The sequence below is a fragment of the Hemiscyllium ocellatum genome, chromosome 28, assembly GCF_020745735.1.
Source record: "Hemiscyllium ocellatum isolate sHemOce1 chromosome 28, sHemOce1.pat.X.cur, whole genome shotgun sequence".
NCBI lineage: Eukaryota > Metazoa > Chordata > Chondrichthyes > Orectolobiformes > Hemiscylliidae > Hemiscyllium > Hemiscyllium ocellatum.
In genome coordinates, this window is record NC_083428.1 from 27,899,287 (window position 1) to 28,187,644 (window position 288,358).

General features: G+C 40.5%; 2 protein-coding genes across 4 annotated transcripts; both read left to right on the forward strand.

Moving 5' to 3' along the window:
- The first annotated feature begins 43,274 nt into the window (after positions 1-43,274).
- Positions 43,275-150,792, forward strand: ranbp3b (RAN binding protein 3b). Of its 3 annotated transcripts, none has more exons than XM_060846084.1 (18): positions 43,275-43,325; positions 49,882-49,940; positions 61,265-61,309; positions 72,878-72,914; positions 73,261-73,350; positions 78,511-78,582; positions 78,891-78,956; positions 95,847-95,939; positions 102,294-102,427; positions 121,571-121,720; positions 128,811-128,920; positions 132,273-132,357; positions 132,854-132,989; positions 133,443-133,567; positions 142,470-142,590; positions 145,863-146,005; positions 147,379-147,562; positions 149,523-150,792. In XM_060846084.1, the coding sequence occupies exons 1-18, from the start codon at positions 43,304-43,306 to the stop codon at positions 149,564-149,566; spliced, it is 1,716 nt and encodes a 571-aa protein (XP_060702067.1). In that variant the 5' UTR covers positions 43,275-43,303; the 3' UTR covers positions 149,567-150,792. The 3 variants fall into 3 exon arrangements, with proteins under 3 accessions (XP_060702067.1, XP_060702068.1, XP_060702069.1); XM_060846086.1 differs by having other exon boundaries at positions 43,289-43,325; positions 49,920-49,940; XM_060846085.1 differs by lacking the exon at positions 61,265-61,309.
- A 19,032-nt stretch (positions 150,793-169,824) lies between these two features.
- Positions 169,825-198,005, forward strand: LOC132828863 (E3 ubiquitin-protein ligase TRIM62-like). The gene is made up of 6 exons (XM_060846033.1): positions 169,825-170,399; positions 180,343-180,438; positions 182,837-183,070; positions 186,661-186,683; positions 189,445-189,590; positions 190,691-198,005. The coding sequence occupies exons 1-6, from the start codon at positions 169,836-169,838 to the stop codon at positions 191,266-191,268; spliced, it is 1,641 nt and encodes a 546-aa protein (XP_060702016.1). The 5' UTR covers positions 169,825-169,835; the 3' UTR covers positions 191,269-198,005.
- The last annotated feature ends 90,353 nt before the right edge of the window (positions 198,006-288,358 follow it).

Here is a 288,358-nt window from a genome sequence, read left to right on the forward strand (position 1 = left end):
AAGAGTTCATGAAGTTACACTTACAGCGATGAAAGATTCTTCTGTCAGTCATGTCATCTCTTCATTCTCACAAAAGTCTCTCCACAGAAATATGACACCCTGCTGCACAACACAGTCTTTGATTGTGCAATGCAGAGAACCAACTAACAGCTCATTTAAATGAGGTACTGGAATGATATAAAGCTCTTTTGAAAACTCTTTTCAGTTGGGCAATTCAAAGCAATGCTGTGAAGTAACCGTTAGATCTGATCAGATTGCCCAAGGTCAGGTCTTTGGCAGGAAGCTGAAAGTTTTGAAAAAACGATCCATGTGTTTTTACCTGGTGCTGCCACGTCTTACGGAGAGTTTCTGAGTTGTGCAGAGGTGTGTTAACAGCCGCCTGACAGGTTTCCAACCAGCGAAAAATTACAGGGATTACAATTTAATCAGGTGTCAAAGCAGTTCCTTTTAAAGCACTGCAGTTTTGAATACTCATAGATCTCTCAATTTAATCTGTTTGCTAACATATAATGGTGGCAAACTGAGTTACAAGTATGTGTTCATTTTGGAAAATGTGGATACATCAGACTTGCATCACCATCAATGTAGGGGAATGTTGGAAAGTTTGGATTATGTACTGTTGCTTATCAACATGGTTATCTGAGCCTTACAGACATGCATTCTATTTCCAAACCTTCTTGGTGGATCTGTAATGCATCACTTGATATTTCTCTGTATTTGTTAAAGAAGGATAAGAACCAAATCCAAGAAGGAAAGAAATATGCTAGTTTTTGAGAACTTTCACTGAATTGAAGGTTATAAGTCACTTGCCCCAGCACCATAAAGGTTCAGAACTGCGGCATGTTTCACTTCAGAGTTAATTGAAACCAAACAGAATTTAAGTGATCATTGGTATGTGTAACTTAATTATTTACGCCTTCTGCCTTAAAAGTTGAGTTATGCTCTGCTGTGTGTGGAAAGAAAGAGCAAAGAAAATGTTTTGTCATTAAGATCAGTGTCTTTATCTTCATTCCTTCCAGTAGCATATTTTACAACAAAATGATTGTTTATATGACAAAGAGGAATTTACAATGTCATGTAAATGACTAGTCCCTGCAGATTCATGTCTGTAGGCTCAATTAAATAGTTTTAAGTATAAGATAACTGATATTCCTCTTCTGTCACAGTCTGGGAGTTTAAAATACACTATGTGGGTGTTGGTGTCATATAAGGGTTTTGGGTCTGAAAATATTAGCATGCTGAGCATGCATTAAGCACCATCCAATATGACGATGTCATCTGGATTTGGGCAGTGAAATAGCTTTGGAGCTTAAGGTATATCTGACATCAAGGTGTCTTTCATTGACTCATTAAAAATGTCTTTCACACCAATGTAACTTGAACCTAATTGTCATCAGGGCCAAAGTGAGGAACGCAGATGCTGGAGATCAGAATCAAAATTAGAGTGGTGCTGGAAAAGCACAGCATGTCAGGCAGCATCCGAGGAGCAGGAAAAACGATGTTTTGGGCAAAAGCTGTTCATCAGGAATGAATTCTGATGAAAGGCTTTTCCCAAAACGCTGATTTTCCTGCTCCTCAGATGCTGCCTGACTGCTGTGCATTTCCAGCACCACTCTAATCTTGACCCTAATTGTCATCATACAAACTACATCTTATTTAAGTCAAGAACCTCTTCTCAGATACCAGATAGTTTTCTTCTACCCCACTAGAACGTGGAACCTTACAACCCTCCCAGGAAAGAGGTTGGCAATGGGTGGCATGGTGGCACAGTGGTTAGCACTGCTGCCTCACAACGTCAGAGACCCGGGTTCAATTCCCGCTTCAGGTGACTCTGTATGGAATTTGCACATTCTCCTCATGTCTGTGTGGGTTTCCTCCAGGTGCTCCGGTTTCTTCCCACAATCCAAAAAATGTGCAAGTTACGTGAATTGGCCATGCTAAATTGCCTGTAGCATTAGGTGAAGGGTCTGGGTGGGTTGCGCTTCGGCAGGTCGTGGTGGACTTGTTGGGCCAAAGGGTCTGTTTTCACACAGTAAGTAATCTAATCTAATCAAGTCCATCAGGGGAATCTTACTCCACGATGATCTGTGGTGAGGGCTCATCTTAGACGGGCAATACTGACTCCAGTGCTTGATCTCCCAACAGGTGTTAGTACCATGAAATGTCGGATGCAGAGGATGCTGTGTTGGAGGAAGTAGGAGCTAGTCAGTACCTCAAAGGCATCAATAACATTCAAATGCCAAATAGGCAGCCCTACAGAATCTTTTATTTTAAATTTATGGCACATTAATTTTTTTTTTGTTTGTGATTTGACAATATTATTATGTGGCTCAGATACATTTTGTATCCTGCCCAAATTTTTAATCCACTGAAATCAATTAAAAGCAAAGTCGGGAGTGTAAAGCACTGCAAATTTGCTATCTCCTATTTTGCACTACTGCCGAAGCACAATCTATATTCTAATACATTTAAATTTCCAAAAGGCATTTGTCAAATTCCTACATGAAAGGCTATTAATTAAACTCAAAGCTGTGGGAAAGTAAAACAAATTGCTGAAATAGATAAGCAATTGGGTAAATGATATAAGACAATGAATACTCAAAAGCAGTATTATGTTGGAGAATATTATATTGAATGCTATAGGATGTTGTGAAAGTTAAAAGGGTGCAGAAAAGATTTACAAGGATGTTGCCAGGGCTGGAAGGTTTGAGCTATAGGGAGAGGCAGAATAGGTTGGGGCTATTTTCCCTGGAGCGTCGGAGGCTAGAGGTGACCTTATGGACATTTATAAAATCATGAAGGACATGGATAGGGTAAATAGATAAGGTTTTTCCCCGGGATGGGTGAGTCCAAAACTAGAGGGCATAAGTTTAAAGTGAGAGTGGAAAGATTTAAAAGGGACCTAAGGGGCAACATTTTCGTGCCACGGTGGTGTGTGTATGGAATGAGCTACCAGAGGAAGTAGTGGCGGCTGGTACAATTACAATATTTAAAAGGCATCTGGATGGATAAATAGGAAGGATTTAGAGTGTTATGGGCAAATGGGACTTGATTAGTTAAGGATATCTGGTCAGCATGGACAAGTTGGACTGAAGGGTCTATTTCTGTGATGTACATCTCTATGATTCAATATCGGGATGACTTTTGTTTATTGTTTGTATAGTTGGCCTAGATCTTAAAGACCCAATATAGCATTCACAAATTCACTGATGCTATACAACGGAGAGCAACAGTGGTAAAAACTCAGAAATTATAGACTGATTTGATAATATTATTATGTGGCTCAGATAAACATACTAGTGAGAAGTATAAGGTACAGCAGCATGAATGAAAAAGTAAACAAAATAGCCACTCCATGAATGATATTGAAATAGCTGAAGATGAAGGAAAAAGTAATCTTGGTAATGTTAATACAGCGATTGGTAAACATGCCTAATCAATCTGCAATCAACAAGCAGGTAGAAAGGTAAATATAAAACAAAAACATGGGTTGGACAAATTCAGTACCATATCTCATTTTAACAGCAGGGAGCTTTTCAAGCATTGGACGGACAACAGAAAAGAGTTACCAGGTTCATTCCTAGAATCACATGTTGTATTTTGTGAAAAGAGTTTGGGAAAAGATTTTTAAAACTTGGAAGGAAAAACGTGAGACATGATCATAAGAGGTGCATGAGAAACTAAGTAGAAAAGACAGAACAATATTACTACTTTAAAATACATGGCAAAAATAAATAAAGAGGTTCAGGTTCATTTTCATAAAAGATGGATTTTATGACTTATAACAACATATCCCTTATTGTAGACAGCAATTAATGCATGGGATGAAATGGTCCAAGAGGTGGACTAGGCACTTTTAAGAAACAATTGTGTGGGATGGGGGTGGAGGGGCAGGGTGGCTGCACTGGCAGTTCAAAAGGGTGATTCTGAAAGGCTGAACAAATATAGGTTGAATATTTTTCCTCTTTTTTAACCAACTTGCGATCTTGTGAAACTTGTGACGATTCTCACGTCAACTAGTTTTATTTTCAACACAGCGTATCATTAGTAATTAAAAATGCCCCCATGAAGCTAAAACAAGACAGAACTGTTTCATTTTTATCACACTAGTTGTGTTTCCAATCTACTGGTGCCTCCCAAGTATTACAGCTCTCAAATGCAGCACTGTTAGAATGTTATAAAATTCGTTCCTGGATTCCATTGACGTTCAAGGTGGCAGACTAGGAATTCAAAAGGAATGAAAAATAACTGAAAATAGCTATTAATACTTTTCTCCAGGGGTTCTAATGGTTTCCTCATACTTATAGCTGCAGACTGCAATTATAGCATCCATCAATGTTTTAAGCAGTGCTTCCAGAAGTCAGGATCAGAGTTTAAAAATGAGGGGTTACATATTTAAGACAGAGATCAGGAAACAATTTTTTCTCTCAGAGGGCAGTAAATCTTAGGAATCCCCTTCTTCAATGAGCAATTGATGAAAATCTTTAAATATTGAATTGAATTGAATTTATTGTCACATGTACCCGGGCACAGTGAAAAGCTTTGTCTTGCGAGCAATAAAGGCAGATCACTGAGTTAAGTTGCACAGATAGTAAATAATAGGTAAACAGCGGCAAAAACAAAAACACAGGTGCAGGCGAATGTTAAGAGTTTGTGAGTCCATTCGGTATTCTAACAACAGTAGGGTAGAAACTGTTACAAAACTGGCTGGTCCATGTGTGTTCAGGCTTCTGTACCATCTCCCCAATGGTAGAAGTGGTAGAAAAATATTGCCAGGGTGGGATGGATCTTTAAGAATGCAGGTGGCCTTTCCTTGGCAGTGGGCTCGGTAGATGGATTTTATAGATGGGAGGTTGGCCTTTGTGATTGTCTGGGCCGAGTTCACCATGCTCTGTAACTGTCTCTGATCTTGGATGGTACATTTGCCATACCAGGTGGTGATACATCCAGACAGAATGCTCTTGATGGTGCATCTATAAAGATTGGCAAGGGTATTCACTGTCATGCCAAATTTCCTCAGCTGCCTGAGGAAGAAGAGATGTTGTTAGGCCTTTGTAACCAGTGCGTCCACATGAAGAGTCCAAGAAAGCTTGTTGTGGACGACCACTCCCAGGAGCTTGACACTCTCCACTCATTCCACCTCTGTGCTGTCAACGTATAGGGGGGGCATGAGTAATATCTCGCCGAAAGTGAATAATGAGTTCCTTGGTTTTGCTAACATTGAGAGCTAGGTTGTTCTCAGTGCACCATTTTTCCAGGCTTCCACCTCCCGTCTGTAGTCTGTTTCGTTGCCATCTGAGATTCGACTGACTATGATGGTGTCATCAGTGAACTTGTAAATGGCATTAGTCTGGTATTTGGCGACGCAGTCATCGGTATACAGTGAATACAATAGGGGGCTGAGTACGTACCCGTGGTGGGGGAGGGGCCTCCAGTGTTGTGTGTTAGTGAGGATGAAATATTGACCCCAATCTTCACTGATTGTGGCCTGTGGGTCAAGAAGCCGAGGATCCAGTTCAGAAAGTAGGGCTTAGTCTGAGATCAGTAAGCTTAGTAATCAGTATCGGAGGGATCATAGTGTTGAAGGCTGAACTGCAGTCAATGAGTAGGATTCTTACGTAGCTGTTCTTGGTGTCAAGATGTTCTAGGGAGGAGTGAAGGGCAAGTGATATGGCATCTGATGTGGATCTGTTGGTCCGATAGGCAAATTGGAGTGGGTCAAGAGTAGTGGGGAGGTTTGAGTTGATTAATGCCATGACCAACCTTTCAAAGCACTTCATGACCACCGAAGTTAGGGCACTGGGCGGTAGTCATTGAGACATGCTGCATGAGCTTTCTTAGGCACAGGGATGATGTTGGCCCTCTTGAAACAGGCAGGGACAGTGGCCTGCTGCAGGGAGAGGTTGAAGATGTCAGAGAAGACCTCTGCCAATTGATCTGCATAAGCTCTGAGTGCACAGACTGGTAACTCCGTCTGGTCCCATCGCTTTCCATGGATTCATACAAAGGAAAACTGATCTGACCTCTGATGCAGTGACTGTTGAGATAGGTTCGTCAGGACTTATCACAATAGGTGTTACCTCTCCACCGAAATCCTGCTCAAAGTGAGCATAGAAGCTGTTGAGATGATCTGGGAGAGATATGTTATCGTTTGCTATCTTGCACTGTCTCTTTAGAACTGTGATGTCACTCAGTCCTTGCCATAGTCACCAGGTGTCTGTTGGTGTCTCTAGTTTGGATTAGTCTTGGTCCTTGGCTGTCTTAATGGCTCTGCAAAAGTCGTACTTGGATTCCTTTTATTTGAGTGGGTCTCCTGATCTGAAGGCCTCAAGCCTGGCTTTTAGCAGGTTCTGTATGTCCTGATTCATCCAGGGTTTCCTTTTGGGGAACACCCAGATTGACTTCCTCAGTATACAGTCCTCCATTTTTAAGGCAGTGGTAGATAATTTCTTGATTACCAGGGGGGTGAAAACTTACTGCGGATATTAGATTAGATTCCCTACAGTATGGAAACAGGCTATTTGGCCCAACCAGTCCACACCAACCCTCTGGAAGAGTAACCCACCCAGACCCATTCTCTTACCCTATATTTACCCCTGACCAATGCACCTATCACTATGGGCAATTTAGCATGACCAATTCAACTAATCTGCATATCTTTGGACTGTGGGAGGAAACCGGAGCATCCGGAGGAAACCCACGTAGACGTGGGGAGAATGTGCAAACTCCACACAGACAGTCGCCCAAGATGGGAATTGAAGCCAGGTCGCTGGCACTGTGAGGCAGCAGTGCTCACCACTGAGCCACTGTGCCACTCAGGAATGTAATGTTGAAGTTAAAATCAGATCAGACATTACCTTATTGAATGGCAGATCAGATTTGAAGGGCTGAATGGCCTACTGCTGATTCTTGTTCATATGTTTGCATGCTTAGGCAGTGACCTTGACAAGAAGGATTAAAAGCCTGTTGGAAAGCTAATATTAAATGGAGGATTTTCATTTGCATGCTGATGTCATACTTCCAAAGTTTTTCTCATCAGTTCCTTCAACAAATTCTCAGCTCTGAAGGGTGAGTTTTGTGAATTCATAGAATATGGAGTCCATTAGTATGCATTGACCACAATCTTTCCCAGTTCACTTTCTGTGGCTGTGTGCAGCTTTTGCCAGTAAACAGAAAACATGTAAGAGGATGTTTTCAGATACCTAAGAATACAAAACATATTCTGATGCTACAATCTTTTCCAGAGCAAACTCTGCAAATTAATTAGCCTCGTGTTTCTACTCGTAGTAATATTTACAAGTTGAACTGAGTTGCGAAATATATTTCTATACCTCACTGTAATTAAGCCTTGTATCTACTGTTCTATGAAAGCATACTGCAAAAAAGATCTTCAGGAAGAGACATTTGCATTTGTGTCATGCTTTCACAACATATCTTCTGACTTGCTCTGAAGAATGGTTGCTCATTATTAATGTTCACCCTGATTTCTCTCCACTGATGCTGCCAGACCTGCTAAAATTTGTCAGCTATTTCTGATTTTTTATGACAAGACATCTTCCTATACCCACTGAAGTACTTTTGAAGAGTAGTCACTATTGTGTTGTAGGATGTCCAGCATCCAATTTGCATGCAGCAAGCCTCCATAAACATCAATGAGGTCATGAGTAGATATCCCATTAGTTGAAGGATCAATATTGGTCAGGACACCAGAGATAAATCCCCTTCCTTCTTTGAAACAACATAATGGGATCAATGCGTCCACCTGAAAGTAAGTTGGAGTCGCAGATTTTAAAGGTTATATTTATTGACATCGCGTTCGTATGCACGCATCAATGCATTCATATTATGCTTTGCCTATGTTCCTGAATCACATTCAAAAGATATTGTTTTGAACCTGGTGCGGCAAGGGGGTGTGGCTGTGAGTGGAATAGGGTGCAGCTGCCACACACCCCTACCACCAGGCCACCTTCCCATATCCCTGCCCTGGACTACTTCTCAGCCACCCTCATCCCACAGGCCTCCTACACTCTCTCTTGGAGTAGGTGAACCTTTGGGTTCTACTGTTCAGAGGGACATTGTTCCCTAAACTTTCTCTCTTGAACTTACCCACACATATTTATGGCCATTGACTGAAAACTGTTTTAGCACCGGGGCATGAGATTCTACATCCCTGGGTGTTAAAGATGGTGGCCATGGAAAGAGTGGATGCATTGGTTGTCATCTTCCAAAATTCCTTAGACTCTGGAAAGTAGTTTGGAGGGTTGCAAATGTAAACCCAATCAGATGAATTAGATTAGATTAGATTCTGTACACAATGGAAACAGGCCCTTTGACCCAACAAGTCCACACCGACCCTCTGAAGAGTAATCCACCCAGACCATTCCCCTACCCTATATTTACCCCTGACTAATGCACCTAACACTATGGGCAATTTACCTGGCTTGCAAATCTTTGGATTGTGGGAGGAAACCAGAGCACCCAGAGGAAACCCATGCAGACACAGGGAGAATATGCAAACTCCACATAGACAGTTGCCCGAGGTGGGAATCGAACCTGGGTCCCTGGCACTGTGAGGTAGCAGTTCTAACCACTGAGCCACCGTGCCACCCCATGCTAAATTGCCCATAGTGTTCAGGGATGTGTAGGTTAGATGCATTGGTCAGGGATAAATGCACAGTAATAGGATAGGGGAATGGGTCTGAGTGGGTTACTGTTCGGAGGGTCAGTGTGGACTTGCTGGGTCAAATGGCCTGTTACCACACTGTATTCTATTCTATTCGACAAAAGGAGAGGGAGAGAAAACTGGAAGTTACAGACTGATTATCCTAACATCAATATAGGGAAAATGCTGGAGTGATTACAGGACATTTAGAAAATACAAAATAAAAAAACTGAAAGAACTGCAAATGCTGAAAATCAGAAACAAAAACAGAAATTGGACCCAAAATGTTAACTCTGCTTTCTATCCACAGATTCTGCCAGACCTGCAGTTTCTGTTTTTGACTTAGAAAATACAAATGTGATTACACAAAGTCAACATGGATTAAAGAAGGGGAAATCATGTTTTGAAACTAACTGGGTACATAACTAGTAGAACCAGTGTATGTGCTGTATTTGCATTTTCAGAAGGCTTTTGATTAGACCCCACATAAGAGGCTACTGTGCAAAACCAAAGCACCTGAGACCAATGGTAATATGGACTGAAAATTGGCTAGCAGATCAGAAACAGAAAATAGGAATAAATGGGTCATTTTTGGAATAGAAGGTGGTGACAAGTGGAGTAACACAGAGATCAGTGCTTGAGCCTCAGCCTTTCTCAATACATGTCAATTGGTTTGATGAGAGAATCAAATGTAATATGTGCAAGATTGCTGATGATGCAAAACTAGATTGGATTGTGAGTGGAGTTGAGGAGCTTCAGGGTGATTCATACAAGTTGAGTGAGTGAGCAAATGCATGGCAGAAGCAGTATGATGTTGATAAGTGTGAAGTTGTCCACTTTACTGTGAAAAACAGATTAGCACAGCATTACTTATATCCTAATAGATTAAGAAATAGTGATGTACGAAAGGACCAGGGGTCCTAGTTCATTGAAAATGAGCATGTAGGTGCAGCAAGATGCTTGGAAGACAAATGGTACGTTTGTCTTATTATCAAGAGGATTTAAGTACAGCAGTAAGATAATCCTATTGCAACTGTACAGGGTCTTGGTGAGACTACAGCCGCAACATTGTATACATTTTCTCGCCCTTACCTGTTTTAGACTTGCGATGAGCAAGTGGGACAAAGTTTCACCAGTTGATTCCGGGAATGGCAGGATGTTCTATGGGGAGTGATTGGATTGATTGAGCCAATATTCACTGGAGACTAGAAGAATGAGAGAGGCCTCATTGAAATGGATACTATTCTGGCAGGACTGGACAGTTTGGATGCAAATGTGATGTTTTCCCTGGCCAGGGTTCCAAGACTAGAGGTCATGGACTCAGGCTAAATGGAAGGCCATTTCAGTCTGAGTTGTGGAGAAAGTTGTTCACTCAGAGGGTAACGAACCGGTAGATTTCTCTTTTGAAGCCAAGTCAGTGAATATATTTAAAAGAGAAATAAAAAAATTTCCATAAGCTATAGGAGTCAAGGAGTATACAGAAAGCATGGGAATATGGCACTGAGATAGAGGCTCTGCCATATTGTATGGGCTTGATGGACAAAATGACCTACTTCTGATTGTTTTTCTGATATTTTCTACATTTCTGTCTCCTTGCAACCCCCATTCCAACAAGTAGATGAGGGAGTATCAATGTAACAATAAGTACATGCTTTGAAGCAATATGATTGAAAACACATGCCTTTTACTCTTGGGCCTTGTCTTGGCAGAGGCACAAAGGTAGTAGTGCCCAAGTGTTGTGCCTTTTATGACCAGCTCACTGACATTGAATGTTCAGATTAGGTCTGAACCGGATGTGCAGGCTATTGCTTGGACCCAAAGATGATGTAATTTTTACCATTCTCTTGCACTCTACGATGGGAAGTAATGGGCAGCTTGAAGAAAATGAATATGATTCAAAACAAACCGAACTCACTGTCAGCCATTTTTAAGCAGGAGACTGCTCAGAACCATTCACACTCATGTAAAAGATTGGATAGACAGTGAGTTTTGATGGGTGGAAAACTAAAAAGAATCTCATTGAGAGATAGAAGAGAAAGAGAAATGGGATAACTGGAGGATATCAATTTGATTAAGAGTTATTCAAATAAATTAGCAGAACAGAATAATATCTCTTTTATAACATTTGAAGTAAAAAGCAGAGAATGAACCATCACCCGATGTAGCATTTTCCATCAACACTTTTGCAGCTGGTGAATTCTAGAGAATTGGTCATATCACAGATGTTAAACTCAATCTTCCATTAATAGAAACTTGTGAACTTTCTTCAGAGACAGTATCAATTATAAATATAAGCTCTTTCTGGATGTGTAATGAAACATGACAGGTGTGATGTACAGTGAGAATGCCAACATCTGTAATAGAAGGAAAACCTAGAGAGGATGAGTGCAATGCCCAACTTCAGAAGGAGCTTCTCTTATGCAAACTTTCAGCCACAAAAATCCTCTGTACAGATGAGATGATATGTTAGTCAGGAATACCCTTTGACCTGGCAGACACCTGGTCAGGACAGAGTCAGTTGAAGGTGTGAACAATGTTTAAAATTAGCTGCACCTACCACTGGCAGATATGGTCACCCCATCTGCCTTCTCTTTTATTTCTGCCTCATCCCAGGTTAGCACTGGCCTCATCTATAAAATGGACCAAAGTACAGTCCATGCAGGTTTGTGAAAAACATTTGTTGTATGACATGTGCCTGTAAGAAATTCCTCAATACAAACTACAATGGGATGTTTCAAAAGGTATTCAATAAAATATCATGTATTAGACATGTAAGCAAAACTGAAATCCATGGGATAAAGGATGTATTAAATAGCAGCTTGGAAGCACAACTGGCTAAGGAATAGAAAACATTGTAGTGAATGTCTGATTTTGGACTGGAGAAGCGTATTCAGGGGAGGTCCTTGATAACATTGAAATTTTGATTTTATTCATGACTTAGATTCAGAAGAATGGGACACAATTTTGAAAGTTGCTGATGACAAGAAACATGAAAGTGTAGCAAACAATGAGGTAGATAAACACTTCAAGATGACACAGACAGGCAGAATGGGCAGACACATGACAGATGAAATTCAAAGCAGAAAAGGGTGAAGTGAAATTTTCTAAGTAGAATAAGGAGACGCTGTACATATGTAACAGCTTTGGGACTGTGGAACAATTTTATGATGACATCACAGAGCCGCACATCACTGAATATAAACAGCAGAGTGGGCACAGCCACACTAAGCTACATGACACTAGTCACAATTGTACACCGAGAATCAGAGAGTCTTGAGAGCACACTGGTTTGATTAAATGTAGAAAACAGATTAGTCTTTGCTTAATGTAACTGTAAGATCAGAGCCTCGTATATCTATGATCAGTATGTTAGTAGTATTTAGTATCGGTTTATAATATCGGTTTATAATCATGGGTGGCATAGTGGCACAGTGGTTAGCACTGCTGCCTCACAGCGCCAGAGACCCGGGTTCAATTCCTGCCTCAGGCGACTGTCTGTGTGGAGTTTGCACATTCTTCCCGTGTCTGCATGGGTTTCCTCTGAGTGCTCTGGTTTCCTCCCACACTCCAAAAAATGTGCAGGTTAGGTGAATTGACCATGCTAAATTACCCGTAGTGTTAGGGGCCGGGGTAAATGTAGGGGGCTGGTGGGCTGCGCTTCGGCGGGTCGGTGCGGGCTTGTTGGGCCGAAGGGCCTGTTTCCACACTGTAAGTAATCTAATCTAATAAATAATGTTACTTTGAAATCAAAGCTTGAAGACAATTCATGACTTTGCCTGCCCCTTGACCAATCTGTCTTGAACTCAGATCCATTGTGTGGCACCAAAACACATGATAAATGCTGGTGATAATGATCTTAGTAACCACTGCCCAGAAAATTGTGGGCACCAGTGAAGATCAAGAAATATATTGGGGACCATCTCAAGAAGGGAATTTTTATTTTAAATTCTGGCAAAAATATCACTGGTACAGCTTTAAGAGCAGCTAGCAGCCAGAAAACCATAGAGTTGAACTGGGCTAGTGTATTCAAAAAGGAGCCTCGCTATTCCCACAGTTGTCACAAAAATAAAAAAAAATTAAAAGTATGTAGAATTCCCAAATTTATCTGTCTTTTTGACTCAGATTGACAGAAAGTGTGGGCTAGGTCTCTGTACTCAACAAGAATGCATATATATATCACAAATAAACAGACTCTCCTGACAGTTAAACATTCTTCAACCATCGACAAATTACTCGACTTGGAAAAATTCTAACCCACTTATAAAACTCCCCCTCTTGACACACATACAAATAGACAGACAGACAGATACAAAAAGAACACTGGAGGAAAAGATTGGGAAGGCAGTTCAGTGGTCCCTGTCCATTGGGCTTGCTGAGATGATCCTTTTGCTGATCAGAATACTGTTTCTCGATCTTGCATCTTCAAATACTTTCACTTGTTTATGGTAGGAATGGGGTGACTGGTTTGCACTTGTAAAGGAATCTGATTATTATAAGTCACAGCTTATGTCAACTTACTGGGGGGATAAGCAATCTATCTTCAAGTTTGAGATTTTTTTTATTGCAGAGCAGAAACAGCTCCTTCTCTTCTGGAGGACCAATGGTTTCTGCTGAAACATTCACTTCCCTAAGCTGTTCTGCTGCTACTTGAGAGCCAATCATATCGTTGTTGGCAAACAGAAGGCCTTTGACACTAGACCACAGACCAATCAGCTTCTTGATGCTGTTACCTCTGCTCATACACAGTCCCTTAGCTCTAGTTTATCTTCAACTAGACTTCCACTACTGTTCCAAAAAGCAACTGTGTAAACAATACTTACAATGAGTGTCAGGTTACTTGCTTTCACAAAGTGCAGCAATCTTTCAATAATCCTTGTTGGTTTTTAAAATAGTTGTTATTCCATTTCAGTCCACAATCAAAAATACAGAAAAACACACAGCCTTAACGATATCTTTGAACAGAAAAATCTTTTAGAGAAATCAGAATACTAAGTCACCAAAAGCCTTTAAGATTAGGGAACTCAAAACTATTAAAGAAGCAGCAAGAGCAGTAAAGGCACACTAGCGGTAAAAGGGGATAAAACTGCTTTGAGTATCCATGAAAATAGGCAGACTACCAGGCACTCAGAGCAGATTTAATACTTTGAGAAAAGTCAGATAAGAATCACGTTATTGCAAATCAGGCGCACATTACAGGAATCATGGGAAGTAAAGCAAAACTACAACAAAACCAAATGAATTAGCACTGCGGCCTCACAGTGTCAGGGACCTGGGTTCAATTCCCGCCTCAGGCGACTGACTGTGTGGAGTTTGCACGTTCCCACCATGTCTGCGTGGGTTTCCTCCGGGTGGTCCGGTTTCCTCCCACAGTCCAAAGATGTGCGGGTCAGGTGAATTGGCCATGCTAAATTGCCCGTACTGTTAGGTAAGGGGTAAATGTAGGGGTATGGGTGGGTTGCGCTTTGGCGGGTCGGTGTGGACTTGTTGGGCCGAAGGGCCTGTTTCCACACTGTAAGTAATGTAATCTAATCTAGTCTAATCTAAGTAATCTAATCTAATCTAAAGAATTGAGGACTAACAGTACTGAATTTCTTTAAACCAAAAGAGGTTGTAGCTCTAGAAGTGAGCAATGAAAACAGTGGTGGATACAGAATTTGGAAAATATTTAAGAAGTATTATGCAGGAAAACTTCCACTGAACACAGAACATTCTATGAGCATATTGACAACATACAACACAATAAACCATCTTACCTCTCATCTATCTCAGGTGAACACAATTTTGAAGGACAGTCATGCTGGACTCAAAATATAAACTCGCTCTTCACGAAAGCTGCCAGACCGACTGAGTTTCAGATTACCAGGACCCACAGTATTTTGCTTTTATTCATACCACCTGAAGTAACTTGACAGATATCATCAACACGAATGGTTACCAATCAAATTTCAGCTAGTGTCACAAGTATCTCAGATGATACGCCATGGTTAGCGGAGATGAACATCTGATTTAAAGCTATGTGCAGCCATATGTACTATACCGACAGTGAAAGAGATGTTGCATATCATGCTGTGGGTCTCAGGACAAGGGAACTGCCATTCTGAAATGTTTTCACTTGGTGGGTTATAAATGTGTGAATCTGTGGAGGGTTTCGGATATTCAATCACTGATAGATTTTTGGACTCTGAGGACATTGAAAGATATGGGCTGTGGTTGGGAATCTGCCATGGTCGTTTTAAATGATGGGATAGATTTTAGAGGCCCAATGCCATAATCCTGCTTCGATTTCTTACATACTTATGTAACCTAATACTCTTGCTACAAAGATGCATCTGAAACATCTGTGGGATGCATGCCAGTCTAAAGACGTAGGTTTGTGCCTGGAAATGGAAATGTGTGAGAAAAGCAACAATTATTTCTCCAGTATCCATACAAATGACAAAGCAAACACTAACCATCTCTATGGCTTCAATGCATAAGTGGCCAAGTCGCCCTTAACCTGGCTCTCCATTTGGTATGCAGCCACCCATCAAGAAAATCCTGCTTAGGCACTGTGAAACACAGTTGTTCCCAAATACCTAATTATCCAGAATTATTTAATTGTTAGTATTGTGTAATACACTCTGCAACAAGACGAATTTGCACAGGTAAACATCTGAATACATGTGAGTGCCATGGGTCCTATGTGAACTTTCTTACCCAGATGCGTAAATTTTTCAGAGTATGATCAGAAAATAAAATAAACCAAATCAGAAACTTGATGTTAATTTATTCCAGATCTAAATTGAATTGAATCCAGCAAAACAAATCATGTGGTTTTAATTTGAATTCACTCTCAATTCCCTCCATTCATAGAGTGTTACATAATCTAAATGTGCAGTCAATCATTCTAAACACAGATTCTGAGTGGAAATGGCTTCATTGTTTTCTATTCAGAACTTTCCCTGCACAGTTTGGTTTCTTGCCTTTGATTTGGTCATGCGATGAAAAATGTGTTCTTCAAATACGCCAATTCTCAATGAAAACTTTAGTTTTAAATAATCGTGTGTCAACACCAATTAAAGAATCTGCATGTTGGCAGAGGCGTGAAGTGGAAGTGTTGGAGCTATGATCAGGATAAGTGTATGTGTGATTTGCAGAAACACAGTGCCTGCTATTTAAGCAGCTGTAAAAGTGAGTTACCAACTTGAAGCAGCTTGAAACGTGCACTGGAATTTAATCACGCAAGTTGCTTTAAATCAATCTGGTCCCATGGAAATGCATGTAGAATTGATCTGCAAAAAGGGAAATAATTGGGATTTCAGGGTTGGTTAAGATACAAAGCTGTTTCAGAGAAACAAACAATGTTGTCTCATTAATTTCCCCATTTGACACAAAGTCTTTCATATTCTTCGGCACTGTGAAGTAGTGGGTGACTGGATATAAAGCTCAGCAGGGGGCCAGGAACAGGGTGGGTGAGCTTAGGGGAGGGCTCCAAAATAAACTCAAACTGGTGGGTAGAGCTGAGTAACAGAGGGAAGGGAAAGGACATGTGGGGGTGGGGGTGGGGGGTGAGGAGTTATACAGTGGAATAGTGAAGAGTTAGAGATCCAAAATTCTGGGCATGCTTGGAGAGGACGGGAACTTTCATTGAGGAGGGGAGAAAAGGAAACATGGTAGGGAGTAGTGACAGCCAAGAAGCAGAGTATAGAGGAGTGAGTAAACCAAACAGCCGAGAATGGGAGATGGGAATAAGGTAAACAGCTTGGCAAGAAACACCTACCATTATAAGTTTCCCTTTTGTAAACTAGGTAACTTTATTCAAAAGTTGATGTAACTCTCCTTTTAAAAAGCTGTACGGAAAATAATCTGTTTATTGTCTTTCAGGTATTATCCTATTTATCTTAAACTTTCAATACATATCATAACAGCAATCTAAAAAGTTTATTGCATCATTTTTAAATTACTTTATTCACAATGTATTTTTATTTGATGGTCATGCCTGTACATTCATTCACCAGTAAGCTCCACATCTTCTTGCTGCTTTCTCAGTGACAGGAAGTTCAGCAGGAGTTTTACACCAACAGACTTGGGAAACTGAGGTAACCCTTACACCAAGGAGCTAAAGTTGCACAGGGGTGCGCTCCAGTCTGTACATCCTGGACTTCTAGAATATCTGTCTGTTGCTGGCTCCATTCCCTCCATGTACAGGCATCTGTGGATGTTGGTGAAATGGCTGTGGGACTCTCAGTAACAACTTTTTCATGAGTGTACACACCATCAACCAACACTGGATTTCTGTACTGATTTAAAGCAGGAGGGCAGACCAAATGGTACCACGTAATAGCGGCTTTACTGACAGATAGCTCATTCTACTCTCAAGTAAATCAGTCACAGCTTCCATGCCTTGTTCATATGCAATGAAGCCCTACAATGGGACCTGAACCCGTGACATTGTGGTTCAAAGGCAAAAATACTACCAACTGAGCCATAGCTGATAATAAATTTGATAATCTGAAATCACCTTGTTTTCAATGTTTAACTCCTGAGTTTTAGTCCCTGAGATCTTAAGCAAAAGATATGCATCTCCACCTTTTCAGAGAGTACTAAGTGCCTCCTCAACTATTACTTCAAACCACCCCTTTCTGATCTACTGTCAGTCTAACTAGCCAACACTGATAGATGAATATCTTTAAGCTTGTGAGAGTGAGATACAATAATGTAAATGGCAAGAGCAGCTAGATGATGCCTGACGCATAATTTATTCTTGACAAAAATATAACTGCTTTATCCTTAAATTCTTGCAGCTAAAATGCTGCTGCAATCTGTTTTTTTTTTCTCTCTGCTCTTTCTGTAAATCTGGGATTAATTGAACATGGTTCCTACCTACATTCCAATCTGGAGTACAAGTGATTCCAGCTCAAAACTGGCAGCAGTGACATATAAATTGGCTCCTATCATCAAGTGTAATGATCTTGCTCAGAATTGTGCAATACTTCATTGTCCAGTAAACCTGTGCTTCACATTTCAGAGCCTGGCTGGCTCACTGACAATGTACTAGATGCAAGAAATGTCACAATTTTGGAAAGAACCTGGATTCAGTCAGTCTGGTTTGTTTTCACAACTAAGTATTTACCTCTTCCCAAAGATAAAGAGAGGTGATATCATCATACATTATGAATTTTATCATTCTCACCTTTCTCTAAACCCCTGCAGAATACATATTTGGCATTTGTTGGTTCCAGATGATCAATGCAGAAGGGCCTTTTTTAAAAAGGTCTTCACTCAAATTTTGTATACATTTCTCCACTCTCAACGGGATCCTCTTGGAACACTCTGCATTAGTTGGAATCTTGGACTGCACAGAAGAAGATGGTTATGGTTATTCAAAGCCAATCTATTTCAGTCCAACAACATTGCTGCAGGTGTTCCCCAGAGATTGAGAAGGCCTGTGCTTTAGTATTCTAGGCCCAATCATTTTTAACTGCTTCGTCAACTTTCTTCTCTTCACCATAAGGTCAGATGCAGGGATATCTGGTCATGATTGTACCATGAGGTTTTATTTTTGTGGTTTACTAGAGGGCTACTTTGTCATTTTCAGGAGCTAATTTTGATTTTCAAAAAATCCTTTTTCATTTTCACTAACTCCTTGATTAGGCAATAAAGTCTTGTGCCTTCTGTATTTGCATTGATGTACAGAGTAAGTGCATCCTCTCAGAAGTAGAATTGGAAGAATTCAACAATATACTTTTAATATATTGCTCCATTCACCTAAAGCTGTAATTCACAAAGAAAACATAAATTTTCAACACCGCAGTATTGCATTTGGCATAACACATACATTTTAGCAACAAATGCTTTTTAAAAATAAACACACACACCTATACACAAAAAGCTTTCTGTGGACTGAAGTTGCAGATGAACAGTTGTATGCTTGTCTTGAAAAAAATCACTGCATTGTAAATACTTCAGTGTGTGAGACATTTTGGGATGTGACAATATGTAACTGTAAATCTTTACAAATCAAAACTGCTCAGTGTCAAATTATCCAACTGACAGTGTTCATCACAGTAGTAATTTTCATTCAGAAATGATTCTTTTGTTGTAAGGCTTGAATCTTTGCAGTCCCCATCTTTACTTTGCTACTCCTCCCTCCCAAATGCAGATTCACTTCATCCCCAGCCTCTCAGTCTCACTGTCAGGGCTTTGGTATCACCAGCCTCACTTCTTGACCACTCTCTCTTTCCCCACCCTTCAGCCACACTGCCTCCAACCTCAGTGGTCCTGCTTTAAGCCTGTTCCAGATTCCCTACCTTGGGCTGTTTGCTCTAGAGTCATAGAGGTGTACAGTATGGAAACAAACCTTACGATCCAACTCATTCATGCCAACCAGATGTCCTAAATTAATCTAGTTCCATTTGCCAGCAGTTGGCCCATATCCCTCCAAACCTTTCCTATTCATATACTCATCCAGATGACTTTTAAATGCCATAACTGTACCAGTCTCCACCACTTCCTCTGGCAGTTCATTCCATACATGCATCACCCTCTGAGTGAAAGAATTGCCCCTTAGGTCCCTTTTAAATCTTGCCTCTGTCACCCTAAGCCTATGTCCTCTAGTTTTGGACACCCCCCCCCCCCCATTCCAGGGAAAAGACTTTGTCTATTTACCCTATCCATGCCGCTCATGATTTTATAAACCTCTATATGGTCAACCCTCAGCCTCCGACGCTCCAGGTAAAATAGCCCCAGTCTATTCAGCCTCTCCTTATAGCTGAAACCTTCCAACGCTGGCAACATCCTTGTAAATCTTTTCTGAACACTTTCAAATTTCACAACATCCTTCCTATTAGGTGGGAGACCAGAATTTCACACAGTATTCCATTAGTGGCTTAACCAATGTCCTGAACAGCTACCACATGACCTCCCATCTCCTTTCTCAATGCTCTGACCAATAGCTTCCTGGATGGCCCTACTTCCTCCAGTCTTCCTATATGTAGCCCCACTTTGCCCTCAGCAGACTTACCCACTGCTTCCATTCACTTTCTCAATCCTCCTCCAATTACAGGCTTCTTCTCTCATGTGTTTTTTCTGGGTAGGCTCATTCTGAACCTATAAAGGGTAAGTGTGAGACTGAACCAGCCTGCAACTGGATCAGATCCTGACCAATTCTGTTCAGGTCCTGGACAACTTTTCTCTGACCAATTAGACCATGATTTGGCCACTTTCAGGAGCAAAATCACTTTCTTGCTTATGAGTTTTGAGCTTGGATTGCACTACTAAGTCCCATTCATCCTCCTCAGATAACGAAGGACGATAGGTGACATGTAACATTTGCATCACGGTGCCAGGCAATAAGCCAACAAAAGAATATTTAATAATTTACTTTGACCTTCAATCACATTACCACACTGAATCTGTCACCATTAACATTCTGGGGTCTTACCATTCATCAGAAACCCAACTGGACCAGCCCATATAATTGCTTTGGCTTCAAGACCAGGTCTGATGCAGGAATACTGGGGTGAGTGACTCACCTCCTGACTTCTTAAAGCTAGTCCACCATTGACAAGATGTAATCAAGAATATGATGGAATACTCTCCGTATGCCTCGCTGAGTGCAATTCCATCAAGTCAAGAAGCTAGATACCTATCCAGAACAAAACACTTTATCCTCCACCTTAAACATTGACACCCTCCATCACCAGTGCATTGTAGGAGCAGGGTGTACCATCCACAAGATGAAGTGCACCAATTCACTAAGCTCCTTTGACAGCAACTTCCAAACTTGTGACACGTAGAAGGACATGGAAGGAGATACTTGGGACTACCATCAAAAAGTTCTCCACAGAAATAACTCCACAGAGGCCAGTATCCCACCACCAAGTCACTCTTTATTTACATGTGCATAGTACTTGACAATGGTCTGGCTTCCTTAGAGAGGAAGAGAGAACAGAACCGCTGACACCCCTGTGTTTTTTTTTCTTTTTTTTAAACACAAGGTGCACGAATCTTTATCCAATTTCCACCACCAGGAAGAAAGGAAAAACCCAAGTGGCCAGTGACAAGCAGTGCCCTTCACATCAAAGGGCAATGCTGTGTGATCAAAACAGTGAAGGGGAGGGCAGGGATTAAATCAAAATAGAATTGGATTTGCAAATTTCACACAGACAGTCTGCCCAAGGCTGGAATCGAACCTGGGACCCTGGTGCTGTGAGGCAGCAGTGCCAACCACTAAGCCACCGTGCCACCCACACACTCCTGTTTTTTTACCTGTCAGCTGGGACGCCCTGATTGGACCTGGTTAACAGCCCTGATCAGGGAATTCATATTCTATGAGGTGCACCTGGCTGACCTCATTACAATCACTATATTGCCCTCCAAGTTACGCGTCATTATTACTTAGAATATATCATTGTTCATTGACTGTTACTGTGAGAGGATCCTGTAACTCTTTCCATAACAACTATAGGGTGTACTTACATTACATGGACTTCAGTTCAAGAAGGTAGCACACTACCACCACCTAAAGGGCAATTAGGGATGGTCAGTAAATGCAGATGTTTCAAGCAATGGTCACATCACATGTGCAAAAATACATTATAATTTTTTTTCTGCTGAACAGCTGGAAGCCTTGAGTGTCACTTTGCATTAAGAAGTGGGCTGAGAAGCTGCAACATGATATTCCCTTTGAGAATCCTATAATACATGCTGAACTAACAGGATGAGGAAGGTTGCATACAGAGAAGCCAAAAACAAGGATGAGTTCCTTTTGGAAGAATCTTCAGTACAAAATCTATTGCCTCCTATCCTCCTTCCTACATCATACCAGACTCAAAAATGTATTTGATTGCCAGTAATGTGCTTTGTTTGGTCATTGAAAGGTTATGCAAGACTGTCTTTATTTCTGTGGCTCAGTCAAAACGTGTGTGGGATAAACCACAATTCAACAGAGGGTATGGAAGATATGTGCTTCTGTCCTTAACTGAACCTCTGACCCAGCTCCATACCAAACAATAGTCTGACTCTGAGCAAGAGTTAAACTCTTTTAATGTTTTGGCAATTGACTTTCTACAAGAAGGAGACTTTCGCCAGGAACTTTGACAATATTAGTCATTTCCTGTGCATATTGAGTAAATATCAAATCACTGATCTCTTAATAGGGAAATTCCATTTATTCATTTTAAGAAGACACCTTTAAAGATAATTTAATAGCTGGTTTTCTAAGGGGAATAGATAGCAAACACATAGCCACTTATGAATCCGGGGCTTAAATCAACAGAAATTAACTACATTTTAAAAATGTGTCCATTTTACGATCACTATCTGAAACATGACTGGATGCTGTTATATCGCAGCTGCAGCAAATTCCTTACAATACCACTTTCCCATGTGAGATACTGCTTGAATTTTTGAATGAGTGGGGTCTTCCCCTCTTGTCTCTCTCTTTCTCGCATTACAAGGTATGCCTTTTGGATGATATTCCAGATAGTATGAAATGTTATGAGTGGCTGAATACAAGATGAGGAGCAAGCAAAGATATGGACAATTGGCTTGGCACTGGCAATGATGCAGTCCAAACTAAGGGAAAAGTTACTTGCAATTAAAGTGAGAAAGGGATAGGACCATAGACCAAAAAGGACACTGTTTATTCATGTACATTCATTTGCTGGTATTTGAAGGAAAAAAATGGAAGTTTGGCATGAAAATAACATTCATCAGAGTTTGTACTTACTTTTTTTCCTTTTTTCTTTATTAGTTCATGGAACTTCCTCCATTGCAGGACTGCCCTTTCCAAGGTACTCAGTCACTGTCACAGTTTACTTCATTGTCTTCACCTCTCTAACCAGAGAGTGATTAACTTTTCTATGCCCACATCAGATAGTACATCTTTGCTAGCTCATCTCAGTATCTCGGTGTTAGCATCTGTCCTCCAATTACTCAAGTCTTTGCTATTGTTTCATTCAACCAATCCTGTGGCTGTGATGCCTTTAAGCCACCGAAAGCTTCAGGTTCTGGAGCAGCATCAGACTTCCTCTCTCACAAGTTTTCCATCTTTGCCTACGCTACTCCATTGCAAGTCTCCAGTGATAGGTGGAACTTACATTATTTGGCTGTCAAACTGTATGTAAATTAGTTAACACTGCAATTTCCAATTATACCAGTGTTGAATTAATTTGACAGCCAGGAAGCCTTCTTTGCTGGTCTTCTGATTGAACGTGGATATAAAAACAATGGCATTCAAATAATTCAAGAGACGTTTTGAAATTACTTGATTGATTTTGAGTTTACTTTTTTGTTGTTTTTGTAATAGCCACCAGTTGACTGCTGATTTTTATTTGCAAACTTTTATACTTTATGGTGTGACTTCATTTCTGACAGTTAGCTCGATAACAAGAGTGTGGTGCCACATAAAGCCAACAGCCTGTGCTTAATCCCTCTCCTTGCTGCAGTAATTCATGGAGGCCTGCCTGCTCACTTTAGCTCAAGCTTGTGAAGCAGTTATCCTCAAGCTATACATATCCAATTGTCGCTGTCGATTGGATAGAGATACCTATGTCCTTTGGTTATTTCCACAAACTATGGATCCTTACTATTTCATTTCTGTCCCACTTGTTCACAGGTGTGTTCCATGCTTCTCATGTGGTGACTTATTTTTGTTTTATTAAGGGCATTTTTATTCAACCAGGTGTGAATATGACTGCACTTTCAACTGTGAAATATTTAAAAATGACACTAAAACATAGACTACAACTTAGCCAATGTCTGTCTCTATGGTAATAAAGCCTAATATTTCTGGAGATAAGGCTTGCAGGAGGAGAATGGGGACAGTACTTCCATTGCTCCACTGATCCCACTGTGATCCCATATGATCCTTATGCCCTTCAAGATAATTTCTAACTTCCAACTGGATGTTGGAGTCCATAACATTTTCATTTAATTTGGCAAATTTATTTTAAAGTTTTGTACTTAGTTACAGGGTTTTTTTTAAGAAACTGTCAATTAATAATTAGTTAATTTTACCCACATACTCAAAAGAATCAAGGCCTTAAAAATAAAATGTTCAGCCCTGATTGCACTAGTGGTGTCAAGGGGGCTGAGTGTGATGAATTCACATCTGAATGAGCTGTAGCATATATAGAATTTCACATTGGTCCCAGAAGTCTGCAACGATCAGAAATGACCTAACGTGAAAGCCAGATTTCCACAAATGTCGAGGGAGCCTATCCTTCAACTGTAGGGTCTGAGATCCATCTGGCTTTTCCTCTGGCCCATGGAGCAGCATGTGTCTGAGAAGAAGGCAGCTGCACTGCAGCTACAACTGATGTCACTGCTCATCAGAGAAGTTGAATACATTGTTCAAATTCTATGAAGGCTGATGCCAGGTAACTGCAGGTCAAGATGCAAGATAGCAAAGTGATTTCTAAAAAAACTGGAAATACTTGGAAAATGTAGGGGGTGATGGATTCTCAGGGGAACGTACCACAAACAGCCAAGTTTCTGTTATTGAGACTGGGTGTAATGCAACGAGGGGTACATCAGATTAAAAGATTGATTGTGTTTGGGGACGCTCTAGTCCGAGGTACGGACAGACTTTTCTGTGGCCAGCAATGAAAAATCAGAATGGTGTGTTGCTTCCCTGGTGCCAGGATCAAGGATGTCTCAGAGAGGGTGCAGAATGTTCTCAAGGGGGAGAGGGGCCAGCAGGAGATCATTGTACACAGTGGAACTAACGGTATAGGAAGAGAAAAGGTTGAGATTCTGAAGGGAGATTACAGAGAGTTAGGCAGGAATTTAAAAAGGAGGTCCTCGAGAGTAGTAATATCTGGATAACTCCTGGTGCGATGAGCTAGTGAGGGCAGGAATAGGAGGACAGGGCAGACAAACACATGGCTGAGGAGATGGTGTATGGGAGAAGGAATCACATTTTTGGATCATTGGAATCTCTTTTGAGTAGAAGTGACCTGTACAAGAAGGACGGATTGTGCCTAAATTGGAAGGGGTCAAATATACTGGCAGGGAGATTTGCTGGAGCTGTTTGGGAGATTTAAACTAGTATGGTGGGGGAGGGTGGGACCAAGGGAAATAGTGAGGAAAGAGATCAATCTGATCAATCTACAGTTGAGAACAAAGGCAAGTCAAACAGTCAGAGCAGGCAGGGACAAAGCAGAGAACAAGGTAGGACTGATGAATTAAACTGCATTCATTTCAATACAAGAGGCCTAACTGGAAAGGCAGATGAACTCAGGGCATGGTTAGGAACATGGGACTGGGATATCACAACAATTACAGAAACATGGCTCAGGGATGGACTGGACTGGAAGCTTAATGTTCCAGGATATAAATGCTACAGGAAGGATAGAAAGGAAGGCAAGAGAGGAGGGGGAGTGGTGTTTTTGATAAGGGATAGCATTACACTGTACTGAGGGAGGATTTTCCCAGAAATACATCCAGGGAAGTTATTTGGGTGGAACTGAGAATTAAGAAAGAAATGATCACCTTATTGGGATTGTATTGTAGACCCCCTAATACTCAGAGGGAAATTGAGAAACAAATTTGTAAGGAGATCTCAGTTATCTGTGAGAATAATGGGGTGGTTATGGTAGGGGATTTTAACTTTGCAAACATAGACAGGGACTGCCATAGTGTTAAGGGTTTAGATGGAGAGGAATTTGTTAAGTGTTTACAAGAAAGTTTTCTGATTCAGTAGGTGGATGTACCTACTAGAGAAGGTGCAAAACTTGACTTACTCTTGGGAAATAAGGCAGGGCAGGTGACTGAGGTGTCAGTGGAGGAGCACTTTGGGGCCAGCGACCATACTTCTATTAGTATTAACAAAGTAATGGAAAAGGATAGACCAGATCTAAAAGTTGATGTTCTAAATTGGAGAAAGGCCAATTTTGATGGTATTAGGCAAGAACTTTCAAAAACTGATTGGGGGCAGACGTTCGCAGGTAAAGGGATGCCTGGAAAATGGGAAGCCTTTAGAAATGAGATAACGAGAATTCAGAGAAAGTATATTCCTGTTAGGGTGAAAGGAAAGGCTGGTAGGTGTAGGGAATGCTGGATGACAAAAGAAATTGAGGGTTTGGTTAAGAAAAAGAAAGAAGCATATGTCAGTTATAGACAGGTTAGGTCGAGTGAATCCTTAGAAGAGTATAAAGGCAGTAGAAGTATACTTAAGAGGGAAATCAGGAGGGCAAAAATGGGACATGAGATAGCTTTGGCAAAGAGAGTTAAGGAGAATCCAAAGAGTTTTTACAAATACATTAAGGACAAATGGGTAACTAGGGAGAGAAAAGGGGGCCCTCAAAGATCAGCAAGGCGACCTTTGTGTGGAGCTGCAGGGAATGGGGGAGATACTAAACGAGTATTTTGCATCAGTATTTACTGTGGAAAAGGACATGATAGATACAGAACATAAGGAAAGAGATGGTGACATCATGAAAATTGTCCATATTACAGAGGAGGAAGTACTGGATGTCTTATAATGCATAAAAGGTGGATAAATCCCCAAGACCTGGTGTACTCTAGAACTCTGTGGGAACCTAGGGAGGTGAGTTCTGGGCCTCTTACTGAGATATTTGTATCATTGATAGTCAAAGGTGAGATGCCAGAAGACTGGAGATTGGCTAACGTGTTGCCACTGTTTAAGAAAGGTGGTAAAGACAAGCCAGGGAAGTATAGACCAGTGAGCCTGACATCGGTGCTGGGCAAGTTGTTGGGGGGAATTCTGAGGGATAGTATGAACATGTATTTTGGAAAGGCAAGGACTGATTAGGGATAGTCAACATGGCTTTGTGCATGGGAAATCATGTCTCACAAACTTGATTGAGTTTTTTGAAGAAGTAACAAAGAGGATTGATGAGGGCAGAGCGGTACATGTGATCTATATGGACTTCAGTAAGGCATTCAACAAGGTTCCCAATGGGAGACTGGTTAGCAAGGTTAGATCTCATGGAATACAGGGAGAACTAGCCATTTGGATACAGAACTGGCTCAAAGATAGAAGACAGAGGGTGGTGGTGGAGGGTTGTTTTTCAAACTGGAGGTCTGTCACAAGGATCGGTGCTTTGTCCACTACTTTTCAACATTTATATAAATGATTTGGATGTGAGCATAAGAAGTATAATTAATAAGTTTGCAGATGACACCAAAACTGGAGGTGCAGTGGACAGCAAAGAAGGTTACCTCAGATTACAACGGGATCTTGATCAGATGGGCCAATGGGCTGAGAAGTGGCAAATGGAGTTTAATTTAGATAAATGTGAGGTGCTGCATTTTGGGAAAGCAAATCCTAGCAGGACTTATACACTTAATGGTAAGGTCCTCAGGAGAGTTGCTGAACAAAGAGACCTTGAAGTGCAGGTTCATAGTTCCTTGAAAGTGGAGTCGCAGGTAGATAGGATAGTGAAGAAGGCATTTGGTATGCTTTCCTTTATTGGTCAGAGTATTGAGTACAGGAGTTGTGAAATCATATTGTGGATGTATAGGACATTGTTTCGGAATATTGCACACAATTCTGGTCTCCTTCCTATTGGAAAGATGTTGTGAAACTTGAAAGGGTTCAGAAAAGATTTACATGGATGTTGATAGGGTTGAAGGATTTGAGCTATAAGGAGAGTTTGAATAGGCTTGGGCTGTTTTCCCTGAAGCATCAGAGGCTGCGGAGTGACCTTATGGAGGTTTATAAAATCATGAGGGGCATGGATAGGATAAATAGACAAAGTCTTTTCCCTGGGATGGGGGAGTCCAGAACTAGAGGGCATAGGTTTAGGGTGAGAGGGGAAAGATATAAAAGAGACCTAAGGGACAACTTTTTCACGCAGAGGGTGGTGCGTGTACAGAGTGAGCTGCCAGAGGAAGTGGTAGATGCTGGTACAAATGCAACATTTAAAAGGCATCTGGATGGGTATATGAATAGGAAGGGTTTGGAGGGATATGGGCCGGCTGCAGGCAGGTGGGACTAGATTGGGTTGGGATATCTGGCATGGATGAGTTGGACTGAAGCGTCCGTTTCCATGCTGTACATCTCTATGACCTGTCAAACAGTAAAAGCACACTTTCAGAAGAAGCGGGCAGGACAAGTTTCCAATCTGTACATGCCTTCTGCTCTTCAGTATCACTGTTTGGAGGTTTTACCAAAGAAGCACTTTAGTCTGCACACTAAAATATTCAGAGCCTGAGACTCTCAAGTAGCTGCTTATTAAAGTCAGGATGCTGGGTTAAATTTAGCCAGTTTGGTAGCCACATCACAAAACATACTTGACCTTTAAATCATGGATTGGGACTCAAATCCAGGTTCAGAGCCAGGGAGGCAATCTACTATACCACAGATCACCGCATAAGTAGAGATACAGAGTATAATATTCAAGTAGATATGAGCCGATATAAAATACTACTTGAGCCACAGCTCTATTAATGTGTCCAATTCACTTTATGAAGGATGTGAAAGCTTTGTAGAGAGGACAGAAGAGATTTACAAACGTTAGTTTCAGGGATGAAGAATTAGTTACTCGGATACACTGGAGAAACTGTTGTTATTCTCCTAAGAGTGGTCAAGGCTTAAGGAGATTTGATAAACAGTGTAAAAACATGAACAGTTTAAAAAGATTAAATTAAAAAAAACTATTTCCAATGGCTTCCAAGTTACTATTTCCAACTAACCAGACGGCATATTTTAAAGTTGATTTTAAGAAAGTAGTAAAAGGAAAGCAACAGTTTTTTCAAAAATATAATGAGTGGTTAGGATGTGTAATGCATTCTCTGAATGGATGGCAGACACAGATTCAACAGTAGCCTCCAAGAGGCAATTGAATAAACATTTGAAAGGAGAAATATATACAGGGATGTGAAGCAGAAGGCAAGTGGAGTAACTAGATTGCTGTTTGAAAGAACTAACAATGATGGGTTGAATGGTTTCCTTCTGCATTATTCAATGAAGACTTCCAAATTTTCTATTTAGTCTGTAAATGCTCTATTGCATTCAAAATACCTTTACTTATAAAGTTCAAATTTTCATGGTTTGTCTTAGACTTGACTATGTTTCCAGTTATCAAGGATTTGGCACTCTCTACTGGAAAATGTGATGTATTGCTTATCACGTTAGATCTTTAATCAGAATTTTACATGAGCTTACCGATTAAAAATATACCCATACTTAGATGCTGTGATGATAACCTTTGTGATTAAATGTTTTGGGGAAGCCTTTGTTAATCGTTCAAACTGAGTGAATCAAGTTTCTTATTATGACCTACATAGAACAAATAAAACGCTTTACATTTCACTGAAATAATTGCAGATTTATGGAAGTCTGTGTTGTAGCTAAATTGGCAGCCACAACACTGGGATGTGAATCTTGGCCCTTCTAATCTATTCTAATTTGGTCTTTAGACATGGAGTAAAGGGAAGGAGGAATTGAAAAATCAGCTCTGAGCTGTTTCAGCAACTTCCTCATTTTCATTCATAAACAATTTTGGTAAAGGTCAGAGAGAGGACTCACATGCTTAAGATCAAAATGAATATATACATAGAATTAATACTTAATAATGAATAATTAGAGTATAGATATGGATATTTTCACAACAGGGAACGGGGGTCAGTGGTAGTATCATTGGACTAGCAATCCAGAAAGCCAGGCGAATATCTGCGGACTTGGTTCAAAAACCCAACAAGACAGCAAGAAGCCCACATCCTGTGAATAAAAATAAATAAGAACCTTGAGATATCACCAAGTTATTGTGGTTGTGGGTATGTTCGCTGAGCTGGGAAATTGATTTGCAGATGATTTGACCCCAGTCTAGGTAACATCTTCAGTGCTTTGGAGTGTCCTGTGAAGCGCGGTTGTACTGTCTTCTGGAATTTATTTGCTTCCATGTCTGCTGCTTCCAGTTGCCAGTTCTGGTTGTTCGTTGTCGTGGCCGGTATATTGGGTCCAGGTCAATGTGCTTGTTCATAGAAAAGTACAGGCCCTTCGGCCCCTCAATGTTTCGCTGACCTATTCCATTCTCATCCATATGCCTATCCAATGACCATTTAAATACCTTAAAGGTGGCGAATCCACTACTGTTGCAGGCAGTGCAAACCATGGCCCTAACTATCTCTGAGTAAAAAGATTACCTCTGACATCTGTCCTATATCTATCACTCCTCATTTAAAGCTATGTCCCCTCGTGCTAGCCATCACCATCTGAGGAAAAAGGCTCTCACTGTCCAACCTACCTAACCCTCTGATTATATTATATGTCTCAATTAAGTCGCCCCAAAGTGAATCACCTCACACCTTTCCACATTAAATTCCATTTGCCACCCCAGCTCTTCTGCTTATCTATGTCTCTCTGTAACCTACAACCTTCTTCGTCACTCCACAACTCTACTGACTTTAGTGTCATCCGCAAATTTACTAACCCATCCTTTTATGCTCTCATCCAGGTCTTTTATATAAATGACAAACAACAGTGGACCCAAAACAGATCTCTGTGGTACCCCATTAGTAACTGAACTTCAGGATGAATATTTCCCATCCATCACCACCCTCTGTCTTCTTTCAGCTAGCCAATTTCTGATCCAAACCGCTAAATCACTCTCAATCCCAAGCTCCGTATTTTGTACAATAGCCTACCATGGGAACCTTAACAAATGCCTTACTGAAATCCATATACATCACTTCAACTGCTTTGTCCTCATCCACCTGTTTGGTCACCTTCTCAAATAACTCAATAAGAGTTCATGGATGAATGCCATGCTTCTAGGAATTCTCTGGCTGTCCTCTGTTTAGCTTGTCCTATGATCGTTGTGTTGTCCCAGTTGAATTTATGGTCCCTGTCACCTGTGTGTATGGCTATTCAGGACACTGGTTGTGGCTTTGAGTGGCTAGTTGGTATTCGTGGATGAGCTTATAGCAGAATCTGTGTTGCAAAGTTTGGAACAAACAGCCCTATTACAAATGCAACACAAACTCTGGATCAGATATGTAGACAACACTTTTGTTATCATTAAGAGAATAGAATTCAAGAATACACATTGGATCATCAACACCATAATCACAGGGATCATATTTATGAGAGAAGAGGAAACCAACAATCAACTCCCATTCCTGGAAGTGATGGTACAAAGAACACAGAATGGTGAATGCACCACAAAAGTATACAGGAAAGCCACACACACCAACCAGGGTCCTGAATTACAACAGCAACCACCCAAACACACACAAGAGAAGCTGCATTAGGATCCTGTTCAAAAGGACCACAACACACTGCAGCACTCCTGACCTACGAAGGGAAGAGGAACACCTTGACAGAGTCTTCACCAAGAACAGATATTTCCACAGACTCTATCAACAAGCACATTGACCTGGACTCAATATACCAGCCACTACAACGAACAACCAGAACTGGCAATCAGAAGCAGCAGACATGGAACCAAATAAATTCCAGAAGACACAGTACAGTAATGTGTCGTAGGAGACTCCAAAACACTGAAGATGTCATCTAGACAGGGGAAGTAGGGTCTGCAAATCAACTTCCCATCTCAGCAAACATACCCACAACCACGACAACCAGCACTCGAGCTACAAATCTTTACAGAAACCTTGCACATCACCAAGTTAATGAAATACTTTTTGGAGCACCTTGCACATAGCAAAGTCCTACAAACCGCAATATGATAATGAACAGATAAAATATTTTTCATGAGTGGCAATACATACTGTCCAAAACACTTTCTTTCTAAATTAATTTTAGAGATTAACTGCATTTGTGAGAGAGCTGCTGCGGTCCAGTTTAATACCTCATCCAAAGTGCAGCTATGTTGGAGCCCTCCTTCAATAGGACACTGGAGTTATTAGTCTGGATTATGGTCAGATTGCAGGACTTGAACGCACAGTCTTTTAACTCAGAAGCTATGACAAAGCCACAGCTGACACCTGAATTGTGGATCATAAATGCCTCTAATATATACTCACTAATTATCATCTTAGAAGTGTAATGAGCTCTCTGATGTGATTAAACACAGCCACAGATCAAGGCTTAGGTGCAATATTAGTGGTTTTACAATAACCCTCCAGACCAATGTTGAAGCATCTGGATTATTGATGCCATTAGAATGCAATTACGCTATTATACCACAAATCCCACTGTTTTCAAGCTCCTGACAGAAGCTTACAACAATATGTTTAGCCAGATGTCAATTCCATATGACACTCCAAATAACAAGAATATTCTCCCTCATAACCCTTTTGAAAAATATCAGTCTTTGTCAGTCATTGATTCTAACCCAAAGGAACTCTTTCAATCATGACTAATGACCGATTATTTAATAAGATGATAATACAGGATCATTTTGTGATCTTATCTTCTTCAAGATGAATCAAGTCTGTAATGACCCTTCTGGTTTCATCGTGTGTTTTGTCCTTAAATATCTTCGAAGCTCATAACTGTTCCAGGGTGACTACAAGCACAACTTAAACCCCTCTTTTTAACCAAAAAACTACAGTTACCTTAACATGATTCTGCTTATCAGGTGTGCAGCTAGCAAGCTCTGGCTTGTTTAACTTCTTGGATGTGCAGAAAGGCAATCATTGGTAAAATTATCTAACAACTCCACCCCATCAGCAATTTAAGTAGACTACATGTAGAGCACTGTGTACAGGTTTTATCTTTAAGAAGGGATATTATTGCATTAGAAGTAGTTCAGAGAAGATTCACTAGGCTGGGTCCTAAGATGAATGGATTGCCTTGTAAAAAGTGGTTAAGCAGGTTCGGCCTACACACAGGAATTCAAAAGAATGAGAGACGATCTTACAGTTTTAAAATTAGGACTCATCCTGCTCGGACTGAGATGAGGAGAACTTTTTTCTGAGTACTGTGTGACTTTGGAACTCTGGTTCAGAAGGTAATTTATGCAGGGTCATTGAATACATTTGAGGTAGAGCTACATATGGTCTATTGGGGATAGATGGAAATGTAAGATTCGACACATAGATCAGCCTTCATGTTACTGAATGGTACAGCAAGCTTGAAGGGCTAAATGGCCTACTACTTCCTCTATTTTAAACATCATACTGAAGCATGAAAGACTCTGAAGTGCATTGCAGGGTAGATGTTGAGTACAGGCTTCCCTTTGTGAGTGAATCCATAAATAATGGAGAAAATTTAAAAATATAGACTCTCCCATTTGAGATGAACAAGATCTTTTTTACCCAGAGGGATGTTAGCCGTTGGAATTATCTGCCATAGACAAAAGCAAAGGCTATGTTATTGAATATATTCAAGGTTGAATTAGACAGACATTTTAAGGGGAGGCAATTGCCTAGTGGTATTATTATTATTTTTCTGTGGTTGTTGAGTTTTTGAAGCTGTACGTGGAAGCCCTTATTCTTCTTTTTGTTGCAGTTAAAATCTGGGGTTGTCTTCCTGCTGCTGGAATTACATGTGAAATAATTTATTTTACTGAATTTGCCTTTGACAGGGGTGTGTTTATGAGATATTTCTACATTGGATCAGTAAATTAGCAGCAGTTAATATATATATTATTTTGTTAAGCATGTTAATAGTTATAGTTAGCCAATTCTTTATTTTAATTTTGTCTATATTTTAACATAAGATACTCAAGTAATGTTCCGGGGACCTGGGTTGAAATCCTGCCACGGCAGATGGTGCAATTTGAATTTAATAAGTATCTGGAATTAAAAGTCGATAATTACCATGAATCCATTATCAATTGTTCGAAAACCACCTGGTTCACTAATGTCCTATAAGGAAGAAAACTGCCATCCTTACCTGGTCTGGCCTACGTGTGACTCCAGACCCACAGCAATGTGGTTGGTTCTTAACTGCCCTCTGGACAATTAGGGATGGGCAATAAATGCTGGCCTAGCCAGCGATGCCCTCATCTCATGAATGAATTTTTAAAAAATTGACAAAGGAGTCAAGCTTCATGGGGACAAGCAGGAGAATATAGATAAGGTCACAATCAGATATTAATGAATAGTGGAGTGAGCTTGCTGGTTTGAATGGCCTTCACCTGCTCTTGTTTCTTTAAATTCCAGCACATCTACACTATTTACCATGCCACCTTGTGCTCACAGCAAGCTTAGATACTGTGACGATCTTGCGGTTTCGGCGTATTTTGTCCTTTTTTTTATTGAAGAAAGGTGGAGACAGAGGTGACAAGCAATCTGCTCAAAGCCAATAAGGTAAAAAAAACCAAGGCCTCGCAATATGTTTTTTAAAATTGGAACAGAGAAGCAGCCTGAATGGGTGGGGGTCAAGCTCCCACCGAACTAGGATTTTTAATTCTGTTTTTCTGTGGTTGTTGAGGTTTTGAAGTTGAACGTGGAAGCTCTTAATCCTCTCTCTGTTACAGTTAAAAACTGGGGTTCTCTTCCTGCTACTGGAATTACATGTGAAACAATCTATTTTACTGAATTTGCCTTTGCCAGAGGTGGTGTTTATGAGATATTTCTATATTGGATCAGTAAATTAGTAGCAGTTAATATATATACTATTTTGTTAAGCATGTTGATAGAGTTACAGTTAGCCAATTCTTTATTTTAATTTTGTCTGTATTTTAACATTAGTGTAAACATAAAGCATATTTTGCTTAAAGTTGAATAGTTTGACAATTTGAATTGTGTCTGGAATGCAATGCCTTATACACACCTTTAAAATGAGAAAAGGTTAGGGTCGAGGCTACCTTTTTAATATATTTTGAGGTTTTAATCTAGTCCATAACAATATTGTGTTACAGAAATTATTATTTAGCATGGTGAATATATGAAGTTCCAAAACATATCCTTGTGGGACACGACTAATCAATACCTTCTAATTTGAGTTATCTCAACTTACCATCTACTCACCAAACCAGGCCAATAATTTATCTTCAAACTTGAGAAATTTAATTTACCTTAGTCTCTGATGTGGAAGGGACATTTGTAGTTCAGTAGTAGTGTCCATACCTCTGAGCCAGAAGATCTGGGCTCAACTCCCGCCTGCCATAAAAATGTATAACAATATGTCTGAGCAGATTGATATGACGTTGAACATTATCAAATGCATTCTGGAAGTTAATTTAAATTACATGAATAGGTATTCCTTCGTCTATTAATTTCTCAACATGGCAAGGTAAAGGGTGCTGAGCCCAGGGCTTACTGCTATCGGCTTTCTGTTTTTTCACTTTTGCTCTTTTTCTTTTTTGTTTCTTTCTTCTTCGTTTTCTTTTCTTTTCAGCCTGGAAAATGGCAGGTGAAGGAGGACGCCTCCAGTTTCAGCAGCAGTGATGCCAGGATAAGCCAGACACAACTCCATCCCAACTCAGGGTCTCTCAGCAAGGGAGGAACAGGTACTGGCCTAACTTGCCCAGCCCAGACTCACAAGCTAGGCTGAGGCTCCAGGTCTGCAACTAGGCCAAGGCGTCTGAAGGTAGAGAAATGTGGTATTGGCCTGCTGTGGCTGTCTCCCTGTGTGGTGGTCTTGTCCCAGCACAGAGGTCTGCTTCAACTTCGACGTCTTGGTATTCCAATGGCCCACAGCAAGGCTCGTCCAAGAGTGACAGGCTCTGCCCGACATGCCGGTCTACCTCAGTAGAGGTTTCTGGTCTAGTATCCAGTAGCTAACGTGGTGGTCTTGTCCTGGCTGTGTCTTCAGAGGATTCCATCGTTCCTAAATTGGCTTCTTCTGAGTCCAGGGGCTGTTACTTGAACTGTGATGAATTTTGTCTTAACATTTTTTTTATTATTATGTACAACTCTGTCATTAATGTAGGTGCATGGTGCCTGACTTATAAAATTTTTAATGCATTTTTCATCTAAAAGTACACAAAACAAATTTTGATCCTATCTATTCTTTTAATCTACCACTCAAATTACTTGCTCAAAAAATTCAATTAAATTCATTAGACATGACCTATGCTGAACAAATTGAAGTTGGGGTTCTAATTACCTCAAATATATTTAAGTAGCCAGTCACTCTGCTCTCAATTATAGATTCCAATTAATTACCCTCAACAAACGTTTGACCAATAGGTCTATAATTGCCAGGCTTCTTTATCCTATGTTTTTCAATAGAGGGTTGGTCAGCCCAGTTGGCTGGATGGCTAGTTTGCAATGTAAAGGGATGTCAACAGCATTCCCGCACTGGCTGAGGTTACCATGAAGAAGTTCCCTTTTTGATGTCGCCCCTCAACTGAGGCATGGTGACCTTCAGGCTAATCAACTCTAATGGAGAGCAGCCCTATGGTCTGTTAAGACTGTGGTGTCATTTTTCATTTATGAACTACATTTGCTATTAGCTGATCTAAAAGGGCAATTTCTGAATTAAAAGAGCTGAGAAAGATTACGACAATTTCTTCACCTATTTTCTTTAAGATCTTTGGGTGGAAATCATGCGGTTCTGTAGACTCACTATTTGTTTATGCTTGTGCTAGCTTTAATTACTTCTAATCCTGGATTCATTATTAATTATCCTTAAATGTCAATTATACTTTCCTCTTCCTCTACTGTGTAGATTATAACAAAGTAATTATTCAACAAAACAACCTTTTAAAAAAATGTTTCATTTGCAATATGACCTGCAACTATTCTTACATCAAATAGAAACAAAAGAAATTTTGGAAATACTCACTAGGTCATCAGCATCTCTGAAGATTACTTTATTTTAAGATTGATATAGTAAGTATACATTGTTCTTGACGATCTTCTTTCTTATGATGTAGAAAATGTATTAATTTTACTCTCTCAACCTTCTTCTCCTATCTCTTTATGTATCCTTACGACCTTATTTGTCTGTTTTGTTGTTTCTTATTCCTTTCCGTTGTCTTGAATCTACTCTATTCTTTGCAGTTTTGCATGCATCTTCATTACTTTTAGGTTCTCTCTTAACTCTTTTGTCGAATTAGGCTGTTTTATTTGATTGGTAAATTTGCCTGTAGAGCACAGATCACCAGTCACCTTGGCTTGTTTCTCAACATTTGCTGAGAGACTAATGTAGTCCCAAAAGTGGATGAGAACAGTGGTCTGGACAAAGGAAATGAATTACAGAGAAGTACCACAAGCATCAAATTAAACAAATAACCAGTTAGTTACTTTGGCAATATTGGTTGAGAAAGAAATATAGATCCAACACTGGGACAATACTTTAAATGGTGCTGTGTCTTATAATCAAATACAGGCTAAAGGAATGTCTGAGACCCAGTAGAATGATCAGGAATATTAATTAAGAGTTAATTGGGTTTAAATTTGTTGTATAAACATCAGGAGCTAGTTTTCTAAGTTACTCTAACTTAGACTAATGAAGTTAGTCTTCTTAGCTAACCAAAGAAAAGCTCTCACATAAAAGTATGGATATGAAGTCTACGTAATAGTTATTCTTTGGACTATAATACTGTGGACTCTCATGTTCACTTGGACAGGAAGACAGAACTTTAACTTACTATCTCATTTGCAAGATGTTAACATTAACATTCAGCACTCTTTCAGTAATGCCCAGAAGTGTCAACCTAAATTATGTGCAATTGAATTGCAAAGCAAAGGGTGTTGCTATATCTTTAGGACATTCCCAGATATTTTTCTCGTGTTCAATATCAAAGCCTCCTTCCTAAAACTGAAAGTGTAATCTTATATGTGCAATATCTAGTAAAATAAAATTGCCTGGGAGTTGAACAAAAGCTCACTATTCCAGTTAGTGCATGGGGTTTGACATGTATCTTACTATTTTCTCCTAGCTTTTGTATAGTGAAAAAGAGACACTTAATTAGATAGATGAATTAGGCTACAAATATAGAGAACAGACAGCAGAAAATCAATACTTGATTGCAGATGTCACAACTACAGTTGAAAATCATAAATAGTTATGACACAGTATTTGATTTATCTCTTTCGTGCTGATCAGCAAAGAATTACCAAGACTAATCAAATATTCCTGCACAAATTCCAAGGCCCTACAAGTCATAGCTCTTCAAGTCGCCACCCAAATACTTTTCAAATGTGTTGACAGTTTTTGCGTGTCATCTTTTCAGACAGGGCACTCAAGAATCCTACCACCTTTTACTTCATCTCCACTGTAATCCTTTCACAACTTTTAAAAAAATCTCTGATCCCCTGATTTTCACTCTCTGCTTTGGTAAATCAGTCATTATTATTTATCCTATCTGGGCCCTTCATGATTTTATACACCTTAATTAATTCACTAGTCCATCTCATTTGTTCCAAGATCAAAAACCCTAGCCTATCCAATCTAACCTCTCAGCTAAATTTTTCCAGTGCTGGTTAGAATAATAGGGTGGTTATGGTGGGGGATTTTAACTTTCCAAACATCGACTGGGACTGCCATACTGTTAAAGGTTTAGATGGAGAGGAATTTGTTAAGTGTGTACAAGAAAATTTTCTGATTCAGTATGTGGATGCACCTACTAGAGAAGGTGCAAACTTGACCTACTTTTGGGAAATAAGGCAGGGCAGGTGACTGAAGTGTCAGTGGGGGAGCACTTTGGGGCCAGCGACCATAATTCTATTTGTTTTAAAATAGTGATGGAAAAGGATAGACCAGATCTAAAAGTTGAAGTTCTAAATTGGAGAAAGGCCAATTTTGACAATATTAGGCAAGGACTTTCAAAAGCTGATTGGAGGCAGATTTTCGCAGGTAAAGGGACGGCTGGAAAATGGGAAGCCTTCAGAAATGAGGTAACAAGAATCCAGAGAAAGTATATTCCTGTCAGGGTGAAAGGGAAGACTGGTAGCTATAGGGAAAGCTGGGTGACTAAAGAAATTGAGGGTTTGGTTAAGAAAAAGAAAGAAGCATATGGCAGGTAGAGACAGGATAGATCGAGTGAACCCTTAGAGTACAAAGAAAGTAGGAGTATACTTAAGAGGGAAATCAAGAGGGCAAAACGGGACATGAGATAGCTTTGGCAAATAGAATTAAGAAGAATCCAAAGGGGTTTTACAAATATATTAAGGACAAAAGGTTAACTAGGGAGAGACTAAGGCCCCTCAAACATCAGCAAGGTGGCCTTTGTGTGGAGCCACAGAAAATGGGGGAGATACTAAATGAATATTTTGCATCAGTATTTATTGTGGAAAAGGATATGGAAGACATAGACTGTAGGGAAATAGATGGTGATATCTTGCAAAATGTCCGGATTACAGAGGAGGAAGTGCTGGATGTCTTGAAACGGTTAAAGGTGGATAAATCCCCAAGACCTGATCAGGTGTACCTGAGAACTCTGTGGGAAGCTAGAGAAGTGATTGCTGGGCCTCTTGCTGGGATATTTGTATCATCAACAGTCACAGATGAGGTGATGGAAGACTGGAGGTTGGCAAACATGGTGCCACTGTTTAAGAAGGGTGGTAAGGACAAGCCAGGGACCTATACACCAGTGAGCCTGACCTCGGTGGTGGGCAAGTTGTTGGAGGGAAACCTGAGGGACAGGATGTACATGTATTTGGAAAGGCAAGAACTGATTCGGGATAGTCAACGTGTCTTTGTGCGTGGGAAATCATGTCTCACTAACTTGATTAAGTTTTTTGAAGAAGTAACAAAGAAGATTGATGGGGGCAGAGCAGTAAATGTGACCTATATGGACTTCATTCAGTAAGGCATTCGTCAAGGTTCCCATGGGAGACTGATTAGCAAGGTTAGATCTCATGAAATACAAAGAGAACCAGCCATTTGGATACAGAACTGGCTCAAAGGTAGAAGACAGAGGGTGATGGTGGGGGGTTGTTTTTCAGACTGGAGGCCTGTGACCAGTGGAGTGCCACAAGGATCGGTGCTGGGCCCTCTACTTTTTGTCATTTACATAAATGATTTGGATGCGAGCATAAGAGTTAGTAAGTTTGCAGATGACACCAAAATTGGCGGTGTAGTGGACAGTGAAGAGGGTTAGCTCAGATTACAACAGGATCTGAACCAGATGGGCCAATGGGCTGAGAAGTGACAGATGGAGTTTAATTCAGATAAATGCGAAGTGCTGCATTTTGGGAAAGCAAATCTTAGCAGGACTTATACACTTAATGGCAAGGTCCTAGGGAGTGTCGCTGAACAAAGAGACCTTGGAGTGCAGGTTCATAGTTCCTTGAAAGTGGAGTTGCAGGTAGATAGGATAGTGAAGAAGGCGTTTGGTTTGCTTTCCTTTATTGGTCAGAGTATTGAGTACAGGAGTTGGGAGGTCATGTTGCGGCTGTACAGGACATTGGTTAGGCCACTGTTAAAATACTGTATGCAATTCTGGTCTCCTTCTTATCGGAAAGATGTTGTGAAACTTGAAAGGGTTCAGAAAAGATTTACAAGGATGTTGCCAGGGTTGGAGAATCTGAGCTACAGGGAGAGGCTGAACAGGCTGGGGCTGTTTTCCCTGGAGAGTCGGAGGCTGAGGGGAGACCGCATAGATGTTTACAAAATTATGAGGGGCATGGATAGGATAAATAGGCAAATTCTTTTCCCTGGGGTGGGGGAAGTCCAGAAGTAGAGGGCATAGGTTTAGGATGAGAGGGGAAAGATATAAAAGTGACATAAGGGGCAACCTTTTCACTCAGAGGGTGGTATGAGTATGGAATGAGCTGCCAGAGGATGTGGTGGAGGCTGGTACAATTGCAACATTTAATAGGCATTTGGATGGGTATATGAATAGGAAGGGTTTGGAGGGATATGGGCCGGGTGCTGGCAGGTGGGACTAGATTGGGTTGGGATATTTGGTCGGCGTGGACGGGTTGGACCGAAGGGTCTGTTTCCACACTGTACATCTCTATGACTCTACATCCTTGTAAATTTCTTCTGCATCATCTCCAGTGCAATCACGACTCTGAAATGTGATGAGCAGAATCATATTAATATTCAAGATGTGGTCTAACAATTGCTGTCATACAGTTCTAACATACAACTCTCTGGTCTTGTATTCTGTGCCTCTGCCAATAAAGGAAAGCCTGCCATTTGCTCTCCTAACTACTTTTTGAATGCCAGCTATTTGCAACATATGTCAATGCTTTCAATGAGGGAATCAAATGCAATATTTCCAAGTATGCTGATGTAAAAAACGAGCGTAATTTGTGAGTTGTGATGAGGATGTAAAGGTGGTTGAACAAGACAACATAGATAAAATGTGAAGTTGTCCACTTTAGTAGGGGGCAAAGTATAATTTAAATGGTGACAGATTGGGAAATGTTAATGTATTATAAGACACAGGAACAGATATAGACCTTCAGACCATCAGGTCTGTTCCACCATTTAATAAGATCAAGTCTGATGTGATAATCCTCAGGTACTTGTACAACAATCATTGAAAACAAGCATGTAGGTCCAGCAAGACGTTAGAATGTCAAATGGTATGTTGGCCTTCACTGCAAGGGGGTTTGGGTACAGGATTAAGGAAGTCTTATTACAGTTATCCAAGGTCTTTTGAGATCACATCTGGAGTACAGTATGCAGTTTTGGTCTCTTCACCAAACAAAAGTATATAATTGCCCATATAGGGAACGTCACAAAGTTTCACAAGACCGAATCCTGAGATGGCAAGTTTGTTCTAAAATGAGAGATTATAATGACTGGACCTGTATTTACTGAAGTTTAGAAGAATGAGAGGGGGTCTCATCAAAATTTACAGTTCTGATAGGGAAAGACACTCTATCTAGTGGTAAAAACAATGACTGCAGATGCTGGAAACCAGATTCTGGATCAGTGGTGCTGGAAGAGCACAGCAGTTCAGGCAGCATTCATTCGCTGCACTTTGGATGCTGCCTGAACTGCTGTGCTCTTCCAGCACCACTGATCCAGAGACTACCTAGTGGGATGGTGTTTTGCCTGGCTCGTGATTACTGGACAACAGGTCATAGTCTCAAGATACGAGTTGCCCACTTCAGACTGCAATGAGGAGAAATATCTCCACTTAGAGGGTTGTGAACCTGTGAAACTCTCTGTTGAGATGAAGCCACAGAAAATAAGAAATAGATCGATTTTTAAATATAAAGGCATAAAGAACAGAATAGAGTGGGAATGGGGGCATGGTAATGAAATAATGGATCAGCTATGATTATATTGAAAGGTGAGCAGGCTCTATGGATCAAATGGCCTACTCCTGTACCTATTTTCTATTTCTCGAATCTATCCTGTTTTTCAGAGAATTGTGCATCCTAAAATTCCAAAGGAATTCTGTTCCTCCACACGACTCAGTATCATCCTACGTAATGTCCTGTATGTCCCGTTGCCTGCTGTTACTTCTCCTGTTTGAATTCCATTTTCTGCCCAACAAACCTGCCCATCTATATCTTTCTGCAGTCTAAAGTCTTGCTCTTTACTGTCAAAAGACACATTTTTGCTAAGATTCATACAATTTGAAACATCTTTATCATGCATCTTAAGAGTATGCCTACATCATTGATATAAACTAAAAACCCAAGGGCCAAGTATCGAGTCTGCAGCTCTCCAAGTTAACAGGACAGGTTATTTTCCCACTGGAAGTCAACAACTAACCTTTGCTTCATGCCACTAAGCTAATTATGGATCCAATTTGCCACTCTCTTTTGGCTTATACTTTTTTGACTAGGCTGCCTTGCTGTTGTGAAAAGCCTTGCTAGTACCCAAGTAGGTTACATCCAAACTGATTTTTCAAAATTAATCTTCGCCTTTTGAACTGAAATTTCTTTAGACACCACTGATTTTCTTAGTATTTAGTGTAGACAACATTTGCTCAAAGGAGATGCCTTTGATTTTACACAGATTTGCCTCCACATTAAACTGCAGTTTGAAGCACTGCAGAAGGGAAAAAAAATTACAAAAAAACAGGCAGGAAAGTGGAACTAGGCAAATGCTTTTGCTGAGACGTTAAAAATCTAATGGCCCACTGTTGTAACCATTCTATGTTTGTCGTAATGAATACTATCAATTCACAGATCACAACCACATGATTGTAACAGTGAGGCCAGCCATGTTGAACAGACTATTTTTAATCAATAGATGTCTACCTCTCACTGTAAAAAAAAAGACAATGCTGCAAACACTCTGCAGGTTTGGCAGCATCACTGGGACGGAGAATGTTCCAGCTCCAAGGCCTTGATCATCTGTCATAACCAGCATTTCCGTTTTGAGTTCAAATTCCAAGCATCTGGAGTGCATTGCATTTCTATGACGCACTCTAATCCCAATAACCTAATTGACAATAACTCCCTCAGACAGAACATCTTCATCGAGATTTAACTCCGCTCACCAAGATAAGGCGCATGCGCACTACAGTCCCAAACGGGACCTGTACAAGGGCCGACTTATTCCCGTTCTTTCTCTGTCGATCACTCATGAAGCCGCCACTACTCGTCGGGTGAGTGACTGACTATGACACCGCTTCCGGAAAGTAATCACTAGGCCCCTCGCCATCCCAACGAGACAGCAATCAAGTCACGTGGTGGCATGCATGCGGCGCAAGCGCACTACGCGAACCTTTGGTCTTTGACGATTAGTCCCGCCCCCAAGAACCCGACACCAAATGCGCGTGCGCTCTCTGGCAGACTTTCCGGCATTGACAGCTCTCTCCCTCATCCCGCCGGCGCTCAGTACCAAGTGCGCACGCGTGAGATCCTTTTCCGACTTCCCCTTCCCCAAAAAAGTGGCGCCGCCAGGAAAAGGCGCATGCGCATTTCCATTTTCCGTTCGCGGGGTATTGTGGGGACGCGGAGAATCCTAAAATGGCGGATCTAGCAAACGAAGGTAAGCAGGTGAAAATGGGTATGGAATATTGGAACGCGGCTGAAGGAAGGGAATTCAGCCTCTATCGTCCAAGATGTGCACACAGCTGGGATTGGTCTTTGCTCCAGCCTCGGTGCAGTGTCGCTGTCTACTGAATGGGTAGGCCAGGGGGAGGAGCGGCACGCACACACCCACAACAAAACACCGGCTGACCAGGCCAGAGCGCCAGACAAATCAATAACAAAATTAAATAGTGATGTTCGTTTGGATAGCTACAAGAAGAAATAGTAATGAATGAAAAATAAGGACATGTCTGTAAGGGGTAAACAGTGAGAAACAGTAAGTGATTGAGACATAAATCTGCCTGAAAACGAGAAGGGGGGAAGCGTTCGAGAGGGAGAAATCTTTGAAAATGATTAGGGTAGAAAACGGTACATGGAGAAAGCTACCAGGACAATGGGTGGGGTGTAATATCAGGGTTAGGTGAAGAATCAGTGTGAAGAGGAAGAGAAGTTGGTTAGTAAGGAGTGATGGGGGAGGAGGCATAAGGGGAAAATTGAGTGAGGCAAGGTTAGATTCAAAGTTGTGTGATCAAGCTAGAGGGTGGTGTGGATAAGAGTGAAATGAAGGAAAAAAGGGTGAAGGAGATTATGATCAGGAGAGTAGATGGGATTGAGGGACAAATTGGATTGAGGGGGAGTGGGAGGGTGCAGAGAAGTTGAAGAGTAAGGCATTGACCTGTTGAGCCAGGAGTGAAGTCTCCGCTCCACTTTCTTGTCTTCCCTTTGTTTCCTTGGTGACCAAAAATCTATCAAGTTTAGCCTTGAAAAATTTGAAGACTCAGCTTCCACAACCTTTTGCAGAAGAGAATTCCACATGCTATAGATTCTAGAAAAATAATTCTCCTCTCTGTGTTACAAAACAGAACTTGCCTTAAATTGTATGTCAGTTTTAGTGTCCACAAGAGAATATATTCTCCTGTATCTATTATCCAGTGCCCTTTTATGTTTCATTCTCTGAAAATCAATGGATGTAGGTGTAAGCTGTTCAACCCTTTTATCATAAAATAAGCCCTTCATCTTAGTCCAGAGTGATGGCAATGAGTGAAAAGCCTTCATGGCAGAGAAGAACATGAAGGAGTGAGGGACAGATTTAAAAAATGCAGTGATGAATAAGAGTTTTCTAATATAGGAATTGTGGACTATTTAGTCTCATTTTATTCAATTGTAGATTAGCTGTGGCTTTGCTCCATTTGCCAGCCCTTTCTCCGTAACCTTTGATATGCGTATAACAAAAAGCTGTTGATTTCTAATTGGAACTTTTCAGGTGAATCCGAGTTTAGAATTTTCTCAGCACCATCAGTGTGGGGAAAATGTTAGCTAATCCCACTCTTGAATTATTTTCATACTTATTTTCAGATCATGCCATTCATATTCTCCTATCACAGGAAATAGTTCCTTTGGACCTACCCTATCAATTCTGAGTCATTTTCACGACGTTGTTTGGATCAAACTTCTAAACAAAAACAAACCAAGTTTTGGCAAACTGTCTTCATTTACTTATCTTAGCCCTGATAGCATCATAAATAGGATTTGCAGTTCATCAGTGAGAAGATAGTTCTGGTAGAGGTGAGAACCATTCTCAAGAATGGGAAAGGAAGGATTTCAGGTTCATGGATGACCAAAGATACACAAGATTAAAATGCAACATGAAGAGATTTATGACAAAGGTCCACTTCATAATTGAGTAGAGAACCAAATCAAAAAGGTCAGGGAACTGATGAATGTAATGAGTAGATTACCTGCTTAAAGTCATATCTAATACAAAAAAAGGTGGTGGCAGTTATTCAATGCCTTCTGCTCAGCCTGAGGACAGTGCTGCTGTAACCCTTCAGGTGTTCTCTTGCCTCGATTACTGGCAGCTCTTTCATCAATGGCCTTTCTCCTATGCTGAGTAGGAATGTTTGTTGATGATTGTGCAGTGATCGGTATCACTCACAATACCACAAACACTGTAACTTCTGTGTCTTTATGTAGCAAGATCTGGATATCATTCAGACATGGATTGATAGTAGCAAGTAACATTTCTGCTACACAACTGTCAGGCAATGACCATCTTTGAGAAGGGTAAATCTAACTATTCCTTGATAAAACAAAGAACTGCAGACTGTGAAGATTTGAAAAATAAGAACTGGGAGCAGGAGTAGGCCACCTGGCCACTTGAGCCTGCTGTGCTATTCAATGAGATCACGGCTGATCTTTTTGTCGCCTCACTCCACTTACAAAAGCAGAAATTTCTGGAGGAACTCAGCATCTGTGGAAGAAAACAGAGTTAAAGTTCCAAGTCCAGTGCTCCTTTTTTATTATTCAGTCGAATTACAATGTATAATCAGGAGTGTGACGAAATAAGTTGCACTTAGAAACACGGACATAGAAAGTAAGAGTAGGCCATCCTTTCGAATTTGCCTTGTCATTCAATACGATTATGGTATATCAGCCAGCCCAATACCCTTTTCCTGCTTTCTTCCCATGCCTGTTGATTGCTTTAGTCCTAAGAAGTATATCTAACTCCTTGAAAATGCTCAATGTTTTAGCCTTAGCCATTTTAGTGGCAGAGGATATACACAGGCTCACTACACTGGGGGAAGGAATTTCTTCCAACATTCAAGAGACGGGACATTAGAACAAGGCAGACCACTTATTTGACACCCTGTCCATGACATTGAACATTAGTTTCTCCCACATCCAGTTGTAGCAAGAGTGTATCAAATACAGAAAATGCAGAAACTCGCTAAGCCTCTATCAACGCACCATCCACATTCATGACCTCTATCACAAGAGCAATGGGATCATCATTTAGTCATACATTATGCCAAGCTTCTCTGTTGCTGGAACAAAAATCTGGAACCCACTTCCTAGTAGGTACTGATGATGTGTCTACAGCAGTTGAACTGCAGTGAGTCAAGAAAGCAGCTTTTCATCATCATCATATAATCAGTTAGGGATGGGCAACAAAAGCTGGCCTTGCTGGTGGTCCTCACGTTTTACGAAAGGTTGTGTGAGAGAATAAATTTAGTGAGCAACCTAAAAGATAATCAAAGGAGGGTTGCTGCCAATGATGGAACAAAAAAGTGATTCCTTTCTGCAGGTAAAGGATGGAAATCTGGCCACAATAATTTAACTGTGTTTGAATAGGGGATTGGTGCTAGATGAATGATGAATTGCAACTATACACCACCAATCCAAAAAAAAAGTGCCGAGGTAATCCTGGCAGCTGCAATCAATCAGATGTTTGGTGAGATAACCTTTTAGCGACAAAAATCTGGGATACAGTTAACTGCTGCTTGGAGAAAATAGGATTCAAAAATGGAAGCTAATAGAGATTTGTTAAAGGAGAAGTGTTTGATTGACTCGATTGACTTGAATAATGAAGACAGACAGTTTAAAGAATCCTAGAATAGAACCATAAGAGTACAAAAAGTGGTCATGTATACTGTTGCATCTCTGGCTGTTTTGTAGAGCTATTCAGTTCATTCCATTCCCTTCTCGATCTCTGTAGCTCTGCAAATTTTATTTGTTCAGTGATCGACCAAAGTTGTCTTTTGAATACTACTTTGATTCTGCATCCAACAGCTTTTCAGGCAGTGCATTCCAGGATACAATAACTCGGTGTGGGGGTGAAAAGTTTTTTACCATCCTGACTCTAATCTGCATGCTCTGTTAACTGGTCTTCTGCCACTGGAAGAAGTTCCTCTTTTATTTACTCTTTAAAAACTATTCAAGATTTTGAACAACAAATGTTCCCCTAACACTTTAAGCCACTGTTTTCCCCTAACACTTTACTGCACTATTTATATAGCTGAGAGTGGTGCAATTGAAGATCTGGAAGCAGAGCCTTTAGATTGAAACCATTAAATAGGTGCAAGAACAGGAAGCCCTTATAGAAAATGTAGAAAAAGTAGCCGACAAGATGAGACTGTTAATTAAGTCATGTATGTTTTGCTTTATTTAGAGATACAGGCAATGAAATTGTTGAACACCAACAAGCTCAAAGTAAATTGCCAGCTTTCCAATGAAGCGCATTGAATAACAGTTCAAACTCCAATTGAAGATTAGCTGTTCTTATCCAGTTTGAAATTGAAGATTTTGGTAATATTTTCAGAAACGAAAACTACATGATGCAAAATTGGCTGATTTTCTGCCAGCCTATTTTGTGTTCCTGTTGTGTACCAATTTGATCCTCGGTGTACAGAATCAAAAGTTTTACTGGTGGAGCCCCTCTTAGAGTATTGTATCTAATTCTGGGCACTAGTTTTGGAGGACCATCAAAACTGGAGAAGGTGTGAAGTGTATTTACTGTATATACTTGTGTATAGGTCAATCCCATGAATAAGTCACCCCCTTTATTTTGACCAAAAATCTTGTATTTTCCATATACACCATATATAAGTTGACCGTAGTTCTTCACAGTTACAGATCAACATGTATGAGTCAGTGTGCCTGTCCATTGTGTTATGCTTCAACTTTCCAGTCTGCTGGCCATACTGTACCGTTCCATGTCTTCCAGTCCGCCAGCCGTCGTGCCTCGTTCCAGGTTTGCACAATCTCTGTAATGACTGCCATATCCGCAGGGTCGGTTTCAGCAAACTGCAGTTTACTGCAATCCAAACTTATTGCAGGGAACGTTCCAGAACCAGGGATCAGGGACTGCCAGGAATGTAAATTTCCCATTTTATCTATTTGATAGATAAATACGCATCCCCTTGAAAATTATACCTTATGTATAAGTTGACCCCCTAATTTCAGATTTAAAAATACTTTCAAAATTCGACCTATATACAAGTGTATACGGTATTCTAATTAAACCAGGAGGAAGACCAAATTCAGAAAACTGCACAGGCTGGAGAATCTGGAACTGTTCTTGGAGAATGGAGGGTTAAGAAGAAATTTGAGTGCTCATATCACAAGGATGTTTTAATCAGTTTTAAGGAGAAACTGCTTTCAGTGGCAAAGAGAAGATTGTAGGTGACAGGAGAATGTTTTCTTGTGTACAGGGAGTTATAATCTGGTACAGACATGATTAGCTGAATGGTCTTGTGATGTGCTCTGTCTTTCTATGGTGAGTCTGTGCTGTTGTCCAACAAGGCCTATTAATTTTTCCTGCATGCCAAAAATTGAACAGCTACAGACGGGAGTCACGAAAACTCTACAATTCAAGCATCATCACCTCATTTTTGTATTCCAACAGCCTTAAGATAAAGGTCAATATTCCATAAGTGTTTTTAAGTACTGGTGTTTGAGTTGATGACAGTGTATGCAAGAGTTGATGAAGGGCTTTTGCCCAAAACGTCGATTTTCTTGCTCCTCGGATGCTGCCTGACCACCTGTGCTTTTCCAACACCACTCTAATCTAGACTATGCAAGAGTTGTGTTCATAAATGTGTGTATGGGGTCTTGAGGTGATTTTTCTGAGTGCAGTAGTCTATATGAGCAAGATTATGAGTCTGTCTGCAATCAGTAGTGTGAAAAAGCTGAATGAAAATTTAGATAAGAACCCACAAGGGAAGTGTGAGAGTACTAGCAGGTGCATGTATATGAATGTGCATATTTGGGAACTGTGCATGTTGATACAAGTTCTTGAGATGGTTTATATCTGACAGCATCAATTTATGCATAATGGCAGTTGTGAATGTATTAGGAGGTTGGAGAGTTTTTTTTAAAAGAAATGTACCCAGTGAAAGTGGGAGTCAGCATTAAACAAGTTCTTTTGCATGAGATTGACCTTGTATGAATAGGGAGTGTTTGTGTGAACCTAAGAAAATGTGACTGAGGTCGTATGTTAAAGAAAAGTTTGTAAAAGAAAGCCCAGAGGAGGGAAAGCAAAGTGTGAATAGATGAAGCGCATATGCAAGAAAGAACGTGACTGCAAGTGAGCAGTGAGGTAAGCTTTATACATGAGAGATCTGTATGTAAGACAGCATATATAAGATGGAGAATGAAGGAAGTATCCTCAAAGGTATAAATGCCATGAGGGTGCACAAGAGAATGCTCACATATGCATAAGCAGATTGTATGACCGTTCACGAGGCACATATGTATTAGATTAAGCATGTGTTTGAAGTGAGATGTGTATGTGATAGAGCACAAGCTTTTTGTGGGTTTTGTCTGGTGTGCATAATTGAGACCATACATAATCAAGGGTGGTGTAGCGAATGGGGCTGTGTGCTTGGTTATTGTGAGTTGTGAGGAGTACTTTTCTGGATTGAGTGACTGTACATGGGGTGAGTATAAGATTAAGCAAGTGAGGCAAATGCATTACAAAGTAAGAGAGCAAGTGAGTGCATGGGCAATGTGTTTGGAATAGTGTGTGGGGGTGCTAAAACATGGGTGGGTGAGGGGGAGAGTAAAAGGCTATGTGATAATTGAGAAGATGTGGTTTGTGAGAGTGAGAAGGAAGAAAGGAAATGCAGAGAACAGAGTTGTGTGTAGATGAGTGTGAATATTTCTGCAGTTTTCATCTTTTGGAGAAAGCAGTTGTAAGTAAAATGTGCATGCATGTTTTTGTTCTTTGTTTGCAGAGAAACCTGCCATTGCTCCACCTGTTTTTGTATTCCAGAAAAACGAGAAAGGACAGAAGGTAAGTATTCTACATTTGAATTTATTTTACTGTATTAAGTCTTAGAGGGCAGCAGGATTGTCAGTTTGAAAATTTTAACTTCAAAGCATCTTGGTCAGAAACTACACTCAACATATAATAAATAAGGTCTCATTTGAAGGGTGCCACTTCAATCCAAATTTACTTCCTTTTTCTGGAAGTCTGTTACAGGCATTCATTACCCAGTGGGGAAAAGTGTATCTTTCTCATAGTCTTCAACCTGGTCAATGCTTGTGAATTGCGTATTTTATCATTTAGACCGGATCTCAATATCTTCTAACATCATTCTTCACCCATTGCTTTATTTTATTCATTCACACTTGGAGTCATAGAGATATACAGCATAGAAACAGATCCTTGGGTCCAACATGTACATACCATCCAGTTACCTTATATGAATCTGGTCCCATTTGCCAGCACTTTGCCCACATTCCTCCAAATCCTTCCTCTTCATATACCCAGCAGATGGCTTTTAAATGTTGTAATTGTACCATCCTTAACCACTTCCTCTGGCAGTTCATTCAATACACACATCACCCTCTGCGTGAAAAAGTTGCCCATTAGGTTCCTTTTAAATTTGTCCCCTCTCACCTTAAAGCTATGCCCTCTAATTTTGGACTCTCACCCACTCCTCCCTCCACCCCAGGGAAAAGAACTTGTCTATTTACTGTATCCATTTCCCTCAGTTTTAGGTCAGTCCTCAGCCTTCGACGCTCCAGAGAAACTAGCTGCAGCCTCTCCCTAGAGCGCAAACCCTCCAACCCTGGCAACATCCTAGTAAATCTTTTCTGAATCCTGTCAAGTTTCACAACATCCTTCCTATAAGAGGGAGACCGTTATTGCATGCAATACTCCAAAAGTGGCCAAACTAATGTCCTGTACAGCTGCAACATGACTTCTCAAATTCCAATAATCAATGCACTCACCAATGAAGGAAAGCATACCAAACTCTTTCTTCACTATCCTATCGACCTGCGACTCCACTTTGAAGGAACTGTGAACCTGCATTCCAAAGTTTCTTTGCTCAGCAACACTCCCCAGGACCTTACCATTAAGTGTATAAATCCGACCCTGATTTGCCTTTCCAAAATGCAGCATCTCTCATTTATTTAAATTAAGCTCCATCTGCCACTCCTCGGCCCATTCGCCCATCTGATCAAGGTCCCATTGTACTCTCATTTAACCTCCATTGCTAACCATTACACCTCTAATTTTGATGTCATCTGCAAACTTACTAACTATACTTCCTATGTTCACATCCAAATCATTTATAAAACTGACAAAAAGCAGTGGACTCAGCACCGATACCTGTGGCACATTGCTGGTCACTGGCCTCCTGTCTGAAAAGCAACCCTGCACCACCCACTGTTTCCTACCTTTGAGCCAGTTCTGTATCCAAACAGCTAGTTCTCCTCCTATTCCATGTGATCTAACTCTGCTAATCAGTCTACCGTGAGGAACCTTGTCGAACGCCTTAATTAAATCCATGTAGGTCACATCCACTCTTCTGCCTTCATCAATCCTCTTTGTTACTTATTCAAAATATTCAATCAAGTTAGTGAGACACTATTTCTCACGCAGAAAACCATATTGACTATCCTTAATCAGTCCTTGTCTTTTCAAATATCGTAAATCCTGTCCCTCAGGCTTCCCTCCAACAACTTGCCCATCCATCCTCTTAAGATAGGAGAGGAACACTGCTCCTCCTAGAAATTGTGGTTTCCACTCCATAAGATAATTAAGGTAACATGGCTTAAATTTCTGTTTGTCACCTCCTGTAAAGCAGTATTCTTGTACCATCTTAGATTAGCTTACTGTAGCTTCTCCAACTGTGTATTAGCAGGAAGTGGATTTGACTGAATAACCTCAACTTTCAGCTTGGTATGTCTTTTGTAAATATGATATCGTTTTTACACACCAGCTATACTGGTATTGGAGTGCTGATGGTGCAAAACCTGCATGTAGGTTGTGTGTTTCGAGGTATTAATGCATCAAGGAGGCTCAGGTGACTGGACGGTTGACCAAAATTTACAACGTCTCATGGTTCAAATCATTTTTCAAACAAGTTCCCACCTTGAGGTATCCTTGTGGATTATTGTGAATGCTAGATTCTACTGGTTAAATTGTAATTTGAGCTCCAATCAAGTCCAAATGTGTATATGATATGTCATTTGCATGTTATAAAATGTATGGTATCCTATAAATGAGATCGTGATGTGCCAAGAGTTTAAGTATGCAGTCAGATTAAATGTTATCTGAAATCTGGGTTTTTTGTGTTCTTCAATAATTCTGTAGGTGTTAGACCAATTTGAGCAACGAACTAATCGTTTTAATGTGACCCTCTTTGGGAGAGAGTATACATTTTATTTTCAATGTCAGATATCAACATTTGTTTGTGAATCATCAGCCTATTTTGGATGCACTGTGTTAGCTTTAGGGCAAGATTCAGTCTTGCTCAAATTCATTTCAGAAAGATTATTACAGCAAGCAGTCTATCGTACCATCATATCCTATAAACCATAGCCTAACTAAATGTCAGAAATGTTCTTCTTACACACCTAACAATGAAGTGACTTGCCTAATATTTTTGTTCTGTGCCGCTGTTAGATCTGTCAGATTCACTACCTTTTGCTCCTGCATGCCCAAAGGAAAAGAGAGTTCAAAAATGGAAATTAGGAGCGAATGAATGTTCTAGGGAGAGAGAATAATACATCATATGAGCTTAGCTTCCATATATGCCAATTACACCCAGCTCCATCTTTTCATCTGTTCCCGGGAATGTCTCCATACCTGTAGGAATGCCTGTCTGATCTTGGATGAGTCTCAACTTCCATTAAATCAACATCAGTGTCTGCCACAAATATTCCCAATTATACCATATTTCCTGGCCACTATCGTGGGCTGAAATAAACCTTTCATAACCTTGGTTCTCTGATTAACCTTGAATGCTATTTTGCTCAGGAAGACTGTTTGAGTTCACCACCATAATAGTAACTGTTGTGGCCTATTTTCAGGTGTCTTTGTTGAATTCATTACTTCCACTCTTCATAAACACCCTGTCTCCAGAAAGATATTGTATGTATCCTGTTCTATGAGAATGATTCTTCTCCCGTAACTAGTCTTGACACACTACATTAGATTGCTAGTGTCCTTAACCTCCCCCGCTTCCAGGCTTGACATTAATTTTCTGGATGTTTATCTGAAACATTTTTTTACTTTAACCTGCTACATAAATGATGTTGCGTGAAAAGGATACATTGGAAGAATCAGCATGTGGTCATAGGGAAAAAAGTATGTATCCGATTGAGAGATGGGAAAGAAAAATAAGGGAGAGAAAGCAGAAGAGGAAAATTGGAAAATGTGGTGGATTGAGGTGGGTGGGGCAAGATGAAGATCATCATAGAAAGGATAAACAAAAATTCTTCAGGTAACAACATTTGTACAAGCAGAGCGAGAACAAATTTTTACCAGGTTAAGAATAAGTAAATAGGTACAGGCTGGCAGAAAATGTAAAGTTAGAGGAGAAGTGTATGTGCGAATGGAAGAAGTGCAGGGAGGTTAGCATACATTGTGCGATGGGAGAGAAAGATGAATTTATAAGAATGTTTGAGTGGGGAATCTTTTGAATAGTTAAAAAAAATTGTGTATGGGGAGGGACAGAAGAGAATGAGGGAGTGGGACGGCGTGAGGAGAGAAGCATTGTAAATATGCAGTGTATGCAAGTGGCACTGATTGTCATTCTTACATCCTTCCTTCCTGAGAAATTAGGAAATTGTTACATGGAAAATCACTGTTGGATCACATCTAGTTGTGTGGCGCTGCATTAAGGCGTGATTAGCCTGTGTTGCTCTAATTCACTGCTTATTTTACTTTAGTATTAAAATTCAATCTTATTCATCTGTTAAATCTTTATTTAAGTGCTGTCTGTTAAGAGTTACAACATGTGTTCTTTCAATAGTTAATAGTTTGGTAAAGTGTATCACTCTGTTCCCAGTCACTCGTTGCCTGAGCATATTAAGGCTGTGTAGGTTATTCTTCCTTTACACCATGAAATGAATTTTCCTAGAACTCCTAAATGGAAGAGAGCATGTCCCCAAATCCTGGCAATACCATGATCCAGTTGCAAGATGGGAGTCAGTGATTAAATCCTATCTCTGCTTCACATATGAATGTAGCAAAAATAATCAGGACTGGCTTCTGAGAAAAAAACTTGGATTTTTTCCTGGTGTAGAGAAGCAGAGCGAGTGATTATCTTTCAAGAAATTAAATTAATAAGATGAAAGATGATCTCTTAATCCTGTTTAGTTGTCTTGCATTGTTGAAAAGGTGACACAGCAATTAAAATATAAAATGCTAGAACATCTCAGCAGGTCTGGCAGCATCTGTTGAGAGAGAGGGGAAAAAAAACAGCCTTGATGTTTCAAATGACATATGACATATTTTCTCTCCACAGTCACCGCAAGATCTGCTGAACATTTTCAGCACTTGGGTTTTATTTCGGGTTTCTAGCATCCACAGTATTTTGATTTAAGATGACATAGCAAATCTGACTGAGGTCAATAGCTCTACTTTAGCATCACCTAATGTCCAGGGCCTGCAATTACATGCAGTTTCAAAATGTTTTCAGACTATCACAAGATTTGGTGACAGCCACAACAGGCTGTTGGCTCGGAACATTGCATTACAGCTTGCAAATGCCAAAATCGCAACATTTGTGCAATCTTTATCATACTTACTAGTTTCTCAGTCATGATTATGTCACCTTTTTACATAAGGATTATAACTATATTTAACTCTTGCTTACCTAATGACTGAAGGAACAAGAAAGTGTTAAGTTTGTATGACTGTTAAAATGATGAAGAGGCTTTTAAATTGCAGAATGAGATTCCTTAAAATATTTCCCTACAACTCTGTGAAAGTTTGTTGTGCAGACAAATCTTTTAATGACAGTACATTCCTCAATTTGATCCTGTAGTGGAATTGATAGTTCCAGCCCTTTTCCAGCTACTTTCCTTTTTTACTTTGTACATTACCCATTGACTCTTGTTATTACCACCTCCAGCCTTAAATGCCAATTTCATCTGAGCTGTTCTACTTTGTTGTCTTTGCTGCAACTTTCCTTCTCTTGTTTTCCTGACCACCACCTCATTTCCTCCAGTGGAAGAGGCAGACTGTGGCCTGGATTTCTCTCCTTATTGTTAATGCATCAAAAGGCACCCACAACCTGGATCTGTTTCCTGCAGGCTCCACTGACTCCATACTCGTCCTTTTGGATGGGAGACAGAGACAGAAGGAAAACAAATGAAGCAGATGACAACAGGCAACAATAGATAATAGAAAGGGGAAGGGTGAGAGAGAGGAATGGACCAGATAAGGAAAGAGAGGTGTAGAGAAGGGCAAGACAAAAGAAAGTAAAACATTGTCATAAAGCTGACAGACAGGTAAGAGAGGATATATAATACAGTACAATACCAGACAGGAATGAGCTCTTCAGCCCACCAAGCCTGTGTCGATTCTTAATCCTTATTTAGACCTGTTACTTATTGCCTGCATGCAGTATCTAGCTCTCTGCTCATCTCAATTTCATGTGTCTTAACGTGATACAGCTTAAATGTTGCTAACATGCCTGATTCCACTCCCTCAACCCTCCAGATATCCATCACCCTCTGTGTGAAAAATTTTCCCCACACTTTTCCCCTAAACTTCCCTCCCCCTCACATTGAAACTGCATTTTTGTAGTTGATCTTTCAATCCTGGGAAAATATTTCTGACTGTCCTCCTATCTATGCCTCTCATAATTTTGTAGACCTCTGTCAGGTCACCCCTCAGTCTTCATCTTTCCAGTGAAAACTGTCGGAGTTTATCCAACCGCTTCTCACACTTCAAACCCACCAGACCTGACCTGGTAAATCTTCTCTGCACCCTCTCCACAGCATGCACATTTTCTGGTAGTGTGGTGACCAGATCTCCATGCCCAGATCCCTCTGTGAGTCAATGGGGTTCTTTTATTGTGTAATTCGAAACTGAATTTCATCTTCCAAAATGTATGTTCTAGCATTTGTCGAGCTTCAACTCCATCAGCCATTTCTCTGCTTAAATTTGTATTTTGTCTACATTCTGCAGTGTCATTGGACAATCCTTCTGACTATCTGCAACTGTGCCCATTTTGGTGTCATTGGCAAACTTATTATCAGAACACCTACATTTTCCTTCAGATCATTGATATGTATATCACAAACAATGAAGGTCCCAACATTGATCCCTCCGGAACATCAGAAAATCCAGGGTACTATAGATCGGTGAGCCTGACGTTGGTGGTGGGCAAGTTGTTGGAGGGAATCCTGAGGGACAGCATTGACATGTATTTGGAAAGGCAAGGACTGATTAGGGATAGTCAAGATGGCTTTGTGTGTGGGAAATCATGTCTCTCGAACAAGATTGAGTTTTTTGAAGAAGTAACGAAGAGGATTGATGAGGGCAGAGTGGTAGAAGTGATCTATATGCACTTCAGTAAGACATTGCACACGGTTCATCATGGTAGACTGGTTAGCAAGATTAGATCACATGGAATACAGGGAGAACTAGCCATTTGGATACAGAAATGGCTCAAAGGTAGAAGACAGAGGATGGTGGTAGAGGGTTGCTTTTCATGGATCAGTGCTGCTTTTCATCATTTATATAAATGATTTGAATATGAACATAGGAGGTATAGCTAGTAAGTTTGTAGATGACACCAGAACTGGAGATGTAGTGGTCAGCAAAGGTGGTTACTTAGGATCTTGATCAGATGGGCCAGTGGACCAAAGAGTGGCTGGTGGAGTTTAATTTAGATAAATGCGAGGTGCTGCATTTTGGGAAGGTAAATCAGAGCAGGACTTATACACTTAATGGTAAGATCCTGGGGAGTGTTGTTGAACAAAGAGACCTTGGAGTACAGGTTCATCATTCCTTGAAAGTGCAGTCTTAGCTAAATAAGGTAGTGAAGAAGGCGTTCGGTATGCTTCCCTTTATTGGACAGAGCACTGAGTTGGGAGATCATGTTGTGGCTGCAGAGGACAACGATTAGCCCATTTTTGGAATGCTGTGTGCAATTCTGGTCTCCCTCCTATTGGAATGATGTTGTGAAACTTGGAATGGTTCAGAAAAGATTTACAAGAATGTTGCCAGGGTTGGAGGATTTGAGCTACAGGGAGAGGCTGAATAGGTTGGGGCTGTTTTCCCTGGAGCGTCGGAGGCTGAGCAGTGATGTTATCAAGGTTTATAAAATCATTAGGGACAAGAATAGGTTGAATAGGCCAAGGTCTTTTTCCTGGGATAGGGGAGTTCAGAACTAGAGGGCATAGGTTTAGGGCGAGAGGGGAAAGATATAAAAGGGACCAACAGGGCAGCCTTTTCACACAGCTTGTATGGAATGTGCAGTCAGAGGTACTAGTGGAGAATGGTACAATTACACCATTTAAAAGGCATCTGGATGGGTATATGAATAGGAAGGGTTTCGAGGGATATGGGTCAAGTGGGACTACATTATGTTAGGATAACTGGTTGGTATAGACAAGTTGAACCAAAGGATCTGTTTCCGTGCTGTACAACTCTATGATTCTATAACACCACTAGTTAATGAGCTCCATTCTGAAAAACAGCCATGTCAAACTGTAGCAGTGGCATCTGTTGATATTATACTTTCCATTTTAAATAATGTTGCAATGTTACTTAGACATACAATTGCTTTCCATCTACATTTGCAGCATGCACAGAACCTTGTTCAGATATGTGTAACCAAATAATCTATTTTCGAGAAGTTGGTCGAGGAATAAATATTAGCCACTGCACCATAGAAATTCCCATGCCCTTCAGAATTGTGACCAAGGGTTTTTGATGTTCATCTGAAAGGGCAGTGTGGAATCTCATCTGAAAGATGATACCTCCAACAGTCAGTCAGTATTATACTGAAGTATTCAAGATATGTAAATTTCATAAAAACCTTTAATATTTTAACATAGTTTTTATTTTTGATAAAGGTTAATCAATCACACGTTGACATCTGGTGGATCAGCAGAACTAAGTTAATTCCAGGAGCTTCTCTCGTTTTTCTCTTCTCAAATTTAGTTCACTTAACATTCTTTCAAAACGATAGTTTTGTGAACTTAGAAAGCTCCAGCAATAAAGGTTTTGTTCTGTACATGAAGGTTCCCTGCTTTTGTGATCAGTGTTAATGATGGGTATCATTGGAATGACAGGCTTTGACACTTGTTCAACTTGCTTAACAGTGGAATTAGTATGGTCTCTTTCATGCAAAGTTACTGTCAGTCTAACAATCCAGTGTCCTTTACAATGCACCTGAGATTGAGTTGGGTAAACAACCTTGTCTCCTAAACCACGCAAACTGAAGAATTGTAAATGAGCACAGGAGTCTAAGTTAGAGTATTTTGTTCATTGCTCGATCAAGAATAGAAGGCAAAATAAAGAGAAGGAAAATATTGATTGAGAAAGGGAAATGTGTACATGGCAAACAATTTGAGTAATTTGTTGGGGAAATCGAAGAAATGAAGCTCCACTTAATAAAAATTAAATTAACAATGTTGAGAGATTATTTGGCAGTGATTAAAACTTGGCACACTATTAGAAGGGTACTCACACTGGGGGGAAAAAAACACTCTTCACTGTTTGAGTTTAGTCAGTATCTGTAATGTCAATACAGGAACTTGATGTCACTCAATAGATTTGAATGGGGATCCAGATGATGAGGTTTTTGAACAACATTCAGAGGCCTGTATATGTATTTTTAGATTTTCAAGTTTATTTGTAGATGTTGCTGAGTAATTCTGTCCTAAATAATGCTAAACACTTAGCCGCAGAAATATCTGTTCCATTCTTTATTACTGCTACAAACCTGCTTACTAAACAAAAGAAATTACACTTCACAATCAATTAATTACTTTGTTTTGAAGTGCTTTGTGACATCAGGTGTGTGGTATAAAAGGAAATGTAGCAACATGGAAATGAAGTTGGTTGATGGTCCAGAAACATAGTAAATGAGTATTGAAGAAGAGCTGGAAGTAGTATAGTGCAGGAGTCTGCTGGGTCCACTTTTTCATATGTTTATGTGTGTATACTAAAGTTTGGATACAGGAAAAAATTAAAATTAGCTGAGAGGACAGATGTAGAAGGTTCAGCAAACAATAAGACAGCATGATTTCAAGAAGATGTAGGTTAGTGGAAATGAACAGTTAACTGGCATGAAATTTAATGGAAATTTGAATGAGATAATACATTTGTGAGAAACACAATGGTAAGTCTTTAATTGATAGACACTGAAAGTTATGAATAAACTTACCATCTACAGATTCAAATAATTACAGTTCAGATTTGTCCGGATGACACTCGGCATCCCTATAAGGAACTAGCTATAAGGTGAGACCTGCAAAGTTTGGTATGATTTCCACTGGAGCAGAGAAAACCAAAAGATGGTGCACGATGAAGACTTTGATGGAATGAATAGGGAAATACTTTCCTGGTTAAGAATTGATGACGAGCTGTTCAATTCAAAATTATCGTTGAATGAGGAGGGAGAGATTAGGGGAAAGGCCACCTGCAGCTATATTTTGTACCTGTCCTGTTTAATCTTCTGTTCCAGTATCTCAACTGTTGTACCAGTCAGTACACATTGGTGCGTTATAGATTGTGTTTTGAATGTGCCATCTCTTCTATTCTTGCCATTAATTTGAAAACATTATAACTTGCAAGGCAGATATTGACTTCTTTCCACAGATCATCTCTCTCCTTTTTTTTCCTTAGTCTCTGTATCAAGTCACTCGTTATCCTTGTGACTAGTCTTTTGAATCTCAAAGACATTTATCTGCTACTTCAGAGTCAATGCTTTCTCTTAATTTCACACTTCAGTAAATTCCCTTACCCCTATGTATCACAATCGCTTACATCCTTTGTACATTTTGTCTTGATCATTTCTTCCATATCTGCCTCACCACCTATGGCTTATTACCCTTCTCCAATCTCAGCACTATCATTATGCAAAATTCCTCCTTCAAATGACCAAAAATGCATTGTCAAATACCCAGATCCCTTAACTTCAGCACTCCTTTTGCCTTGCCTGTGGCTCCTTTGCCCTCTTCTCTAATGTTCTTGTCTGTAAAACCACAGTTCAGTCCAATTCTTGTTCTCATTACAATCCCCAACTTTATTCCCTTAATATTGTGGGATTAAAATTTGACAATCCTTGGTACATAACTAGCTTCGTGGTCTGTTGGCTGATCTGACCAGATCATATCTTGATCTTATCGTTGTCCTTCAAAGTGACTAGAAATCTGTTTATCCATTGTACAGAAACATAGTTTTCCATATCTTTTTCTGTAAGTATAACCAGTAGTTATACCATCTAAGTGAGATGTCCCCTAATCATTACTTCTGGATTTGCTTTATATTTTCTATTTTTTTCCAAAACTGTTGGTACCCTTTGCAATATAGTGACCCTTCCTAAGTGCTTGTGATTTATGCAAGAGGACATTTTTTATAACTTGACAGGGCAATCACTTTTTTTTCTTGTCTACAGTTTTCAAACTTTGCATAATATGTCTTTTGGTTTTACATTGTTACCTTTTACTGTTCTACCTTGATGTCTTCCAGTATGGATCTGCCATTTTAACTTGAGATCTCAATGAAAGTACACATATGTTTCTCTGTGTACACTATCTCCTCCACTTGCCACGTGTAGATGACTCGTGTTTCCTTTAAGTATTGAAATACACCTCCCCAAATGATAAATCCAGTTTTAGTAGTTAATAGGTGGCCTGTGAAGACCCAACTATCTTGGGCTTGATCTGGAATCTTTACTTTGTGGCTGATTCCAGCTGGAATGAGGTTGGAGACATTATAATTGGTCTCTGCATCCATGAATTAAGAAAGAGAGAATGAGTGATAGTTTGGACCATGATTGCTATCCAGTGACTCCACTTGTATGGATATCAGTTGGAAGCTGGATCAGTCCAAATTTATATGTTCTGTCATGCTACCTTGCAACCTACAAACAGTTTGATAGAATGTCAAGCTTTATTGAGATGGAAAACTAATTAGTGCATGAGTTACCATAAGATGTAAAATATCCTCAAGTGCAGAGAAGGAATTCATTGACCAAAGGTAAAGTTTTTATATTGCCTAGTAACCTACATGCTATCTTATGCTTCAACTTTATATTGTACTGTATTTGTTAAATTATATTTGATGTCATATTTGTTTTTTGATTTTTATTCTTAGAATTTTAAAAGTGTTTATCATAACTACTGTGTTTATAGGAAAAACTTGAACCAATGACCTCAACCACACCGCCGTCAAACAAGGTAACAATATGTTCAGTAAACTTCTCAAAAGTACCAGGATTGAGATGAATGAATGTTGGATTAATTGAATCTAAAAAGCAAATTTAGCTTAAGATATTGTAAGGCAATATGAAAAGCTCAGCATTAGCTCCTCATGAAATGAAATTTAGCAGATTCTTGTGGAACAGATTGGAAACTTAGAAATGTTGGCAACTTTTCATAAGTTGCTGAAATACCTGATTGGACCTTGTCCAAAGAACAGGATTGGCTGTAGAGCGGTACTGGGGATATGAGTCAGTTTAATGTTAGGACCAAAAACTCATCCACATTTTCACTTGATGATGATATATTATGTTCACCCTGTTAAACACTTCCATGCATGTTCAGGCTTTTAAAATTATTGTTCTCGAAGTTGCTACTCATAAGTGCTGATAACAGGATAACAAGGTGTTTGGAACCTTGAAGAATAAAGCAGTAAATAGTCTGTCTCTTTAACAAAGTAGATTAAAGGATTGAGAAATAAGCAGAGACAGGACAGGGAAGGACAGTGGATTAGAGTGGATGAATTCAATGTCAAAATGTGAACTAAATTTGAGAGGTAAAAATATTGATTCAGCGATTAAAGAAAGATAAAGTAAGAAAGAAAAAGCTACTTTTTAAAACTGTCTGACAGTGCCCAAATTCAAATTAATAAAATTCCATACTTTTGCTTACTTTGTGGGTTAGCAATTATTGACAGTTATTAAATTGTTAAGAGGATACAGTTAATTAGTAGTCTTAATTTTCTCTAATTGCGAAGCAGTGCAGTCAGGGAAGGCATTGGCCTTGTGGTATTATCAATACACTGTTAATCCAGACACCCAGGTAATGTTCTGGGTTCCTGGGTTCAATGGCACATTCTAATGGTGACCATGAAACAGTTGCCGATTGTTGGAAATACTCGCCTGGTTCACTAATGTCCTTTCGGAAAACACATCTGGTCTCTAGACTCTCAGCAAGATGGGGTCTTAAATTGTGACCCTTGGTGCAATTAGGGATGGGCAATAAATACTGGCCTGCTGTCCCCGTCCCATGAACTAATTTTGTAAAAATCAGCTAATTGCACGTTGTGATTTGCAACTCAGGGAGTTGTTCTTGTTCTGTACAAGCTCGAGATATTTCAGAGTCGACCTGTTCAGATGATAATGGTATCTCCTTGGAGTAAGTGGGACTTAAACCTGGGGCTGCACAACAAGAGCCTGTTCTTCACAGAATTGATTTGTATTCACGCCTCATCAAGATGCTGCTATTCTTCAGCAAAATGGGACTAACAGTTAATAGCCAGTCAGTTTTGCAACTCTCAAAATTAGAGAATAATTTCAGAAAAAGCCAGTGTTCCTGACACCTGCTTTTCTTTGTTTGTAGGAGGCAATTTCATTTAAATGTGTTTTCAAATTTTGCTGCTATAAGCAACAGACTTATTATATACCCAAGTTCATTTTTTAAAACAAAAATGCTGTTTATTTATCTCTGAAATTGCTCTGTTAGTTTGGAATAATTTGATACCTAGAAGTCCACAAAAGGAAATACTTTTTGTCTGAATTCTGTATACAAATTTCGAGGAATTTCTGTTTAACCCTCTTCATATAAGAGTCGGTAACAAGGTTGTGGTACTAAGTACCGACTTAATGTACATTTGCCATTCTTCACATAAAATCAAGCATATTAATAATGATATGACTGTAGCTGACCTCTTTATGGCCTTCACTCCACTTTCCAGGCTATCCCCTGTATCCTTTGACTCTCTTGTCAGTCAAGAATCGTCTAACTCTGCATTAAAAATATTCGAGATCTCCACTGCTCTGTTAGGAGAAGAGAATTCTATAGATTCAGGACCCTCTAACAGGAAAACAAATGCTCTTCATCTCCATCATAAATGGGAGACTCCCACTTTTTAAACTCTGTCTCCTAGTTCTAATATCTCTCAGAAGAGCAGATATTCTTTCAGCATCCACTCTATTAGATCCATTCCATCTCTGAAATGTTTCAATATGATTGCCCCTCAATCTTCTAACAACAGTAAATATAGGCCCAGTCAATGCAACTTTCTGCTAAGATAGCTCTTCATCCCAATAGTGCATAAAGTGCATCTTCTCTAAACTGCAGCTAATGCCGTTCTGCCCTTTCTTGAATAAGGAAACCAACAATTTTAGCTGTTTAATAATCATAAGCAGCCACCATATTGCTTTGGAAAATAATAGCTTTAATGATGTAATTTTATTGGGCATTATTGAAGTGATGTGGTCCATGCATTACAGAAACAGATATATCTGGGGTGGGGGATGGGTGTGGTTGGGGTAAAAATGCAAAACTCGTAGAAGTTGGCAGGGAATGTTAAAAAGAGATACAGGAATTGAAACTTCATAAACTGAGGCATACAATGCAAAACCAAAATAATTATGAATAGCCTTTTAGTTTCAACTGGAATATCACAACGAATTCATTTTATGAATGATGTGAAGGCTCTGGAGGCAATGCAAAGGAGATTTTTTTAATAGATATTTTTATTAGAAATTTAACATTTTAATAAATTTACAAAAATAAACAAAACTCTCAAGTACAAACATTGATATATAAATAAATCTTAAATATACAATAACCAAAATTTAACAAAAGAAAAATATCGAGAGAAAAGACAAAACTCAATTAACTACTAATCTAACCTACAATTAGCCAGAGTGTATAATTGAGTCACTTACATTTTTCAAATAAGAGAAAGTGGGAGAAAAAAAAAACCCCAACGGTTAACATAGAAGTTGGATAGTGAAATACTTGCTCGGAATGTGTTAACATCATATATAACAAAACCCGTATTCGTGCGGGATTCCTCTCCCAAGGGACCCCGGACCAGCCATGTTTGTAATCTCAATTAAATAAAAGCCCTTGTTAGCATCGCCAAAATATCTGTATCAAAGGGCTGCCATATTTTATAAAATAATTCGGTCTTTCGGTGCACCATATTTATAAGGAAGTCAAGGGGAATACGTTCCATAATTAATCTGTACCAATTTGAAAATCCGGGGGGGGCCATTCAGCCACCCAGTTTACCAAAATATTTTTCCTTGTATGGAAAGAGAGAACAGAAAATAGTCTCTTCCTATTTGACATTCCAGGTGCACCACTTAGCCGACTGATCAACCATAATCATCCGGGTAAATCCGAGACCCCTCGGGAGGGGATACCCTATCTAAAACATCCCGAGCGTAGAGCATATAAAATTCACAAAAATAAAGGTTCTCTAATACACTCACAACAGTATAATAAAAAGAAAACTATTTCCAAATAATTAAAAAAAACATATTTAAATGGAGATTATCCCCCTTGTTCCCAGAGGGTATCACTTCTTTTCCAACGGTCCATCGTATCCTCTCCCAACCAGTGCCCCACCCTTGACCCAAGCGCTCCTTAATAGGATGAGGAGAATTCAGATATAATACAGAGCTAGAGTTAACAGAGAGCACCCTACCCCCAACTCTTCCCCCCCCCCCCCCCCCACCCACACACACACACACACACCTGAGTATATTTGGTAATATTAATACCATGTATAAACATATATAACTATAAAATTACAACTTCAACAAATTATAATTAAATATAATAATATAAAATAGCAAGGGAAAATAACCCCGCTCCTAGAGACAAAAGTAAAATAGAATAAGGTAACCACCTCTCCCCACCAACATTAACTAAACACCCCAGCTTTTATATATATATTATATATATATATATATACACACACACATATACACACACACATACATATTTATATACATGCATACACACATATATATACATACACACATACATACGTATAATAATAAAATAAAACAACCCTAAGGGTGGGAGAAAATTGTTAAATGGAGAGCAAATAAATAATTCCCTCTTTCCCCCCCCCCCCCCCCCCCCCCCCCAAGGTGATAATAAACAGTAAGATAAGAAAAAGGGGGGGTGATATAAATCAGAGTGGGGAAAAGGCAAGTCAACATACATTGTCTCTTACGATTTATCTAAGAGAGTCCAAAAATTCCTCAGCCTTTTCTGGAGATCTGAAATTATACCCAGATCCTTCGTGGTTAAAACATAGCGTCGCTGGGTAGCGTAAGGGGTACTGAATATTTAAGTCCCTTAAACACTTCTTCACCTCATCAAATGCCTTCCTCCTTCGAGCCAGAGCCGGGGAGAAGTCCTGGAATAACATGATCTTGGATCCTTTATAGATCATGGCTTGGGGATCTTTTCCAAGACTTCTAGAGGCATCTAGGAGTATCTGCCTCTCCCTATAGCTCTGCAGTCGGAACAGGACCGGGCGGGGGCACTGGTTCGAGCCGGGCCTGCGTATTGCGACCCGGTAGGCCCATTCTACCCATACCTGGCCTGATCCAGCCTCCAGATTTAAAAGTTGTGGCAGCCACTGTTCGAGGAATGCTGTGAGCTGGCCCTTCTCTTCCCATTCGGGAAGGCCTAGCAAACGAATATTTTTTTCGGCGACCTTGATTATCGAGGTCGTCAATGTAATTCTCTAAGGTCCGGACTCGCTGTTCGAGAGTCCGGACCTGATCCACGGCCGATTGAACTGCGGTCTCGGAGGTCGCGGCCTTTAACTCCGCCCCTCCGACTCGGCGCTCGAGTTCCTGGATGTCTCGGCCGTGCTTCTGCAGCTCGGCTGAGAGTGAGTTCCATCGATTTTGGGATTCTTCGATAAAGGCGTCGATCTTCACATCTAGTTTAGAGATCATTTCTACAAGGCTTGTTACTGTAGGTAAGTCCCCCGGGGCGGCTGTGGACGCCTCAACTGCAGCTGGAGAGGGTGGGGGAGGGGTTCCTGCTTGCTGAGAGCTGTGGGCTCTCTTCCCTTTAGTCATTTTTCCTAAAGATTAGCTTATTTAAATTTAATACTAAACAACTAATTACATTAAATAAAAGCTATTTTAGATGATTTGGTGAGTGTGGTGGGGATGGGTGACCCACTTTGCCCAAGTCTTGGGAGGAGCACTGTACACTCAGACTTGCTGGGTCGCTGCCATCTTGAATCTCCCACAAAGGAGATTTAAGAAAACTGTTCCAGAGATACATTGGAGATGTTATTCTGGAGATTTGATAGAAGTTTTCAAAAAAAATGAAGGACGGAGACAGAGTAGATACAGAGATACAAGGGAATACAGATTTAAAACAAGCAGGAAGATCACATGACGAAGAATCTTTCCTCTACACAGTGAATGGTTACAATCTAGAAAAGGGGTGGAGGCAAATGTAATCTGGCCTGTCAAAGGGAAATTTGAGTATTGCCAGCTAAGTTGCTCTTGCAGCGAGCCTGCTGGATGTGACAAATCAAAGAGGTTTCTCCTGGCTGCAACCGTTCTATAATTCATTGAAACATACAGCACAGAAGAGGTCTTTAGTTCATTGAGTCTGTCAACCTGTCTACACTCATTATGATTTCTAGTGTTTGCCCCATAGCCTTGGATACTTTAACATTTTATGTGTTCATCCACATAATTTTTTTTAGAAGTTGTGAGGTTTCCCGCTCTATTGCCCTTCCAAGTGGTGCATTTCAGATTTCCACCATCCTCTGGATGAAAAGATTTTTCCTTGAATCCCCTCCAGACTTCCTGCTCTTCACCTTAAAACTGCATCCCTTATAATTGACCCTTCAATTATGGGAACAGCTGCTTCCTGTCTATGCTCCTCATAATCTTACACACATCAATCAGGTCCCCCTCAGCCTTCTCTGCTCTGAGGAGAATAACCTGAGCCTATCCAGTCTCTCTTTGTCGCTAAAATGCTCTAACCCATGCAACCCAGAATCTTCTCTGCACCCCCTCCAGTGTGATCACATCCATCCTATAGTGTGGTGGCCATACCTCACATGTTACTCCATCTATGGCCTAATCAAAGTTTTGTACTGCTCCAACATAACCTCCCAGGACTTATAAATTATTGCCACGACTGATAAAAGTAAGGTAAGTTTCCCATATGCACACCAATAAAGTTGAGTCCCTCATGCAGGATTCTATGAAAATACGTGGCATTGCCTTTTGTAAACTTCCTCATTTGTCCTCATCAAAACATTGTTCCACTTTCTGCATTTTAATTTTCATTGGTCACTGCTTCTTACTGTTCAGCTAGTGCCATGTATACCTTTTCTTAACCACTGACATTGATCCTCATTATCGTCACCCTCGATTGTTGTGTTAAATGCTCAGCGTCTTGTTAGTTATCAACATATGCTGGTTTGTGTGCTGCTGTCTGCATCTGTGAACAGAAGTCTTATCTTTTCATTGATTTGTTTCTTTTTTGTGTTTCAGACAATTCTGAATGTTTCACCAATACAGTTTTATTGATCTTTGCCTTTATTTTTATTTGATCTATAATGGTTAATTCATTAAATGTTTGCTTTTTATGTCCGAGTTCCATTAAATTACATTGCCACATCTATTTATCAATAATGTTTGAGCTCATTGTGTGTTGCTGCATTGATAACAAGAGATAGGTATTGACTATACATTTCAGGCTATGAACCAGCATATGTTGATAACTAATGAGGTGCTCAGCATTTAACACAACGATCAAGGGTGATGATAATGCGGATCAATGTCAGTGGATAAGGGGAAAGATATACATGGCATTAGCTGAACAGTAAGAAGTAGTGACCAATGAAAATTAAAATGCAGAAAGTGGAACTACGTTTTGATGAGGACAAATGAGGAAGTTTACAAAAAGAAATGCCACATATTTTCATATTTATATGAAAGTGCAAGTTGAATGCAAGTGGGAATATTATCATGTTAGAAATAGGCAGTACTGTGTTTGACCATATCCTGCTTGGGTGAGGATAAGAAAGTGGCGAAGCACTGTTGGAAGTTAGTTTTCTAAAACTAAGTTTAAAATTTACCAAACTAAGTGTGAGTCACTCATAAGTTGTGTTTGCCACCATATTTCTGAAACTGTAACAAGTGATGTTTATGGGGTTCCTGATATTTGCCTCTGCATTATGAAAAGGATATCTGGCTTGGCATAGATAATTTGAGCTTCACTGTTAGGAAATAGTCATTACAGGGCAATAATCCCCATTTACAGATTGAAACTGATGAAGGGCAAGCTTAAGATTTGTTAGAAATGTCTTCAGGTAGAGTGGTGGAACTCTCACTGGCCTAGTAATCCAGTTCTGGCTATTGCTCTCTTGGCTGGGGTTCAAAACTCACCATGGCAGTTTGTGTAATTTAAATTCAATTCATTCATAAATCTAAAATTATAAGGTTAGTCTGAGTAATAGTCACCATGGCGAACATCATTGATTGTTGTAAAATTTCATCTGATTCATTAATGTTACACAGGGTAGAAAATTGACCATCATTGCCTTGTCTGACCTACATGTGATGGCAGACCCGCAGCAATGTGAATGACTCTTGACTAACTCTAAAATGGCCAAGCATATAACTCAGTCAAAGGTAATTAGCAAATGAGCAACAAATGTTGGCCTTGCTAGTGACACCCACATCGAAGAAAGAAAGAGTGATCACCTGGGTGTAAAAAGTGTGGATTTTTAAAAAAAGAAGCATGCTCTGAGACTGTAGATGTTTCTCGATGGTGAGCTTCATTTGCTGCCTTTCTTCTAATTAATCTTCTGATCTGTTTCCAAGTCAGTAATGCTTATGGTTGGATATTTTAGAATATTGACTCCAAATGTATTGAATCTTGCAGCATAGAAGGAAGTGTTGTGTCTATGCTGATGTTTGGAGGAGCTCTGGGATATAGTTCGACACATGAGCACATCTCCCATAACCCAGTAAATTAGTCCTCCAGAAGTACATGTTCAGGTTCATTTTTGAAAGTTTCTATGGAATGTGTTGTGTGACTGTTTCAAGTAACCACAAAAAAGGTACATTGTAGAAAGAGGCCATTCAGTCCATTGTGACTGTACCAGCTTAGAGAGAAAGTAAATCTAGTCACTGGTTTTATTTCTACCTCCCACCACCTGGTCCATAGCCTTACAGCTTAAAGTACTTTAAGTGTCTTAAGTGAGATAAGGGTTTCTGCTTCCAGTGCCAAACTGGGTAGCAAGTTCCAGGCATCCACTATTGTCCATGTGAAGACATTTTTCCTCCTGTTCTTTCCAATCCTCTATCAATCATTTTAGTCTTTTTCCTCTGGTAATTGACTTCACCAGTGTGGAGGTCCAATCTTTCCTGTCTGTTCTGCCTCGGCCCCTCATACTTCTGTGCACCTTAATTAACCCCTGAATTTAAGGAGGAGGTAGACAGGTTTTTCATTCTTTGGGGTTAAAGAAGTTAGGGAGAATGGGCAGGAAAATGGAGTTAAGACTGAGAAAAGATCAGCTATGATTGTATCAAATGGTGGAGCAGGCTTGACAGACCGAATTGCCTATTCCTCCTCCTGGTTCTTATTTTCTTATGTTAAATCAGCCTTCAACCACCTTTTTTGCTAAGGAAAGCCACACGAGCCTATCCAATCTTACCATAAACTGCAATCTTTACACCTTGGTAACATTCTTGTATATTCTCTTCAGATCAGTTATATCTTTCCTGTAAATGCATTGACCAGAAATGTAATCAGAATTCCAGCTGTGGCCTCGCCAGCATTTTCTACCGTTCCAGCATTACTCCTTTACTTTTGTACTCCATACCTTGTCCAATAAAGGAAAGCAATCCATAAGCTTTATTCACACCCATGTTTTTCTGTCCTGCCATCATCAAGAACACCCCAAGGTGTCATCCTCTTTATGGTATATGCTGTAGCATTGTTTGCCTTCCCAAATGTATTACTTTGCACTTCTCCAGATTAAATTCCGTTTGCTAATTTTCCACCCATTTGACCAAACAATCCATATAATTCTGGAGTTGACAGCAAAATTGCTTCTTTATCAATTACATGGCCAATTTTTGTTTCATCAGCAAATTTCCTAACTATGGCTACCATATTTCAGTCTAAATCATTAATATATATAATATAACCAGCAAGGAATGACCATGGGGACTGCTTTCCATTCGTAAGAACAGTCATTGACCATTACCATTTGTTTACTGTCACTGAACCAATTTTGAATTTAAAAAGACTTGAAAAAAATTGCAGATGCTGGGAACCAGAAATGAAAGAAATTGCTGAAAAAGCACAGCAGGTCTGGCAGCATCTGTGGAGAGAAATCAGTGTTAAAGTTTCGAGTCCAGTGACCCTTCCTCAGAACTTGGCCTTAATTCGTGAAATTGGAAAATGAAACTTAGAGCATCTACTAATTTTTTCCTGGCATTTTTTTAATGGCACAGGATACAATCTATCGAGTCCGAATGATTTATCTTCTTTTAAGGATGTCACTCCCTCAGCACTTGCTCTCACATTATGCTTTTCCTTTGTGAGTACAGAGTTAAAGTACTTTTTTGGAATCCAGCTTACATCTTCTGCATTCATGTGTTTTTATGTGCATCGCTGATCAGATCTGCCATCCATCTCCTTAGTTATTCTCATGCTTTTAATATATTGAAGAAACATTTTTGGGCTTTCTTTGATTTTATCTGCCAACATTTTTTCATATCTCCCCCTTTGCTTTCATAATTTACTTTTTTGAATGCACCGTGGTCCATCTATATAGATGCACATTTTCACCTGGTGTGTCACTCTGCTGAACACTGAAGATTCAATTCAGTGAGGAAGAAAAGCAAACTGCCTCACTACAAATTAGAGACAGGTAACCCAATAAGGAACACACAAATGTTGCCCCTGCTATGTTTGCATCTAATTGCTGATACTATACAGATTCCCTGTTTTTCTTTGCCTTTGTAAAGTTGAACTAAAAGATAATTAAGAATCTCATGATTCTCATGTATAAACTGGAAGAACTTTATACAGCATCTTTAACAGTAAAACCATCTCAAATAAATGATCATTGAGCTAAAGAAGGAGCTGTTGTGTGTGTAGTTGGCTTCACCTAGTGGTACCATTGGCGTTCCTCTTTTTACGTTGACCTTGCATTTTGTGTATTTCACTACAGCTTTCTACAGTGACTGTGATAACATTTTTATGCTTTATCTACCCATGTTGCTTCTGGGTAAATGAGGTCTCTAGACTGGGCAGTAGGACCATTTTTCTGTGGGGACATGGCTAGACTGTGCCTGTAGAATTCCACTTTTGAACACCTCCCATTGATTTGTTGCTAATCTTTCTTCACATATCTGTATCCAGTATACTGTTACTTCTTAGCTTCGTAAAATTTCTTTTCTGTCTGTCTGTCTGTCTCTGTCTCCATGTCTGTCTGTCTCTGTTTCTCCAAGACCCTGCACCCAATTTCAAAAACTTTGCTCCTTTTCTGTAATAATGTGAAATATGTTCATGTTATGGTCACTATTCTCAAAATGGTAATGGGCTGTTACCTTTTCTATTTATAGAAACATAGAATATAGGAATAGGATTAGGCCATTCATTCCTTCGAGCCAACTCCGCCAATTAATATGATCATGGCTGATCATCTAAATCTGTATCCTGTTCCTGTTTTCTCCCCATACCCTTTGATCGTTTTGTTTTAAGAGCTATATCTACATCTTGCTTGCAAGTCTTCAGTGTTTTGGCCTCGACAGTTTCCTGTGGCAGAGAATTCCACAGATTCACCACTCTAGGTGAAGAAGTTTCCTCTTCCTGTCTTTCCTGAATGGCTTCCCCTTTATCCTTTGATTGTGACCCCTGATCTTGCACTCACTGAGACAATCCCTCCTGCATCTACCATGTCTAATCCTATTAGAATTTTATGGGTTTCTTTGAGAGCCCCCTTATTCTCTGAAATTCTAGTGATTGTGGCCCTAACTGATCCAGTCTTTCCCCATGCATTAGTTCTGCCATCCTAGGAATTGGTCTAGTAAATCTTTGCACTCAATAACCAGAACATCTTTCCTCAATAAGGAGACCAAAACCGCGCATGTTACTGCAGATGTGGGCTTAAAAATGCCCTGTACAGTTGCAGCAAGACATCCATGCTCCTGTTTGTGAATCCTCTCACTGGGAAGGTCAACATACCATCTTCCTGCTGCACCTTCTTGCTTACTTTCAGTGACTGGTGTACGAGGACATCCAAGTCTCATTGCATCTTCCCTTTTTCCAATCTGTCTCCATTCAGATAATAATCTGCCATTCTTTTTTTACCAAAGTGGATAACCTCACATTTATCCATGTTATACTGCAACTCCATGTCTTTTGTGGGCTTTGGCTGTCGCTGGCTGCCAGCATTTATTGACCGTCCCTAGTTGCCCTTGAGAAGGTGGTAGTGAGCTGCCTTCTTGAACCGCTGCAGTCCACCTGCCTATTTACTTAACATTTTTTTGCATTTCTCTTAAGAATATGTGGAAACTGCAGTAACTTAAGTCTGGCTGCCAATGAATAATCATTGCTTGACTACTAGATTTTTGGTTTTCACAATTAATCTCACATTTTTGTCTCTTGATTTTCAATTATGTCAATACTATCTCATATTGAATGTGAAGGAGAATGTTTTTCAACAGTCACAATTTGCATGAAGTAATGGGCTTTTTTTATTTCACATTTTAGAGGCCAGTAGATGCCTCAAGTCCTGAAGACGCAGAAGGTGGGTGTGATCAGTCAGTTAATCAATTATGTAATTGTTTAAGAATCATCTTGTTTACAGGTTGTTGAAATCTAGTTGCCAAGATGGAGCTATGTTAAACCTAGACTGTTTTGTAAATTCACTGTTGAGAACTCTCTGCTAGTGGACTAAAAAGGCAAATCCACGCAATTTTAGTTCACTGGAAATTATTGAGGCCACTTATGGGGTTATGAAGCTTACATGTAAATTTCTGGCTGCAAGTCAAAGTATTATAGCTTTTTAAAGTAAGTTGCATTTACAATTAGGTCTGCACTTTAAGTTTTTCAACATAATTATTCCTCTCCATGTCATAAATTTATTTCTTCAGATTCTGACAGAGATGATGGTAACTATCCTCCACCTGTGAAAAGAGAGAGATCATCATCTTTTACACAGGTGTTCCCACCTGCGCAGCCAGGTATGTTTCTTTTCCATGTGAGTGAACAAATGCTGAAACATTGCTTTCTTTTTATCTCTGATTGTTAGTTCATTGGGGTTATGCATTGACTAAACAAACACATTCTTCATTAGTTGGACTACAAGGAATTATTTGCAGGTCCTTGAGTCGACTTTGGTGTTGTTCCACATGTTTTGATTTTGAAGACCTGGTTCTCTATAAGTCTGTGTTTAATTATAGCCAGTTTGCCTTTTAACAAACTTTTCAACCAATACATATGGTTGATAATGCACTTGTCAAATGAGGGAATATTGCATCTTGGTGTGAAAGTTTGCAGTGAAATATTGCAATTTATCAAATTCGTTTGCTGTGTAAATATAGTCTAGTTTTCTTCTTCAACCAGCTTCTTCCTGAGAAGAACTTTGGCTCTAATAATATTTCCTGAATCAATCGTCTACTCTGTTATTACAAATCATTGTTTCTTTGATACGGTTCTGAAGATGCCATCCGTTTCCACACCTTGATGCTGAATCTTTAGTGCAACAAGGTTGTCTTTTTCTATTGGAGTTGGCTTCATCTTCTGTATAAACTCAAGACCAAAAGAACTGCAGATCTTCCAAATCCAAAGCAGAAATTGCTGGAAAAAGTCAGCAAGTCTGACAGCATCTGTGAAGATAAATCATTTAACATTTTGGATCTAGTGATCCTTTCTCATCTTCTGTACATTGTGCCTGAAGTATTTTTAACTATCAGTACTGATATCTTTGCCTCCTTCAGGTATACTTGATATGCAAAGCTTGTTTTAACTTCTCCAGAAAGATAATTATTGCAAAGGAGCTATGATCCATGAATGGAGATTCTTTACTTTTTGCATAAACCTCAGATGTCATTTGTCAGTAGTAATGTTCTCCTGAGTTTGTTGAGCTGCGTATACGTTTAGATTGTCTTATCCTCAAAGCTAATTGTTTTGTTTCAGTAGGTATGAGCATAGCAATTGTCATTAACTTAATATTGTGTGTCATTTGTACCTTGCACGCCAGATTCTTTTACAAGATAGATATAATTTATTCATCATATTTTTAAAAAATGACAAAAAAGGAGGAATTTAAGCAATTGCGGTGGTTCTGTGCCTGGATGTTGAACTGGACCTACTTATTGTAGTTCTATTTTGTTTTCATTTAAGCTACCTAACACTTTCCTTTTTGAAATGACAATGTAATTCATGTCTTAGAAGAAAGACTTGTATTTAGGTAGCTGTTCCCATGAACTCAGGATGTCCCTACTGTTTATAGCCTGTGATGTACTTTTGAAGTATAGTTACTGTTGGAAGATAGGAGGTGTTCAATTTGAACATAGCTGTGTGATAATCATCAATTAATCTTTTTAAAGGTGCAGATTTTAATTTTGCTTGTCCTGGCTGAATTTTTGAGAAAAAAATTTGCCTTTCTCCAGGCAATTGTGTTTTATTTTCTCAAGGACTGTTCCAGGCAGGCTGGCTATTGCAAATTTCTTATAACACTAATTGGTAGTGAAATTGCTAAGCTACCTATGATAGATTGCCACCTATTATTCGCACCATCATGGAAGTTTCTGAGATGAATCATCACATTGCAATTACCTGTTTTGAAGCATTAACTGCCAAAGATATTAGCCAATAGAGTCTGTCTGAAGAATAAATAAGCTAAGTACTTTAAGTGCTCCTTGCCAGAAGAGAGGATTTGACAATGCTGTACTAAAGATAGCCTGAAAAGCTGTATGTGTCCCTCATCTTTGTGACTTAATCTGTGAAAGTGACCATCCCTGAGAGAGAACCAACTGTGGATCAAGATCTTTTAAAATGTGAAAATTTGCTCCATGCAACGAGTCAAAACATCTGGACCTGGAAAAGCACAGCAGGTCAGGCAGCATCCGACGAGCAGGAGAGTTGACGTTTTGGGCATAAAGTTTGACTCTCTTGCTCCTTGGATGCTGCCTGACCTGCTGTGCTTTTCCATCGCAAAAAGTTTTTAATCTGATCTGCAACATCTGCAGTCCTCACTTTCTCCATGCAACTGGATCAAGGAAAAGAACAGAACTAACCATAAGACGATAAGATGTAGGAGCAGAATTTGGACATTAATCCCATAGACTCTGCTCACCATTCGAGTACTCCTGATATGTTTCTCAATCATATTCTCCTGCTTCTTCATGTAACCTTTCATCCCCTCACTAATGAAGAACCTGACTGTTTCTGAGTAGAATACATTCAATGTCTTGATCTCTACAGCCTTCTGCAGTTTCTCTATATCTGGCTGAAGGAATTCTTCCTTAACTTGGTTCAAAAGGATCGTCCTTTTAGTCTGATGCTGTACCCAAGGGTCCTGATCTTCTCCATCCACTCCATGCATGCCTAAACGTGCAGTAGTCCTCCCGTACCTGCGGGGGATACATTCCAGACATATTGCGGAAGGCCAAAACTGTGGACAGGAGCGAACCCATTCATTTAAATGGGAAATGTACTTCTCAGCAGCCTCCTGGTCCCTAGTTCTGGTTCCCTTTTATATGTTGGGCCACTGGTAACTGAAACCATGGAAAATTCCGCGGATATGGAGGTCGTCCTGTATTCTGTAAGTTTCAATGAGTTTCCCTCTCATCTTTCTAAACTCTCCTGAGTACAGAAATAGAACCCTCAACTGTTCCTCATATGATGAGGCCTTCATTTCTGGAATCATTCTTGTTGCACTTCCTCTGGATCCCCTCCAAAGCCAGCATATCCTTCTTAGAGTCTAAAACTGCTCACAGTTTTCCAAATGCAAACTGACTACTTCCAAGTATTGAACTTGCTGACACAATCTGTATGCTCTTTTGTTTAACTTCCATAGACTGTAAAAATCCTCATAACCCTATCCTCTTACACTGCCAAATATACTTGTGTGTGTAGGCCCATACAAATCTGTGAATGTGTCAGAGTGTATGAATAGTGTCACATCACCTCATTTTCTTAGATTGCGAAGTTAATTTCTTAAAAATAATTATATCAATTTTTATTTAGCATAAGGAAAACTGAGTGAATTCTCCACTGTGTTGAAATGTAATAAGAATTCACTTAAAGAATTCACAAAGCACATCCTCTCTCAATTCAAAAGCAAAAACCTGTTATGGTCAGATAGGAGTGGAAGGATCACTCCTCCTCACCACCTGTAGTTTTGGGATGAATGTTGACTAGGAAATCTGGGAGAGCTCCACCCCCATGAGATAATGGCATAGTTTCCTTTACATCCAGCTAAAGCGTCAAACGGGAACCAGTTTGGCATCTTATTGGAAAAAGGCAGCACTTCAGCTGAAGCATCAGCTTGGAACTGAGCATCAGCTCAAGAATCAAGTGTGTAACTTAAAGCTATAACCACCTATCTTATAGATGAGCATGCTACCAGCCAAGCAATGTCTGACATTTATAGAATCAAAGGAGAAATCAAATATACTCTGGTTTCTTGCAGTGCAGCTATTATAGTTAAAATAGAAAATTTATAATATCTGCTCTTCAATCCTGTAGCTTTTACTTTTGTTGGTGTGTAAAATCACAAGGCATAATTACACTCAAAAATATGTAATGAATTACAAGATTCAGTGCTGCATTTAGTTTAATGTTTCTGATATCAGTTAAGTAACATTATTAATGAATCACTGGTTTACTTTAAGAGAATTTCTTCTTGATTGACTATTGATACAGCATATGTGTGGCACAGAAGGAGACCGTTTGGCATGTCTGTGCTGGCTGCAAAAGAGCGCCTTTTCAGTTCTTGGTGCATTATGCTGTCGATTATGCCACTGCAAATGCTCAAATCCAGTTCACTGACACTGCTTTTGACTATCTCCAGCTGTCTGTTTTCTGTCTTTCTGTCTGCCACATAGTTCTCATTTTAAACTTCCTTCCTGTAGGTATTGCTTCCTGGTTAGAAGTTGTGAAGTCACATTGACTATTTTAAAAAATATGTATTGATTAGTATTTATTAATACCTTTTACAATATAAATCTCCACTTGAAACATTTAATAAAATCAAGCAACTTAAAGTAATTACACATTTTCTTGAAATGCTGCTTCTGGGTCACAGACTGTCCCACTATACTTATACTCATGCACCAACCCACTCTTTATAGGACTGGCACATTGAATACTGAAATGGGAGCACTTTGAAGGCAATTGGATGAACTGAGTTAGGACTTCTTTACTTATCAGTGATGTGTGGATAGTGGAACTTGGCAATATCTATATGGTTAAAGTTTCTTTAGAGAATGACCACTACCTAAAATACTGAAGGTTCTGCATTTTTTAGTCAACCTTCATCTTTATTTTCTTCCGAGCTGGACTCCCAGTTACTGCTACAATGATCGTTCACTGTAACTTCAGGTTTTCCAATCGAATCATAAAGCCGTTTTGAGATTTCTGTTTTCCAAATAATGCACAAGTACAGTTAAAGAAAATTTTTGATATGCAGGCTAATTGAAAATCTAATTTGATTTTCAACTTTACCAATAAGAGTAAGAATCTCTTGCATAAACTGTCAGAAATATATACATCTTTTAACAGTGATATCCTTAACAAGCTGCAGTAGATAACCAGTTTAAATTAAAATGCACTACTTTGCCAACAGGTCAGATTTTTGTTGAAATGAGAGATATCATTACTATTCTAAGATTAAGGCATATTTTAAACTTAAATTCTCAATTAGAGTCATAGAGATGTACAGCATGCAAACAGACCTTTGGGTCCAATTTGTCCATGCTGACCAGATATCCCAGCCTAATCTAGTTCCATTTGCTAGCGCTTGGCCCATATCCATCTCAACGTTTCCTATTCATACACCCATCCAGATGCCTTTTAAATGATGAAATTAGTTGTGTTTTGGCCCAATAATGACATTCTAAAATGTCATAGATAACAAATGATACTAAGTTAATCCCAAAAACTTCAGCATGTTCTGTCATTGTTTGGTGATTCAAGTAACAGTGTATTTCAGGATTGGTATATTTCCCAGATCAATAACCATTTTGCTTGTGCTAGTGATACCGTAGTCCTTTTCCTTAACTGTAAAATTTTAATAAGGATTGAAAAGAAAGGCCATTACTGGGTAGTTTGCAAATTGGAATTCTTAAAATTGATGTGATCTGTTCATATTCACTGTTGCTTTCTTTATCTTCCAGTTCCAAAGAATAATGTCTTTATGCCATTGAGTTTCTGCCAGGCAGCGGCCAGCAACTCTGACTCGGAACCAGGTAAATCCCACGTTTCAACAATGGGAAGCATTTCCCTTTGCTTAATCCTCTTCTGTGCTTCACTTGTTCCCCTCCATAAAGCTTTGAGAAGCTGAAAGGTCGAATGCACCTTATGTGGATTTTTATCTATCTGTGGTGCTGTGCATTTTGTAGAATGTTCAACATACTAGTTCTGCAAAGAAATGGTTCGGTAATTCTGAATGTAAATCTTCTACGATGTGTGATGAGTAAATTTGCTTTGCTGCTGTGTTCTTTGATATGCTGCTTTATAACTTCCACAGACTTATTCAGTTTTCATTTCACTTTAGACGAGAAGAATGTTGGCTTTCGGCTGAAACCTCCAACTTTAATCCATGGCCAGGCTCCCAGTGCTGGTGAGTACTGTTAACTGTTGTCAGAAAGAGACTGGTACTTGGCAGTCTAATGCCTTCCAGGTGTTGTGCCTGAAGTGTTGAATTACTGGACCAAGGTATGACAATGCTGTCTCCACGAGATACTATACCAGAAGCAACATGTATATAATAGGTATGCCTGCTTTTGTTACAACAGGAAGTGTATGGAGCACTATCTTGCCCCCCCCCCCCCATATTCACTGTGACCACAGGATCATCTGTCCAGACTAGCACCCCATCCATGCACCAAGCAACCTGAGCAGAGCCTCCCCCAGCGCTAAATAAACTGATCCCACCTCCTCCAACTCCCTAGAGCTCTGGGCCTCAGTCATTAGGCTTGAAGTACCTGGCCGTCCTGGGCCCTGTCATGAGCAATATTTCCTGTGGCAGCAGTAGAAGACTGCCAGCCCCCATTTTGCAAATTGACGTATACTTGAGCTTTTATCATCTCATTCTTCATTTTGTTGGGGGTCGCATATAGGCATGGATTGAGATTGGATGACTAACATTAATCGAAGTGTAGACATAAATTGGTCTTTTTCAGGTTGACAAGATTAACAAGTGTTGTCCCACTGGGTTTGCTACTGTGAGCTCAACTGTTTCCAATTTATATAAATGACTTAGATGAAGGGATGGAAAGCACAACTGCCAAATTTGTAGATGACACAAAGATAGGTAGGAAAATAAGATGTGACAATGACATAAGTATGCTGGAGGTATAGGTTAAGTGAGTGGGCAAATATGTAGCATTTGAAGTATAATGTGAGAAAATGTGAAGTTGTCCGTTTTGACAGGAAGATTAAAAGAGAAGCACATGATCTAACTGGTGAGAGAATCATAGAATCTCTACAGTGGAGGCAGGCCATTTGGCCCATTGAGTCCACACCAATCCTTCAAAGAGTATCACACCCACACTCTATCCCTGTAACCTCACATTTCCCATGGCTAATCCAACTAGCCTGCGCATGGCCAGTCCACCTAACTTGGACATCTTTGGACAGTGGGAGGAAATTCATACAGACACGGAAAGATTGTGCAAACTCCATATAGACGGTCACCTGAGGGTGGAATCAAACCCAGGTGCCTGGCACTTTAAAGCAGCAGTGCTAACCACTGAGTCACTGTGCTGCCTCTCTTTGTGTGCTGCCTCCAAGAAGTGTGCCCTTCATGAATCGCAAAATGTTAGTATGCAGGTACTGCAGCAAGTAATTAGGAAAGCTAATAAAATGTTTTCATTTATTACAAGGGCCTTTCAACAAAACTTGGGGAGGTTATGCTTTAGTTGTACAGAGCACTGGTGAGACTACACCTGGAGTATTGCGCACTGAATTGGTCACCTTACGTAAAGAAGGATGTGAATGCTTTAAAGGCAGTTCAGAGAAGATTTTCTAGATTAATACCTGGATTGGGTAGGCTGTCGTATGAGATAAAGTTGGAAGGCTCAGCTTATATCCACTAGAGTCTGAAAGAGTAAGGCATGACCTAAGTGAAAGGTCTAAGATGCTGAGGGGTCTTGATTGGGTGGATGCGGAAAGGATGTTGCCTCTTCTGAGATATGGTTTAAAGTTCCTGTCCCTAAATTGTATGACTATGTGAATGTTCAGTATTGCATGTGTGAAGTGAGAGTTGTATATTAGGCAAAATGTTTCCAGTGCTGTTTCTTGACAGGAAAGGCTTGCCACTCTGCACTCTGCTCAGAACTGCACGTGATTATGAGGTATATGGAGCTATGTATAGCACTGATTTTAGCTACATCATGCCTAATTTGAAAACTGGTGAGATTTTTGCCTCAAGTCTGCAAAAATTGTTATGGATGTTGTGGCTTTCAAACAAATTTTTAAAATTCTGAATTAAAATAAAAAATACAAAATCTATTCCATCTATCCTACTTTAACGTGTTTTGTGTAGAACTGTCAAAAATATAAATCTTTGTTACTTGTTACTCACCCACTGAAATGCCCCAGCAACAGCAATTTTGGTTCACAATTCATCAAATTAATATTTTCTTTTCTTGAGCACTAAAGGTATATTGCAGAGGAGAAGCACCAGTTCTAAAGTTTACTTATGACTTAGAAAATTGTCTTGGAGTGTGGTGAAAATATGCAACATTGCTTTCTTCTGAAGTAATTTGTACTTCAAATTGCTTAATAATATGCATATGGAATGTTTAAAACAAAACTTTAAAGTAATTGCCAGATTCAGGAACTGCTATATTGGTATATCCAGCTGGAAACCGGTAACATGCATCAAATAGCAAATTATTGATCTTATGCATTGTCTAAATATTTCTGCAGCATGTTTCTGTGCAAATTGTTAGATATTTAAATTATCAGATATTTTGTGATCTTTAATATGCATTCAGTTTGATTTTTATGGAAGCTGAAATGATTTAATCAACATGTTTGTACAGATGTTTACAAGCTTGTCCTATTGCTACAAGAGACTGGTGTGCACAAGTGATTATGCTGTACTCAGCTGTCAACAGGTCTAAATATCAATCTCAGCTTGTTACCTTTGTAATGTGTTCCTCAGAGACCTGCTACCTGTGTGATTGTAGTGAGAATTTGTGTACATGGGTCTTTGCTGCATTTGCTACAAGTTGTATTTGCTGCAAGACAAGTAGTACTTTTAAACAGTTTGAATGTTAGGATGTCTAATACTGGTAAGTGCTGGAAGAAAATTATTCATGAATGACACATTTCAGTTTTGGAGAAAGTTGTACAATTTTCCACTGAGTACATTACCTGAGACTTACATTTAGGCTAATCTGGTTCACAAAAGAATCTTCACAGCATGAATTAACTAATTAGTTTGAGGTTTTTTTGATGTCTCTTTAGTACTTGTGTTTTCCCTAACTTTGCAGCACTGATGTGACATTGAAACAGTATGGAAACACTTAGTTAAAAATAGCATAAATTATGAAGAATATTGTATTTTTCACACCGAGATGGTGCTATCTCATCGGTTGTGCTGTGTGAGCAGTATGCACAGCTAGCATTACTTGAGGGTGAGAAGCTTTACAGTGAGTACTATAACGTAAATTGTTTGTTTAATATTGTGAGAGACCTTCTGAGCAATCTTTAGGCACTCTTATTTTAGGCAGCAAGTTTCTAAAGGCGATATCAACGTCATTGTATTATGTACGCAAGCAGGTCTTAGCAAGATCTAAGTACAGATTTGAATTTTGATTTTACTTAAGTTCCATGACTTTGTTTTCCACCTGATTTGACTTTTGATGTTCTAAGATTGTGTATCATAATATGTAAAGAAAATCTATTTGCAAAGAGTGCAGCATTACTCTAATTAATGCAATAATACTGTTAAATTTGATACAAAGAAACATTATGTAGGATGTCGGGACATTGGATGTTCTAGTACAGAAGAGAAAGGTTTGTAGTATGAACTGTGCTTTTTCTTGTCATGAACCACTAGTCTAATTCTCCTCACCAACTTCTCATAATATTTATTTTTTATTTACAAGTTCAATCTCCAGTAAACTAACTTTACATTGTTTGAGGCAGAATTTACATTCTAACTTCCCACTGTGAAGACATTGTTTTGAACTATCAGAAAGCCATAATACAGGACCATTGGGTTTGCTGTGCCATTCGATCATGGCTAATATGTTTCCTAGCCCTCTTCTTTTGCCTTCATCTTGAAACCCTTCATTCCTTTACTTATCAAGAGCCTTTCTACCTCAGTCTTAAAGGCATTCAAATAACTTGGCTTCAGCAACCTTCTGTGGTAATAAATTCCACAGATTAAACCACCTTTAATTCTTCCTCATCTCCTTTCGAAAGGATTGTACTTTCACTTTGAGACTGTGCTCCCGGGTCCTAGTTCCTCCCTGAAAGTATCTTCTTCAGATCTCTCTCTATTCTGTAAGGTTCAATGGGACTCACCCCCCCCCCCCCCCCACCCCCGCCCCATTGTGTACAGACCCAGAGCCCTCATATGTCAAGCCCTTCATTCTTGAGATCAGGCTTGAAAACTTCTTCTGGATGCCCTGCAGACCAGCAGATCCTCCTTCAGGTACAGAGCCCAGTACTGCTCAGAAATACAGTCTCACCCGAGTCTTATACAGCCCTGCTCTTGGGCTCTGGTCCTCTTGAAATGAATTTGCCTTCATTTGCCTTCCTAACTGTCAGCTGAACCTGCATGTTAACCTTGGGGGTCCTAGTTCTAGACTAATCCTAGACCTAAGTTTCTTTGTGCTTCAGATTTGCCCATTTTAAAAAGTAGCCTTCATTTAGAAAGTAGTGTACTTCTTTACACTTCAAAAGTGCATAACCTCGTGCTTTCCCATTTTGTATTCCATCTCCCACTGTTTTACCAAGTCTTTCTGCAGCATCCCTGCATCCTCCACACGACTTGCCCCACCACTTATCTTTGTGTCATCTACAAACGGAACAACGATGCCCTCAGTTCCTTTGTCCAGATCATTATAACATAACTTTAGTAGTTGTGGTCCCAACACATCCTGTGGAAATCCACTAGTCGCTGGCTGCCATCCTGAAAAAGACCTCTTTATTCCATTCTCTGTCTTCTGCCAGTCAACCAATCCTCTCTTTATTCCAGTGCCTTGCCCTAGCACCATGGCTTCTTACTTACCAGTCTCCTGTGTGGCACCTTTGTCTAATTTGCTCATTGCCGCCTCAAGGAATTCTAACAGATTTGTCTGGCATGACCAACCCTTGACAAAAGCTGACTCGGCCCTATTTTATCATGCACTTCCAAGTACTGTGTAATCTCATCCTTAATAATGACTCTAACATCTTACCAGTGACCAAGGTCAGGCTAACTGCCGTAATTTCCCACTTGTCCCTTCCTCCCTTCTTGAACAGGAGTGTTACATTTTAATTACTTTTGTAGTTTTAACAGATTTGAACCTTGTCACTAATTTTGTATCTATTGGATTTCACCGTACCCTTCATAATTTTGAACTCATAGATGTTATCTACTTTACTAGATTTCTCTCACTGGCCGACTTTTTGATGTTCTGTCTAAATTGATGAGAATATTGTCATGACCTTTTCATGCCTGAGGAATTGTTTTCGGAATTTTGAGATCCAACAGTCTCCCCCATCTCATTGTTATTTTGGAACAAAAATATGGGGAGCAGAAACCAGTTGTCTTCTGCGTTGGTGAACCATTTCAATTGTATTTGTATTTCCAGTGTGTTGGTGACGGCATTGGTCGACAATTTCTAAAGTGTAATCTTTCAGTAGTATATTTCTGACGCTCTCTGAAAACTCTTAATCATGTTGGTCTATGCTGTTGACAGACCAGCTTCTTTGTAGATTGGGGTTTTTGATGTGCCTAGAACTTAGGAGAATTTATAACCTGGAAGTAGGCCATTTGCTCCAACTATTCAATGTTGGTTCTTAATTCTTCATGTAAGAATAGTATTAATCCCACGTGTTAGTTCTGTGCTATATGTTTTCATTGCTCTTTCTTTCAGCCACCTACCCTTCAGTATTGATATGGTTTCTGTTTCAATGACGAATTCTAGTGCTTTATTCTACAACTTCATCAGATGTGTACCCTGAATTCTTTTCTTTTAGTTTATCATCTATGTACAGAAAATTAACAGCTTTCGATAATTTTCTACTTCATAATCAAATCCTTTATTATTTTTTCTAACAGTATCATCTATGGGCTTGCACATCTTTGTTTTTCCACAACCAGGCTGCATCACAGTATCCTCTCTATTGCCTGCTGGTTACATAACTCTGTTGTGTTGTATGTGTAGGGTTGCTCTTAAATGTTCTGTGTATCATTTTCTTACTGCAGAATTCAAAACATGCAATTCTATAATATTTAATTTTGTAAAAATGGAGGTTGCCAACCAGAGAGCATTATAGTGATGTTTTCTTGCAGTTGTGGAATATATTATGATACAAATGGTACATAATTGAAGAAAAAATGTTAATGTAGGATTATTGTTTGGGTGTAGAGAGTTTGAGTATTCCTTTTTTTAAAAAAAGGCACATTTTATCAAAACTTTTCATCTTGTATTTATCAGGACAATTTCCAAAAAATATTATTGTAAGGGGAAAACAACATTTATATTGTATGAGACCAGAGTGCTAAATTGTTGGCAAGTGGAGTTTGATTGGTAGAGACCATGAAAATTGTACCAGATGATGACTGACAGTTAAGCTGCAAAGTCTTGGTTCCATTTTAAACTAGGCAGGCTGACTCTGATTGATCAAAGTATTGCCCAGTCAAATGAACCAGAGAATGGCTGTCACCTATTTTGTTGAGTTGAAACAGCCAGACACTATGTGTGCACACGTTCTTTCTGACTGCAAAGAACAGGGCCCTATGTATTAATGTATGTAACTTCTATTACACCCAAGTGCCCAATGTGTGCTGTATTTATGGACTTGGAACAAAATTAACATAATATAAAATTTAACAGAATTTCAACTGAATGTCACCTTTCATCAGACAGTTTATATAATCAATTAAAATTGTCAACATTTTCCATTTCAACAAGGTATTTCTGATATTAATTTGCCTAAACTTTGATAGCATTTTACTTTAGTATAATTACCAGTGATGGGAAGTGAATATTTGGAAAGGATAGAATGGCATTAAGTGTATTTTAATTTTATATTTTGTATTTTGTTATTGGCATCTGTAGAAACCATTCTTGTTATTGGTTATAAGCATATAATTTATCTATTCCATTTGCAATTATTTTGATTGGGAATAGCTAGATCATAAGACCTCACTACCCACTTCACATTCAATGACTAGACCTATAAACAAATCAATGGAACACCCATGGGATCTCCAATATCAGGCTTCTTGAGCAGAAGCAGTAATGCAGAGACTCGAACGAGTTACCCTCCCTAGTATTCAACCCAAACTTTGGGTCTGCTACGTGGATGACACGTTTGTCATCACAAAATGGAAAAATTAGAGGAAACCTACATCATCAACTATATCCTTACTGGCATGCATTTCACAAAAGAGGAGGAGAACAACAACAGGCTCCCCTTCTTAGATGTCACAGTGGAATGAACTGCTAATTGAGAACTTCAGACCAGCGTCTACAGGAAGGCAACACATACAGACCAGATACTCAACTACAGAAGCAATCATCCCAACACCCACAAACTGAGCTGTATCAGGACACTATTTAAATGGGCCACAATACACTGCAGCACCAGGAACTACGAGCGGCAGAAGAAAAATACTTATACAGTGTATTCAAGAAGAATGTACCCAATAAACACAGTCCACTAATTCCTAAGCAAGAAACCCAAACAAGCAGACACAACACGCCCACAAACCCTAGCCACATTACTATACCTCAAAGACATCTCTGAAATAACTAACAGACTACTCCGACCCTTTGGCATCAAGGTAGCCCACAAACCTATCAACACACTTAAACAGAGGCTGCTGAACCTAAAGGAACCTATACAAACATCCTGCAAAACGAATGTCATTTACAAAATACCATGCAAGGACTGAAAATAACACTACATTGGACAGACAGGTAGAAAACTAGCCACCAGGATACACGACCGCCAATTAGCCCCCAAAAGAAATGACTCACTATCACTGGTATCCTTACGTACAGACAAAGAAGGACACCACTTCGACTGGGACAAGAGATCCATCCTAGGACAGGCTAAACGGAGACATGCATGGAAATTCCTAGAGGTCTGGCATTCAACTGGAACTCCATCAATAAACACATTGATTTGGACCCAGTTTACCAACCTCTGAGAAAAAGAACTGGAAATGATATCACCCACCTTGAGACCAAGACACACAAATAGAAAGTGAGACATAATACCAGTGCTTCACCGGAGGCTCAATGATGATGTTACCTAGCATGGTGATGAATCATCTGAAAACAAACATTCCAGCTCTGCGAGCAAACTTACAGCCTGTCCAGAATCTGTTCAGGCATGTAATTTTCCTTTATAATGGGGTAAAATTTAAAATAATTTGCAGATTCTGTTGAAGTACATGCTTAATCTTTGTTGTAGAATAGTGCTCCCACTGACATGAGTGATGGCAAAATTCTATCGTGTCCCCCACCAGACTCTCGCTGCCACTTGAAATTCTTCAGCATGAAAATGCCTAGGAAACCTAAGGGACCACACTTTGATAAGTAGCTAGTCGATTCTGCAGGAGTAGATTATCATTGTATGTTGAGACCTTGGAGAGTTCCTGGTGCAACTGACTCTGCAGGAATTGCCTGGAAAAATTGGAATTGTCGTGGGGCCATTGCCAAGCGTCTGGAATCCTCTGAAAAAGATTTCCAGAATCAGATATCAGAGGATTCTGATCATTTAAGCTAAGTAGTTACACAAGAAAAGTTATAGGATTTTAAAATCTATTCTAACTTCAGGGTAACTATTAATTGGAGCCCCTGATGCTCCTCACTCCAACCTCAGCAAATGTCTAAAACAATCTCTGCACCTTCCTAACTTTTCCAAGCCACCACTTGGCTCACTCTCTTCTCCACCAGACCACCGTGGCCTATTACACTGTCTCCACATGTCCTCAACCTGGCAACCACTTCAACTGACTCCACCTATCCGAAGCTCTCTGGCACCTTCCTGACATCCACTGGACTCCCTACCGGGTGCCATACCTAACCCCCTAACTCACCTGGCACCTAGATCCCTTACCCACCAGCCAACTAATCTCCTCACTTCCATGTCTGCCTACTTGCCTTGTGTGGTTAACTATTCTCAACAACTGTCCGATAAACTAGAGTAGGATGCAAATACTGTTGAAAAATGTGACACAGGTGAGAAAGGTTCTCATGCTGATGGACTCTGTTGCAGGATACAAGCATTCCTGTATTGTGTTTGCCATTTTGTAACAGGCTTCTGTTCAGGAAATTTGAGTGCATAACTAATCAAAAAACAATTGTGTATTTTCTTGTCTGGTTATGGTCATGTGTAGGATTTTTGATCCTGATTGGAAAATTGGGACTGTGTTACTTTGTGCTCGTGATGCTGGTTTGCAGAATCCAGGAAAAAGGTTTGTGAAATGGACTAAGCTTTGTAGGAAGGCCTGTGTCATATGTGTCAAATAATCAGAACAAAGCAGAATGAGAAGTCTCAATTTCTTGTCACATTAAAAACGTTACTTTCTTCCTGTGACTGCTGTAATATTACAGTAAGGTGATTTTAAGTTTGAGAGAGGAGGGGAGTCATACTAGTAAGCTTTTCCATAAATATTTAACCTTAAGGTGTTTTACAACACATGGGCCCTATCTACAACCACAGTCGAGAAGAATAACTTTTTATTGATATAAAAATGGCTAGCAAAGGTTCTTCTTTAAAATAATTCATTTAAAGGAAAATTCAAGTTGGAGTTAGTTTGAGTGTTAAGTTCTTCTTTCTGAGATTCTTACACACTTAGTGCAACTGCAATCCGCCAACTTATGTGCACAACAACCAAATTTCATTAAGCAAGTGCAGTACAAGCTGTGGAGAAACTCTTAACACACTTTGCCATGCTTGCGAAGCATGTCGAGAAGTCTCTCTGAACAATGGAAACAGCCCTTAATACAAAATCATTACATCGTAGTCAGTGATGCCCACAAGACAACCCAAGCCGCTGCCTCAAGTCACATGCCACTCAAGACGTAGTGCAGTGACCACATCGTTTCCAGAAACAATATAACGTAAATCATCCCGTAAAGGTCAAATCTGTTGCAAATTGTTTTTTTAAACTACAGGGAATAGTCAGATATCCAGCTGTGATGTTCTTATTGATTTTGAACAGGATGATGATGCAAATGTAAATTATCTATGAATAATAGGAGATGACCATGTAAATGGCTCTGAATGGCAAGGGATGGGAATGTAAATTCCTTAAAATGTACTTGTCAGTCAGCGACATTCCACCCTAGCTTCAGGACATCCACTTTCCTGCAGCTCAGCAGAGCAAATTGACTCTTTAATATCACGTTCCCTCCTTTTATCATTCCATGATAACCACCTAGATGGCACTACCGTCTCCTTCATAAGAACATGCAATGATTATAACAACAAAAATAACTAGTTCACGCAGTAGATAGGATCCTCAGGATCTCCCACGTGGGAAAAAATTTCACCAATAAAGCTCTTAAATCCACAGTCCTTAGTGACCACTCCACACCCTCCAAGTTGTGTGGAAACGAGCCAGTTATCCAAAATCTTCTTCAGTAACATCCAACCTGAAAACAAAATCCAGTCTGTTCTTCTTGCCACTCCACGGAGAAAGCTGAATTCTTGGATGAGGGCAGTTAAATCCTTAATAAAATTGACAAAAAGTTCATCCTTGCGAAGATGCTTCAGATGGAGGATACCAGCACATCTGAGCATAAAGTGCGGCAGCTGCAGTAGCAGGGTAGGTGAATACAGCATTCTTTGCTTTTGTTCCTGCTCTGCTGTCAAATATAACAAAGCCAACTGGCTGTTTTGATGTTAGCTTGATCAGTGAACCTTCATATCCCTTAAATGATTGAAAGCGAAGGTAAAGCTTGTGTGGTTTAATATCCATAAGAAGGCACTGACAAAAAGCGCACGGACCTCTTCACTGTTGTTAGCTTCTTCACTTCTCATGCTCATAACTGGGGAGCTGATTGAATCCATTGGATCAGGTTATGAAGGGGCTGGTCTTGGTCTGAAGACATGCTTTATCTGTGAATGGAGAAACTCTAGAGACGATATTCACTACTGCACGTATCTTTACATTTTCTCTTTCATTCCTTCCTTGTCAAGGTGGCTATCAGTATGAAGATAGTCACACATTTAACTTGGCTAAATTGTCTGCCTATTTCAACATTCTCAATCGTGTTGAAGTCTGTTATCTGTTACTCTTTTCACTATTTATGACATTATCATGTTTTATACAATCCATAAACTTCTAAATTGTACTGCCTAACTAATTCTGTCATTTATAAACAGCAATCAATGATCCTAAAATCAAACCCTCGGGGGACCCCATCAGGTTATTCAAAAATGTTTTTCCTTCGACAAATTAATATTTCACTACTGCGAAAGCTGCCAGGAAAAGTATTTCAAAAATCTGCAATAGCAAGAAAACAACAAAATATTTCCTGTGCTTAGCCATTGAAAAGGCAGTTTCCGTTCAAATTTAAATCTCAAATATTCATGGTAAACAAATGCAGAATATATTAAAATATGTTCTCCAAATGAAACTTCTCAAATAAAACAGTCGAAATGACAGTGGTTGCAGATCAGTATCTGTACAGCTTTGGTAGAGATGAAGATTCTTTGCATTTGTGATATGAAAGGGGCCAATGAAGTTTTCTTTGAAACAATAATTGACAGAACTTAATGTTTTCTAAAATTTTAACAAAGTGTCAAAATTAAAATGCACTCTTCTGTTTGTGAACACTCTGCATTAAAAAAAGCAAAGATATTTTCATACAATACTCTCATTTGGCTAAAGCATGGCCACTGACACTGTTGTTTTGTTTTTAAACAGACAGTGTAGAATTTCAAACAAATCAGGGGTTCAAGGCCCTCAATCAATTTGTTTTAAGGTTACATGTTTGCTAATTTTAAAAAGGGCATAATGTTGTACAGTATTAATGTAAAAACAAAATCTGCCCTTTTACATAGCCCACAAAACGCGTCAAATTGAGATCCTGATTCAAATAAGGCAAAACAGTTACTTAAAAGGATTTTCTGAACCAGTACTTTAACAAACCAAAATATTTAAATGTCAAACACTTTCGGTATGGCATAATTTATATTGAAACTTCCTTTCTCGACCCTAGTATTTGTGCAACCTTAATTTCAGTGTTTCGTTTTTTTTTCCACATCGTCTCGATGAAACTACACTTATAAAAAGAGAAAGCCTTCACAATCCAAGCCACTTCTCTTCCCCAGAAGAAAGACTCAAGTCCAAGCCCAGAGACTGAGACTTCCACAACAAAAACCCAGACAAAACTTCCCTGGTAGTTAATCCTGTCGGGATCAGAGTGGACTGACTCCACTTTCTCCCCTTTTCCCGGTGATGCTATGTTGTCCTAAATGTACTTCTAAGGGGAGGTGTGGGGATAAAGGTGATAACTTTAAGAAGCACCAAATTTTGTTTAGATGTTCTTCTTTGAAGTTTTGTTTTGCTCCCGAGCCTCAAACCTCGTGTCTATATTCTCCACACTCATTTCAGGGTCCTGACATTCACATGGGGGATCTCCCCTCTTAACAACCGATCTAAGGCAGGGTATTAGAGACAAACACGGTTATTACATTTTATTTTTTGTACTATGCTCTAGAGCCTCAAACCTCCCTACAAGAGGACTCCAGCCCCCTTTTCCCGGGAGACTGTAGCCCGAATTCTCAATAACTTATGATTCTGAAAGCAAATTCATCGGCGTGCAAGGGCGTTAAGTTACCTTTGAGATTCCTTCACCACCGAGTCTGAGGGGTCGATTGAGTGATAGGTTAAAGAGAGAGATCAAGATAAATCGTACCTCGTGGACCCATCTGTCTCTCGCAACCGGCATTCAAACAATCACTTATTCAGTCCACCTAGAAGCTTTGTGTATGTTGGAATCCCACCGCTGCCACCAAATGTTAGGTTCATTTTTTCTTGAGATTCTTGCACACTTGATGCAACTGCAACAAGCCAACTTCTGTGAGCAGCCATTATTAAGCAAATACAGTGCAAGCTGTGGAGAAACTCTTAATGCTCTTCGCTTTGCTTGCGAAGCACGTCAAGAGATCTGTCTGAATGGCATGGGATGACCATGTAAATTCCTTACAATGTACCTGTAAGAGAGAGGCACCCCATCCTAGCCTCAGGGCATCAAATTTTCTGCAGATCAGCAGAGCACATTAACTCTTTAATATCACATGAGGGGAGGCGTGCTTGTTAAGTAACCATTGTGCAAATTCAGAATCCCAAAAGATCTGCTGTGAATATTAAAAACATGAAATTCTTGCTAAGAGATGAGTAATGAAGTCTATAAAGGCTGCTTCAATGATGTAAGTAATGGAACAAATAATGTATTAGATCTACTTAGTCTAATGTATTTATATGATATACTAAGGAAAACTTAATTGTCTACTTCACTTTAAAATATTCAAACATTATTATTTAGGGTCTAGCTCTAACAGATATCAAGCCAACTGCAATTACTAGCTCTTGGAATCTGTTCTATACCTGTTGCCCTGAGTTTCTTTCTAATTGTCTTACTTGAGGTATTTGAATTTTCTCCTTAAGTGCTCTAGCTTTGTGTTAACTATAAATATATACATAAAAGGCTTACCGGTAGGATGGATTCTGACTGTGAGTGGGCGTATCCTCAGCGCTCGGAGGTCACGTGGTCTCTGATGCGTGCGCAGAGGATGACCACGTGGTGCTCCGAGATGCGGGCGCGGTCACGTGGTCTCCCTGTTTCGCGCTCCGGAAGAGTGCTGGGAGGTCACGTGATGGCCGTTTCGCGCCCCGGAAGTATGCGAGTCTGCCGTTTCGCGCCCGAATGGAGGCCGCGTGGTGTTCCTTTGTCTCAGAAAAGGGAAGGTCACGTGGGATCGGACATCCGGGAATGCGAGGAGGCGGGGAATGGAGTCAGAGCAATGGCCAATTAAAAGACAATTTCACTTGATTGATGGTATGATGTTTTGTCAGGGACAGATATACGTCTTTTTGTCTTTGTGAACTGACTGACTTAGTAGTTTGTCAGGGATAGAAAGGTTTAGACCCAGAGCTCTGTATACTTTATCCACTTACTGATAGAATAAAACTAAAAATGTAAGATTTAATATTATTGCTTTATTTAAAGAACACGCAGGACTTTTAGATTAGATTAGATTACTTACAGTGTGGAAACAGGCCCTTCGGCCAAACAAGTCCACACCGACCTGCCGAAGCGCAACCCACCCTTACCCCTACATTTACCCCTTACCTAACACTACGGGCAATTTAGCATGGCCAATTCACCTGACCTGCACATCTTTGGAATGTGGGGGGAAACCGGAGCACCCGGAGGAAACCCACGCAGACATGGGGAGAACGTGCAAACTCCACACAGTCAGTCGCTTGAACCCGGGTCTCAGGTGCTATGAGGCAGCAGTGCTAACCACTGTGCCACCGTGCCGTCCACGACTTGGGTCACACATAAAAGAAAATAAGTTTGTAGATTGAGCCTAAAGTCCTTCATAACCAAGCTAAATAATGTCTTGCTTTAACATTATACCTTTCATCATTTAAAGACTTGTATCATATCTCTTGTAATATTTTATTTTAAAACAATGGAATGTAAGTTTTTGGCTTAAGTCTTTCTTCGTTTAATTGTCTTCATCAGTCAATTAGATCTTTCCAATTCATTTATGACATGTTTGCAACTGGCTTCATCATGGACCTGTATAATAGAATGTCCAAACACGTAGCCCAGTGGCCTTCATACTCACTGTAGCGGCTGATCTTGATTATTGATGACTGTCTCATACTTAATACCTGCTTCAAGGTATGACTAATAATAATCCAAAATCTTTACATGTTCATCCTCTGCCAATGGAGAACCAATTGCTAGTCATTTTGGAGTCTTTGTAAGCCAGGAATCATTCTCCCTTTATGTTTACTCCTGAGCTTGACAAATTCTGCCAGCTCCAGGTTCAAAATCCATGGGATCGGCAAGTGATATTTCACTGCCTGTGTTTTACCCTCTGATTCTTGTTTAAATGATGGCTGAATGCTAATATGCAAGTGTTGACTATACACCTTCCATAATTGGGCATGAGATGGTATTTTTTGTTTGGCTTCCCCTGACCTGACTTAAATTTAATTGTGTCTAATTTGTCTCAAGATAAATTTGAACAAGGCTCTCTTTTCTGAATTTCTAGTAATGTGAGGAGGCATTTCTTTTTTATCTCTTGTGCTGGGCTTTACCCAATTTCATGTATTTTTCTCCAAATTCAAATTGTGCATGTTTACTGCGAATTCCTCTGATATTTAATAATCCATAAATAAAATATTCTGAGATATATTTGGCAAAATTGGTTCAAGATTATCTGAAGGTCCATCATTGAGTTTATGTATCTTTGTATCATCAGGTTCTACTGTAGTAGAATGCTTTCACAAGTATTGTGAAATGTAGGTTTATCAATCCCTGTGTGAAACAACTCCCATTGGAGATTTGCGATTTTTGAGATTTGTAGCTCAACCTGAACCCATTCGAAAGTTCTGCAAACCTCAAAGACACTATATTGCATTTATGAAGGAAGGCTGAAAATTAGTGAAGGGAAAGTTATGAAGACTGTAAATTTTCAAAATTCTGGTAGATGTAAAGAAAAATTTTAAAAAAGCTATCTTCAGTGTTTAGTAAGTTGTTAATGAGTTGGACTCATTCTCATACAAAGGAAATCTTTCTTCTAATCGGGACAAGGACTTTTAATCACGAATTTCAATTGAACTGGACATCAAAACTTGGTTTAAAATAGAATTAATTAAGTATTTGAACAGGAAAAATATGGAAGGACACAAACTAGAATAGACAGGGTAATTTCTGGTAAAGTACCAGTATTGGCACATACATTGATGAGTGAAGTGAACTCAGTCTGCTGTAATTTCAATCAAAATGTTTTGAGAATGACTAGATCTTATTTCTATGCAGACCAGTTTGTAAAATTAGCTTCATTTTAAAGTGTTAAATACTATATTGCAGGTGTGTGTTTGTGGGCATCAACGCACCAAAGTATTGAATGCAAGTTATGGTTAAAGTGCTTGAGATGTTTCCTACGTAATGTAGATGCTTGTAAATCTGTGTAGGATTTCAGTGACTAGATCAAAACAGAATGTGAAATCTGTGTTTTTGATAAAATGTCATGTTGCTTTATCATATTCACTGCAGTTATTGCACTATTAATATTTTTATTTTATGTAAATTGCCAAGTCCATTCATACTAAATATAAATTTCAATTGAAATGTTTTAAAAGGATGATTTTAATAGGGAGTTAGACGCTGTTGTTAGGGCAGTGTCACTAATGGGACTGAAATGCTACTACTTCACTTGAACACCTTTAGAGAGATGCAAGGCTACGTCCTTTGAACAAGAGAACCATGAGAGATTTGGAAGTTCAGTTTTAAAGTTGGCAGAAAAATATGTTGGTCATATATTCAGAAATTGAAGTACACTCTCAACCTTCAGTATGTTCTATGTCACAGTTATTCCTTCAGCAGAAAATACATGCGATGAAGCCGTATTATAGAGGTAAGTATTTGGAGCGTTGCCCATTCCCAAACATTCCCAGACTACAGACACTGGTCACACGTGGAACTTTGTTCCACATCTCGACACAGTCATATGGTCATTTGCTTTGTGATGATTTATACTAGTGGATTGCGTTGCAGTTATCACAAACCAGTTGTTCCTTTTGTGTCATTTTGACAAAAGAGGAGCAGGAAAGCTTCAATATTGCAGATACTACAGGGCTAAGTCTTCAGTTTCTGAATTCTGGTATGATAGCAATAATTGTCTGCTGTTTCCTGTCAGGCACCTTTTTGGTAGTAAACTGATGCTGATGTTTCTAATCAGCATAAAATATTAAGCTTGCTGTTATTCGCAGCTTTCATTTCCTTGTGGAAATGTAGCTGGCTAGAAGTTGTGCAGATTGGCAAGAAATGGTTTTCCGCTAGTAAAATGCACCACACTGATGTGTTTTTAAAATCTCTGCAAGTTACTCACTACCCCAAGCCACACAATCTTCACCAAAACGCTGCTGAACAGGATGCGTGACTGTCTTGAAACACATATCCTTAACATTACAAAATGATGCTGAACTATACTAGAATTGCAGCTTTATTCAAAGCAGCATGCTTGAATCACAACAAAGCTGAGGTGATGTAAAATCAGTTGTTTGGTCTTGCAGGTCTTCCTAGTCAGAAGTCCAAGGAGCAGCAGCGGAGCGTCCTACGTCCAGCTGTCCTGCAGCCACCCCAGCAGAAGTCCTTTACACAAAACGGTAACTGGTTGGAACTGCAATTCCTGTTTCTACTGTATAATCTCTCCGAGGTCTTGTTGCCAGTCTGCATATGCTGTTAAAGTTGCATTCCCTCCACAATTTTCACTTAATTAAGATGTAATCCTCAAAATATCAATTCAAATTCTGAAGTATTTGCTTCCATAAAAGCAGTTTTTCAAATTGGTGTTTGCATTGAGTCTTTGCCAATTGTAGAGATTGGCTCGCTTTGAAATGTTGCTTGTTCGTGACTCCAGCTAAATTCGCAGTGAACCGTCTTCCAAATTTGCATCCATTTCCTCCTCCCTTTTTTCTTTTCCGACACCCACCTTCCAGCATCTACAACTATCTTGCCCCCTTATATATGACTGATCTTGATGTAAGAATCTGTGAACTTCCTTTTACAATATGGTAAGGATTATCTTGTGAATTTTCCTGTTTAAATTGTTGGGGAATGTACCTTTAATTTTCACTTCCACAAAGACTGTTCATCTGGTTGACTTAACAGTGACACATTTCCAACAGTACTTTGGGGAACCCATACTCTTCTCAAAGACAAGATGCAGACCTAAACTACTGAAGAGTCCACATGAAACATAAAAAAATTCATTTATATTGTGCCTAGGAACAAAGTCTATTTCTATAAGCCAATTGTCATTGAACACAAGAGAAATATTGGATTATATTGAAAACATGAAGTGCAGGGCTTTGAATAATTATCACAGTATGCACAGGGACAACTGTCTGAATTGTGCTGCACTTCATTGAACAGTGAACACACATGCCCTCTGAGGGCTAATGATGCATCGTTTTTGTCCGACTGCAAGCTGAGTATGAAATGCTTGCTTCTCTCACGTTTATGTGCATTGTATCCACCCCTTACCACATCCCCTTTGCTGGCAGTACCTCAACCAGCACTTAAATGACCCTTGCACTTGGGATTCACAGTAGGAGCAAGGACGGCGACTGTTCTTGCTTTGAAAGCTGTAATTGATGGAGCAGACTCTGTACCCCTGCAGAGATTGAAAAAAAGAAAATCAACAATGCAATAAAAAGGAAAGAGGATATATGAAATGGATAGATAATATATTTTATTTCTTTTCTTGAAAAAAGAAGAACGGAAAGAATTATATCAAGAGAAATCTGTAGAATCAAAGAACAGGATCCAAAAGAGAACATAGAAATGAGAAAACTAAAAGAATTAATGAATTTGGGGCAGAAGTGAGGAAATGTAGAGGGATTAGCAGTGCTCGATAAATGGAAAGTGAAGAATGAGGAGAGACATTTGAGTGCACTTCAGGCCATGCTGTGGTCTCTTCAAAATTTCAGGATGCTATCAAGCTTTCCACACTTACTCTTCTTCTACTTTGGCAAAGCATTTCTACTAATCCCACTCATTGATTGTGAAAATGTTAGAGTAGGAGTTGCATATTGTAGAAATCCAGAACAGTTTTAATTTTAAAAATCTTTACTTGTCAGTGTGTTGATGTGAAGTTGTCAAACATTCATGGCATGAATCGTTACTGATTTGTTCTTAACTTATTTTCTGGTTTATGGCAAGGCTTCTATTGCTTTAATGTTTGTCAGTCTTTATGGATAGCTGAAGTTTCATACATTTATTTTACCTTGTTGCCACCTCTGTGCTTCTCCACTGGGTGGACTGACATACATGTCTTTGTATTAGCAATATTGAATCTAAATCTTAATAGATGTATCACTCGTTTTCTTCAAATGTCAGTCCATATATTTGGGGTGTATTGAGGCTTACATGATTGTGCTACTTGGAATAGGATTCTGTATAATGCAAGTTTAGTTGTATAGGAATCTTTATCCTTTGACCAAAACTTATCTTGGCGTTATGTATATAATAAGATGCTTACCTTGTGCTGTATTCATATGCAAGAGAATTTACATTGGCGTCTCGATTGCACAGCTTAATGGATAGTTATGTCATGAATGGAATGTAACCTCTGAACTTTCAGTTAATTGGAGATGCTTAAAAGCTTCAGCCACACTATTTGGAACATTACTCATGCAATCCTTATCATTGGACAAAAAAAAACTAAAGGAGTTGATTGGCCTAATTTTGTATGTTGCATTCTAAAGAATTGTTTGTTTAAAATAAAAATTATCCAGGTTTAGAGAAGCTGCAGCATGTCCAACCATCCAGTTCTATTTCACATTGATTCAAGAGTTGGTCCTGAATCTTCTGTGCAGTGTTCATCCCGCAAAGTTCATTTATTTGTTAATTTCCCTCTGCACATATTCTGAGACTTTAGAAAGTTCTTTGCTTATGTCCAATTAAGCACTTCTGTGTTAGATTCTTAATCACAAATGTTGGTGCGTGCAATATGGAGTGTACTTGAGTGGAATCTATATTCCCAAGTTGATTTAACATGCATTGAGAAAGTCCAACCTTTTTTCAGTATATTTAGCCATTATTGCAGTTCTGGCAAACTTAACCTAAATAAAAACCTGTAAATGTTAAAACTTAGGAGTTATGGGGAAAACCAGGTGAATGACATTGAATCATCATGCTCATTCAGAGAGCCGGTATAGACATGATGGGCTGAATAGCTTCCTGTGCAGTTGCAATTCTCTGAATTAGTATTGCTGGATTTGTCTTCTTTATTATATTTGGTGGATTGAGTGTCAAATTTCTGCATTGTCAGGTACATGCGTTTATAATGCTTTTGCAGTACTATTTTACAGCAGCTCACATTGCTACAGGTTAAGCTAAATATACTGTGTGTTTTAACTTTTGCATTTTATATAATTAAGATGTCTGTGAACTGTTGTAGAAGTGGAGAGGGCAGTATTGCTGTAAAAGAGGAATTCACAGAATTGGTTCTTTAAATGTTGCATAGAGTCAAAGAGTCGTTGAGCTGCATAGCACGGAAACAGAACCTTCAATCCAAATTGTCCATGCCAACCACATATCCCAACCTGATCTAGTCCCACCTGCCAGCGCCCGGCCCATATCCCTCCAAACCCTTCCTATTCATATATCCATGCTTTTTAAATGTTGCAATTGTACTAGCCTCCACCACTTCCTCCTTCATACGTGTACCACCCTCTGTGTGATAGGGTTGCTCCTTAGATCTCTTGTATCTTTCCCCTCTCACCCTAAACCTGTGCCCTCTAGTTCTGGGCTCCTTCACCCCAGGGAAAAGACTTTGTCTATTTATCCTATCCATGCCCCTCATAATTTTGTAAACCTCCATAAGGTCATCCCTCAGCCTCCAACCCTCCAGGGAAAACAGCCTTAGCCTATTCAACGTCTCCCTATAGCTCAAATCCTCCAACCCTGACAACATCCTTATAAATCTTTTCTGAACCCTTTCAAGTTTCACAACCTCTTTTCAATAGGAAGGAGACCAGAATTGCACGCAAGATTCCAATAGTGGCCTAACCAATGTCCTGTACAGCCTCAACATGACCTCCCAACTCCTGTACTCAATACTCTGACCAATAAAGGAAAGCATACCAAATGCCTTCTTCACTATCCTATCTACCTGTGACTCCACTTTCAAGGAGCTATGCACTCCAAGGTCTCTTTGTTCAGCAACACGCCCCAGGACATTACCATTAAATACCATTTAGTCCTGCTAAGATTTGCTTTCCCAAAATGCAGCACCTCGCATTTATCTAAATTAAACTCCATCTGCCACTCCTCGGCCCATTAGCCCATCTGATCAAGATGCCATTGTAATTTGAGGTAACTACCTTCGCTGTCCACTGTATCTCCAATGTTGGTGTCATCTGCAACCTTACTAACTATACCCCTTATACTCGCATCCAAATCATTTATATAAATGACAAAAAGAAGTGGACCCAGCACCGACCATTGTGGCACTCCACTGGTCACAGGCCTCCAGTCTGAAAAACTGCTAAACTTGCAAAATTAACTGATTGAATAACAAAGGTTCAGAGCTTAACTTTGGAGACATACATATCAATTGTTATGGAAGGGGCAGAATCTTAATGAAACTGAATTTAGATTTCCAGGTCATGATTTGCTAATAGATTGTTATGAAAATATAAAGGAGGAAAGAGAGAGAAAGAAAATTTGGTTGTGCAGCATCTTTCATGATCTTGATACTCCATTGAATTAATCAATGAAATACTTTTGCAATGTAGTCCTTAATACCAGAAACTACAGCACAGAATGAGGTCATTCACTCTATTTTGTCTGTGTTAGCTCTTCATTAGAAAATCAAAAAATAATCCCCCGTTCCAGCGTTCCTCTGCTTGCACGTTTTCCTTGAGTTCTACCTTAACTGTTACTTCTGGTAACGTCAAAAACAGAAGAGAGCTGAAGAGGGGAATCTGAAATAAAAACGCAAAATGCTGAAAATGTCCATTAAGCCTAACATTGTGGAAATAGGTGTCAAATTAATGTTTCAGGTCTATGATTTTTCATCAGTTCTGATGGTACCTCAGGATGCTGCCTGATATGCTCAATATTTCCTCCTGACAAAATATTCCATGCTTTTTCAATCCCCTGTGTACGAGTCATAAATTAATATGTAAAAATTTGGGTCAAGAAAGGTTTGTTATTCCAGCTCTTTCAAGACCGTATATGTGTTTCCTCACCACCATCGCTATTATCTGTTGATCTCGTAATTTGATACTTCCTTTAAACTGGTAGAAAAAACATAAGCAGGGTCATTGATATCTAAGCAATGCTCATTACCCCTTTCTTTACACACCAAAAACATTCTTTTAAGGTGTATCTCCCATGCTCCTCAACATCAACTGTCTTCCCTAAATATATTCTCTACTTATTCATTATTTGCATTAGAACTGGAACGTTTTACATTTAATTTCCAAATCTTTCTTGAAATTTGGGCATTTAGTTGCAAATTCAGTGGTTTATTGTGGCTGTACAGGATGATTACTTTAATATTATTTATACTTTAAATTATTTTAATATGTACTGCATTCTTCAGTTCTTTCATCAGTCAACAACAAAAATGTTTCGTCGCATGAATCAGAGCTTAGTCCCAAAAGGCCTAAAATCATCCTGGTCATTCTTCTCGAGCTTTCCATGCTGCTTCGATATGGTGACCGAAACAACCAGTTTTACTTGTCATCTGGCTGTGTGCATGGGTATTCAATTATAATTACTGATACTAATAATATTATAATGAATCCCTTTTTAAAATTGCAATCTAAATTTTAGCATAAATGTTTTCAATGGCCTGATTTACTGTGATGTTACGGATTAAACTTTAGCAATTCTTCCATGCCATCAACTTAACCCATTACGTTCTCAATTGAAGCACTTATCCATTCAGAATTTTTGTGAACATAAACATTTGAACAATTGAATTTTAATAAGAAAACCATTGTCTGGTGATTTCTAAAATTGCACAGGCAAGTAAAGGTTCACTTTGTCTGGAGGATAATTCTTGGTTAACAGTTTGGCTTACTTGGATAGATGAAAACTATCATACCCAAATTGTAAATCCTTGACAGTTCCACCCTTCAACTTTAATCCTCCACTTGGGTATGCAGAAAGGCTGCAGGATGGCATGCTCCTGAAGTACTCACTAAATTTCCTTGGTATTGAGTGTTCAGGGCACTTTGAAAAGTGGGAGTCACAGAATAAATACTGGGTCAATTCAACAAAGCTGTTATTGCAAGCATGTCACTTGGAATAGAAACATGTAATATCAGAACATCACCTATAAAATTGTGACTCTAGTTAGCTGCCCATGCCAGCTTTTCAGCATAACTCTGTATTGATTTTAAAGTGTGCTTTATATACCACAAAGACTGATGACGTTTTAAATTTAAAAGAAGGTTGGGGAGCATTGAAGGAGGTTCTGTGTGATTTTATTATGTTGAAGAGACAGCACCCCATTGCCCTCCTACCTTTAGTTCGTTTATGTGACTATAACCATGTCACGTAGTTGGTCCAATACCACACAATTGTTTTTACAGCTGTAGCAGCTTCAAGGAAATTGAAGGAATTAGATATGAATGATAAGATTTAATTTAATCAGATCTTAGTTTGAGGTTTTCTGCTGTAATGGAGATATCAACCTTTCTTCCAAGTGTTTCTTCGAGTTTGTGTATGGAAATAGCTTCTTTAACATTGCATTTCTAAATCTGTGATAACAATCCAATCTTTGGAGTTTCTTTAGATGTTTTTGGTTATGTATGCCAGCATTCTGCCTTTTGAAACAGATGGGTCACTTAGAATTGCAGTATTGAGCGTGCTACATACATGTGTATAGACTTGTCCTCCAACTGTATCAACTCCTGATAAACTTTCATTTTTCAAGTAATCCAGTATGAGAGCTGTACAACTGAATCTAATTGCAATTTATATATATATGTATATTCCAGTTGCCAGCAGTGGCACCAATGGTGTGAGCAAACAAACCGAAGAAGGTATCACAGCCCCTTCTGTAACTCTGAACAACACATCAGATGAAGAGACGACACCAATCAACAGTTCTGCAGCCACACCTAGTTATATGGTATGTAACATGCCTGGAAGCAATTGGAATTTACTGGTTTTGGAGTATGCAAGCATGAGTAAGCACGCGATACAGCATGAATGTACTTCATGATGACCATAAGTTTTTTTCATAATATTGATGGACTTGCAAGTAAAGCTGGCTGATTTTGTTTTGTGTGTTAGTTGTTATCTTGCAGGTTCCTCTGCGCTTTTTTTGTTGTTACCTTTTGGTCAAATTCAATATTGACCTGGTCACATGGATTAGTCACCAAAATAATAGGCATTTGGAACTCTGCAGATGTTGCTATAATGGGAGACAGGCATATATAATAGCCTAGGAAATATATTGGTATTTCTCACTCCCTCTTTGACATAGGTGAGGTAGCAAAGTTGATGAGCGTAAATCTATAAACTTGTGTAACATGTGTGAGCATTGAAATTTGCAGTATACTGATACATCAGCCTTTCAATTTCACTTCATAATTTTCTTCAGAATTGAATTCCTTAGCCTTACATTCTCCCAAGGTTTCTATAAGGCAGTGGAGCCGGGATTTAGTTCATTAGCATTAGAACATGTCCATATGCTGGTGGGCTTGCACACTGCACACCTCAAGTTCAGAATTCTGAATTCCATTGAAATGTTAACCTCAATCTGCAAGAGATCCATTTTGTATATGGTCCCTTAAAGAGGCAAGTCCAAGGTCTTGCTGATGGAGATTTTGTGTACTGGTAGGAAATAGCTTAGACTAAATTTGTCCTTTGTCCAGCATCTGTACCAAACCAAGGCCTAGCATAGTGCTTTGTATCTCCGTGATTTAGCCTAAAAGGTTGGAAGGGAAACTTTGATGTTTAAGTGGCCCTCGGTGTCCATACATTTTGTGCAGGTTTGCACCCTGGAGGGTATACATCAGTTTTGCTGCAGAACATTAATCTAATATGTGAAACAGCAGTGACTGGTTATGAGCCCGACTCGATTAACGTAGACAGCCAGTGCTATAGGCTGTCTCCGATCATGGGAAGGATCATGGTAACTCACTAGTCAACCCGTGCCCCACCTTGAATCTGACAACTCCCAAGTACTACAGTGTTGTTCTGCTGTGTTGTGTTTTCTTCTGCAGCTATTATGCACTTAAGAGTCTGTACTTAACAAGAGGACAGAATCCATTGCATCAGGTACATAAACAAAATAGATAGGAAGAAAGAAGATTTAAGAAACTGGAACATCAGAAGCATGAGTACAGGACAGACAATTATCAGCTCATCGGTCATGCATGCAAGAGACTGCAGAACATGAACGTGAAACTTGATAGATTTCTTTGACACAGCCTTTTTGCAAGAGACCAGACTTGCTGACAGCAGATTACTAAAAGAAAGCAATTGCAAGTTCATCTGGCATTGAAGAATTCAGTGCAAATGTATGAACAAGTTCTAAGCTTTGTTGTAAGAGATTTGTTACTCTCACTGACAGAACCCTTTTCCAGCTGCCATTTCCAGCAAATAGTTCTCATATTCTGTCCCTCCAACTCTGGATCCAACACTGTACCCAATACAGAGGTGAAGGACTGGTTCTGTGAGGTGCTTCAGACAGGATCTTTAAGTCAGAGCCTATTTACCTGCTGGGGAATTTACAGATGTGCATACATACTTACAAACATGATTCAGGAGTAGGAATAGGCCACTTCGCCCTTTTGAGGCTACTGTTCCATTCGATAAGATCAAGGCTGATATGATACTCCACATTTGTGCCTAACACTTTGACTGTCTTGTTTATCAATAATCTGTCTACCTCTGCCATAAAAATATTCAAAGACTCTTCGTCAAATTGCAGAGGAATCAGAGATCCAAAAACTCATTTGACCCTCAACAACAAAATCAAATTCTTTGTCTTGTCTTAAGTGGGCAAAGCTTTACTTCTTAACAGTGACTTTTTGTTCTAGATTCTCCCACAAGAAGACACGTCCTATCTGTCACAACCTCTCAGAATCAAGTTTTTGTCATTCAAAATGCTTTTTACCCTTCTGTGAATGCAAACACTGCCGATCCAACTGTACTTTATAAGACAATCCACTTCTTTCCAGTACAAGTCCATTATACCTACTCTGAACTACTTCTAACACATTTACAATCTTTTTAAGTAAGGAGACCAATATGTATGCAATATTCCAGATGTGGTTTCAATAATGACCCTCCCTAATTTCTGTTCAGTTTCACTTGCACTGAACGAATACCTTCTATCAGGCCATTGAAAACATTTATGCTAAAGTTTAGATTGCACTGTCATACTAAGCTTTTGGGATTCATCCAATAGGACACCTGAATCCCTCTGCATTTCAGAGCTCTGTAATCTCTCACCATTTAAATAATATGCTGCTTTTTTGTTGTTCCTGTCAAACTAGATAATTTCACATTTTCCCGTATTGTACTCCATTGGCCAGATCTTTAACCAATTATTTAACATGTATCTTTGTATTCTCCTCATGTACTCTTCAAAACTTGCATTCCTACCTATTGTTGTATTATTGGCAAATTTAAACATACTTTTGATCTTTACATCAGTCATTTATATTATTTGTGAAAAGTTGAGGCACTTACACAAATTCATATGGCTTACCATTCATTGAATCCTGCTCAGCTGAAGCAGACCCGTTTCCTGTTATCTAGCTAATCTTCTATCCTTGCCAGTATGTTACTCCCTACCTTTATTATTTTCCACACGTTTTTTGGAACATTATCTAGTGTCTCACACGTGAGTAGAAGAGAATCATGAAATAAGGCCCTTTTGCCTTGGATGTGAGGGCCTGGAAAAAATGAATAAGAACAAAGATTACTCTAACTTTGCTACGAGCGTGAACTTTTTGTAACTGACCATTTGGTTCAGACAAACCATGCCACATGGTGGCCTGGATACATCCGAGAGCAATACATAAGCACCAGCTGGATCCCATCATTGCTAGACATTATGATGTAGCTGTTGAAGTTTTTTTTTCATTCAAAGCACAGATTTTGTCCTTGTATCATCTTCAATCTTCAATCCAATGCTTACTTGGATGAAAGAGCAACATTCCTCAACTTAAATGAGTAAGTGTCCTCCAGCATTTTCTGTCAAGTTGCAGAAGCAAAATAGAACATTCTTTGATGGCCCACAATTTCCAACAGCACACTCTCAAGATATGACAGGAAAGAATGAAGAAATGTTAACTGATTTGGGACTAACATCGTATGGATGGAATCTGTGATTTGAATCCAAGCTTTCGTGAATTACAAGGCTGTTACGAGTGAGGAGGCTCTGAATGCACTAAGTCACTCTAAGTCAAACAGACTTATAGCTGCATGATAGTAACTAGTGGTTTCAAATTTTGCAGAATGTTCAGATGCCCTTTGAAAGAGGGACTGCAAGGGGCATGTGTGAAGTTATCAAAGAGACAACTGATCCAACAGCAAAGGAAGTGGCTTCATTGAAAACTAAGACTGGGAAGGTCATCATTCATTGCAGTAGTTAGTTGGAGAGATGGATGAAATACTACCTTCAATTGTACATCTATAAAAAAAATTGTCATTGAGGAAATTCTAGAAACCACGGGAGGCCTGCCTGTTGTGTCAGAGCTGGGTAACAAACCACAATGCAGAAACATATGAAAGCTACTGAACTTTTTGCCATCAGTAGAAGCTGCCTCTGGAATTTGTCAAGCAGGGTAAACCGGCACTTTTAAACCATCTGCACAAATCTTTCCCTTTCTACTGGAGGGAGACGGCATTGTCCCAAAACATAAAATTGTAACCTGTACAAGTGCAAGAATCACTGACTGCAGCAATTACGACAACTACTGAAGCATCATCCTGCCAAGCATTGTGGGATATGTATTTACCTGTTGTATCTATCAGACTGCAAATCTCGGCTGAACACGAAATACCTTGAATCCTAGTGCGTTTCAGAACTATAAGTTCTACTTTTGTCAGGACTTTCTCAGTCTGACAACTGAAAGATGAATGTCATAAACCAAGACCACCACATGGTGCCTTCATCGACCTTAGCAAGGTGTTCAAGTTTGTGAGCAGAGGTCTGTTTAGGCTGGTGAAAATTGGCTGCCTGCTGAAGCTAGGTGAAAGAGAGGACTGCAGTTGTTGGAGATTAAAGTTGAGAGTGTGGTTCTGGAAACGTGCAGCAGGTCAGGTAGCATCCGAGGAGCAGGAAAATCGACGAATTGGGGCCTTTGCCCAAAAAATCGATTTTTTAAAAAAAAATTTTTTCCCTGTTTCTCGAATACTGCCTGACCTGCTGTGCTTTTCCACACCACACCCTCGACTGTCTGCTGAAGCTGCTGAATGTAATCTTTTATTTCCATTTGACATAATGGATAAGGTTAACTAAGATAGGGCATATTGGAGCCTTTTCAGATCTGGAGTTGGGTCAAAAATGGTAGTATTCTGCTACAGATGGTCATCAGCCATTGTATGCATTCATGTTAAGTACACAATGCGGTAAAACCAATGACTGCAGAAGCTGGAAACCAGATTCTCGATTACTGGTGCTGGAAGAGCACAGCAGTTCAGGCAGCATCCAAAGTGCAGTGAAATCGACGTTTCGGGCAAAAGCCCTTCATCAGGAATAAAGGCAGTGAGCCTGAAGTGTGGACAGATGAGCTAGAGGAGGATGGGGGTGGGGAGAAAGTAGCATAGAGTACAATGGGTGAGTGGGGGAGGGGATGAAGGTGATAGCTGAAAATGTGTTGCTGGTTAAAGCACAGCAGGTCAGGCAGCATCCAAGGAACAGGAAATTCGACGTTTTGGGCCAGAGCCCTTCATCAGGAATGATAAAGGTGATAGGTCAGGGAGGAGAGGGTGGAGTGGGTAGGTGGAAAGAAGCTAGGCAGGTAGGACAAGTCATGGGGACAGTGCTGAGCTGGAAGTTTGGAACTAGGGTGAGGTGGGGGAAGGGGTAATGAGGAAACTATTGAAGTCCACATTGATGCCCTAGGGTTGAAGTGTTCCGAGGCGGAAGATGAGGCATTCTTCCTCCAGGCACCTGGTGGTGAGGGAGGGCGGTGAAGGAGGCCAATGACCTCCATGTCCTCGGCAGAATGGGAGGGGGAGTTGAAATGTTGGTCCACAGGGCGGTGTGGTTGATTGGTGCAGGTGTCCCGGAGATGTTCCCTAAAGCGCTCTGCTTGGAGGCGCCCAGTCTCCCCAATGTAGAGGAGACCGCATCGGGAGCAATGGATACAATAAATGATATTAGTGGATGTGCAGGTAAAGAGCCAGCAGAGAGCTGTTCGATGTTGCTTTAAGACTGTGGGATCCAAGGTAAGAGTATGTCCAGTCCTCCTTAGAGAGATGCTGTACACGGGTGGTGCTTCTCTAGCATGTCATTCAAGCATATCTTCAGCAAATGAGTTTGATTTTGACATGTTGTGAAAAGTTTTGTGACCATCAGCATCACCAAGATGAAATGTCACGGTCTAGGGTCTTGCCGTACCACCATATGGCAATGACAGCTTCATATGTGTTGGATTCACATCACAAGCAATCTGTCACTTGATGGTGACATTAATATATGCATCACAAAAAGCTGTAACTTATATCCGTGCGGTGTTGGGGTGTAGAACAACCAGGCAAAAGCACCTGACTAATCTGCATCCTCAGTGTACTGTTCTGTATTAGACCAGGATAACATATTATCGGAAGCAGAAAAGATGGAAAAACAAATTGACAACCGTGTCCTTTAAGACACTTTAAAAAAAAATTCATAAAGAATCAAGTTAATTTATGTTCATTGTACAAAACAGCACAACATTAAGGATTGCAAATCATAAATTTAGGTTGGTCATCATGGAGTACCGTCATTCCTCCCTATCTGTGAGGGTTCCAGTCCTGAGAACCCCTGTGAATGATGAAATTCACAGGTGCGGAGCTCATTGAAAATACTTAAAATATCGCAGGCGCATGAAGTTTGTCCACGAACATTGATTTTTGTTGTTACTTAATTTTTGGTGCGGATAGGTGAATACACAATTTGTGATTTTGTGGATACAGAAGATTAATGTATTTCAAAAAAGCATGGTCAGCTGAAATGGTTTTCTAAGAAGGGCAGTTGAGGTCAGGCAGTGGACTGATGTTTGGAAATCGCGAGATGCTGTCATGAATGATAGCAGGATTGGTATTCTAGAATGATGAATTGAAGCATCATCTTTGTGGGTTTACTTGCTGAACTCTTTTGCAATGTCTTTCCCTCATAATGGATAGTGGTTTATAATTTCTAATATTTAAGATGTTATGTGAGCTAGCTTCTGTAAAACAAAATACAGAATTTTTTTGTATTAGTTTATTAGTTATTTCCTGGTGATCTTATGTGTATAAATTTATCCCAACAATTAAAGGGAGTCAGGGGGCTGAGTTGAGTATGGTTGCCATTACAAAAGAGAAAGTGCTAGAAAAGCTAAAAGTTCTTAAAATTGATAAATCACCTGGCCCCGATGGGATACATCCTAGAGTTCTGAGAGAGCTGGCTGAGGAAATTGCGGAGGCATTGGATGAGATCTTTCAAAAGTCACTGGAGTCAGGGAAAGTCCCGGATGATTGGAAGATCGCTATTGTAACCCCCTTGTTCAAGAAAGGATCAAGATAAAGATGGAAAATTATAGGCTAATTATTAGTCTAACCTCAATTGTTGGTAAAATTCGAGAATCCATCATTAAGGATGAGGTTTCTAAATTCTTGGAAGAGCAGAGACTGATTAGAACAAGTCAATGTGGATTTAGTAAGGGGAGGTCGTGCTTGACAAACCTGTTGGAATTCTTTGAAGAGGTGACGAGTAGGTTAGACCAGGGAAACCCAGTGGATGTGGTCTATCTAGACTTCCAAAAGGCTTTTGATAAGGTGCCAAAGGGGAGGCTGCTGAGCAAGGTGAGGGTCCATGATGTTCGAGGTGAGCTACTGGTATGGATTGAGAATTGGCTGTCTGACAGAAGGCAGAGAGTTGGGATAAAAGGTTCTTTTTCGGAATGGCAGCTGGTGACAAACGGTGTCCCGCAGGGTTCAGTGTTGGGACCGCAGCTGTTCACATTATATATTAATGATTTGGATGAAGGGACTGGGGGCATTCTAGTGAAGTTTGCAGATGATACGAAGTTAGGTGGACATGCAGGTAGTACTGAGGAAGTGGGGAGGCTGCAGAAGGATCTAGACAGTTTTGGAGAGTAGTCCAGGAAATGGCTGATGGAATTCAACATGAGCAAATGCGAGGTCTTGCACTTTGGAAAAAAGAATAAAAGCATAGACTATTTTCTAAATGGTGAGAAAATTCGTAAAGCCAAAGTACAAAAGAATCTGGGAGTGCTAGTCGAGGATTCTCTAAAGGTAAATATGTAGGTTGAGTCTGCAATTAAGAAAGCGAATGCAATGTTGTCATTTATCTCAAGAGGGTTGGAATATAAAAGCACCGTTGTGCTACTGAGACTTTATAAAGCTCTGGTTAGGCCCCATTTGGAGTAGTGTCCAGTTTTGGTCCCCACACCTCAGGAAGGACATACTGGCACTGGAACGTGTCCAGCGGAGATTCACATGGATGATCCCTGGAATGGTTGGTCTAACATACGAGCAACGGCTGAGGATCCTGGGATTGTATTCATTGGAGTTTAGAAGATTAAGGGGAGACTTAATAGAGACGTACAAGATAATACATGGCTTGGAAAGGCTGGACGCTGGGAAATTGTTTCCGTTAGGTGAGGAGACTAGGACCCATGGACACAGCCTTAGAATTAGAGGGGGTCAATTCAGAACAGAAATGCGGAGACATTTCTTCAGCCAGAGAGTGGTGGGCCTGTGGAATTCATTGCCACAGAGTGCAGTGGAGGCCGGGACACTAAATGTCTTCAAGGCAGAGATTGATAGATTCTTGATGTCTCGAGGAATTAAGGGCTACAGGGAGAATGCGGGTAAGTGGAGTTGAAATACCTATCAGCCATGATTGAATGGCGGAGTGGACTCGATGGGCCGAATGGCCTTACTTCCATTCCTATGTCTTATGGTCTTAATTCAATTTATGTTTTATTGCAGCAACTGGGCATTTTTGTTAAGTTTAAAAATGCAAAAATGTTTTAGCCAGCATAGGCATAAATATTTGGGGTTTTGAAATGCCTGTGCGATACTGTGGAGGGAGTGCAGGTTGGCTTATTGTACACCAGCTCCCTAGTTCTGACACTGAGCTTAGGTAATGAGGTGTGCTGTGGTGAAATACACAGGAGGCAGATGCATCAGAGGCAAAAGAAACTCTGATTTAATTAAAACAAGTAAATTTGAAAAAATGTACAGTAGCTAAGAAAATGAATATTTTAAAAAAAGCAATGTTACCATTCAAGTGAAGTGAGACTTGTCAGAACTCACTAGTTAACTCTTGCAGCCCCGACTTGGTACAGTGGATTTAAAATTACAGAGAGCAGTTAACTACTGGGTAATAGGGGAAAGGGGTAGGGGATAAAGAATGCTAATCCTGGGATCCTTATCCTGCTTACTTTCCCTGACTGCACTGTCGGCCTTGTAGCCCACTCTTCCTACTCTTTCTCACTGAGCTGGGAACAGGGGGTCTTGATAACCTTATGCTCACCCCTAAAGAGGCTTCTATTGGCTTGGATGGTGGTGGATGTCACTGGCGGCACTGCCCTGGTCGTTATCTCTGCTCTGGTCACTTCTCGTCAGTATGTGGAGATTCATGGATGAGTTTGTTTGCTCTCTCTCTTTTCCGGAGTCAGTGATGGTTATAGTCTGTGACTCGTTGTGGCTGATTGGCTGAACCTCTCGCTGAATCAGACCTCCCTTAGAGATTGGAATTCCCTAGTTATGTCGACTGTTGGTTCCCCTTATCTCCCATCAAATCTGGATTTGATTATGGAGTTATTGTTCTTCCTCTCGGGCAGAATGAGCCTTCTAATTATTAGATGAGGTGTAAATGGTTCTATGATTAGAGTGAATGGGTTCTGAGAGTTTTGAATGTCCAGTCATACTCTTGGATGGATTAGATTGGATTCCCTACAGTGTAGAAACAGGCCCTTCAGCCCAAAAAATCCACACCGACCCTCCGAAGCGTAACCCACTCAGAACCATTTCCCGCTGACTAATGCACCTAACACTATGGGCGGTTTAGTGTGGCCAATTCCCCTGACCTGCACATCATTTGGATTGTGGGAGAAAACCGAAGCACTGGAGAAAACCCACGCAGACATGGGGAGAATATGCAAACTCCATACAGACAGTTGTCCAAGGCTGGAATCGAACCTGGGTCTCTGTTGCTGTGAGGCAGCAGTGCTAGCCACTGTGCCACCCCCAACTGTATGGAGAAAGTGAGGACTGCGATTGCTGGAGGTCAGAGTGGAGAGTGTGGTGTTGGAAAAGCACTGCATCTCAATCAGCATCCGAGGAGCAGGAGAACCTACCCAAGATTCACAAACCTGACTGCCCCTGGTCAACCCATTCGGCCTGCTCCTTCCCCAGCAAACTGATCTCTGCATACCTTGACACCATCCTGTTCCCTTTAGACCAGGAACTTCCCACATACTTTCGGAACACCACCCACACCCTTCAACTTTTGTTTCCCTTCTCCCCCCCCCCCATGCCTTATCTTCACCATGGACATCCAGTCCCTGTACAGCTCTATCTGCCATGACGAAGACCTCCAAGCCCTCCGTTTCATCCTCTCATGCTGACACAACCAATACCCTTCCACTGACACTCTCATTCACGTGGCTGAACTGGTCCTAACCCTCAACAAGAACAACTTTCAATCCTCCCAACTTCCTGCAAACCAAAGGGGTAGCTATGGACACTCACATGGGCCCCAGCTATGCCTGCCTCTTTGTCAGGTACGTGGAACAGTCCAACTTCCACAGCTATACCAGCACCATTCCCCACTTTTTCCTCTATTACATCGATGACTACGTCGACGCTCCCTCGTGCTCCCACATGGAGGTTGAACAGTCCATCGAATTTAGTAACACTTACTACCCCAATCTCAAATTCACCTGGACCACCTTGGACACCTCCCTCCACTTCCTGGACATCTCCATCTCCATCTCTGGGGACCCAATAACCATGGACATCTACTACAAATCACCAACTCCCACAGCTAACTAGACTACACCTCCTCCCACCCTGTCTACTGTAGAAGTGCCATTCTTTATTCTCAATTCCTCTGTCTCCGCCGCAACTGCTCCCAGGGTGACCAGTTCCACCATAGAGCATCCCAGATGGCGGCCTCCTTCAAACATTGCAATTTCCCCTACCACATGGTCGACAATGTCCTCTTGCGCATTTCCTCCACTTCTTGCACCTCCACCCTTGAACCCCAGCCATCCAGTTGCAACAAGGATAGAAAACCCTTGGTCGTCACCTTCCACACCACCAACCTCCGGATACATTGCAACATCCTCCACCACTTCTGTCACGTACAAACAAACCCCACACCAGGAATATATTTTTCTCCCCACCCCTATCAACATTCCAAGAGACTATTCCCTCTATGACACCCTTGTCAGATCCATGCCCCCCACACCAGCTCACACCCCACTCCTGGCACCTTCCCCTGCCAGTGCAAGAAGTGCAAAACCTGCGCCCGCGCCCACACCTCCCCCCTCACCTCTGTCCAAGGCCCCAAATGATCCTTCCACATCCATCAGAGACTTATCTGTACTTCCACACACATCATCTACTGTGTCCGTTGCACCGGATATGGTCTCCTGTACATCGGGGAGACAGGACGCCAACTTGCAGATCATTTCAGAGAACATCTATGGGACAGCTGCATCAACCAACCCCACTGCACTGTGGCTGAACATTAACTCTCCCTTCCACTCCACCAAGGACATGCAGGTCCTGAGCTGAGTCCATTGCCAAACTCTAACCACCTGTTGCCTAGTGGAAGAACATCTCACCTTTCACCTTGGGACCTTGCAACCACACAGTATCAATGTGGATTTCATTAGTTTCCTCATTCCCCTCACCCTACCTTATCCCAGTTCCAAGCCTCCAACTCAGCACCACCTTCTTGACCTGTCCATCTTCCTTCCCACCAATCCACTCCACCCTCCTCTCCAACTTATCACTTTGCCCTCACCTTCATTTACCTATCACATTCCCAGTTACTTTACCCCCAGCCCCACCCCACCTCCCATTTATTTCTCAGACCCCGGCCCACAAGCCTCATTCCTGATTAATGGCTTTTGCCTGAGAAGTCAATTGTCCTACTTCTTGGATGTTGCCTGACCTGATGTAGTTTTCCAGCACCACACTCTCGATTTGGATGGATGTTTTACTGGTAGTGTGAAGGTCTTCACATTCAAAGGCAACGAGGTTTGTAATGTGGAATGTTCAGTATCTCTGTATCCTAGCAAACTGCTTATAAGTTGAATGGTTTTGTATTTTTGTAGGCTCCACAATGTCTCAGTTGTGTGTTCTGCAGGCTGCTGTTCCTTGTCTTTAGCTGAGGTGTTCGTGGAGGTCTTCCTTTAACTATACAAGCTAAACCCCCGTTCCAGACAATTGTCCCTAGGCTTGCAAGTTGCTTCGTCCGTCTCAGCCAGAGATCTCAATGCATCTTAGTTCAAGTGTGAATTCCACAAACCTCTGTCCCAAGTTCAGAGGATTTTAGTCCAGGGTATCTGATGGGGATTTTTTTCCCACCTTACAACTGAAACTATGCATTTTAATCACTGAATGCAGCATTTTCTGTGATGGTAACTTGAAACACTTGGAAATAATGAGATGTTGGCCTTGTTATTCCCATAGTTCCATGTTCCTGTCTGAAATGTCCATCTAAACAGGGCAATAATCAAGGGTATTTCTGGATAAAGGCCATTAACATTTTTATATGAATGTATTTGTCATTCATTAATAATGTTGTCTATACCATTAGTGCAAATGCCCCAGTCAAATTTATGTATTTCTCAATTACATAACAAAGTACAATACGTCAGTCATATCCTTGTAACTTTTTCTATCTTCTCCTCTTAGTGCTAGGTTTCATAATGAGGACTACTGCAACTGTTGTAACAGGTTGCAGCTGCACTGATTCTAACTTGTGTTCAGCAGAAAAGGGCCATCATTAGATGAGTTTTTGGAATGTAACTTTATTCACATTTGGCAAATATTGTGTAGGAACTGGCTACAGAAATAATTGAACTGAAAGCAGCCCTTCTGTTTGCTAAGGTTAACATTGAGGAGGAGGAGAAGCTCTTGGAGCAAGTCGCATTGTCTTTCTGAGCCAGAAGGTTTGGGTTCATGTCCCACCTGCAGTAGAGTTAAGGTTAGTCCTAACTGCTCCAGAGTTATCAATATGTACCTGAACAGGGTTTTCAAAATACCTGACATTAGTATGGGAAAAAAGCATTTGGAAATAATGTCACTTGACATTGGATTTTAGCAAATTTGAACAATCTCAACTCCTCCAACCTTTCCAATTTCAGATTTAGTAGAAGCAGCAAAAATGCTGATATCGGTCGGTCAGCCAACCATACCCAGGAGGTGGGATTTCAATTAAAATGTTTTTACTAAGGCTGCATCTGCATTGTTTGTTTAATCGATTCAGCTGTAGTCAGACCGATAACTGAAAGGCAGTGAGACCAGCAGCTTCATAGGGAAAACAATTGCCTTCGTAGCCCTATTCCACTGTCCGTACTCATTCTGTAGTATGTGGCCTAAGCCTCTGTAGATGACACACCAAATTTACATGTGTTTCTGATCACTTTGCTTAAAATTAATCTTCTTTTTAAAAAAGTGTGTTAATCAAAAGCTGTGTTCCTCAGGTTTGATTGGAAGCAGCCATGTTTTTCTATGTACTGCTAACTAATCCTGGCCCTCATTGGTACAAAGTGCATAAGTTACTGGCATATGACTACCATGTTTTAGATTGTAAGTTTACAAACATGCCTGTCACAAAGTTCCATGCAGTTTGGCAATGAGCAGGGTCTTCCAGTATTTTCTTTGCTGAATTTATAGTTAATCAGTGCCATTTAGCTTTGCAACAAATTCCTCTGCAGTTGGAGAGTTTCTGTTGAATTATTTAATTTGTGGTAATCTAACCAAAGTTGAGCAGTCATGTTTTTCTTAGAATGATACCATACATATGCATGATAGTATACAGAAGAAAATACAGGTTCAGTGTAATATCTACACTGTGCAGTTTGCTGGAAATTAGTGACTAAGAATTCTAATAATTTTTAAGTTGACAAAAGCAAAATGCTGCAGATGTTGGAAAACTGAAATGAATCAAAAAATGCTAGAAATGCAAGTCAAGCAGAACCTGTAGAGAGAACAGCTAATTTTTTAGGTGGTTGATGATCTTTGACTGGAATTTGAAGTTGGTTAGTTCATTGTTATTTAACATCTGCATATTAACCTGAAGAGTGAGAATCACATTAGTTACTGGGCTTTCTCTTTATGCTAAGAGCTAGAATATATAATCTCTCCTTTCATTTTTAGCATGCTGCTAATTTTCTCAAATAGACTATTCATCTGAAAAAGTTATGAAATGCTTTTGAAAGTATGTCATGTTTGCATGGCTCTCTCAGTTGCGTGACTGTTTGTCAAACATTTGTTAGCCAAGTCAAGTGCTGTTATCGAAGAAAGTCTTGAAAGAGCTTGGCAATTACATCTACTTTGTCTCTGACCCAAATATTGTTCTGTCTATTGTGTGATCAGAAAATTCATTGTCAAGAAGTATTTCTAGTTTTTCTCCTGTTATTCTTCTGAATTTCAATGAGCACAGGCTAACCTATTCAACATCTCCTTATAAGAAAGTCTCTCTGTACCTGGTGTCAGCATAGTGAGCCTCTGGACTGCCCCCAATGCTAGAATATCTTTCCTTAGGTATGGGGCCTAAAACTCTACACTGTATCTCACTAGTGTCTTGTGTAGTTTTATCAAAACCTCCCTATATTTTAGTACTCAATTCCCTTTGAAATAAAGACCTACGTAATCTGAGACCAACCTCTTGCTCCTGTGATCCTATTCCCAAAACGTTGCTGACTGCCTAAGTTTTCTTTCTTTACTTTGTGCTGCTGACATTGTAAATGGTTTCCTCTCTTCAGGACTGTTTTTCAAAAGCTGCAGTCATTGCTCACTCTATTGTTTTACAAAATTATTTGCCAAATTCGACCTCACTTTTCTTTCAAATTTTGAAGATGTTCTGACCTTTCCAGTTTGTAACCAGCTCTGCTGCATTTGATTCTCTTCAATGTGGTTTCTGCTGCTTCCACAGTATTTAGATGGCCCTAACCAAAATCTGATGAGAGTCCCTGCACTTGTAACCATAGTTCATTATTTTTCATTGCCTTCCATAACAAACTGCAGTATTTCACACAGTTGATCATGTCATATTTCTTTAACATCTCACTGGTGCTATCCCAGTGAGGCTTCTGGCAATTGGATTCAGTGATTCAGTCAAATGGAGCTATATCCAGCATGTTTTATTTTCCCATTCCCTATACTGTTGCCTCTGGATGTTTTGAATGGTCTGTCCTTATCTTTGTATGGAACCCTTCCTTCAGATTGGAAAATTACACATCTCGATTCACTACTTAAGGAAGATCATAGAGGGAAACAAGGGAATTGTGGGCAAGTCTGAGATCTGTTGTGTCATTGTCACAATTTCTATTTAAGAATAGGGTGATGAAACACCTTGAACAGTTTTAGTTGATTAGACAAAGTCAGGAATTGATTTATAAAGGATAAGTCATGACTGGCAACTCTGAATATTTTGAAGAAATAGCTCATGCTCTGGACAGGAGACTGTCTCTGGATATTATTTATGTAGAATTCCAAAAGACGTTTGATAAATGTCCTCATAAAATACAGTTAATTGTATTTGAAATTAAAAGGTTAGACCATGATTTGTTGATGTTTTCAAGTTATTAAGAAGAATGCATTGAGGGAAATTATTTCTGTTCAGGAGCCTGATCTGGCTTGAAAATTTAAAGCCATTGCTTTCAGGTGTAAAATTAGAAAATGTTTCTATACTGAAAAGTTGGTGGAAATTTGGAACTCTCTTCTGCAAGTGACTACTGATGCTATATCAATTGTTAATTTTAAAACTGAGATTGATAGTAATTTGTTAATCTAATGTATTGTGGAATACGAGACAAAGGTAGGTATTTGGAATTGATTGGTTTTCTAATCTACCTTTAGATCAATCATGACCTCATTGAATGGCAGAACAGACTGGGCGTCTAAATGGTCTATTCCTGTTACTGTGACCACCTCTTCCTCAAAATTAAACATGCTGTGCCTTAGAAACATCATCTGAAACCATGGGCTGAACCTAACACCCAACACTAATCTGCATCACTTGCCCTTTTGTTTGTGATGTCAAGCTGCTTTGTCCACCTCAGTTTGAGCAGCAGTTTCCCCCAGCTAAATATTAAAACAACCAAAGGCTTAATTTTCATCTCCTGTCACAAGCTCTCTTCTGTTACCATTGACTCCATCTTCCTGCCCAGTTGCTGTTTCAGGCTGAATCGCACTGTTGGCATCTTGGCATTCTGTTAGACAAAATAAGGTGAGTTTCCAGTTTTTCTCAAATTCTATCACTGAACCCACATATCTATATATTATCTCATCGGCTAACTCTGCTGCTGAGACATTTATTCACATTTTGACTGTTGCAATGCTGATTCATGGCAGGCCACTCCACCCTTTATCATCCCGAGAGCTTCCTGCTCCAAATACCTGCCTCTGTCGCCCCTGTCCTCAGTGATGTAAATTGGCCTACAAATGGATAAATTTAAAATGTCATTTTTGTCCTAATTTCTGCAAATTCCTTCTGTCCCCTACCTATATTTCCCCTCCATCCAAAATTCTTTCTTTGGACACTATTATTCATTGTCTTTTTTTTCAGATCTCCTCCCAATTTTAAGGTTATTGTTAAAACCACTTTTTTAAATATCCCTTTTCTGAGCATTCATTTGGATTTGCATCGTTCTTTCAGTTTCCCACTGGGAAGTATATTAGAGCTTATTTCCGGCATTAATTGTTGTCTCAAGGGAGCCCTGCAACACTGACTTTTATTTTCATTTTATCAAAAATTCTGGTTCATGCATACAGGTAGCTATGGCATTGAAGGAATGTGTGGGAGAGCATTGAGTTACATTAATATACATAGTTCTGATTGTCTATGGATGACATAATTCATGGATTTGGAGATGCTGGTGTTGGACTGGGATGTACAAAGTTGAAAGTCACACAACACCAGGTTGGAGTTCAACAGGTTTAATTGGAAGCACACTAGCTTTCGGAGTGTGTCCTTCAGGTGGTAGGATTGAGCCCTGCACTAACACACACAATTTATAGCAAAAGTTTACAGTGTGATATAACTGTGTGTTAGGATTGAGCCCTCCACTACCACCTGATGAAGGAGCGACGCTTCAAAAGCTCGTGTGTTTCCAATTAAACCTGTTGGACTATAACCTGGTATTGTGTGATTTTTAACATAATTCATGGAAGCATTTAGGTGAGGAAAAGGGATGGTAGGGAGTGTCACAATGGATCATTCAACTTTGGAGTAGTCATGCAGAGGAGGAAGGAGAACCCTTTGTTTTAATTGCACAGATTGAATTGTTACATTAAGTATGAAACTGCAGTTCTACAACACAACACTGCAATGGAAGGTGATGGCATATTCATGTGTATCAACTATGAAATACTTTAGGGCATCCTAAGGACTGGAAAGACACCGATAAATGCGAGTTTATTTTTGCTTCCTTACATGCCTCCAAGGTCAAAGAGGATAGCAGGGGATGGTGTATCATAGTCACTGTCATGGACTGTTGATTTGAGCAAGGTGAAAATGTTCAAATTACAAAGGTTACAGCTCCTGTGATGCAGTGGTAGTGCCCCTACCTTTGAGCTATGAGGCCTAAGATTACATTCACCTGCTCCAGAGGTGTGCCATAACATGTCTGAACAAATAGATTAGAAAATATATTTTTACAAGAAAGGATAACTGAACAGGGAAGTGAATAATACATTCAAAGGGGGTGTTCAAGATGAGCTTCAAAATAAGACAACTTGATAGCGTGTGTTTTTCTTTGAGGCTGGGATAATGTAAGCATTGTTAAGAGGGTAATGGCAACACTAAAACAAATCAAGCCATTAGTGCCATTTTTCAAGCAGGAGTGAAGAAATGTAATTAAGCAATTAGGAATTGAGTGGGAAAGTTTTAAGAGAGCAAGAGGTGAATCTCATGAGATAAATTAGTTGAAAGAAGCTAGAATGAGTCAGAGGATGAATAAAAAGTTTCCAGTGAGATAGTAATTTTGGTAGTTTCAGTCTTTAAGGTTAAATTTTTGAGGAATTTATCTTGTCTTTTTTCAGGCAAGAGGGAGGAGAACTTTTAAGATTTTTCTTACAGAAAAGAGGAGTTGGGACTTATCCTTACCCACCAGAATTATTCCTGTATCGACACACAATTGAACAACTAAAGGGGGATCTGATCATAAATAACGTATTAAACCAAACTTGACAGTGGATGACAATATCAGTCATGTGGTGATAGTGAGGACTGCAGATCCTGGAGAGTCAGAGTCGATAAAGTGTGGTGCTGGAAAAAGCACAAGCAGATCAGGCAGTATCCGAGGAGCAGGAGGAGAGTGGACGTTTTGGCCAGGACCCTTGAAATCAGTCATGTGCCAGGTGCTTTCAAGACTGTGATATAAGAGTGGCAAACTACAAGTGAATTTGTTGCAGGAAGAATTAAAGAGAGTTTCCAAGAAGATAAACATTAACAATAATGCTTTGGTGGATGGAGGGAAGGAGTATTTGGTAACAGTGGGATAAATTTTTTTTCTCCATTGTAAAAGATTTTGAGGTTGTTGGTAAGTTGGCAGGTGTGGTCTGGGGTGCAAGACTTCGTAAAATACAAAGGTTTGGTCTCTATATGGCAAGTGATGTAAATACAGTACTGAAGGAGACAGGGAAGTCAGCAACTGGGTAACAGGGGTTTAAAAGTACAGAGATGAAATGACAACGTAGCATGAAAGAAGTAGAAAATAGGAGGAGGAGTTTGAAATCACAATGGTGAGAATTTGAATGAGCCAAAGGTACATCAAGCCTTCCAGTCATATAGCATATATAATAGCTGAAGAAATCAAGATGTGGTTTGATAGTATCTCATTTAATTGCAATCCAAACTTCTAATAGCTGCCAGATATTTGTAGATTCAGCAATGTGATGTCATCTGGCTGAAGATGTCGCAACGTCATTAAGCAGCTAAACTAAATGGAGATGTTGGTAGTCCAGGTTTTGAGGCTGGATGTGATTTAGAGGGTATGCAGAAAGTGGTGACTAAGAGCAACCCAGTGAGCTCGAGATACTTTAGCTTTGGATTGTGTTTAGCCAACTTACCTGTTTCCTTGTTTGAGTGCCTTGATTGGGTATTATGATCTTGGTGCTGCTGGAGTATACTTGAGAGCAGTAATGGAAAGTGGAGGGAACCACAGATGTGAACTTGTTTGTATCCAATCAAGGCTCATCATGGTTAGGCAATGAGTAAGAATCAGCTTGAGAAGTGATGGTGCAATGTCCTGGAAATCAGCAGAGCAGAATCTGTCAAGGAAGAAAGTTTCATAATCCTGGGAGGCAGCACAGCCAAGCCAATCCTGTCCTTGTCCGATGACCGCAAATGCACTTTCTAGCAAGTCACTGGATAATGATCAGGAGTGGGAGACCTGGCTGATTATTTTTTTCTCTCCTCCCTAGCCCAGGGGAACTAAGGCCAATTGGAGCACCTGTACACCTGCTGCAGCTGAGATCAGCTAACTCAGGATAGACCAGGGATCGAACCTGGGATCTTCTTGGTTGTATGGCTCAGTTCTACACTGGGCACTAGTTTACCAACTGAGCCAACGGTGGAACCATATCTTGAACTTTGGTACGCAACTATTTGTATGTTGAGGTTGACTGAATAAGGAAGAATGTAACATTCCTTTGTCTGTTAAAGCTCATGTTTTAAGTGCAGATTAAATTTATAGTAATAATGATAGTGGAAGAACCTTTGAGGCAGTCACTCTTTTTGTTTGGCAAGGTGCCCCTGAAGTGGGGATTGGAAAGTTTGTTTATAAATTCTTATTGCCTGATATTTAGGTTACTTGTTTGTTTACTTAAAATTATTTCTCCACATTTCCAGGAGAATACAAAGCTAGCTGAATCGTCAGAGTCCAAGAGCAGCTGTGAAGTAGATGAGAAGGAAGAAAAGTTGGATAGCCAGGAGCAACCCGAACAGCTTATGGAACAGACGAACTTCGTGTTTGGGGAAAATCTTCAAGACAGAGTGAAGGTTTATGTTATTCCACTTTTGAAAAGTCCACTTGTGTTGTTCAATGTTCTCACAACCCGTCCTGTAGTATGGGCTTGCATAGAATAGTTTTGTCTTGGGTTCATATGGTTTGGTTAATTACTTTCCTGAGTCATTTATTTGTTTAAGCTTTTCCATTGTTTGATATTGATAGGTGAAGAGTGGAACTGTTCAGTTAAGTGATTTAAACATACGTAATATGTATCACACAATATAACAAGAATCTATTTGAAAGTTTAGTGTATGGAAATAAAGCATCAGTCATGTTTATGAAGAATGAATTGATGAAAAGATAATAAGAAATTGGAACAATTGCAATTAGTTATATAAAATGTTCCTGTATGACACGTCTTCTACATCAATGGCAGTAAGAATTTTAATTGTGAAAGGAAAGTTGGACCCTATAAGTCAGAGTAACTCAGAGATAAAGGACAACAAAGTACTAAAGAAACAAAGTTATAGTAATTTGTAAATTCAGTGTTAGCTTATTAATAATACTTCTGCAACACTTACATTGAAAAAGCCATAGTAACAGGATATATAAGTCAAGAACATTTACGAGATTAATAGCTAGAATGAGTAGATTACCATACAAGGAAAGGCCAGATTGGCTAGGTCTGTGTTTTGTAGAGTTTGGAAGTGTTAGACGTAACTTAACTGAGACATTAAAGATCCTGAGGGACTTGACCAGATGGATGTCAAAAGGATGTCTGTGGGTTGCACAATGGCTCTGGTTAGTGCTGCTGCCTCACCGAACCAGCGACCTGGGTTTGATTCCACACTCAGGTGACTCTGTGGGGTTTGCACATACTCCCCATGTTTGCAAGGGTTTCCTCTCACAGTCCAAAGATGTGCAAATTAAGTGAATTGGCCATAGTGTCCAGGGATGTGCAGGGTAGTTGGGTTAGTCAAAGGAAATGCAGGATGACAGGGACAGGGTAGGGGGCATGGGTATGGAAGGGATCCTCTTTGGAGGGTTAGTGTAGATTCAATGGGCTGAATGGCCCGCTTCCACACAGACATTCTATGATACTTGTGGAAGAATCTAGACTTAGTGGTCATAGTTTAAATACAGGAAGTTGCCCATTTAAGACGGGATGAGGAAACACTTTTTGTCTGAGGGTGGTTGAGAGTCTTTGGAATTTCCTTCTTTAAAAGGCAGTGCATGAAGAATCTTTAAATATTTTTAAGGTAGAAATGGGTCTTATTCTTGAATATCACAGAGATGAAAGATTATCGGGATATGCAGGAATGTGAAGTTGAGATTAAAATGAGATCATTTGTGATCATATTGAATTGCAGTGCAGGCGTGGTGGGCAGCGTGGCCTTATGTCATTCCTTGTTTGTATGTTGTAAGAGTATGTAGTAAGAGCCATCCAACTGCTGATGATACAAGGTAGAAATACTCAAAGGATGAAAAGTAGTTTTAGACAGATGCTGGGAGATTGAAAATGAAAGGTCGCAAGCTTCTGATTTCTGAATTTTCATTCATTGTCAGATATATTGGAGTAAATACCTGTTTGCGTGATGGTCAAATGATTCTTTCCTTATTCTATTAACAAAGGTTTTGCTTTGGTGTACATTGTGGTGTCACAAGAAAGATACTATCAAAATAGAACAAGAACAAAGTTCCACTCTTTTTAATACATTTTTCAATAACTTATTTTTCTAATCAACCTGTTCAGCGAAATTCTAACACCTCTGGACACTACCACTGCGTCACAAGAGCGTCCCATTATGGGTGCATATCTGCTTATACTATATAGCTACCAGAGCCTGAGAACTTCCACAAAAGCAAATTACTTTAGGTACTGGAAAACTGAAATAAAACTAGAAAATGCTGGAAATACTCAGCAGGTCAAGTGGTAATTATGAAGAGAGAAGCAGAATAAATGTTTTAAGACCTTTCATTCAATGTTGGGAAATGTTAGAAATGTAAAAGGTTTTTGGACAAGTGAAAGTGGGATAAGGGATTGAAAAAACAAAAGGAAACATCTGTGATAGGGTTGAATGTGGGAGATATTAAATGACAAATAGCTGTTGTTGTAGAATTGAACTTTTTTATACAAAGTGATTAGAGTATGGAATGAATAGCCAGAGGAAGTGGTGGATGTAGGTACAGTTTAAAAGACATTTGGATAAGTATATGAATAAGAAAGGTTTGAAGGGATCTGGGCCAAATACAGGCAGGTCGGAATAGGATAGTTTGGGAACATGTCCAACGTAGACTAGTCAGACCGAACGGCTGGTTTCCATGTTGTATGACTGAGAGCTAAAGGGAGTGGAAATGGGATAAAGAAAGAAATGCATGATGTATTCAAGGAAGGTGTGAAAGGCAGAATAATGAGCTGCTGCCTTCCAAATGCAAAAGCGGTAGGAAAGATAGATAAAGGCAAAAGCACGCAGAGAAGGAAACAAAACAAAATGTAACCAGGGTCTGAAATAGTTGGGATGCTAAATTGATTTTTAAAACCTGCAAAATGCTTAATTCAAGTTGAGTTGCTGTTCTTTGAGTTTGTTGAATATCATTCTAGCACAGTAAAGGGCATGGGACACGAACATTAGCAGGACAGCAATATGACAGCAGCCTTGCTCAAAACATTGGGAATTTTCATTGAAATGAAGAGCTTTAAGGGCAAGATTGTCAAAATAATAAAAAGGATCTGAGACAACGATGAAATATTGCTCCTCGTGATTGACTTATTAGTTTTTAAAAAAAAGGAATAAGAAGCATTATTTTTAGAAAAATGTGGAACAACTGAGGGGTGATTTTTCCCAGAGCTACTAAAGCATGGAATTTTTTACCTAGTGAGTGCTGAGTCAAAGATAATAACATTGAAAAAGTAATGCAATAAACAATTGAGTTGAAAGATTCTGGCCGTATGTAGGAAATTAAAAGTAGATAGAGCAAGAAATGGCATGCATTATGTATCAAATGATTCTTTTAATTTCAATAAATGTTGTGAATGCAGAATGAGTTTGTTAGTATCTGTAAAATAATCTAAATCGAAAGTTAAGAGAACCAAAGAAAGTAAAATGTGGATGAAAGAAAAGAGGACAGCAGATTTAAGTTGAACAAGGATTTGGATGTGAATATAGGAGGTATAGTTAGTAAATTTGCAGATGCCAAAATTGTAAAAGTAGTGGACAGCAAAGAAGGTTACCTTAGATTACAATGTGACCTTGATCAGAGGGACCAATGGGCTGAGGAATGGCAGATGGAGTTGAATTTAGATAAATGGATGGTGCTGCATTTTGGAAAAGCAAATCAGAGCCGGACCTATACACTTCATGGTGAGGCCCTAGGGAGTGTTGCTGAAAAAAGAGGACTTGAAGTACTTTCCTTGAAAGTAGAGTCGTAGGTAAATAGGATAGCAAGGAAAGCATTTAGTATGCTTTCTTTTATTGGTCAGGGTATTGAGTATGGGAGCTGGAAGGTCGTGTTGCAGCTGTACAGGATGTTGATTAGGCCACTTTTGGAATATTGCGTGCACTTCTGGTCTCCTTCCTATAGGAAAGATGATGTGTAACTTGAAAGGGTTCAGAAAAGATTTACAAGGATGTTGCCAGCGTTGGAAAATTTGAGCTACAGGGAGAGGCTGAACACGCTGGGGCTGTTTTCCCTGGAGCATCAGAGGCTGAGAGGTGACCTGATAACGGTTTATAAAATCATGAGGGGCATGAATAGGGCAAATAGACAAGCCCAGGGAGTTCAGAATGAGAGGCATAAGTTTAGGGTGAGAGAGGAAAGGTATAAAAGGGACCCAAGGGGCAACAACCCAGAGGGTGGTGCGTGTATGGAATGAGCTGCCAGTGGAAGTGGTGGAGGCTGGTACAATTGCAACATTGAAAAGACATCTGGAGGAGTATATGAACAGGAAGGGTTTGGAGGGATATGGGCTATGTGCTGGCAAATGGGACTAGATTAGGTTCGGATATCTGGTTGGCTTGGACGAGTTGGACCGAAGGGTCTGTTTCTGTGTTGTATAACTCTACGATTCTAAGGATATTTGAATATAAATTTATCTGAGGTTTGGTGAATTTTGAACATAGGCATGCTGAAAATAAGTGACAGTTGTCATTCACTGCCACAGGAGGCTGCAGAGGCCAGATATTTAAGACTGAAGTAGATAGGTTCTTGATTGACAAGAAGATTAAGGGTTACTGGGGAATGGTGAGAGAATGGGGATGAGAAACTCATCAGCCATGATTGAATGGCAGAACAGACTCGGGCTGAATGGCCTAACTTAGACTCCTGTGCCTTATGGACAGATGGTTTACAGAAATTGTTTGAGGTAATGGAAAGGCATTGAAAGAATCTTATTTTCAATCCTTAGTTATCTTTCCTATGTTTTGTGGAAGAGGGTGCATTGCGTGTGTGAACATCCAGGTAAAAATAAAGGAAGTTCATATTTTGCATTGACTTTTGCATTTTTGACCAAGGGTCCAAACTCAGTGTGGAGCTGTCTTTTGTATTTGTGCTCGAGTTTTTATATGCTGTAATTTTTCTCCTTTCCACGTTTCACAATTCCTTGCTGTTTGTGTCTGTACCTTTCCCTGAACCTTTTTACCAACTCTTGTGCAGTTCTGTGAAATTTGTTCAAATTCCAGAAGTTTATATTCAAGCTTCCACTGAGAAAGTGGACACAAAGCAATACAGATAGTCCTCCATAACACAGTGGTTGCATTCTTGTGCAATCCCTCACTATATAAAAACCTCACAATAAAAACAGCACTTAAAGTATTGGTGATCCAATCACATTATGGCCAACACACGTTTAAAAGTTCACACTTTAGAAACAGCGTCCCTATTCATCAATTGCGTTGTAGCCATTTTGTATTGATGAAACATGCATTATAGCAGAATGACCTATATGTACTTTGTCCAACGCAATAGGAGTTAAGATTCAGCACAGTCGCAGCCAGAGAGGAATTTCACACTTCATTTAGTAGTCTCTTGAAATAATTATAGTAATTTGATCCTGGAAAAATTGGGCTTGTAACTGTCCAAGTTCCTGTCGTTATTGTAGAGGTAGGTCATGAAAATAATTGTGTGTTGGGAATGCTTCTCTCCTGACTTTAAGTAGACCAAAGAACATTAGAAACTTCTGGACCCAATAATTGCACTAGGAATGAAAATGTTGGCAACACAGTGGCTGTACCCCTCATAAAAGGGAAAATTGTAAGTGTAGCAGCAAAGTAAACTTATTGTTCGCAATGGAGTAGTACTATGTTTTGATATTTTACATTTGGAGATTATGATGCAATATATGGCTCAAGCTACCTCTCACCCAGCCAGACTCAGCAAAAACATAAATGCTGATTGCATGGGGGAAGATTGCCTTGTTTAATCCGCACAACCAATTTGAAAGAGAAGGAGAGGACAAGACACCAGACCTGAATACGAAGAGTTTAGATTTAGACTTTATTGTCTCGGATACTCAAGTACAAAAATACAAGAGTTCTGTGAAAAGGTTTTTTCAAATTCGCCACACAGCGCCACCTTAGATACAAAAACTTAAGAATAAGGTAGAAAGAAATAAGGAGCGAAGTTAAAAAGCTATATATTACAGTCACTCTTAAGATAGCGTTTAAAAAAAAGATAAAGTTAAGAGTTTATGGATTCTAGATGAATAGTAAATAAGATAAATGATGTACAGTCGACTTATCAAATGTACAAAACATATTTTCACCTTGAATTTATGTGGAGGGTTACTATAATGATGATTCCTAATATCTGAAATGTTAAAATATGAAAAACTGCTTGAGGAAATTAAACTTGTTTTATTTGAAAAGACTCCATGAAGTTTTCTTAATAACAGCGTGAATTCAAAACTGCCTCCGGCAAGTAGTTCACTACAGTAGAATTTTAATACTAAGGGACCTGAGTTATAAAAGTATATAAAAAAAGTGTACAGCCAATTTACCAAATTCCTGTGCTGGGATTTATGCTTCATCCTTCTCTCATCCCTTTGACAATTCATATGGGATAGTTTCTTGAAGGGAGCAATATTGGAAAAAATGGGATTGATATCAAACTAAAATTAGGTTTGGTGAGATTTTCTGTTCCTGAAAGTTCTTTTGTTATGTAAAAGATGTTTCTTGGAATGCTAGCAGAGTCCTACAAAATATTCATAATCAAAATTTGTACATTTAACCATCATGCCAGCCCTTTCCCTCCTTTCACCAATCCTACAATGCCACCCTCATTCTATTCTTTCACTACTGGCCATCTGATGCCATCCTCTCCCTCCCAATCTGCCAATGCTAATTGATGCTTTACTATTCCAGCTTTCCCATCCAGCCCCTCATTGCCATTTCTCATTCCTTCCTTTGCTCTCCCATGATCCTAAATCATCACAATCTTCTGTACCACTCCTCTCTTCTATTCCTTCTACCCTATCCCCATTCCAAGCCATTTCATCCTTTCCTCAAATACATTTTCTCCCCAGAGCCCCAAAGCCAACATACACCAGAGCTTTCCCTTCTTCACAGCTTATATGCTGTACAACACTTCTTCAATTTCCCCAACCACCCCAAAATAGCCTTGGTGATGTTGGTCCATATTGCCGTATACTGTTGTTTTTCTCATCCAAGATGCCGCAACTCCCACTCCTCTTGAACTGCTGTCATAATAGTTCTTCCCTGGGGTAACTTTGTAACTGAGCTTTCTTTAATTGATGATTTTTTTTTTTCAAACAGTTCCACTCCCTCAAGCTGCCACAAAACTATAAGCAGAAGCTTGTGAATCAATTGTTGTGGACCTCTGCACATCCCATATACCTTCCTACCACTGCACGTCACCAACAGATCAGAAAAATGCAAATAGTCAAAAAAAAATTCTCACTCCTATTACAGCAAAGTTAGTTTTCAGTTTTACTTTGTTTGTTCTGAAGCTTGATAACTTAAATATTTAGAAAGTAAAATCCACCTTGACTGTTTTTCTATCTAACACTCAGTAAAAACCAGAGAGTGTCGAGAGACTGGCAAGACCAGCTGATGGTGTTGGGAATTTGTAACAGAGATGACCCATATTCTAGTTTGTGCATATCTGTTACGTGATATGTTGCAGATGATGGAGGGCAGTGATTTTACATGTCCTCTGAAGCAAAGTTCTGCGGATGGAGAAACATTGCCAGCAACCAACTACTTCCTCCAGTACATCAAACAAAACACGGCAAAGTAGGTGGCTAAATTTAATTATTCATATAGAATCAGTAAAACCTGTAACTTCCAACTCCAGGACTGCCAGGGACAACTGATAACATGTTGTTAGTTATGTTAGAAATGAGGATTGGATGTTCTTTAAGGGCATTTGTAAAGAATATTGTCTTTGTCCATGCACTTCAAACTTACCTTAAGTGATAAAGATTTAGTTTTGCAGGGTTTCTCAAATTGAGTAATAGTTAACTCCTTTTATCACCGATTTTAGTCTTTCTCAAGTCTGTTGACGTTCTTGATATCAGTATCTGAAAATTAAGATTGCCAGATTCTCATCTTGGTCAGGCTGTCTTTGGGGCGATAAGTTTTCTTTTATTGTCGAAAGCTCTTACCTGTCAGTGATGTTACCAAAATCCAAGTATCAACCTTATTATGAGAGTAAACTTAGTCATAGTCATAGAGATGTACAGCATAGAAACAGACCCTTCAGTCCAACCCGTCCATGCTGACCAGATATCCCAACCCAATCTAGTCCCACCTGCCAGCACCTGGCCCATATCCCTCCAAACCCTTCCTATTCATATACCCATCCAAATGCCTCTTAAATGTTGCAATTGTACCAGCCTCCACCACTTCCTCTGGCAGCTCATTCCATACATGTACCATCCTCTGTGTGAAAAGGTTGCCCCTTAGGTCTCTTTTATATCTTTCCCCTCTCACCCTAAACCTATGCCCTCTAGTTCTGGACTCCCCGACCCCAGGGAAAAGACTGTGCCTATTTACTCCATCCATGCCCCTCATAATTTTGTAAACCTCTATAAGGTTGCCTCTCAGCCACCGACACTCCTGGGAAAATGGCCCTAGCCTAGTCAACCTCTCCCTATAGCTCAATTCCTCCAACCCTGGCAACATCCTTGTAAATCTTTTCTGAACCCTTTCAAGTTACCCAACATCTTTCTGATAGGAAGGAGACCAGAACTGCACGCAAGATTCCAACAGTGGCCTAAACAGTGTCCTGTACGGCTGCAACATGACCTCCCAATTCCTGTACTCAAATCTCTGACCAATAAAGGAAAACAAAGCAAACGCCTTCTTCACTATCCTATCTACCTGCGATTCCACTTTCAAGGAGCTATGAACCTGCACTCCAAGATCTGTTTGTTCAGCAACACTCCCTAGGACGTTACCATTAAGTGTATAAGTCCTTCTAAGATTTGCTTTCCCAAAATTCAGCACCTCGCATTTATCTGAATTAAACTCCATCTGCCATTTCTCAGCCTATTGGCCCATCTGGTCAAGATCCTGTTGTTATCTGAGGTAAGCCTCTTCACTGTCCACTGTACCTTCAATTTTGGTGTCATCTGCAAACTTACTAACTGTACCTCTTATGCTTGCATCCAAATCATTTATGTAAATGATGAAAAGTAGAGGACCCAGCACCGATCCTTGTGGCACTCCACTGGTCACAGGCCTCCAGTCTGAAAAACAACCCTCCACTATCACCACCTTTTGAGCCAGTTCTGTATCCAAATGGCTAGTTCTTCCTGTATTCCATGAGATCTAACCTTGCTAATCAGTCCCCCATTGGGAACCTTGTCGAATGCCTTACTGAAGTCCATATAGATCACATCTACTGCTCTGCCCTCATCAATCCACTTTGTTACTTCTTCAAAAACTCAATCAAGTTTGTGAGACATGATTTCCCACGCACAAAGCCAAGTTGACTATCCCTAATCAGTCCTTGCCTTTCCAAATACATGTACATCGTCTCTCTCAGGATTCCCTCCAACAACTTGCACACCACTGACGTCAGGCTCACTTGTCTGTACTACCCTGGCTTGTCCTTAACACCCTTTTTAAACAGTGGCACCACGTTTGCCAACCTCCAGTCTTCCGTCACCTCACCTGTGACTATCAATGATACAAACATCTCGGCAAGAGGCCCAGCAATCACTTCCCTAGCTTCCCAGAGTTCTTGGGTGCATCTGATTAGGTCCTGGGGATTTATCCACCTTTACTCGTTTCAAGCCATCCAGCACTTCCTCCTCTGTCACATGGACGTTTTGCAAGATGTCACCATCTATTTCCCTACAGTCTATATCTTCCATATCCTTTTCCACAGTAAATACTGATTAATTCAAAGAATGAAAAGGAAACATCAGTGCTATTGTTTGCTCAATAAGTTTGGGGTGCACATATGAATGTTCATACCAAAGTTGTTTCTAACATGGAGATGCAAAAGAACCCTGTTATATTTATCTTATTTCTTTTTAATTGGCCACTAGTTAGGGACTTCTAATAACAATGAGCAAGACAGCATTTAACAACCACTAAAATTTTTCATGCTTAACTTTATATATTCTGACCCTTGAATAAATGATGTCAAATTCAATTAATCATAATGATCTGAAAAGTATGTACAGATGAAGATGAATATCCAGCCTGATCTTTCATAGAAATGCATAATTTCTCATCTGCACTACTACAATGTCTCTTGTGCATTGAGTTTTTCATACTGCACTACCCAGATAATTATTGTAAGTACCTGATTGCATGAAGAAGTGCTTTCTGGTATCAGTCTGATGTGGTCCTTTACTGATTTTTGTCTATGTCCTTTTTCCTGTGGTTATAATTTATCTTCAACTTTTGCTTGAAAGTCACTTGATTCATTTCTCATGCTATCTTGTGTTCCTATATGCTTAGCCTGAGAAGAGTCAGTGTCTAATTCTTTCCAGCCTCTCCTTGGGAAATTTCAGGCTCTAGAAGTTCATCTTTGTCAGCAGTGTGAACAAAGACTGAGTTAAGATGTATCATAACCAGAACATGGTGTAGCCATAGCAGAGTATTGTAAATGACATCGACCTGATTAATTCACCATTCTCTTTACTTCATTGATTACTGGACATGCGGGATACTGTTTAAAAATAAGGGGTCCTCTATTTTGATTGAAATGAGGATTTCTTTTCCCTCAAAGTTCATGTTTTTTGGAACTTTTTTCCCCAAATAATGATGAAAGTAGTGCCTTGAATATTTTCAAGGCTTGTTAAACAAGGGATTTAAAGGTTAACTGAGTAGTAGATATGTAGAGTTGAGACCACAATCAGATCAACTGCAGCAGGTTCAAAGGCCTGAAGGTTTACTCCTTTTAATTTGTATGTTCTTCCATTAAATACTGAGCCTGATTCCCAATCTAATACACTTCCTAACTCTTCTAGAAAGAGTTTGACACCATTAATTAAATGTATCTGCTCTTCCCTCTGCAATTCTTCAAATGTGTAGTTCTTTGCACTTAACCATGCTGATTGCACCTGATATATTTCTGCCCAATTTGTTGGAAATTATATATTTATTTATTTTTATTTGTCAACTACAGTCTGTTGGACTCTGGAGAAAATGCAGATAGTAATGCACGAAGTGCCAAGTTTGTGTTTGGGGAGAACATGAGTGAGCGGGTATTGGTGAGTACAGCAAATTAAACATTTTAATTCGTATATCCTCTTCACTTTGTATCGATTATTGCATGATGGCAAGTGTCAAGTAGAAGACAGTCACTAACATATATAAGTTGACATATTTGGAGTAGATCTGTTGAATAGTTTGAAGATTTTAGTAGCTTAACATGGTATGGACATTAATTGGTGGCTGACAGGTTGTAATCATTTGCTGTATTTGAAAATAGATTGTAATATGGTTTGGAGATGCTGGTATTGGAATGGGGTGTACAAAGTTAAAAATCACACAACACAGGTTATAGTCCAACAGGTTTAATTGGAAGGCACACTAGCTTTCGGAGCGCCGCTCCTTCATCAGGTGGTTGAAGGAGTGGCGCTCCGAAAGCTACTGTGCCTTCCAATTAAACCTGTTGGACTATAACGTGGTGTTGTGATTTTTAAGATTGTAATATTGCGAAGAGATGATCAGTAATGTACCTAGAATTATTCATTATATTTACAGAGCTTACCACGAGCAGGTGATGTGAGCATTGAAAGCAACAAAGAGCAGCTATTTGGAGAAAATGTACCTGTTCCATCAGGATCTCTTCCTGAACCATTACCGGAAGCTACATCTGAGAAAGCTACTGACTGGTTAGGTATGGGATATTATTCGTATTTCATAAAAACAGAAACTACTGCAAATACTCAGCAGTGCAGGCAAGGCTTGTGAAGAGAAGAAAATATTTTAAGTTGATAATATTAATCAAAACACAAGTTATTATTGACCTGAAATATCAATTCTACTTTTAACTTCAAGCTGCTCTCTGACCTCCTGAATATTTCCAGCATTTTGTTTTCATTTCAGTTCCTCAACATTTACAGTGTTTAGTTTTAGTTTCCAGACCTTTAATACAGTATATTTTATATGCTAACATTGTAGGATTTTAATTTGTTTTATGGAGTGGTGTGAGCACAGATCATTGCTGCATTTATTTATAGAACAAAATTTGAAATTTATGGCATTTGAAAACTGAATTGGTTTGGAGCATTATGGGGTCCAGTGAAACCTCAAATATATGCAAGGAGTAATTATCTTTGTTTAATTCTAGCAAACAATGTGACTGAATCACTAGAGGAATCAGCAGCTGCTTACACCAAAGCAACAGCCAAGAAATGTTTGTTGGAAAAGGTGGAAGTTATCACTGGTGAAGAAGCTGAGAGTAATGTCCTGCAGGTATGTGATTTAAAACTCCAGAAAACCTATTATTTGCATTTAATTTGACTAATTCTTGATTAGTGCTGTCCATTCTACTCAATTGTCTCGATTACATTTTATTTGTTTTTTTTTAATTAATCTCTCTCTTTGTAGCTGTCCTAGAAATCTATTTCCAAGATTACTTCTGAGAAGTATCAAAGTGGCAAATGGCTGTCTAGGTCTTCAAGTGAACAGAAATAGTTCAAATAGCTCATTGACTCTCATTTGCAATTTTGTTGGCCAAGGCAGGTCTGACTATTTTAACCCCAATCACCTTCCTCAATTCCATTTCCCTTCATATTTTGTTTAGTGTTTAAAATGTTTTCTTTTAAGAGTTTGATTCCATGTAAGATTAATGTTAATCTCAAGTATCTACTACTTACCAACCATCCCTGGTAACACGTCTGAATTTTTGTTCCATTATTTTGTCATCCGTACCAGTCCATTCTTTGGCTTCACTAAGAAGTTGCAACATGTCGTAATATTGCCCTGTAGTCCTTGGTAAAGTTTTTTTTCTGAAACTCTAGGAGATCTCTTCAAATTTCCACTGAGTTTTAGAGATCTATATGGTCAGTGTTGTAAATCTTGAGTTTTCAAATTTTATCCATTTTTATTTTATTGACGTAATCAGTGCGTTAGGATGATCATCTTTCTTCTTTAAATATTCAAGTCCAGATCATGCGTCTTGTAGGTTCAGGCTTGAGTTTTCCATTGGTACACTTGCGAATTTGGATAATCATTCCTAAATGTTTTGCTGACATTATTTAGTGTTACATGTTTATCTTGAGAGCACCAGTCATCTGTATGGTGTAGGATAAAAGGCTTTTGATGCACTTGGACCTTACCTTTCATTAGAAATAATGAGTTATCTGGTTCTGTTGATATCAATGTGAAGTCTTGAGACAGTCATTAAATAGAATCACTGAGATGTACAACACAGAAACAGAACCTTTGGTTTAATTTGTCCATGCCGACCAGTTATCCCAACCCAATCTAGTCCCACCTGCCAGCACCGGGCCTATATCCCACCAAACCCTTCCTATTCATATACCAATCCAGATGCCTTTTAAATGTTGCAATTGTACTAGCCTCCATTACTTCCTTTGGCAGCTCATTCCATACACATACTACCCTCTGCATGAAAACGTTGTCCCTTTTATATCTTTCCCTCTCACCCTAAACTTATGCCCTCTAGTTCTGGACTCCCCCACCCCAGGGAAAAGACTTTGTCTATTTATCCTATCCATGCCCCTCATGATTTTATAAACCTCTATAAGGTCACCCCTCAGCCTCCAACCCTCCAGGGAAAATGGCCCTAGCCTAGTCAACCTCTCCCTATAGCTCAAATCCTCTAACTCAGGCAAATCCCTGTAAATCTTTTCTGAACCCTTTCAAGTTACCCAACATCTTTCCGATAGGAAGGAGACCAGAATTGCACGCAAGATTCCAACAGTGGCCTAAAATATGCCCTGTACGGCTGCAACATGACCTCCCAACTCCTGTACTCAATACTCTGACCAATAAAGGGAAGCATACCAAACACCACCTTCACTATCCTTTCTACCTGTGATTCCACTTTCAAGGAGCTATGAACCTGCACTCCAAGGTCTCTTTGTTCAGCAGCATTCCCCAGGACCTTACCATTAAGTTTATAAGTTCTGCTAAGATTTCTTTCCCAAAATGCAGCACCTCACATTTGTCTGAATTAAACTCCATTTGCCACTTCTCAGCCCATTGTCCCATCTAATCAAGGTCCTGTTGTAATCTGGGTAACCTTCTTCACTTCCACTACATCTCCAATTTTGGTGTAATCTGCAAACTTACTAACTGTACCTACTTACGCTCGCATCCAAATCATTTATATAAATGATGAAAAGTAGTGGACCCAGCATCAATCCTTGTGGCACTCCACTGGTCACAGGCCTCCAGTCTGAAAAACAGCCTTCTACCACCACCTTTGAGCCAGTTCAGTATCCAAATGGATAGTTCTCGTTGTGTTCCATGAGATCTAAACTTGTTCACCAGAATCCCACGGGGAACATTGTCGAACGCCTTACTGAAGTCCATATAGATCACATCTACTGCTCTGGCCTTCTTCAAAAAACTCAATCAAGTTTGTGAGACATGATTTCCCACGCACAAAGCCATGTTGACTATCCCTAATCAGTCCTTGCCTTTCCAAATACATGTACATCCTGTCCCTCAGGATTCTCTCCAACAACTTGTCCACCACCGACGTCTGGCTCACTGGTCTATACTTCCCTGGCTTGTCCTTATCACCTTTCTTAAACAGTGGCACCATTTTAGCCAACCTCCAGTCTTCCGGCACCTCACCTGTGACTATCGATGATACAAATATCTCAGCAAGAGGCCCAGTAATCACTTCCCTAGCTTCCCATAGAGTTCCAAGGTACACCTGATCAGGTCCTGGGGATTTATCCACTTTTATGCATTTCAAGACATCCAACACTTTTTCCTCTATGGACATTTTTCAAGATGTCACCATCTATTTCCCTACATTCGATATCTTCCATGTCCTTTTTCACAGTAAACATTGATGCAAAATACTCGTTTAGTAACTTCCCTATCTCCTGTGGCTTCACACAAAGGCCGCTTTGCTAATCTTTGAGGGGCCCTGTTTTCTCCCTAGTTACCCTTTTGTTCTTAATGTATTTGTAAAAACCTTTGGATTCTCCTTAATTCTGTTTGCCAAAGCGATCTCATGTCCCCTTTTTGCCCTCCTGATTTCCCTCGTAAGTATACTCCTACTTTCTTTATACTCTTGATCTATCCTGTCTATACCTGACATATGCTTCCTTCTTTTTCTTAACCAAAACCTCAACGCATTCCCTATACCTACTAGCCTTTCCTTTCACCCTAACAGAAATACACTTTCTCTGGATTCTTGTTATCTCATTTCTGAAGGATTCCCATTTTCCAGCAATCCCTTTACCTGCGAACATCTGCCCCCAATCAGCTTTTGAATGTTCTTGCCTAATACCGTCATAATTGGCCTTTCTCCAATTTAGAACATCAATTCTTTTCCATCACTATTTTAAATCTAATAGAATTATGGTCACTGGCCCCAATTTAATCCTCCATTGACACCTCAGTCACCTGCCCTGCCTTATTTCCCAAGAGTAGGTCAAGTTTTCCACCTTCTGTAGTAGGTACATCCACATACTGACTCAGAAAATTTTCTTCTACACACTTAACAAATTCCTCTCCATCTAAACCCTTAAACACTATGGCAGTCTCAGTCTATGTTTGGAAAGTTAAAATCCCCTACCACAACCACTCTATTATTCTTACAGATAGCTGAGATCTCCTTACAAATTTGTTTCTCAATATCCCTCTGACTATTAGAGGATCCAGAATGCAATCCCAATAAGGTGATCATCCCTTTTGCAATTGGTTAACAACAATGTTTTGCTTGATAGAATAGTTTGATTTTCTCTGTGGAACAGTGACTGAATTGTGTGGAGCCCAGCCACATCTGAACTTCCAGCTCGGCGAACAGAACCACAACAACGAGCACCCGAGCTACAAATCTTCGCACAAACTTTGGTGTGATACACACTTAAATGTTTGAACAGGATGACTAATCTGTAGTGAAACTCTAAAAGTTAGCACAGTTTGGTGGTACAGTCTTCAGAATGTATGGTTAACGATTTAAGTGGGCTTTCTGTCAGGTGACCATTTCCTGATTTATTGAAGTGTGGCTGGTCGCAAGCAAAATGGGCCGGATGTTCTGTGTGTACTCATGTTCCCTGCACACGTCTTCAGATTATGAGCAGGCAAAAGGCAGTCCATGAGCTATTTGAACCAGCTCTGTTCACACGAAGAGCTCGACAGCTATTTGCTAAGAATGCCCATTTATATACAATGGTTCTCTGTTGATAGGTTCCATTCAGAGAGACCGGTAGGAGCCAGGATACATTCATCCAACTAAAATTACCCTCTTTAGAATCAATACTCAGTGCTAGTGAATCTTGTAGTACTTGTTAAATCACTTTATAATGTCAATAATTGGAGAAATCCCCATAACCTTTGCTGAATTCAGTGAGTTTTTAAACTAATGAATCTTTTAGAACCCAAGACAGCTGGAATCATCCTGAAGTAGGCAAATAGGTTTTTATATGCACTGGTCATCTTTTCATAAAATGTGTGTGAGAGACAAAGGGAAAGTATATCAAACTGATCATTGAATATCCCATCCAAAATTATTTATGGCAGATGAAGGATACAGGTGAATAAGTCTTTTAGATTGGTGCTGTAGGAACCATCAAAAGAAACAGATGGAGAAGGAGAATTAGTGTCAAATTGTATGAACTGTAAATCTTTAAATATAGTGATTGTTTTATATTTTACAAGTAGTCAAATTGACAATAATTCTCAGTTCTCTCTTGAGATATCCAGAAGTTCTAGTCGTGCTTTTGCCTTCCCTACATTTACATCACCACTTGGTGTGTTTTAAAGTGCACATATTGATTACATGTAAATGTAACTTATAAGCCTAATAGTTCAGAGTGACCATTTTGACATTGGAATCAACATACGAAATGTATACATAGCACTTCTACGTTTATCACTAGGTCTGTGTAACACTTTTAATACACTATAAGAGACTGAAAGAGTGAGGAATAGTGTTGGATAACCACATTTGATATAATCTCCCTTTGAATGTAGATTCAGTTCCATATTCAAAGCTACTTCCATACTTGCCCATCTGACTTAAAGGTATTAATGCACTTTTCTTGTTCCATCAATCTATCTGCCTACTGTTGCCTCCTCTCAGTGAGACATACAACTAAAATGAGGCTACAAAAACAATTGATTGTGGGAAGATGTATGACATTAATTTGGATATTGTATAGTGTCAACAACTTAAAAGGAGACTATATATCTTAACCCCACTCTGTCCTTTTGGTTGACCATAAGCATATGTATATAAAAGTGGATACACATCCAAAAACTGAGTGACACTATCAGAATCAGGTTTTTCTGCATGCCTCTTTCATATGCCTTCTACTTTGCTGTGGTGACATCAGGTTTGTGGTGTATACTCCAACTCATTGTGCTTTTGTGTTGGGAAAACATGTTTGTTACTGATCAAAATGCTTCAGAAATGATTCTGATATCAGCTAGATTCCATAGTGCGCAGGCCCAGGTGATGGGCAGGCACTTTACAGGAGCCTTCAATATGAGGAAGCTTTAGAAGAACCAGTGGAAAGAGCATAGAGTTCTATAAAATCATGGTATGGATTGGGTTAGTGCTAGTTGTCTTTTCCTTAGGTTGGGGATTTCAAGACTAGGGAGCATATTTTTAAGGTAGGAGGAGAGAGGTTTAAGCACACGGGTACATTTTTTACACAGGATGGCTTGCCTGTGGAATGCAATTCCTGAGGAAGTGGTAGATGTTGGCACAGTTACAGGGTTTAAAGACACTTAAATAAGTCCTTGAGTAGGAAAGGTTTGGAGGGATATGGGTCAGTAGCAGGCAGGTGAGACTGGTTGGTTTGGAATTATGTTCGGCATGGACTTGTTGGAATGACATGTCTGTTTCTGTCCTGACTTTATGACTAACTCATTATTTCAAGTTAGAAATAAGCAGATTTTGTAATGACTGGCAGTTTGGTGAAAGGTTGCTTTTGGATTGGTTAATAATTTCCAGTTATTTCATTGGATTTGAAATTTTTTCCCTAATAGCATTTATTTTGTTTTTATTATGGGATATAGGCATCACTGCTAAGGCCAGCCAACATTTATTGCAAGTTCCTAATTGCCTTTGACCTAAATTGAATGGCTTGCTAACAGTGTTCCCTTGAAGGTGCATGCGTTTTGTTAGGCAACAGTTTGGAACTTATCAGCAGGTTGCTCACAGCTTCATTGGCTATAAAAATGTAAACTACTTATAAGTAAGAAACTAATGCTTGGGGGAGTTGTTACCTTCTCGGAACCCAGCTTGGTGTCGCCATTTGTGAGGATCATTAAGAATTAACCATTTTGTTGCAGGCCAGCAATTGCATACAGGCAGGTTTTCTACTACAACACTGCTACATTTAAACTAAGTAGCGGGGGGGAGGGGACAAACTGGATGTATAAAGAGGAAATTGAAGGAAAAGTTAGAACAAGAGAAGTCAAGAAAGACAACTGTATCAATGAGGCAGAAAACTCGGAAAGGGATCATGCTGTAAGGTTGAGTGAAATAGGGGTTGATGGGAAGGGTGAGAGCAGTAACAAATTAAAAATACTGTATATGAACGTACGAAGCATTAGACATAAGATGGATGAGCTTGAGGCTCTTTTGGAAATTGGCAGATACGATATTGTGGAGATAACTGAGACGTGGCTTCAAGTGGACAGGGCCTGGGAAATGAATATTCAAGGCTACACGTGCTATCATAAGGACAGACTGACGGGCAGAGGGGATGGGGTGGCCTTGTTGGTAAGGGAGGATATTCAGTCCCTTGTGCGGGGGGGGACCTAGAGTCAGGGGATGTAGTCAGTGTGGATAGAGCTGCGAAGTACTAAGGGTAAAAAGACCCTCTTGGGAGTCATCTACAGGCCCCCAAACAGTAGTCTGGATGTCGGATGTAAGTTGAATCAGGAGCTGAAATTGGCCTGTGGTAAAGATGTTACTACAGTTGTTGTGGGGGATTTTAACATGCAGGTAGACTGGGAGAATCAGGATGGTATTGGACCTCAAGAAAGAGACTTTGTGGAGTGCTTCAGAGATGGATTCTTAGAGCAGCTGGTGCTGGAGCCGACCAGGGAGAAGGCAATTCTGGATCTAGTATTGTGTAACGATCCAGAATTGGTCAGAGACCTCAAACTGAAGGAGCCATTGGGAAGTAGTGACCATAATACATTAAGCTTCAATCTGCAATTTGAGAAGGAGAGGGTACAGTCGGAAGTGACAGTATTCTGTTGAATAAAGGGAACTATGGAGCTATGAGGGGGGACCTGGCCAAAGTTCAATGGTGCAATACCTTAGCAGGGATGACTGTGGAGGAACAATGGCAGATATTTCTGTGTATAATGCAGAAGTTGCAGGATCAGTTCATTCCTAAAAGGAAGAAAGATCCCTGGAGGAGGCATGGGCGGCTGTGGCTGACGAGGGAAGTTAAGAAACATATAAAGTTAAAAGAGAAAAAGTATAACATAGCAAAGATAAGTGGGAAAACAGAGGACTGGGAAGCTTTTAAAAAACAACAGAGGATTACTAAGCAGGAAATACGCAGAGGAAAATGAGGTACAAAGGTAAACTGGCCAATAATATAAAGGATAGTAAAAGCTTTTTTAAGTAGGACAGAGTCAGCATGGATTTATGAAGGGGAAATCATGCTTGACTAATCTTCTTGAATTTTTTGAGGGTGTAACTCTGAAGATGGACGAGGGAGATCCAGTAGATGTAGTGTACCTGGACTTTCAGAAAGCTTTTGATAAAGTCCCACATAGGAGGTTAGTGAGTAAACTTAGGGCACATGGTATTGGGGGCAAAGTACGAGATTGGATTGAAAATTGGTTGGCTGATAGGAAACAAAGGGTAGTGATAAACGGCTCCATTTCAGAATGGCAGGCAGTGACCAGTGGGGTACCGCAGGGATCCGTGCTGGGACCACAGCTTTTTACAATATATGTTACTGACATAGAAGATGGTATCAGCAATAACATTAGCACATTTGCTGATGATACAAAGCTGGGTGGCAGGGTGAAATGTGATGAGGATGTTAGGAGATTACAGGGTGACCTGGACAAGTTAGGTGAGTGGGCAGATGCATGGCAGATGATAAATGTATGGTTATCCACTTTGGTTTTGGTGGCAAGAACAGGAAGGCAGATTACTACCTCAATGGAATTAATTTAGGTAAAGGGGCAGTACAGAGAGATCTGGGTGTTCTTGTACATTAGTCAATGAAGGCAAGCATGCAGGTACAGCAGGTAGTGAAGAAGGCTAATAGCATGCTGGCCTTCATAACAAGTGGAATTGAGTATAGAAACAAAGAGGTGCTTCTGCAGCTGTACAGGGCCCTGGTGAGACCACACCTGCAGTACTGCGTGTAGTTCTGGTCTCCAAATTTGAGGAAAGACATTCTGGCTTTTGAGGGAGTGCAGCGTAGGTTCACGAGGTCAATTCCTGGAATGGAGGGATTACCTTACACTGAAAGACTGAAGCGACTGGGCTTGTATACCCTTGAGTTTAGAAGACTGAGAGGGGATCTGATTGAGACATATAAGATTATGAAAGGATTGGACACTCTGGAGGCAGGAAACATGTTTCTGCTGATGGATGAGTGCCGAACCAGAGGACACAGCATAAAAATACGGGGTAGACCATTTAGGACAGAGATGAGGAGAAACTTCTTCACCCAGAGAGTGGTTGCTGTGTGGAATGCTCTGCCCCAGAGGTGGGTGGAGGGCCAGTCTCTGGATTCATTTAAGAAAGAGTTGGATAGAGCTCTCAAAGATAGTGGAATCAAGGATTATGGAGATAAGGCAGGAAGCGGATACTGATTAGGAATGATCAGCCATGATCATATTGAATGGCGGTGCAGGCTCGAAGGGCTGAATGGCCTACTCCTGCACCTATTGTCTATTATCTACAGGCCTGACTGGGTAAGCACAGCTGATTTCCTTCCCTAAAGAACATAAATGAACTAGATAGGCTACAATACAGTCTGATAGTTTTAGACAGATTTGCTTAATTAACTGAATTTAAATTCTCCAGCTTTCCTGGTGAGATTTGAATTCCTGTCTCCAGATCACTAGTCCATGAACGTACTTGCTATTCTACTGTATCTGTTAAAAACAAAGAATTCCTTAGCAAGTATGAGAAGGAAATATTTCTTAGCTTCAGAATATTCTTGATTAATTTCAGATTCAATGCAAGTTATTTGTGTTCGACAAGACATCACAATCCTGGGTAGAAAGGGGAAGAGGTCTCTTGAGACTCAACGATATGGCATCTGCTGATGATGGAGCCTTGCAGTCAAGGCTAGGTATGAGTGCATTTTCTGTACTTTCTGTTAAACACTGATATTTAGTGACTCTTGCTGTTTGTAATAGTTTTTTTGTTAATGAATGCTTATAATCTATAAAAATAGAAATTTTAGTTTTCTAAGCATTACAGTACCTCATAAAAATGATGGCCTGAATTCTGTTTTGATTTTTCTTCTGTAAGTACTTCAAGAACCCGAAACACGCACATCCTAACCAAATAATTTGTACCTGTACTTCCCAATGCAGAGCACATTATTCATGCACATAAACTAAATCACATGTTTGATTCCCATCCAGTCTTGAGTTCGCTGAACGCAATTGGAGCAGTCCTGCAATTGACCTCAGTAGCCCCAACTGTTGAAGTGTTAGGCAGAGAAAAATTTTCAAAGACAATTGTAGAATTACTTATTGTTTTATTCTATGTAACATACTATGGTTGGACTGGGGAAATAATTTATATGTATAATTGCGAAAACTTATTGTGCGGGTAACAGCTACAAGAGAGAATAGATTTGTATCCTTTGTAAAGCTATGCATGGGGAGAAGGGTCTTGATTACTCCATTTTCCTTACCTGCTGAAATATTTTTGTTTTCGTATCCTCCATACAAATTTGGATTAAAATCTACCTTAATTGATGTTATTGTTTTGCAAACATTAAAAATAGCATAGTGTGTTGTAGATAATTGCTATCCAGCTTAAAAGGGTTGTATTCTGAAACCTTTTCTTTCTTGTAATATGGATATAAAATTTTGATCAGGCCTGCAATCTTTTTAAAGAAGTAACCTAGATCACACAAGTCTTGTGGTCTTCCACAGTTCCTAAGTATATTTTTTTCAACCAGCTGCGAGGTACTTGTAAAGTGAATTCAAGCAGATATGCAGTATTCTTCGTGAACAATATATTAAGTGAATTTCAGCTAAACAGTCTTGACAACTTATGGTATGACATACTGGAGCCATACAATGCCATGAGTTTACCATAGTATGGATTATCACCTCAAACAGATTCAAAACACAATGTTACTGTGAAATTGTCTAGCACTGCAGACTTTCCTTGAAAAGAGGCTTAACATAGAAATTGGATTAAAACTCAGAAATGGCAGCTTAGTTTGGATTAAATTTTGAATGCTTTTTATATTATAACCAAAGCATATGCAAATGCTAATCTTTTGACATGCCATCAGGAGACGACCTGAGAATGTGTTCATGGTGAGGAAGCTGAGTTTGGGTCTGAGATTGTGTTCTTATGGTCTAGCAATATTTTGAGAAGTTTCCCATGGATTAGGTGCAAAACTATACTGAGGATACAAAACATTTTGTTCTTCCAGGATGGTTCTATTAGTTACTGCATCTTTCAATTGCTTGATAGAGCTTCAACCACATTGTACCACAATGTTTGAAGTTCAGTTTGAAAACATTGTCATTGTTGGTACTGATCATGCTCTTTTTGTTTTGTGCTACTATAAAAGTAATAGATGTTCAGCAATATATCTTTTACTCCTATTCTAGTTACTCTCAGCTGCTGGCGATACAGGTGAGACTCGCGGAAGACTGTACACTTAACTCCAGAATTGCTTTTGTCACTTGGGATATTTGCTGTATCAGAACTTAGTGAGCCATTTCATCATCACACTCACTGGGATGATACCACAGTTCATTGGCTTAGATTACAATGACAGTCACACAAACTTGATTTATAATCCCTTCAGTTTAGAAGATTCAGGGTTTAAAACAATTTAGGGATTCGATAAGGCACTGATTTTCACTGATGGAGAAATCCTGAACAGGTGGGTATAACTTTAAAATTAGAGACAGAATTATTTAGGATCATACAAGTTACTGCTGTCCAAAATATATGTAAGTTGAGATATAAATCAGTCACAATCTAGATGAGTGTCAGAACAGTTTTGAGAGGCTGCATAGCTTACATGTGTTTCTGGGTTAATGGACTTTGTGCTCCACTTTCAGACAGCCATGTTTTTATCATGATTGTGTTTTCTTCAATAATTCTTTAGCTGCAGGGAGAAAATATTTTCTGTGTGTCGAGTGTATTTTCCTGTGTAGGATCACTTCTGATAGAAGTGTAAGAGAGATAAGACTCTTAATAAAGTGCAAAATATTAAACCTGTGTATAACTTGTATTTCATCAAGGATTGAAGGAAAAAGGGGTGCTACAAAAGAGAAAATAATGTATGACATTAAAGGCCAAGAGTGTGAATTGTTGAAGGAAAAAGATGAGATTATAAATTATTATTAACTGATGTTAGATGTTAATCTTCAGAGATTTAAACAGCTTGGAAGAAATCATGATGTACTGGGTAGACAGCTAATAACACTGACAAGGAAAATTAGTATGGTTAGTTTTGAAATTGTGAACTGTTTCAGTTGTGGAGAAAGTCTAAATATTCATGGAGAGCAAGGTCCTGGATTTCAAAGTGAAATAAGTAATTGACAACATCTGGTATCGATTTGGTAAAGGCAATTTGATTTTTTTGAATAATTTTAGGTTGATAAATGGTTTTAGTGTAAATGGATTTTTGGACAGCATTCATTAAGGTATTGCACAAAGCAGCTTGCTGTAAAAAAACAAATAGGTGTATGGTTCAAGAAGAAACGTTGCAGTTGAATACTGTTGATAGAAAACAAAGTATCAGCGTATGTGAATATTTGGACATTAGTTCTTATGGTATGTACAGATGACAAAGACTTGAGCAAAGGAAGAACCGTATTGGAGGTAGACGATGACACAAAAAATATAATTGTTTTGAAAGGCAGTTATTCTCATTTTTTAGCCCCATAGTTAATATGGAGCTTTAATTTCTTTCAAAAGATTTTGTTAGACTGCTGCTTCAACATTGATGCAAAGTGGTTTTTAGTGTGCAAACATGAGTACAACTCAGGGGACTATGTAAAACACTTCAGCTATGAAATGTGAAATTCAACAGGAGGCTGACTCTTCCAGGTTTTTGATTTCTTACTGAGTGAAGTACAGCTCCATGCAAAGAATGCAGAAGATGATAATCAACTAAATGATCAACCCATTGCATCTTTACTGTAACAGAACGTATGAGTATGAAATGCCTAATTGTAATGTTGCGAGCTAAGAGCACTTTGTAAAGTAATGATCCGAAGGTATCTTTGCCAGTGAATTATAAAGTATTTATTTCAGTTGTTTAAAATGCTTCAATATCTACATAACAAGAGCTATTCTACAATATGTGGTCAATACAGCATTAACTTTATACTTTCAGTGCTTTTCTTTTTGTTATAGTGATGCGGACTCAGGGCAGCCTTCGATTAATTCTAAATACTAAACTCTGGGCCCAGATGCAAATTGATAAAGCAAGTGAGAAGAGCATTCGAATCACAGCCATGGATGCTGAGGACCAGGGTGTCAAAGTCTTTCTCATATCGGTATGTCTGTCAGTAGTGCATCATTTTTATATATTGCAAGAACTCGAACTTCAGTCTTTTAGTCTGCTGGTTGTCTGCACAAAAATCCACTGTAATGTTTCAAAATCTTCAAGAAAAGTAATAACAACCAGAAGGGGAAGGAAGGCATTGAAGTAGACAAATCAAAGCCCTCTCTCTTCCCCTGTCTTCTCTCCCCCGTGTCCTCTCTCTCCCGCCTACACTCTCTCTCTTCCCCCTCTCTCGCTCACTTTCTCTCTGCCACCTTCTCTCTCCCCCTTTCCCCTTCTCTCTCTCTCTCTCTCTCTCTCTCTCTCACTCACTCACTCACTCACTCACTCACTCACTCACTCACACTCTCTCTCTCTCTCTCTCTCTCTCTCTCTCTCACTCTCTCTCTCTCTCTCACTCTCTCTCCCCTGCCCCCTCTCTCTCTCTCTCTCTCTCTCTCTCCCCTGCCCCCTCTTTGTCACCCCCTCCCTCTCCCAGCTCTGTTGCCGCCCAACCTCCCTCCCTCTCTTTGCTCCCCCCACCCTCTGCTCCCTCCTTCCCTCTCCCCTCCCCTTCCCTCTGTGTTCCCCCAGCTCCCCCTCTTGTTACCCTGTCTCTCTCTGCTCCCCCCCCAACCCCACTGTTCTCTCCTTCCCTTCCCTCTCCGCTCCCCACCTTCTCTCTCTCTCTCTCTCTCTCTTCTCTTTCCCCTCTCTTTCTCTCTTTACCCCCACCCCCAAACTCTGGCACTGCTTCCACTACTGCCACGAATGTGGGGCAATGATAAAGCTCAGTTTGTTTATTTCATTGGATTAGTGGATATGGTTTAACAGTTCGTGATTATGCCGGATTTGTTAGTAAATTGGGTCCTCATTAAAATGAATGTTTTGTAGCAAGAGGAATCATAATTTTTGTCCTGTAAATGGTGGTTGCTTGAGGCGTAGAACAAGAAACATTTTTGGGTAATCCATAGGGAAATTTACATGTACTAATCTATGCTAAATCAGAAGGTTTGCTTGGGTAGTGGATATACTTGGCACCTATCCAGGAAATTTATCCTGGGAGTGCTCCCTGCTAATACTACAATATGAAAAGTATTCTGTGTCTCAACTTTGATTGTAAAACCTGTAAAATTACACTCTCGAGTGCAAACATGAATGGAACTGAAGTTCCTTCTTCCACTATTATAAGTGAGTAATCTGTTTGATCCACTGATATAATCTTGAGACTGATTAAAAATCGTATAATTATTCTCAAATCAAGATAAATTATTTGACTCCATTGTACTGTTGTCATAACCTTGACTCTGTTACCGATGTTATTGTTTAAATCAAGAAAGCTGCTTATGTAATCTGAAGGTTTGGACTGTTTTGAATTCCTCACAGGCCAGTTCAAAGGATGCAGGGCAGCTATATGCAGCACTACATCACCGCATTTTGGCATTGCGAAGTCGTTGTGAGCAGGAGCCAGAACCTCCATGCATAGTCTCAGAGGCAGGGGTAACACAGTCAAATGAGGAAGATAGTGATGATGACGATGAGGTTATTGTTCCTGCAACAGCAACAAGTGGTAAGTATGATGATGGCTGATAATAAATACTGATGACTTTTCCTGGATCCAGGTAGTGTTAGTTGGGTTTGTGGGAGAAGCTGTTGACATGATAATCTCAGTAAACTGCTGGACCTCATGCTGTATAGATGATACATGATCTAACCACATATCTTCTGCAGTGAAGAGTAATAATTGAATCCAATTGCAGGATCACTGATGAAGCAAACTGTCCTAAACTAAGTCATGCCATTTTTCCCAATTTTTTTTTTGCAGGAATTGCACCACCAAACAATGTGATAATTTCATCATCTCCCTGACTTGAGCCTTGAATTAGCTGGAAATGAGCAGATTAACCAGCCACTACTCTTGTAGCCACGTTATTGATCTCACGTGTTTGCACAGCTGTCATTGTTTTCCAGGTCCTGCTGCAGGATGGCACAGTTTTTGAGGGATTGATAATGAGGTTGATTACTGAGCATAAGTCATTGCTCACTCTGTCCATTTGAGGCTAGTTAAGCAAAGAATACTTTTCTGAGGAGCTCCACTTGGAATAATATAGGGCTATGAAAAATTATGTTTTTGACGAGACAAGTTTTATTTACTGAAGAAATAAAGGTTGAGCGTTAATAAGTATTCAAATTGTGAATTATTCTCAATGATGGATTATGCTTGTTGCTGGGAGAGATATTGATCAAAAGGCACAATTTTAAAATACTCGCGTTAAAATGAAGTTTAGAAGACTGTGGAATTCTGTGTAACAAATCACCTCTAAGAAGAGTGCATTCTTTTTAAAAGCAACAATTTTGATCGTAACTTTTTTTAAAAGTAATATTAAAGCTTAAGGGAATAGAACAGGAGTGTGGAAATAATATTGGTACATGTGAAGAAAAACATTAGGGCAGATCTCATGGATCAAAAGACCTGTTTCTGTGTTGAAAGATCTGTGCTGTTTGCTAAGAGACCACGCGAAATTAAGATGTATAACGTTTGCTAAAGATTAGATACATAAGCCTGCTGACTGAGTTTGTGGTTTGATGAGCCAAATAAGGCCTTTGTTGCAACACTACAAGATGTGTGCACTTCATAGTGGCTGACTGTAACATTCTTGCCTGAGAATTAGAAAGCTGCAAGTCTAAATCATATTCCTTAGACCTCCATGTCCAGGCTGACATTCAGTTTCAGTACTCATGGAGTATTACATTATGGATGTATTATTTTTCAAGTGGAATAATAAATAGAGATCCTCTTTGCCTTTTTGCTGAATTCTGGGTTATTTTAAAGTAAAGCAATGAAGTGTTTCCTGGTATCCTATCCCACCGCCAAAAATAATTTTATGAAATTACCTCACAATTTTCAGATTGCTGTTTGTATGAACTTGCTGAATGCAAATTGGCTATGATATCGTCTATAATAATGAGTGCCCTTTACACGATTGTGAAATTGTACATTGTACATTGAAAAGTCCTCCCTATTCTTTCTTGTCCTTCCATTGTTTCTAAATTATTTGACTAATTAAAATATTCTAGACTTTTTAGAGGTATCATTGAGTATCTGAAACCTTCCCAGTCTGTTTCTCAACGGTTGTTTGAACTAATCATTTAAAAAATAAAACTGCCTGTGAGTATTCTACATATTCGTCCCACGTTTCCTTGTACCTGTCACAATTCTTATTCAAATTATTATTTCTGCACCAGATTCAGATAATTGATTATTTTTGTTTGCCAAGCTAGACTATCAGTTAATAGCTGCTCTACATTCTAAAATGATCGACTTGGCTTGATTCACTTGAGAATAAAACAATTTTTTACGTTTTTTTAATTGAGGAAGTAGATTTTAAAAAATCATCCCAATGACCTATTTTGCTAAATCATTATCTCAAATATATGAAATCATTAAATTGGAAAGTTTTGGAAAAAATTTTATTGTTACAAATGCAGTGGAAACTTATCAGCTAATGCTTATTTTCTTGTCGATGCAGGCCCATGTGACACAGATGACAAACAGACTACAGGAAGCACATAGCAACATTGGAACTAATCCGCTTGCAAGGTTTCTGCTCCAGGGTCTCGCAGGCACCTCTGTGGACACCCCAGACCAGTGTTTTTTTTAGGCAGTGTTGAAGATGAACTCCAGACTGGGCCCAGCACAGCTCACTGGCGGCCTGTGCCTTCCTATTCTTGTGTTTTGTCTGAATTAATGGATTTCACACCGTTAAACTGAGAAGCTGCTGATTTTCAGTTTGGGATGCAGAGTCTCATCATATTGATGAGTGAAACTTGCTCTCTGTCTCTAGAATAACTCAGCAAGGCACTTCAATTTTCCCATGGGACTTGTCTATTCAGTACAGCCAGTGTGCACGAAGTTCTGGGTTGTAGTTACCAGTGTCTGTCTCTCTTGCACACCTACACATATACACATTTTATACTCTGGCGGATGAGTGCACAGAGGTCAGATTTTGCAACTTACAAGTGGAGAATTTGCCAGGATTGCATCTCAAAGCAGCTGTAATATTAACAGACTTTGACTTATAATGGACTTTTAGGCAAAGAGCGCCCATTTCTCATTTTTCCAATGTTATTACCGGGATTTGTGTTGTGCTGTTTTTTTTTAATTTCTTTAAAGAGTTATGCTTGTGTGTTCACAGAATCCTGCAATTCAGGCTTTTTTGTACACATTAATGTTTTTGTTCTTGAAGGAACCAAGAACGTTGGTAAATTTGGGGGGGAAGAACACGGAGATGCTGGGAGGTTACTGAGCTGTAAATTAAAGTGTGCTTTTCCCTTTACCTGTCTACTTGCTTTCGCAAGCCTTGGAAGCGGAAATGTAATAGTTAAATTTTAGCACAGAAACAATTAGTATGTAATGTTTCCTTGTTCAAAAAAAAAGACAAAAAACCTCCAATTTATTTTTCTGTTTATTTCTTCAGAAGCGCTCCATGTAGTTTGGGGTTGGATCTGCGTAGGTCAGTTTGTGTTTTCTCTGTCTCTGTAGTTAGTCCTTTTTGGACTGATAGTAGCTTTCTTTACACTGAATAGTTGAAAGTTCTGAAACAAAAATAGAATAAAACCCATCCTGTCCTCTCCCACCCCCTCCCAACAGGACCGAGCTGGAAAGTGGTTACTTTCTGCTAAAGCCTTAGCTCCTAGAGGAAATCATTACTGATGTGGTTGAAAAGTTTGTGTAAGATTACTATATCAAAATGTATTTCTGAATTACATTAAACATTTAACAAAACACTTTATGTTACACAGGTTGTGTGGGAGTGTTGTTGTCTTTATCTTAATTAGCTTTGTTTCCTCTTTTCTTGAACACTTTGGCAGTATTCACAAATTATCAAAGCGAGGTTTTGAAAGATGAGACTAGAGTCATTGGAAACCAATTGTAACTCAGGAAGATTTCACAGAAATAGAGGTTTTATGAAGTAAAAGGTGGCCATTCATCTATCTGCACCAACTCTCCAAATAAGCAATTCACTTTGACATTTGCCTGCCTTTTTCTTGTAACCCTGCGCATTCTTTTAGATAAGTCTTAATTCCTTTTTGAATTCCTCAATTGAACCCACTTCTATCAAACTCTCAGGCAGTGCATTCTGTACCTTAACCATTTGGTGTATGAAAATGTTTTTCCTCATGTCACTTTAGCTTCATTTATCAATTACCTCATACCTGTTCCCCCTCATTCTTGATCTTTTCACAAGCGGAAATAGTTTCTCCCTATCTACTTTGTTCAGATCCTGCAAGATTTTGAAAACTTCTGAAATCTCCTCTCATCTTTCTTTTCTCCAAGGAAGCCAGTACTGACTTCCGTCAATCCTTTGTCACAACTGAAGTTCCTCGGCTCTGGAACCATCCTTAATCCAGCCTTTATCAGGTTTATGCTAAATTTATTCATAAAACCTAACCTAAATAAAATGGAGTTTCCCTGAATCTATTTTCTTCAAAAAAAAGTTATATTTTTGTTGCAATCCTGTTTTGTTTTATACAATGAATGGCATTAGAGGCTTTCTCAAATTCAAGACTTACCATACTTTTGATAATGTAGGTGATAGCATAAAATAACAAAGGAATAGATTAGGTGAAAGGGTAAAACTGGCGGATGCATTTCAATGTAAGAAATTTGAAATTGTCCATTTTGGACTAAAAAGGATATGTCAGATGGTATGAAGTTAAATTCGGTGGATGCTGAAAGAGTCTTGGAGGAATTCAGGTGCATACATCTTTAAATTACACAAACAGGTGCAGAAAATAATCAGCAAAGCTAATGGAATGTTGGTCTTGTAACTACAGGAAAACAAGGATGCAGAAGTTATGCTGTAATTACACAGAATTCTGGTTGGACGCAACTTAGAGTAGTGAGAGCAGATTTGGTACCACACCTTAGGAAGGATATATTGACCTTAGAGAGAGTAAACTTTAGGTTTACAGGAATGGTACCTGAACTTGAGGGGTTAAGTTATAAGGAGGAATTATAAAAATTGGACCTGTTTTCTCTAGAATTTAGAAGATATTAACAGGAAAAGACAGGATAGGTAAAGATGAGCCATTTCCACAGATTGAAGATTCTAGAACCAAAGGCATAGTCTGAGAATTAGAGCCAGACTGTTCAGGAGGTATTGGGAAGCACTTCTACACAGAAACAACAGTTGACTCTAGGTCAGTTGTTAACTTTAAGTCTGAGATACATATATTTTTATCACACTAAAATATTAGGGAATTGGCCAAAGCAGGTATATGGAGTTAGGTCACAGATCAGCCATGATCTCATTGAATAGTAGAACAGGGTTGAGGGGCTGAATGGCTGACTCCTGTTCCTATGGTATCCATGGTCTGCAAAGCATGCACAGAATAGGGGCAGTGAATAATACCCTGAGGAGTTCACGTTCTCACCGATCTGAAATATTGTTTTCTAAATTATTAATTATTTCTGTATTAACTTACATTTGCCGTCAAACAGCAGAGGTAACCTGACCTCACAAAATCTTAGAAGCCTCTAAAAGGTCACTTCTCTGCCTCCTCAAATCTGGTGCGAAAAGCCCTTAACTTCTTTATGAAAACCAATCACTTTGTTCCTAGTCAATACTTTCTTTTATATCCTTATTTGAGTGGCCTAAAATGCAGTAGCCAACTATGATTTGCTAAAGATATTGTAAACATTCAACATGACCTTCATGCTTTTGTATTTAGTGCCTGTAAGGTACAAGATTAAGGATTACGCTAGCCTTTTTCTAACATTACCTACTTTTACCAATGCCATTGATTACCTATCTATATTCCCTGTATTCTGTAAGATCCTATTGTTTTAGGTGTGTGTATTTTCTGAATTGTTCCAAATGAAATACGTCACCACGTCTGCATTGAAGTGTATCTGCTAAATATGTAACCATTTTTATAGCCTGCTTTTGTCCTGCACTCCTATCATGATTTGTTGTGTGCCATAATTTGTGTTTGCAAATTCTAGTGTTTGCACAATTCATATGTCTAGGCAATTTATAAGTAAGTACATGGTGCTCAATGATCTGTGCTAGACTCTCAATTATTCACAGTATTTATTAAAGATCTATATATCCAAGTCTGCAGATATGGACAGATTGGTGCAGTAAATTAAGACAGGTGCATAAAATTACAGGAAAAATAATCTCTAGAATGGGTGAGTGGGTAAAATCTAGAGATGGATTTCAGTACAGGTCATTGATATTGCACTAAAGAATGGAATATTCAAGGGGTGATTAAAGTAACAAATTTCAGAGTCCATTTACACAAACCATTGAAATGTAGTAAGACATAATCAAATATAGCTAATTGAATTTTATTTATAATGACGATGGCAAGTTTTGCTGTATGTGAAGAAAGCTATGATTGATGATGTCAGGGCTGCTGTGATCTGGCCATCCTACCAGGTCTCCAGAAAACTAAGGTGGTGACAAGAGATTCAATAAACTAGTCTTTGCATTCTCTAGAGTGTAAAGGAATAAGGGGATATTTGATCGTGTCTTTTAAGATTTTGCAAACTTAATAGGAGAGAGAAAGAGTACATTTCTGCAAGTATGGATTTAATCAAAGAGAATGTAACCTTATAATCTGAGCCGTATGACTCAGGAGAGCAGTTAGGCTTCATTCAAAAGATAATAGAAACGTGAAATGATAATAGAAATTGATAATCATTTATAGTGCAAGAGATATGAAACACAGGAGTGAAGGTCTCACTGCAATTGTAGAAGCCCTTGGTGAGACTGCACCTCTGGTATCGTGTACAGTTTTAATCTCTAAGGATGTATTGAGCAAGTACAAGAGGACATGCAATGGAGCTTCACCAGACCGATCACCAGTATTGTCTTACGTGAGGCAGGATTGAAAAAAATTGAGCCTATACTCTCTAGAATCTCGAAGAATGAGAGCTGATCTCATAGAAATTTATAAATTATTACAAGGTATGACAGCCTTAATATGAATAAGGGTTTTTTCCCTGTTGCTCAGTTTACAACAAAGGGGCACAGCCTCAAAAATAAGAGAGAGGTCCTTTAAGACTAAAGATGGGAAGGAATTTCTTCACTCTAAAGGTTGTCAATTTTACCCCACAAAATCTCACTCATTTTGCAGTATATTCAATCTAGAAGTCAATAGAGCTCTGGATATTCATTATATTGAAAGATATGGGGATAGGGAAGGATAATAGCATAGTGGTAAGTGATAAACCTTATCTGTTTGAAAGATGCATAGCTTTTAACAGGCTGTATTGCCTACTCCTTTTCCTCTGTTCCTAGCTTCAAGGCATATGGATATTGCTATGCTGTAGATCTGCCATGATTTCATTGAATGGTGGAATAAGTTGCAAAGGCTGAAAGATGAACTCGTTCCTTTCTAGTAAGCAGAGATGGGAATAAAGATTGGAAATTGTTTAGTGAATATTATCAGATTTGCTAAGGCATAAGTTTCTAGTGAATACAATAATTGATCTACAATTGTTATTACCTGTACACCTGTGTGGAGCATAAATGCTGCTTGCTTATGAAATTAATGTTCACATGGGTAAGACTAAAGGTATAAAGGTTTCCAGAAAAACAGATGAAAGAATAAGTCTTCTAATGATCTTGAAACAGTCAGACTAGATGTAATATTGAAAATATTTGCCAAGTATACTGATTGGAAGTCGTATATATCAATAGATATATAATAAGCTTTGTTTTAAATAGGAAAAGGACAGAAGAATAGAAATCTGAAGAGAAGATTAGGTGTGTTTTGAAGTGCAGATATTTTGAGCAAAGACTTCTAGAGAGCTTTACAATGTAGTTTTAGAAATAGAAATTAAAGAGGACAGGTAGCAATATAATAAGTTGTCGGCATAAAAATATACTTTGATTTTAAAAATAACAACTCGATGATCGAAATATGTAGCACAAAAACAGGCCATTTTGGTCCAACATGTCCTCGCTGGTTTTTGCGCTCCATTTGAACTTGCATCTTATTTAAATTTACCATTTGTAACCATTTGGGTCCTTTGCCCTCATGCTTGTCTAATTTCCTTTTTGAATGCATCCATACTATTGACTTCAAAAACTCCCTGTGTGGTAGCACATTCCATATTCTTACGCTTCTTGGCTGAAGCCGTTTCTTCTGAATTCCCTATTGAATTGCTTGGTAATTTGTGTATAATTTCAATATAAAATGATCCATTGAATTTTGGAAGCAGTGGTAGTAAGTTGCAGAATGCTGCGCAAATGAGGACTGCTCATGTATTGAAGACTCAGTATGAAGTTTGATCAGTTAAAGCCTCCCTATGTTGTACTGCTTGTTGACATTTATCCCAAATCTCTTCTGATTCCATGTGTAGATTTTGCGTAGCATTTAGGCTATGGCTGGGGTGCCTCTCAACTGCTTCATGCTCATGTCTCATTTACAAAGATATGAAATATTATCTTGGAGACTGTGATGAAGATATATGGAGGTGTCACCTGATAATTGTGTGTTTTATTAAAATGCCAATATTATTGGTTTGATGATTTGATCGAGATAAGGGCTCATTTGAGTAAGCTTTATCAGCTTCCTCATGAACACGAGTTTACTTTAATTGTGCAATACATGATGGGATAATCTAGGAGTTGTTAAAAATGTTTTTTTTTATTAGGTTAATCAAATAACGTAATCCTAACGCAAGCTCTTTTATTCCTTTCTCAGTGATTCAAAAGATGTACCTGATTGTTTTTGTGAAACAAGGCCAGTGTAAGTTCAGGAGACTCATTTCTTTTACAGAATGTGCATGATTGAATAGATTGATAATCTCTCAAGGAATCTGTTTATAACACTCCAGTAATGCACAAAGCAAGGTGCACTTGTACACAAGCAAAGTCCTGCAGATGCTGTAAATTGGGTATGAAAAAGAAAATGTTGGAAATACTCAGCAGGTCTGCCAGCATTTGTGGAAAGAGAAACCGAGTTGATGTTCCAGATTAATGGCCCTTGAATTCGACTTCTGGTGCACCCAGAGCTGCTAAGCATCTCTAACATTTTCTGTTTTAGTTGTTGTTTTGGCTCAAAACAGGAAGATGTTAGATAGAAGTAGAACAGGTTTGAAGTAAGTGCTGAGGTGGGAAGAGGTTGAGAAGAGAAAACAACAAAAGGCAAAGTCTCTAACAGGCAAGTGTTTGGCAAAAGGAATGGTAATGCAAGGCAATGGAGTCAGTAATAAATTAAGGTTTAAAAAAATGTGATGCAAATGCCAACAACTCGGTCATTACCAACAGCTATTGTGCACAAAAGCATGTCTAGTTCATTAATGTACTTCAGAGAAGGAAATCTGCCATCCCTACTTGGTCTGGCCTGTACGTGACTCTAAACCCACATCAATGTATGTTGTTGACTCTTAATTGTCATCTGAAATCGACCAGCAAGCCAGTACATTCAAGGGTGATTAGAGATAGGGAACAATCTTGCTGGTGACACCCGTATACATGAAAGAATAAAGAAGAAAATGTGTAAAAACTATGGTAGTTAGCGAGTTTTGAGAAGATTTGTAACTCAGATTGAGGTTCTGGGTGTAGGTTTGCTTGCTGAAAACTAACCTTCCAGCTCTGTGAGCAAACCTACATCCAGGACTATGGTAGTGGTTAAAAATCTGGAATTGATGCTTGAGCACAAGGATGTATGCGCACTTGGGATCAAACTGTTAACCACAGGCATTTAGTGTACACTTGCCCTCAATGTAAAATTGCAAGAGTTAATGAATATTTTAACTATATGCTGCCATTACTATGATTAGTTTGCTATTTATGGTAATCCCATATGGCCTCCATCTGCGAGGGATAGGGGGCTCGCTGCTAAAAGTCAGGTCCCTTGCCTGCCTCCTACCCTGCTGACCATTTCTCCCTGAGTCATGCCTTGATGTCCCAAATCACACCAAAACCACAGACACACACAACAGCCCCCCACATGCATACACATACCCGTCACCAGTCTCTACCTTTGTGACTAAACAGCCTAGACTTAAAGTCATGCTGCACTTCCAACCAGTCCATGCTGAACATAATCCCAAACTAAATTAGCCCCACCTGCCTGCTCCTGACCCATGTCCTTCCAAACCTTCCCTTTCATTTATCCATCCAAATATCACCTTCCAATAATTCTCTGGATCTCTGGCCAGTGACTTGAGGCAGGGCTGGTCTTCTCCACTGCACTGGATCATGTGAATTTTCTTACTGATGGGGGCAGGGATTTACTCACCATTAAAGTCCACCCCACACTTCAAACAAAATGAAGAAAATCCTACCTCCAGGTTCCATTGAATAGTAGGGTCTAAAAATGAAAAATAAAATTTCAGACCAAAATGCATAACTTCGCACTTTCTTGCGTTATATTCCATCTGCCAATTCTTGCTCACTTTCCCAGCCCAATAAACATGTCTTGCAGCCACTTTGTGTCCTCCACAAAGGTTTGTTTCTCACTTCGTTTGGTACTGTCAATAAATGTGGATCCTGCAGGCATGGATTGCTTTATTGTCTGAGGATTTTGTCACAAATGTGAAAAAATATAGGATTAGGCCATTTGGCCCCTTAGTCTGTTCTGCTGTTCAATAAGATCATGGCTGATCTCATTGTAATGCCAAATCCATATTCCTACCTGAGAATCTGTGTCTCAAAATTTTGCTTCCATCACATCTTCATAAAGTGTTCTAAAATCTCAGTTAAAAATCACACAACACCAGATTATAGTCCAACAGGTTTAATTGGAAGCACTAGCTTTTGGAGCGCTGTTCCTTCATCAGGTGGTTGTCTAAAATCTCAGAAACTCTTCAGCAGGACCCCTACCGGTTCTGATACTGGAATCTTGATGGGGTCAACAGTGTGGGGGATTGGAGCCAGATGAGGAGCTCAGACTGACTGTTGAATGGATGATGAGTGAGAGAAAAAGCACCCCAAGCCACTGGCCCTTGTAGGGACTGTGGGGGACCAGGCACCTGCTCAGCCCCCAGCAGGAGAGGACCCTGTGGTCTTGGCAATGAGGGATTTTGTAGGAATGCACAGGGAGAAGCAGCAGTGGCATACAGATGTGTTTGAAACAAAACAAATTGTAGGTAAAGCTCAGCAGATCTGGCAGCATCTGTGGAGAGAAATCGATGTTAATATTTCTGCTCCAGTGACCTTTCCTTAGAGCAGTGTTTGAGACACCCTGGCCCTCAGAGCTGAAAACCTGGAGTAATGCAGCCAGTCCTGTGACTCACTGGCCAACATTACTACAAAGCAGAGTTCTCCTGATGGCTAGTTTGACAACTATGGTGTGATCACAACTGGAATATACTAGTCATATCCTTCTTATCACGTAGATGCATAGTGCTGGTCACTTACTCCAGATGTGGCCAAACTAAAGTCCAGAATAGCCCAACATAATCTATACCATAACTGATGAAAGGAAATGTCCTTAATGCCTTTTTAATTACACTACTAACATGTCCTGCTGCCATCAGGGATCTGTGGACAAGCACCCCAAGATCTGTGTATTCTTCTGAGCTTCCTTGTGCCCTGTTGTTCATTGAGTACTCCCTTGTCTTGTTATATCTTCCAAAGGGGTTGACCTAGTGAAGCTACAAAACAGGACTACCTGCATGCCAAACAGCATAAAAGCAAGTGACAGACAGCTAAGCAATCCCACAATAAACAGATCTGAGCTCTGCAGTCTAGGTACATTCAGTCATGAATGGTGTTGGACGGTTAAACAACAGGAGGAAGACACTCCACAAATATCCCCATCCTCGATGATGGAAGATCCCAACACATTAGTGCAAAAGTTAAGGCTGAAGTATTCACAAAGATCTTCAGCCAAAAGTACCAAGTGAATGATCCATCTTGGCCTCCTCCAGTGATCCCCAGCATTACAGAAATCAGTCTTCAGTCAATTTGATTCACTTCACGTAATATCAGGAAATGGTTGGAGGCACTGGTAATTGCAAAGGCTTTGGCCCTGACAACATTCTAGCAATAGTGCTTGGTGCACCCCTATTTTGAGTGATATCCAAGATGGCGGTGTGGCAGCAACTCACAGCGGCCTCTCCAGACAGAGCGCTACTAAATTCTAGGAAACCCGGTGTTTGCAGACAGTAACACAGTCTGCAAACACTGCTACAGTACAGGACCCACCTGGAAATGTACCTGGATGAAGAGCTGTGGTAGAAGCTACGTGATTTCAGCTTGCTTCAGAGACCAGGCCTCCAGTCCTTTGCCTCAGTGATGCTAGTGTTGAGCTATTGGAAGGGGTGGAAGCATGGAGGAGTCCATGCCAGGCTAAAAACAAACCCCAGCTGGCTGTTTCTCCAATATCTGCTCCCTAAACAACAAACCGGACTGCATCCAACTGCGGCAGGGGTCTCGGTGTGAGTTCAGAGACTGCTGCTTCCTTGTTTTCACAGAAACATGGCTCAGCAGCAGAGTTCCAGACACCACCATCCAGCTAGACGGGCTCGCCTTGTTTCGAGCTGACAGAAATGCAGCTCTGTGAGGTAAGACTCAGGGCAGGGGTCTGTGTGTCTACATCAACATGAAATGGTGCAAAGGCTCCATGCTAGTCTCCAATTACTGCTCATCACTGGTGGAGTTTGCAACTGTTAGGTGCAGACCATTTTATCTGCCACAGGAATTCACCACTGGCCCTTATAGTTGGGGTGTATATACCTCACAGTGCTAATGCTAAGGAAACACTCTGAACTGTATGGGGCTATTAGCAGACAGCAGAACACACATCCTGACAGTCTGTTTATTGTTGCTGGAGATTTCAACCATACAAATCTCATGATGGTGCTCCCTAAATTCCATCAGCATGTGGACTTTGTGACGAGAGTGGAGGATAAGCTGGAGCTGGTTTGCACAAACATTCCCAATGCATACAGAGCAGAGCCTTGGATTCTGAGACCACATCTCTGTTATGCTAATCCCAGTTTTCAGATGCTCGTCAGATGTGTCCAACCAGTTCGGAAGCAGGTGAAAACCTGGCTGGCAGGAACCCTTTCTGCTCTTCAAGACTGTTTTGAGCACGCTGACTGACGTGTATTCAGAGAGGCGGCAACTGCTGATGATTCCATCAACTTAGTGGAGTACGTGGCGTCTGTGATTTGCTATTGTATTGATGACCATCACTTCTTGCTCCAACTGGAAGCTGTGGTTCTTGCCCCAATCAGCACAAAGGTCTGTGCGCTGCTGAAGACCTGTGACTCCACCTTCAGAGCAGATGCCAAGACTGCCCTAACCACAGCGAGGGCCAACTTGACCTGGGCCATCAAGGAGGCAAAGTATGCATATGCACAGAGAATACGCAGCCATCTTCAGGTCAGTGGTGATATGTGGAAGGGCATCCAGGCCATCACCAACCACAGATCAGCATAGCCTGCTTGTGCTGGTGACGCCTTCCTCCTGGCAGGTATAAAATGATGTGGCAGTGAGGAAATCCACACCCTCTCCCAATGACCAGGTACTGTGTCTTACCACAGCCAACATGAGAAAACCCTATGCAGGGTCAACCCATATATGGCTGCTGGACCAGACAACATCCCTGGCAGAGTGTTCAGGATACTCTGATGTACTGGCGGATGTTCTCATGGACATCTTCAACAGCTCCCTGGGCTGTACCATAGTTCCAACATTCAAGGCAGCTACCATTGATCCCGTGTCAAAGAATTCTTCTGCGTCCTGTCTCAACAACTACTGCCCTGTTGCACTTACACCCATCATCATGAAGTGTTTAGAGAGGCTCATGATGAGGCATGTTAAGACCCTACTGCCCCCACCCCCACTGGACACCCTGCAGTTCGCGTATTGACCCAGCTGCTCAACACATGATGTCATTTGCACCACCCTCCACCTGGCCCTCACCCACCTGGAGAAGAAGGACACCTATGTCAGACTACTGTTCAGAGACTTTAGTTCTGCATTTAACACTTAGCTTTCCAGTCAGGTGCTGAGGAATGGTGAGTCTGCTGGTATTAAATACTTCCCTGTGTAACTGGGTCCTGGACTTCCTGACTGGTAGACCACAGTCAGTCCAGATCAGGAACAGCATCTCCAACACTCTCACACTGAGCACAGGGGTCCCCCAGGGCTCTCTGCTCAGTCAATTGCTGTTCACACTGCTGCCACATGGCTGTGCAGTGATGCACAACTCCAATCACATCAAGTTTGCTGAAGATACAACTGCAGTGGGTCTCATTAGTATGTCAAGTACATTTTTAAAAAAGGATAAATCCAATCCAGCCAATTACCACCCATCAGTCTACTCTCAATATCAGTAAAGTGATGGAATGTGTCATTAGCAGTGCATCACCAGTTGTCAAACAGCACCTGCTCAGTAATGACCTGCTCAGTGACTGACTCCCAGTTTGGGTTCCGCCAGGGCCACTCAGCTCCCAACCTCATTATAGCGTTAGGTTAAACATGGAGCTAAATTTGAAGACCCTTTCAGGATGTCACTCCTCCTTACTATAGTAACTGACTCCTTAATCAATAATGCAACAACATCTCTTTTACATCCTCGTCTCTAGTGCCTGAAGACCCCATACCCCAGAATAATGAGTTGCCACGCTTCCCCTTACCCAACCATGTCTCTGTGATGATGGCAACATCAATTCTGCCTGCCTTACACATCCTTAATTCATCTGTCTTACCTATAATACTCCTAGCATTAAAGTAGAAACTGGGGTGGTGGGGGAGGGGGTGGATTCAAGATGGTGGTGACTCAGTAGGTCTGCTTTGCTGAGGTCTGCACCAGAACCTATACATGCTCTCCTTTATTGTTCAGAGAATTGAGTACAGGAGTTGGGAGGTCATGTTGCGGCTGTATAGGACATCGGTTAGGCCACTGTTGGAATATTGTGTGCAATTCTGGTCTCTTTCCTATTGGAAAGATGTTGTGAAACTTGAAAGGGTTCAGAAAAGATTTACAAGGATGTTGCCAGGGTTGGAGGATTTGAGCTATAGGAAGAGCTGAACAAGCTGGGGCTGTTTTCCCTGGAGCGTCGGAGGCTGAGGGGAGACCTTATAGAGGTTTACAAAATTATGAGGGGCATGGATAGGATAAATAGACAAAGTCATTTCCCTGGGGTCAGGGAGTCCAGAACTAGAGAGCATAGGTTTAGGGTGAGAGGGGAAAGATATAAAAGAGACCTAAGGGGCAACTTTTTCACACAGAGGGTGGTATGTATATGGAATGAGCTGCCAGATGATGTGGTGGAGATTGGTACAATTGCAATATTTAAGAGGTATTCGGATGGATATATGAATAGGAAGGGTTTGGAGGGATATGGGCCGGCTGCTGGCAGGTTGGGCAAGATTGGGTTGGGTTACCTGGTCGGCATGAACAGGTTGGACCGAAGGGTCTGTTTCCGTGCTGTATCTCTCTATGACTCTAAGTGAGGTGCTCACCCTCCCTTCACTGTTTGATTTGTTGTAAAAACTATCTCCCGATCCTCAGAATTATTTAGAATCAGTTCTGAGTGGTTTGATACAGTTTAAGAAGATAACTAAGGGGAAAGGAACATGGAGCTCGCTCCAGGCAGGAACCCTCCTGCAGCAGCGAGTGCATCTGCGGCTGCAATGACGGCCCCTGTGACTGCCCCAGTGGACTCACCTGCAGAGCAGAGCCTGATCTGAGTTTGTGAAACTCTGAGAGAAGATTGATTCATAATTGGCAGAGACTGGGCCAGGCTGGAATCGATCTCAGTCATGCTGCAGAGGTATGAGCTGGAGATCTAGCGTGCTGGGGCAGGGTGTTTCAGAGCAACCGGGACCACAGCGGACTCCTCAGCGGGTCGGGTTCAGGCCCTGGAATGCAGAGTGTGGGCCTTGGAGGAGCAGGTTGACGATCTTGAAAATTGAGGTTGTCAGAAGAACATCTTCCCAAACAGGAGGAAGAAGGCCAGCTTGTCAGCTTTCTGGACCAATGGCTCCCAAGTTTCTAAGACTGAAGGTCAAGGTGGGTCGAGTGTGGGTCAAGCAGGCCCACAGTGCAACTCCAGCACTATAGACATAAATGAAGCTGGAAGCCTCTAAAGCACAGGGGAAGGATCACAAATCATGTTTTTTCAGGAGTTTTTCCCAGTCGTGATTCACAAGAGGAAGGCCTTTGATGGGGTTAAAAAAAGCGGCTGAGGGACCTGAATATTCAATATTCCATTAAATATCTGCTGATACTGCGTTTCAGCCATGGAGGGTCCGTGTTCAACTTTGATTCACCGGAAAAGGCAAAGGACTTCTTGGATGTTTTAAAATAGACCAATTGGCTTGAATTATATGGACAATTATTTTATTCTGCCTTTTTTTTTCCCCTGTAGTTTGCCTGGTTTACATGGTTGTCAGAAGATGATCTAGGTCTTTTTAATATATGTCAGGGTCATAATTATCTTTTTTGTTTCCTTTCTCTCCACTTCCCGTCATCCTTTGTTTTGGATGGGGATGCATTGGAGAATGCGGGGCGGGGTTAGATTTAATTATTTTTTGTTCTACCAGGAATGCCTAGGATAGCAGTGTGGAGGGCTCCAGCTAGAAGGAGTCATGGTGGGATTAATGGGTGGTATGAGTGCCCCCGGTGCACAAGGGGGAAAGTCTCCTTTCAGTTATGTTATTTGTTGGTAAGTTGTAGAAGTAGTTGTTAAAAGTTTTGATTTAGTCATTTTGGAAGTTGCATTTTTAAACTTATACGAACTGTTTATGGTTTTCACTTGGTGCGCTGAGTGGGGTTCTTCCTCCTGGGGCGCCTCAGACTGTTTTGGATGATCATGGCTAGCCATTTGTTTAAATGGTGCACCTGGAATGTTCAGGGAAGTCACTCACCAATTAAGAGAAAAAAGATACTGTCAAGCCTTAGAAAAGAGAGGGTCAATGGTACCCTAGTTACAAGAAACGCACTTAACTGACATTCTGTTCTTTGAGAGAAGCAAATATTTCTCTTATTTTTAAGAAAGGAAAAGCCCCAGAAGATTGCACTTCATACAGGCCCATATCGTTACTGAACGTGGATTTTAAAATCCTGTCAAAAATGCTGGCGTTAAGGCTGGAGAGGATACTGCCATTCATTGTGAAGGTAGACCAGATAGGTCTACCAACAATATTAGAAAAGTATTAAATATGGTCCAAATATGTTAGCAAAGATAAATCCCAGCCTTGGTAGTCTCTTTGGATGCAGAAAAAGCATTTGATTGGGTGGAGTGGCCATACCTCTTTTATGTCATGGAACTGGTCTTGGAGAGGTTTTTGCCAAATGGGTGGCAGTTCTGTAAAGTGATCCGAAAGTAGCGGTTCTCACTAATGGTATAAGGTCAGATAGTTTTAGTGTCAGCAGGTGCTGCCGTGAAGAATACCCTCTCTCGCCACTATTATTTACACAGGTGATCGAGCCACTGGTGGAAGCCATTCGGATGGATCCCAATTATAACTGCCGCAGAGGTAGGGTCAGGCAGGCATAAAATTACCCTCGACATGGATGACGCCCTTCTCTTTTTAACTGATCCAATGACATCTGTATCCTGCCTAATACAAGTGGTTAATCTAGTTGGTTTGTTTTCAGGGTATAAAAGTAATTTTATGAAATCAGAGGCCATGCTTATGTGGGGGTCTTACTAGTATATCCAACTTTGGGAATGGAATCCGTTTCCCCTTCTGGTGCTGACAGGGAGTTTTTCTCTATTTGGGCATCTTTATTACCCCAGTTTTTGATCAATTAGATAGAACAAATTACGGGTAGCTGTGATAGAAGATAAGGCAGGATCTTCGGCACTGGGAAAATCTTCCAATATCTTGGTTGGGCAGAATAGCTGTGGTTAAGATGAATGTTCTTCTTCGCTTGTTATATCCCATTAGAATGCTTCCTTTGATGCTGCCAAGGCAAACACTGTTCAGGCTTCACAGTTGACTTGGATCTTTTATTTGTCATCATAGGCGGCCTCTTATTAAGCTGGATAAATTGCAGCTTCCGCAAGGTGGGGGGGAGGGGTGTAGATTTTCCAGACTTTAGGAAGTACCAAATGAGTTCCTTGCTATCCTATGTGGCTGAACGGGCCAGTCACAATCCGTGATAAATCTGGTTAGATGTGAGGCCTCCCAAACAAAACACCCTCTCATTAACTTATTTATGGACAAGATAAGAACTGTTATGGATCATTGTAAAAACCCGATTGTCCTAAACACAGTTAAAGCACGAAGAATGATGTGGCAGGTGAGAGCAATTTACAAAAAAATTCCCCTTTCACTCCCATAGTGGGAATGTTGGGATTCCAGCCGGTTTTGATGGACTCTGGCTTTAAGCTCTAAGAGTCCAGAGAAATCTCCTGTTTGGGAGATCTATTTGACGAGGAGGTCATGATGTCCGTCGAACAGCTGAGTCAGAAGTTCGTGTTGCCTAGGAAAGATCTCTTTCATTACTTTCGGGTTAGAGACTTCTTACAAAAAAGACTACATTGATGGTCAACTCAAGTCGGACATGGAGCGGAGAGTGCTCCAGTCTACGGGCGCCCTCTCGGTTAGCACTCCTATCACTTGTTAGGTAGTCATGTCTTGAAGGACATTGAACAGCTGTATAAAACATGGTCTGAAGAATTTAGGGGTGGTAATCTCCTCAGAGACTTGGGAGGATATCTGGGAAAATGTTAGGAAGATCTTAATTTGGAATAGAACCTAGGCTATTCAACTGAAAGTACTTCATAGGGCACACCTAACATCGGATTGGCTTGCAAAATTTAAGACAGGGGTGTCTCGAATGTGCCCCAAGTGTAAAATGGAGGCTGATGTTCTTACTGCTTGTGATCATGCCACAGGCTCCACAGGTTTTGGGATGACATAGCAAGTGTTTTGGCAAAGATTTTGGGAACTGAGGTTAAATTGGATCCAGTATCCCTCCTTTTGGGCCTTCCAAATCATGCCTCCCTGGATGTGCATGGGAAGAAATTGTTTAATATTCTCTCTTTCTGCACGAGGAAGAACATTCTAATGAGCTGGGTGTTGGAGAATCCCCCAGGACTCTCAAGTTGGTGTAGGATAACCATGAAACACCACCCCCCCCCCCACCAACTAGACTTCCTTACGAGTATGGTGCACCAGAAAACTGAATTGTTTTACAGAACATGGAGGCCTTTTTTGAATTATATTGATGTAGACATATCAGCTATATTATCCAGGACCTTTGTATGGCCGTGAGAATTGTCTGTCAGCCTGTGGGCCCCTGGGGGGAGAATCCCGAACAAATACGGGTTTACTTACTATTGCTCCCAGCGGTGGGAGCTTTGGTGAGATTGTGCTGAGTGCAGTAATTTAATTGAATATAATTTGTTACCTTGTTATAACATGTTTTAATTGTATTTTGTCTCTTTTTATTTTTCTTGGTTATTTATTGAATTGTAGCTTTTATTGAGTTTTGGTTTTTTTTCCCCCCGTGTTTCGTTAGTCTGTGGAGTAGAGTAGTTGTTTGTTTTCTATTATTGCTATTATATTACAAAGTTGTCATAGTATTTTGTAAAAAGCCTAAAATCTTTTTTAAAATAAAAATACTTATTTTAAAAAAGTAGAACCCAGCTTTGCCCCTACCCTCTTGAAATTCAACATGACTGAATTCCCTCTGCCTTAGTACCTTTATAATGTATGTCATGTCCCTATTGAACTAACGTTCTGTGTCCCATCCACCTGCCAAAATAGTTTAAAGTTTTGCCAACAGTATGAGCAACCCAATCAAAGGATGTTACTGTCGAGTGTGGTGCTGGAAAAGCATAGCTGGTCAGGCAGCACCTGAGGAGCAGGAGAATTGACATTTTGGGCATAAGCCCTTCACCAAGAATCCTTTCCCCAAAGGATGTTACTCCCCCGTTGTGGTTCAGGTGTATACCGTTCAATTTATACAGGTTCCACCTTCTCCAGAAATATTCCAAGTGATCCAGGAATCCAAAAGCCTTCCTCCTCCGCCAAATCTTGAGATATGCATTCATCTGCTCTATTCTGTTTCTGTATTCGCTAACATGTGGCATCAGGAGGATTCCAGAAATTATAACCTTCAGGATCCTTCTTCTTAATCTATTGCCCAGCTCCCTGAATTCTTGAAGCAAGACCTCATCCTATATTTTAGCTCTATCATGGATATCAACGTGTACCACAGCCTCTGCCATATCACCCTTCTCCTTCAGAATACTCTACAGCTGGTTAGTGACATTCCTGATGCTGGCATCAGGGAGACATCACACCATCCTACAGCCACAGAATTGCCTGTCTGTTCCTGTAATTAATGAATCCACTCTCAGTATTGCTCCTGGTTTCTTCTTCCTCCCCTCCTGTACAGTCAGGCTGCTTGTATTGCTGGAATCTTGGGTCTGTCTGCATTCCTTTGAGGAACTAAGACTCATCAGTTTCCAAAATGGAAAAATGATTTGCAAGTAGGACCCCAGGAAACTCCTGCACGACCTGCCGGATTCTCTTTACCTAGTGATCACCCATTCCCCTTTTACCTTCAGTCCCCTGAGCTGCAATGTGAATGCCTCTCAATAAATTGCTGACGTAGCTAATAAATTGTTGCCTGCCTTTCAACCAGAAAATAGGGATGATGGGAAGGTACACAAATTTGGCAGGATGTGACCAATGGTGTCAATAAGGATCTGTGTTCAGGCCTCAATTATTCATGTTATCCATTAATGACTTGGATAATGGCATAGAAAGCCATCTGTCCAGATTTACTGATGACACAAAGTTGCGTGACATTGCAGACAGTATAGACGAAAGCAGCAAATTACAAAGGGATATTGGTAGATAAGTGAATGGCCACAACTATGGCAGATGGAATTCAGTGTAAATGTGTGAGGTTATCCATTTTGGACTGAAAAAGAACAAATCAGGCTTCAGTCGGTTCTGCTACACGCGCTTCTTCAACGCGAATTGGTTTTAATGCAATTGAACAATTTAGACCATTATTTGTAAAATGCGAGCTTCCCTTACCTGTATTGATACTGATTAAGGATGATCAGCCATGATCATATTGAATGGTGGTGCAGGCTCAAAGGGCAGAATGGCCTACTCCTGCACCTATTGTCTATTGACTATAACGCAATTCTGACCCCGTTAGTTTAAATAGTGTGGGTATTGCCCGATTTTCTTATAATGCAAGATCACATGAGAACAGAACTATTATATTATACCAGAACCAATTGTACTTTCTGGATGGTATGAAATTAAAATAATGGATGCCCAAAGTAGCTTGGGATGTTCAGATGCATAGGTCTTTAAAATGTCACAAATGCAGAAAACAATCAATAAGCTAATGAAATGCTGCCCTTCATATCTAGAGGACTGGAGTAGAGGATGCAGAAGTCATGCTGCAGGACATCACAGTCTTGGAGGGAGTACAGCTTGGGTTTACAAAAATGTCACCTGAACTTCAGGGGTTAAGTTCAGAGGAGAGATTATACAAATTAGGCCTGTTTGCTCTAGAATCTAGAAGCCTTCAAAATATTAGCAGGAAACAAAGTAAATAAATATCAACTATCTCTATTCGTTGGGGAATCTACAACCAGGAGGCATAGTCTGAGAATTCAGAAAGTTCAGGAGAAATGTTAGAAAGCATTTCTACATATAAAGGGTGGCAGAGGTTTGGAATTTTCTTCCTCAAACTGCCATGGATGCTGGATCAGTTAATGTTAAATCTGAGATAGATACATTTTCGTTCAGCAAAGAAGTTAAGGGATATGGGACAAAGGCAGGTGTGGAACAGATGGATCAGTTCCACCATCCTGAATGGTGGAACAGGACCAAGGGGCTGAACGGCCTACTCCTGTTCCTATATTCTACATAACTCTGCCTCGCGGGTATGCCACAGTGTCTCCAGCACCTGCACAATTTACACCACCGATAATATTTTTAAAATAGAGGTTAGCTGAAAGTACGGGGCTTGTGTAGTATTTACTTGTTTGCATTCTTGGAATAGCCTAGACATTAGAATGTGTAATATTGACAAAATAGAATCTGTGTGTATGTAGATATAAATGAGGAGATTTACACCATATATTCTTAATGCTTGAAGCTAGTTTATTTACCGTGTAGCTCCGTGAATGTTTTATTCAGTGAGCTGTTCTCTGCCCCCACTCCCGGTCTAATGTTGCAGCTCTGGTCACTGCCTGGTTTGCCAAGTGTTTGCACAACCTTTAGTTATTTGTTTTTCCCACTTGGAAATGTTTGGCCGTTCAAGCTCTTTGGGCAAAACAGCAACGACCAGGTAACAATCCCGTCGACTGTCTGATTTAAAATTTTAAAAAAATCTATGAAGGCGCTCCAGAAAATGTCAGCGGAGTCGGAGGGGAGTCGAGATATTCTGAAACTGCAGCCGCCCGTATCAGAGGCTGGGACGCTCAGTTTTTAAAATAAATGATAATAAGTATCTGCCGGTTAATGATCTAACATCTCAGTGTCGATTCAGTTAGTGATAGCTACCCGGCCACCACCTAACAGGGACTCAACAACATTTTCAAAAATACACAGCCAGGGTGGACAGCCAGTGAGTGAAGTGTGTGCTTTGCTGGTGGTGATCGATCCACACAAACAGGGGAGACTTAGAAATGCCACAACCTGAAACCTCGGCCCTGCAGAGATACAGAAACACCCAGTCGCTTTGAACAAAACAAAACCATGTTCTGTCTGTACAGGCTGCTGCAGGAAATGTCCCAGTCCGAGCTGTTTAATGAGATTACAGTTAAAATGACAGAGAGTCTGTCCCTCATTTTGCAGTGGTCTCTCCCCCAGCCGTTTTGTTCCGTGATCCAAATGCCACGGTTTCAGTTTCGGTTTTTGTCATCCCCGATGGCGGCTGCTTTACCTCCCGAGTGGTTGGAAGAGGAGTTAACGTGCCCCGTCTGCCTCCAAATCTACACCGACCCGGTGATCCTGAACTGTAAGCACAGCTTCTGCCGAGCTTGTATTGAGGAGTCCTGGAGAGAGCCAGAATCTGGCACTTACTCCTGCCCAGAATGCAGAGCAAATTACAGAGAGAGGCCTGCTCTGAAAAGGAATTTCAAACTGGCAAACATAGCTCTGAAATACCAGGCAGTGAATGGAACCCCAGTAGCTTTACCCTGTAACTACTGCAGTAAGAAAAAACTAACAGCTGTCAAAACCTGCCTGAAATGCGAGGCTTCCATGTGCTCCAAACATCTCAAACATCACAGAGAGAACGCTGTCTTTAAAAACCATCCCCTCATTGATCCCACTGCAGACATGTCAACATGGAAGTGCATAGAGCACAAGAAACTGTTGGAGATTTACTGTAAGGACGACAAAGTGTGCATCTGCTGTCTCTGCCCTGTCGTGGGGAAACACAAGAACCATAACTGTGTCAGTATCGGTGAGGGGGAACAGGAACTGCGGGTATGTTTTATTGTGTTCTGAAATATCAAAATCTTAATAACTCTGCCGCGGACTGGCCGCTGTGCCTAGTGATCCTAACCCCTGGAGTGACCCTGTGACCAAATCAGGCAAGCAGATATTAATTCCTGAAAATTGAACAGTTGTTGCTAGCAGGAGATAGTCCTTCCGCACCCCAATATTCAGTAGGAATTTCCTGCATGAAATTTCAAGGACCTGTCAAATCTTGTTTCACTACCCCGATTTCACACGACCTTTCACGTCTCATGATTTCTTTAACTCTGCGGTCGGAAGTTTTGAGCTGGTAAAAGTAGCAATTTGCGTTTAAGTAGCGCCTCTTCCCCCCCCCCCCTCCCCGAGCTGTAATTAAACAGGGCACTGACAGATAGCGTTGCACTTCTCACTCGTAAATCGCCTACAAATCCTGTGTTCAAGAGGAGCTGTTGATTGCTGGGTCGGTACCAAGACAAGTACGTTTTTGTAGCTCTGCTTATCCAATAGTTTTGATATTATTTCCCGTGGTGGTATTCCTTCATTTATCACTTTACAAGCACTGTCTCAATTTGTTCCAAATTAGACCACACGCATCCCAACAGCACTTGAACATTTCCATTACAAAATAAAACTAAGTGTTCCCTACCATTGTTTTCCCTGGGTGGGTGAGTCCAGAACTAGAGGCCATAGGTTTAGGGTCAGAGGGGAAAAATTTGAAAGAGAGCTAAGGGACCGCTTTTTCCCGCAGAGAGTGGTGTGTGCATGGAATGAGCTGCCTGGGGAAGTGGTGGAAGCTGGTACAATTACAACATTTAAAAGGCATCTGGATGGGTATATGAATAGGAAGGGTTTATAGGAAGGTATATGAATAGAGGGATATGGGCTAAGTGCTGGCAAATGGGACTAGATTAGGTTAGGATATCTGGCCAGCATGGACGAGTTGGATAGAAGGGTCTGTTTCCATGAACTCGGATTTCTCCAGTTTCCTCATTTCCCCTCCCCCCACCTTGTCTCAGTCGGTTCCCTCAACTCAGCACCGCCCTCCTAACCTGCAATCTTCTTCCTAACCTCTCCGCCCCCACCCCACTCCGGCCTATCACCCTCACCTTGACCTCCTTCCACCTATCACATCTCCATCGCCCCTCCCCCAAGTCCCTCCTCCCTACCCTTTATCTTAGCCTGCCTGGCACTCTCTCCTCATTCCTGATGAAGGGCTTATGCCCGAAACATCGAATTTCCTATTCCTTGGATGCTGCCTGACCTGCTGTGCTTTAACCAGCAACACATTTTCATCTGTTTCCATGCTGTACATCTCTGTGACATCTTTCCTATTGTCACCAGGGCAGGGTGAGAAGGCTCTGAGCATGAACTGGTTTGTGTTCTCTAGCTGGACTTTTCTGCAGCCCAGGTGATCCTTTTCCTGTAGTAGCAGTCACAGCCATCCACAGCTAAGAAGAATGATGTAAGTATGGAAGTCAGCAGAGATCCATAATATAGTTGAACAAATTACAATTGAGACAGGAGCAGGTATTTGAGTGAGCTTCAAATTATATGGGTCCCCAGCTGAGAGGACACCCCGCGCTGGCCTATTACCTGCCCTCGACCTTTTCATTTCCAACTGCCGCTGGGACATTAACCGCCTCAACCTGTCTACCCCCCTCCCCAACTCCAACCTCTCACCCTCACAACGCGCAGCCCTCCAATCCCTCTGCTCCAATCCCAACCTCACCATCAAGCCAGCGGAAAAAGGGGGCGCAGTGGTAATCTGGCGCACTGACCTCTACACCGCTGAAGCCAAACGCCAACTCGAGGACACCTCTTCCTACTGCCCCCTCGATCATGACTCCACCCCCCATCACCAAACCATCATCTTTCAGACCATGCAGAACCTCATCACCTCAGGAGATCTCCCACCCACAGCTTCTGACCTCATAGTCCGGGAACCCCGCACTGCCCGGTTCTACCTCCTTCCCAAGATCCACAAGCCTGACCACCCTGACCGACCCATTGTCTCAGCATGCTCCTGCCCCACTGAACTCATCTCTACCTACCTCGACACTGTCCTACCCCCCTAGTCCAGGAACTCCCCACATACGTTCGAGACACCACCCATGCCCTCCACCTCCTCCAAGACTTCCGTTTCCCCGGCCCCCAACGCCTCATCTTCACCATGGATATCCAATCCCTCTACACCTCCATCCGCCATGACCAGGGCCTTCAAGCCCTCTGTTTTTACCTATCCAGACGCCCCCAACAGTACCCTTCCACTGACACTCTCATTCGTTTGGCCGAACTGGTCCTCACCCTTAACAATTTCTCCTTTGAATCCTCCCACTTCCTCCAGACCAAAGGGGTAGCCATGGGCACACGTATGGGCCCCAGCTATGCCTGTCTCATTTTAGCTACGTAGAACAGTTGATCTTCCATAATTGCGCCGGCACCACTCCCCATCTCTTCCTCCGCTACATTGATGACTGCATTGGCGCCACCTCGTGCTCCCGCAAGGAGGTTGAGCAATTCATCAACTTCACCAACACATTCCACCCTGACCTTAAATTTACCTGGACCATCTCTGACACCTCCCTCCCCTTCCTGGACCTCTCCATCTTCATTAATGACGACCGACTTGACACTGACATTTTTTACAAACCCACCGACTCCCACAGCTACCTGGATTACACCTCTTTCCACTCTACCTCTTGCAAAAATGCCATCCCGTATTCCCAATTCCTCCCCTCCGCTGTATCTACTCCCAGGAGGACCAGTTCCACCATAGAACACACCAGATGGCATCCTTCTTTAGAGACCGCAATTTCCCTTCCCACGTGGTTAAAGATGCCCTCCAACGCATCTCGTCCACATCCCGCACCTCCGCCTTCAGACTCCAGCCCTCCAACCGTAACAAGGACAGAACGCTCCTGGTGCTCACCTTTCACCCTACAAACCTTCACATAAACCAAATCATCCGCCGACATTTCCGCCACCTTCAAAAAGACCCCACCACCAGGGGGGATATATTTCCCTCTCCACCCCTTTCCGCCTTCCGCAAAGACCGTTCCATCCGTGACTACCTGGTCAGGTCCATGCCCCCCTACAACCCACCCTCCCATCCTGGCACCTTCCCCTGCCACCGCAGTAACTGTAAAACCTGTGCCCACACTTCCTCCCTCACCTCTATCCAAGGCCCAAAAGGAGCCTTCCACATCCATCAAAGTTTTACTTGCACATCCACTAATATCATTCATTGTATCCGTTGCTCCCGATGAAGTCTCCTCTACATGGGGAAGCCTGGATGCCTTCTAGCAGAGCGCTTTAGGGAACATCTCCGGGTCGCCTGCACCAATCAACCACACCGCCCCGTGGCCCAACAATTCAACTCCCCCTCCCACTCTGCCGAGGACATGGAGGTCCTGGGCCTCCTTCACCGCCACTCCCTCACCACCAGACGCCTGGAGGAAGAACCCCTCATCTTCCGCCTCGGAACACTTCAACCCCAGGGCATCAATGTGGACTTCAATAGTTTCCTCATTTCCCCTTCCCCCATCTCACCCTAGTTCCAAACTTCCAGCTCAGCACTGTCCTCATGACTTGTCTGGACTTGTCCTACCTGCCTATCTTCTTTTCCACCTATCCACTCCACCCTCTTCTCCCTAACCTATCACCTTCATCCCCTCCCCCATTCACCCATTGTACTCTATGCTACTTTCTCCCCACCCCCATCCTCCTCTAGCTTATCTCTCCACGCTTCAGGCTCACTGCCTTTATTCCTGATGAAGGGCTTTTGCCCAAAATGCTGCACCTTGGATGCTGCCTGAACTGCTGTGCTCTTCCAGCACCACTGATCCAGAATCTGGTTTCCAGCATCTGCAGTCATTGTTTTTACCTGAGATGAGATGTATCCCAAGCTGCTGTGGGAAGTAAGGGAGACGATCTAGGGGTCTCGACATTCATTGTCAAATCCTCTCTGGCTAGGACAGATGTGCCAGAGGACAAGAAGACAGTTAATGTTTCCAAAGTGAGTGGTAGGAATACACCAGCAAACCGCAGGCCAGTAAGTCTAATATCAGTGTTAGGGAAACCTTTGGAAAAAATAATTGAGGGGCAGAGTTAATCTCCACTTGGAGAGGCAAGGATTAATTAATGATAGTCAGCATGACGATGTCAGGGGAAGATCATATCTGACAGATTTGATTGAGATTTTCAAGTGTCTAACTGTAGATGAGGGTTATGGAATGGATATAGGCTTCAATAAGGCTTTCAATACTGTCTCACATAGGAGCCTGGCCCATTGGATCCAAGGCAATTTAGCAAATTGGATCCAAAATTGACTTAAAGGCAGGGAGTGGAGGGGATGGTCAAAGGTTGTTTTTGTGACTGGAAGTTTGTGTCCAGTATCATGCCACAGGCTTTGGTGCTGGGCCCCTTTCTGTTGTCGAGTACGTTAATGATCTAAATATAGATGTAGGAAGTTTGATCAGCAAGTTCACACATAACAAAGAAAAATGATGCTGTGGTAAATAATGAAGAAAGCCTGAGACTGCAGGATGTTATGATGGGCTGGTCAGATGGACAAATAGAATTTAATCCTGAAAAGTGTGAGGTGATGCATTTTGGGAGGTTGAACAAACAAATTAATACACAATGAATGGTTGAATGTACTGTACTGTAAGGAGTACAGAGGATTGGAGGGACCTTGGTGTGTATGTCCACAGATATTTGAAGGCAAATGGACAGGAGGATAAAGTGGTTAAGAAGGCATTTGGATATTTGCACTTATTAGTTGAAGCATTAAACAAAAGAGCAGGGAAGTTATGATGGAGCTGTATAAAATGTTAGTTAGACCAGGGTTGGAGTACTGTGTGATTTCTGGAAAGTTGTGATTGTACTTAGAGAGGGTGCTCAGGAGTTCACCAGACGTTGTCTGGACTGGAGTCTTTCAGCTATGAAGAGACTAGATAGACTGGAGTTCTATTGCTTAGAGCAGAGAAGACTGACAGAGGACATGATTGAAGTGTTCAAAATTATGAGGGGCAAAGATAGAGTGCACAGGAAGAAACCATTCTGCTTAACAGAGGTATCCATAACGAGGGGCAGAGATTTAAGGGAAAGTGCAGGAGTTTGGAGGGGTTTTAAGGATGGCCTTTTTCCCCAGAAGGTTTTGGGTCTCTGGAAATCACTGCCTGAAAGTGCGGTCATGTCCGAGATGACACAATTGGCCAAAGGGCCTCTTTCCCTGCTGTGACCCTATGACCCTGAGAACAATGGTATTCATTTTTCTTTAGAAGGCCAAATGCTTATTCTCCAGCCTATTAAACCTGTTCCCCCAAAAATGGGGAAGTAGATTTTTCAAAGGTGTCTGATCTGGCAAACTTCTTTCTTCCCAAATCTCTCAGCCAAAGGTGCAATGTTCCTTGCTGGCCAAAGGTAAATTCAAGCAGACTTTATAAACTGTGCATCCTACAAGGAACATCATCATTTCTTTAACAGGATGCTTCCAATATTCCAGCAGCTTCCGAGCGATCATATACCCCACGGTGCTCAATCGTCATATGTGTTCCTTGTGACTTGCCAATTACATCATTAACAAAATACTTAAATAAGTCCTTTATAAACATGAAAACAATAGTAGAATACCACAGATGCAGAAAAAAAAACTGAAAAAATATTTTAAAGCTATTAGTAGCTTGTGCTAGGATCCTGATTTCATGCTTGGGGTTGCTTTTGACCAGACACTGACTTGGAGCAGCCACACATATACTGTAGCTCCTAAAGCAACTCAGAAGCTGGGAATTCTAAGGCTGGTATTTCACCTCCTGGTTCTATAAAGTCTGCCCACCGTCTATAAGGCACAGCGAGAAGTGTGATTGAATACTCTCCACCTTCCTGGATGATTATCACCTCGACAATACTCAGGAAGCTCAACACCAGCCTGGAGAAAGCAGTTGGCTCGATTGGCACTCCATCCACTGCAGTCAAAATTCACTCCCTCTGTCAATGCGGGTAGTGACAGTATTGTTTACCCTTGACAACAAGGTTGTCTAACCTTGTTGCATGAGGTTAAGGTGGTCCATTTCAGTTTCTCTATCACTTAGAGTCATAGAGATGTACAGCGCGGAAACAGACCCTTCTGTCCAACCCATCCATGCTGACCACATATCCCAACCCAATCTAGTCCCACCTGCCAGCATTCGGCCCATATCCCTCCAAACCCTTCCTATTCATTTACCCATCCAAATGCCTCTTAAATGTTGCAATTGTACCAGCCTCCACCACATCCTCTGGCAGCTCATTATATACATGTACCACCCTCTGTGTGAAAAAGCTGCCCCTGAGGTCTCTTTTATATATTTCCGCTCTCACCCTAAACCAATGCCCTCTAGTTCTGGACTCCCTGACCCCAGGGAAAAGACTTTGTCCATTTATCCTATCCATGCCCCTCACAATTTTGTAAACCTCTATAAGGTCACCCCTCAGCCTCTGACACTCCAGGGAAAACAGCCCCAGCCTGTTCAGCCTCTCCCCATAGCTCAGATCCTCCAACCCTGGCAACATCCTTGTAAATCTTTTCTGAACCCTTTCAAGTTTCACAACATCTTTCTGATGGAAGGAGACCAGAATTGCACGCAAGATTCCAACAGTGGCCTAACCAATGTCCTGTACAGCCACAACATGACCTCCCAACTCCTGTACTCAATACTCTGACCAATAAAGGCAAACATACCAAACACCTTCTTCACTATCGTTTCTACCTGCGATTTCACTTTCAAGGAGCTATGAACCTGCACTCTAAGGTCTCTTTGTTCAGCAACACTCCCTAGGACCTTGCCATTAAGTGTATAAGTCCTTCTAAGATTTGCTTTCCCAAAATGCAGCACCTCGCATTTATCTGAATTAAACTCCATCTGCTACTTCTCAGCCCATTGGCCCATATGGTCCAGATCCTGTTGTAATCTGAGGTAACCTTCTTCGCTGTCCACTACACCTCCAATTTTGGTATCATCTGCAAACTTACTAACTGTACCTCTTATGCTCGCATCCAAATCATTTATGTAAATGACAAAAAGTAGAGGGCCCAGCACCGATCCTTGTGGCACTCCACTGGTCACAGGCCTCCAGTCTGAAAAACAACCCTCAACCACCACCCTCTGTCTTCTACCTTTGAGCCAGTTCTATATCCAAATGGCTAGTTCTCCCTGTATTCCATGAGATCTAACCTTGCTAATCAGTCTCCCATGGGGAACCTTGTCAAACGCCTTACTGAAATCCATAAAGATCACACCTACTGCTCAGCCCTCATCAATCTTCTTTGATACTTCTTCAAAAAACTCAATCAAGTTTGTGAGACATGATTTCCCACGCACAAAGTCATGTTGACTATCCCGAATCAGTCCTTGCCTTTCCAAATACATGTACATCTGTCCCTCAGGATTCACTCCAACAACTTGCCCACCACCGAGGTCAGGCTCACTGGTCTATAGTTTCCTAGCTTGTCCTTACCACCCTTCTTTAACAGTGGCACCACGTTTGCCAACCTCCAGTCTTCCGGCACCTCACCTGTGACTATCGATAATACAAATATCTCAGCAAGAGGCCCAGCAATCACTTCTCTCGCTTCCCACAGAGTTCTCGGGTACACCTGATCAGGTCCTGGGGATTTATCCACCTTTAACTGTTTCAAGACATCCAGCACATCCTCCTCTGTAATCTGGACATTTTGCAAGATGTCACCATCTATTTCCCTACAGTCTACATCTTCTAAATCCTTTTCTACAGTAAATACTGATGCAAAATATTCATTTAGTATCTCCCCCATTTTCTGTGGCTCCACACAAAGGCCGCCTTGCTGATCTTTGAGGGGCCCTATTCTCTCCCTTGTTACCCTTTTGTCCTTAATATATTTGTAAAAACCCTTTGGACTCTCCTTAATTCTGTTTGCCAAAGCTACCTCATGTCCCCATTTTGCCCTCCTGATTTTCCTCTTAAGTATACTCTTACTTTCTTTATACTCTTCTAAGGATTCACTCAATCTTTCCTGTCTATACCTGACATATGCTTCCTTCTTTTTCTTAATCAAACCCTCAATTTCTTTAGTCATCCAGTGTTCCCTATACCTACCAGCCTTCCCTTTCACCCTGACAGGAATATACTTTCTCTGGATTCTTGTTATCTCATTTCTGAAGGCTTCCCATTTTCTAGCCGTCCCTTTACCTGCGAACATCTGCCTCCAATCAGCTTTCGAAAGTTCTTCGAGTAAAAAATGAGGTCTGCAGATGCTGGAGATCACAGCTGCAAATGTGTTGCTGGTCAAAGCACAGCAGGTTAGGCAGCATCTCAGGAATAGAGAATTCGACGTTTCGAGCATAAGCCCTTCATCAGGAAACTTTCGAGCATAAGCCCTTCATCAGGAATCAAAATATCGTCACAATTGGCCTTTCTCCAATTTAGAACTTTGGTGGCTGGCATTTTAAATGTAAAATGTAAAGATAGCATTTGGCACAACTGTAACCATGCATTTCAGAGAGAAACAATTCCAAGACAATAAACCAATAATTTGAATAAAGAGCTAATTAATTAAAATTGCCACTAAAAAAGTGCCAGCAGCAGAGCAAACTAATAGCAGAGTATGTGACCCAATAGTATAATGGCTGGAGCCAGCACCATGTACAGGTAACCCCTGTGCTGTCCGTCAGTCACAACAGGACCTTTAGTACGTATCTGCACACGTGTGGATGACATCAGCACCCATCCAAGCGCATATTGGTGAGCTCTACAAAACATGTGCATGCATGGATGAAGATCTGTCAGCAGTGGTGGTGAGCTGGTGATGCTGGGATAAACGTTAGCACTAATTGGACAGATTTACCGGCCATATCACTACTGTTGCTACAACAGCAGGTCAGAGACTAGGGATTGTATGGCCAGTAGCTCACCTGCTATCTCCTCAAATTTTGTCCACCATGTAGAAGGCACAAATCAGAAGTATGATTGAATATTGGCCACTTATCCAGATGAGTATAACTCCAACAACATTTAAGAAGCTTGACACCATCTAGGACGAAGCACTTGACTTGACCCGTCAACATTCACTTCCTTGAGCACCATGAACAACAGCAACAATGTGTGCTATCTTCAGCATACGTTATAGTAACTCACGAAGGCTCTTCTGACAGCACATTCCAAAACCCCTAACCCCCACCAACTAGTACAACAAATACATGGGAACACCATCTGTAAGTTCCCATCCAAGTCACGCACCACCTTGACTTGGAATTGTATCATTGTCCTTTAGTGTGACTGGATCAAAATTCTGGAACTCCCTCTTTAACAGAAACACCCCATGGACTGCGGTGGTTCAAGAATATTAGCTCGCCATCACCTTCTCTGGAGAAATTAGGAACGGAAATAAATCCTGACTTAGCTATCGACAGCCAAATACCTTGAATGATTTTTTAAAAGTTCATGAAATATAAATTTTTCCCGGGTTTTATTCCTCGGTGACGACCAGCTCGTGAACTATCAGAAGATTAACAGTTATTTTTTGGGTTGTAATGAATTTGACCAGAATTGTAGTGGTCAGAGTCACCACCTTGCTGATGAGAGCTATCATTTTGTGATGACATAGTTAACATTGTATGGAACTGCTGCTCCTTTCAAATCTTATCTCTTCAATTTTCATCTCTCCATAACTCAATATGCATCTCATTGTTGCTTTGTCTATTGGTTTAATTATATCTCTAGTTGGTTACACCATTTTGCTTCCTCAATTTGTCTGTCTTCATTTCTCTCATTCTCTCTCTCTCGCTCACTCATTCTTTCTCTCTCTCTCTCACTTCATCTGTCTTACTTGGCTGTCTCTGTGTCTGCATTCAGTATCACTGATATCTTTTTCTGTTTAGAATCTCTCCTTCTGTTTCAGTTGCCTCATGGAAGTAACTGTTTGATTTATTTCAAGGACCACTTGCAGCAGCAAATCGAAAAAGTCCGAACAAATACAACCTCAATCCAAGCTGCCCTTGACCATCTTCAAACACAGAAGGAAAGTACCCAGGTTAGTTTGAATGACACAAGAACTGATACCTTCCCCTGGAATGACTAACATGGTTATCATCATCACCAAAACCGACAAGGCATGTTTCGTTCACATTGGCTTATGTTTAGTTAGGACGTGCTGATTATCAAATGAGGATTTTCAGTTCTAGGACTTTGTACCTAGTGTCACTGTCCGGCACTTCTATGTTGGATATGAGTTATTTTAAATTTCAAGATAAGTAATGCATTGTCAAGTGCAAAGACAAAGTTAAACTCAATCTCTACAGTTCCACCAAATATTTTTGGGTCAGATAGAACATTGATTCAGTGGAGAGTAAAATTTCCCATCTTTGAGCACTGTTGGATCTAATACAACACAAGTCGCACAGGGAGTTAAACTTATGAGCGGCACCAGAATTGTTTGTCATGAAAATTGCAGGGAGTTTGATTTAAAAAGTGAAATCTGTAAAATTGATAAGTCGAATTTCTGCAAGAGAAAAGTAATTAGTGGAAATATGGACAATCGAACCATATATTTCAATGATCCTTTGACACTTCTCAAAATAGTTAATGAGGTAGTTTTGCGATGGAAATCTCCCATCTGTGGTTACAGCAGTCTGTTGTGTGGATGCTTGTACTGGGGAATGGTTCATGTTAAAGAGAATCCTATTTCATTGATGCAGTATTAAAAGCATCCGTAAACAGTTTAATAGAATGCATAACGATGGTAATGTGGATATGAGAAAGAGGTAAGCTGGGAACTCAAACTGCCCAGGTATTCTGAGCATTGGTTACAGGAGTCCTGTACATGGACTGACCAGCAAGTGAATGAAGAAAATTGCATAAGTTAAACAGCAGTGTCTGAATATTCCTATAAAGTAAAACGCAAAAACATGTTCAGGTGATAGAAAGTTTAATAAAAATGTACTTCTGAAGGATATGGCAGTGCATAGGTGGGACAAGCAAAGTTTCATCCATCTTTTAATGAAAATGTACATATCAGAATATCCAGCACTGTTGCCTGTAGATGCCCTGTGACACTTGAGAGAAGGGGCAATTTTTATTGCTACTGGAGAAGCAATGCAGATGATCAAGTGTCCCTGCTAGGCTTCTGGGCAAGATGGTATAATAAAAGGGACAGAAACCACAGGCCCAGAGCCCAGGTCACACCACTCCCTATCACTGTAATCTCCCCCTCCTTCCTCCACCCCAGCACATTGGGCGGCTGAGCCTTCCTAGAGACACCTACTCCATCATGCCTGTGTGGTTTCTGTGGTAGAAGCCTGAAGTGGGTTCTGATGGGAATTGTACACCTTCTACATCCTCTCTGCTCCCAGCCTGCCTTCTCCTTTCCCTCCTGCAGGAAGATAAACCTAGCAGTGGGCACTGCTGATGCCTCTGATTGCCTTGCTGATCATTACAGTCAGAGAATTGACAATGGGGTTTTATGTGACTGTAACAGGTTCATAACTCTCATCCCTCATGTTAGCAAAGATTTTTTATTTCTCTATTTTTGGAGGGATTAACACCCTTTGCAATGCTATAAATGCACATGTAAAAGTTGTCTCACTGCTACTCTTCACTTGAGTTTAGCTAAACTTTGGAACAAATAAATGCATCTGGCTCCAGTTGGATTGAGGTCCAACATGAGGGACAGGGGTATGTTGCAGTGATGCTGCCCCTGCTGGCTGGGATAATTGGTAGGAGCACTGCATTGCTTCTCTTTGTGCAGTTTAAACAGAATCAGGCCCATGATTGGATAGTGCCAGGCCTGCACAGAGTTGTGGACAATCCCATCAGACCTTGTACCATCAGAGGTTGGCAACTGTCCATTATCAGCAGCTGCTGCCAACCATATTCCAAGACCTGTCCTGAGGGTCGACAGTAGATCCATGGAGTGAGGTGAGTGAGGCAGGATGGACAGGGCAGAGAGAGTGGAGAAGGAGTCAAGGACAAAGGGTTGGCTTCAGCTCTCCACCTCTCCTCCCTCCAACCCCCACCATCATCACCGCCACCTTGCTTGTCTGGACAGCATAAACCCTTGTGTATTTCAATGATAATTGGGCTTTAAGCAGTTTATGAACCTTGCTGGTATCCTGCTGCCAGTGAGTAGGATTCCTGCACTGTGACTTAACTGGGGACTGTTTTCCCAATGCTAAGAATTGCAGGTGGGTACACCTGCTCACCAACTACCCCCAACATGCCACTCCTGGCAGGCTCCTCTAAATTCAGCCCAAAGAGATACCCACTGCAAAATTTGGTATCCGCAATTTCTTCTCCAATTCAAAAACCTATTTGATTGCAGTACATGTAAGGAACATGCTCTCGTAAGCACAGTCTGGATAATGTTTATGCACAAATTCAGTCAGAAAAGTTACGTGCTGTCAAGTGACCTATGGTGTATTTCCACTCCATAGACTCTGATCAGAGAGACCAAACTCCAGATTCAGGAGAAGTGTAATGCAGTGCGGAAGTATTTTGAGAATGAAGAGAAAGAAGCATGTAAATATCTGGACAGGGTTCAGAGGCATGTGACCGGGGAAATTGATGCACGGATACTTGAACTGGAAAACAAAATGGAAGACTTTGAGAAGAATTTGTCTGATTTCAGTGACCTTTTAACCAAGAATGAAAAGCTGATTTTTATACAGGTAATGTGGTCTATGCTGCTATCTTTTCCATTGAGCAGATTATTTTAAAACACTGAATGGTGGGGATAGTGATGGAGTAAATGTCACTATTCTAGCATTCCAGGGGCTCAGGGGATATGAGTTCAAATCTCAGCATGGCTGCTGGTGGAATTTAAATTCAGTTGATTGAAAAAAGAATTCAGGATTTGAAATCTTGTCTCAGGAATGATGCCCATGATGCGATCAATGATGATTGTAAAAGCTCATCTGGTTCACTAGTGTGGGAAGGAAATCTGCCATCCTTAACCTGCCTGACCTGCATGTGACTGTGCTTGACTCTTAACTGCCCTCTGAAGTGGCTGGGCCTGTCATTCAGTTCAAGGGCAATTAGGGATGAGAAGCAGATGTTGGCCTTGCTAATGATGCCAACATGACTCCAATAAATAAAGGAAAAGCAGGGAATTCTTAATCCTTTTTTTAAAAGCCAATGTCTGAAATGGAGAAGAAATGGGCGGCACGGTGTCACTGTGGTTAGCACTGCTGCCTCACAGCGCCAGATACCCGGGTTCAATTCCCGCCTCAGGCAACTGTCTGTGTGGAGTTGGCATGTTCTCCCCGTGTCTTCTCCTCCAGGTGCTCCGGTTTCCTTCCACAGTCCAAAAATGTACAGGTTAGGTGAATTGGTCATGCGAAATTGCCCGTAGTGTTAGATGAAGGGGTAAAGGTAGGGGAATGGGTCTGGGTGGGTTGCTCTTTGGAGGGTCGGTGTGGACTTGTTGGGCCGAAGGGCCTGTTTCCACGCTGTAAGTAGTCTAATCTAAATGTTTCATGTTGTAGGAGAGTAGGGATTGGGTAGATATGAGTCATATGGTTTGAGTATTGGAGAAGAGAGAGGAGGTGTTGAGGTTTTTGAGAATTAGAGAGGGGCCATTAAATCTAATACGGTCTGTTGTTAGACTAAGCATTGCCCAACAATGGCACCATGTCATGTCTGAATCTCACCATAGCTTGCCATGTTGTATGGGCTCACTGGACTGTTTGTAACTTTGCTGCACCATCCTCATTTGAGATTGGGATCATCAGGGCCAGCTTGTCCAGCATTGTTGAGAAAAAAAACCTAAAGAGATGAGTGTCTTCTCTTTAACAGGATATCCCTTGTTACTAAGAATATGATGGTTAGTCTATCTTCTTGAGGTCCAGAGTCGTTCTCCTATCCAAGCCTTCAAACATGTTGGGTAGAGCTTAATGCACGCCTCAGCTTTTAACCCTTACAGAACCAAACATTTTATACAACAACCTCGTTGCTGAGAACTTATGGAGTTTGAGAGTCGTGGGACAGAGGTTTGGTTTGCAGATCAGTGGGGACATCAAGAAATGGTTTATAACTTCAACAACAACAGCTTATATTGTGAAGTCTTATAAAGAATGACACTGAGCACGGAAGGAGACATTAGGTCAGATGACCAGAATCGTGGTCAGAAGGTAGGTTTTAAGGACAGCTTTAAAAGAGTAAAGCAAGTTGAGAGGCGGAGAGGTATAGATAGGATTTTCCACAGCATGGGGCCTTAGCAACCAACAACATGACCACCAATGATGGAGCACTTAAAATTCAGGATGCACAAATTGCCAAAACTAAAGGAACACAGAGTGATGGGGCTGGAGGAAGTTACAGAGATAGGGAGAAATAAGGTCCTTGAGAGATATGAAAACAAGGATGAGAATTTTAAAATTATCACCTTGTTTGAGTAGTAGTCAGTGTTGGTCAGTGAGCGCAGGGACTGGTGGGGCAATGGAACCAGCTGCAAGTTATGAGCTTAAGAATGGCCTCTTGTTTACGGAGAATAAAATATAGAAGACCAACCGGGAATGCATCCCCTCTGGAAGGGGAATACAAAGCAAGAGATATGATTTCACAGATTGAAATGGGAACCTAAATTATTTTAGCAAACAATACCCATGATCATTTTTTTGTGGGAAAAATATGAACGACCTCCTCCAGAAGGTTACAAACACAAAACCAATGTATTGTTTAAAAAGCAATACAAAAGCTACCTGAGGAAAAATATAATAAGAAGAAATAAGAAAAAGTGAACTTGTACCTTTTAGTGACTTTCTTGACATTAAAACACTCCAAAGTACTTTCAGGCAAGAAGCACTTTTGAAGTGTATTTGTGATTGGATTGGAATGTAGAAAATATGGTGGCTGATTTGTGCATAGCTAGCTCCTACAAACTGCAGTGTGATAGAGATCAGATTATCTCACTTACTGATGTTGATTGAAAGATAACCATTAACCAGGAGTCACTGTCCTGTTGACCTGCTGTCTAGTAGTTATGTTCTTTAAGACTTGACCAGCTCGGTCAGTAGTAGTACTGCTGGATACTTCTTTGTCATAGACATTAATACATAGACACCCACTCAGGATGCTTTTTACGCCCTTGGTGCTTCCTTCAACTGGTGTTCAATATTGAGAGTTGCTGATTCATTAGGGCGGTTGGTGAATGGAGGAAGGGTGGGGATTGCTGTGAGTGGTAGTCAGCAGGAGGTTTCCTTACTCATATTTCACCTGACACTATGAGACTTTATGAAAACAACGTCAAGGACTGCCAGGCCATCTATATACCACTGAGCTGCCAGCAGTGCTGTGACATTCATTTCAGTGGGACAGAACATCCCCGAGAACTGTGGCGCTGTCTATTAAAGAGACTTGAATTTACAACCTTATAACTGACATGTCCTCCCAGTTGAGACAAAGCTCTCATTGGTGATTATAGAGAATTTTGGAATTTGATGTAAAGGATCAACCACACCAATAGCTCATGAAGTGGCAACGCAGCTGAAGTTACTGTATTCCTAAACACAATCTTATCTCACATAAGGGTCCAATTCCAGCCTTGGGTGACTGTCTGTGTGGAGTTTGCACATTCTCCGTGTCTGTGTCGGTTTCCTCCGGTTGCCCCAGTTTCCTCCCACAGTCCAAAGATGTGCAGGTCAGGCGAATTGGCCATACTAAATTGCCCATAGTGTGAGGTGCATTCGTCAGAGGGAAAGGGGTCTGGGTGGGTTATTCTTCGGAGGGTCGGTGTGGATTGGTTGGGCCAAAGGGTCTATTTCCACACTGTAGGGAATCTAATCTAAAAAAAAGGAAGGACTAGAAGTAGGCCATTCAGCCCATCAAGTCTGTTCTTCCATTCAGTGAGGTCATGGCTGATCAGGTAATCCTCAATTCAAGATACCATACATTCTGAACCCTTGTCTATTTTTTTCAGGCCTTGATGAATCCTTGATTTCCAATCAGTAGTCATGACAGTAGCAGAGAGGAAGTTCATGTATGGGTCAAAAATGTCTTTGTTGCTTGTTAATCGCATTCTGCTGTAATTGGTTCATATAGTTGTTTATGTTTCACAAACAGCAGGTAGCAATGGGATAAAGTTTACTTTATTTTCTGAGAGATCGACAAGAAATTATGATTAATTTTCTTATAGAATTTCAATTAATTTAGTTATGTATATTTTACAGTAATGCTTTTAATGCACAGGATGAATGTATATCTGATATGTTTATTTATTTTAGTGATTTTAAACATTAATCATTTTATCTCATTATTTCAGGGATTTAATTCAATGGCATTGAGGTAAGGGAAATTCACTTATAATTCACTCAAATTGATTCATTCTATATAAATCTTCACTGTGTAGACAACAAAATGATCACTTTGTTTTTAAATTTAGGCATTTTTGTTCATTAATGTACTACGTCATGTGTTAGTTTTTCTAAACAGTGCCATCAGTTTAGCTCAGTGACCACATTCTAAATTCTGGATTGACTTAACATTTTGTCAATGGGAAAGATGCAAAATAAATGGGAAATTTTTATTGTTGTTGAATCAGGTGTTGGGAGTTAGCTCAATGTTCACATTTCAGCACAGTCCCTACAAAGTGCCGCATTGTTTATAAACTGTCCTTTGTGGGCAGCACGGTGGCACAGTGGTTAGCACTGCTGCCTCACAGCGCCGGAGACCCGGGTTCAATTCCCGACTCAGGCGACTGACTGTGTGGAGTTTGCACATTCTCCCCGTGTCTGCGTGGGTTTCCTCCAGGTGCTCCGGTTTCCTCCCACAGTCCAAAGGTGTGCGGTCAGGTGAATTGGTCATGCTAAATTGCCCGTAGTGTTAGGTAAGGGGTAAATGTAGGGGTATGGGTGGGTTGCGCTTCGGCGGGTCGGTGTGGACTTGTCGGGCCGAAGGGCCTATTTCCACACTGTAAGTAATCTAATCTAATCTAATCTAGATTTTTAACGAGCTGCCAGTAAGGTGGATATGAGAGTGTAATGGTTTGATATAAAGAGGACAAGTGCGTTTCTATCATGCTCTGGCTAATATTTGTCCCTAACCAACCTCATTAAATTGATTAAGTTGTGGTTTATCTGATCACTGTTAATAGGAGCTTGTTGTGTACAATTTGACTGCTGTAGTTTTCCATCTGACAATGCCAATTGCATCTCAAAGTAATTTATTGGCTACAAGCTACAATGAGGCATTAATACAATAAGCACAATCTAAATGCAAATTCTTTATTTCATTAATAAATAACTGAATATAAATCTCCTCTGATTATATAAAGTATTCATTATAGTCTCTGTTAAGCAAATAGATTCTTTCTGAAGTGTTTTGAACACCTGTTAAAACATTGGAACTTCCCAATTGGCAAACGGGATGTATGCTGGGGATCACCGTTTGTGCACTTGCTAACGTGTTGTTTTACTCACATTCATTGAAATGGAAATGATGGTGATTGTGCCATGGAGAATGTGGAACAGGAAATTCTGGCAGTCATCTGTAACTGTTCTGCATCTGGAAAATATCTGTGACTGTGATGAAGCAGTCACACTGTCAGATTTAGCCTTGCTGCTTCTCGCTATCTGCTGTGCCAATAAATAATTGTGCATAACTATAAATAGTCCATTAAATGAGAAACTGAGTGTGTATAAATGATCCATTAAATAAGTAACTGATTGCACATATAAATAATTCATAAACTGAGTAATTGAGTTTACATTCGGAACATTATCCATGGATCTGAGTGAATGCATAAGCACTCCATTTACTGAGCACCTGGAGAAGTCTAAAATTTACCCCATTAAGCAAGACCATCAAACAGGAAATGGGTGGTCATTTGGAACATTTCTCTCTGCTGAACACAGTACCATTTGACCTCTGAGTGTTTGGGATTGCACCATTAACCCAGACATGAACGTGTGTTTAGTCATCTAGAGTGTGCACATAGTCACTTCATTAATCAAGTACCTTAATGTATGTTTGATTAGCCTTTTACAAATTCGAGGCCTTCCCAATATTCTCTCTGTTTTTGTATTGTATGTCATTTTGTAAGTGGTCCCCATATCTTATGTCAGGAATGCACACTCTATATTCATTTGGAACCATTTAGTTACATAACTTTTTGGTGTAGCAATAACTTCCCAATGTGATTTGCACTGGAGGTTTGTATATTTGGCCTCATAAGTGCTTTTCCTGTATTGCAATTACCTGCCTTACTGAAGATTAGAATCTGATTTCCAACAGATCCCTTGACTCTGTTTCCTGATGGTATTGGCTAAGACATCAAAAGACTTTACCAGCTTTACTTTCACACTTGCCTTCAGGATTTTGCTGAAAAGAACTTCCAAAGGTCACTGGAGCAAAGACTGGACCTACACATCCACTGAATGCCTTAGCTGAGTTTGCAAATGGCAAACATGGAAGGAGCAGCAGTGAAGAGATAGTGAGGACTGCAGATTGCTGGAGAAGTCAGAGTCAATAAAGTGTGGCGCTGGGAAAAGCACAGCAGGTCAGGCAGCATCTGAGGAGCAGGAAGAGTCAACATTTTTGGGCTTAACCCTTCATCAGTACTTGCTCCTCAGGTGCTGCCTGACCTGCTGTGCTTTTACCGGGAGCAGCAATGATACTCCTGAGAGGGGCAGGAGGAGGGAATTGGAGGTTGAAGCAGTGAAGTAGAAGAAGATTTCATCTCCCGATTCCTCATTCTTTCCCACTGCTAACCATTCCAAATTTGGGACGGATCTTTTAAGAATAGTTCCTGTCTTGAATTTGTCAGTTGAATATTTTAATATTTCAGTTTCAGGTTTGTTTGCGTAGTTGTATTGCAGATATTGGAGGAGCTCTGTTTTGAACTCCAGCCTTAGCTGCAGGTTGGCTTTTTCTTTATTGTGGAGCCTTACATTTAAAATGTGTCAGCTCATGACATCTGCCAGCCTGCCAATAATTGCAATTGGCTCACTTTCCAGAAGAATTCCTCATATTCTGTTCAGTAGATCTCCTTCATCTTTTTACATTGCCCACTGAATGCATTTTAATGTCGCCTACACTTGTTCTTTAGAATAAAAGAAGCATCTGAACCACTAGCCCCACAGCCACCTCCACCTGATGTCAACAAAATAACAGCAGATAAGATCAACTGGGTACAGAAACAGTATGAAGTGGTCTCCCAGCTCGAGAGGGATCGCGACATAATGGCGAATGTGTGTAAGTACATCCCTGCTCACCTTGTGTACTGCACTGTGCCACTTATCTGCTTTGCATCGTGGCTTTCCTGTAAAAGTCTGGATGCATTTAAAATTGAGACAATTCACCTGACATAGTCCACTGCATTGAAGACCTCAGGGCCACTGCATCTCCATTCCAGTCTAGCTGTGAAACTGGCTACACTAGTAATGGGTTGCAATTGAAGCTAGGAGCCGGCCTTTCTCTGAGGTTTCTACTGGGGCCTTTGCGGGAGAAGCCCAAACAGGTGTAGGATGTGGCATTGCCAAAGCTGGAGTTGGCCGGGGTCGGGGGGCATTGGGTCATTGTAAGAAGTGGGAGTATGCATCCACGGGGAGCCATCTGGGCATCCAGGCCTGGCATTTCACTCGGAACTGAAGGTGTAAGAGGTTGACAGTTACTTTTCATTCCTTTACTAAGATCATAGAATCCCTACAGTGTGGAAACTGGCCCTTTTGCCCAACAACGACCCTCCGAAGAGTAACCCACCCAGACCCATTCCCCTTCCCTAGTACTCTACATTTACTCTGATTAATGCCCCTTACCTACACATCCCTGGGCACTACGGGCAGTTTAGCACAGTCAATTCACCTGCCCTGCACATCTTTGGATTGTGGGAGAAAACTGGAGCACTCGGAGGAAACTCACACAGATATGGGGAGAATGTCCAAACTCCACACAGACAGTTACCCGAGGCTGGAATCGAACCTGGGTCCCTGGTGCTGTGAGGTAGCAGTACTAACCACTGAGCCACCGTGCTGCGCAAGGTATTGAGAAAAACCCCATCCTCTTTCTGGGGAAGGAGCTCAGTTGCTCCCTACCCTAATTTGGCATACTTTTCCATATTTGGGGCCTTTTGATGCCATTGGATATACTGAGATATTTCCCCTAATGATTTGGGCAGCTATTAAGTGACCCACCCTTGTGCCTGCCTGGTGCCCATAATGCCAGCATCACATACTTTGTAGTCCCACTTTCATAAGAGATGTACCTACTCCTCAACATGACGGTTAATAGCATTGATGAAGAATGAAGTTCACAGATCAGAGCTGTGATCCTCTCTAACATTGCTTTATTCACAGATGGACAGACACCGACTCTGGATGTGGAGACCGCTCATCGCAGTGTCATTCTGTCAGACGATAAGAGGGTTGCAACTGGAACCCAGTACAGACAGCCCTACCCTGCCAACCGGAAGAGGTTTGACACCTGGGGCCAGGTGCTATGCTCCGAGGGAGTCAACGGTGGCCGTTCCTACTGGGAGGTGGAGATCGCTGGAGTCCGTGGCAAATGGGCAATTGGTGTATGTTACGGAAGCATAAAGCGAAAGGGCCGGGATAAAGAGTGTGTGTTGGGGGAGAGCAGTAAGTCGTGGATTGTATGCTCCGAGAGTAACAGTAATCTGTGGAGTTACTTATCAAGGTCCACCTCTGTTTCAGCCCAACATAATGGTAATATCACAGACCTAGCTGTCAGAATATCCTCTAAAGTGGGAGTGTTTGTGGATTTTGATGCTGGAATAATCTCCTTTTACAGTGTATCAGGCAACAAACTAAGCTTGATATGTACTTTCCAGCAGCAGTCATTCTCAGAGACTCTCTACCCAGCTCTGAAAGTTGGTGACTGGAGCACCTCTCTGACTCTGTGCTCTCTCACCTGATTCCTTTCTCAACTTTTATTAAGCTTTTATTCTTTGAATAGTTCCCTTATAAAAAAGGAAGAACATCAGTTGGAATGAACCAAAGTTGTTCCCGTTGACATTATAACCCCAAAATACCTCGGATCTTGAGGGGATGCCAATCAGTAGCATGATGGGCTGACCTTGCTGAATTCTGCTGGACTCGTTCACTGACTACTTAAGATAGGTTCCCACTGCCTAGAAAGCCACACAATCAGTAATGCTCCAGGAAAAGTTAGAGACAAAATTAGGAAAATATACCAAAAATGGTCCACTGTATTCAAGAAACAAAATCCAGCTAAATATCTCAACTTTGGCAGAAAGAAGTGTACAAGTGGGAGTGGAATTTATTTTGGGTGGCAGAGAAGAATAAGCATTAATGAAATCCTCTCATTCCGCGACCACAGTTTTCTATTCCACTAACCTCTCCCATTTTATGCAGAGGAGGCACAGTGGAGATTGCCCAGAGTGTTCTTTGGACTCTCATTACCACAAATTTTAGTTACAAATGAAGTACCGTTTTCTGTAACTTGAAGAGGTATTCGAAATATCACCAGCGATGTCAAGTTCCTGTTGAAGTACTTTTTTCTATCACTATCGTTATCCGTCACTCACCAAGTCTCAGTTTCTATTACGCTTGGATTGTGGATTCTTTTTGATGCTGACTGTAGTGAAGAAGGTTTTTCTGCACTGTTATTTATCCAGCTTAAAAGGTTTCAATTAACTTTCATTACTTTCTCATTCTGAGGGCTGGGTTAGATACGATGCATCAAATGGCTTCCTCTATGCGTTTTTCTCTCCAAATCCAGAAATGTTGTTACATAGAACAATGTGTTTTTCTCATTATCAAATTACCTGTGATTTTTTTTAAACCTATTAACCAGCAACAAAAATCACCCCTGTGTTTCCAGTTGATTAATTTACATGCAAAGCCCATTAAGGGAAATGCAGGGTCTAGGAAATACAGGGTCCCCTACGTCTGTGCTTTGTTAATTCCTCATTACGTCCAACATGAAAATAGCAAATTGGATCCAAAATTAGCCATGAGAGGAAGCAGAGCGACAGCTGAAGTGTTTGTGGCTGGAGGCTGGTAACAGTGAAGTTTACAGAGACTCGCCATTAGCTCTGTTTCTCTCTCCACAGATGCTGCAAGACCTGCTGAGTTTATCAAATGTTTTCAAGTCTAATTCCAGATTTCAAGCTGATTTTATTTCGGAATTATGCTTAAAGCCTTGCTTTTTGGGATATATTTCAATAGGTTAGTTTTAAATGTAGACAGAATGATTAAGAGGTTTGAAGAGAAAAAAATTGGCCGTGTGGTTCCTGTTAGGGGAGAGGTCTGTAAGATTGTTGAATTTTGGATACCATTAGGATATGCTGGTGGATTTTATTCAGTGGACCTAACAGGAAAGCCCCAGTTTGATTGCCTGCGTGTGCTGAATTAGTAGATATCAACTGGATCACATTCACTAAGGACCCAAAGTTGGCTTCAGTTTCCAGAGTTGGAAAAGGTTAAGGCAGTCGGACTGAGACCTGGTTCTGTGAATATCCCTAAACAGGATTAGCAAGTCAGTGTTGCTATATCCCATGTAGTAAAAACCCTCCTGATATTAATATCGGCACTTGAGAGAGGTACTGTGAAGTGATTTACGGAAACAATCTCTGCAAGCAGCCAGCACCTGCAGCTGAGAAGGCAAACAGTGAAGCAAAATATTAAATTCGTCAACCAAAGTAATAACTGGTCAGACACTGGGTTAATACTGATAGGAACCTTCTGGCTATACACACAGAGTGAAGGGGAACAAAGCGATGTTATTTTAACTCACTTAGAGGAACATTGGTGACCTGATACTTAGATTTTCTTTATTGTGCTAAAAACACTTGATAGGCATTCTGTCGATTGAACAGCAGAGGGTGGTGTTGCCTTGTAAAAGGACATTGCAGCATCTAATGTTGCTAATTTCCCCCAGAGTTGTGGTTACACAGGCAGCTTGGCAGAGCCACCAAACTGAATGGATTTTCAACTCTTTTCTCTGCCTCATCCACTGAGGTTCTACCAAAATGCAGGATATATACTAGGCGCTAGCAGTATTCTCATTTTAAAGGAAGCATTAACCTTTCTGAGTTTGTGAAGGCCCTGTGCTACTTGCCGTATGTCTTCAGAGAAAAATTCAAATGATGTTCTCTAGAGGTGTTAGAGAATCTAAAATACACTCTAAAAATGAGTGCAAGCATTTGGCACTTCAAGCTCCAGTGATTTTGTTTGTAATTACAGTGTCTGAGTTTATTGTGGAAAAACAATGAAGGTATTACAGAGTGACGGGCTGCACCAGCTACTTTCAATTCTGTATAAGTCACAAAACTCTAGCACCGTAAATACTGATTCAAACCACTGACATCCGTTACTTTTTTAACCATGTTTATGGCTTGGGTCGACATCTCAGGTTTAAGCTTCAAACTGAAAAATTGAACCTGTTGATTTGCTCTGATATCTCTGCCCTTAGCCGTGCAGTTAGAAGAATGTGCACTTCTGCTGTAGCATAAAACTTTCAATCTTGCCTTTCTGACTAAAGCCATGATGTGCCAGTGTTGGACTGGGTTGAACAAAGTCAAAAGTCACATGACACCAGGTTATAGTCCTACAGGGGGTTTAGTTGAAGGAGCAGCACTCCATCTTCGAAGAAGCAGCAATACGAGAGTTTGTGTTTTGAAGTAAACCTGTTGGTCTATAGCCTGGTATCATGTGACTTTTGACCTTTTCTGCCCAAAACCAGTCATAAACATCAAACTTTGTGTATTTCTAATGACCCCATAAAATTTTAGAACATTCTTTCCGTCTAATCTCATGTTCTGCAGATCATCAGAAAGGCCAGGCTTTCCCCACATTAAAAGCAAAAGATGCTGGAGATCACTGCGGGTCAGGCAGCATCGATGGAGAGAAATCAGGCTAATGTCTTGAGTCTAGATGACTTTTCATCAGAGCTCTGTGATCTCCAACATTTTTTGTTTCCAGTTAGATTCCAGTATCTGCAGTCATTTTCCCCACACAGATGAAAATCCAGTGAAAGATTGACCGAATTTGTCCCAAAGTAATGCTGTAAATGTTGTTTGGACAGCCTGAATGAAATTTGGGTAGTTTGTTGTTCTCTATATTATAGGAGCAGGAATGAATGAGCTCTGTAAGATATTCATTCTGAACGTTTTCACTATGATCAGTGTGGATCCATGGTGTCTCTCATCTCCTGGTCTGCTTCCTGTCTGACTCCTGATAAACTAAACAAATGTATCCAGCTTTCCGCTAGGAGAACTCAGCCAGCTGAAATGAGAGCCTGCACTTAACCCCGCATCATCTGCACGATAAAGCCAGGAGCTGTTGGAACAAGTCATTTCAGGAAAAAGGGACAACAAATCTTGTTTCTTTTCTACAGGTGAAAACATAGTAATTAATAACAGAATGCCTGCAATGTTTTGCTTGTGTGGGGACCAGTTATAAGTCACCCATATCTTCCTCACTCAGGAATTAACCTGGGTTCGCTGTTCATCCCATGTGGGCTGCCCTGTAGACTGTATGTTGCTTGTGATAGCAAACTATTCCGACCTCAAAGCAGCAGAGAATGAACTGCTCCTGCTAATTCTGAACAAGGTTGTGAACAAGTTGATTTTTAAGTATTTATGAGGTAACTACACCTAGCAATCAAACAGTCCTCCAAACCTTTTTTAACATTATTGAATTTCATAACATTTAATTTTTGTGTACACTGCAAGTTATAGCGCATCCTATTTTTGTACGTTGCTTTCAGTTATTCATAAAATCCAGAGAGAGTTGTTGCCTAATATCTGAGACTTTCAAGAATGAATTACTCACAGCTTCAGTTCTGTGCAGTTTTTAGAATGTTTTTGTATTAAAAAACATTTTCATATATTTGCCTTTACAGTTATAAATATGTGGTTGAGAATATTTGTGATAGGTCATTAGTCATATGATTAAAGATTAGTGAAGCCAGTTTTAGTCACAGGACAATCTTTGTGCTAAGTTTTCCTGCAATGTTTATTTTTATCTCTTTAGTCTGTAAATGGGCTGTTCACTGTGGTGAAACATGATGGGAGACCCCACCTCCCCAAAATACATTTTTAATTCTTTCATGGGATGTAAGCATTGCTATGAAGGCCAGCATTTGTTGCCCATCCCTAATCACACTTGAATTAAGAGTGTCAGTAGGATTAATGAGGCACGTCAAGAGGCAACCACATTACTGGGGGTCTGAATTCACATATGGATCAAACCAGCTAAAGGTGCCTTCCCGAAAGGACATTAGTGAACCTGATGGGTTTCACTAACAATATTTACTGATACAGAATGTTAACAGTTGATAATATATGACATTTTTCTGTTGACACAACTATTTTCTGGGATTGTGCTCTGCAGTATTTGCCTGCAGACCAGCTCTCTACATCAACCTCTCTTTATGTACAAAAGAGCAAGGAGCAAAAAGCAAATATTTGAAGATAAATTCCCTTCCTTAAAATCAGTGAGGAAGTAATGAAAAACACTTAATTCAATATTTTGCAATCAGGCCGTTATTGCTGTAAAAGAATTTTCATTTCAATTACCCCTACATGGGATATTTGGAAGATTTCTGTATCAGTTTGGTTAAGATACAGAAAGCTAAGCAAATGAAGGACTGAAATATTTGACTTCTGCTATCCTGGTGATCACACTGTTCCCGTGTACAGGTGAACATACATCTCTTTGGCAAATATTTAATGTGTTCAGAGGCTCTATCCCCAGAATGACAGCACTAAGTCATCAGGGCCTGAGTAATTTCTTCAGAAAAGTCCTGTCCCTGAATGCCGAGGGTTGGCTACAGCTAGTGAGCCATGATTGACCATTCATGTCAAGATACTACTATCTACACCTGCACATTCTGACATACCTACATGGAATCTACCTTAAAGTGCTGTTTTCTGACAGTCTGGATCATTGGATTAAGCCCCATACACAGGTTGTAATCTTCTGCAGGTAAAACTGTAATTACTATACAGCCAGGAGTTAGCACATCCAGGGGCTATAATGCTGAGCTGTGACCTGAAATTTCCGTTCGATTAGCTGAAGATGGTCTATATTCATGGTGCCTTGAAATGACACATAGGGGCAACCATTACACAACCACCTCATGCAGCACCTTCCCATTTCAACATCCAACAAGCAGTGTCAGCTCTGAGCTGCTCACTCGTGTGCCTAGAGACTTGTGCCGCTATGCTGAGTTGCTCATTCATTTGGAATCTCTCACCACCTCATGGTTGCTGCTTTCAGGCTTAAATCAAAATGAATTTGGCAGACATGATAGCACCTTGGCTTTGATCGCTGTGGATTCAAGCACTTCATAATTTTAGCAGACATGAATGTGGGACTGTTGCAGTTTTAGAGATACTACAGGAATTTACTTAGAGTTTGAAGAAAAGCATGAATCTGAATGCATTGGAGAGAGTACAGATGAAATTTACAAGAATGGTTCCAAGGATGAGAAGCTTCAGTTGTGAGAAGAGATTGAAGAAGTTGGGACTTTTCTCCTTGGAAGGAAGAAGGTTAAGAGAAGATCTCATAGAGGTTTCCAAATCATGAGCAGGCTCAATAGAGTAGATAAGGAGAAACTGTTGCCGCTCATAAAGGGAACAGGAACAAGAGGGCATAGATTTGAAATAACATGCAAAAGAAGCAATGGTTATATGAGGAAATAACTTCAGCAACTAATTGGGTTATAGAATGCACTGCCTATAAGTGGTGGAGGCAGGTTCAATTGAGGCATGCAAGAGGGCATTGGACAATTATTTGAATAAAATAATGTGCAAAGATCTGGGGATAAAGCTGGAGATTGACAGTAGATAATGATGCTCATGTGAAAAACCTGTACAGGCACGATGGGCTGAATGGCCTCTTCTGCGCTGCAAGACTTGTGATTTTTCTGCTGTATGGGTCAGTGTCCCTCACTGAACTAAGACCAAAGCAATTCATACGCTATTTATGATTCGCTGAATGCAAGTTACTACTGTTCACTTAAATGAAATAATTATACATTTAAAAAATGCTATTAGAAATCACTCACTGTTTGTAAATTATCTTAAAGGAATATTGGTATCCTGTTCTAAGGGAAATAATAATGGGCTGTGAAAATTAAGATTCTTTCCTTGACAGTGGTCTCACTACCAGATGAGGAAACAGTCCAGTACAAGATACATAGCATGTCAGTGATTTGGTGATTAATAAGTCTGTTCAAAGAGAAATGACAAGGCCTGGTTGAACTGTTGAACATTTCTTATATCTTGGGGCTAAGTTCAGACTGGTTAGCGAGCTCAACCACTTGTCTTACTGCCTTCATACCTGCCGTCTTCAGCAAGTCTCAACTGCAAAATGGAATCTTGACATAACCCCACGGGAAGGGAGGAGAAGGCAAAAGGCAGTTAGTTACTCCCCACATATGCATCTCCCAGTGAACAGCCACACAGTATTAGCTGGAAATGAATCTCTACACTGTGCTGTTGGGAAGGTGTGAAACATAGGAAGCTAAAAGGCAGATAAGTACCAAAATAGTTAACGGAGACTGTGTAAGTTGTGTGTTGTATGAATTTTCTTTTCTGTTAACAGTTTTTAAAACTGTTTTCATTTTGTATTAATAGCACCTAAAAGCTTAATAACATTAATAAAACACCATTTATTTACACTGTGTCTAAGTTGTTTTCAAAGAATAATGCTATTGGAATGTTGCTGTTGGCATAGTACAAGGTAAAAATGGTAGACACCTTTGTCACAAGTCTATTGCCTTGTTATTATCAAATGAGCTCCTTGTAGAAGTTAGCTCTTTACTGAGTTAATTTTTCTTGGCAAAATTTATGTGCCTCTATCAATATCATCACATCACAAACACTCCTTCCTGGCACAATGGTGTTCTCAGTACACTCTTGTTGAATGATACATTACAGCCCCAGAATGAATCAAGTTTATTTTAGGGAGGGTAACAGGGTGTAACATCAAACATTTCTGTGGAAGTCTTATAGATCTGCTGACACTAAAGTTGCATAGTAATCAGAAAACTAGGATTAGGTATGAGCCTGTTGATGCTCAGTGATCCTATATTCTATGAGTTTTGCTGTTTTTGTACAGATAGCCAGTGCTTTCTCAATCAAATTGCATTTTAAAAAACCTTACTGAGCAGGAGATTCTGAGTAGGAAAATGGTGGAAAGCAGAGCTATGGTTCTAAATTGTTTCACTGATTGGCACTTTCTATTTATAAATAGATAACATCAACAAAGCTTGACATATTACTAAGATAAAAACATTTTAAGATATTAAATTAATCTGATTTATTAGGACACATAAAGCCTAAAGCAGAAGTATTAAGTAGTCTGAGACTCTGTACAACTGCATATGTAATATCATCATCCACAAACTTGGAGCAAATGTGTGATAATTTCTTAGGGATTATTAAGAAATCTTATAGGTCAACTGATTTCAAAATCAGTTCAGATGTGGTTCAGCTATTGTCAACAGTTTATTTGCAAAGCATCAATGCAGATCTCTTCCCAGTGCTACAGATTTTGATAATTTTTGTTGGACTTCCATTAAATTTTATAAAATGTGCATATTTTCTTGAGCTCTGCCACATTATACTATACTTGCAGTACTGTTCATCTCAATAGCACTGAAGAAGACTGTTAGGTAAAGTGCTTCTTTCACTGAAAACTTCTGATAGGCAAAGGGACTGGTTTAGGGCAGGAGTTGGTGAGCAAATTGTTTCTTTGATGAGTAAGGCTAGAAAGTGAGGAAGTGAATTGGGCTGGATATTCACACCAATGTTCCTTTAAAGTAATAATTGGGGTTTTTCTAATCTGTCAAATGTAATTTAAGACATTAGATAATTTTATGAGACCTCCTTGAACTACTTTCAATCTAGACTGAAGGACCTGAAGTTCCTGAAATGTTTCGTCACCATCTTATGCAATCTATGCACTGGGTGTTTGTTCAAATGAAGGGACTTGTTCTGTGAAATGTGCTGAAAATGACCTTCTTATTTGGCAGATCATCTATGCTTCAAACAAGCATTGTGCTGTTTAGCCAAATTTACTAATGAGTTGGAACTAATGACAGTAGCTTGTATTTATAAAGCATCTTTTAATGCAATAAAAGTGCTAAGGAATAATAAAACAGAATTTGATAATGAGCCAGATAAAGAGGTGACCAAAAACGTTGTCAAAGCCAGAGGTTTGGGAGCCTTTTAAGGGAGGAGAGAAGGTGGAGAAGGTTAGGGGGTTAGGAGTGGAACTGTAGAGCCCAGATAATAGCTAGTTGAGGATATGACAACCAATAGTGGAGCAATGGGAGCTGGAGTTGGTCAAGCATTCAGAACTGAATCCGTAGCTATCAAGATTTTCTGAATGGGTATCATGCCAACATTGACACTCTCCTAAGAGCCTCTGTGGGCGTACAATCCTTGAGAAATTTGTATAAAATGTTCCATTATTGGCTATTCTTTGCAAATAATGACACAGGGCAGACTGTGAGTGTTGAATTCTGCTCAAGTTACCTGGTCAGCATCGAAGTATTGAACCAACTCCCTGCATGTGGATGGCATATGCAGGGAGGTAAGCCTGAACTTTCTGCTTGCCGTAAGAGGGTGTAGGCTGCAAATGTTTTGATGAAGGGAATCTAGCCTCGTGTGCGCAATTCATTGTGAGGCTTCAGTAGCTGCACGTGGAAAGGTATGTAGCAATGGAACTCGTGTCTTGACGCAAGGGAAACAACATCAATGTAGCAATACCAAAATAAAACAGCAGTCCGATGCCCATAATGTAGAAATTAGATGAACTTTTGAACTCCCTCAATCCTAGGCCTTTTGTGAACCTGTCTTGTAAGGTACAGCAGAATCTCCCATTAGCGCACACAGTTACTAAAACCAGGTATCATGAAAACCAGAATCATTCAAAAACCATCTGATTCATTCTGTATTATAGCGAAATAACATTTGCTTTAACCACAAAGCCTTTTACAGGTTTGAATCCATCAAATATTGACAGACAAGATCACAATGATTCCTATTAATGCATTTTTATAATAAACAATGTACAAGAGCCCAAAGAACAGGAGTTTGAATGCTAGAATCACTTGATGGAACAACGTTAATAATGACTGTGTTTTTCTGCCAGCAACAGACAGGAAGGATGCTGCAGTGATTAAAAGTATTGGCTTGTGAATATAGTTTATAAATATACCAATATTTTCTTTTGGGTTGCTAAGAGATAAATGGAGGATAGGGGTCCAATGCTCAAACTGTGATGGCTTCAGTTGACGGGGAAATTGACAAGTCCAGCGACTGAACAGAGTTGACATCAGATACCTCTAGAAAAAGAGAGTGTTTTCCATTAAAGGAGCAGAAGATTAAACTGTTTGATCAGTCCAGAAAGAGTTAGATCAAAGCTTAAATGTGTGGAATAAATAGGAATGAAACGTTGAAGCTCACCTTACCCTCTATAAAGAGTCATGAAGTTATTAAGGTAAATTTTTATAATATAAGAACATAAGGAAAAGGAATTGGAGTAGGCCATGCAACAAGATCTGCAAAACCAACTCCAACTTGCTGCATTATCCCGTATCCCTTAATTCCCTTTGGAAACAAAAGTTCTCAACCTTGAATTTGAATATTTGCAAACATCTACAGTTTTCGAGGTTAGACAATGCCAAAAATACACACTTTTTAAGCAAAACAATTTCTTGCTACATGAAATTTAAGTGGCCAACCTTTTGATACTGTAAACCCCTGTTCTAATTTTCTTGGCAATTGGCTCAGCATATGTCCTGTCAAACCTAACCTATAGGACTATAACCCTATCTTCAGAATGTTATAGCACGATATATGATTGCCTTTCTTTCCTCTAAACTCCAGGCAATATAGTGAAATAAAGATCTGCCAATGCTGGAGATCTGGAATAGAAATCAAAATTGCTGGAGAGGCTCAGCAGGTCTGGCAGCATGTGTTGGAAGAAAGCAAAGTTAACATTTCAGGTCTGGTGGCTCTTCATCTGAATGGTTCTGATGAAGAGTCACTGGACCTGAAACATTAACTTTGCTTTCTTCCCACACATGTTGCCAGACCTGCTGAGCTTCTTCAGCAATTTTCGTTTTTGCTCCAGGGAGGATGGACCTAGCCTACTCAATCTTTCCTCATGTAGCCATCCCCTTCTCCCAGGAACCAGAATGCAAAATTTGTATTACATTCCCTCTGAAGTAAACATACCCTTTATTAGATAAAGAAATTATAACTGCACACACTATTTCAGGTGCAGTTTCACCAATGCCGTTTATAAATATTATCCCTTTTATACCAACCCACTCATGAGAAAATCTGACATTTGTCCCTTAATTGTTTTCTGTATCTGCATCTCATCTTTTTCTGATTCATGCACAATGGGCATCCAGAAATGCAAACATTTCCCAGTCTCTCACCTTTCAAACGATACGCTGCTTTTTTAAAAAAAATCTACACAAGTGGATAACTTTACACTTTGCCACATTGTATTTCAACTTGCTTTGTTCATTCAAATTCTTCATGTTCCTCTGCAGTCTCTTTGCTTACTTGAGTGGTATCAACAGAAACTTGCATATCGGTATCTTTATTTAAGTATGTAATGTATGTTCTGGTTGATTGAAACCCAGACAGTTTCAGGGAACATGCAGGTTGGAAAGAGCTGATCGGAACAATAAAAGACCCAATCATCTCTCTTCTACTTAATTACCATCTCACCATTTCACTTAGCTCCATCTAATCATCACTTCACCACATCTGCCACCCTCAACTATCTTCTTTCCTATCTTATTTCTAAAATCTAGGGGAAAGTGAGGATTGCAGATGCTGGAGGTCAGAGTCAAGATTAGAGTGGTGCTGGAAAAGCACAGCAGGTCCTGACCAGGCAGCATCCCAGGAGCAGGAAAATCAGCGTTTAAGGCAGGATCCCTTCACCATTCCTGATGAAAGGCTCCTGCCCCAAATGTCAATTTTCCTGCTCCTCGAATGCTGCCTGGCCTGCTGTGCTTTTCCAGCACCACTCTAATCTTGACTCTTATCCCTAAAATCTGCCTACCTCCACTCATATTTCTAACAACTCAATTTCTGATCCACCTTTTTTTACCTCATTTAGCCACCTCTCAGCCTTTCCCTCAAATCATTCTTACCTACAGACTTTTTCCAGGATTAGATTATACAGTCTGGGGGATCAGGTGGAGCAGGTACAGGATGGATAATGATGCATGCTGGTATGTGTGAAGTGCAACCATTATAATACCAAGATGTTTTACACCTCCAGTGACATCCACAAATACTGAGTACAGTACTAATTCGATTTAAGAGTGATAGTTGCATGTTAATAATAAATTAAAATATTTGTTGTAAACAACTGAGAAAGAATTAGAAGGATGGGAGATAGAGTGCCCCTTCTTATGTGATTGTGACAATATGCATACCTCAAGACTCCATGCACTGGACTACAGCAATTACAATCTTTGCTATAGCGTAATTACAGTCTCCTCAGCCTGCATTGGTAACATGGGTGAAAAATTTGCCCTGGAAGATTTAATTACAAATGTAGACAATGGGAAAGTTAGCATGCAGGCTTTTAATGTATCTTAGATGGATATATGTATTGCTGGAATTGACATGCACCAAGGATTACTAGCCAAGGTCACACAATATCTTATCTGCAGAAGACGATCAGTACAACCCACAGCAGTCATTTCAAAAAGGAGGTGTTGAAGAATCTGCTTGTTTGGGACACGCATTTTGTAATTTTAATTTGTCAATCATTCTCGGAACCCACGATTTGCACTCCTATATATTTTACAGTCTACGTTTTTTCCTAAGATCGTCTCTCGAATTTTATTCTCCTTCAGATGTCATTTCATTCACTTGGCCCATCACAATAAGAAGCCTAGCCCCCTCCCACCCAACCAATGATCACTCATCAAAAAGATAGGACTCTTGTCTGGAGTGGCGATTTTTACTCACAGCTACTTCTGAGACAGTTGAGAAGGCGGAAGGCCTTAAGTTGAGCGAAGTCTGTGATTGACAGTCTAGTGAGCAGAGTGTTCATTTTACAGGTACATTGGCATTCAGTAGCTCATTTCAGACAGTATGTCAGTCAGTATTCAGTGTTTTGAAATACAACAGTAAAGCTAACTGTACTTGCAGAAACTGAGGGGAATTGAGATACAGCGAGTTTGCAGTAAATGCATTTGCATTTAAAGGTCCCCATCAAAAAAGAAGGCAAATTGTGCCTATGCTGTTTTAATACCAAGAGTGCACAGAAAATTATTTCTAATTATGTGAAACCATGCATTGCATTTGTTCATGTACCAAAAGTAAAGATAAATTATTGCCTGAAAGCTTACATCTTGATTTTGTCAGCTGTTGGAACTTCCTTCAATAGAAATTTTGATTAGATTACATACAGTGTGGAAACAGGCCCTTCGGCCCAACAAGTCCACACTGACCTGCCGAAGCGCAACCCACCCATACCCCGACATTTACCACTTACTTAACACTACGGGCAATTTAGCATGGCCAATTCACCTGACCTGCGCATTTTTGGACTGTGGGAGGAAACCGGAGCACCCGGAGGAAACCCACGCAGACACGGGGAGAATGTGCAAACTCCACACAGTCTGTCGCCTGAGTCGGGAATTGAACCCAAGTCTCCGGTGCTGTGAGGCAGCAGTGCTAACCACTGTGCCACTGTGCCGCCTACTAAATAAAAGATACTAGAGAAACTCAGCAGGTCTGGTAGCATCCTTGGAGAAACAAACAGAGTTATAACTTCTTCCACATTTGAAATGTTATCTCTGTTTCTAGTGACTGCACTGTTTTGCTTTCATTGGAATTTTCTTAGGTAATCTGAGATGTAACTTCAGCAGAATCCCCAGAAAGGTAACATAAAACAGCCACTCATACTTTTTTTTGACAAGATTTCTAAAAAACTTCATGAAGATTCTGTGAAAATTTGTGTTTATCCAGTCTATCTTTTGTAGAAAGGTGAATTCATGCTGTCTGATATATCCTGGGTTTCTGTTGTGATCCCTGGTTACACTATTGTTTCCCTAGATAATAATGGGAAAAGAAGTTACAAGGCAACAGATTATAAGGAATGCAAATTCATCCTAGAGGAATGACTGAACAATACATGACTGAGAAAACATCAATTACAAGAATAAAGATCTGAAATAGATTTCCTATGCAAGATGAACACACTCCACAAAACCTAATCTGGTTTCACCAGGTTTATATAATCAGACTCAGATAACTACAGTCCCACAGCCTTACATCAACTTTGGATAAAGTAACAGAAACCATAATAACTAGACTAGAGGATTACCTGCTTAATGATAGTTAAATATACCAGCTAGTTTGGGTCAGTTTAGCTTGATCCAACCTTTTCATTTCTTAGGTGACATTGCAACTAAACAGATAATCACAGTTCTTAAAATAAAGTTTATTTGGATTTCCAAAAATGCTTTTTGACAAACTTCCATAAACCTGAAACTGTTATATAATTGAGCAGATAAATAGAATGCATTACTGACAAAAACATATTGGATCACCACATATAAATGATGAGGGAAGTAGAGTTAGCAGAATGTTGCTTTGAAACAAATCTGGAAGTGACAGTTAATATTCAACATTGACTGCAATGTTGGTGTCAGTACATTTTTACTCCTGGAACGCTGAGGAAAGAGCCCTGCACTCTTTGCAGTTCCCTCACTTCTTTGGTGCTGTTGCATTCTCAGTCTGAGGTGCATCCTCCTTTAGTTGTTATGGGTCTTGAATGGTACTGAGGAATGCCATAAGTACCACTATGGATAATGTCATTTGGAATGGCAGGCAGAATCTGGAAGGAGTGGCAATTTGTTTTTACACTGAGAGTAAATAGTATACTTACAAGAGGAAGTGATGGCACAGGGATAATTACAACATTTAAAAGACATTTGGATAAGTACATGAATAAGAAATGTTTGGAGGGATATGGGCCAAGCACAGGTAGGTGCATCTAATTTAGTTGGGAACATAGTTGTTTCCAAACTGTATGATTCAGAGTGAGATCTAACATCTAGTCTTCCTGAAAATCTATTTGTTAATGTCTCTTATATCAAGGCAACTTGTAACAAATTGCTAACATACAATAAGTTCTAATAAACAGGAAGTGCTGAAGAAACTCGACAGCATCTGTGAGGCGAGAAACAGAGATAATGATTTTGCCATTTTTCAATCTCCAGTATCCACAGTATCTTGCTTTTATTGTAAACAGTATCTTATTTGCTACAAGAGACTCTTCTAGTTAGACCAGGACATAGTTTCTTCTACCACTCACCAAGTTGGTCTTAAAGAGGATGGTAGGAGAAAGTGAGGACTGCAGATGCTGGAGATCAGAGCTGAAAATTGTGTTGCTGGAAAAGCGCAGCAGATCAGGCAGCATCAAAGGAGCAGGAGAATCGACGTTTCAGGCATAAGCCCTTCTTCAGCAAAGAGGATGGTGGCAGCAACTTTCATTATGAACAGCAGCTCATACAGCCAGACAACCAAGCAGAGCAAGAATGGGATATCATGGGAATGAGCACCAATGGGAAACCACAGTTGATGGATATCTTGTGCTGTGTGGAGGTATTTGCTAATGTACAGAACACAGGATGGCCCCTTACTCTAAGACAATAGCGTTCCATTCCAAATAAACAGGGTAATATATGGCAACCAGAAATAGCCTAAATAAGATAATTAATTTCACCAAAAAGACGGAACAAACAGCTTTATAATGATAGCTGACAAATGCCAATGGTATGATGCATCATAATTCCCAAGTTAGGAAGGACAATTCCAGAATGCCCTGAAATGAATTCCCTAACATGGCTTGTAACATGGAGAAGTTTAGACAAGTCCTCAGTTTAATATCTTATCCACAAGATGGCACCTCCCAACACTTCTTCAAGACGGGACACTGAAATGTCGGTGTAGGTTATTCACCCAAGTCTCTAGAGTGGGACTTGAGCCTACACCTTTCTGACTAAGAGGTGGGAGAGTTATTATTGAGACAGGGCTGAGGAAAGAGCTGACTGCTCTCCAAAGCAGCATTCCTTCAACCAAGACTGCAAGAAGCAGCTTAGATGGTCGCTCATTCAGTTTGTGTTCTTGAGATATGCTGTGCATGAATTATGTGCTGAACTGTTTGTGTAACAATAGTGGTGATGAATTGGTAAATAAATTAGTTGAGAAATAACTCCTTTATTTATTCATAAAGTGTTACATTGTATAAGTTAGGAAGTTTTAATATTATTCTTAGGTTATTCAAGCAAGTCAAAAAATAATTCACCCACTGAAATTATATTTTTGATTAGAAAGTAATAACTTGAATTAATATAGTTTATGTAGCAGCTAATCATGTCCTCAGTTCATTCCAAAGTCCTCAATCAAGGAATTTCTTGTAAATGCAGTCACTGTTTTAATGTAGATCGGTGCATTTGTGCACATTGCAATTCCACAGTCAGTAAATTAGATAAATGAACAATTGAACTGATTTCTTTGGTGCTTTTCATTGAGACTGGAATACTGAACAGGAGAGCATGAAAGCTCATTCAAATAATGTCACAGGACCTTTAGTATTCACCCAAACAGGCAGATGTGCATCTCAACCAAAAGACACTTGAGTAGGTCTCCTTTGAGCCCTAGCTGGAAGTCTGTCAGGTGCAACATACCTGATCTTGCAAGGACTTTCATTGGAGTGCATGTATGGTGCAGAGTGGATTAGGCTTCATAATAAAATGTGGTACTCTTCACAGCAACAAGTCACATAATTGTATGTAATGACTTCAATAATACACCCTTATATTGAACAGTTTATTGTATTACTAACAAGAGTTTAATGAACTAGTCAATGGAAACATAATTCTGCAGATGCTGGAGATCTGAATGAAAAGCAGAAAATGCTGGAGAAACTCAACAGATGTGGCAGTGGAGAGGGAAAAAGAGTTGGAGTTTCAAGTCCATTGTTCAAACCTTCTGGTACAGAGATTAGACATGAGCACAGTACCACAGAACCCTCTTGAATCCTGCCAGAAACCCATATGCTGGAACTTCTAAATGATGGCTAACAATGGTTAGCGTGCTTGTGGTCTGTATAAAAACAGTGCACTTATGTGTCGGAAATAGTTAAGTATGAAGTCCTTCCTACAAAGAGCATGTGTCGCTGCATGCTCAGATGGAATGGGTGCGTCAGCCAAGGTCAGTGGAGCAGAAAGCAACATCCAGTCTTTAATGGTGTTCTCTTTGGTAAAACTGTATGTGTTTGTTCCAGAGGCATGTTAACTAACGATTGAAAATATATGCACATTTTCTGTCATACAAATAAATTGCTTTCCTTGATGGAATTCCTTCTTTTGGTAGAAGATGCTGCCGTAGTCCTTGTTTCACTGAGCAGCTGTCATTCTGGCCAGCACAAGGGCTGTGTGCTGTTGTTGCAAAATCTAAACCTATTTATGTGGGAGAGGTTTACAATCTGATGTTAGCTCACATAGAAATGAAATCTCTCCTTATGCCTAAAGAATGAGCAATTTTGCTCTCAATATTTACCTCATTAGTGTCTGCTTTGGAGATTGAAGGTTCAAAGGAATTAAGGGGAACAGATACAGAAGTTGGCATAAACTACTCCCAAAAGGGGGAGAGTAAAAGGAGTAGGAGAAAATTACATCCAGACCTAACAGCAGTGAAATTAGGGAAACATTTGTCATGGTAAGGCTAATAGAAGCTTCTTTTTCCACAATCAGCATTGGATGTTGTTATTTTAAATAATTTTTATTAGGTAATGACATCGGTAGAAATGAGCAAGAGTGGATTTGGATTTAAAACATAGATCAGCAAGGAAATAGCAGAAGAGTCACAGAGTCATAGCGATGTCCAGCATGGAAACAGACCCTTCGGTCCAATGCATCTGTGCCGACCAGATATCCTAAATTAATCTAGTCCCATTTTCCAGTACTTGGCCCATATCCCTCCAAACCTTTCCTATTCACATATCCAGCCAGATGCCTTTTAAATGTTGCAATTGTACCAGCCTCCACCACTTCCTCTGGCAGCTCATTCCATACACACACCACCCTCTGCGTGAAAAAGTTGTCCCTTAGGTCCATGTTAAATCTTTCCCCTATCATCCTAAATCTATGCCTTCTAGTTCTAGACTCCCCAGCCCAGGAAAAAGACTATCCATGATTTTATAAACCTCTATAAGGTCACCGCTCAGCCTCCGACACTCCAGCGAAAACAGCCCTAGCCTATTCAGCCTCTCCCTATAGCTCAAATCCTTCAACCCTGGCAACATTCTTGTATACATAATGTTTTGACCAATAAGGGAAAGCATACCAAAAGCCTTCGTTACTATCCTATCTACCTGCAACTCCACTTTCAAGGAACTATGAACCTGCACTCCAAGGTCTCTTTGTTCAGCAAGTACTCCTGGTCCTTAGTTCCTGTGATTAGTTATTAGGCTGAATGAAGAGAGAAGTAAGCGATGTAGAACTGAATGAAAGAACCAAATTGAAATGGAGAGGAGAATACCTGGAACTTCTTCTGTGTGGATAATTGAATGGAACTGCTTTCATTTTTCAAATTATATTTTATTCTCTGGGTTCCATCAAGTATCTCACTTTCTATTGTTCTACAAGTTTATGAAAACAAACCAGAAAGCAAAAGATTGTTACAGCATCTGCTCAATGATTAAAATCTCTGAGGTTGAACATCCATTCATGGTGGTGAGGTGTGGAATCTCTGCAACTTAGAAATTACTCAACCTGAAATGGATTCACTATTTTCGATTCCAATGTGGTTTCCTGCACTGTTAGGGACACGGCTTGGGCATCAACAGAACAGGTTACATAGAGTGGTGTCTGTTGCCAGGTCTGGCCTGGTCAACCCCTCCTGACCTTTGGGGACATGTTATTAATAAATTCTCACCTCAAGCCTTGGACGATCTAGGCCATGATCACAAATTGACCCCTTCAGGTCCAGAATACAAGAATGTTCAGGGCGGCACGGTGGCACAGTGGTTCGCACTGCTGCCTCACAGCAACAGAGACCTGGGTTCAATTCCTGACTCAGGCGACTGACTGTGTGGAGTTTGCACATTCTCCCCGTGTCTGCGTGGGTTTCCTTCGGGTGCTCCGGTTTCCTCCCACACTCCAAAGATGTGCGGGTCAGGTGAATTGGCCATGCTAAATTGCCCGTAGTGTTAGGTAAGGGGTAAATGTAGGGGTATGGGTGGGTTGCGCTTCGGCGGGTCGGTGTGGACTTGTTGGGCCGAAGGGCCTGTTTCCACACTGTAAGTAATCTAATCTAATCTAATACCATTTGATGATTTCATCAAGCATTCAGGCCATTATTGATCTGATAGTTACTAGGAGTGCCAGCTCTCCTGTGCCACTGCCCTTATTTGGGTTGGGTGGATGTGGCTTTGTCCAGATAAGACCAAATGAGATTTTCATGTATGGGATATGCTTACATCCCAGCTCTCCTTTCCATTGGAAGGGTTGGGAACATTGTAGGTTTTTTTGTAGCCTTGAAAACCTTAGGGATGATTCTGGATTAATATCAGCTATAGCATTTCATTGAGCATTTCAGTGTGTGAGGGAGTGATTTGGAGTTTGGGAAGTTCTCCATTTTGAAAACAGGTAACCGCTGGCGACTTCATGTTCTTTGACAATATCATAGAAAAAAAGTAAGTGGATTTATCTCTAACCCTTCTCAACAGACTTCCTGTGGGGTCATGTATTTAGACTTTCAAATATTTATAGAAAGAGTTTCAATAAAAGGATTGTAAAGAGATTAAAACCCACAGGGGTCCAAAAGAAATCTGTTTAATGGATGAGAGATTGTCTAAATAAGTTAGGAACAAGGAGTATTCATTAGTGACTGGGGGAGGCAAGTGGATTGTTGATCTTCTTCAGCTTTATGAATATCCTCTGTATAAAAACCAAATGTAAGCTTGTCAAGTTTAATGATGATACTAACATAGGAAAAACTGTGGAAACAGAGGGTTCAGCTAAAATTGGCAGAAGGATTTAAATCAGTTGTACAATTGGACAGATAAATGGCAGAGAAAGGAAGAGATAAACAGATGGTGAACATCTCTAAGAGAGTCAGGAGAGGTGACTGAAAGCTTTACTAAAGATTTGGGTTACCAGAATGTTTTTAAAGACAGATGGTTTGAGTGAGATAATTGAAGCATCAATTCAGCTGAAAGTTCTCCACCCATGGCAGAGCTGAGGGAGGGGGTTATGCGTATGTTGTGTGTAAGTTACCACAAGCTATCTTTAACAGCTATTCATTAAGAAATGTCATAAATACTGAAATAATTACTTAAACTTTATTGCATGTAGCAACCAAAGTAAGACTCCTCAAGGAAGCAGGTTAAGTCTCACAATTCAACTTAGCTATTACCCGATTAATGGTGGGATTTACCTATGACTCCAGACACCAATGCCTGTCCCTGGATGTTCAGGTTCCATCCTTGTGTAATGTTCTGAAACTGAAGAATCCTGAGGCTGAATTCTTACGAAATTTCTATCTTGTAAAATTTCTGATGTGACATCATTAATGATCCTTTAGTTCCATTCATTCACAACACTTCTGGAGTCCTCAAGTCTGAGGCTTGCTTTCTTATGAGATGTAGCTTTCCTGTTCCTTGTCACATTTGGTGTTAACTGTCTGTTCAAAACATGACTTTCCTGAAATGAATCCATTTACCGCAGGACACTCCTGTGCACCCAGTTTTAATTGTCATGAGACAACAGGTTATCAAGCAGTGTTATCTTCCTCTCTCCCAGGAAACAGCTTGTTTATGTTACTTTGACTCCTTCTTCCTAGGTAGAGTTATTTAGCATGTTGCTTCTCATTCCTTTATCACAGTTTCTCTTTGTCCCTTTCATCTCAGGAAGCAGTTTATTCCAGAGAGAGAGAGAGTTATTGATGATTCTTTTGATCTCTGAACAGTTATTAAAGTTTTTTGCAAAGTTTGTGAAGGCTTGTAGCTCAGGTTGAGGTTTATGGTGTAGGTTTTTCGCTGAGCTGTAGGTTTGATATCCAGACATTTCATTACTTGGCTAGGTAACATCATCAGTGGCGACCGCCAAGTGAAGCGAAGCTGTTGTCTCCTGCTTTCTATTCATATGTTTGTCCTGGATGGGGTTCCTGGGGTTTGTGGTGATTTCCACAGTGACATCACCACATGCCTTGGAGGTCGCCACTGATGATGTTACCTAGCCAGGTAATGAAACGTCTGGATATCAAACCTACAGCTCAGTGAGCAAATCTACACCTTAAAATTATTAAAGTTTTAAGGTTTATAGTATCATACATAGAAAGCATATTGGAGGGCGCAAGAAGGTTTGCAAAACAGGAAAACATTGTTAAGTGTGGTAGAGCCATGCATTGGTGGGTAGAGATCTGGCATGGATCAGGAAGGACAGGCTAAGGAGTGAGAATGAGAAGGATCTAGTGTAGTATGGGAATTGATGTGAAGGTGCCAGTGTTGGACTGGGTGGATAAAGTCAGAAGTCACATGACACCAGGTTATAGTCCAACAGATCAATTTGAAATCACAAGCCTTGGGAGCACGACTCCCTCGTCAGGTAAAATCATGAGAAGAATATGGGAATTGAAATACAGCACATTGCTTGAGTTGCAGTTAGAGGTCAATAAAACAACGGGAGGCATAGATATAGTGGTTAGCCAGAGACTTTTTTCCAGGACAGAATTGGCTATCATGAGGCATCATAAATTTAAGATGATTGGAGACGTCAGAGACAGATTCTTTACATAGAGAGTCATGGGTGTGTGGAATGCACTGTCAGCAGTGGCAGTAGGGTCAAATACATTAGGGACATTAAGTGATTCTTGGATAGGCAGATGGATAATAGTAAAATGAAGGTATGTAGGTTAGTTTGATCTTAGAATAGGATAAATGGTTGGCACAACACTGAGGGCCAAAGGGCCTGTCCTGTGCTGTACTGTTCAAAGTTCTATGTTCTACGTTCTATCAGAGTCATATCTTTGGCCTCCAGGAGGTTTTGGCTGTGCTGAGAAAGACCTAGTAATAATGTTCAACCTAAGAATAATTGTGTGAAGTTAATGGCATCATAAGCTAGACAGTGTTGGAATGGGAATGCTACCAGAGAGCCAGCATTAGGGATGATGGTTTATTTAATGGTGATAAATAGGCTGAAGAAGAAGGTCAACAGCAGGTTAATAACCATAATAATGCCATAATGGGTGGGAGACCAAAAGGTGGGAAGTTCAGATCTTGAGAATGAAGGAACCGGGTGCAAAGTTTAACAGAAAACCAGGATAAAGTTATGTGTGCTTATTGAGGTTAAATAGTTGGTCATGTCAGTGATTGAAACCTCAGATGTAAGAGGGATGAGATGGCATGTTTCAGGGACAAGTGGAGAGTTTACCATACACGATACCATAGTTGGAGCAGAAAACATCATGGTCTTGACAAGAAGAGAGATTCAAACCTGAATAGAGATAAATGATTTCAATCGGATCACCATTACAGAAACACGGTTACAAAGTGATCAAGGTTGGGAAATAAATATTCGAGAGCACACAACATTTCAAAAAGACAAATCAAATGGTAAACAAGCTGGGGCAGTCCTGATAATAAAAGAGAACCTAATAACAAAGGATCATAAGAACAGGAATAGGCCATTCAGCCCTTCAAGCCTGCTCCATCATTCAATATGATCATGGCTGATCTGTGACCTTAGTCCATATGCCTGCTTTGAGCCCATATCCCTTAACACCCTTGCTTAATAAAAACTTGCCTACCTCAGATTTAAATTTAACAGTTGAATCAGAATTGACTAGCATTTGAAGAAGAGAGTCCCAAATCTCCATCACTCTTTGTGTGTAGAAGTGCTTTCTAACATCCCTCCTGAATGACCTACCCTCATTCTTAGAGTATGTTCCCTGGTTGTAGAATCTTCAACCAGTGGAAATGGCTTATTTTTACATACCCGTCTTTCCCTGTTAATATCTTGGGTGGCACTGTGGTGAGCTCTGCTGTCTCCCAACTCCAGGGACATTTTGATTCCAGCGTTGGGTGACTGTGTGGAGTTTGCACATATTTCCCCCCTGTCTGTGTAGGTTTCCTCCAGATGCTCTGGTTTCATCCCACAATCTAAAGATGTGCAGGTTAAGGGGATCAGTCATGGTAATATAAAGTTATGGGGATAGGATGGAAGGCTGGGTCGGATGTAATGTTTTTTGAAGTATCCGTGCAGACTTGATTGGCTGGATGGCTTCTTTTTGCACTGTGGGGATTCTATGAGATGATTAGCCAATTGTGTGACAGATCTTGCTCAGGGAGCTGCTCCATATGAAGTGCTAAGAGAGAAGGTGTGCAGGATTTGGGTTGAACAAATATGTATGGAATGCAGTTCTGAATCATAAAGTATTTCAGGATCGAAAGAGGCCCTTTGGCCCATTGAGTCCACACCACCCAATAAGCATCTATCTATTCTAATCCCATTTCCCTGCACTTGGTCCATAACCTTATATGCTGTGGTGTTCCAAGTGTTCATCTAAATATTTCTTTCATGTTGTACTGGTTCCCTTCTCTACCACCCTTTCAGACAGTGAGTTCCAGAAAATCACCACCTTCTGGGGGAAACAATGCCACTTTAAATCCCCTCAGCCTCTTGCTCCTAACTTTATATCTATGCTCCGTGGTAATTACCCCTCCACTAAGAGAAAATATTTATTCCTATGGACACTATCTCCATCTGTCATAATTTTGTAGACTTCAATAATGTCCTGTCAGCCTTCTCCGGTCTGGGGAAATCAACCCTAGCCCATGTAGTCTTGCTTCATAACTAAAATGCTTCAGCTTCAGTAACATCATGGTGAATATCCTCTGCACCCTCTCCAGGGCAATCACATCCTTGCTACAGTGTGGTGATCAGAACTGCACACACTACTCCAGCTGTGATCAAACCAATGCCTATGCCGTTCCATCATAGCCTCTCAGCTCTTGCATTCAATGCCTCGAATAATAAACGCAAACATCCCATAAGCCGCCTTAACCATGCTGTCCAAATGTTCTATTGCCTTCAAAGATACATGCACTAGGAGATAATGAAGACTGCAGATGCTGGAGAGTCAGACTTAATAAAGTGTTGCACTGGAAAAAAACACAGCAAGTCAAGCAGTGTCTGAGGAGCAGGAGAGTCGATGTTTTGGGAAGGGTTGGTTCTCCTGCTCCTTTTCTTTCCAGCACCACACTATATTGACTCTATGTACATGCACAGCAAGCTCTCACTGATCCGCAGTGCTATCCAGGGTCCTACCATTCATCATGGACTCCCATTGATTTCAACCAGCTTATGGATTATCACCAGTTGTACTCTCAAGTATGTGGGATTAGGATCATACTTTAAAACTCTGGCCACCCATGTAGATCTGCAATTATTTTTGGACACTATCATTGAAGAGTTAGAATAAGCTAGATATTGTTTTTGAGGGATACGTGAGATATCATGTGCTGCAGCAGTTTGTCAACAATGTAACATGTTTGTTAAGATCTGGTCCAGGGTGCAGAGAATGATAATGCAGATGTATCAGTGTGGACAAACCTGCAGGACATGGTCACTGATAGGTTATTCTTACATTTATTAAACAGGGATGGCCAATTCTTTCTATGTACTTCTCCCTTGCTCAAGTTGGACTCTGAATTACTGTTGTGAAACAATGTTTCAATAATTGTCACAAATCAGCTTAGAAGGACTCTAGCCAGTTCTAGGAACATTGGTCATAGCTGTGAGGTCCAGTAACACCAGCCACTTAGCAAATGTAGTACAAGAACAGCAAGTTCCCAAAAATCAACTCAGCAGGTCTGGCAGCATCTGTGAAGAGAGAGAGAGAGAGAGATAGAGGTAACACTTCAAGTCTGTTATGATTCTTCTTTTCAACCCTCATCTTGGTCTGAAGAGAACTCAGAATGGACTGGAAACAATGGATAGAACTGACCCCACTGTGGCACAGGTCATGAGGAGAAACATTCTGAAGAAGACTCAGAATGGACTGGAAACAATGGATAGAACTTACTCCGCTGTGGCACAGGCCATGAGGAGAAATGTGGAAAACTGCAGAGGGAATGACAAAGATTAGAATTTCTACACTGAGAAAAACATTTCCAATTTTTCTCTTATACTTCAAATTGCCTTAGAATAGCACTAGTCAATCAAAGGGCTCTCCCAATTCCAATTGGCCCTCATCAGTCAGGAGCTTGGTCCTACCAGACTCCAGGGATCCGTGTCCTTGCAATCCAGGGATTGTGGTCAGTCCAATGCAGCCAGTCTAAGGGTTACAGATAGGCCAGTTGGATGTGCTGTAGAGATGTTAGTCTAGGCTGTGGGTCACTTTTCCTGCAAAGAGACGAAGGGAGGGACTGAGAATGATAAATGAAAGAGTAGTTAGGGGGGATGCAGGATCAGGAGAGGTGCTGTGGTATTCCCAGTGAGTGAGTAGGAAATGCAGGGAGCAGGAAGAGTTAGTAATTTGGAAGAATCCAGTAAGGGAGAGCTGTTACATGATGCATGCCATACTGAGAGCTGTAGCCCACGAGCTTTGGTGAGAGGTGTGTGCAGTGGCAGAGTTAGAGTGGGTGGTGGTGCTGCAAGTGTGAGATTGCAGGGAGAAGATGGTGCCACTTACTCTTGCTGCATGCAGATGATCATTGACCTTCTTCCTACATTGTGATCTGGTACACAACACTAGCGTGGGCCGTTAACCGAATCCAGGTTGGCAGTATCTTGTGTGTGTGAACTTTTATGATGGCCAAAAGAAAAATGACTAGCCTCCCCTCCACCACCCCATACACTAGTATCTCTTAGTACCTGTCCATGAAGGCGGGTGTGAGTTTTCCTTTCTGGACCACGAACTTAATTACAATGATTGAACTCCACAATGTGAGGGGCAGTTCCTAGTCTGCAGCATCTGAAGTGATGTGCAGCTGGGCTGCCTATATGGTGCCAACAGGGTAAACACGGGATAGTCCCAGCACTGGCAAACACTTACACCTCTTGCATTGCCAAATTTGACAAGGGCACAGAACAATCTGATAGATAATTAATGAGACGAAGAGCAGGAGAATGGGTGAGAAAATCACTCTGAGGCGTGGTAGCCTGGTTGTCAACAAAATACTTTTACTACAGTTGAGATATTCCTGCCCAAGACCACAGATGTTGCCAGACCTGCTGAGTTTCTTCAGCATCTTTTATTATTTCAAATTTCCAGTATCCACAGTATTTTGCCTTTACTTTAGCAAATGTCATTGAAGAAAAGAAGGACAGAGAAAATGGGGAATTACTGGTCAATTAGCTTTACATAAGTCATTGGGAAAATTCAGAACCTACATTAAAGATGTTCTAACAATATTAGGAAAGCATATTATAACTTGGATAAATTGATGAGATTTTGGAAACTCATGTTTGTTAGATTAATCAGAATTTTCAAGAATGTAGGGACAACCAAGTAAAGGAAATCAATAGACGTGATATATTTAGATTTCCCTAAAGGTGTTCAATAAGGTGTTGCACAAATGTTTAATAAACAAGATAAGGACTCATGACACGGTGGGGCCGGCGGTCAGTGATATATCAAATGAATTTGTTAGCAGAGAATAAGGATAAATCAGGCATTTTCAATTGGCGGCCGTAACTAATGGAATCTGCAAACATTAGTGCTGTTTACAATCTATACTGATAAGTTAATTAAAGGGACTCAGTGCAATGGGTCACAGAGATAAGAGCATAATATGTCTTGACATGATGTGGTGTGATATATTACTGAAGACCAGCCACTATCATGCTGTGTTAATTCTTGTAACATAAGGATGAGATGTGGGTCATGTCATATTGAAGAATTCATTGAACGTTTCTTAGAACACTTGTGTATTTGCATATGTGCACTGTAATGACAAGCACTTGCACGTCTGGGCTCAAGCTAAGCAAATTAGATGTGCTCCATCCACATACCTCAGTATGTCATACCGAAAGAGGAGAGAGCTCAGTAAACTGGAGACTAAGAGATTGACACTATTAGGTCACAATCTATAATAGAGTGATGAAATCATGAATACGTTCATAAAAGATGTGCTGTATGTCTGCTGTGCAACAGGCCTCGACACATCTCAATATGCTGATGATGCAAAGCTGGGTGGGATCACAAACTGTAGGGAGGACTCAGAGAGACTGCAAAGTGATATAGACAGGATACGCGAATGGCAGCACAACAGCACATTGAATATAATATGGTGAAGCCTGAGATTATATACTTTAGTCAGAAAAATAGAGAAGTGGCAAATTTTTAAAAAATACGAAGCTTATAAATGTTGATGCTTAGAGTAACTTTCGTGTATTCATGAAGAATACAAAAAAATAACATCTGGGTACAGAAAACAATCAGAAAAGTAAAATGATGTGTTGGCCATTATTGCAGGGAATTGGAATACAAGAATATTAGATGTCTTGGTACAACTGATGTAACTTTGGTGAAACCATACTCGAAATACAGTGTGCAGTTTCAGTATCCATGTTTAAGGAAGAACATGGTGACAGTATGGCAAAGGTTCACTAGACTGGTCCCTGGAATGAGACGATTGTCCTATAGGCTGAGTAAATTGAGCCTGTATTCTCTGAAATTCAGAAAAATGAAAGGTGATCTCATTGAAGTTTTCAAGAGTATGAAGGATTGAGCAAGTGTGGATACTGAGACAATTTCACATGACTGGGGAATCTAGAACAAGGGAACACTATCTCAGGATAGGGGATCATTTAGGATTGAGTGAAGAAGAAATTTCTTTATTGATTCTCTAACGCAGAGTTCTGGTGTGCTATCATTGAATATATTGCTACAACACAGGGATAGCAAACCAAACCAAATCAGCCTCACTATCACGGAATTCGAAACACAATGAAACTAAAACATTCAATGACCCTCAAAAATTCCCAATTGTTTCTAAACAGACTTTATAAATAACAGATCTTGTACACCAAGTTTGTTAGTTAAGCAAAACCAATTTAATGTTAATGATGTAACTTTAGCAGAATGAAGAAGAAAATGGCAATCTAATTAATATTTATGATCTAAGCTCAATAATCTTCAATCACAAACCCCTCACTCTCACACTGGCAGACAGACTGACACAGTTAAGGGGTAAATTTTTAACAAATAAAAGCCTTCTAATTTGCCAGCTCAATAACTGTTTCAATGATAAATGCCAGACCTTCATGAAATCTTTAGACAGTCAGTGGTATTACAGGCTTGAAAGACTGATTATTTCTTGAATTCCAAATTTAACAGAGAATGTGTACAGGTTCTGCAGACTTCTGGAGACTTTTCTTATTTCCTACAATTGGGATTCTTTTATTAGAACTTTAAACAAGTCAATAACTGGATAATAATGAGAGAGAGCAAAGCCTAAAACAGTTGCCCAGTTTCTCAAGCTTCTAAAACAGAAACTGCTTCTTCCCCAAAACTCAGTTTGAATGAGTTCACTCTTTTTTTTAAACCTTTTTCAACATTCTCTGTGGTTGACTGGTCCTCCTTTAACTGACCAACTCAATATCCAACTAACAGACAGTTTCTGAGCATAACAACAGTGCTGAATCATCCACGGTGTTCTTAGAGCAGTAATTAACCTGCACTATCTTTCCAGGTCAGTTCCCAATAGCAAACATCTGTCTTTTGTCTTGATTTTTGTTCTCTGTCTTTTTTTTTAATAAACACTAAGCTGCTGTTCAAAATTCAATTGTCAACGTCAACTTCCAGATCTAAACTAAAAATGAGAAAAATAAAAGAAAAATAATGGTGCTTTCAAGAATATTTAAGTATGAAAAAGACAGATATTGGCTCCATCAGTAACTCAAAGATGTGGGGAACAGGCAGAGGAGTGGAGCTTAATAAACCTAAGATTATTCTGAAGGACAGAGTAGGCATATGGTCTTCTCCTGCTCCTGTGTTAGGGGATATTGGAGTTGGTTGGAGGAGTGGAATCAACAAGATTGAGACTCTGCAAAGGGCAAATTTTGAATAGCATGTAAAGGAGAGAGAAGGTTAAGTCTTTGTAAAACACAGCACGCAGCTTTAATCAGTTCTAGCTACAACACCGCAAAAAGCTACAAGCATTTGAGAGTTTACAGAAAAGTAACACAATTAATGGCGGGCGAATAAACCACAAGGAGAGATTAGATAAACTCCATATTGTGGAAATAAGGAAGTTGGATATCTTATGAAGATATAACAATATTAAATGGCCCAGAGAACAGAAAGTTAGATTAACATTTCAAAGTTGACTAACAAATAAATAAGACTCAAAGATGTAAACTTAAATTTTTGAAAAGAAAACTTACAGCAGGTATTGGGAATAACTCAACGGATGATAAATGTTTGGAAGAATCTGCCAGTAATGATTGTTAGGGATACTCAGAATACTAAAATGACAGTGTTTCGGAGGAATGAGCTTTGATGAGCTAAAGGTCTTTTCATGTTCTTGGCTTTTCTTCTGTTCTTATGTTTCCATCTCAGTTGGTAGTGCCTGCGGGTTTGAGAATATCCTGTGAGAAAGAGAGCAAGCTTATGTTTCTCTCTCATCCTAGCCTCAGTAAGAGCAGATAAAAACTGTATTATTAGTTAGACATTCTGAGTGACAGCCAGGGTTTTGTGAGAGACACATTGCCTTGTGCTGGCATTGTCCTCTTCATAAATGATTCAGGCAGAGCTGAGGAAGATAAATTTGATGTTGTCTCAAGTTACCTCTTTCTCTCAATATCCCAAAACTGTTTGTTACTGGAGTCTCACTATTGCCTTGTCTCAATAACAAAAGAATGTCTTCGTCTTTTAGCACTTGTGTGACATCTGGCATGGGTTCAGTTTGTAGCAAGCCTCCTCAGTTGCTGAGTCAAGGCCCCCAGCTACAGGTCATGGGGGAGGGGGAGGGCAGGATGGCACTGAGAGTTTGCAGATAAAGGTAAATGTCAGCATCTTCCGATTGTGTTTCTGCAACTAATAGCAAAAAACTTTCATACACAGCCAATAGATGTGATGTGAGGCAAGTGCTTTCAGCTTGCTGCAATCTTGACATTGAAATCAGATAGTTCCCCATCACACTTCAGTCTTCAGCATGACATTTTAGGACAGCTAAATTGTGCCAAAAAGTTGGTTTGGTGCAATAAATTTCCATTCAAAAAGAGCTAAGTGACAAAAAAACCCAATTGAAACTGTGTTGCACCATAGCTATGCTACACTGAAAGAGCACTTCAGTTTTAGTAATACTGACTTTCATGTGACGTGCCACTAAGGCTGGTCTGTATTTTCAGCTGGATGTTAATAATCCCATGTTTGGTTTCTGTTCTTGGAAGATCTCAGTTACAGCAATGGTGGGAATACTACAGTTGGTCACCACAGTATGATAATAAAAAAAGGGGTCAAAAATATCAATGACTATTCAGTAACTCTTGCTGAGATGTGGATGAAAAGCAAGATTATTTTCGAGGGTGTTACCCTCCTGGGCAGTGGGATTCCTCTCACTGGAGCTCTGGACAGTTAGATTCACAGGAAGAGGATTGTGTTTCTGTTATTTTCAATCACCTCTTTTTAAAATTTCTGCATTAATGATCCTTTGATAAGTTCCCAGATGATGACTCCCAGCAACTTATGGCATTTGCTACCTCTACCAGAATATGGAATCAGGCATGGGTTGTCTGAGCATCTCACTGCCACTAATCCTCCTTTGCTTCAGTTTGGGCCCAGTGATTAGTGATAGAGGATACTCCACCATTGTCTAGCTACAGGAGAGGCATTGTTCTTAGGTGAGAAGCAGGTTTATTGCATGATAGCAATAAGAACAACTACTTTTGGTCAGGCTGAATTACAAGAACCTAAGGGGACTGGTACAGATACATCTACTTCCTGAGAAAGCTAAAGTAGAACTCATTGTCTCATACACTGTTTGTGACAAAAGTAGGATGGGTTGAGTTCATGTAGTATGTACAATTAATCCTTCAGAAACATTACCTTGCACAATAACTCCCTCCAAGCTGTATTTCCCTATAATTAAATCAATATGCAATCATGTACATAACTATATTACATTTAATACTATGCCATCTTTCCCAGTCTCTGACTAAACAAATGCAGACAGAATGGATGTTTCACACTTTGCTCAAAATTCACTCTCTTTGGACTTGGAAAGATGCTAGGTATCTGTCTAAACTTCTGTGGACCCTGGTTCTGATCAGTGGATGACTTCTTTTTGTAAGCTCTTGGACCTCCTTCATAGAGGATGTTGTACTTTGTAGATGTTGTTGGTTGGTTACCATGTCTGGAGGACCAGTCAATCTCCTGAGTTTCCTGCTGGGTAGACAGCTGCTCTGTTTCTCTCGCCATCCTGGATTTCTGGATCAGGCAATTACTTTCTAATTGCAGGAGGTGTTGTTGTTTTGTGGTCTCCTGGATACTTAGATCTTGGCAGTATCTTCATCTTGACCATTTGCTGGATCAGTAGACATTGTTCTGGCTCACAAGCAGCTCATCTCCCACACATAATTGATCAGTCTTTACACCTTCAGTCACCCATTGTGGTTGTTTCACTGGTGAAGTAAATGTTTTTCAGACTTTCAGTCATGTCAGTCACCCAGCATTATCTCCTCACTGGCACTTGACTGTTTCAGAGGATTGAATGTTTCCAACAGGTCTGGTGAAGTCTGTTCACTACCTCTGTGCTGACAATGTTAAGCCAACTCTATACCAACATAAGAAATCTCACTGAATTCTTTCTTCAGTTTGGGTTCTGTCATGAGTCTGGGAAGCCCAATGATGTCTTCTTCTGGTTGCCTTGGATGTGTTCGTCAATATGCTTGTTCCTGGATCAGTGTTTGGACTCCTGTTTGCTTCTAGATCAGTTGTTCTCTGGGAGTTTGTCAATCCCTTCCGACTCTTCAGATGAAGTTGAGGATGAGATATGTCTGCAGGCTCAAAAAAAAAGTCAAAAGTTGACTAGAAATAATAATCTATGCATTTTCTATTATTTTATGTGCATTACATTATAATATAACTTGTATCATTCTTATGGCTCCAGACAGTTATTCAACCTATACATTACAGCCTTACTTCTGTAGGCTGCTTCTTCAGCCATGGTAACTGGTCTGATAGGACACTGACGTATACTCCTGAGTCAAGCAGAAAATCAACAGGATGTCCATTGATGTAGATAAGTTCTGTCTCTTCTGGTTCATCTGGTTCAGCTCATTCTCCAAATAATGCCTCGACTATCTTCTCCAATTAAGGTATTTCATTTCTTGCAGTTACTTCTTTCAATTAGTAATAGATGTCCTACTGAGGAAAACTTCTTATGTGTCTGACCTCCAGTGGGGCCACCAGTAATCAAAAATGTCTACACTCTCTTTGATATTTTGTTTGTTAATAATGTCAATAAGACCATCTGCTATCAGCTGCACCGAATATAATAGTGTATTAGTTTGCTCAGTTTTAGTCTTATTGTTTGATTTTGAGGCAAAGGTGTATCTTCGATTCTGAGAATCATAAAGGTCTTTGGTCCATCAAATCTGTGCTGGTCAAAACAACCACCTAACTACTCTAATCCCATTTTCTAGCCCTTGACTCACAGCCTTGCATGCATTAGCATCACAAGTGTAGTCTAAATACTTTCTGAATGTTAGGACAGTTTTCTGCCTCTAACATCCTTACAGGCAGTGAGCTCCAGATTCCTACCACCCTCTGAGTGAAAAGGTTTTTCTTCACATTTTTTGCCTTATCTTAAAAATATGTCATTGATCCTGTCACTAAGGGAAACAGTTTCTTCCTGTCCAACCTGTCAATGACCCTTATCATTCCAGATATATCAATTATGTCTCTGTTGCTACAAGGAAAAATTCCTGATGAAGGGCTCTGGCCCGAAACGTCGAATTTCCTGCTCCTTGGATGCTGCCTAACCTGCTGTGCTTTAACCAGCAACACATTTTCAGCTGTGATCTCCAGCATCTGCAGACCTCACTTTTTACACAAGGAAAATAACCCCAAGTTTATGCAATCTCTCTTCATAACTAAAATTCTCCACCTCAGGCAACATCCAGAATCTCCTGGCACCCTCTCTAGTGCAATCACATCCCTCCTATAATGTGAATTCCAGAATTGCACACAATACTCTCGCTGTGGCCTAACTAACCTTTTATACAGTTCTAGCATAACACCCCCGCTTTTAAACTCTATGTCCCTGCTAATAAAGGCACCCTTGGTGCTTCCCAAGGTCCTACCATTCATCATGTATTCCTTTACCTTGTTTGCCCTGCTCAAGTGTATCACATTTATCCAGACTGAATTTCATTTGCCATGATTCAGCCTGTCTATATCCTCCTGTAATGTAAGGCTATCCTGCCCACTATTTACCACATCACCAATTTTTATAGTCAAGTCTAAATTTTGAGAAGATCTGTAGCTCAGGTTGAGGTTCTGGATGTAGGTTTGCTCGCTGAGCTGGAGGATTCATTTCCAGACATTTCGTCACCTTACTAGGTAACGTCTTCAATGGGCCTCAGGCAAAGCACTGCTATCAACAAACACATTGAGTTAGACCCCATCTACCGTCCCCTGAGAAAAAGAACAGGAAGTGACTTCACCATAGGAAATGACATCACCAACCCAAAGAAACACGAACATATAGTTAGAAAGCAGGAATTTTCAGCAGTGCTTAGCCTGAGGCCCACTGAAGATGTTACCTAGTAGGGTGATGAAACATCTGGAAATGAATTCTCCAGCTCAGCAAGCAAACCTACATCTTCAAGTCTAAGTCTTTTTATGTATAAAGCAATGGCCCCAACACTGATCCATGCAGAACCATACAGGCTTCCGGTTAGAGTTATTAAATCCTCTCACCTCTATGAAGTCCAATCTTGTGTTCTGTATGTTCCTTTTCTGATTAGAATCTGCTAGGAAGTATTATCTAACATTCTATTTCATCTCAAGATTCATCTTATTAATGGAAATCAGTTTTAAATCTGTGTCATTTCAATGTTGTTATAAAATGCTGTTCTTTTAGCTGGTATTCTTGCATTAACCCCTGCTGTTTGGAACTGAATAGCTTTGAAGCCTGCTAGACTCTGTACTACAGCCATTTTACCCTGTTTTAACTAGCCACTCTTCCAAACTGCATTTCTGTGATACTGCATAGAATTCCACAATAAAACTTTAAACTGTACTGAAGTAGAACACTTAATTCAATCTAGTTCACTGTGTTGATTGTTTGCTGTGTGGGCTTCTCTACATTGGAAAGGCAAAACTGGGTTACCATTTTATAGAACATCTACATTCTGTCTGTAAAAATTACCCAGAACTTGCAGGCATCTGCCCCTTCAACACACCACTGTGTTCTTGTGCTCAACATTTCTGCAGTCTGCTACAGTGTTCCAGTGATCCTCAGTGTGAGCTTAAAGAACAACATCTCATTTTCCACTTGGGTATCCTTAAGCCGCTAGGACTCAACACTGAGTTCAATAACTTTAGAGCCTGATTTGATCCTTCCATGTTTCTTTACCCATCCTTATACCGAGTTCTGTTCTGAAATGAATTGATTTTAGCACAGATTACCCATTCTCTACCACCCTCAGCTTCATTGTCACTTATTCAGCTTCTCTGTCCTGGCCTGCCATCCACAATCCCTTTGTTTACCTACCCCATTCATATCTATATCTCTCTGGGCTTCGTCTCCACCTATCACTTATCTCTCCCTTTCCACACCACCTTCCCCCAGCCATGTCTTCAGCATAAGTACCAGTTTTTCCAGCTGCTCTCAGTTCTGATGAAGAGTCAATAGATGAAAAATGTTAACTCTGCTTTCTTTCCAAAGATGCCTCCAGACCTGCTGAGTTTCTCCAGCAATTTCTGTTTTAAAATGTATTACCTGACTGTTTTGTCATAGTTTATGCTTTTGAGTTTGATACATCTGTTTCTTTTAATGCCATATCTTTGTAATTCTCATTAAATTTTCTGGCCTTTTCGAAGAATTTCAATCTCTGTGTAACAATCAAAATAGTGGCTACCTACTTCATCCAGGATTTTCCCATCTTCAGCAACCAAGATGGAGTTTTCCAGGTTATTCCCAGGTGAAATGCATGCTTCCCTGCCTTTTCCGGTCTAAAATATGAAACACTTGCTTCTATACACATTTTTAAAAATTACATTTTCAGGTTGCAGTCTTTGTAAATCTTCCTGCTGAAATTGCCCCTTGATGATGGAGTACTGGTCCTTTCAAATTCTTGAATTTGCTTTTCTTCATTTTTCTTCTGCTAAACTCTTACACTTCCCTCATTATGTAGCCCCAGTCAAAATTTCTTCTCTGCCCCTTTCACTGGTCCTTGTAGTTACACCCGATGGAGCCTAATGTTGACGGTGGTCAGGTTCTTGTGAGGGGAGGAAACTCATGTTTACGATCCCTTGCCTTCTCATTCTAGATTTTGTGCTGTTTTGCATAAAGTTACTCACTTTTCCCTTAGGCATCTCTAACTTTATCTCCTATAGCCTTCAGTTATTCCTTACAGATCCTCCTTCATTAAGGCTCCCGTATTTTCTAAGCATCGTTTTCTTCTTCTCGCCAATGTTCCCTGTGGTATTTTCTTTCTGCTTCAGGGCCTCCCAAGGTAAGTATGTGGCAGCAGCTTCTGGAAGGGGAAGCCAATGTGTCAACATGTCAATTGGAACCACCAATCTGTTGTTGCATGTCCGGGGATATCAGAGGGAGTTTAGCTCCTCACCCATACTCCTGTCCCAGCAATTCTTATCAGCTTCAAAATGAAGTTTTGCATTTGGAGTGTGTTTTCCTTTTTGCTGTTTCCATGGCTGCTGTTATTTCTCTGTTGGAATGTAAGTTTCAGGTGCTGACTGATGGTGTTTTCTTGAAGCCCTAATCTCTTATAGTGGCAAATTCACTTGCTTGATTTTTTTTTGCCGAATCATCTGAATTTTGTCTCATGGTTGGGGTCAGATCGGCACAGCTGCTTCAATAGGGCATTTTCCCAGTTGATGACTGCTTATGGTATTTACCACCTCTGCCTGTATGTGATGCCCTGTAAGAGTTGCTTCATGTCGCTTACTACCACCTTTCCTTCTTTGTGCTTTGTCTTGGGCATATCTAGTGATTAATGATAGATGATGTGGATTGATGAGGGCAGAGTGGTGGACATGATCTATATAGACTTCAGTAAGGTGTTCGACATGGTTCCCCATGGGAGACTGGTTAGCAAGGTTAGATCTCATGGAATACAGGGAGAACTAACCATTTAGATACAGAACTAGCTCAAAGGTAGAAGACAGAGGTGGTAGTGGAGGGTTGTGTTTCAGACTGGAGGCCTGTGACCAGTGGAGTGCCACAAGGATTGGTGCTGGGTCCACTAAATTTCATCATTTATATAAATGATTTGGAAATGAACATAAGAGGTATAGTTGGTAAGTTTGCAGATGACACCAAAATTGGAGGTGTAGTGGACAGTGAAGAAGCTTACCTCAGATTACTACAGGATCTTGATCAGATGGGCCAATGGGCTGAGGAGTGGCAGATGTAGCTTAATTTCGATAAATGTGAGGTACTGCATTTTGGGAAAGCAAATCTTAGCAGCAATTACACATTTAATGGTAAAGTCCTAGGGAGTGTTGCTAAACAAAGAGACCTTGGAGTGCAGGTTCATAGCTCCTTGAAAGTGCAGTCGCAGGTAGATAGGATAGTGAAGAAGGTGTTTGGTATGCTTTCCTTTAATGGTCAGAGTATTGAGTACAGGAGTTGAGAGGTCATGTTGCAGCTATACAGGACATTGGTGAGGCCACTTTTGGAATATTATATGTGATTCCGGTCTCCTTTCTTGCGGAAGGATGTTGTAAAACTTGAAAGGGTTCAAAAAAGATTTACAAGGATGTTGCCAGGATTAGAGGATTTGAGCTATAAGGAGAGGTTGAATAGGCTGGGGCTGTTTTCCCTGGAGTATCGGAGGTTGAGGGCTGACCTCATAGAGATTTATAAAATCATCAGGGACATAGATAGGGTAAATAGACAAGGTCTTTTCCCTGGGGTGGGGAGTCCAAACTAGAGGGCATAGGTTTAGGGTGAGAGGGGAAAGATATAAAAGAGACTCGAGGTGCAACGTTTTCACGCAGAGGGTGGTGCATGTGTGGGATGGGCTGCCAGAGGAACTGGTGGAGGCTAGTACAATTACATTTAAAAGGCATTGGATGGGTATATGAACAGGAAGGGTTTGGAGGAATATGAGCTGGGTGCTGGCAGGTGGGATGTGATTGGGTTGGGATATCTGGGTCAGCATGGACCAAAGGGTCTGTTTCCATGTTGTATGTCTCTTTGAAACTGGTGTACCTATGGCAGAGATACTATTCCTCAGTGTGAAGCAAATTTATTACATAATGTAAAAAGTAGAACTACATCTGATTAGGCTTAATTATTAGTACCTTAGAGTGCTTGTATAGATACATCTGCTGTAGAATAACACTCCTTATCACCATCCAAACTGTGTGTGTGAAAGCAACTGAATGAGTGGAGCTGGTGAAGCATGAACATTAACCCCTTTAGTACAGTAATGCATATAGGTAAAATTCTGTTATTATAGCAAGGTTAAAGTTCACATGGAGGAAATGAGTTGTATTATTAATTGGAAACAAAGATAATTAATTTGGAAATTAATCAAACTGAGGTTGTTTTGTTCTGGCAGAATGGAGATGAATGTTACAGGTGCACTTTCATATACAGGAGGCCAATGTTGTGAGTGATTGCTTGTTAGCATTATCTATGTACATTGTGAAATTTTCCTGTAGATGGTTGCGCCAACAATTCTGTCCAAACTGGATCTTGTCAGTATGCAATAAATCATCTTTATAGCCTGTCAAGAGGGAAACAGTTTCAGCCAAAAGACCTGTTGGTTGTCAGAGTCTATAATGCACACATTCTGATAATGGTATATTATCCCCTTGTGACTGGAGTCTGGTTCTAGAGTTTTAAATTATTGTTCGCCTTTATTCTATGGCTGATGCAGCAATAGTACATGTTGTGGCACACCCACACATGCGGCAGTGCTTGATTGATGATGTGTTCAATTCAACAGACAGGAGTTTTTCAGATGTTTTGAAAGCAGGACTTTCACTCTTGCTGTGGATCTCAATTGTCAACATGTTCAGAGATGTTACTACCACCATCTGGAGCAGGTGGGATGTGACTCTGTACTTACTACTTCAGAGGTAAGGACACTATCACTGTGCTACAAGAGGCCTGCATAGTAGCCCCACATTAAAGTTCTTGACAATTTATATCCAGCTACTCAAAAAGTGCTGCTTGCCCATAAATATCAGACATTGCTGGGGTTCTCTGTTTGGCTTTTGGGAGTTTGTTTCTTAAATATGTATTAATTGGTTTATTATTTGATTTATAGTTCGCTTGTTTCCATTTGCATTTGTTTTGTTATCTTTATCTGCATTCTTATTGTATAGCTTCCCCCTTCCGTTCACGTCATTTATGTTTTGGGTTGCAGGACTGACTTTCCCATCCTTTGCTGACAGCAGCCAGTTCACTTTCAACAAGTCAAGTTTGCAGTGTGGGAATTCGTCGCAACACTCCTCTGTTTCAGGATGCAAGAGGGATCGAAGGTAGGTAGCTGCAGTTACGCCTGAGATATATTCCCTCATTGTGTCCCGCTGCAAGTTGGGACTGAGGCACAGCCCCGTGGCTATGTGATGAGAGACCTACCTTTAGGCTTCCTGTGAAATGAAAGACCTGCCTTGCCACCTTCTTAAGTCTGACCGTTCCTGCTGAGAACTCCCATCACAGTGAGAGCGCTGTCTTCTAAAAAACAGTTATCCTTCCGTTCACTAATGCCTCAAACATGAAAGGCCTGCTTTCTCAGGACAAAAGCCTCTCCTCACTCTTGCCAATGGAAGAGAGAGACAATGGCAGTACAGGCCACAGTCTTTGGGGTCCCAAGAAGTGCAACACATCAATGATGGAGCTAAATTTAAATATAACTTTCTAATAAATCAAAAGGGAAATCTAAAATAATTTCTCAGTTTACACCGTTCCAGTTAGGCAGTCAGTCTTAAACTATTCAAAAGCAATAAATAGGCCAGAGAGATGCAATCAGTGAGTAACAGAGAACTATGTAAAGGTTTGTATTAATGTCTTTGATTCTGGTCTGGTTCACAGTATGATCGAGTGCAATAAAAACAATCCCTCCACATTTATGGTTTCCAGCTTCAATGCAAGAACAATTAAGCCAGAAATTAATTTAACTCTGCAGGGTGTTATGGCCACTATCGATTTATGCCTTTGTTGCTTTAATAGAATTATTATGGGCCAGAAGGAGGCCATTCAGCCTATTTTATCAGCATCTCTGAATGAACACTTCCCCACCTTCTCTCTGCAGTCCTGCATATTCTTCCTTTCAGATAATAATCTAATTCCCTCGTGCATTCCCTAACTGAACTGGCCACCACCATATTAGATTAGATTACTTACAGTGTGGAAGCAGGCCCTTCGGCCCAACAAGTGCACACCGACCCGCCACCCACCCATACATTTACCCCTTACCTAACACTAGGGGCAATTTAGCATGGCCAATTCACCTGACCCGCCCATCTTTGGACTGTGGAAGGAAACCCACGCAGACACGGGGAGAACGTACAAACTCCACACAGTCAGTCGTCTGAGGCGGGAATTGAACCTGGGTCACTGGTGATGTGAGGCAGCAGTGCTAACTGCTGTGCCACCGTGCCACCTATGATTCTCATGGCAGTGCATTCCAGACCTTAATCACTCGCAAGTCTGTGCAAGTGTAAACATCTCCATTGCCTCATTTGCTAATTACTTTCAATCTTTACCTTCTTGTTTCAACTCACCAGTGGGAGGAATGCTCCCCTCCTACCTATTCTCTGGGACCCCTCATTAATAATTTGGAATATGTACTGCTTCCAAATCTCCTCTCAACCTTCTCTTCTTCAAGGAAAACGGTTCAGTAACTTGTTTTGGAATTTTTTCTTGTACCTTGCAGTCTAGTCACGTGTTTATTTTACTATCTTCTGAAGTCAATCACACGACTTTGCAAATACATATCCAGTAGCAAAAATACAGTGAAGAGGATTTTCTGTTCATTCTCTAGGATTGCTGTTTTGTCCAGAGGTGAGGAAAATAAAGGCGCAAATGGAGGAAGGACACAACTGTAGAAATAGAAGCATTGGGTTCAAGGTGCAGCCCAGTGCAGACTCCTGGGTTTGAGGTGAGGCCCAGTGCAGACTCCTGGTTTTGAGATGAGGCCCAGTGCAGACTCCTGGGTTCGAGATGAGGCCCAGTGCAGACTCCTGGGTTCGAGGTGAGGCCCAGTGCAGACTCCTGGGTTTGAGGTGAGGCCCAACGCAGACTACCAGGTTCGAGGTGAGGTCCAACGCAGACTACCAGGTTCGAAGTGAGGTCCAGCGCAGAACCATGGCATTGTGGAGGCCCAGCACAGACGCCTGGGTTCAGAAAATCATCCAAATTAAAAACTCAAAATGCATCAAGATGTTAAATCAATAAAACAAAAAACCGAAAAAACTGTGGATGTTGAAATCAGAAACAGAAACAGAACTGGATTTATTGTCACATGTACTCAAGTTCAGGGATACTTAACTACAGCGAAAAGTGTAAATGTCACCACTCCAAGCACCATCTTAAGTACAAAGAGACCTAGGTATAACTTAGAAAAATGAAGAAATAAAGATAAAGGTTCAGCAAATCAATCCTAAAGTTCTAAAGCTGGAAGTCCATGCTGAGCTTCACCTCAAACCCAGGAGTCTGTGCTGGGCCCCAACTCAAGACCAGGATTCCACACTGGCCTTCACCTCAAACCGAGGTGTCTGCGCTGGGCCTAACCCTGAACTCAGGAGTCTGTGCTGGGCTTCACCTTGAGGCTGGAAGTCCGCACTGGGCTTCAAAAAATGGAAATTGCTGGAAAAACGCAGCATATCTGGCAGCATCTGTGGAAAGAAAACAGAGTTATTGTTTCTGGTCCGGTGATGCTCCTGCCGAACACAGCATTAACTCTGCTTTCTCTCCATCGATGCTGCCTGACTTGCTGAGTTTTTCCAACTATTTCTGTCTTTGTTAAATTAATAAAGGTGTTCAAAGGTATTGCCTGGCTAAAATAAAAGAAGGATGCATTGTTTAAAATCCATATCCTGTGAGTTTGCTCCATATCTTGCATCAGCAGCTGAATGCACGCGATTGCTTCACACTTCATTAATGCAATCGATATGAGACCCTGTGCATCCGTCAGCTTTTACAGGTCTTTACAAATGACATGGTGTCAGATGTAGGTCATAAATACCAAGAAGTTGCAGAGTCACAGAAAGTGGATGGGCAAGAAAAGGTGATTAATATAGAGCGAGAAAGTGCTCAGGTGAGCAGAATTCTGTGCAGTTAGTAACCTCTATGGCCTTTTTCCCAACATAAGAAATTTGCTGAAATGTGATGGACAGGTGCAGTAATTTGGGAGCATTATCCAGCAGCTTATGAAAGATGATGACAGTTTAGGAGGAGTCCACGTCCTGGGTGCTGTGCTGCACAAAATCAAAGGCACACCAATGTGTCTGACTGAGTGACAGTACAAGGTCCATTCTTCATGCTATCCCTTACAGCTGAAACCCGTTTGCAAGCCTTACATTTTCTCATGAACGTTCGGACTGTTGCTAACCTGCCAGATGTTGTATTTGCCTCAATGAAGAGGCTCACTGAGGAACTGGATTAAGCATGGAGGGAATTAATGACTACCTTTCTCAATAGCATTCCTGCTATCAGATCTGAATGCACTCCGATACTTGGCAAAAATGGTCCAAGGAGAGGGTAGCATCTGACTATTTGTGGATCCATCTTCAACCTCTCCAAACATTTCACCTCCATAGGAGCCAGGCGCCAACATGTCTCCTCCTTGCCCTGATGGAGCCTGAAAGTAGTTCTTTCCAGCAGCAGTAAGACAATAAGATATATGACCAGAATTAGGCCATTCAGCCCCTTGATTCTGTTCCACCATTCAATCATGACTGATCTATTTCTCAATGCCATTCACTTGCCTTCTCCCCATAACCCCAATCCCCTTACCAATCAAGATCCTATTTATCTCTGTCTGAAATACATTGAATGATTTAGCCTCAACAGCCTTTCGTGGAAATGAGTTACACAGACTAACCTACCCTCTGGCTGAAGAAATTCCTCTTCACCTCTGTTCTAAAGGGTCATCCTTCACTCTGAAGTTGTGCCCTTGGTTCCAATCTCTCCTACTAGTGGAAGCATCTTCTCCACATCCACTCAATCCAGGCCTCTCAATATTCTGCAAATTTCAATCAGATACCTCTTCATTCTTCTAAACACTAATCGAGGACAGACCAAGAGTCCTCACCTGCTCCTCATATGATAAGCCCTTCATCCCCAGGATCATTTCTGTAAACCTTGTCTGGACCCCCTCCAAAGCCAGCCTTAGGTACAGGGCCCAAAACTGCTTATAGTGTTCCAAATGTGGTCTGAATGAGCCTGATAAAGGTGCAGCTCTTGTATTCTAGGCCTCTTGAGATGAATGCTAGCATTACAGTTGCTTTCCCAACTGCCAAATGAACTTACAGGTTAACCTTAAGAGAATCCTGAACCAGGACTCCCAACACTGATTGGGCTTCAGATTTCTGAGGCTTTTTCCCACTTGGAAAATAATCTATGGCTCTATTCTTCCTATCAAAGTGCCTAACCTCACACGCTTCCACATTGTATTCCATTAACTACTTCTTTGTCCACTCTCCTAGCCTATCCAAATATTTCTGAAGCCTCCCACCTCCTCAACGCTTCCTGCTCCTCCTTCTATCTGTGTGTCATCTACAAAAATAGCAACAATGCCCTTTGTAGAGTGTAGAATAATAGTTTACACCTATTATATGGTTGAATATTATATGTCAGTGGTCGTCACCGATATAGATACACTTGGAACTAGAACCAAGCCAGTATTGTTCAAGGAATGTTCTCTCTTACTCACATATTTATAAATCATTAATCAAGATTCCTAATCATGAGTATGAGGACAGACTCATCTCACTCTACATCTTCAGTATGATTTCACTACATGGTGGAAACTGGAGCAGATCACTCACTGGCATAACCTGCCCAATCATCATGGTTAATGGCAATAACATTTGCTGCAGTCAGGAGATGACCTTGGAAATGATTGGAAATAGAAGACCCTTGTAGACTTAGCACAGTGTCACACTTCCATCAGACTCGGAATGTTAAGTCTGTTTCTCTCTACACAGATGCTGTCAGACCTGCTGAGTTTCTCCGGAATTCTCATCTTTGCCTCTAATAATCTTTCTTGTTTCAATAAGTTGTCCTCTCATTCTTCAATGAGTACATGCACAACCTCTTCAACCTCTCCTCATAAGATAATCCCTCCATATCTGGAGTCAGCCTAGAGAACTGCATCCAGTGCGAGTATATCTTTCCTTAGATAATGGGACCAAAACTGTCCACAGTATGCCAACTGTGGCCTAACTAGTGTATGGTACAGTTTTAACAACACTGACCTACTTTTCCACTCCATTCCATTTGCTTTCCCTTTACCAACTGAACCGGGATGCTAGCTTTTTGGGATGTATGCATGAGGACTTACAAACCCCCCTGTGCTGCAGTTTTCTGCAGTTGTCCTCCATTTAAACAATATTCAGCTCCTCTTTACTTTCTGCCAAAGCGCATAACCTCACAGTTTACCATATTATGGGTCTTTCGCTAAATCTTTGTCCATTCACTAAACATCCTTCTGTAGACTCTTTGTGTCATCTTTACCACTTGCCTTCCCACCTATTTTTGTGTCATCCACAAACCTATCTATAGTACATTCACCTTTCTCATCTAAGTCATTAATATATATTGGAAATAAGTATGGCCCCAGCACTGATCCCTGTGGCATTCCACTACTTATGTGTTGTTGTTCTGAAAATGTCCCGTTTTTCCCAACTCTCTGCTTTCTATTAATTAACCAAACCTCTGTCTGTGGTAATATACTGTCTCTGATGCCAGGGCTCTTATTAAGTACCTTTACATGCAATACCCACCTTATTGAACACCTTTCAGAAATCTAAACATATTAAATCTACTACCTTCCCATTTTGCAACCCTCCTTGTTACCTTCGCAAAGACCTGTAATAAATTTGTCAGACATGATTTCCCCTTAATTAAGCCTTGCTGACTGCTTGATCATACCATCTACTGTAATTGTAAATGTTCTGCTATTATATCTTGAAGAGTAGATGCTAATATTTTTCAAATGACAGATGTTAAGCCAACTGGTTGACAATTAACTATTTTTTTTGTCTCTTTCCCTGTTTAATTAAGGGTGTTACATAGATAATTTCCTAATCGTAGAATTCCTATAGTCTGGAAACAGGCCATTTGGCCCAACAAGTCCACATCGATCCTCCGAAGAGTAACCCACCCAGACCCTTTCCCCTATCCTATTACTATACATTTACCCTGACTAATGTACCTAACCTACACATCTCTGAACACTACAGGCAATTTAGTATGGCCAATTCACCTGACTTGCGCATTTTTGGTTTGTGAGAGGGAACTGGAGTACCTGGAGAAAACCCATGCAGACACAGGGAGAATATGCAAACACCACACAGTCGCGCGTGGCTGGATTCGAACCCAGGACCCTGGCGCCGTGAGACAACAGTGCTAACTACGGAGTCACTATGTTGCCTTGAAATATTAGTGCTCAGACTTTTCCAGAATCTAATGATTCTTGAAAGATTATTACCAGTGCATCCGTTATCTCTGTAGCTATTTCTTTAAAATCTTGGTATACAACACATCAGGTAGAGATGACATAATGACTTTTAGCTCCATTAGTTTCTCTGTTACATTTTCGTAGTGACAATTATTGAATTTATCCCTTCCCAAACTTTAGCCCCTTGATTATTTAATACTTTTGTAACTTTATTAGTGTCATCTACCGTGAAGACCAATGCAAAGTATTTATTCAATTCATCTGCTAATTCTTGGTTTGCTGTTAATATTATTATTTCCCTAGCCTTAATCTCCAAAGGACTATATTCACTTTGGTCTCTCGTTATCATCTCATACACTTACTCAAGCTCTTACTGGCTGTTTTTCTACTAATTGCTAGTTTTCCCTTATACTTATTTTCTTTTCTTTGGTTATCTTTTATTGACTTTTAAAACTTTCCCAACCCTCTGGTTTACCATGATTCTTTACCACAATTTTTTTTTTCTTACAATTTTGTACTATCCTTAACTTTAATAGTTGACTGTGGTCAGTTTATTCACCTCCTAGAATCCTCCTTCCTCAATGGGATTTGTCTTTGCTGTGAGTCATGGACTATTTTCTTAAAGACCTGCTATTATTCCTCAACTGTCTTTGCTGCTAAGCACATTTCCCAGTCCATTCCATCTTTCACTGCTCTTATCCCTAGTACCTCAGGCGACTGTCAGTGTGGAGTTTGCATATTCTCCCCGTGTCTGTGTGGGTTTCCTCCGGGTGCTCTGGTTTCCTCCCACTATCCAAAAATGTGCAAGTTAAGTGAATTGGCCGTGCTAAATTGCCCGTAGTGTTGGATGAAGGGGTAAATGTAGGAGAATGGGTCTGGGTGGGTTATGCTTCGGCGGGTCGGTGTGGACTTGTTGGGCCGAAGGGCCTGTTTCCACACTGTAGGTAATCTAATCTAAATCTAATCTACCCTTACTTTAACATGCTTGCTTCCAATCTATGTTGTTCCTTCACAAACCCAATGCCAATTTCTACCATGTATAGTCACTATTCCATCAGGGATATTTTATTTTGACACGATTTATTAAACCTGTGCTATTGTACCTTAAAAGATCCAAAGTCACCTGATCCACAATATTTTTTTCAGGAAATGGTCCCAGATACACTCAATAAATTCTTTGCTGTGATTACATTTGCCTATTGGATTTTCCTAATCTACATGAAGATTAAAGTCATCCATGATTGATGTACTGCCTTTTTAGCATTCCATCATTATATTTTGATTTATTCTGTGCCCTACAGAACAGCTACTGTCAGGAGGCCCATAGATTACTCTCCCAGTGATGACTTCTCCTAGTTAATTCTTATCTCCACTCATACAGATTTTGCATCACCCAAGTCAAGATCATTTCTTGTTATCATAGTCTTCCATCTTGTACTAACAAAACTGCTCCACCACCCTTCCATTCATGCCTTTTCTTTCTAATAGTCAAACATTCCCAAATATTTTGTTCTCAGCTTTGATCTTCTTGTACTGGTGTCTCCAAAAAAACTAGATGATCATAGCCATTAACTCTATTTAGTCCAATAACTATGCACATAAAGAGAACTATGAATTTTGCCTGTTTACTATCTTCCCCCTCTTTGATCCCATTCACTGCTTTTCTAAATGCTTGTACACTCTGTCACTTCCCGTCTCACTCTGGGTTTCATTAGCACAGTAAATGCCCAGGAATACCACCATTTCCCTCTCGCTTTCTAAACCTATATTGATTGATTGATTTATTGTCACATGTACCACAGTACAGTGAAAAGCTTTGTTTATGAGCAGTACATGCAGATCAGAGTTGGAAGGACGTACAGATCAAAAAAACTTAGACAAAGGCATACAAGTTAAATTGCACAGGGCGTGCAATAGGGGAGATCAATGTTAGAAAGATCTGCATTATTTGAATCTAGAGAGTCCATTCATCAGTATAATAATGGCCAGGAAGAAGCTGTTCCTGAAACTGCTGGTGCATGTGTTCAAGCTTCTGTATCTTCTATCTGATGGAAGAGGTTATGGGAGATCATTATGGAGATGTGATGGGTCTTTGATGATGTTGGCAGCCTTTCTGCAGCAGCAAGCTGTGTAAATGGAATCCATGGTTGGAACATTTAGCTTCTGTGATGATTTGGGGTGTGCTCAGAACTATCTATAGTTTCTTACGGTCTTGGGCAGAGCAGTTGCCGTACCAGGCTGTTATGCACCCAGACAGTATGCTACAGTGGTGCATCTGTAGAAGTTGGTGATGGTCCTTACGGCTGTGCCAAATTTCCTGAGCCACCTGACGAAGAAGAGGTGTTATTGTGTCATCTTGAATATTAATCTACATGGGAAGTCCAGGACAGATTGTCGGTTATTGTCACTCTGACAAACTTGACACTCTCCACCTCAGCTCCATTACATGACCTCCTCCTAAATCCCTTTATATAATTTAAAGTTCTTGTCTACAGCCCTAGTTATTTGATTTGCCAGGCCACCGCTCCCAGTAGGCTCAGGTGAAGCCCATCCACTGGAACACGCTTCTCTTCTCTAGTTCTGGTGCTCCGCAAACTGAAACCCACACCAAACTTTAAGTCAGCCATTTAGCTCTTTGACTTTCTTTGCCCTATGCCAGTTTGCCCATCACTAAGGTAGTCAGATTTTATTACTGTGGAGCATTTGCTTCTTAGTTTAGCTCTTAACTGTTCAGATTTTTGCAGCAGGTCCTCCTTGCCTGACCTATTGAGGTCTCCTATCAACCTGCCATTGATATTGGAAAGCAATGCCAAAGTAATGAATACAGGTCAGTTTATATCATGAGCAGCCACTGAAGGTTCTGCTGGACCTGGCTCTCCAGGAGATCCAACAATCTGGCCATGGAGATAACCAGAAACATACAGGTTTGGAGGCAGCATTGTCATGGTGACTTTGGTGAACTCCTCCTACCTTTATTCCAGTGTCTCTGATAAACCTGTGTGCTGCTCCTGTGTCTGGATGTTTTCAATAGGTTATCAATGGCTGACACCACTGGGTCCTCTTCTATCTGGGGCTGAGGAATTGGGGCAGCTGGGGTGGATAGTGGCCATTGAATGAAAATACTTCATGCAATAGCGTGATTTGTAAACTTGGTGTGGGGGCTGGGTACAATTGCAATGTTTGAGTGAGTGCAAGGAGACACAATGAGGAGATGGAACTGAAATGAACATGGTCATTCTAAAAGATGAGAGACTTAACAAACAAGCCGGGTCTTTTTCAAGATATAATTTCAGTTACACCACACTGTAAACATTTGCTATAAATTCTGTGTCTTACAAACTTATTCTCCACAATCACCTGATGAAGGAGTAGCGCTCCAAAAGCTAGTGCTTCCAAATAAACCTGTTGGAATATAACCTGGTGTTGTGTGATTTTTAAGAATGAGAAGAGTGGCACTTATCCTTGTAAAATGCAGAAGCTCAATAACAATTTTGTGGCTTATTCCTCCAGCTAGTGGATCCTGCACAGACCTGGGGTTTAGACCAGCCTGGCAAGGTTTGGTACTGTGAACTCTGGTAGTCCTGGAGAGAGAGAGAGGACAGCTCTGCTTTTAACTGCCACATCCACCAGGACCTCTGGTCCACTGTCAGCAAATTGGGGTGATACTTTGTCTCTCTTAGTCATGGTAATGGACAGCAACACACTGTCAAGGGCAGTTCCTGGCCTGCAACGTTTGAAATGGTGCATGGCAGGATTCAAATGTGGCACTTAAGGCATGAAAACCACAAAGTCCTGGTACTGTTGAACTCTCTGCTGAAAGCAAGATTGCAGAAGAGTGACACAATGGTGGTGAGATACATTTGATTTGATTTATTGATTGTTACAGTATGCTGTTACAAAATACAGTGAAAAATGCACAGTGTTGCCACTCTGATGCCATCTTAAAACACAGAAAAATAAACCAGAATATAAAGGCAGAAAAATGAAGGAATAAAAGAAAAGTGTCCAGCTTTATAGTTCTTCTTGTTAAGTGCTCTGCCATGGGCATAGTGGCCAAGCACGATTCCCCTTCACCACTGGAACAAAGGTTGCCCATACTTCAGTGCCCACTTGCCTTCACCAATGGTCTTGCCACTGAGTCCTTGCAGGACTTCGCCAATGCAGATGTCACCAATTCTGCCAGGTACTGTACTGGCCCAGACTCGATTCTGCCATTGCCATGAGTCCGCTTCAGGCCCACCTCACCGATGCAGCCATCACTGATATCGCCAGGTCTTGTACAAGGCCAAAACTCGTCTTTGTCATGGTCGTCTTGAATCTGCACTGGACACAGATGCCACCAGAACCCAAACTCATCTCCATCTCAGAAGCAGCCATGAGGCAGCGCCAGGACCACCTCAACAATGCTGCTGGGAAACCAAACTCACCTCAGTCACTGCCGGGCCTACTCACCGCTGTCATCATGACTGAGTTCTTCACCAGGAGGTAAGTGAAACGAAATAAAAGAGGAAAAAAGAGGAGGGAGAAAATAAAGAATTGAAATGAAAAGTAGATGACCTCCAGGCTCAGATGCCCTATTCCACCGCCATCTTGCCAGAAGTCATGCATACTTAAAATGCAGCAGAGAATTGCATGAGCAATGTTGCCAGAGTGCATGGTGAGAAACCCTTCAGGAAACTGTCTGAACTTGACAATTAATGAAAACATGGGAAAAGTCAGCCCTACAATTTATATTATTCCATCAGTAAACTCCGAAGAGCACCTGTAAACCTATAAACAAAATCATGATTAATGAAAAATTATCTGCTTATATCTAGATTTCTGAATCTTTTATGATCCACTGTTGTTTTAATATCTCTCTTTTGTCTTTTCTCCAATGAGGAACAACTTTGCTGTCGGAAGAAAATCCCTTCACAATTAAATCATTATCTCACTGAATTATCCTTATCTCATCCATGAGCATTAATGTTCTAATGACACGAAGATGCACAATAACAACATACAACAAGTGAAACCTCGCTGTACAATATAGTATTCCAATACTTAATTGTTTGGTTGGAATCCCTCTCCCTGCTGCTTGAATGTAGATGTTACTTCATCTAGTCGAGCATTACAAAATGCCTTTCTGGATAAGTACTCCAAATATGGCCTTAACAATAACCCATGAAAGGATAGAATTACTTGTTTTGACACATGCTCAAATATCCTGAAGATGCAACTTGGTGTTTTGCATTGTTGAAAACAGCTTTACTTTGACTCATAGCTTCAGTGGATGAGCAGCAATCATGCTAAAATCTTTCTTTTCTCCTCCTTTGTTAATGGACGCATACTCACTATATACATGTTTCCTGTTCCAATGTTTAATTTTGCATTAAAATCCACCTGCCATTTCTCAGTAGAGTTTGTCAAATTTGTTGATTCAAATTGATATTCGTGAGAGACACAGGATCCTTACTCTCAGGACGGCCTGAGGGTGCCTTTCCCCCAACTGCTTAGCTCCTTAAGAAAACAAGAATGACATGTTTACACTATTCCCTGAATGATTATTCTAAATTCAAAAATGAAAAGTGTGGCATTTGTACTTTTTGTAATCAAACGATTGTTCTCACTGATAAAATCAACATTTATAAATCGCTTGTCAGAGTTCATAGTTCTCTCTCTTAATTAGATAAGATATTATACACTCAACACAGTTTGCAGCAAAAAAACTACTAAAAGTTTGAAATGGAAAAAAAACAAAAAATGACAAGCAGAGTTTGATGCTTAACAGTTTTTGAAATGATGTAATGGACGATATCACAGGTATCTATCTGTAGATTAAAGCATGTCATTCGCCCATTTTGTGTAAAACCACTAGAAAGTAATCTCTATTTCACACTGTTCTTTTTTTGTATACTTCACTCAGCAATGTTTGCTTTCACATTTCATAATTAGATGATTGGGTTTAGGCCAAAAGGGACATTTTCACTGGAATGGAGGTTAGTATAGATACAGCCACATTTAGGTTTACGTGAGAGTTTAGTTGTGTTTTTCATTTAATGCCATTCTTGTTGCTCTGTTTCTGTCTGTAGTGAAGGGACATTTGCATTAATGGCTTTAAAGTTGCCTGTGCTGGTGGTTTTTGCAGCTGATAGTGGTTTAGTCTCTTTTAGATAATGACTGAGGCCACACAGTTCTTGAAGCTGGTTTGGAAAGTGATTGCCTGCAGCTCATAGTATCCCTTTACTTCCCTCTCCCAGAGAATCAGATTCTGCCCATCAAAGAGATTTTTCCCTTTTGAGATCCATTGCTGTCTCGCTAGTTGTGAAAGATACCAGTTGATATCTGGTTGCCTGGGTTATCTTGATGTTATGGTTAAGTGTGTCAGCAAGGATTGTCAGGCCAGAGCCATTTCACTTTCCAATATTCATGCCTTGACAATGGCTTGTTGTCTATCTCCCTAGAGATCAATGCATTTGTAGACAAGAAAACCTGGACTTCACTCAAAAAATTACATAGTCATATATACCTTTGTACATTTCTACATTTTAAAGTGAACAACCTGAAAATGAAATACTGCAGAAATTTAGGTAGGTGTGTGAGTTCAATATTTTTCTTCAGTAGGCAGGTTGGGGACTTCGTAATTAGCCGACTATGTAACTACTAATATTATATGTATATTAAAAAAATGCCAGTGAATATTTTGTACTTTGCCATAGAGAAGGAAAAGAGAGAACATTGAGTAGACCATTTTACCATACATTTGTTGCAAAGATCCTGCCATGGCAGCGAGAGGAGTTTAAAGTCAAATCAATAAAATCTGAAATATAAAGCTGGTTTCAGCAATGGTGACCATTGAAATATCATTGATAGATGTAAAAATGCAACTGATTCACTAATGCACTTGAGGGAAGGAAATCTACCCTCCTTACCTGGTCTGGCCTACATCTATCATCAATCTACAGTAACATGATTGACTTTTAACTGCTCTCTCCAAAGGACTAGCAAATTACTCAATTCGAGGGCAATTAGGAATGAGCAATAAATGCTAATTAGATTAGATTATATAACAGTGTGAAAACAGGCTCTTCGGCCCAACAAGTCCACACCGACCCGCCGAAGCGCAACCCACCCATACCCCTACAATTACCCCTTACCTAACACTACGGGCAATTTAGCGTGGCCAATTCACCTGACCTGCACATCTTTGGATTGTGGGAGGAAACCGGAGCACCCGGAGGAAACCCACGCTGACACGGGGAGAACGTGCAAACTCCACAGTCAGTCGCCTGAGGCGGGAATTGAACCCGGGTCTCTGGCGCTGTGAGGCAGCAGTGCTAACCACTGTGCCACCGTGCCGCCCACTAAACTTGCCAGAAAAGTCCATATCCCGTGAAAGAACAAAAGAAAAATTCTTCCACATTAATAATCCTTAGATGTACTGCTTCTCAAAGGCTGTCATTCTAATCAGTACTGATATGATTTTCAGTACTGTTTGCTCCTCTTTCTGACTCTGTGGCTACACCCTTCACAAATTTCAGGTATTTCATAAATCTGTTGTCCACACTCATTCTTATAGAGGTCCTCACTCTTGTTACTCCCTGTTGATGTCAGGCTCTGTCACACCTTATATCTGAGTGAATTAACTTCACAGTTCTAAGTTACAAGTTTCACCTTGATGTCCCTAAATGGACTTGCACCAATTTAAAAGTGAAATACGGCAGATTTGAAGAAGTGTTGCTGGACCCAAAACGTTAACTCTGCTTTCTCTCCACAGATGCTACCTAACCTGCTGAGTTTTGCTAGCAATTTCTGTATCTGTGTTGAAAATCAACACGGTGATTCAGTGGTTAGCACTGCTGCCTCACAGCGCCAGGGAGCTGGGTTCAATTCCCGCCTCGGGCAACTGTCTGTGTGGAGTTTGCACATTCTCCCCGTGTCTGTGTGGGTTTCCTCAGGGTGCTCCGGTTTCCTCCCACAGTCCAAAGGTGTGCAGGCTAGGTGAATTGGCCATGCTAAATTGCCTGTAGTGTTAGGTGCAGGGGTAAATATAGGGGAATGGGTCTGGGTGGGTTGCTCTTCGGAGGGTCGATGTGGACTTGTTGGGCCGAAGGGCCTGTTTCCACACTGTAAGTAATCTAATCTAAATAAAAAAGATTACTTGAGTTACTTCTGAACATTTTCCATATTGTTGGCCTCTAGAGCCAACATCTTTTTTGGAGGAAAATTCTTAAATATTTTTGTCTTTGCTTTTCAGGATTCTGCAGGACTTGTATTATCACGGTGGCTAAGAATCTAAAGAATTAAAGCTGTTGGTAGTATTATCTTAGTAATTTACATTCTGATAACTGCTTACAATCTTATAAACAGTCTCACCTCTCACCAAGTCTGCTGTCATGTGATTCTTACATCACAGTGATGCAGACTGGTCATTTACATATCCGAATGTTGGCCCTTTACTCCACAAAGAGAGCCTATTGGCTGAGGGGTCTGCATCCTGAAGCTACCAGAGCTGTATTCTACTTTTTAAACATCAGATTAGTGACTCCCAATTCCAGTTGGACTACATTAAAATGAAAAAGGCATAAAAGGATTATTTGAAGGAATGTAAGGGCCATGTTTTTATTGTGGGGTTAAAACTTGAAACGTTTTAGTCAGAGAGTCATAGAGATGTGCAGCACAGAAACAAACCCAACTTGTCCATGATGAGCAGATATCCTAAATTAATCTAGTCCCATTTGCCAGCACTTGTTCATTTCCCTCTAAAGCCCTTATATTCATATACCCATCCAGATGCCTTTTAAATGTTTCAATTGTACCAGCCTCCACCACTTCCTCTGGCAGCTCATTCCATACACACACCACCCTCTGTGTGAGAAAAATGGCCCCTTAGGAACCATTTATGTCTTTCCCCTCTCACTCTAAACCTATGCCCTCGAGTTCTGGACTCTCCCACCCCAGAGAAAAGACTTTGTCTATTTATCCTATCCATGCCCCTCATGATTTTGTAAATCTCTATGAGGTCACCCTTCAGCCTCTGATGCTCCAGGGAAAATAGCTCAAGCCTATTCAGCCTCTCCCTATAGCTCAAATCCTCCAACACTGGCAACATCCTTGTAAATCTTTTCTGAATCCTTTCAAGTTTCACAACATCCTTCCATTAGGAAGGAGACCAGAATCGTACACGATATTCATACAGTGGCCTAACCAACATCCTGTACAACCATAACATGGCCTCCCAGTTCCTATAGTCAATGCTCTAACCAATAAAGGAAAACATACCAAACGCCTTCTTCACTATCCTATCTATCTGCAACTCCACTTTCAAGGAGCTATGAACCTGCACTCCAAGGTCTCTTTGTTCAGCAACACTCCCTAGGACCTTACCATTAAGTGCATAAGTCCTGCTAAGATTTGCTTTTCCAAAATGCAGCACCTCGCATTTATCTGAATTAAACTCCATCTGTCCCTCTCCAGGCCATTGGCCCATCTGATCACGATCCAGTTGTAATCCGAGGTCACCTTCTTCACTGTCCTCTACACCTCCAATTTTGGTGTCATCTGCAAACTTACTAACTATACCTCGTATGTTCATATCCAAATCATTTATATAAATGATGAAAAGTAGTGAACCCAGCACCAATCCTAATGGTACACCATTGGTCACAGGCCTCCTGTCTGAAAAGTAACCCTTCACCACCACCCTCTGTCTTCTACCTTCGAGCCAGTTCTGTATCCAAATGGCTAGTTCTCCCTGTATTCCATGAGATCTAACCTTGCTAATCAGTCTCCCATGGGGAAGCTTGTTGAACGCCTTACTGAAGTCCATATAGATCAATTCTACTGCTCTGCCCTCATTAATCCTCTTTGTTACTTCTTCAAAAAACTCAATCAAGTTTGTGAGACATGATTTCCCACACACAAAGCCATGTTGAACTATCCCTAATCAGACCTTGCCTTTAATTGTCAAACTTTAAGATTTCAAATCATTTTAATGAAATTAATGTCATGGTCTGAATAACCCTGACTGAGTGGTATAGCTACGCATGGTTACAGTAAATGCATTTCTTTCAAGAACCAGGTTTTATAATTGTTATGTCAATAAATGTTCTTTCATGAATACTACTATATCTAATTCCTGTATACCTAGGAGAGAAGTTGGCAATCTCTGTTACCTAGGCGGAAGTGGGTACTGTTCGGAGTCCGTGTGGGATCAGATGGTTCTGGAGGCAGCTTTTCCAGCACCTCTCTAACCTTTGTTACCTGTAGAACCTATTTTCTAAAGGAAACCTAAAAGTATTTGGAGCTGCCTAATTGTGTCGAACATGCTGCAGAACTTAACTTCATCTAAATTTGCAATCAAAGCATTTTTATAATCAAGGAATTAATAGCCAAAAATTCCATGTGTCTTAATTTACAGTTTGCTTTAAAACTGAACTTACTGACAAAATTGCATTACAGTTATCAAGAAAGTTATATTTTAGGGTTAGGTCTATTTTAATTTCATTTTTCCTAGTTATTGTCTATGTAAGTTATACATTCTATCAAGACTCATGGCAACTTGCCAAGTATTTGCATTCAGAAATGTCAATTTCTTGTTGCCTTGCAGCTTCTCATAGTTTTCCCTTTTTTAAAAAAGGCTTCTCAAAGTCCCCTTAGCATACAGAGATCAGGGACTGGTTGCATCTGGGAAAGTCTACCATTTATGTATCAAATTTCACATCCTTGGGATATATCAAAATGCTTCACAGCAAATTAATTACTTTTGAAGTTTAGCCACAATCAAGTTTACACACAGCAAGATCTCACAAACAAGTAAATGTGATGAATGACCAGTTAATCTGTTTCTACTGATATTTTTGTGGGACACCAGGCAGGACAACATCACGCTCTTCTTTGTATAATGTGTTGTGATTGTTTATGTCCACTTGAAAAGATAAAACTTCAGCTTAACATCTCAGGTGAACAGCTGCACTTCTGGCACTGCAAGTCTCCTTCAGTACTGCCCTGACAAATCATCACAAATCTTGTGAGCTGACAACTGATCCAATCTGTAAATTTAAAACCTAACATAGTGACCAATAGCACCATAAAACTGCTATAAACCACTGGAAACCAGCATTACCAAAGCAACCCATAATATTTACCTTCCCCTTCGATGCACTTCAGTATCTTACCATTCTTCACTTCACATTGAGATATAGAGTCATAGAGATGTACAGCATAGAAACAGACCTTTTGGTCCAACTCATTGATGCTGACCAGATATCTTAAATTAATCTACTCCCATTTGCCAGCACTTTGCCCATACCCCTCTAAACCCTTCCTATTTATGTGCCCATCCAGAGGTTGTAACTGTACCAGCCTCTACCACTTCCTCTGGGAGTTCATTCTATGCACGCATCACCCTCTACATGAAAAAGTTGACCCTTAGGTTCCTTTTAAATCTTTCCCTTCTCACATTAGACCTAAACTCTCTAGTTTGGACTCCCCTTTCTTGAGAAAAAATTCTCAAAATTCACCCTATCCATACCCCTCATGATTTTATAAACCTCTATAAGATCACCCCTCAACCCCCAACACTCCAGGGGGGAAAACAGCCCTAGCCTATTCAACCTCTTTCCATAGCTCAAACACTCCAACCCCGGCAATATCCTTGTAAACCTTTTCTGTACCCTTTCAAATTTAACATCTTTCCCATAGCAATGAGACCAAAACTGAATGCAGTATTCCAAAAGTGGCCTAACCAATATCAAGATGGTACAACTTTCCCTTCTCCCAGTTCATTCAACTGCTGCACCCCAATGCCTCAGTTCACATTCACGCCAGCACATTTGCCTTTCCTTTGGCAATATCAGCCATTTCCCACCAGCTTTCAATTAGTTCCCTCTCAAATCCTGCTCAATTATTTATTATCTGTTTCCAGTGACTCCTCATCCTTTCCTATAGCCAATGATAGCTCCTGTTCTCTTTCCTCACTTCTTCATTCTCATGTACTTTCTTTAGCTTTTCTCCCTTCATTTGCCTTACATTTCCCCTACTTCCCCTCATCATTGCCAAGTATTGCTTTCAGCTTTTCCTCTTCTTTATCGAAATCGGGCCGTTTCTTCCTCACTTAGTTAGACATTTCTCTTCCTCCACATTTGTTCTCTTATTTCCCCACTGCCACCTTTCAGTTTCATGTTCTTACCCTCTTTCCTTTTGATACTATTATCATTCCCTTTATTTTTTTCATCACTGCCATCTTTACTTGCCTTACATTTGCTCTCTTTTTCTCATCCCCTCTTTTCCCTTTCTTGTGCCACTAACTGTCCCCTTAATTTCCATCAATTTCCCTCCCTCTCCTTCCTTTCTAACCATTGCTGTATTGATCCTAACCATCACATACGTTAAGTAGTAGCTGCCATTCTTGCAAAATGTTTTACCCACTTGAAGCAGTCAGGATCTTTTCTATGGGAGTAGGATGCTCACAGGAATGGCACTAAAGGAATTGAGGCAATTCTCTCTTTTGTTTTGTCTGCAATCATTGACTTTGCCCTCAAGCCACTGATTCAGCGTAAAATACTAACAGTTGGCATGTATACAGTAGACAGCTGTACCTCCAGGATCAGCAGGGTTAGATACAGTTCAGAGCTCTCTCCATACTGCCCCAGGTATGCAGGGGTTAGATACAGTTCAGAGCTTCTTGCATTCTGTCTCAGTAATGTTCATTCACACGTTCATCAGTCTGGTAAGTTTATATAAGTGCTATTAGTGCACAGACAAGTCAAGTCACTGCTCTGTAAATGCAATGAAAGCCCTTATGCAGATTAACGCTATTCATAAGATGTGTTCCAGGTTTCCACCACTGAAGGAACTACGGTCAGAGATGCTTCTATTTCACATGTTGGCCATTCTATTAATCTCTCAGACAAGCACCCGAAACACTCAGCAATTCCATGAGGAAAAAGGCCTTTATTCTCTTTGGACTGGACTGAAACCCTGATTGAACATATGGTAGTGCAGTATCCCAATCCACTCAAACGTTTAATGCTGCCTGAGTGAGAGAAGACCTTTCTTCTTTGTGTGTGGCCTGAATTAGAAGCAGGTGCAAATGCTAAAATATTGTTCTCCGTTCTGAAATAATTCATCCAGTAGCTTGTTGTTAATTGTGGGTTTCTCAATATTCATACTAGACTGCAATATGTTGGATTGAAGTATTTATGTAACAGGGATCATGAAAAGATCAAGATTAATAACTGGACGCAAATTTCTTTCATAATTGGCTTAGTTAAAGGCTGTTACTTGAGGGTAAATGCAGCTGTTTTGTAGCAGTCTTTGTTGTTTTGCACTATACCAGGCATTTCCCTGCACTTCCCCCACACACCCACCATTCCTGGCTCATATGAAACAGATTGTGTCCAAACTGCGACAGGTTTGGAATGATCCACTCGTGCAGTGCTCAAAGCAGTGAGCCTGATGGAGTTCAGAGTTGGGTAGCATCATTTTCAGAGAAAACAATTGACTGCAAAGTCAGGAGTGATTTATGTGAGCTGCTTTGCACTGACAGCACAAACTCGATTCCGGTCATCGTTTCCCTTTCCATCAATCCAACGCAGCTCTGGATAGTTAGATTTTGTGCACTTGTGCTCCTGGTGCATGGATGGGGCCCACAGGATTTTCAGTCCATTAACTGAGATGGATTCCTGCTCTAGCCTTGTGCTGATGCATCCAGTAATGTATTTCATGGCAGCATCAGGGTTAAGCCCGGTGTTATCAAACTATCCACACCATTTTCCTGACATTTATTACATAAAACAACAGGGTTCAACTGGAAGCAGACACAAGAGAAAAAAAGGCCTCATATATTTGATCTAAGCACAGACCCAAGAAAAAGCTAGTGGCAGTTTGGGGCGGCATAGTAGCTCAGTGCCTCACCCTGGACACGGGTATGGAGTTCGCACATTCTCCCTATGTCTGTGTGGTTTTCCTCCCACAGTCCAAAGATGTGTAGGTCAGATGGACCGGCCATGCTAAATTGCCCATAATGTCCAGGGATGCGCTGGCTAGGTGGATTGGCTATGGGAAATACAGGGATAGGGTAGGGAGGCAGGTTTGGGTGGGATGTTCTTTGGAGGGTCTGTATGGATCCAAATGGGCCAAATGGTCTATTTCCACTCTGCAGAGATTCTATGAATGTGGTCATCACATTATAGAAAATTGTTATGATCCCACCTGCTAATACTGGACATGTCAGATATCAGAATTAAACTTGGCTTTTTGGAGCATAAGTTTTAATTTAAAAATGTGGTTACTATGATCATCAGTTACATAACATATTCACATAGAGATGTCAATGTATTTTTAACAAATTAATAAAATGTTATTACATAAATGAGAAGGAAAGTGCTATGTGACAATTTGGCAAGGTATCATAAACAGAAAAAGAGAAGGTTCAAATCTTTATCCCAGCAATACCCTTTACAGACACTCAATCCCAATGAAGTATCACTCCTGTCCTCACTTTAAAATTTCTTAATGGATTGGTATTTGCAAGTGTGTTTCTTTTGGTGAATTTCTGCACATTTAGTAGATGTAACTGTTTTCATTACTGCCTGAGACATACAGTGACCTAAAGCTAACACATTGACTTTTCTCACTGAACTCGAAGAAACAAACTCAACGCTTTGATTATTTTTAAATTGCTAAACTGCATATCTGCTGGGTTAGATCTTTTGTTCTGAATTGTATCCCGCTTCTAGTCCCTGGCCTTTCATTCCCTAAAGATTGTAAAGGCTTAAATCAGCAACAGACAGAAATTATCCCACCAAACTAAAAAAAAACAAAGAACTGCAGGTGCTGGAAATTAAAAACAGAAATTGCTGGATAAACTTTACAGGTCTGGCAGCATCTATAGAGAGAAAGCAGAGATAACATTTCTAGTCATGCAAAGAATGATGGAGAATGTAGAACTCAGTACTGCAAGGCATGCTTGATGCAATCAGCATATTTGAGGAGAAACTAAACACATTTATCAGTGAGAAGGGCATAGGCGGTTACAATAGGAAGAGGCAGAAGTGGAGCATTAAAAACTGGCATTGTTTGATCAGGTCCAATGGCTTATTTCTGAGCTGTATATCATTGATAATTTCTTCATGTATATTCCAGCAAACCTTAGATTAGATTACTTACAGTGTGGAAACAGGCCCTTCGGCCCAACAAGTCCACACCGACCCGCCGAAGCGCAACCCACCCATACCCCTACATTTACCCTTACCTAACACTACGGGCAATTTAGTATAGCCAATTCACCTGACCCGCACATCTTTGGAATGTGGGAGGAAACCGGAGCACCAGGAGGAAACCCACGCAGAAACAGGGAGAACGTGCAAACTCCACACAGTCAGTCGCCTGAGTCGGAAATTGAACCCGGGTCTCAGGCGCTGTGAGACAGCAGTGCTAACCACTGTGCCACCGCGCCGCAAATAATAGTTCAGCAAATAATGGATAAATCTGTGGTCAACTCTTTTGAAGTTGAAATAGATCTGAGGATTACCTGTATCCTTGAGAGTTTGACAAATGAAGTGAGGATTACCTTGTGAAGATTTATTTGTATTTTGTCAGTGAGCTGCACACCCCAAACACATGTCACTTTCCATGTCTTGGGTCAATGTACTGATCGGGACCATGGTTATTTCACTGGCACACTGGAAAAGATGGGGAGGATAGTTGAAACCTGGATATGGAATGACCATCCAGACAGGCAATGATCAACAGTAGTTTTATACAGTCCAGGCCTCTGAAAGTTTGACCCAGTAACATAATCGCTGTATTGCAATGACCCCACTTGAATTTATGAATAAATCAATCAATTTGATTCCTACAATATTATGTATCCATCCTACATTACCTCTGCTCTGAATGGTATGAGCTTTTGAGGAGAATATCCAATCCTGTGAGTATGCTCCATTATTCTATTGAATCAAGGCTGATCAACATCTTAACCTCATTTACAATGTTCAATCTATATCCCTTGTTATCTTTACCAAACAAAAATCTTATCAATTTCAGCCTTGAAACTTTCAATTGACCCAATATCTTTTGAGAGGAAGGATTCCAGTTTCCCATTATCCTATGTGTGGAAAAATTATTCCCGATTTTATAGCTAAATTGTCTGGCTCAAATTCTAAGGCTTTGGCATCCTTGTTCTGAAATTCTGCATCGGCTAACATCATATCAATCTCATTGATAATCCATTTCTCTTTTTAAAAATCTTCATTGAGACACCCCTCAATCTTCTATATGCAAGAAATTATAAACTTAAATTTGTGCAATCTGTTCTTAAAATTTAATATTTTAAACTTAGAATATAGGAGTTTGGTATAGACCTTTCAGCCCTCAATGTTGTGCCCGGCCTTCTATCCTACTCTAAGGTCAGACTAATCTATATACCTTTCATTGTGCTAACATCCATGTGCCTATCCAAGAGTCGCTTAAATATCCCTTGCTTCCTGTAGTAACCTAGGGTATATCCCATCTGGTCTAGGGGATTTATCTATCCATATGTTTTTCAAAATTTTCAGCACATCCTCCTTCCTATGTTTGAGCATATCAGTCTGTTTCATGGTGTCCCTAGAAACATCAAGGTCTCTCTCAGCAGTGAATACAGAAGCAAAGTATTCATTAAGGACCTCCCCTACTACCTCCAACTCCAGACGCAAGTTCCCTCCACTATCCCTGATCAGCCGTGCTCTCATTCTGGCCATTCTCTTGTTCCTCACATAAGTATAGAATGCCCTAGGGTTTTCCTTAATTCTACCTTATAAATCTTTTTCATGCATTCTTCTAGCTCTCCTAAGTGCATTCTTCTGTTCCTTCCTGACTACCTTGTAATCCTCTTAACCCATGTCTCATCCTTGCCTCCTCAATATTTAGTAAGCTTCCTTCTACGTCTTGACGGGATGCTCCACATTCCTTGTCACCCAAGTTTCTTTCAACCTACCATCCTTTCCTTTCCTCATTGGGACAAGCCTGTCCAGCATGATCAGCATGTGCAACCTAAACAACCTCCACATTTCTAGTTGCACATCTTCCTGAGAACCTCTGTTCCCAATCTAGGCACCCCAGTTCCTGCCTAATAGCATTATAATACCCTGCCCCACAATTAAATATTTTCCCATACGGTCTGCTCTTATTCCTCACCATGAGTGTAGTAAAGGTTATGGAGTTGTGATCATTATCACCAAAATGCTCTCTCATGGAGAGGTCTGACATCTGGCATGGTTCATTGCCAAGTACCAAATCCAGTATGGCCTCCCCTCTAGTTGGTCTAACCACATATTGTGTCAGGAACCCTTCCTGGACACACCTGAAAAAAACTGCTCCATCCAAACTAGTTGAACTAAGGAGGTTCCAATCAATACCAGGGAAGTTAAAGTCACCCATGACATCAACCCTGTTACGTTTACAATTTCCAAAATCTGCCTCCCAATCTGCTCCCACAACCTAAACCCACATAACATTCTGGTGAATCTGCATTGCAAACAGAATACGATGCATTAGATTGGGTGTGTACAATGACACAACTTCCTCACACTTATATTCCAACTCCTTTGAGATAAAGGTCAACATTCCATTAGCTTTTCTCATTTTTACCTATGCATTAGCTTGTAGTGATCTGTGTGCACGGATATCCAAATCCCTCTACTCCTCCATAGTTCCTAGAATACAAACATTAAAAAAATCAACTTTTTTTTAAATGCACCTACGTTTCTCACTTACTATAATTTGCACTGTCCCTTTCTAACTTTTTGCTCATCACCTATATAAACTGGTGTATCTCTATTGCATTGGCTTATGCTGGAGGGGACCCCTGTGAATGGTGCTAATGATGTTCTGATCAATGTTGTGCAGAGTCAAACATTTTGCTGTAATATAATTGAACATAAGAAAATGTAATATCAGAATGACTGTGCACCATCCAATCATCTTCAATTGCCAAATCCCTTTGCTTGGTTTTAATTTTAAAACCTTAGATTCTGGACAAATACTGGAGGATTGGGAAACTGCCCCTATTCAAAAAGAGAGGAGTGAAAAGCAGTTAACTATAGGCTGATTCACCTAACATCTATTGTTGGAAAAATATTTGAATCAATTATTAAGGAAGTAATAGCAGCAAGTTTGAAAAATCATAATCTAATCAAGTAAGAGTCATCACGGCTTCATGAAAGGGAAATTGTGTCTGACTAATTTATTAGGGCTTTTTGAGGAAGTCTCAACCAGAGTGGATAGAGGGGAACTAGTAAATGTGTTATATTTAGACTCTCAGAAGGCATTTTAAAAAGTACTTCACAAAAGTATAATTCATAAAATAAGAGCCCACAGTATTGGAGGTAATATATTGGCATAGATTGAGAGTTGGCAAATGGGCAGGAAACAATGAATGAAGATAAGAGATTCTTTTTCAGTTTGGCTACTCGTAACCAATAGGGCTCCACAGGGATCAATGTTAGGACTGCAACAGTTGACAATAAATATTCACGACATGGAGAAAGGAAGCGAAAGCACTTTTGCCAAATTTGCAAGTTACACAAAAATAGGTGGAAAAGTAAGTTGTGAAAGGGATACAAACAGTTTCCAGAGAGATGTTGACAGGTTAAGTAAATGAGCAAAATATTGTCAAATGGACTATAATGTGGGAAGACATGAAGTTGTTCATCTTGGGAGGGAGAACTACAGAACAGAATGTTACATGGAGAAAAACTGCAGAAACCTGCAACGCAAAGGGATTTCAGGGTATTTGTGCATGAAACACAGAATACTAGCACACAGGTGCAACAGGCAATCAAAGAGGCTAATGGAATGTTGGTCTTTATTTCAAGATGGTTGGGGAGTAAGAGGAGGAAGGTCTTACTGCAACTGTACAAGTACTGATCAGACCATATCAAGAGCACTGTGAGCTGTTTATAACCCCTTGTTAGAAAAGGGGGAGATACTAAATGAGTATTTTGCATCAGTATTTACTGTGGAAATGGATACGGAAAATATAGACTGTAGGGAAATAGATGGCGACATCTTGCAAAATGACCATATTACAGAGGAGGCAGTGCTGGATGTTCTGAAATGGGTAACAGTGTATAAATCCCCAGGACCTGATCAAGTGTATCTCAGAACTCTGTGGGAAGCTAGAGAAGTGATTGCTGGGCCTCTTGCTGAGATATTTGTATCATCAATTGTCACAGGTGAGGTGCTGGAAGACTGGAGGTTGGCTAATGTGGTGCTACTGTTTAAGAAGGACGGTAAGGACAAGCCAGGGAACTGTAGACCAGTGAGCCTGACATCGGTGGTGGGCAAGTTGTTGGAGGGAATCCTGAGACGTTCGACAAGGTTCCCCATGGGAGACTGATTAGCAAGGTTAGATCTCACAGAATACAGGGAGAACTGGCCATTTGGATACAGAACTGGCTCAAAGGTAGAAGACAGAGGGTGGTGGTGGAGGGTATTTTTTCAGACTGGAGGCCTGTGACCAGTGAAGTGCCACAAGGATCGGTTCTGGGTCCTCTACTTTTTGCGGCTGATTTCCCGGAGCGTCGGAGGTACAGTTAGTAAGTTTGCAGATTACACCAAAATGGGAGGTGTAGTGGATAGCGAAGAGGGGTACCTCAGATTACAACAGGGTCTTGACCAGATGGGCCAACTGGCTGAGAAGTGGCAGATGGAGTTTAATTCAGATAAATGTGAGGTACTGCATTTTGGGAAAGCAAATCTTAGCAGGACTTATACACTTAATGGTAAAGTCCTAGGGAGTGTCGCTGAACAAAGAGACCTTGGAGTGCAGGTTCATAGCTCCTTGAAAGTGGACTCACAGGTAGATAGGATAGTGAAGAAGGCGTTTGGTATACTTTCCTTTATTGGACAGAGTATTGAGTACAGGAGTTAGGAGATCATGTTGCGGCTATACGGGACATTGGTTAGGCCACTGTTGGAATATTGCGTGCAATTCTGGTCTCCTTCCTATCAGAAAGATATTGTGAAACTTGAAAGGGTTCAGAAAAGATTTACAAGGATGTTGCCAGGGTTAGAGGATTTGAGCTATGGGGAGAGGCTGAACAGGCTGGGGCTGTTTTCCCTGGAGCGTCGGAAGCTGAGAGGTGACCTTATAGAGGTTTATAAAATTATGAGGGGCATGGATAGGGTAAATAGCAAAGTCTTTTCCCTGGGTTTGGGGAGTCCAGAACTCGAGGGCATAGGTTTAGGGTGAGAGGGGAAAGATATAAAAGAGACCTAAGGGGCAATTGTTTCACACAGAGGGCGGTACATGTATGGAATGAACTGCCAGAGGAAGTGGTGGAGGCTGGTACAATTGCAACATTTAAGAGCATTTGGATAGATATATGAATAGGAAGGGTTTTGAGGGATATGGGCCGTGTGCTGGCAGGTGGGACTAGATTGGGTTATGATATCTTGTCGGCATGGACAGGTTGGACCGAAGAGTCCGTTTCCATGCTGTACATCTCTATGACTCTATGACTCTATATTGGAGGCAGTTCTGAGAAGGTTCACTGGGGTGATCCCTGGTATGGAGGGATTGTCTTATAAACAAAGATTAAACAGGTAGGGACTCTATTTGCTGGGGTTTTGAAAAATAAGCGATGATTTCATTAAGACATAGAACAAGTGATTAGACAGGGTAAATGCTGAGATGATATTTCCCCTTGTGGGAGAGTTGTAGGATCAGAGGGCATTGTCTCAGTCCTGGTTACCAGGCTGCTATTTCATGACATTCTGGCACCAGGGACGCTCACACAATCCTGATGTTGCTTTTATTTGTTATTCATTCATGGGATGTGGGTGTCACTGGCTGGTCCAGCATTTGTCACCCTTCTCTAGTTGTCCTTCTCTAATTGCCCTTAAGGTGGTGGTGAGCTATCTTCTTGAAATGCTGCTGTCCATTTTGTGTGGCTATACCCACAATGCTGTGAGGGAGGGCGTTCAAGGACTTTGACTCAGTGACACTGAAGGAACAATAATTCATTTCCATGTCAGGATGGTAGTGTTTCCATGCATCTTCAACCCTTGATCTTCTAGTTGGTAGCAGTCATAGGTTTGGAAGGTTTCATGCCACAGAAAAGCATATCCCACCCCATGACTATTGAATCCCCTTTAACTATTGCTCTTCCATTCTACTTTCTCCTCTCCTGTACAACTGTACAGATAGTGCTATAGCTTGGCTCTGACATCACCCACCTGAGGAACTGAATGCCTCACCAGATTCCAAATGGAATACTGATTAGCAAGCAAGCTGTAGGGAATTTCCACACTACCTGCCTGGTAGCCATCCTTTCCTCTTTGCCAGTACTCTTCTAATTTGTGATGTGACCACCTCCCCATATGTTCTACCCACTACTTCATCACACCATTGACTCTAGCCACTGCTTAAGTTCTGAGACATGGAGTTCAACCTTGTACAGTGGATGACATTTCCAAGAGACGTGTTTGTCTCAAACACGTGGTATGCCCATGATTTCATAACACTCACAGACTGTACACTCCACTTGGTTTCTTTTAGCTGCTATCCTGCAACTCTAAAAACCATTTGTAACCCTTGGAATAGGCATGAACTGACCTTGAAAATTTAACAAGCATTTCTCTAAAAAAGGGAGAAAAATAGTCAAGAGACTTAAACAGAAAATTAAAACTCAGCTTTCACTTTGAAGATTAAAGTACAGAGCAAACCTACCCACCAATCAGCTGCTTTCTCACCACTCATGGTGTCATGCTGCTGTTAGTCTCAGTGCAGATAGGTCTCTTGTTTATTTCCCCTCCTGCTCACCTCTCATGCTAGTAACTTTATTTCTTGCAGTAAACCTTAAAGAACACCTTTTTTTTCTTTATCCCAAATTCCCACTTTGACCCAAATTCCGTTACTCACCTTGTCACTATCTCCTTCACTTTGACCTTGCAGCTACTGTAGTAGGGAGATGATGAAATATTCTTCTAAACCTTGAACATTTATCTTACTTTTAAACATTCTTCCTTGCTTTTTACCAAACCCTTACTTATCTGTCATCAATATGTTATAGCATACTGTTGCAGTCTTATATTTTTATACATTGGGGGTACAGCACTTTAAAAGCTTCTCCTTTCAAATAATGCACATCTCCCTTAAGTCATTGGTTCCTGTCAACCAACTATATAGTCATAATAATGTAGTTACAATCAGTTCTGAAGAAGGATCACTGGACTCAAAATGTTAACTCTGCTTTCTCTCCAAACATACGGCCAGACCTGTTGAAGTTTTCCAGCAATTTCTGTTTTTGTTTCTCATTTCCAACATCCGCAGTTCTTTGTTTTTTTAAATGTACTTTTAAGAGCAATTATCATTTCTATAAAATGTCAGGCTACCACGAACAAAGCAACAATCTTCCAAAAATACAAACCTGATTTGTTAAATAAACCTGCAGTGTCATTGACTGTATAAATGCAAGAAAGTAATTTACTGAACATTTGTTAGTCATTGGTTTGACTTCAGTTGGAGTATTGCATCTGGGAAGAAAATCATAGCACTTGAGGAGACATAGAGAAGACTTCAGTGGGTCAGACAACATCCATGGAGAAGGAGCAAGCTAACTCTTCATCTAGACTTGAAACATTACCTTGTTCTCTCTCAATGGATGTTGTCTGACTCGCTGCGATCTCCAGCATTTGTTGTTTTCAGTGCAGAATTTAGCATCAGCAGTAACTTATTCCAACACAGAGGGGGCTTGCTTCGTTTAATACCATGGATTTGGCACTGGACATTCAGAGGAAGAAGCTGGGCTATATTCTGACAAAAGCAGTGTCCTGGAATATCAACTCACTTCACAGATGCTGCCACAGCTACTGAGTTTGTCCAACATTATCAATTTGTATTTTATACCAGAGGAGCTGGTAGTTATTTACTCAGAGTAGAGAAGGTGAAGAAGAGAATTGGAAAAGCTGTACAAATGTTTTAATATATTAGGACAAACTTTTCCAGTAGTAGAAAAGTCAATTACAAGATCACAGACTCAAGATAATTGGAAACAAAGCAAAAGAAATAAGATGAAATTTTTTTTTGTTGTTGTGCAACTGATTGTAATTGGTAATGCACTGTCTGGAAGGGTGATGGAAGCTGATTCAGTAATAATTTACAAATGGAATTAGATATATAGGTTACAGTGACTTGCCCTTCACAACAAGGCTGCACTTGACTGAATATACAGCAAAGAGCCCTGGCAAAATTGAAGTTGATGGGAATTGAGGAAAACTTTATACTTTATGTCGATCACAGAGGAAGATGGTTATAGCTGTCAGAGGCCAGACATCACTGCAGGGTTCCTCAAGGTAATGTCCAACACCTCAACAAATAGGCTGAGAAATAGCAAATAACAGTTGCGTCACACAAGTTCCAGGGCATCGACAACAAATGAGAATCAAGCCATCTATTGTGATATTCAATGGCATTACAATTGGGAGGCAATGACATAATGGTATTATCACTGGACTGTTAATCCAAAGATCTAAGTAATGTTGTGGGGACCTGGGTTTGAATCCTGGATAGATGGTGGAATTTGAATTCAATAAAAATCTGGAATTCACAGTCTACTGATGACTATGAATCCATTGTTGATTGTTGGAAAAAATCCGTCTGATTCACTGATCCACTTTAGGGAAGTAAACTGCCATCCTTAGTCAGGCGGGCATACATGTGACTCCACACCCTCAGAAATATGGTGACTCTTAACTGCTCTCTGGGCAATTAAAGATGGGCAACAAATGCAGGCCTAGCCAGCAATACCCTCATCCTGTGAGTGAATTTAAAACAAAATGCTGAATATCCCACTGTCAGTGTTAACATTGATCAAAAATTAACTGAACCAGCCGTATGATTACTGTGGTGACAAGAGTTGGCAGTCCTTGCATGGAATTTTGTAGATGACGTTGGTTTTGTCCATGGGTTGTACTGGGTCTTTTAAGTTTGTTAGTTTTTGTTTGAGAGTGTTGGTGGGTTTGTGTGCTACTAGGATTCCGAGAGGTCTATGTAGTCTGGCTGTCATTCCTGAAACTTCTTTGATGTATGGTAAGGTGGTTAGGGTTTCTGGCTGTGTTTGGTCTGCTTGTCGTGGTTTGTTCTTGAGGAATTTCATTCAAGAACTGCCACAAACACTACGTAGGACAAACAGGAAGAAAGTTAGCCACTAGGATACACAAACACCAGCTAGCCACAAAAAGACATGACTCGCTCTCCCTCGTAGCCCCACACACGGATGAAAAAAACTACCATTTTGACTGGGACAACATATCTATCCTGGGACAGGCTAAGCAAAGACATGCCAGAGAATTCCTAGAGGCCTGACACTCCAACCACAACGCCATAAACAAACACATAGATCTAGATACCATCTATCAACCCCTCAGAAAACAAACAGGAAATGACATCACCACAAACCCCAGGAACCCCATCTAGGACAAACATAAAAATAAAAAGAGGGAGACAACAGCTTTGCTTCATTTGGAGGCCTCCACTGATGATGTTACCTAGCCAGGTAATTAAACGTCTGGATATCAAACCTACAGCTCAGCGAGCAAACCTATACCCTAAGCCTTTTGGAAGTCTAGATAGATAACATCCACTGGGTTTTCCTGGTCTAACCTACTTGTTACCTCTTCAAAGAATTCTAATGGGTTTGTCAGGCATGACCTCTCCTTACTAAATCCAACCCTGCATTTCCAAGGATTTAGAAATCACATCCTTAATGATGGATTCTAGAATTTTACCAACAACCGAGGTTAGGCTAATTGGTCTATAATTTTCCATCTTTTGTCTTGATCCTTTCTTGAACAAGGGGGTTACAACAAAGTTTTTCCAATCATCTGGGACTTTCCCTGACTCCATTGACTTTTGAAAGATCACAACAAATGTCTCCACTATTTCCTCATGTACCTCCCTCAGAATTGTAGGATGTGGCCCATTGGGGCCAAGAGATTTATCAATTTTTCGACCTTTTAGTTTTTTTAGCACTTTATCTTTTGTAATGGCTACTATACTCAACTCTGCTCCCTGACTCTCCTTAATTGTTGGGATATTACTCATGTCTTCCACTGTGAAGACTGATGCAAAGTACTTAAGTTCTTCAGCTATTTCCCTAGCTCCCATCACTAGCCTTCCAACATCAATTTGGAGTGACCCAATCTCTACTTTTGCCTCTCATTTTTTTATGTATTGAAAGAAACTCTTACTATCAATTCTAATATTACTGGCTAGCTTACCTTCATATTTGATCCTCTCCTTCCTTATTTCTCTCTTTGTTATCCTCTGATTGTTTTTGTAGCCTTCCCAATCTTCTGATTTCCCAGTGCTCTTGGCCACTTTATAAGCTCTCTCTTTTTCTTTGTTACATTTCCTGAGTTCCTTTGTCAGCCATGGCTGTCTAATCCTATCCCCCTCCCTGGCCCAGATAATCTTTCTGTTTTTGGGATGAACCTCTGTACTGTGTCCTCAATTACACCCAGAAACTCCTGCCACTGTTGCTCTACTGTCTTCCCCACTAGGCTCTGCTTCCAGTCAATTTTCGTCAGTTCCTCTCTCATGCCCCTGTAATTACCTTTATTTAACTGTAACGCCATTATATCCAATTTTTGCCTCCTCTCTTTCAAACTGAAGACTGAACTCTCCCATATTATGATTACTGCCTCCTAAGTGTTCCCTTACTTTAAGATCTTTTATAAAGTCTGGCTCGTTACATAGCACTAAGTCCAGAATAGCCTGCTCCCTTGTGGGTAAAAAATGAGGTCTGCAGATGCTGGAGATCACAGCTGCAAATGTGTTGCTGGTCAAAGCACAGCAGGCCAGGCAGCATCTCAGGAATAGAGAATTCGACGTTTCGAGCATAAGCCCTTCATTAGGAATCCTTGTGGGCTCCATCACAAGCTGTTCCAAAAAGCCATCCTGTAAGCATTCCGTGAATTCCCTTTCTTTGGATCCACCAGCAACATCATTCACCCCATCCACCTGCATCTTGAAGACCCCCGTGATCACCATGACCTTGCCTTTCTGACATGCCCTATCTATTTCCTGGTACATCTTGCGTCCCTGGTCCTGACTTCCTGTTAGCAGGTCTGTACATAACTCCCATTATGGGTTTTTTTTGCCTTTGTGGCTCCTCAACTCCATCCACACAGACTTCACATCATCTTACTCTATGTCATTCAGTGCCATAGATTTAATTTCATTCTTAACTAACAAGGCAACCCTGCCCCCTCTACCCACCTCCCTGTCTTTTCGATATGTCGTAAATCCTTGGATGTTTAACTGTCAGCCCTAAACCCCCTGCAACACGTCTCTGTGATGCCTACCACATCATAATCATTCACGATGATGGGTGCTGCCTTGACCCTATCCACCACCCACAGTAAATTTCTATCCACTCAGTCTCTCTACCAATGATTGTACAATGGCAATAATGCATACTATTTACAAGATGTACTGCAGCTACTCACCAAAGCTCCTTCAACAGATATTTCCAAACTCATGAACTCTCACCTGGAAGGACAAAGGCAGCTGTCACGTGGGCACACCATGACCTGCAAGTTCCCCTCAAAGCCACACAGCATCCTGGCTTGGAAATAGATTGCTGTTCCTTCACTGTCATGGCTTCAACATTTTGCAACTGTCTAACAGTCCTGTGGGCTGTACATATGGACTGCGTGGTAAAGGAAAGCCGCTCACTCTCACCAACTCGAGGACAATTAGAAACTGACAAATATTGTTTGAAGCAGTTATGCCCACATCCCGTGTAAGAATAAACAAAATGAAAGGGATTATTTTCCAGAACCCTGGTGAAAGAATGTAGAAGAGGCACTAGTTGGATAGTTCTACCTGAGAATTAGTGTAGACATGATGGACAGAATTGCCTCTCTCTGAGCTCTATCATTTGCAGTTCTCTAAATATTGTACATCACCAGGTCACAGAGCAATCATTGCCTTCTATCCTAAATTAACAAGGAATGTGACCCTGTTTGGTGTTGTTTCCTTTTAACCTGCACTCTGCTGGAAGACTGTCTGCTTTACTTTGAACGGTAAATGCTTTTAAAAATAAAGATTTTACATTCAATGATGTTGGAATCTGATTTCATTAGAAGTAAATTTTTAGGTCCATTTCCTAGACAATATAAAACGTACACAGATTCATGAATTCATATATTTGTGTGTACAAAATCCAATCCTAACTGGCTTCAACAATGAGAAATGATTAGGGTGGGGTAAAGGTTAAGCATCTTAGATCAGGAAATATTCCCTCAACGCGTTGTGCATGAAGCCTATTGCCATTTTTCTATTCGCAGAATTTTGGTTGTGTGAGTGTCCTGTTAAATTTGATGGAACCTCCAAGTCTGGAGAAAGGATTTTCTCTATGTTCCCATGCTCCACTGAAACATCGCTGTGTCCTTGGAAATATTGCAGCCATAGAATTTGGCAGGCTAAAACAGCCGGTGTCAAACACAGGAGGAAACCGTGACATTACTTCCTAGAGCTCATGGGTCAGAACGTGTTCGTGTCCATATAAAATCCCCTTTGTATAACCTGTCATTGAATGTAAAACACTATCTCTGTTGTATGAAGCTCACTATAATAGAGCCATCCCTGATGTGCACCCAAACACTGACTGATAGAATACACTTGTGTCTGCATTACTAATAAAATAAATATTAAAACAGTTTCACTATATGACTATATCCAGATAGGTGCTGTGAACAAACTACTTCTTATTCAGTTCTCTGCTCTGAATTCCAATGGACAAAACCTCTTTGGTCTCTCATTGTGTATAAGTCCCAATGGATTGACCCCCTACATTCATGTGTATAGAATCCCATTATGCACACTCCTAATGGACCAAACTGCTGCTTCCTATTCAGCCCCAGTGTGCTAGATTGCTGATCAAAGTATAGCATTGATGCAAAGTATCCTGTTTCCAGTGCAGTGCTCATAATTATGTTTAATGATGAATATAGTTAATCCATGGGTAATTGTAAGTGACCTTCCAGAGTTTAACTCCTTTCGTGTAGTCTTTTCATTTGGTGTTGCTTCTGTTTGGGTAGTTGTTCATTGAATGATTATATGAGACAGAGCTTCGGACATGGTCTGCTTTTTATCTGCCATTTGGCAGAGCATTTTTTGATTAATGTATTCAATGTTGACAAGGACTAAAACTAATGCAACATGAACAACGACGCAGAAAGCACCTTCAATTGTACGGAAATTGTGATGTCACAACTACTGGCAAATGCGATCTGAGCTCGTTCAGATATTACATGATCTGAACAGTGTACTTGTGAAGTCATTGAACTTCAATACTCAATTCAATACGATCTCCATAATGTTTTCTTTATTTACATGTTTTATGAGAAATTAATTTTCCTGGCCTAACACTCCACCTGGTAGGTCAAACCACAGACTGCTCTAATTTTGTGATTTGTTTCTTCTCCAGCCCTCAACAAACTTCCTCCAATTATGTAAATTTGAGTCATTGTTGCCACTTCTATAAATGCACAGTAACAAGTCATACTGTCTCAATTTCCCCAAATCCTTATGTTCTCCAATGGTTACTTCATAGCTTTCAGATTTATTATGTCTGGATCAGACACCAGGTGAGGTGCCCCAAGTTAATATAGTTCCACATGGATACCCCATATCTTAAGCTTCTAGTTGGGAGAAATGAATTGCCTCCCTTTTGTTTGTTTACCCTGCCCCTGTCTTTTTACAATAAGGTTAATTTAAGTAATATCCCCTTCATTTGCTTTTCTCCCACACCCAAATGAATTTATGTTTTAAAAGGAGACAATTTTCCAGGCTTTTAAGAGTTAACATAAGAGCACATTCATTAGATGCTAAACACAAAACAAATTAACAAGACATATTTACACGCATATTAGGAATAAGAAGCAAGTCCAATAAAAAAAAGTTAAAAGATACATGTGAGGTACTGCATTTTGTTAACACAAATCAGGGTAGGGCTTATATACTTAATGGTAAGGTCCTGGGGAGTGTTGCTGAACAAAGAGACCTTGGAGTGCAGGTTCATAGTTCCTTGGAAGTGGAGTCGCAGGTCAATTGGATAGTGAAAAAGACGGATGCTTTCCTTTATTGATCAGAGTATTGAGTAGAGGAGATGGGAGGTCATGTTGTGGCTGTACAGGACATTGGTTAGGCCACTAATGGAATATTGTGTGCAGTTCTAGTCTCCCTGCTACAGAAAGGATGTTGTGAAACTTGAAAGGGTTCAGAAAAGACTTACAAGAATGTTGCCAAGGTTGGGGGGGTTGAGCTATAGGGCAAAACTGAATAGCATTGGCAAATACAATTAAGGAGAATCCAGAGGGTTTTTACAAATATATTAAGGACAAAAGGGTAACTAGGGAGAGAATAGGGCCCCTCAAAGATCAGCAAGGTGGCATTTGTGTGGAGCCACAGAAAATGGGGGAGATACCAAATGAATATCTTGCATCAGTATTTACTGTGGAAAAGGATATGGAAGATATAGACTGTAGGGAAATAAATGGTGACATCTTGCAAAATGTCTGGATTACAGAGGAGGAATTGCTGGATGTCTTGAAACAGTTAAAGGTGGATAAATCCCCAGGACCTGATCAGGTGTACCCGAAAACTCTGTGGGAAGCTACAGAAGTGATTGCTGGGCCTCTTGCTGAGATATTTGTATCATCGATAGTCACAGGTGAGGTGTCGGAAGACTGGAGGTTGGCTAACGTGGTGCCACTGTTTAAAAAGTGTGGTAAGGACAAGCCAGGGAACTATAGACCAGTGAGCCTGACATCGGTGGTGGGCAAGTTGTTGGAGGGAATCCTGAGGGACAGAATGTACATGTATTTGGGAAGGCAAAGACTGATTTGGGATAGTCAACATGGCTTTGTGCGTGGGAAATCATGTCTCACAAACTTGATTGTGTTTTTTTTGGAGAAGTACCAAAGAGGATTAATGAGGGCAGAGCAGTAGATGTGATCTATATGGATTTCAGTAAGGCGTTTGACAAGGTTCCCCATGGGAGACTGATTAGCAAGGTTAGATCTCATGGAATACAGGGAGAACTAGCCATTTGGATACAGAACTGGCTCAAAGGTAGAAGACAGAGGGTGGTGGTGGAGGGTTGTTTTTCAGACTGGAGGCCTGTGACCAGTGGAGTGCCACAAGGATCGGTGTTGGGCCCGCTACTTTTTGTCAGTTACATACATGATTTGGATGCGAACATAAGAGGTACAGTTAGTATGTTTCCAGATGACACCAAAATTGGAGGTGTAGTGGACAGTGAAGAAGATTACCTGAGATTACAACAGGATCTGGACCAGACTGGCCAATGGGCTGAGAAGTGGCAGATGGAGTTTAATTCAAATAAATGTGAGGTGCTGCATTTTGGGATAGCAAATCTTAGCAGGACTTATACACTTAATGATAAAGTTCTAGGGAGTGTTGCTGAACAAAGGGACCTTGGAATGCAGGTTAATAGCTCATTGAAAGTGGAGTCGCAGGTAAATATGATAGTGAAGAAGGCGTTTGGTATGCTTTCCTTTATTGGTCAGAGTATTGAGTACAAGAGTTGGGAGGTCATGTTGCAGCTGAACAGGACATTGGTTAGGCCACTGTTGGAATATTGCATGCAATTCTGGTCTCCTTCCTACCAGAAAGATGTTGTGAAACTTGAAAGGGTTCAGAAAAGATTTACAAGGGTGATGCCAGGGTTGGAAGATTTGAGCGATAGGGAGAGGCTGAACAGGCTGGGGCTGTTTCCCCTGGAGCATCGGAGGCTGAGGGGTGACCTTGTAAAGGTTTACAAAATTATGAGGGTCATAGATAGGATAAATGGACAAAGTCTTTTCCCTGGAGTGGGGGAGTCCAGAACTAGAGGGCATAGGTTTAGGATGAGAGGGGAAAGATGTAAGAGACCTAAGGGGCAACTTTTTCACGTAGAGGGTGGTACGTGTATGGAATGAGCTGCCAGAGGATGTGGTGGAGGCTGGTACAATTGCAACATTTAAGAGGCACTTGGATGGGTATATGAATAGGAAGGGTTTGGAGGTATATGGGCTGGGTGCTGGCAAGTAGGAGTAGGTTAGGTTGTGATATCTGGTCGGCATGGACGGGTTGGACCGAAGGGTCTGTTTCCATGCTCTACATCTCTATGATTCTATGACTAGGGTTGTTTTCCTTGGAGCGTTGGAGGCTGAGGGGTGACCTTACAGAGGTTTATAAAATCATAAGAGGCATGGATAGGGTCAATAGACAAGGTATTTTCTCTGGGGTTGGGTAGTCCAGAACTATAGGGCATAGATTTAGAGTGAGAAAGGAAAGATTTAAAAGGGACCCAATGGATAGCTTTTTCACACAGAGAGTGGAGCTGCCAGAAGACGTGATGGAGGCTGGTACAATTACAACATTTAAAAGGCATCTGGATGGGTACATGAATAGGGAGGGTTTGGAGGGATATGGGCCGGGTACTGGCAAATGGGACTTGATTAATTTAGCATATCTGGGAATTGGGATAAAGAGTCTGTTTCCATGCTGTATATCTCTATGACTCTAAATATGGATCAGTTTCCTAGCTTCATTTGTGAAGGGTAGTGACGGGACATTGACAGTTGAACAATTTATTTTGGGGATTACTGGCTTTTGTAGTTTGTTGAAATCCTTTTGTCCTGTATCCTTTTGACAGTGGTTGGATGGGAGGACGCATGGCAAGTAAGTCCTTCTGTTGTCCTGTTCCCTTTGATTGCTTTGTTAGCTAGCTGGCTACTCACACTCAGACTGACAGATTACTTAGTCATGTCTTACGGATAAAAGCAGTGGGTGGTTTTTTTGCCTATTCTTCACAGGCTTATATCCACCAGTGCCTTAGTTCACTAGGACACTTTCGTCCACTGGCACAAGAGGTTTGAATACTTCTCAACATGTTCCTGGAAGGGCAAAACACAAAAAAAAGTCTGCAACAAGTGGCTTCATGCTGAAGCCTCCCTTATTGAGGCAGCATCCCTTATCATCTCTTCCCGTTACGCCTCTCTCCAAATCTCTCTCTCTTTCTCTCTCTCTGTTTGAATTTCTCTGACACTTTACAGATACAACATTCAATGGGTTCCACCCAGGACTTTATCAGACTCCACTGGATTCATATCCATAAGCTTTTTCATCTGTAGCAGTCTGAATTTAAAAATACAAATTTTGGAATGAAAATTTTTAAATGTTCACTGTACTTTGGGGTTCTGAGCTGTTGCCATGACAGTAACATATTCTGGAATTACACAGTGCAATAATATCCTGCCAACACTTAATACACGTGTCAACCTCTTGTTGTAATTACACCTTTTTTCCAAGTCTAGCAGCCATAAAGATGTACAGCATGGAAACAGACCCTTCGGTCCAACCTGTTCATGTCGACCAGATATCACAACCCAATCTAGTCCACATCTATATGAATATACAAATTAGGAGCAGGAGTAGGCTATTTAACCCCTTTAGCTTGCTCTGCTATATAAAAAGATCTTGGTTGATCTGACTGTGGTCTCAACTCCATATTTCCAACAATCCGGAGACCAAGGATTCCCTCGTTAGTTGAAAATCTGTCAACCTTTGCCTTTAAATAATCAATGACATTATTATCTGTCATCTTTGGATTGAATTGAATTGATTTGAATGATTTATTATTGCTTGTATTTAAGGGAAAATATGGTGAAAAGCTTCAATTGTTGCTATGCTCTGGTGCTATTTTGAATAACTTAAGATAACTTTTAAAAAGATATAACTGAAAGCAAGTCGATCTTTGTTCCTTATCTACTGCTCTAGTTCAAGGCTTCATGCCACCACTACCCAACTTTTTTACCGGACCCACAAATGTCAGACTTGCCACTTTTCAGGTGTCATCTCTCACCACTGGGCTCACCTCACTGATGGCACCATTGATATTGATGCTCCTTCACCACCACTCTTGTCACCAGCAGTGCTAAACCCACCAAGTCCTCACAGTTGTTTCTGTACAAAGGCTATTTTTGATATGAGCAGGTTTTTAGAGTCACTTCTAATGCCCTGCGGGTGGACTGTCTGGATACAATGGAGAAGTCACCAATGCATTCCCATCAGACGTGAGTCATGATTTGGAGATGCCGGTGTTGGACTGGGGTGTACAAAGTTAAAAATCACACAACATCAGGTTATAGTCCAACAGGTTTAATTGGAAGCACACTAGCTTTCGGAGCGACGCTCCTTCATCAGGTGATAGAAGGATGATGAAGGATGAAGGATGATCACCTGATGAAGGAGCGTTGCTCCAAAAGCTAGCGTGCTTTCAATTAAACCTGTTGGACTATAACCTGGTGTTGTGTGATTTTTAACCAGATGTGAGCACCTTGTTAACTCTAGATTCAGAGCTGAGGCCAGGGTGTCTCCATGCTTAACTGGTCCTATTTATTCCTTTTTGGAGCATTTTCTAATCTACAGGTTCTAGATAAATTAACTTCCTGTTATCCTAAATCCCTGTCTTCTACAGTCCTAATTAGAACAATAAATTGTAACTTTCAGCAATTTAACCCAATTTATTCTAGTCAAGTCTTTCTACATTTCCAGTCTATTCTTACTTAATTCCAAACTTTGATTGGTAACATTCATTCTTTACACCAAACTGGGTGGTGTTTTCTGTGACTCTATGATTCAAACTTTCTATCTGATCACTATTTGCAGCGTTTACTCAATGTTATTGAGATTTACCCATTGCCTTGTTAGGTGAAGTCATGCTGTTGTTAGGAAAATTTTGTATTCAGTTTTTTGTATTCTGTAGGTCTTAACTTGCTTTCACTGTTTATACTCATGCTTTTTTGTTTTTCTTACAAGGCTTCTCTAATTTAAATGTGCATTCCTTTGTTAAATCATCACAGTCAGGAGGTTTGCAGAGTACTCTCAACAATAATTTATACCGATTTCTGTTTCTCACCTCTACCTCTTGATTATGATTCCTCCTTTAAGTCACACTGATAGGATCTTCTGTGACTGTCACCATTCCCCCGGGGATCTTTTGCAATTTTTTTTTTAATATTCCCAAATTCAGTTCCCAAACTTGCTCAGATTGTAGCCAGGTTTCTGTAAAAATATACTCCTCCGGCTTGATTCACAGAATCACAAAAATCTTATGGCAATAAAGGAGGTCATTCAGCCCATTGTGTCAATTCATGTTGGAGTTTCTCTGTTTTATTCAACCATAAACCCAATGGGCTTGTGAAATGTGTAATTGCATCCCTCCAAAACCCTATTTTAAATTAGAGTATTAGATGTTTGCAATCTGCTCCGAAAAGAAAAACGCACTTGCATTTTTATTTTAAACCATTTTCAGTTTAACATTTAAAATGGAAAGATGGTCCTTTTAGATTGCTGCACGTGTTGTCACATTCAAATTCTTCCCTCAATTTCTTTTCATTGGGCACAAATTCCTTAAATAGCATGAACTAGATCATTTAAAAATTATACAAGATAATTTTGAGGATAATCTTTAATACATCAAATCCCGTGATTGCCCATTAAGACAGAAATTTTTAATATTAACTGGTTCGAATGATCTCAGTCCTCTCAGAAGCATTATCATCATAAGATATGTGGTGTACAAAATAACATATGGATACTAATTTTAATTGGGTGTAAAATATGGAATTTTCACCCTATGAAATCTGTGCCACTACTTCACACGCAATACAAATTGATCTAAATTATTTTACAAATTAGTTGATTGTCAAACACCAATCCAAAGAAGTGTCATTAAAAGTAGCCATGTTGAATGTTTCTCAAATTATGTAATTATTTTCAAGTTAATCTTACATAATATTTGCTAGCTTGAGAAGATCAGTGTTGGAAGAATTGTCTGGAAAACCTCATTGAAATTTCTTTTAAAATATTCCCTGAGGACAGTGTGCTGCTTCTTTACGTTCATTGTATTTCCTTTCCAGTTCTTCAGTGAACTGGATAGCAAGGTGTTGAATTGACAGTGTGTTAACTCTCTACAATCCTAAAGGTCTCAGTGAAATGCTCATATCAGCCTTTGTTCTTCCAAAATGCATCACGCTGTTTAAAAATCCAAGGTGAAGACATCAAAGCACCAAATGCTTGACTAGATAGTATCATTACTGAAAATGTGTTGCTGGAAAAGCGCAGCAGGTCAGGCTGCATCCAAGGAGCAGGAGAGTCGACGTTTCGGGCATGAGCCCTTCTTCAGGAATGAGGAAAGTGTGTCCAGCAGGCTAAAATAAAAGGTAGGGAGGAGGGACTTGGGGGAGGGGCGTTGGAAATGCGATAGGTGGAAGGTGAGGGTGATAGGCCGGAGTGGGGGTGGGGGCGGAGAGGTCAGGAAGAAGATTGCAGGTTAGGAAGGTGGTGCTGAGTTCGAGGGATTTGACTGAGACAAGGTGGGGGGAGGGGAAATGAGGAAACTGGAGAAATCTGAGTTCATCCCTTGTGGTTGGAGGGTTCCTAGGCGGAAGATGAGGCACTCTTCCTCTAGCCATCGTGTTGCTATGGTCTGGCAATGGAGGAGCCCAAGGACCTGCATGCTCCCTTGACCATGACCTCACCTCCCACCACCAAACCATCATCTCCCAGACCATCCATAACCTCGTCACCTCAGAGGATCTCCCATCCACCGCCTCCACCCTCATAGTCCCACAACCCTGCACCGCCCGTTTCTACCTCCTGCCCAAAATCCACAAACCTCATTTCCCCTCCCCCCACCTTGTCTCAGTCAAATCCCTCGAACTCAGCACCGCCTTCCTAACCTCCCCCAAGTCCCTCCTCCCTACTTTTTATCTTAGCCTGCTGGACACACTTTCCTCATTCCTGAAGAAAGGCTGATGCCTGAAATGTTGACTCTCCTGCTCCTTGGATGCTGCCTGGCCTGCTGCGCTTTTCCAGCAACACATTTTCAGCTCTGATCTCCAGCATCTGCAGTCCTCACTTTCTCCTGGATGGTATCATTAGCACATCTATAATACCATGAGAATCTTCTCAGTGATCAGTTTATTTCCTATCAAAATTGTGGTATCTATATCTCATTTATTAACCTTCCAGGGTGAGCGTTCTCAATCTTGTGGTGGAACAGCTTCTTTGGCCCACTTCTTGAAACAAAAAGAAAAGAAAAGTTGGCCAGACACATAAGGTAAGCAGCAAAGGAATCTGTTACTCGAGATAGAATCCATTAGGAGCTGTCACTGTTTGAACATTCTACTGTCACCAGATGGATACAATCGACTGTCAAATTGTGAGACAGCAGCAATAGCCACATTGAGATAAAACAAGTGAAATGGCTGGCAGCCAGAAAACTAGGAAAGGACGACATAGCAAGAGAGAAATTGTGAAGGAGGAATAGGGAACACAAGTGAAAACCACGGCTTCTGCTGAGGAAGATAACACTTTAAATCAGTGAAGAAAGAAATGCAGATAAGGGTTAGCCTTGAAGGGACGTATTTCTGATTAGGAGTACTACATACTTTAGGTTATCACTAGGACAAAGTCTGTTGTGAACAATTCAAGCAATGAAATGCATTTATTTAGGATGTTAATGTGTGATACTCAGATACAATGGATTCAGACATGGTAACTTTTTGCCTTTTAAGATTATTCTATTTCAACCCAGGTGTCAGTTTGTTCATGTTTTGCAAATTCTAACTATTCAGATTAGTTCAAGGGTGTAACAGAAGACCGTTAGAGCTAATCAGAAAGACGTTACTTCTTCCCACATTTGGCTGTGCAAGATCTTGAGGCAAGAAGGATAGGCCATTCAGCTCTTTGAGCGTTCTCTGCTATTCTCGTCAATGCTGTTTTCTCACACAATCTGTACATCCTTGGATGTCATTAATTACTGAGGTAGGGACACTATCACAGAGCCACAATAACCCTAAAAAGCATTGTTTAGATATTTTCTAATCAACCTATTTACAGATGTTATGACACAACTCTGGAGCAAGTCGGACTTGAACCCCTCCTGGTTCAGAGATAGGGTCACTATCACTGAACCCCAAGAACCCTAAAAAGTGTTGTTCACTGGAGACATGCAGTGTCATGGTCTGATTGCAAATAGTAAGGAAAACTTTCCCCTAACTTGTCTTTCAATCATACATTAATATGAGTAATAATTTAGAATTAGAAGGAGGTATTCAGCACAGTTCTTTTCCTCTTTGGTAAAGCTACTCAATTTATTCCACTCCCCAGACCCTTCCCATTAGCTCTGAAAATTCTTTCCTTTAACATAATTACCTAATCTGCTGTTGAAAGTTATTATTCAATCTACTTTTACCACCCAGTCAGGCAGTGGTCTCTAGTCACATGAATTCACTGCATGGTTGTACTGTTCTCATGTCATCTGTAGTTCTTTATCCAATTCCCTCTGCATAGTGATCCTTTTACAAATGGAGATTGATTCTGGCCTTGTTCACTATTTGAAAAGTTACCTTTATATCATATCTTAAATGAAAAATATAATCCCAAAATGTTCCACAGCAGATATTATCAAATAACTTAACAAGTCTTAGAATTGCTGATCTTTGAGGAACATAAGAACATAAGGATGAGGAGCAGGAGTAGGCCTTTTGAGACAGCTCTGCCATTCAATTACATCATGGTTGATCTTTTTGTGGCTTCAGTTCCACTTTATCTGCCCGCTCACCGTAAACCTTACTTCCAATATTATTTAAAAAACGAACAATCTTAGCTTTAAAAACATTTACTGAGGAAGCTTCAACCATTTCACTGGGAATTCCATAGATTCACAAGGAAACTTTAGATCACTATGTCAGACAATAGTATTTGCTATTTGCTGAAGATGGCCTCCTTTGAGACAACTCACAGGTATTCCTAATTTCTTTAGACACATCCCATTTATGTCATTGCCTTGATGGATTTGTTCTTGTCCAGCACCAGCCATTAGTCACATGAATTCACTGCATGGTTTTACTGTTCTCATGTCATCTGTAGTTCTTTATCCAATTCCCTCTGCATAGTGATCCTTTTACAAATGGAGATTGATTCTGGCCTTGTTCACTATTTGAAAAGTTACCTTTATATCATATCTTAAATGAAAAATATAATCCCAAAATGTTCCACAGCAGATATTATCAAATAACTTAACAAGTCTTAGAATTGCTGATCTTTGAGGAACATAAGAACATAAGGATGAGGAGCAGGAGTAGGCCTTTTGAGACAGCTCTGCCATTCAATTACATCATGGTTGATCTTTTTGTGGCTTCAGTTCCACTTTATCTGCCCGCTCACCGTAAACCTTACTTCCAATATTATTTAAAAAACGAACAATCTTAGCTTTAAAAACATTTACTGAGGAAGCTTCAACCATTTCACTGGGAATTCCATAGATTCACAAGGAAACTTTAGATCACTATGTCAGACAATAGTATTTGCTATTTGCTGAAGATGGCCTCCTTTGAGACAACTCACAGGTATTCCTAATTTCTTTAGACACATCCCATTTATGTCATTGCCTTGATGGATTTGTTCTTGTCCAGCACCAGCCATTAGTCACATGAATTCACTGCATGGTTTTACTGTTCTCATGTCATCTGTAGTTCTTTATCCAATTCCCTCTGCATAGTGATCCTTTTACAAATGGAGATTGATTCTGGCCTTGTTCACTATTTGAAAAGTTACCTTTATATCATATCTTAAATGAAAAATATAATCCCAAAATGTTCCACAGCAGATATTATCAAATAACTTAACAAGTCTTAGAATTGCTGATCTTTGAGGAACATAAGAACATAAGGATGAGGAGCAGGAGTAGGCCTTTTGAGACAGCTCTGCCATTCAATTACATCATGGTTGATCTTTTTGTGGCTTCAGTTCCACTTTATCTGCCCGCTCACCGTAAACCTTACTTCCAATATTATTTAAAAAACGAACAATCTTAGCTTTAAAAACATTTACTGAGGAAGCTTCAACCATTTCACTGGGAATTCCATAGATTCACAAGGAAACTTTAGATCACTATGTCAGACAATAGTATTTGCTATTTGCTGAAGATGGCCTCCTTTGAGACAACTCACAGGTATTCCTAATTTCTTTAGACACATCCCATTTATGTCATTGCCTTGATGGATTTGTTCTTGTCCAGCACCAGCCATTAGTTGGAATTCCGAAAATGATGCTTACTTGTGCAAATGTTATTGCTCCTGAAACATCATGAGCAGAGAATTTGCTTATTTAAGGTCCCCAAGGCGTCATGTCATTAGTTTGTTTGACCCAGCGTGTCACAGGCCTAGAATACAGAGAGATAACAGATGATCCAGTTTTGTGTTCTAACTATAGAATGGACTGCAGCAGTCTTGTGCTGCAGCAGCAATATCTGTAGGTCTGGGTCAGAAAGATCAGGTTCCAGTACCACCTGCCCTGGAGGTGAGTCATAAAATGTCTGAACAGATGGATTAAAATGACTAGAAAAAACTGCAAGGGGTCTTATAACACAGTTGTAGCATCCCTACCCTGTAGGCCAGGAGGCCTAAGCTCAAGGTCCACCTGCCCCAGGCGTCTAACATAGCATGTGTGAGCATGTTCATTAAAATGGACTGCTAAGTCTATAGCAGTCCACTCCAATAGAGTTTAAATTGACATTTCAACCACTGTCCTCATATATTCTTCAAAGGGGAGACACACAAAACATGTCTCCAGTTTTGGGACATAATCCACAGGAGAATGGCTTGCTTTCGGGCAGGGGTTTGACCTGATTATCTTTGTCGTAACATGAGATCACATTGTACCTGTAGTCTGCTTGACATTTCTTTGACATTTTATGTGTTCTGTCCCATCACTTTCTCTCTCTCTCTCTCTCTCGTTAACTAATGTCTTGCTTTACATCTGCAGACATTTTTGGGGCTGTATCGGTCCTCTTTAAAGCAGTCACATTTTAGAACTAAGGGGTAAAAGTGCCCTTGGTTGTAATAATGAGAAGACAGCTATAGTAGGGAACAGAAAAGGCTTGGAGACTTGGGTGTACCGATACATTTAATGTTGAAGTGCACCAATGATGATGGTTCCAGCTGAGGCTGGAGGTTGTCCTTTAGTGAAAATACCAGTCATAGTTTTAGTGAAGAAGTGCACTGACTGAGCCAAGTTCCATCCTGTCTGGCTGGAAATGGGAACACAATTTGCTGGTGTCAGGAGAAAGCTGATAGCGTTGTTCTGCTTTGTTTTCAGTCCTGTGGCGAGCATCGTCATTGGCCAAGACCAAGGGCTGAGAACCTCAACCTTTCTATGAAAGACCATTTAACTACTTGTATGTCTTCTTGCATAACACCTAAACTATATGACATCATTTCCTAAAAGTGGAGCCGATAACCAAAGTCTGGACAGAGATACTGAAGTGTCAAGGCCATTGTATTTCTAAGCTGCCAAGGACTTTCTGAGTGGGATCAGCAGCTGAAAATAGAGGCAACAACCATGAGCATCTTGTGGTATTGACCACAACTCAAAGGTTTGCGCTCTCACCTGAATCTAAAGGTCAAAGCTTCAGATTCCACTCGTAGACATAGTCATACAACACAGAAACAATGTGTAGTGATTGAAATGAGACCAACCCGGTGGACCTCATAGAATATGGATTCCCAGCTGGGGCTGTTAATCTGGTCCAATCAGGAACCCAGGCTGACAGATAAGAACAGAAGTGTCTGATATCCCATTCTGAGAGAGCTGGATCAATGTCAAGGACTCTCCACATGTAAAAGGTAACATGGGGATGGGATACCAGCCTCTGTAGAATTATTTCACAGACCCGTCGGTTCAACTTGTCCATGCTGACCAAATATCCCAATCTGACCTAGTCCCATTTACCTTCATTTGGCACATATCCATCTGAAGTCTTCATGAATTGACAATCTACGTTGCCCGTCCCAAAGCAAAACTGAGGAACTGGGGGGACATTTTTAAGGTGAGAGAAGAGAGATTTAAAAAAGACATAAGAGACAAATTTTTTTTATACAGTGGGTGGTTTGCGTGTGGGATGAACTTGTTGAGGAAGTGATGGATGTGGGTACAATTACAACTTTAAAAGACATTTGGATAGATGCATGTATCGGAAGGGTTTGAATGGAATGGTGCTGGAAAAGCAAAGCAGGTCAGGCAGCATCCGAGGAGCAGGAAAATTGACGTTTTGGGCAAAAGCCCTTCATCAGGAATGTTTTTGCCTGCCCGAAACATCGATTTTCCTGCTCCTTGGATGCTGCCTGACCTGCTTTGCTTTTCCAGCACCACTCTAATCTTGACTCTGGTTTCCAGCATCTGCAGTCCTTGTTTTTACCTTTTACAAGGTTTGAATGGATATGGGCCAGAAGCAGGCAGGTAGGACTAGTCTAGTTTGGGATTATGTTCGGGTCTGTTTCTGTACTGTATGACACTATGACTCTATAAGTACTGCACTATAAAAGGTGCCATCTTCTCAGTGCAATATTAAACTGAGACCCAAGCTGCGCTCTCAGTTGAATGTAAATTAATTTACAGTGCTTTTTCAAAGAAAAGCAAGGGTGTTCTCCACATTATACTGGCCAATATTAATCCTTTAACTAAAATCACCACAACAGATCTCTTCAGGTAAGAGGTAATCCTTTTTTGGATCTTTCTGTCTGTAGAGTGAATGCTCCATTTCTGATATTACCACAATCTCTATATTTCAAATCTATTTTGTTGGTGATCAGGAACTTTGGAATGTCTTGATGTTATGAAAAATGTAAAGTGTTATTGTTTTCTAAGACTCATCCATCCAATATATATCTTCTAAAGACTTTTAGCACGGTGGGCTCCGGCATAATGAAGATATCATAGCTACTTCCAGAGCACTGGCTGCAGAAATGCAAGGAAATATTTCTGCAGTCTGACACCCACACTGGAAATGTTTAAAACACTTAATAAAAAGTCTCCGCATGGATGACATGTGGAACTTGGTTTTCAAGGCAGCTGGGCTATCTAGTGAAAGCTGGGCATCTCTCCAACTGGTATCTCTTTCTCAGAATATAATGTAGCTGGCATCCCTTATATGCACTGCAGTTGTTATTTCTCTACTTTGTAATCTTCAGCAGATTCCCTTCGACTGATTTTGAAAGGCTCTTTGGAGAAGAGGCTTTGTGTTACAGTGATATTTCAATGCTGATTCAGATGATCAGGCCATTGGGTTACAGATTTAATCACTGTATAATTGCCTGTTTTTTAAGGTAGACTAGCAGGAGGCTGGAATAACACAGCAAGCCAGGCAGCATCAAAAGGTGGAGAAGTCAACATTTCAGGTGTAACCCTTCTTCACCCAAAAAGTTGACTTCTCTACCACCTGGTTTGTTGCGCTCTTCCAGCCTCCTTTCTGTCCACCTTCGATTCCAGCAGTTTTTTTGCCTCATGCATATATTTTAAAGCAGAGGCAAAAAAGAGCAGGGATGCAACCAAGTACAATTCTTGAACTATATCACAAGGGAGCCCCAACAGCTCAGAAATCATAGTATTCAGTGACAGCGCAGCAATTTCCATTTCAAGGGTGCTGTATACTTGGGCTTTCCTAAAGGAAGGACATTCTTATTCCTTTGTAATGAGCAATATCGAAGAAAACAGAAACCAAAAGCAATGAACTAAAATACTAATGGGGAAAACTCAAAATATAGAGACCTTCTCAAACCATGCAGCCAAATGATTGCAAAAGTTCAAAAAGACTCCAAATGCTCAACACATATGGTTAATGTTCATACTGAAAGTGGCACTTCAATCAAATCCATCACATTAGGTCAGGGCAATATTGATAAAGTACTTAAATAGTTTTATCAGCTCTATGCACCACTGAAGTTAGGATCATAGAATATTTACTGCCTCTATGGTAAAGATACAAATTTTATAGGTTATGTTTTTTTTGAAGACAAGATTACAAGATTTGGCTTTACTGATGTATTTACTGTTTACATCACTCTGAATTGCATTTAATGTATTTGCATATTTTGTTAAAATTGACATTTTACATTTGAATCCCCACATTTGCTTTTAACAATAATGGATACTGGAATACATTGATATTATTGTGTGTCTCTAATGCTCAGCTTTGTAAGGATAGAAATAGAAAAAAAAAATTATAAATTATATTTCCCTCAGCTGCACATCTTTATATTTTGGGGCAGCACTGTGGCTCAGTGGTTGGCACTGCTGCCTCACAGCACTACAGACCTGGGTTCAATTCCAGCCTTGGGCAAGTGTCTGTGTGGAGTTGGTACATTCATCCTGTGTCTGCGTAGGTTTCCTCCCATGGTCCAAAGATGTGCAGGTCAGGTGGTTTGGCAATGCTAAATTGCCCATATTGCTAGGTGCATTAGTCAGAGAGAAATGGGTCTGGGTGGGTTACTTTTCAGAGGGTCAGTGTGGACTTGGGCCAACTGGCCTGTTTCCACAGTGTAGGGAATCTAATCTAATAACACATTTGTTCAATTTTGGCCTGGTTTTGTACACTCACTTCCAGCAAGGCTGACACTTTTGCAGGGAGAAAACACCCTTTTTTATGAAAGATAGGCCATGGAATTTAAACTGCAAGATGTGAAGAGTACTCCCCTAGTGGATCTACAAAGAGGATAAAGTATTCTGCCATTCTTTTGTATTATTAAAAATTGATGAACTAGCAGAAATCAACTTATTAACAGAGTCACCATTCCATTCAATTTGTCACATTGTTTTGTAAACAGAGCATACGCCATGTCATCCCATCAGGAAAGGCTTCTGTGAAATATCTGAAAGAAAACTAACTTTAGAACAAAGAGGAACCCTTGGCATAAACGTTGCAAAACTACCAACTATCACTCATCTTGATTCATTACAGTGTGCCTGAGGAAATGAATTAAATGAGATAGGGTTAAGTTTAATGGATTTGTACAAAGACCACATTCTCCTTTCACAAAGAAACAAGATTGCTTATTTCCTTCTTCATGCTTCATCTCTGTAAGTGTCTTGTCTGATCTGCTTAAAACCAGGGGATTGTTCTCATACAGTGCCCTACACCCACACAATATACAGTGGAGTATCTGACAGTGGGAGAGAGAAAAAGAAAGAAACTACCTTAGCCTCTCTCTCTTTCTCCCAAAGTGCTTTACAGCTAACAAAGTACTTTTTGCAAAGAATGTAGTCACTGTTTGAACATTTGTAATACAATTCCTTGCTCTGCATTATCCCATGTGCGCTAAGTGCATAAGATTAAGTTTCTGATCATATGGAAACTATTGAATATATTCAATATAGGTAATATTAATAGGAATCATAATAAGGGGGTCTTTGATATACTTGACAAATGATATTAAAGTAAACTAATCCATGATAATGTGTGCTATTTTTCCTATCTCTCATAGAATCATAGAGTTGTAGAGTCATACAGCATGGAAACAGACACTTCGGTCCAACCAATCCATGCCGAATGTAATCCCAAACTAAACTTATCCCACATGCCTGCTCCTGGCCCATATCCTCCAAACCTTTCATTTCACATACTTATCCAAATGGCTTTGAAACTCACGACAACATTTATGGAATATTGGCAATCATTATGAGGGAACCATTGAATACTCCTGTTAGGGTCAGTATCCAAACTGATAAAGAGTTTGGAGAAGATAAACTCAGACAAATTTGGTGAATTAGTTTATATTATAGTGAAATTAATTATAAATCACTTGTATCCAACACTTTTGATGATCTCCAGATTTACGTAAGTTAGCTCGCTGAGCTTGAAGGTTTGTTTTCAGATGTTTCGTCACCATACTAGGTAAGACCTCAGATGTCTCAAAGCACTTCACAGTCAACTGTAGTTTTGAAGTATATAACTCTCCTCATCATGTTGTAGGGAAATGTGACATCCAATAAGAACAACATTAAAAAACACACAACACCAGGTTATAGACCAACAAGTTTATTTGGAAGTACTGGTTTTTGGAGTGCTGCTCCTTCATCAGATAGCTGTGGAGCAGGATCATAAATCATAGATTGCTGTCTAGGTTTGTACAATATATTGTTTCAGTTGCATGACACTGAGATCTTTTGCTATAAATTCTGTTTTATGATCCTGCTCCACAGCTACCTGATGAAGGAAGCTGTGCTCTGAAAGTTAGTCCTTCCAAATAAACCTGTTAGACGATAACCTAGTGTTGTGTGATTTGTAACTTTGTCCATCCCAGTCCAACACTGGCATCTCCATATATACCCAGTTGACATCCAGTATATACCCAGCAAAGCAGTAATTAAATAAATGACAAAATGATCTATTTTAGAAGTTGGTTCAGGGTAAATGTTGACCAGGCAACTGGGATAACTTCCCTATCATCACATTTTTTATACCCACCTGAGAGATTTTAGTCTCAGTTGAGAGTTAACACCTTGAACCAGGTATTAGTTTGCCAGTACCGCGCTCTGTAATGTAATTGTCAAGAGCAAATGTTTAAGGAAATAAGATAAAATATTTGAAGCGAATGAGGATAGTGTCTAATTTTGGTTTTGAATTGTGATTCCTTTCTGAACAATATTCTTGAATTTTCTGGGAAAGTACATTCCAAATAAGTATGGCTAATTGGAATTCAAAGCTCTATCAGTAAGGCAGCTACATAAATTCAATGTGAAGTGAGTTCAAATGAAAATCTGGAAAGTTTTAAAATGGGAATAATGGAAATGATAGACAGGGAATGGGACAGTTGCACTGTTTGAATTTAGATCAATGACATGCATTTGGAAACTTTGTAAAGGAGATCAGCACAGGATTTCTGGTGTACCTTCTGGATCTATCTTCATTCCCCCCACCATGGTTTCTCACTGCAGTCTTGGAAAGGAATACACCATTGCATCAAATCTCGTTTTAATTCTAAAATATTAATGTGACTTTCAACATTCATTTTACAAAAAATGACAATCACACATCATTCTATGTTTGCAGTGGGTGACAAACCAGCTAACTATTTGAGTGGACAAATAATCAGACAATTGTGGCTTGCAATTTCCATAGGGTTCACCTCATTCCCCATCAGAATTTAGGAGATTATCAGGGCAGAGATTATCAGGCATCAATTTGAAACTTTAATCCCTGGGGGCCAGATGCTGACAATTCACAATTCATCTCAGAATTAGATCAGAAATCGTCCAATACCAGGTTATAGTTCAACAGGTTTATTTGAAATCACAAGCTTTTGGAGCGCTGCTCCTTCAGCAGGTGAAGTGAACATTTCACTGAGGTGAACACTTTACCTGATGAAGGGCCAGTGCTCCGAAAGCTTGTGATGTCAAATAAACCTGGTGGACTATAACCTGGTGTCGTCTGACGTCTGACCTTGTCCACCCCAGTCCAGCACCGGCACCTCTACATCACAACTTGGAATTCATTTGTAAATACTCTTGATCTTACATCATGCAGTGGAAACTGAATTATTCACATTATTTTATTCTTCAGAAATTCAAACATTGAAATTTTAACCAAATCCACTTCAGGTATTTCCCAGTTAAATATATCCGTTTCCTTTCATAGTTCCCAGTAACAAAAAGGTATTGTCATTTCTCAGAGTTTGAGTTTCCCACTAGTCAGATTTCAAAAGTAATGAACAGGCTGGGCCAATCACCTAGTAGTTTTTAAAAAAATCTAATATACATTGCCATCTGGCTTGTAAATTACAAAGCTCCCAAATTGTATCGAGGTGAATTTGGTCTCAGTTGAGTGTGAATGGCTGTGTTTCTGTCCTGTTAACCAATTGCAGAGACATGTCACACTCTGGTTCTGCTGCCTTCAGTGAAAATTACCTTAGGAAAATATTGAGCCTGTACTGGTCGTCATCCGATTTTCCAAATCTTAGTCAATTTCAAATGTTGAGGGTTTCTGATCCTTCCACCCCTCAGTCATTAGTTTCACATCCCCCATTCTCTGAGTGAAAAAAAACTCCTCAAATCTCTTTTGAATCACCTACTTCCACGTGAAATCTATGCCCATGCTTATAGACCCTTTAACCAAAGGGAATAGGGCCTCCCAATCCATTCCATTTGGACCCCTCCTACTTTTATACACTTCAGTTAGGTCTCCCCATGGCTTCCAAGGAAAGGAACAACAGCCTTACTAATCTTCTCAGAGCTGAAATTGTCAGTTCAGGCAACATCCTTGCATATCAATTCTGAAGGATGAAGCATCACCCCTTGTTTTTTGTCCCCACTGTGCTGCCATACCTGCTCCATTTCCAGAGAACTGCTTGATTTTATAGCAGTTTTCTAGCATCTCCAGTATTTTGTTTTTATATCCTTGTGGATCTGGCTCTATCCTCTGGTTGGCAGTCAGCATTACAGCAGCGGTGGCCTAACTAGTGTTTTATGTTTCTTTTATTCTATTCTTCTATTGACAAAGGAAAGTACAACAAATAAAAACAAAGTACTGTGGTTGTTGGGGATCTGAAATAAAAACAGAAAGTACTGGAGAAACTCAGCAGCTCTGACAGCAACTGTGGAGAGAAAAAGAGTTAACATTTCAAGTCCAGTATAACTCTTGGAAACTGTAAACTATGCACAATGTCAATCTTTCTTTTTAATGATTTGGAAATGCTGGTGTTGGACTGAGGTGTACAAAGTTAAAAAGCACAAACACCAGGTTTTAGTCCAACAATTTCAGAACCACCTGATGAAGGAGCAGTGCTCTGAAAGCTAGCGCTTCCAATTAAACCTGTTGGACTATAACCTGGTGTTGTGTGATTTTTAACTTACTTTTTAATGGTTATCACAGCTGATTGATCCCACTCACATTTTAAAGCACACAACTTTGTCAGTTCAACTCACAGAGATGGCAGAGTTGGTTAATATAATATCATCTTCATTTAAACTTCACACGTTTAAAAATGTTCACTGCTCTGTCGTTTCTACTTTACACCTTGGAGCTGCTGCTGATTTATCACTGGGTTATCAAGGAATGTGGCAAGACATAAGTGACTGCTCTTTCCCAGATATCCTGAGAAAGTGGTGGGAGGGAGGTGTGTTCTTGTCGGATTGGAACAGAGATTGAAATGTTCTGGATGAGAAAGATAAGTGCTCATTTCGGTGACCTATGTAGTTAGATTGGATTAACACAAAAAAAACCAAAGTGCTGGAGAAACGTAGCAGATCTGGCAGCATCTGTGGAGCGAGAGAAATAGAGCTACATATGAACATATAAATTAGAAGCAGAAGTAGACCAATCAGCCCTTCATGCCTGATCCACCATGCCACATGGTCTGTTCATGTTTCAAATTCCATATTCATAGAACATGGAACATAGAACGTTACAGTGCAGTACGGACCCTTTGGCCCTCGATGTTGCCCTGACCTGTGAAATTAATCTGATGCCCATCTAACCTGCCCAATTCCATTATTATCCATATGTATGTCAATGTCGGCAAGTCTATTACTGTTGCAGGCAGGCCATTCCACACCCCTACTACTCGCTGAGTAAAGAAACTACCCCAATATCTGTCCTAAATCTATTCACATTCTATCCCTGATGACCTTTGATTTCCCATCGAACACAAATCTATCTACTTCACCTTAAAACATATTCAATGACCCCACCTTCAGAGGCAGGGAATTCCAAAGTGGAACAACACTTTGAGTAAAAAAAACTCTTCAATTCTGTCCCTAATTTTAAGATAGTGTCCCCCAGATTTAGACTCACCAACAAGAGCATACTTTCCACAGTAATCTTGTCAAGAGCATTCAGGATCTTATAGACTCTAATCAAGTCACGTCTCACTCTTCTCCAATACAGTGGAAACAGGCCTGGTCTGTCCAATCTATCCCCACCAGACAATCCATTCATTCCAAGCATCATCCATTCAATCTCCTCTGAACTGCCAGCATTGCCTTTCAATTCTTCCTTAAATAAGAACTGCATATAGTACTCAACATTTGTTCTCACACTGTGTAACATAATGTTAAGTTAATGTTTCAAGTCCAATATGACTTAGAGTCATAGAGTCACACAGCATTGAAACAGACCCTTTAGTCCAGCGCATCCACGCTGACCAGATATCCCAGTCTGACCTAGCCCCATTTGCCAGCATTTGGCTCATATCCTCTAAACCTTCCTATTCATACACTCAACCAGATGACTTTTAAATATGGTAATTGTACCCGCCTCCACCACTTCCTCTGGCAGCTTATTCCATGCACGGACCATACTGTGTATGAAAAAGTTAGCCCTCACGTCTCACGTCCTTTCTAAATCTATCCCATCTCATCTTAAGTGTGTGCCTTCTGGATTTGGACTCTCCCAATCTAGGAATGATACCTAGGCTATGTGCCCTACCAATGCCACTCATGATTTTATAAACCTCTATAAGGTCAACCCTTACCCTCCAACACTCTAGGAATAAACCCCAGCCTATTCACCCTCTCCCTAAAACTCAAACCCTCCAGTCTTGGCAACATCGTGGTATATCTATTCTGCACCCTCTTAAGTTTAACAACATCTTTCCCCTAGAAGGGAAACCAGAATTGTATACAAAATTCTAAAAATGGCGTCACCAATATCCTGTACAGCTGCAACATGACATCCCAACTCCTATACTCAATGCACTGATCAATGAAGGTAAGCACACCAAATGCCTTCTTCACTCCCCTACCTACCTGCGACTCTGCTTTCAAGGAAATATGAACCTGTACCCCCAGGTCTCTTTATTCAGCAACACTTCCCAGGGCTGTACCATTAACTGTATAAGCCCTTCCCTGGTTTGCATTATCAAAATGCAACACCTCACATTTATCTAAATTAAACTCCACCTGCACCTCTTCGGCCCATTGGCCCATCTGATCAAGGTCTCATTGTACTATGAGATAATCTTCCCTGTCCACTACATCACCTATTTTGGTGTCATCTGCAAACTTACTAAACATTCCTCCTATATCCATATCCAAACCATTTTTATAAATGATGTAAAGCAATGGACCCAGCAGAAATCCTTGTGCCACATCACTGGCACAGTCCTCCAGTCTGAAAAGCAACTGCCTACTACCACTCTCTCCTACCATCATGCCAATTTTGTATCCAATTGGCTAGCTCCTCCTGGATCTCATGTGACCTCACCTTATTAGCCAACCTACCTTGCGGAACCTTGTTGAATGCTCTCCTGAAGTCCATGCAGACAGCTCTTCAAAAAACTCAATCAAATTAGTGAAACACAATTTCCCATGCACAAAACATCGTTGACTATCCCTAATCAGTCCTTGCCTTTCCAAATGCATGTAAATCCTGTCCCTTAATATCCCATCCAACAACTTACCCACCACTGATATAAGGCTCACCAACCTGTAGGTCCCTGGTTTTTCCTTACAATCTTTCTTAAACAATGGTACTTAAACATGAACCAACCTCCAGGCATCTGACACCTCACCCATGGCTGTCGATGATGTAAATATCTCAGCAATCTCTTCCCTAGATTCCCCCAAATTTCTGGGATATATCTGATTTAGCTACCTTTATGTATTTTGAAACCTCCAACACCTCCTCTTCTGCAATATGAACTCTTTTAAGATGTCACTACTTATTTCCCTAAGTACCATAGCTTCCATGTCCTTCTTCACAGTAAATACTGATGTGAGATATCCATTTAGTATCTTACCATTTCCTGTGGGCCACACAGAGATGGCCAGTTTAAGGGGCTGTATTCTTTCACTAATTAACCTTTTGCCCCTAATGTACTTATAGAATCTATTTGGATTTTCTTTAACTCTATCTGCCAAAGCTATCTCATGTTCCCTTTTTGCCCTCCTGATTTTCCTCAAGTATACTCCTCCTGCTCTTATACTCCTTCAGGGCTTCATTTGATCCCAACTGTCTCTATCTCATATATGCCTCTTTCTTTTTTTTGACCAGAGCCTCAATGATCTCGAATCATCCAGCATTCTCTACATCCACCAGTCTTGCCCTTCACACGAACAAGAACGTACTGTGTCTGAACTCTCATTATCTTAGTTTTGAAGGGCTCCCACTTCCCAATTGTCCTTTAACTGCAAATAGCCTCCAACAATCAACTTTTGAACGTTCCCTGGCAGCTTAATGTTCAGGATACAAATGCTACAGGAAGGATAGAAAGGGAGGCAAGAGAGGAGAGGGAGTGGCGTTTTTGATAAGGGATAGCATTACAGCTGTACTGAGGGAGGATATTCCCAGAAATACATCCAGGAAAGCTATTTGTGTAGAACTGAGAAATAAGGAAGGAATGATCACCTTATTGGGATTGTATTATAAACCCCCTAATAGTCAGAGGGAAATTGAGAAACAAACTTATAAGGAGACCTCAGCTATCTGTAAGAATAACAGGATGGTTATGGTAGGGGATTTTAATTTTCCAAACATAGACTGAGATTGCCATAGTGTTAAGGGTTTAAATGGAGAGGAATTTGTTAAGTGTGTACAAGACAACTTTCTGATTCAGTAAACTTGACTTACTCTTGGGAAATAAGGCAGGGCAGGTGACTGAGGTGTCAGTGGAGGAGCACTTTGGGGCCAGCGACCATAATTCTATTAGATTTAAAATAATTATGGAAAAGGATAGACCAGATCTAAAAGTTGAAGCTCTAAACTGGAGAAAGGCTAATTTTGACAGTCTTAGGTAAGAACTTTTGAAAGCTGTTTGGGGGCAGATGTTCGCAGGTAAAGGGACGGCTGGAAAATGGGAAGTCTTCAGAAATGAGATGAGAATCCAGAGAAAGTATATTCCTGTCAGGGTGAAAGGAAAGACTGGTAGGTATAGGGAATGCTGGATGACTAAAGAAATTGAGGGTTTGGTTAAGAAAAAGGAAGCATGTGTAAGGTATAGAGATGATAGATCGAGTGAATCCTTAGAGGAGTAGAAAGGAAGTAGGAGTATGCTTATGAGGGAAATCAGGAGAGCAAAAAGGGGACATGAGATAGCTTTGCCAAATAAAATTAAGGAGAATCTAAAAAGTTTTTACAAATACATAAAGGACAAAAGGGTAACTAGGGAGAGAATAGGGCTCCTCAAAGATTAGCAAGGTGGACTTTGTGTGGAACCACAGAAAATGGGGGAGATACTAAATGAGTATTTTGAATCAGTATTTACTATGGACAAGGATATGGAAGATATAGACTGTAGGGAAATAGATGGTGACATCTTGCAAAATGTCCAAATTAGAGAAGAGGAAGTGCTGGATGTCTTGAAATGGGTAACAGTGGATAAATCCCCAGGACCTGATCAGGTGTACCCCAGAACTCTGTGAGAAGCTAGAGAAGTGATTGCAGGGCCTCTTGCTGAGATATTTGTATCATCGATAGTCACAGGTGAGGTGCTGGAAGACTGGAGGTTGGCTAACGTGGTGCCACTGTTTAAAAAGTGTGGTAAGGACAAGCCAGGGAACTATGGACCAGTGAGCCTGACATCGGTTATGGGCAAGTTGTTGGAGAGAATCCTGAAGGACAGGATGTACATGTATTTGGAAAGGCAAGGACTGATTCGGGATGGTCAATATGTCTTTGTGCGTGGGAAATCATGTCTCACAAACTTGATTGAGGTTTTTTTTAAGAAGTAACAAAGAGGATTAATGAGGGCAGAGCAGTAGATGTGATCTATATGGACTTCAGTAAGGCGTTCGGCAAGGTTCCCAATGGGAGACTGATTAACAAGGTTAGATCTCATGGAATAGAAGGAGAACTAGCCATTTGGATACAGAACTGTCTCAAAGGTAGAAGACAGAGGGTGGTGGTGGAGGGTTGTTTTTCAGACTGGAGGCCTGTGACCAGTGGAGTCCCACAAGGACCAGTGCTGGGTCCTTTGCCTTTTGTTATTTACATAAATATTTGGATGTGAGCATAAGAAGTACAATTAGTAAGTTTGCAGATGACACCAAAATTGGTGGTGTAATGGACAGAGAAGAGAGTTACCTCAGATTACGACCGGATCTTGACCAGATGGGCCAATGGGCAGAGAAGTGGCAAATGGAGTTTAATTCAGATAAATGCGAGGTGCTGCATTTTGGGAAAGCAAATCTTAGCAGGACTTATACACTTGATGTTAAGGTCCTAGGGAGTTTTGCTGAACAAAGAGACCTTGGAGTGCAGGTTCATAGCTCCTTGAAAGTGGAGTCGCAGGTAGACATGATAGTGAAGAAGGCG

Excerpts from the sequence above, each read along its gene's own strand:
- LOC132828863 (XM_060846033.1), top strand. The coding sequence starts at position 169,836 with ATGGCGGCTGCTTTACCTCCCGAGTGGTTGGAAGAGGAGTTAACGTGC. Across the intron at positions 170,400-180,342 it reads AGGGGGAACAGGAACTGCGG|GACCACTTGCAGCAGCAAAT; the intron begins GTATGTTTTATT and ends ATTTATTTCAAG. Across the intron at positions 189,591-190,690 it reads CGACATAATGGCGAATGTGT|ATGGACAGACACCGACTCTG; the intron begins GTAAGTACATCC and ends CTTTATTCACAG.
- ranbp3b (XM_060846084.1), top strand. The coding sequence starts at position 43,304 with ATGGCGGATCTAGCAAACGAAG. Across the intron at positions 49,941-61,264 it reads AAAACGAGAAAGGACAGAAG|GAAAAACTTGAACCAATGAC; the intron begins GTAAGTATTCTA and ends CTGTGTTTATAG. Across the intron at positions 95,940-102,293 it reads GAAGTCCTTTACACAAAACG|TTGCCAGCAGTGGCACCAAT; the intron begins GTAACTGGTTGG and ends TGTATATTCCAG.